Below are 217703 nucleotides of genomic sequence, written 5' to 3' on the forward strand. Positions count from 1 at the left end.
AACTACAACAATTTTTAACCTACAAAATATAATCAAAAATCTTATGGAAAACAAAAGATTAAGAACGAAAATATAAGCATGGGAAACCAAAACATGGGCATAGGAGATCGAAAGCATGGGCATAACAGATGAGATCCAAAACATAGGCACACGAGATCCAAAACATGGGCATAGGAAATCAAAAAATATATATAAAAGATATAAAGTATGGCCTGATTTAGCCTGCGAGCCGGACTTTGGACATCTCTGGCATAAGAGATACATCTAAACTTTCTTAGGAGATCCAATACTCGGCTATAGAAGATCCAAAACATGTGCACAAGAAGTACAAACTATGGACATAAGAGATCTAAATCTTGGGCGTAGAAATTCTAAAATATGTTTACTATAGCTCTAAAAAGTAGGTATAGGAGATAAATACTATGGGCCTAAAAGATCGAAAATATGGTCGTAAGCGATGAAAAACATAGGTATAGGGCAGGGTCGGCAACCTTTTTCTAACAGCGGGCCAAAGCCAAACTTTATATGGTCTTGGCGGGCCGTAGTCTACTATTACTAGTTTGATAGATTCAGACTCATGACTTCAAGACGTTGACGTAATGCCTTCAGAATATCGGCTCCTATAGTAACACCCTTGACATTAATCAGCTGAACAAATTCTTCAACATCACAATGTTTGTTTACTCCACGCACAAATACTGCCAGCTCAGCTGTAGACCTATCTGTCGTGTCTGTGCTCTCATCTATTGTCATTGAGAAGAACTACATCTACAATAACCTTTTTGCTAGATTTTACGTTCTCAGACATCTCTTCTTTTCGTCGAGTTACGGCTCTTGCTGAAAAACTTATATCTGAAAAATAGTTTGTTTTTTTTCTCTGGACATATGTTGTCAATAACATCCATCATACATTTTTTCCCCAATTTGCCATCAGTATACGAGTTCTTGTCTTTTGCTATTGTGCTGCCTTGTAGCTACTAGCTAGCAAAAGAATTTTCTGATTTATTGGTTTTCCTTTCCTCTGTAACAGAGAAGTTTGCTGTTTTAAGCTATTTTTGAGTAAATTACCTTTGCCGTTCCTTGTTTGACCCATTAACTTGAAAAAAAATCTTTTGTATCATAATGGCGCTTTATATTGAGTTCCTTGTTTACACAAAAAGAAACGCTGCACATCAAAGACTTGGGGCTACCAAAATGATTAATGAAAAGTGCTTGTTCTCCCATTTGATTATAATATACCACTGGCCGGGCCATATAATACTATAATTTGTAAAGGGGATGCGGGTCGGATGATTTTTCTTGGCAGCCGTAGGTTGCCGACTCTTGGTATTGAGCATCCAAACAATGGGCATCCGATATCCAAGCTCGATTATAGGAGTTCTAAAATTTGTTCATAGGAAATATAGCCATAAAAGATAGCTTACATAACATCGGCCAAAGAAATCCAAAATATGGTCAAATAAGATCCCAAGCTTGCGCATCAGAGATTGAAAACTCGGGCTTCATGAGAGATCCAAAACAAGTACAAAAGAGATCCAAAACTTGCACATAAGAGATTCAAAACATGGGAATGGAAAATCTAAAACAACTTCATAGTAGATCCAAAACATGGCATAAGAGATCCATAGCATAACTATAGGAGACAAGTAATCAATAAATGGCATAAGACATTCAAAACATGGGCATTAAAGATCCCAAACATTGGAATGGAAATTTAAACGTGTGCATAACAGAAACAAAATATTGGCATGAAAGATCCAAAATTTGGTCTTAAGAGATCTAAAACTTGGGCATAGGAAATCTAAAGTATGGGCATCTAAGATTCAAACTTGGGCATAAGAGATCCAAAAAATATTCATAAAAGATCCCAAACATAGACATAGGAGATACATAGTATATGAACCTAGAACTAGACGATCCAAAACATAGACATAGGAGATATATTGTATGGACCTAGGCGATTTAAAACATGGGCATAGGAGATTCAAAACATGAAAATAGGTGATCCGAAACCTTGGCATGGAAGATCAAAACAAGGGTAAAGGAGATATAAAACTTGGGGGCTAAAAGGATCTAAAATATGGGCATAAGAAATACAAACCATTGGCATCAGAAATTAAATTTAGTCATAGGAGATACAATGTATGGGCATAAGAGATTCAAAACATGAGAATCGGAGATCCTAACATGGGCATCGGAGTTCCTAACATGGACATAAAATAACATGACGTATGGTTTGCACGTCTGTCAACTATATGTCCAGAAATGAAGTCCCCTTATCCCTGTATTTGGTGTTTTGATTGGGCAGAAATGTTGCTTTTTCTGAACAACTGAAAGCTCTGTCAGTAAACTAGCAAATCCCGTTTTTGCTTTTACCAGGCTACTTTGGAAGTTAGCTTTATGCTTTATACACTCCATCGTGCAGTCAAAACAAATTAACTTCTTCCCTATATCCTTTGATATCATTTCTGTGAAATCACAAGTCACGCATTTGTGCAGTTACCACTTACAAATTTGCGCATTACTTTCAATGCACAGAAATTTGCAACAGCACTGTGAAAATCATGACCTGTTTACATTCCATATTTCAAGCCATCGCAACAGACGCCATCAAATTGTTGAAAGCTCATCGTTTTGATTCTCCCAGAAAGTCAAAGGTTTTTATTTCTCTAACTGTCTTTTTGTGTTTTGACATGATTTATCACAGAGTTTGTTAGCCAGGAGTGGTCGCGCTACTAAGGTGTGCGAGCCGTGTTCCAAGGGGGTGCGTGAGTGCTGGACCATCAAGGTTAGTTACAAAATGGCCTAACAAGCTGTGACTTGTTTGAAAGGGGCTGGAAAAACTGGTGGGTAATTTCAAAGTAGTGACAACAAGAATATGGTGAGAATATGCTGTATAGCTGAGTGGTGAGAACCATAATTCGACGTTCGACAAGCTGCCGGTTCGACACCGCTCAAGAGCATGTAGCCGTGTCTTCAACAAGACACTTAAAAGCACTCGTTGATTGGGAAGTGGGGGGAAATGCCTAAGGTCCTTCGTAGGACTATAGACTGCTGAACTGACAAAAAAATGAAGAACCTTTGGCTATGCCACTGGGTTCTTCATTTTTTGGGTTGGGATTGGGCTTCATTTTTTGTGGGGGGTTGGGGGTTTCAACCCCCCTCTGCTTTTGGATGCGTGTGACGTCACAATATTGAGAATGATGCTTTCAGTCTCTTTATGTCTCTAAAACAAAGTTTGCCTAATTTTAAACGAAACTGCATTAAAAAAGCGAGTTTTGCCAATATCAAACATTCAAATATCTCAGCCAGGAATTAGCAACAAGAAAACATAGAGACTTAGCTTTATTTCTGAAAAATGCCGAAGAAAACATGATATCCTTTTGCTATGCCACCGGACAGCACCATTTTACAAGAATGCATACCCACATTTTTGTTGAAAATGCTCTCAGAATGCACCAAATTCAAAGTAATTTTTCAAATTTTTCTTGGTGAGGCCGCCCAAATCCTCCGCTCCTGGATGTCATCTTAGGCGAACACGCCGTTGGGCTTCGCCCGCCGGCCGTTAACCCCCCCCCCCCCCCCCCTTTCAAAATGCCTGGCTACGTCGCTGGAAGAACCACTGCTTTATTGTGACGAGCTTGATTGAGACTTCTAAATTTAAATACACCTCACATATATTGCCCTAAACGCTTCTACTGTGACAGATTAGAGTTGTGGTAGCTTAATAATTCTAATAATTGTGATAACAATTCTTGCAATGGGAATGCAAAACTAAACACAAGATAGGCATGAACTGATACGGTGGTGCGTCATCAAAATATACAAATAAAATCCATGATTATTGAGAAGGCCACACATTATCAGTTTATCATGATCACTAGCAAGAATAAATAATAAGACTAGTTATCAAGACTGAATTAATAAAAGTACTGTATCTTGGTGGCTGTATGAAATTTTTTAACAAAATGGCTTTGCACTTATCACTGCGTGTTTATGCAGAAAGTTTCAAACAGAGGAAAAATTGCGAAGGTGTTTGTTCAAAAATATATACCAATTAATATGATTCCTATACTAATCCATCCAGTTGTGATAATAAAAATTACGTGTTCTCTGCAATCAAAGAATAATGTTACTAATCGGTAGCTCCAAAAACCTTTAAAAGTTTATAGAAAATTAAGCACATCTTTGATTGTTGTGTTCAAGTACAATATAATGTGTTGTTATAAAATGAACAATTAAAGCTCTTTCTATTTTGTTGATGCTTACCATTGCTCGCTAATTGTTAAAGCGTCGTTTGTCTATTCAGAGTCACAATAAACTATTCGCTAGACGCGACGTTCCTCGTACATTCACACGTACACGTAATTTAACCTTACTTTACTATGAAACAACGTGAAAACAAAAAATTAAAAAATCTCGAAGCATTCTGATGATGCTGATAGGACGCTGGAAGTGAAACCTAAACTATTATTTCTTCAAATTAATAAAAAATGCTGAACAGATCCATGTCATTAGGTTCAAGCTAATCTTGTTTAGCCCTACACCAGCTTTACTGGTGATTCATACTTTTTAGAAATTAATGAAAAAGTCAACTAGATAAGAAAGAAAATAATAGTCGAAAAATGACCAACGGATTTTGTGATGCCAAGATGCAGTTGTCACTGTCAGATATAGAAAGCAGTTCAAATTTTTGAATGAAATTGATTTGTGTTGCACAACTTACCTACAATGTTAAGCTTGTCACTTTATTAATTTTGTTGTTTAAACATATTTTTTCAGTTGATAGTCTACTACATTTATGTATCATTAAAGCTAATGTTCGCAAAGTAAAATTGCATTAGTATGTGGGACGCCTTAAAAGCTTCGACTGCGCATATTAACGTTTACACCACCATGCTTGGGCGGCTTTGGTATCTTCTGGTTTTCGTTTTCCGCCTGATAGTCGTCGCGGCAATTGGAGAATCTGTGTACAGAGATGAACAGTCAGACTTTCAATGCAGCACAAAAGTCTTGGGATGCGAGAATATGTGTTATGACAAGTTTGCTCAGATCTCGCTCCTTCGCTTTTGGGCCTTCCAACTTCTTGCCTTGACCACTCCTGTTGTATTGTTTCATTTTTACACAATTTTTATAAATGGAAAAATCAAAAAGTTAGAAGCTGTTGAAAAAGAAACAGCGAAGGAATTGTGTCAGGTGGAGAAAAACGAAAACGTTAAACAGGAAAATGGCAATTCGAGGAGAACTGTCATATATGAAGTGATGAAAAAACTAAGAAAGCGACTAAAATGTGTTAGAAAAGTGAAAGAAAAACGTATAATTAACAACGAGGAGTTGGAAACAGTTAACATCACTCCTTGCATTCGGTTTTGGTATTTTGTTTCTGTACTTTTCCGAGCTATTGTTGAAATTATTTTTCTATTTCTTGCTTTCGACATGTTCAGATTTGCAAAGTATGAAAAGTCGCCACTAGGTGGCGTGGTATCTGATGGTCGTCAAGTGGATAGCGTGATCGACTTGCTGTGGATTAGAGTCCCTCAATTATATAGATGTGGAGGAGACTCTGTGAGGTGGGCATGCTTCCAGCATCTTCTCCCTGAAAGTGAAGATTCTTATATTCCATGCTGGGTGTCTAGGCCATGGGAAAAGACGATTTTCCTGCGTTACATGAACATACTGGGTGTTTTATGTCTAGCGCTTGCTTTTTTTGAATTGATTCAACTTATTTGGGGATTCATAAGAAAACACAAACCTACCTGTATAGGCCAAACAAACCCACCAGCCGGAACAGGACAGTATGAAAGAGTACCATCAAATGACCCTTTGCCTTCGCAACCTGTAAATCCTCCAGAAAGTAAGGAACTTCGCAATGAAAACGAAATGAATTCAATTGAGAACGTGAAGGCATTACTTCCGTTTTATCCAACATGGAATCGATCAGCACCTTTTCATTCTGGCTATTCCACTCTCTAGAGGCCTGGGTGCATTTCGTCTTCTCATTCTAAAGAACGGAGAAGACAGTACTTTTGGTGACGAAACAGAGAGAGAGTCTGTATGTGTTCATTCTGCCCACTCTGACAATTTTGTTTAATATTTTTTCATGGCGTGCTGCATATTCAATTAGTGTTTATTCCATTACATCTTATACAATGCTACATGCAATCGCAACTTTCAAATAATTCACTGGAGCAATTTTCAATGAAACAATTTAAAAAAAAGGAAACAAGACAAAATAATGTGCAAAAATGTGACAAAATATTTGTTTTTAACTGTGTCCTGTCAGCAGCTGATATTTTTCGTTGTACTTACATTTGTCTGACGTTTTTGCGCAACTATTGTGTAGGCTAATGGTATAGCTGTCACGTTGTGAAAGTGATATATTTTGTATACGCTCATAAAATATGTATATTTCTTGTTTTTAACCCAAAAACATGGTCTTTGTGTTTGAAAGAAGAATAAGTTTTCAGAATTTTGTGATGTTTTTCAATAATTTCATATCATAACTTCCTAACTAGCACAAGCATTTCAGACTTTTAATTTGAATAGGCTATTCTTTGAACGCTACACTGTTGGAAGTGTTTAGAAGAGATAAGTCTTCTAATCATGAGCCCTAAAAAGAGGTCGGATCAAGAGCTCTTAAACGAGCTTTCCATCTTTAAGTAAATTTAACTTACTTTTAAAGCTTTTTAGAAAAATGCAACTTGCAGTATGTATGAAGCCAGTGATAATGCAAAGATACGTTTGACCATCTAATGGTGAAGTGCCTTGTTTTAAATCTGAGACAGGGCAAAGCAGAAATCAGTAATGTAAGTTTACGCGCTGCTCGGCTTTTACAGCTTTTACCATTACTTCATAAGACATACGTTAGAATAATTAGATGGTTTATTAACAAATTAATGCAAGTAATTTTTGCTGTTGGAAATACTTCCATCAGTTTATGCTTCATAAGTCAAGACTTTCGGTTTCTGGTTAAGACGGTGTAGCAGTCCAAGAGTTACTGCAGGCCAAAAGTTACAAGGGTTGCCAAATATTTCATTTAAATTTTATTTTGAAAAATAATTAAATTTTTAACCTCTCAAAAGGTCAGATTAATAATTATAAGTATTTTTTAATGTTAACTGAAAAGCTTGCATTAGTTTGAGAGCAATACATTTATTACAGTTAGTTAAAACAATTTTCGCTTTTCTATCGTTTGCGAAAACGCCGGGCACCCCTGGTAACTTTTGGACTGACAGGAACTTCCAGACTGCAACGCCGCAGAAGCAGTCCAAAAGTTACTGCTATTGTAAGTGGGTGTGCTTTTTCGAAATTCGTTTGGGAATTCTGTACGTAATGCATCAATAACAAAAACTGACAGAAAAAAGTTACGCGCTGTTGAAAGAGGGCTGTTACTTTTTTCTATTTGAATAAGTTTGCGCCTGGCGTTAAGTTTAACTTGTAACCTTAAGTGGCGCTTCCTCTTCTGTCATTATTTTACTGCAACTGCTATTGACTCTACTGTGACGCATTGAGCACTTTTATTTACAATTGCTGCGTTTTATTTCAGAAATATTGCAGGTACAGAGGTGTTTTACTAAAATTATATTTGGGCTTGTTTATTGAAATTTAGCTGTATTGTTATAGGCAAAGTAGTGCACAGTACAATCATACAGTCAACGTACAGCATAATCGGAAATAGGAGCTTTAACATAAAATATCCCCTGCATTTCTCGTAATTTCTGCTCCCGTTTTTATCATGGAACTTCGATTGCAGCATGCCATAACTCTAATTGAACTATTTCTAATTGAAGTTCTCGACAGAACTTTCATAGTTCGTGTCCATCATTCTGCTTGTAATGTTGTTGATTAAATCTTGAATAAACCGATTCCGTTCAAAGGAAGCGTAGTCTCTATGTTGAGCTTAGAACTTGTCCAATGAAATACTTTTAAAGAAGTAGTTTTCTTCACAGGACTAAAGCTAACAACTTCTTCAAATAAACACTTTCCTTCTTGAACAGATTTTTAGCTGAGATAGAGCATTGCGGTCCGCTTATTGTGACGATTTGCTACTATAGGCCTACGAAGTTTAAGTTATATTCCCGGTTTGGACAGTTTTTGATAAAAGCGCTGACTGTTGAAAATAATCATTTAAAAGCGTCCGACCTTCTACGAATTTATTTGTACCATAGTCATTTTGATGCAGAGATATTTGAACATAGCCCGACCTATTTCCTTAATATTTTTCCTTTTTGCAAGGGTTGTAAAATGTTCATGCAATAGCCAACTGGAGAAACTATTCCACAAAGCATTAACAGCACAATGTGAGGACGCAACCTAACGCACTGCACCAATTGGGCTGTTGGAGCGGTACAGTCACATCAACAGCGACGGGGAATGCCTTGCTGACTGGGCAACAAGCAATAACCTCATTCTTCTCTACAATCCTAAAGATGCACTCAGCTTCTGGTAAGGAAGCTGCTGAGTAACAGGCACAAACCCCGATCTCGTCTTGCAAGCATAGACACAGACAGATTTCTTCCTAACATGCGTGCGCTGGAGAAGTTTCGAAGCTCTCCGAACCCCGCTTATGACTGCCCCAGTGCCCTTGGGCTCGTGCTCCCGTCTCGAGTGCCCCAGTGAAGCAAAGGAATTCAGAAAGGCCAGTCGGTGTCGCTGTAGCCTTAAACCGTTCAAACCGTGGCGCAATTACCATCACATTTTACTATCAACGTAGATTATTATTAAAACTTTTTCCGTGCCATTAAAACCATAGCAAAATAAGCTAATCCCTAAGCCAACCAGCTGACAGAGAACCCATCACTTGATTTGCTTTGTATCATCTTCTTTTCGCCCTTTTCATGTCACGGAAAACGTAACTGATGTTTGGTTGATTGCTTCGAGGTTTCAATGGCTGTGGCAGAATTTTTTTGTTAAAGTGGCTACATACTGAATCTAGAACCGAGATAGCCTACTAGTCAATGTTGCTTAGCGTATAGTTTGATGCCAAAATGTTTTGTAAGTTAGCTCAAGAATGACATCAAAAAGACTTTTTTTCACTTGTTGATGTAAATAAGAGTGGTCAGATTTTTTTGTATTTTTGGTTGAACAGTAACTTTGTAGCCTATAAAGTAGTTTTTAGATTGAGTTAATCTTTATAACTTGCACTTCTATTTAAGCAAAAACTTCAAAGTTTTTTTTCAAGTTTTGGACTGAGAGGCAAAAATATTTTTAAATGGAGTTCAGGCACCAGTGAGACATTTTGTTCAAGGACCTGTGGAACAGTACAAACGTATAGGTCATTGGCGTATCCTGGTGGGTTGAGCAAGGGAAGCAATAAAACTTGTGGGGGGGTTAAAACGTGCCAAAGGCACGCGTATTCTAGGAGGATCCGGGTCATGCCCTCCGGGAAAATTTGAAAATTTAGGCTACACTCAAATGGTGGATTCTAGTGCTTTCTGGAAACACTTTTAGGGTAATACTTGTATGAAATTTATTAGCAGATAAACAGCTATTATACAATTTGGGTAGAGAGGTAACTCTTTTAAACCATAAACAGACATAACTCAGCAACAACACTACATTTAAAGGGATAGCCTACTAAAGGAAAAACCTGACTTGGCGATTTTCCACGTTCTTTGTGTTTAACTTGCTACCATAAAACGATTTTCAATAAAATTTTGCCCCATTGCGGTCTGATCAGCATTCCGCGCGTACTTTTGTCAGAGCTTTCAAAACCAGAATGGGCCTGAGCAGCGAAGCGTGCGACTACATAACAAAAGACGAGCAATCAGCTGATCACGCAACAGTTGTTACTGCGGGCGATTAGGCTATGTATGTATGTACATCAAAACCAGGGATATCTAGAAATCAAAACATCAGATTTCAACGTCAAAACATCAGACAGTTTGCTCAAAACCTCAAATCTGATGTTAAAACATCAGATGTTGTAACGTGGCTTTTGTTATTGCTGTCTTTTGTGACGTATTCTAGAGCTGTGTTTGCACGTTTTTGGTCATTTTGAAAAAAAAATGAAAATAAATGAAACATTGGACTTTGGGCCTTGCCAGCGCCATTGAAAACAAATTTTTTTCGGTAATTTTTTTTGAAATGTATTCTTGAATGTTCAGTTTACGCATTTTAATGCTTAATTCCCGTTTGAAAATTTCATTTAGTATGCCTTTTACATTATAAAAACAAAAAAAAAGCGAACGTTTTCGGCTAGTCATACAGCCCTTTTCAAGCCTATAAGAAAAATACATATTAAAAGAAATGCTAAAGAATCATATAGGCTAGTATCACAGCAAAAATATGGTCAAATCTAAACATTTGAGAAACTGCCTCGCTCACTCAAAATGGTAACTGAAAATTACACAGCACAACGGGTCAAGTATTTGAGAAGTAAAAATTAATTAATTGTTCAGAAAAGGAATCAGGCAGAATTACGCAAGATTGACAGAAGCACAACACGAGATAGGCTACTGGCGCAAACAAAGCAAATGCGAGAAGCACAAGACGTGATAATTCAATCAAAAACTGTTAAAAGATAAGAAGCTCCGCCAGCAAATAATTGCCTGTTGAGCCCTGGGTTTAAAGTTTTGATGATCAATGCCTCGTGAATTTTGATGTCGAACTCGGACAAACACTTACGAACAATTTTGAAGCACTACAATGACGGTTTATTGTTTGAACACGATTGGCAGTTTCTAATATGGTCTTTAATTGCACTGTTTTTATTAAAATTAGCTAAATTCAAATGCTCTCCCACTCTCGTCACCAAATGTCGCGTGGTCATACCAATGTATGACGATATAGCATCATGCGAGCAAGTGAACTTATAAACGACGTTTGAACATAAGCGGAAAGGAGTTTCAGACTTCAACTGAAAATAATAACCAGCTTTACATGTTTTATAAACGGGAAAAATCTCAACGTTAAACTTCAAGGCAATAAATCTGGACAAACTTGTGGCAAAACGTTTGGATTCCTTACCAACAAACGTTGCATAGAAATTCTTACCAACAAACTGTGTGAGCAAGGCAGTTTCTCAAATGTTTAGATTTGACCATATTTTTGCTGTGATACTATATGATTCTTTAGCATTTCTTTTAATATGTATTTTTTCTTATAGGCTTGAAAAGGGCTGTATGACTAGCCGAAAACGTTCACTTTTTGTTTTTTGTTTTTATAATGTTAAATGTAGTGTTGTTGCTGAGTTATGTCTGTTTATGGTTTAAAACTGCTATTAACTTATTGATTGATTGATTGATTGAGTCTTTATCCTCGGACTGGGAAAGCTTCTTGCAGAGCTTAATCCTGGCAGTTTCGCATACTTGTAGAGGCTTCGGATCACTGACGCACGCCCGGTCACCGAGATTGACAGAGTGAAGTTTCCGATTGTTGAAGTCTTGTTGCCGGGGAACTATTCCATCCATTAGATGCCGCTGAATGGAGAGCAGTCCTTAACGTGCGTTGCTCAAGCGCACACCCCGAGTAGTTCTTAGTAGTAGTTCTTACACACGAACGGGCAAAAACTGCGGCTAAAATTAGAGAACACCAAAAATTCAGCTACACAAAAACTCAAAAACCCAAGAGTAAGCGATTCTGAAACTACTTCCACAGATTAGTTAAAAGAAACGTAAATCGCGTAAACTTTGCGCTACTTTTTTTCTTTGTTTCTCACTTGTTTCTTCGTATAGCAAAAACGAGAGCAAGGGATGCGATACGAATCTCTGCTTCCGTGAGCTTCCAACTTTTTTTTTAATTAAAATTGAGCTGAAATCATATTAGAAACTGTTTTAATTCGAGTTCAGGTAAAGAAGTTACGAAATCGTTTTACTGAAAAATCATCTTCTCTTTTTTCAATTTTGACAGGAGAAGCAATGCTTCCCTTGCTTCCATTGAGGATACGCCCCTGGTATAGGCCAATATATACCGGTCAGTTGGTCGACAGACATTTGGTCGACAGGACGTTTGGGCGACAGGACGTTAGGTCGACAGAACGATTCATTTTAGGGTTAGGGTTAGTTAACCAACCCGTCCAACCGTAACCCTAACCTAACCCCAGTGTTGTACGTTGACGGCGTGAACTTTTTGTTGACGCTGAGGCTAGCGCCGTCAATTTATTTTTCAGTTGACGGAAGTGATAGCGCCGTCAACTATTTTGCCGATTTTAAGCGTCAAGCGCTATGCGTCATTTTTTATTTTCATGGAAAAAAAATGAAAAATCTCGTTTCACAATTAGAGTTTCACCTATGGTTTCACAATGTATTCTGGCCAGCGCAACTCATCCGAATTACCGGCTTTTGCGTTGGTTGGAATGGCTCCCTGGAATACACGCGGAAGAAGTTTGCCAAATGGTGATCAGTCTAGGGCAGGGGTCACCAACCTTTTTTGCATGCGGGCCACTTTGACACTAAGGAGAGCTGTGGCGGGCCGCACTAATAAAATGTTAGGTAGGTTGACTCTTATGCTAGAAAAGAACGCATTTCGTACCCAGTATCCAACGTTACATGTTGTTCATATTTATGTTAGAATACCGCAGCAACAAAATTAATCGAACAACGCTACTACCAGGCCAAGCTCCTTTTACAACACTTTTGACTTTTTTAACAATGCCTAATAAACGAGGCCACTTGTTTTGCGCACTTATAGCGAGGCGAGCGGTTTCATCAGAATATTCATCGCCAAGCAAGAGTGGCGTTGTCACTTCGCTTCACAAAAGATATCTTGCAATTAACAGTTTCAGTAAACAAGGAAATGTTTGACACATTGCAATACAGGCAACAATAGTGACCTGCAAACATAGGCCAATCAGCGAAAAATAGGCTCCAATAACAGGGAAAAAGAAACCAGGCACCATGAAACAAACGCTTGTGGAAATCACCGAAAAGTCGTAATTCTATCGTAGCCTAATTCATGAACAGTCTTCCCTCTAAAAAAGCAATGAGTTGGTTTTTCATCCTTTTTGTGAGAGTCTATAAAACCGTCTTTCTTTTATTATACACAACTGTCACTTGCGGTGCTTATTAGCGTGGCAAGAATTTGTTGATTAATAACATTTTGCAGTACTTGCTTCGGCAGTACATACACTAAAATTGAAACGATACAGAGAAAATTAGCATGACCCCTGCACAAGGATGACACGTAAAATCGTGAAGCGTTCCATATTTCTTTAAAAAAAAAACATTTTGCAGTACTAAGCTAAATATTTTCATAATAGGCTACAATCAGAAAAAGTCTTTAAATTCATATATAATATTTTGCCAATTTATTATAAATTGAGTTGGCACACCGACCTATTTTGCCAACACAAACTTGCATAAAGGAACACTGCTCGTGAAATCCAATAGCCTAATGGTGAAACGCACACTAGTGATAACATGACATTTGCAAACTTAAAATAAGTAACCCTATGCTCACAGACAATTTCGAAATTCGAAAACAGACGTTTTAAGCAACCACTGGGACAGTGTGGCTGGACATCGCATTGGAATAACTTTAAACACTCCCCCACCTAGAACTATAATCTGATTGGACGGCTTGTGGAATCGTATGCAAAGCGAAAATATGCTCCCCGGAAAGTATTTTTTGCCTTCGTGCTCTTTAACTCCTCAAGAAAAGTATATTTTGGTGATACTTGTACGCTGATACCTTCCGCGGGCCGCAGCGATACAGCGTGGCGGGCCGCATGCGGCCCGCGGGCCGCCATTTGGTGACCCCTGGTCTAGGGTCATTTTTATTTTGACTTAAAAAAAAAATTTTTTGACTTTATTTTTATCAAATTTTGACTTTATTTTGACCTAACGAAATTGCTTATTTGTAAAGGTCACATTTCTTCCTTGAATTGATACTAGTTATCCAAACATAATATTTTGTCGATTTCAGACCCAAACGTAGGGGAGACCGGGGAGATCTGTTACAAGGGAGGGTTGTTACAATCCTTTTAACTTTTAAATTAGTTCACATCAACCGCTGGAATTAAGTTGTTTTTTTCAGGTTTTTAGTTTCCATGTGCAAACGAAGCTTCAGCTATTTTGAAGGCTGCAGTAGAAAATTATTGATGAAAAACTGTTTTAGGGTATGAAAAGTAAATTTTTGCTTTGTCAAAGAAAATGTTATTGCTACAAAACTATGAGTGATATTTAACTGGCTTTAAAGTTAAATCAGACTTGAAGTGCAATACCTTTGATCGATTATAAATATTTTAAAGCTGAGTATCACATGTTTGACATATGTTGATCTTATTCAGCCAACTACTATTGGGGTGAGTTGTTACACAGTGTAATGCTTGCTCATCCCAACTGGAAAAAGTGCTTAATTTGGTACTCAAATAACAAATTTTGTATTATTTAGAATAGTTGATTACATTTTTAAGTTCTACTAATATCTGTTGTTGTTGTATCTGTGCCTAAACATGCCAAAAACTAATAAAGGGTGCCTTATTGAGGCCAAATACCATGAATGGTTGGATGGAGAGCATGCGTTTGCAATCCTGGTGACAATGCATAGTCAATAATGATGTTATTTGTTTGTTCATGATTTTTTCTATTAAATTTGGATGTTCAATAAATTCAAGAATGCTGTGTCAACGTACTCCATCAGTTTTAAGTATTTTAGTAAGAAAAATTAGTTAATAGAACAGCCTATTTGAAATTGTAACATTCCACCCCATCTGTGTAACAAGTCACCCCGATACTGGGGTGACTTTGTTACAACTGACTCATTGATATATTAATGCAAATATTTTCCTGTAAACATAACTTTTTTAAATTTTGAATTTGTATTTATAACAACTGGTGATGTGGCAAGATTACATAAAATTTTCAGCAACTTTGTGCAAATATTGAAAGAGAAATCTTAGATTTACTGAAAATTGTAACAACCCTCCCCGGTCTCCCCTAATATTTTGTCGAAAAGTCAAGGTTTTTATGGATTATCAAAAGTGCGTCGTGTTTTTCGGCGATAGGAAAATCTCCACAAATCTGTCTAACTTTTGCAGAAGACGATTTAGCTTGGCTATTCCTAAAATCCAAACTGTTGATTTTCGAAAAGACTACGTTTGTGAAGATGGAGCTTTTTATAAAAAATATTTAAATACGTAACAATGAATAAACAATGGGCAATTTGCGATAAAAGGTAGGCCTACTACTGATCCGTCAGCATTGTGACATATTTCCTGCTTTTATGGGTTAATATGGTTTAATTGTGTCGCAGTTCCTGATTTACAATGCTTCCACGAGGATTTTGACAAAAATTACTTTCAAGAAACACAAAAAGTTTGTCAAAAGCCATAATTTGACAAATTTTGACTTTATTGAAAATTTTGACTTTATTGTCAATTTTGACTTTATTTTGACCTATAAACTTCTTAGAAACAGTCCCCTAGGTGCTAAAAATAACTTTATTCTTGGATTCGTGGATAGACGAGGTCCTTAACAATTTTTGACTTTATTGACTTTTGCGGGCCCTAGTGATCACCCATGTATTGAGAACGAGAGATCAGAGACAGAAAGCGAAAAATCCATGATCGGCTTCGCGGAACGTTAAAGATACTTTATTTCAAGAGCTTTATGCCTCTGAAAAGAGCGATGTTGGTGCAGTGAACCTGGTTAAAAGATTTATACATGCTAAACTATCACAGCACGTTAGGAACAGTGATACCTTTCCGAGTAAACGTTTTCAATTTATTTTTGAAATACAACACACCAATACCAACCAGCGCTGCTGTGGAACGCATGTTTTCACTTGGAAAGGACAATAGCCTTAGGGCCCTAGGCTATGCGTCCCAAACGCAGCAAATTGTCAGACAAACGTTTTGAAATGCTTGCTTTTTCTGTAAGGAAATAACTAATAGGCTAAGCAGCTAATTACAATACAGTCTCAAAACATAATATCTGCTCTTTATTTTTAGCTATTGTTAGCCTAAACTTGGTTGAAATATTTCCGTTCTATGAGACGCTGGCAAAAAATAGCGCTAGAAATTAGCGCTGACGCTGACGCCGTCAATTTCTTTAAGAGCTTACGCAGTACTTTACGCCGTAAAGTTTTTAGGCAATTCGCGCTGACGCTGACGCCGTCAATTTATTTCAATGACGCGTACAACACTGCCTAACCCTAACTCTATCCCTAACCCTAAAATGAATTGTTCTGTCGACCTAACGTTCTGTCGACCAAACGTCCTGTCAACCAAATGTTTGTCGACCAATCGACCGTACACCACATAGCCTATAGCTGCAACATATTACATATATAATACAATATGATGATGTTAACAAATAAAAGTCATGGGACATTTAAACAACTCCATTGTGTATTCTGTTTTTGTTTTTTTCAGTAGAGTTACTTTTGTACGTTTTAGAGTATTGTTAAGTCAATCCATTAAAACTATTTATTTCAACGTTTCTTTAATGTAAATTGTAAAGTGTTGAAACAATGTCTTGTAATTCACAAATGCATGCACGAAAACTAACGAAAACCATCATGTAAATGCCGTTTTGTATTTGCAACTAGTTTCTTATTGCATTAGATGCATTTCTGAAATGTCCCATTGCTTCCTTAGGTTTGTGAACAAAGACGGTTATTTTTCTTAAATGTATTAACAAAAGAAAAATGATCGAATCGCAATTTCTGCAACAAAATACACAACGTAAGATTGTTAAACTCAACACTAGAACTAGGACAAAAGAAGCTGTTGTTCGCTAGCCTGCCAAAATGAAATGATACGAATAAAACAGAATACTGCCTCGCGGAGTACACGTGACAAAAGGAGTGCAAAAGTAATCAAGGAAGCATGCTAACTGCAGGCATTTGTGCAGTTAGGTACGAGTGGGACAGTTTAGCGCGGTGTTTAAAACTTAAAATTAAGCATCAAAATATTAATTTTTTTTGTTGAAGTGTTTTGAAGATGTGAGTAAAAGGTGAAAGTTTGTAAAAAAAAGTGGTTTGGAACACATTGTTTGTAAATTATTTGAGTTATTAAAAAAAAGCCATTTTTTCCCTATGGTCACTGACCTCCCCTACACCGCGCATACCGTAGGCCTACCATCAGCAATTGTTTCACTTACCATGCGCCAAACGGTGTAGGCTACATGGTCTGCGTGAACTAGATGATCAATTAATTCAATGGCTGCTCAAGACCTGCCCATTGCCCAAACACCTCGCCCGAGTCACCGCCACTGTTCAAGTGTTGTGAAAGGCAGAGCCCTTGAGTGGCAAAAAAATAAAAGGTCCAAACGAAAAAGAAAATAATAAATTTTCTTGGGGAGTGTCTGGAAACACTGTGGACTATACAAGAGTTGCCAGTTTCGCAGTTTAAGTGTGGAATTGGACTAACTTTGTTTCGGAATCATAACAGTCGCCAGTTGTATGCTAGTCAGTGGCTCCGAGAGGGGGGGGAAGTCGGGCCAGTTTTCCCCCTAACAAAACATTGTAAAGGAAAAACGAGTAGTTTTTTGTTTTTGCACTTTTGAGGGGGGCCCATTTTTAGTAGGCCTACTAAAGTAAAAATGCACCAACTGAATAATCAACAAATTCTTAAATCAAGTGCGTAGTTCCAAGTATTTCTCAATCTTTGTAAATGTCACTCTTGATGCTTCTCATCAAGAACAAATCATTTTCGTGTTAAGGTAGGCGATGTTAAACAGCTTCAAGACGTAAAATCTGAAGCTGAAATGAAATTCTGTATCACTGAACGGTTTCGATTGTATTGATAGTTTCAATTTGAAAACTGGTGCTGTTTTAGCTAAGCGGGAACTATTTTTGCTTGACAACTGAACTTAACTTCAAAATCTGCGTTGGCCAGGCATTTGGGACAAATTTAAACCATTTGTAGGCTACAACAATGACATTTTTCAAGACATTTTGGATGAGTTGGTACTTTTGACAGAAAGCCACACAGCAAACTTCAGCTGCAAACCAGAACGAACCACCCCATAATCTCTACACAAGGAATCATTGAATGCAACTTTCGAAAGGTTTTTCCAAATAGTTTTGTTATGATTTTTTTTGTGTTCCGGTAGCTACCTCCAACGGTTGTGCTTTTAGAACATGGTTTTAGCAGTTACTGAAATTTGTAAAGAATTGTTTGCGCTCCAGTAGGCCTATGACTCAAAACCGATTGAAAAGCCTAACTATACATGTTGTGCATCAATTCAAACGTCGCAAAATTTTATCATTTGATGCTGTGATCCGTAACTTTGCATTGCAAAAAGTCCAGAAAGGGTTGAATTAAATCAGGGATGTCCAAAGTCCGGCCCGCAGGCCAACTTTGGCCCACGAGACGTTTTTGTATGGCCGCGCCTGTTGTTGTACAATGTGTTATTTTTGGCCTGCAGATACACACAAATCATATAAATTCAACTTGCAGTTTTCAGAAGAATTATTGTGGCTGTTGGCCGGCGAACACTTATTATCAAATCTGGCTCGCGTGGGAAAAAGTTTGGTGACTCCTGAATTAAATACTAGGTTGAACTATTTTCGTTGCCTGTCGGCCTATTGTGTGTTTACAAAGCTTTCTAGACAAAATAGTTTGCCTCAATGGCATTTTTGCTGCAAGTGTAATCCAGTGATTATATATTGATGATTTTTACATTGAACGAAGTTCTTTTCATGCTGAGGAAAGTGGGCTAATTTCAGCTTAACACGAATATGCAATGCAATATTTGCTAAAAATATGGGGCCCATTTTTTGTGTTGTTTCCCGACTAGTGCTGACTTCTCTCGGAGGCCCTGATGCTAGTTAGACTTGTTTCGATTCATTTCAAACCAAAGTTTAAAAAATAAATGCTATCTTTGTCTAAATTTTTTTTTTACATTAATTTGAGCAGCCTTTCAAATTTTAGGCTTGTTTCAACTTTATGAATGAGGGTTTACTTTTCAACACCATTGGGTTACTGAAAAGTTTGGGTGTTCATCAGGACAATTATTGTTTCTAGCACTAGTTCCAACGTTCATCTGATGAAAATGACAGTAAAAACAACAATAAACAAGTTGGTTTATTGCTTCACTGACGTTTCGCGCATCATGACAATGCGCATCCTCAAAGCGAATAACATACAAAATAAAATTTTACAAAGTTATATACTGATAATAATTTTGTAAAATTTTATTTTGTATGTTATTCGCTCTGAGGATGCGCATCGTCATAATGTGCGAAACGCCAGTGAAGCAATAAACCAACCTGTTTATTGCTGCTTTTACTTTCAATTTCATCAGATGATTGAACACTGCAACTAGTGCTAGAAAACGACTATTGGGCTAGAAATATTTAAAAAATCTGGCAACTTTTTCACTTCGGTTTCTTCAATTCGTTGACATTTCTGATATTGTTGATGTTGTTTGAAGTTTGATGCTTGGCTTTTGGCCTGCTCTCGGTAGTGTGTGATAGGAATAGGCATCACATAGTCTGAAGGAGATAATAAATATGCTAGTAATTGATCAGAACTGACGATGCACTGAATAAATGCGAAATATATTTTCTGTAACATCTACTGACAACTGATCCCTGTTACCTTAGCAATTGAGGTTTTAGCTTTCTAGATATGGAACAGGGATCGTTTCAGAATAAGACTAGGTCAGAAAGCGAGGCAGACTCCGACGAAGCTCAGCATCAGCCAAGAGCAGTTAGCTATGCTAGTAATGTATACAGAATTTATCTACTAAATTTTTATGCAGATGGTTTATGACGAACTTTTTGTTTTTTGTACATAGCTTGTACAGATGTGGTGCTTGTTTTTAGCTTAAGTAGTGCTGTAGGGTATATGCATAGATCTGGTATTTGTTTTATTCAGATCCAGGTACTTTGAAGTTTGACAATCTACCATCACCCAAGTTCATCTACAATCAACCTTTTTAAAAAAGGAATGACGTTCATGTGTTGTTGAGTTTTCGAAACCATGCTAAATAGCCATATCCACAATGCTGAAGTATGTTATGGTATCTGTGCCTTGAAAGTAGCCTAGTAAACTCTTATCACTTCATGACCTATGATTATAAGTAGCTTAGCTAAGTCTTTGCAAAGTCTAGATAACTTTGGACTTTTCTATTAAGCACATTTTTTGCTGGCTGAGAAAGTTTTTAGTGAACATTATTTGGCTATCTAACGTATTTACCTGTTGTGTGTCTGTTAATGAGACTAACAGGCCAAAGCTTTTGTTCACTATTAATGTGATATTGCTAACCAATTACCATAGCCTATCCATCCCATATACTGCGGAGTAGCATACTGTGAAGTACAAATAGTCCATAGATACTGCTAGGCAATATAGCCTATATTGTTTTTTTTTACCTTGTTTTGATTAATATGCACCTTGTGGGGGCACCTTGACTTAGACAACCACATCTTTTTTTCGGTGCCTCAATAGTGTAACTTTGATATAAATAAAGTAATATGTTCTGCTATTTGTGTATTGAAATGATTGTGGAGTTGTGCTGAAATAAATTTGATTGGTTGATTGAATGGATAGGGCTACTAGGAAAAATGTCCAAATGCCAGGCTTTTTCACTTAACTTTCAGTTGTTTTTGTCACTTCTCAAATGCAACAAAATTTAAACAATAGTTTAGCAATTGGTATAGCTATTAGTTTGTAAGTGGCTGTTGTATATATTCTGCAAAAAGCAGTCTTTCCTTGATCATTTAGTGCAAATGTACCGTTTTTGTATGTTACAGGCCTCGAAATTCGTTTTTGTTGACGGCGGACAAACGTGTCCGGTTTGAGCAGCTATCTTGGCGGACAAATTAAGTCTCACGGCGGACACACCAGTTTTAGAGTCGATCGTCATGCTTAATCACTTTATCTTGATAATTCTTCACCATTTGAGAACTATAGCTACGGTTTAGAAGGCTTGTTAAAATTGCAGTGAAGTCACTCTGAAAGGCTTTCATCAGACCAACGACGTGCGCTGGAAGAGTCAAAGCGCCCTGTAGCTGCTTGATACCCGCATAACTGATTAACTTCCACGAAACGAGGTCCTGTGGCTTCTTGCGTCACAATGCTTTGGGCACGAGTCGGAAAACATCTACACTAACGCTACTATTTTCTGCTGTGCAAAGTTTCACTAGGCTTTATTCTTTAGGTTTATTTTTGCGCGTCATGTTAACGAAAGAGAATTTTCCCTGGGCCTTTTCTTTCTTACAGTAATATCAAAGCTTAACAAATTTTGTAACCAACCTTGCCTTATCAATATTACTCGGAGATCATAGCCAGACATTGTGACGTAAGACTTAAACTAAGTTGCGCGTGAATAGTGTAGAAGTACCCGTACTCCCATCGATTCTTGGCGAAGAATTCACCTATGTTACGCTGATTCAATGTCATCAATCAAAGCAACGTAAAAATTGAAAGTTTTCCTGCTTAAATGGAAACTAAGGGATACGATACAATATTAACATTTTCTATATGCGTGCTAGAATGCGCGGGAAATTACATTCTCGCAAAAATTGTTCGTGCTATGACGATTTGTATCGCTAGTTCCTGTGTTATTTCTCGGCGGACAAATATGACCGATCTAGGTGGTACTTCCCGCGGACATCACATGCTGTGACGGCGGACATGTCCGCAGTGTCCGCCGTGAATTTCGAGTCCTGTGTTATAATGCAGTTTAACTTCCTCACCTCATGGAGTTAAATCACTGCTGCAAGCAAGGTCTTTGCTTTCCATTTGTGCGTATGATTCAGTATATATATTTTGTTTACACTTTCACAGTTCTTTATCCAATCTTCAAAGCACCTCTCAGAAATCCATAAACAAACCGCCAATCCAACTTCAAAGTGGAGGTCAATTTATAGCAAAATTAATGATATTTGTCTTAAAGAAATTGAAGACAGTATTGAGGACACAAGTGAAGCTTCTTCAAAGGTAGCATTGTATATATTCACAAAGTGTATAGGCCTACTGTATATCATCATATTTGTTTTGTCGCTGACCTCAGCATTGAAAGTCTTTGACTCAAAGTTTTGTGATAGAAGTTTTTATATATCAAGGACAGTGGATAACCATCCCTAAGTAATATATAAATTAAATACTTAATCTTCCATGATAGCGTGGTAATAAATTTGAAATTTTTAGCACTTGCAAATCGCTTTGTTTCGAAATTATTTCAAGTAAAATGCTACTGGAAGTGCTTTTTTACACATTTATAATATTATTTATTTGCTTTTGTAGCCTATCGTAAGGTTAGTCATTATTTATAGAAGGAGTTGCTGTTACCACTTATAAAGGATGTTTGCAATATTTTGTAATGCGTCTTTTATATTGTTTGCTGCTTTTACAGAAGCTTCATTTGTCGAAGAATCCTCTAGATAAATTATGTCGAGGGGATGAGAGTATAAATCGAATTGTGATCAATCTATTTCCTCTGGAAAATGGCTACTCAATCATGTTCAAGAACTCCAACAAGCAACAATTTGAAACAATACAGCTGCCTTATGACGAATACGAAATATTACATTTTGTTGACAATGAACAGGTGTGTGTCAAATTGATCATTGTCAGTTGTCTTTTCCTGGCATCCTGCTGGCCACGAACTTTCTGCTTCAAAGCAAGAAATATTAGTCCTATATCTGCGTAATATTTTAATAAACATAGTGTGGCCATACATTGTTAGAGCGTTGGTATATGCTTGTATTAATGTTGCATGGAAAATTTAAACCTAGTTTAAAAACTGTGATTGAACAGATATTGTTTGACCTCACCATGAGAGCATAATTTTATTTCATCTATTGCGTAAGATTTTATAAAAGTTATGTCAAAAACCAAAAAATTGTTAGGTATCAACTGAACGAACTGACAGTATGTTTTGCACTTTTAGTCTACATATGCTTTGATGTTGGTTGGGTGGTGGTATTGACCATGTTATTCGTGTGCAGATTCCTCCATTGCTGATAGAAGCTTTAAGTGGTGGGAATATGAATATGTTTCACTCCGGTTGCCTAATAGCCGAAATCAGAGACTACAGGATCGCAGCTTCTGCTGTGCATTTTGAAACTCGTTTCGTCCTTTTACACCCAACGCATCAAGTATGCACTATGTGATTTGTATCTCTTTTTTTTCTGCTTAAATTTTTTAAAAAATTGAACGATGCAATTTTTGAATGGGTAAAATATCTTTCTTTAAGGGTTGGCTTAAGAAGTTAAATTTGATAAGCAAAAACAGAAACTTAAAAATTATGGTTGGTAATACTGTAGTTTACTTGTTATTACAGTTATCTTTAAAATATCTTGTTTCAGACTTTGTTAGGAGACGTCAATGCAATTGCTGCTGAAACATCTCATTTATATAGATGGGGGACAGATGAAAAGTAAGTGTCAGTGTTTTATTATTTGGTAATCAACCTTGCGTGATTACAAAGCCACTTTCATGAATGTGAATTTTAAACGTAAAAAAATGTTGTTGTTAAAGCATGCAACGTTTTAGTTAAAACTTTTCTGACATGAGGCTTTAGCCAACAAGAAACACTTTTAGTGGGCGGAATGGCCCGTTTCGGTGAGTCCGATTCGGTGAGTCCCTATTCGGTGAGAGCCTTTTTCGGAGAGTTCCCTATTCGGTGATTTTTTGAAATTTGGTACCGTGTACGTAGCCTAATTATCATTGCCGTGTTAAGGTTAGGGTCTTATTTCAACGTTTAGCGACGTTAAAACGATTTAAAAGCGGCAATGATAATTAGGCTACGGTACCCGATAATTTTCAAAAAAAAATTCAAAAAATCACCGAATAGGGAACTCTCCGAAAAAGGCTCTCACCGAATAAGGAACTCACCGAATAGTAGCAGACCCTTTAGTAGGCTACAGCATGCTCGTTTCTGTGGCTGAGGATGTACTTAACTTTAGCTGACGTTTAAATCGCATTTTGATACAGTTGTGTCACAAATATAAACTTTATTCTCAGTTTTGACTTTTCAATGCTTCAAGCTTAGACAATAAAAAAACTGTCACTTTTACATTGATCCAACGCCTGCAGACGTTGAATCAATGTAAAAATGGCGGTTTTGCTGTCTGTGTGCAAATTGTTGTACAGCAAATTTATTCTCATTGTGGCAGGCTCGCCTTAGAGAGTTGTCTTCTGCTCGCCACTTCTGACCCATTGTGCCTTGATCCTTCGCCGACTGTGCAAGTGATGAGGAATATTCAAGAAAATAAAACAAAACCCTTCAAGCGCCATGTGATAAGACGGTGAGATGAATCATGTTAATGTTACCTCAAGCAACCATTGCTTCATCGAATGACGCTGGATGCGTTTTACAACCATTTTTGTTTACTTTAAAATCCATGCACGACTGCACGTATATGAGAAAGATTTATTTTTGTCGTATCCAGACTTACGCTCGGTGGTTGAATATTTAGATTCATGGGCGAGAAGGCAAGAAAACCAATCTTCGTGTCCACCTCCAGGCGTCTTGCCAAAAACACAGCCGTATGCTTTTGACCGTTGTCGAACCAGCGACCTTTCAAATGTCGAACCGGGCTCTCACCACTCAGCTATTCAGCCGTGATAAGCATTACGTAACACACAATACGTCAAGAAGGATTAAGGAGACCATTATCACACCTCATAAACAATCACTCATATTTGGCCGTTGCTAAGTATACTTGGTTGTTACAGCGCAATATATATCAAATCCTATTTATGTTCATTTTTCAGATGCTTACATCGCAATGGTATTAGCGCGATGCGCAGATGTAAAGAGCAAAGTGAAGAACCTGCTCCTGATTCTTTTCACCTGTTCGACTTCGTTCAAAAATTACGCTCAAAAAAGGATGAGGAGTTGAATTCTCCATCGGATATTCGACTTCCCAAAAATGTGCAGATTTTCAGTGTTTTTTTACATTTACAGCTTAGGTTATATTTTATAAAGGAAAACTACTACATACCGTTGCATATTTTGTGAATATTTTGTTTTTCGTTTAATCCAAATGAATTGATATGGTTAAGTGAGCATATGCTTTCTTCCACTTAATTTTCTCAAACGAAAATTTAGTCATATTAACATTAATGGCGTCTTATTGATTTGATTATAGTTTGTCTTTTACTTTATTAAAGTAAAAAAAATAAGTAAACTTTCTACGATTTCACTGGAGTAAAATAATATAATTGTTTTTCGTTGATAAACTGCTTGATTTTTCGTTTTTATAACCCTCGAATAACGTTGTTGCATTCTTTCTCAGGCTCTTGATTTATGGCGCACTTCCCCACTGGACGTTTCTGACACTCCCTGCAAAAGTGACGTCATGAAACTGGCGACAGCTATTCAACCTCTGCCGAAAGGGTTTTCCAGCTCAGACCTAGTAAGAGTATACAGTATTCATTTTGTTTGTATTCAGTGCTTTCACTGAGACCTATACGATCCACAACGCATCTTTAAATACTATTTTTCTATTTCTTGAGACGTTGTTTTCTTCGTGCATTCAATTGCACCATGCCATTGATACAAGAAGTGAAATCTGTGACATTTTTATTTTGCTGCTTAAAAGAAGGCAATCACGCCATTTTCTGAAGAGTGGCCTTTCATAAGATGAGGGTTAATCCAATTAGCAAAATTCGCCGATTTTACATTAATTAAACATTAAATGACGGATTTGGCTGTCCGGGTAAAAGTTGAACAAGTAACTGTTTGCAGCTTGAAATTCAACAAATTCACTTGAAATCGGAGACCCCGAACCGCGATGTATATTCCATTATCACGATCTACCAGCGACCGTCGGACATGCATTACTTTGGCAAGCTGCAGTCGAATAAATATTTCCAACAGTCTCTCGAAACCGGGCCCTCTATAGGAGACAGTTGCAGGTACGTTGTTCATGTGATGTCAAATTCAGAATAAGCCTTTTCTCTCTTGTTGATGACATCTTTCACTCTGGTAAGATTAGCTCATTAGCGCGGTCATCGACCTAGCTAGTTAAAATATTTTTACGACTTTTATATATAAAGTTCCTGTAAGTTAAATATGGATATTTAAAAGACGTATAATTAATATCTTACCCAAGAGGGCAGACGACGATGCGATTGTCAAAAGCATAGAGATGGTGTCATAAGGCAATTAGTCGGCCTCTTAATAATTGAGCCATTTGCTGTTTGCTTCAGATTTTCCCTGGGCACAGAAAATCGCGCCAATTTGTATATTCTGCAGTATCAGGAATTGTTTTCTGAAGATGGCCGCAGACCTGCCACCGTAACAGTGGTAAGCGTTAGATACGCGCTTTGAAAGCACAAAATGATAACAATATTACAATAATACTGTGTCGCATGAATCGAACATGATCGTGAGGTATTTTTTATCTCTATCATATATGACATTTGAGGCTTATGAAGTTTTTCTATCCTGATGTGTATTTTCTACTTGATAAAATCATATTGTACAACATTCTGAGTTATGGTATCTATTTACACAAATTTAAATAACTACAATCGTTTGTTCTTGTAGCCAATTGTCTTGTGGACATACCTATGTATGCCATGTTGGACGTTCATGTCACACGAACAAGTGAATTTATAGACAATGTTGAACGAAGAGACTAGGGAACGGGAGATAATTATAACTTATGTTTTTTTCTATAATTAAACCTTATGTTCTTCATAAGTATATGCTAGACGCTACCAAAAAATTCTTAGAAAATGTAAATATTTTCCCTTGCCACAAAAATCAATTGATGGTGAGTTTTGATCTGTCTTCTTTGTTTAAATAACTAATTTGCAGAAAAAAATTAATTATTTCGTCTAAGTGTAAAACCCTATGCTATTTGTTAAACTGATGTTAAATTTTTCACAAATGCCTGCACCCTGCAGTAGTAGCAATGGTGCTTGTCGCACATCAAACCACATTGCTTTCAATACAAGCAAATATTTGCCTTTCAATGCATCATTTTCTTCTCCAGACTCGTGCTTTGCAACCGAACAACGTAAAGTTCCAGCTCCCGCCGCAAGATGAGCCATGGCAGTTGGAACAAGATAAATCCCTCTATGCTGTGGGCTCTGTCAACAGCATTCCTGTGCAGCATTGGCCAAAGCTGAGGGTCAAGGTTAGTTGAAGTGACGTCACACAAAGCTAAGTGGTCGCGGAGAACCGATGAACGGATAACAGCCCATTTTTTCATTGTGGTTTTGTTTTTCATTTACAAAATGCAATTTTACGAATCCACGAATTGGTTTATGTGCCTAGTTATTGTTTTTAGTATGATCAGGATAAAAAATGCTTTTCACACGACTGTCCAATACCTAAAATGTATCGGTTAACCGATATCTGATATACGTTACGCACTTTTTTTTGTTAAATTTGTTCTTGCAGAAGGTGGATCTTCATCTTAATTGTTCTACAGGATAGACTACATAGAAGATCTGTGACACCAAACCAGCATTTGAGTTCGAATCCAGGCCAACGCAGTCATGCAAGTAATGGTCAAGCTGTGGCTTCCAATTCTCAAGTAAACAGTGCAATAACCACCCCCACACTCAACACGGTAACACTGCAACCTTCTACCCAGCAAAGGTAAGTGCTTGTTCATGTGAGTGCATTTTCTAAAACGTCTTGTGTTGTAGTTTTAATGCATGTATGGCTAGAGATATTTTCTACCCAATCTTGGAGAAGAACTTAGAATATTTCCTGCTAATGTCGTATCACTGATCGAGTCTTCATCAATTTTTTCGATCACCGTTCAAAATCATGCTGCCATATTCTTTATTAATCTGCTAGCATATTTATTATTTAAGCTTTCGTTTTTGCTTCTGCTTCAGCCATGTGGATAGTGTTATCTTTTAAGGCTATTTTCAACATCATTATATTTAGTGCTTTCGTTTTTCCTATACCTCGACAAATGGGGCAGCAAAACGGACTTGTCGCCCAGTCTCCTCATTCTGTGCAAGTCCGCAGTGTTAGCTCCAGTGGTTCCCGTGCTCTGGAAAGACGAGTAAGCTCGGACACGATCAGCTTGCTTACCGGAGCAGGTGGAGAAGTTTATCAGATCCAAGAGGTGCGTAGGAGCTTTTTACTCAATTGGTTATTTTCGTCTCCGGATTGTGTCCCCCTGATGTCTTTTCCGGCCAGGAGATGCCGAGTTTGTCATTTTTGCCAGCGCGCGAAATCAGTGACGTCATAAAATATTACGTCTTGCAGTGGCGCGACTACCCAGACAACAAATTAGTCATCTTTTACATTGATTCAACGTTTACAAGCGTTGAGTCAATGTAAAAAGTGACTGATTCGTCTGGGTTTGGAAAAGTTTGGGTTTTCTTTTATCTTAGCGGAATGAATGTTTAACACACAGCAAAAACTCAACCTACTCTAAACCATAGTCGTTCAGAAGTCAGTTTTCATTGCGAGAAGCGTAATAAATGTGCTCTCTGCTCTACAGGTAGTGCATGGAAGTGTGAGGTACATATCAAGCAAACAATGAGACGTGAAAAATTGGTTACAAGAGTCTTGGCTGTATTTCTAATTTAAACAAATAATCGACAATTAATTGTGCTTCATAACAGGCTGAAACTGTGTAGAAATACGGAAACTAGAAACTTAATTTTAAAATTTAATTTTGTTTCTGTCAAGACCACAGTGATTATCCACAAGATCACAGGAATTTTTACTTTTTTTCTATTTTCTTGTTTGTTCAACATTGTTCGAATAATAGTGTTTGACACAACTACTTTATGATTGTCATTTGTTTGAAGTACACCAACATTGTTTTTCTCCCAAAGTCATATAATTCAATATTAAATAAACTGAAATCTTCATCCATACTACGTATAGTGTTATTGTTTTATCACAATAATATGATTTTTTGAGTTCTTGTTTGACATTGCACTGATCGCGGTTACGCTTTTTTATACGTTTTACAAGACACTGCTTTATCGCAGCCCTATAGCGGTACAGTTTAGTGCATTGTTATCCTAAATGCACTTCCTCGATGCTAAATGCTAAGGAGAGATGAGACTCAATGTCATTTTTGAACTGTGATATTTCTTGTTTAGAGCCCACAATCGGGAAGAAGAAGCAGACAAGGTTCCGTCCATGACTTGTTCAATATAGCGCCTCAACAAGGTGTGGACATATTTATTTTTTTATTGTTTCGTTAGGTGGTGCTGTTGATTCAACTGCTACTTTTTCACAAGTCATCATGTTTGAGGCAATTCCCGATTGAATTCGTTTTAATCCTGATACATAAACTTGTTTATCTTTTGTTCACGTGACGTTGTAAAAGCAGTAGCTTTTATTTTCAATCTGCGGCAACATCAAGTTGAATACGTTTCTCAGCAAAGCTAGTGCCCGGACGACAAAATCCGTCATTTTACGATGACTCAACGTCTGCAGGCGGATTTTTCTGGCCCGGTCGTCATTGTTTTGCAGTTATACCTTGAGAAGGTTGATAGCTTTGTTCTTCTTTCGTATGAGAAACGATCGTTCAAATTTCAGGTCAGGTAATAGAAAGCCAGGTGAATATAGTTTCGTGCATTGCTGCCATACCATGCATTCCATTTGGTGCCTTGTAAATGGGACATACAAGAATGACACGGTCAGCCGTTTGTTCCTCCTCGCCGCACTCGCAGGCCGATGAGGGAGCCAAACCCAACTTGTACATGTTGAAATAGAAGCGGCCGACTCCTGTTCGGATTTTGTTAAGCTTATCCCAAGTCGGCCGGGGCTGGTCCATACTATGGGGGCATGCCACCGGGTGAGGTATACTGTAAAACCATGGAGTTTGGCGTCGGCGGCGCACCATGCCGCATTCCAAGTGTCTTCCATATGATGTGCTGCACTGATGGTGTGATTGCTGAATGGTAATAGTTCAATGGTAGCTGGTACAAAGGGGTGTCTTGACTTTCGCCGCCGGGAGGGTTCCTGAGGTGGGACGCTGAGTTTTGAGTGGAGCAGGTAGTTGGAATCTTCTGCCCGGCGAATCAGGTGTAAAACGGCTCTGAAGTTACACTTAAAATTTGCTTGATTTTCTAAAAATATCGTTAAATGTGTTGATCAATGATGTTTACTTCCACAAACCATTTTTAATGCTTTGCTTTTGCTCAGGCAATCAAGCTACCAACACCGCTGCCATTGGCCACACGCCCCTTGCCACGCCCACCGTGGTCGAGAACAACAATTCGTTCACAAATGCAGGCAGAGATGCTACAGTGGTAAGTTGACTCAATTGAAAACTGCTTTGTGGTGCGCAATTTTACGTTATTGTTAGGTCATCTGGAAGCAATTGACAAAGGAAATTGAACACAATTACAACTCTGAGCATATTTCTTGCGCTTGTTTCTTTCTCCATTTTGCTTCAAAAAAGACTGATCTTCATCCCAAAACATCAGGGTCGACCAATTGTCTACTTCTCTCTATTGTCGGCTTCTTTAATTTTTAAGTTCAGTTTTGCCAGATCATCCTTCGCTGTGTCTTCCCATGTTTTCTTTGGTCTTCGTTTTCTCGTTTTTCATTTTTCTCTTACTTCTGAGAGTCTTCAAGCCGTGCATTATTTCTCATATTGTGCAATTATCTATTTGACGCACATAGCGACAGCTTTTGTTTACTCAACAGCGAAATGAACTGTTCTATTAAGAGATGTTTTTTATGAAGTATTCGTTGCGTTATAACAACGTATTGCAACATTTATGTCGCAAAATTTCAATTATTCACCGTACTAACTTATGCAGTTGAATGCAAGCAATCACGGAGCCAACTCCATTAGTCTTCAACTCCCTTTGGCGAACATTCAAGGACAGCAGCAGCAACAACATAGTGGCATTCCGCACGGTGCAGTTCAACTCCAGCAAATCACGAGGCAGCAACAACAACAGCAGCAACAAAGTGGAAGCATTGTAAGAATGCCCGTTCCCGCTAACTCCAGTGATGGGCAGCAGATCTCAACCGCGCTCAATCTTCTGGGGTATGTGGGATATTTGAACAGTTTCGAAATCTTTTTCTATGTTGGTAACTCGCGCATGGGTTTAGTCTAGTCATCGTCACATTATCATTGTTGGTTCCATGCTGAATGGTGAGAGCGCTGATGTGACGCTCAGAAGGGCACTGGTTCGACACCGCTCAAGAGCATGTGGCTTTGGAAAGACAGTTGAAGGTGGATACGAAGGTTGGCTTCTCCTTCACTTGATCTAAATCTTCAACCAATTCTTAAACCTGGCTACGACAAAAAAAAAACATTATGTTAGTTAGTTTGTAGAAAATTCTAAAAAGGTGCACAATTTGAATTGAGGTATTTTTGCTTTGTAACCTACATACGGACGCCGAATTTTGACACTTTCACCAATTGCTCTGTTTTGATGTTTTAGAGCAAGAAATTCCTCCTCCTCTCAAACATCTGTTCTTGGCAATATCCAGCAAATCCAACTGACATCCGGATCGAGGTTTCCAGGAGGAACAGTTACCATCCCGGCGGAACAGTTCCCAGCTGGAATCGCCATGCAATTGGCTGCAGCAGCAAATCAATGTGGGTACCGGGAAGCTCGCTTTCTCAAAATTAAGAGTTCTTTCTATTTAGTTCAGTTATTTTTATTTCTGATCATCAAAGCGAAAACTACTTGCCCATAATGTAGCATAATAGAAACAGGTAAAAGCGACAAAACACGATCGTTGAAACGTGCTTGAGATTGTAACGATGCAATAAGTAACAAGGACTTCTCCCGTCGCAACATCTGGATAAATATCAAAGTTATTAAAGTCTTGCGGCAACCATTGTTGTCTGTCTGACGTTTGTGAAAGCAATGCTGATTGCTGACGTCGAGATCATCTACTCTTCCAGATCAATAAGTTTCTGCTTTCTCATGTTTCACTTCATAAAATGGAGTATTGGGAACTCGGCCATTATTTTTTGGCGTCTTTTCTGAATTACTCCTTTCATAAACTCTTTTTAAACGTTTGTTAACGTTAAATTTGAACGTTGTAGTGAACCAAGACAAGGGAAGCTCTTCATCAGGCACCCAGCACTTTACCATAGCAACGTCTGGTTTGCCTGCTTCGTCTGGTCAATTCACCATTGTAACTAATAACAACAACACCAACGGTGAGTTACCAAAGTGTTGAAATAGTCGACTGACTTTTACATATTCTGGGAATGCATGCGTTATGTTTGTATACTGTATAGGCCAAGTTGATGCACATGCAGAAGTAAGAAAGTGAAAAGGTTTTTTTGTGTGTACTCCACGTCTGTTTCATTTGAAACGTTGTTGAAATCCCGTCATAGTTACCGTATGCAACAGCAGGCTTGTTTCGAAATCACTTGCTTTCGAGTTTTAGTGGACACTTTCTGAAATAGTTTCATTATATTCAAAAAAAAACACAAACCAAACCCGAACACCTTTGGATGAGTGTCTGCTGTGAGGCATTAACCTGAAGTTCTATATTTAGACGATAGTTTCAAGTTTTTTTACCTTTAATCCGTTAAACTTTAAAATAGGCTTGCAGGGCTGCGATTTTTGCCTTTTTCGGTGACGAGGTCACTCGACACGCGCCATCACTATTCGACAAACGCCGTGCCTTACGAAAAAAAAAAACGAAAAAAAAAAAAAGGAAAATAAAAAGGAAAAAAACTGAGAGAGGACAACGTCGTCAGGTTGAGGAACAATCGGGGGGGGGCATCACATGATGCAATCATAAGAGTGCTGACTTACGTAAACTTTCTTGCGCCAGGTACTTCAAAAAAGCGACGCTTCACACGAGAAACTCCCAAGGCGTCAGCGCCGCCATTTTGAACACTGCGGAGAATACTTTGATCGAAGTTCCAACGCCTGGCATCAAACATTTCGCCACACACGTTTTGTGCTATTCGACACAACGGGTTTCTTTCTTAGATAAAATAACCGAAGTAGGCTACTTTAATTGTCAACGTGTTTGTAAGTTTGGATTTATGTCTGACTTATGCACTTGTTGTTCCAAGATTGCAGAAATGTTTTGCGATGTGAATATAGAATAGAGAAATAAAACATAGTAACTTTAGCGGGTTTAGCATACTTTATTTCACACAAAATATAACATAATTAAATTAAATAAACTCAAACGTTTTCGACACGTACGTGTTTACCATGGCCACCTTGAGATGCGGCCTGATTTGTCACATTTTGCATATTTTGATTACAGCTACTGGTAGTGCTTGACTGACATTTTTTAAGATGTTTTTACTTTTTGCGGTTTCCTAATGACAAAAAACTTTTTTGTTGCCTTGGGGAACCAGTAGCAAATGAGAAAAAAGTAAGTTGAAAAACGCAAAATCAGACTGTTATTGAAAATTAACAGTCTGACTAAAATCTACAAAATCAAATTTTCTTTGTTTTTCAACATGTGAGGATGTTAAAACCTATTGTGTCATCTGGGGAAAAGAATAAAGAAAGCGTAAAAATCTAATTTTTAGAAAAATTTATTTAAACGTTTGCCCAAAGTTAGAAAAACCTGAAAATTTCTGCAAAATGTGACAAATCAGGCCGTATCTTTAGGTGGCCATGTGTGTCCTCATCAGGAATTAAATCTGCAATACATAAAATGAAAAATCGTAAGATAAATTTAACTATGTACTGTAACTGTAACGACACTGGACTGAAAGCACAAATTGAACAAATGATACGAGAATGATTGCGAGTAAATTATGCGGTGGGAATATAGAATAATAGACAGATAAACACGGTTGCAACTTGACTTCCATCCACTAAAAGGGTTTCTGTGATTACGTAATGGGCAATTTCGCATTTGCATTCACAAAAGCACACAACCCAGCTGGCAAAACCCGTCGTTTTTACATTGATTCAACGTCTGCAGACGTTGAATCGAAAAAACGAGAAGCGAAAAATATACTAGAGTAGTCTATCACGAGTCACGACCGCACTGTTTGATTTGTAGTGATGTAATAATACCAAAAGTAGCGATACGCACGCTGTTACGTTAAATAACTCAGGGGGAAAAGTAAGTTAATTTTGGGTCCGATTCAACGTTCGAGTCAGCACAAATCTATTTAAATTTCCTGGCGGGTTACATTGCGTACCCAGACAGCAAAAATCATCATTTTTACATTGATTCAACGTCTACAGATGTGAAGTCAATGCAAAAATAACGAATTTTGCTGCCTGCGTAACAATGCCCAAGAAGAAATTTACGTTTGTTTTGCATTAATTCGACATCTAGCGACTTTGAATTATCATAAAATAACGTTAATTGTTCAACCAGGTACCGGTAACAAATTAATATCTCACTGCGAGATGATTGCCTCGATTTACATATTTTGCACTAACATAATTTCGGCACAATTGAGACAAACACGAGTCTGTTTGATAAAGAACTAGCTGTCAGAATCGAAATCATAAGACGCTGTATGGGAGGATGAAGCTGTCGCATCGTCACTGGAATACTTGAAGACGCAAAACTGCCCGTTCATGAACGCGCAATGCCATATGATCAGAAGCATTATTTTTCTTTTCTGCCGAAGAACCGTTTATCTAATTTTTTTACTACTTTATTAACTTGATCCCGTAGCTTTTCTAATTCCGATTTGTTTCCGTCATAAAATTCTTTACAAATTTCGCAAAATACCACACTACCTTTTCCTTCTGTTTGATAATCTATAGCAGGTAAATTCCACTTTTTAACTGGATCTTCTTTCACGATGATTTATATTCGCAACGACACCGGTATACAATAAGCATTCGATGAAAGAATAACTTTTGCGTAACAATAAGCTGGTATTTATAAGGTTGCAAACTTTTTACAGTTCACAAGAGCATTGTCAGCGCATAAAATAGCTTGCGTGATGCTCTGGGCTACCGCCGTGTGACACGCGACGAAGAAGCGCATAAACTTTCGTTTGATTAAACAGCATACGGCAATTGTCGCAGCAATCTAAGGTGTGTTGATTTGGCGACGGCTATGTTTTTGCCGTCGTAGATGGAATCACTCAACCAGCGTGCGATTAAAAACTTAAAGTAAGTGACTCTGATACAGCTCTGATACCACACAACTTGTGCGGTAACTCGCGGCCAAACGCTTATAATCTGACTCTTGTGACGTCATATTACTATTCGACAAACAAGCGTAGAATTTTTGGTCGTTCGACAAGAAAGAAAAAATCGCAGCCCTGGGCTCAAGTACAGTTTATCCATTGCAAACAATGCAAGACTGACTTGAAAGAAAATTGCTCATAGAGAGATCTTGTATTGCAGCCAACATGCGAATGCTCAAATATAAGTTCCAGGTTTCATACATGCAACTAAATAGTGCCAGATGAGCTTGAACTGAAATATATTAACACTTTAATAATAATAATACCATATAATTTATATATGGTACTATAACAAAACACATTCTCATTCGGCGTCTGGCAGATGTTACGTAAGTCCATCTAAAGTTGGCAACAGATATAACAACACGGAAAAAAAACTTTCTAATCCCCTAATTTAATTTTCATGACCTTCCTCATATAGACCAATGCATGGGGTGGCCGTCTCCAATCTCGATAACGTCTTTATTTTTTACCGTTTTCCATCTCAACATTAAAAATTAATTTGACACCTAATCATAGCCCGCCAATAATAACGCCTGCTATAAACACGTGACGTATAAACACGTGACTTAATTCAACGATACAAAAACAACTTTTTAAAGAACACTTCTTGAGTTGATTTCTTTCTCACTTTTGCATTGATTGAACGTAGGATTGATGTAATCGATGCATAGCGGCCGGTTGGTTGTTACATCACCACTTGCATTCTTAAAGAGAATCGAAATCAGGCACGAAAACTTGAACTAAAACTCCATTGACTCAATTTTCAAACTACATAAAATCGAGTCAAGTTGAAGTGCAGAGGTCATGTCATGATTTTGTATTTTTTACTGGCACGTTTTTTTGTGTGTGTAATGTCCAGATTTATGGCAAGCGTTTGAAGATTTAGATTTAACAGACAAAAAGGTGAAGACGCTAATATTCGTGTCCACCATTATACATGCCGTTAAACGCCTTGCCAAAGTACTGTTCTCAAGCGATATCGACAACGGCAGTAGTTTGTCCCCAGGCAGCTAATTCCGGCATTTTTACATTGATTCTACGTCTGCAGACGTGGAATCAATGTAAAAATGATAAATTTTTCGTCTGGATCGTTACATGAGTTGCACTGGGTCATGATATAATTTCAATAATTTAACCACATGCAGCCCGTCACCGTTCACCATAGATGTCTCTGACCGAGGGACATTACAACGTTCAAACACGTCAGCTGAAGTTAAACATCGTTTGTTTCTATTAGCACATGCGCAAATAAAATCTTTTTTTTGCTCGCATTTTTACACCGTTTTCAGAATCTTCGCAAGATGGCAGTAGTTAGATTATACACTGCAGGGAAAAGAACTAAAGATGCTATCCTTTGCTTTGAAATCTGGCAACCTATTATTTCAGTCGCTTATGGCAACAGTTCCGCAGTTAAGTTCTGAAGCATTTCTTTTCATTGTATTTCGCCCTGTTATTCTCATGCAGTTGTTGATTGGAAACCTAGTAAAACCAACCCAGCCAGCAAATCAATCACTTTTTACATTGATTCAACGTCTGGGCGAGTTCACCTACTTGGCAGAAGGCCGAATTTCCTTTTGCATAATGAATGTGTTGTTTTTTCCCTTTCTGTGTGACGTATGGTTTGTAGCGCTTCGTCATAACACAGGCTCGTTTATGATTATCCAACATCGCAAGACGCAAAATCGATGTAATCAGGTTGACATTAAAAAAAATCTATTTACTATGTTTCTGTATCCGCTCGTGTTCGCAAAAACATTGAGTTCAATACGATTCGTTTGTAACATTTCCCATTTGCCCAAACAAACAAGCAAACACCTGTTTATCAAAATTAACGCTAATGAGGTTTTCATAGAAATTACAAGTTTTTCTCCGTGTGGTTTAACCTATCACGGTGTCAGCCTGATAAGTTTCTCCTCCTTTCATCTCAGCGCACTTGACAGTTGTTTTGAAGGCCATTCACAACAATATGGCATTTTCAATGCTCTGAGAATGATTGCTCAACAAAAACCAAAACTTTAATTACGCAGCTCGACGCTGACTTACCATTTTTAACCTTAATTGAGTTAGAAAAGGTGTGGTGAACTGATTACTTCTGTTTATCTCCATGATGGATATCGGTGTTTTTCTTGACCATTTCGAACCGCGTGCAACTTATCGTACAAAAATATCGCTTTTTTACGTCACTTTAGCATCTGACGACGTTACAACGATGCACAAAGGGAAGTTTGCAAGTTGTGCAGTTAGGCGCGTGTCTGATTAATACTAATTCATTTGAGACCATCGGTCAACCAAGATTAAGTCATCTACAAAAAGTTATAATGCTGAAAGCAGAGTTTGATTGACATGTCGCTGATATTGTTTGCCGCGCAGTGGGAACTCAACAACAACAACAACAGCAACTTCGTGTGGCAGCCAGCAGCAATCGTCAGCAGCAGCAGCAAACATTCGCTCAAAGCAACGACGCACAAGGACAGTCCGCCACGCTGACGTTCAACCCACGCACGCAGATGCTGACTGCCAACGTGCGTGGAACAAACGTGCGTCAACCTGTCCAGTTGGTTCAGGTTGGGTCGGTAAGTACCGTTTGCTTTAGCTTCAGCATAACGAGAATTTGTAGCTTTTCAACCACATTCGTTTTTTCGTGTTTTTCTAACGACTGTGGATCGTGGGCTATGTGGCCGTGTAAAAAAAAAAAATTGAGCCAAAAATTCAAAACCTGATCTCATGTAGCGTTAAGCCGACACAGTCGAGTTCCACCTCTCTTTCATGCAATTGTGACAATGAGGGTGATTGCAGTGCCAGATTGAAATTGCTGACGTCAAGCGTTTGTGTTTCAACGCATGGTTATGAACTTGTTTATCTGATGACCTGAAGGCTGCTGGTTCGATACCCCACGTAAGCCTTGTTCTTTCAAGACGATTCAAATCTTCATAATCCCGAGCACGGTTGACTAGTATCACCATCTTTCTGTCAGTGTGCAAACTAAATTGCGTTATTTTAACTTTGTTTTCGGATTATGTGTTATTTATCACAGTAAACACCAACGTGGCTATGACGTAAATAGACTGATTTATCGTCCACAATGCCACTGCTACGTGCTCCCATGGCTTGTGCTCTGTTTCAAACACCGAAGGTTTGTCCCAACTCAATTGCAAACTAATCCCAAGCAGTTCTTTTTGGCATTGATTCAACGCATGTAAACGTTGTGGGTTGTTGATGTAAAAATGGACATTGCCTTAGTCATCACTTTATTATTGCTACTTTCCATCACAATCATCTAATTCTAACGTCACATATATACGAGCAGTCGAGCATCTATTTGAAGATGACTTTATTTTTTCATTGTCCCATTCTACGCCGGCGTAGCTGATCCCCACTTTTAACTGGACGCTTGAATGAAATTGTTCCTGACCTAAACATTCACTACGTTATTTTTACAACCGTTGTGTTTGTTTTTTATATACTGTGTTTTTCTTATTTCAATCCATGCATTGCATCTTTGTATACGCACTGTCACTATGCGCTACTGCTGCATTTTCTTTCTTGAATGCATTTTATGCATATACAATATTATACATTTACCATCTAAACATGGGAAGACACAGTGAAGGATGACCCGGAAAAACTGAAGTTAAAAATTAAAGATGCTGACAATAGAGAGAAGTAGAGACAATTGGTGGACCCTGATGTTTTGGGATGAAGACCAGGCTTCTTTGAAGCGAAACGGTTGTTTTTTTGTGTGTGTGTATTTGTGCACATTTTTGAAATGATCAGGTTTCCTTTCCCTCCGACTTGCTGCAGCATGGCATTTTGCATCTTTTTCTTTCTCTTTCGCTTTCCGAGAAATCTTAGTGACGACAATAAATAAATATAAAACAAGCCACGGTTTCTTCTGGTAGTCGAAATTTGTCCGAGGTTTTTCATCTCAGATATTTTCACCGACAACTGGGCGACAAGTATTTGCCGAAATGTGGCTGTCCAGGCAACAAAATTTGTCGTTGAATTAATGTAAAAAATGACGAATTTTGCTATCTGGGACAATTGCTTGGTAATAAACATCTGCCAATGGAACATGATATAATCCAAAGATCCGCTTCTGGCAACATTCTTGTGTACTTCCCGCTATATTTGGTGTCGGTTGTGTTGCTGTAATTATGTTTTTGGATTGGACACAATATTTGTTGTGTTAGTTATTTCGAGGTCTGACCGCAAAGCAAAGAATTTCTTTACTTTAGTGCTTCAGCTGTAATGAATATTGAAATTTAAGATGTATGGATATTATACAATGCACATATTGAAAGAATGATCAACTTGTGAAGCATATCGGCTTTGTTAAATTATTGAGTTAATTATTATTAAACGCCATTAGCTTAATAGTCAGATAAGCAGAAAAAAAAATCCTGCAATGCTCGCCATTATATTTTTGGAAATTTTTTTGTTTTTATTAGAATATTGATTTCCGAAATATGTTAAGTCTTTTCAGTATAAAGTGTTATGTGTACCGCCAACTGATCATATGCTTCGCATAATCCCATTGTTTAGACACCACATTCTTAACTCCAGTAATTAATTGCAAGGTTTCTATTGTTTATAAAAAGTGGTTGTCTGCCTCAAGTTTGCTCTTCCGTCAAAACGCCTTTTTTCCAACTTAATTAGTTTAATAATTAAGCTGTAGAATTTCAAGCATTTGACACAACGCATTTTTTTGCATCGCATTAACGTTACTAAACGTGAAAACGATGCGAAAAGAGTCACTTTTGCAGATGGTAAAACCACCTGTCACTTCTCCTTCATACCATTATTTCATGCAACCTCGGCTAAGTTTGAGTGACATCATTTGGCAAGTATCCAGCTCGAAATTGAGCATTGTTTTAACAAGATCAGTTACATTTGCATTTGTTTAACGTTGCTGATCACCAAATGTTGACCAGAGTTCTGTAAAGTAATCACGTTATGAGAAACTACTCGGTGCAATTGTGACATGATTAGATGATGTCATCATTCCTTGCATTTGTGCGGCTTCCAAACAATATATCCTATTTTTATGATCTTTACAATCAAGCCAAAAATGATCATGTCTGCTGAGTTTTTAAATGATATTCAGCGATTTCGAGGTTGAATCATTGTCTCGGTTGAAAACGAGCCCAAACTGTCGTATATTTTGTACTAGGTTGGGGATGGAAGCTTTTGTTTTACTTTTTTTTAAAGCCAGCAATGCTCACTTTTACATAACTACCAGCTACCCAAGCAGCTTTGTCCGACAAGAACGAGTCACGTGACCACCGATGCGGCAGCAGCTCCTGCTTTTCCTGGAAGTTGCGACCGAGGGAGAACGGTCGTTTTGTTGCTCTTTGTGCGCATTTCAGTAAATCAGTGACCTGTAACTTTGATTTTGCAGACTTTGAATCAATGTAAACGACTGATTTCCATGATAAATGCTTTCCTAACCGTGCATTGCATTATTTATTAGAACACCACCATCCAACAGCTGCCGATCCGCATCCCAGGCCAGTCAGTGATGATCAACACCGCACGCTCTTCCGCTGCTGATCATGGCAACTCCCCTCAGGTATCTCCTAGCTGGCATAATAAGTTATTCTTCACATCGTTTCAACATTGCCAGATGCTAAAACGATACATAAATGATAACTTTTCCTGCTTTGGCAGCCTCTGCAACTTGATTTCTTCCAAATTATCTGCTGTACTTTGGGGAGTTGAGTGTGGGGCATCAAATACAATACTAGGTACATATCTTCAATGGCAGGCCATATTCAATTCTTGGTTTTATGTTGAGAGAAGGCTAGACGTTGTAGATATATGGGAATATCTGTACAATATTGAGAAAAGAAATTAAGAGCGTTGCAAAAGTGATTATTTCAAGATGTATTTTTTTTCCTTATTGTTTCCATCATCGACCATCCATTCATATCGCGACACGGGTAGTAATGGCAATTAAGCAGATTCAAGCATCGACAAAAATTGCCAAATCAAGCTAAATTCACCAGCAAGCTCATTAAATCTTTCCTACATCCCAATAAATAACACACGTTGATGACCCTAATGACCCAACAAACCGTCATCGCCACTCAAAGTCTATTGCAAAGACGCTAATCATTAACTCGGAAAATTTCCGCAGTTTTTTGTTTTGTCAGTGGAGCCAGTCTGCGCCTTCAAGGCGTAATAACTCCGCAAATATTTTCCTAATCCGTTAACAACAATGTGGGGACTTTATCGCTTTGTACAATTCGTTTCTTGGGATAATTGAAGTTGCTTTCCATTGTTCGAATGTGAAAGCTGTTCTTGTGAAAACAAGTTGTTCATTCGATGAAACAAGTGGCGTCTAACTTCGCTTGAAGCCTTCATGGTACGAAATGCCACTCATTGTGTTCATTAGGACTGAATAAGTTCAACAAAACCTGACATTGAATTATTGCAAAAATGTTGAATAGTTTAAAGCTGTAACGCAACTTAAACAAATCCAGGCAGCGAATCATTTTTGTTACATTGAATCAACGTCTGCAGACGTTGAAAGAAAAAAACTTACTCACTGGCTGAGTAGCGGACGAAGGAATATGTTTTCTATCCAAGACGCAATACCGATTAAACATAAATCCTGTTGTTTGCTTGATGTACGTCATAAAGCAAATGGCGTTCAAAGCTTTGTTTTCTGCATAAGCTGCAGATTGCGGTTGAGATGATGCTGTTGACGTTGGCTTTAGTCAAGAGCTTAAAACAGCCACAACAACTAAATATTGTCATCGTGTGTTCAAGTTTGCGTTTGATCAACAAAAACTCAAGTCCGTCTTCGGAAACTCACGATGAGGCCTGTAGGTCGCTTCTTGTACGTCCCTGATGTATGGCGCACATATTACTTTCGAAAAAATTTCTCTTCCTGTTTTCGTGTTTTCGGTGTTTTCCCGGTTTCCTTTTCGTGTCTTATAATTTCTTCACCGTCTGTGTATTAGTGATACAATGGCTTACGAGGAAATGAGGTATGCTGAATTAAGCAAATATTTTGATATAAAGAGCACAAGAGTCTTTCAGTTTGATGAGTTTGTTCGAATGTAAATTTCATACGTCAATATTTAGTACTTTCGTTATTTTTAGTTCGCTTTAAAAATAAGCAAGTTTCCTCAAAAACAGCTACTTCCTGTGTACAATTATTGACACATTCCACCAGGCTATGCTGATTTTTATTGTTGTACAAGAAAGTTTCAATGTCGTTCTACATATTTGAATATGTTCCTCCACCGGGTGAAAGTTGCCAAATTATTTTAGATGTTGTAATAAGGAAAACGTTACTCCATGGATGTGATGTGCGTTTCTGGTGCTTTTTTTCGACTAGCAAATCAACCAGTTAATCTTTGCTTAGTGCAAGTGCTTTATAAGAGACCGGTTTTGGGCGATTTTTTTTTTGTATGTTCTGCAAGACAGTCACTTTGAAACATGTCAATGCGTTGATCAATTATCACAATAATCTCAAGGGCGTGTGTTTAAATGTCCTTAACATTGCATTTAAATAACACTGCAGCAAAGACTATTTTGGTTCCAGCTGTCAAGTGAATTACACGTTTACCTACTTTTTGGCGTCGTAACCTTTTTGAAAAGTATATTCAAAATTGATTACATGCCATGCAGAGCACTGGCGCCAATAGCGAAATATTTCAAGAAGCCTGTTACGTTTACTTTTTCATGCTTGTGTTCGTTTATTCATCACAGGTAGAACAAGGAATTCCAGCATAAAGTGTCAACGAGTAACTGTGTTAGGCCTTCTTTTGCGTTATCATTATTATATTTCAGCCATGTCTCAGCGCATTTTTTGTAGCCAGTTGCCGTTTGCGATTGAAATATTTGTCGAGTAGCCTAAATCTCTTTCCAGTTTATTGAACTTTTGTCCTTTGACTTCCATTTCTTGTAATGACTTCAAAAAACTAAGTTTTGATTCTTTTTTTACGAGTTTGTTGAAAACAATGCTTTGTCCATCCATTAATAATAATTAATTGTTTAATAACAAACAACTTAGGTTATTTCCTTTCGAACAAACGACCAGATACTTGGAAGGCTTTCTGTTTGTTCCGGCTGTGCGGAGGTCTGGGGTAGTTTAAACATCACGTGACGCCATTTGGTTTCTTTTCTCTCATTCTAACTGTTTCTCCCCGCAACGTGTCATAGAACATTTAAACAGCTTCTCATGATGCTTTTGCAAATAACTTCTAAGTCAAGTGAAGCCTTAACTTGTTTGCTCATTTTTTTAAGTTGGTTTTTAAACTGACCAAGTTTTAAAAAAAGTTGCATTTTAATAATTGATGACACGATTTGCTTAGATGAGCCTGACCCAGCATCTTCAACAACTCTCCGCCAACAGCAATGCAACAAACGGAGCAAAACGAGGAAGGAAACGAAAGAAGACTCCGTCGTAACAACGATCTTGCGCTACTATTTTTACTCTTTTATGCAACTAAGAAAAGCTGCACTTTTTTTTGTGAAAGTTGCAACAATACAATAAAAGAAAACAAAACTTTTGTTGAAAGTTTTTCAGCGTGCGAATAAGGTTTCATCTCAAGTGGAGAGTCTTGTACAGCAGGGGGGTCCGGGGGGTACTTTTTATCCTTGGGCTTGGCCTGAGATGATTTCAGGAGCCCCGAAACTTCAAACCACAGCGTATTCGTGAGATGTGATGCGTTTTTTTTTAAAGTTTCTGAATTTGAAGCCCGAAAGTCTCCTTGATATTTCGGCACAAATTATTCTCAGGAGCCCTGGTGTTGCAAGATAAGTTGCTTTCTTATTCTAAAGGGCAACGCAAGCTAATGAAGCATTACAATTATACAGTAGGCTACATATTAATGAATTGAGTAATTGAACGTTTTCGGCTCATTCTAAGCCCTCGTCAGAAACCTCGAAATTTGATAACTTTTTTCGATCCGATTGTGTGGCGTTGCCTTCTCAATATTTATTGAATGTGAAGTTCAGATCACGCGCTGTGGTTTTTAACTACTCCATAATTTATACATCTTTCAATGCGTATTAAAAGGCAAGACTGCAAGCATTGATTAATCCAGGTAAGCTATTCGCCGATCAGTTGAAGTCGTGCTTAATTACAAGACGTCATTTATTTTAATGACCGCAGCGTCTAATCGGGTTAAAAATAATAGAAAGTCGGCAAATAGATGAATCCAATTTCTGTAATCAGCGTCGAAGAACGGCAGCAGCTTAAGTTATTGGTTCCGATGAGTCGTCGATTTCCGATCAGCTAAGGTTATTGAGTGTACCTTTACGCTGCCACCAAGCCTGGGGCAGCTACATTAATCCTTAATTACAAATATACTGTAAATGAAGTTACTTTTCCATGTTTTCGAGGGTAATCGCCCCCCATTTGCCATCAGAATCTGCTCGGCTGCATAGCCGAGGTGTGAGAGCCTTGGGACAGGTCACTGCTCAAGACCATATGGCTGTCTTTGGCAAGATTGGTTTCCTTTCCGTCCACTTAGTCTAAATCTTCAACTGCCGTGCATAAGCCTGGATATGACAATCTAACTATCCGATCAGAATGCATGCAGTGCATTGGATTAATTCCTGTTTATTCTTAAATTGATTGAAAGTTTTTAAATGTGTGATATAACTTATATTATAGCCTCAGGTTATTGGAGACCATAACATGCCAAATCAGCTTTTCCGAAGTCGCAATGTGTAGAATTTGTTACAAGGAAATTCTAGAAGTGACAAATTTCACTGATTGCAAGCTGGTCCGAGAAGGAAGGAAATTAGGTGTGCATGCAGTCAAAATAACAACTGCGTAGTCTGAACAGTTTTGTTCAAAGTAAATAAGTCAAACTTTATATTCCAAGAAGAACTAGTCGGCTATACCGTGTAACCGACAAACAAAATTTGCAGCTTCGAAGTATATTCACATGAAAATCAGGGCTTTGGAGCTGGCGTTAATGTTAAGTTGCTCCAGCTCCAGAGCTCTCTTTTATCATAAATTAGCTCCTGCTCTAAAGCTTATTAATGCCACTGCTCCGGCTCCAGGCTCCGAACAGTGCTTTCATTAGAATAATGACGACATATCAGTTTAATTTCTAAAGCATATTCGTTAATTCGACGTCTGATTACGCATACAGTTTCTTAATTTTGTGAAGGGTTGCTGTTAAATTATGTGAATTCAGCCAATAGTAGTATAGTATCTTATGAAATACATCGGAGTGAACGTATGGAAGGATGAACGTAGTTGAAGTAAGCTTTTTCGGCTTCCGTAGGCCCAGTGGCGTACCGTGACCACTTTGGTTGGGTGTGCACTTTTTTAGAGAGAATCAAAAACGTAAAAATTGTAGTTACAACGATCATAAAAAAATCAACATAAAAAAATTGCTTTGATTGTGACGAGCGTTCAGTGAACACTTGAAATATACGTCACTACATTGGCCTGCTGATCCGGGAGCAGCCTCTCAATTCCATTTCAAACGATATCTCGGCAGTTTGCGTAGCCTACTAAGCTACTATACTCTATTAAGCATGGCCTTGTCTTTCTGAATGATAAAAGCACGCCTACTTGTTGATTGTGGCTTGTTCGTGATAAACATATCGCAATTAGCCTACATAAAAGCGCATGCAAACGACGTGACTATGTTCCGGTTTACTGAGATAGGGTACTGAAATATCTTGAGCAAACAATCAAACTGCAATGCGGTTCTTCATAAACAAAATTGTGATAGCAGCTTCCTTGTTCTCAACAAAAGAATGCTACATATGTGGAATGACATGTGTATATTAGCTTATTATGCATTGCATATTCTAGCGAGTTTTCATCGTAGAGGATTCAAATAAATTTTTGTCACTAAAAACGATTCATATTCTGATTCCAGTCAGATTTGTCCCTGCAGTGATTAAACAAAAAGGCTTATCAAGCAGCTGCAGTCTCTTGTTGAGACGCTCGAAAATGTTTTTGAATAGGTATTTTAGTTTGTTTTTCTTACTCTCTTTCGTAAGCTTTTTTATAAAATTTTTAAGCTTTTTCCTTTGTGCATACTGGTAGGCCAACTTGTCTTTCAACACATGTCAAGAAATAAGTTATGATCATTCTACAAAACTACGCTCTGATAATTTTCGGGTTGGTAATAGGTAAGTAAAATAAACTATCCTTTTGTGAATAAGTTGAATAACTTTGATCGCTAGGCTACACCAGGATCCTTTTATGGAGGTACGGTAACTTAGTGTCGTTTATTACAATCCCTGACATGCTTTCCTCTTACCTTGGCTTATAACAGAAAAAAGGAATCAACATAGGATAATAGGCCTAGAAGCAACATCGCTGAATTGACGTTTGTTTTGAAAAATTGATAAATTTGTTATTTTATGTCTCGTATAGCTACAAAATAATAGCTATTTCGGTCATGCAGTAGAGTGCTGGGCTAACGAGTTAAATCAATGATGGGACTACAGTATAGGCCTACTCGGGCTCAATAAAATATCTATAGTCCTTGAATGGAAAACATTTCAAAGCTACAATTGCTGTAGCCTTCTGTTTTTCACACTCAGCAAACGCGATCATTTTCGTAACAAGTGATTCTGCATGCACTCGTGCAAAGGGGAAATGTCGATTCACATCTTCTCCATGTTCTGGGTCTTATTCTTCTGGAAAATGCAAAGGACCAAGGAACAGACAGTGCTGCATACCTCGTGTAGTTAAATGTGAGTTATTACTATTTTTCTCTTTGCTTTCATGTTATATTGAGTTGGCGATGATAAAGTTGTATGAAAATACATTTCTAAGTTTGCAGGCTGTCAAATGGCTCTTTTTCATGACCAAGTTTGCTGACATCTGTTTATAGACAATCGGATGTTTTGCTTTTGAAGAATTGGATCAATAATAATTGAATACCTGAATATGAGAATGGCCCAAGTCCAAGTGACACTATTTCGAGAAAATCAAAAAAAACTTCACAATTTTTTTTTGTTAAAGATATCAAAGCCTGGTTAATGTGGGTAGTTACTCATGGGAATAGACAACAAAAAAGCTGTATTGTGTGTTGCTGTGCGTTATAGTTTATGCGGTGCGGATCGTCAAACTCACTGGATTTGGACCCTTCTTATATTCAGGACCTCACAAATTTGTAATGCACTGCGCTTTGCTTGGATATATTGATAGATAGTACCTTGCCCACTGGCGTTGTAACCCCCCTGCAATACCTGCAGTCGCAGGGGGGCCCACACCTAAAGAGCCCCACGTTTAAGGGCCCCCTCTTGAGGTTGAAGACCTTTTTTGTTTGGAAAAACAACTTTTTTGGGACAAAAAAAACGGAGCGTTTCTTAGCTGAAGATGCTGTGACAAACGCCACGCAGGCAGTGGCGCCGGCAGGGGGGGGGCAGGCGGGGCAGCTGCCCCCCCAATGTTTTGGGCATCATCTTTTTAATTTTTTTTTTTATTAATACATATTAATATTTTTTTTTTAATATTTGGATCCCAACCTCAAGTAAGTCAACTCAAGTTGCAAGGGGGGGGGGGGGGGTAAAAGCTCTCTCTTTAAAAAAAGTATGGAAAACCTTGATGACTGAATTGTACAGTAGAATAAAAGATTTTCTACAGAAGCAAAGATATAGACTTTTTAAAGTTTTAACTAACGTCACATTGATGTAGAAAAATAACAACCTGTTAAAATTTTGATCCCTCACACTCCCATGACTTCTTCCGCGCGCATTTTGGCATTGGTTGCTTGCAGTGATTCTTTCACTTAAACAAAACGTTTTGTTTCAGCAGTTTTGAGTTGTTCAATTCTTAAGTTGTAAAGGAGACTCAATTTCTCCAATATTTATCATTTATGTTTCTTCTTTAATCTCAGCAGAGTATAAAACTTGTAAAAGTTTTTCATCCATACGACGTCATGAATGAAATTATATCTCAAATCAGCGTAATGACGTGACATCTTCTAAACATTTTACCGAATAATAAATTAACAAATTCGATCGTCAAAAGTGGTTTGGAGGTGGTAAATATTACGTAATGAAAAAAATGTGATAAGGTTGGAAGACATTACGTCATGTATTTTCAATACAAATATGAAGTTTAAAATTTATTCTTTTGTTCATAGTCGTAATCCACCTTCGAAGCGGTACTACAAAGAACAATTTTCGATAAGGGGGGCATCAAGAATAAGTCGACATGACTTTTAACCCTTAGAAGGTTGGGCTCCTGGAGTCTTGCTCAGTTTGGGGGGGGGCTGTCAATTCTTCTTATGCTTTAGGAGTGATATCTCTGTTATTTTGGCATGGTTTTAAAATTTGGGATTCACTTTGTAAAATTATTCACGCTGAGCATATCCGAAAATTAAAACTATGTGAATTTTAGAACTGCTCATATACGTTGAAATGTTGAAGTCACTTATGAGTGTAATTTGTAGCGTGAGTTTACACATTATTTTTTGGTAGAGTAATGAAGAACGTGCATAGTAATGTTGTGATTAATTTTTTTTACATTGTTTTACATACAGCCAATGCCCTTCACGCTGTGAAACAGTTAGGATTAACGAGACATGGGCCAAATTAATTAGGCTACTTTCATCCAGCTGGTGGGAAAATGTTTCACAATAGAATATGAAATATTTCAAAGGATGTGCTGAGAAATGACTTATATCTTTCAATTTATACCCTTTATTCGCTCAAAATTTCAGCTCAATAGAGGTGAATAAAAGTTAGGAAAAGTCAAGAAATCTCGTAGTCGCAGCCTCAGTAGTTTTAGAGATACAACTGTTGATACAAAAAAGTTGAATTGACAGCTCCCCCCCCCCCAACCTTCAAAGGGTTTGCATTCAGTCAACAGATCTATGCCTGGTTTACGTCAGCTCCGGGGATCAGTGAAATATAAGGTTGTCATCTTCAGTGCAACAAGACCATTGATTGATTGGTTTAGTGAGGATTCGTAGTCCCATTGCTTTCATTTTGAGTGATCATACTGATTTTCAATTTATTTCTACAAGACGTTACGTAATGAAAAAACATATAACTAAGGTTGGAAGACATTACGTCATGTCTTTTCAATTCAAAATGAAGTTTAAAATTTATTCTTTTGTTCATAGTCGTAATCCTCCTTCAAAGCGGTATTACAAAGAACAATTTTCAATAAGGGGGGCATCAAGAATATGTCGACATGACTTTTAAGGTTTACGTCAGCTCCGGAGATTAGTAAAATATAAGGTTCTCATTATCGTGATTGTAAGCCGCGGGAAATTTTTTCTCTAAAAAACAGATTCCCGGAAAGTTAAAAATTTTTTCCAGCCCTGGTAGAAAACAAGAGAAATTAAATAATATACCACTGTCTTGCACCAGTGGCGTAGCCAAGGGAAGGGGGTTCGGGGGTTTCAACCTTTCAAATTGAATTTACGGATGTTAATACATTGTTTACAAGAAAAGTTGTAGCCTATGATGTAGTTTCTCGTCAAACTGTGCAAGGATGCAAGCCATCTGCAACTGCTGAGATCGCCTGTTCGATCTAGATTAACATCTAAACAGCTATTCGTTATACAAAACTTGAATATATCAGAAATAGCCTAAAGTAACTTCATTGTCTCAAAGCTTTTTGTTTGACACTCATCAAGATGTATGACCTCTATGACGTTACATTTTCTAAACTTTGGGTTGACTTCAGAGCATAAAAGTTAGTGACTTAACGGAATAAGATCGTTTTTTGAATCAACCAAGGAGAAAATTGACCTAATAAAACTGTATTAATCTCGCAAAAAAAAGCAATCAACCTATGTCTCTAAAGCAAAGTTTGCCTAATTTTAAACGAAACTGCATTAAAAGAGCGAGTTTTGCCAGTACCAAACATTCAAATATCTCAGTCTGGAATTAGCAACAAGAAAACATAGAGACTTAGCTTTATTTTCGAAAAATGCCGAAGAAAACATGATCTTATCCTTTTGCTATGCCACCGGACAGCACCATTTTACAGAAATATTCATACCCACAATTTTGTTGAAAATGCTCTCAGAATGCACCAAACTGAAAGTGATTTTTCAAAATTTTCTGGGGGAGGCCCCCCAGACCCCCCGCCGCTAAGTGTCGCCTTCAGCGAACACGCCATCGGGCTTCGCCCGCCGGCTGTCAACATCCCCCCTTTCAAAATTTTTGACTATGCTACTGTCTTGCACTGTCAATATTTTGCCCCCCCAATGTTGAAGGTCTGGCGGCGCCACTGCACGCAGGAGAGGGGAAGCGCTCTCGCTAGGTACGCCACTGACCTTGCCCCATTGTCATATCAAAATACATTCATCATGAAAGAAATCTGAGACTTTTGTTATGTACAGTAAAAGCAGTTTTTCAGTTCATTGCGTAAGATAAAAGCAGTTTGTGTAAAAAGTAACCCTTTAGTTTTCATAGTCTGAGTTTTGTGCATCAAAAAATGCATCTTTCGTTGTAACGAGTTGGTCTATCATATCTCTTGTTTCTTGGCGTAAGTATTTTTTCAGTTTGATAACATCTTGCTTCTTCACAGCCTTAATCGGTACTTAGCTAGTATAGCACTGACTAGCTTCTAAGGTAGGAAGAGCGTTAGGCTTAAGGATCCGAAATTTAGTTCGAACGAGTCCCATCATATTCTTTGAAACGTCAATTTATGAAAGAATGGCCTAAGAATAAGAATGTATATGGCCTAAGAATGTAAAATATAAAAAAATTATTATGAAAGAATGGCCGAAGTCCTGGACTTGGGCCATTCTGCAAATCATACAAATTTATTTGCCTTCGATAACACGTTTTAAAGCGTGATTTTGGATCTTTCATTTGCTCATAAGGTAGCGCTAGGCGTTAGTATTACGATGGTGGGTGTAACTCATTTTGCCAAAAATGTGGACTTGGGCCCTTCTGATTTTCAGGTATTCAATTATTGTATAGCCTAGGCAACTCGGTTTAATCCACATTATTCATGAAACAATAATGTAATAAATCGAAAAATATAAAATATATCACAATTTCGTTGTTTCTTAGTTAAAGAATATTTCATTTACAGTATATTGCTTAAAAACAACAGCTCGGTGGAGTCTTAACTGAGTAGTTTTCAAATTTAAACGCAAATAGAAACCAAGAGGCCAGGACCAGGTCAAACTTTTAGTTTTAGATTGATTTCTTGCAGCTGCTGATTATGCTTGTGTGTCCAATGGAGGAAGATGTGTTGATTGGAGAAGAACCAAATGTATAGCTGGAGTAGCCAGGGGCATGTGTGGGGGAGATGCAAATCGAAGATGTTGTCTTCGCTGTGATCGCGGATGTACGTAGTCTTACGGTTAACTTGACGTTATTTTTCCGTTAATTTAAATTGAATTCGATTATTGGTAGGCCTATTGCTTTTCATTACTCATCTTCAAAGTTTTGTTTATGTGGGACACAATGGTATACTAGTTATAAAACGTTTTAGAATAATTCTTGTTTCAGTCGAAGCAAAAATCAAACGCTCAAAATCGCAAGTTTTGTGCAAATGGTGGACACGTTGCGCTTGCACAGCGTTGAAGTATCCAATGTTTTAAGAATGCAGCCGCCTGAGCTTGAACGTTTACAGTGTTAAACATTCTATCAAAGTCCAGCTTTGAGATTGTTTTTGAGCAAGGATTCAATGATGGAGAAATAAAACATAGTAACTTTAGCGGGTTTAGCATACTTTATTTCACACAAAATATAACATAATTAAATAAAATAAACTCAAACGTTTTCGACACGTACGTGTGTCCTCATCAGGAATTAAATCTGCAATACATAAAATGAAAAATCGTAAGATAAATTTGACTATGCACTGTAACTGTAACGCCACTCTGGACTGAAAGCACAAACTGAACAAATGATACGAGAATGATTGCGAGTAAATTATGCGGTGGGAAACAGATCACGTGAAGTGTAGACTACAGGCATTTGACAAAACAATTATGATGTTACCAAAAAACAAGGATTTGAATCTTTTCAGGTCTTGCAAGACACCAAGCCTTCACGCCTCGTGATTCATCTTGTATTCGTGGTCGGGGGTCGTGTCAGATCAACTCTAATTACTGTTCTGGGTTGTACGCATCTGGAAAGTGCGGGGGACCTGGCAATAGACAGTGTTGCCAAAATAACTCTGTTGGCGTGACAAGTAAGTAGAAAGCGCTATTTACTGCAATCAATTACAGTGATTAGTGATTACGTTATGTTCTTTCCCGTGCTATACCTATACCGTGTATACCTGTTCTTTCCCGTGCTAACAGTGTTGTTGGAAAATCTATAACTAGTGATTGGTACCAAAAGGAAGGCCCCTTATAAAAAGAGACATGTTGGTAGCAGTTTTTGAAGTATTATTGCCAAATAATATGAGCAAAAGTAGAGACGAATATTTGCGTTTAACATATCATAGAAAAAATTTACCACTTCTGACAGCTATTTGTAGTGGATTTCCAAACGCCAACGTTTGTCACAAAGCAATTGTTTGTGAACATGTTTTTTATTGTGACCAGGGTGCCCTCTTCTGACGTACAGAGCTTCACATGTAGTTGGCTACAATGGACTGAGAATTCGAATTGAAAGTGGATTTAGAAATTCTATGAACATGATCAATTCTTTCGCCAAATCGTGCCGAGTGACGGTAAGCTTTTAATTTATTAAATAATGGATTTTGAGTGGAAACATTGCCATGTATAAACAAGTAAGAGTTATTACATCATATATCTTTTCAACATCTGTGCAACATGTCGGCTGCGTAGCCGAGTAGTGAGAACATCTGCGCGACGTTCGAAAGGACGTGGGTTCGACACCGCTCTAGAGCACGCGGCTGTGTCTTGGCGAAGACACTTAATGGCAAGCCAAAATAAGGGGAGCAGCTGACTCGAAGACTATATGTCACTGTATGCTTCCTGTCGTCTGTGGTATCGCATCTGTGATCGCAGTGTACTGCATGTTATCGCAATGGGCGCAAATAAAAACACGATTTATTATTGTGCTTGTTTTGACAATTACTGAGTATTTCAAACTAAAAACGTAAATAAGTGTTGGTTTAACGCTTGCCTTTTCATATATTTTAATAGTTTAAATATATCATAACGTTTAGAAAATTGTCAACGATTGATTTAGTCTTCTTCGTAGGTTCATGTCACAAACGCTTTTCGCAAAAAAGGCAAAAAGTTAAATGGAACGATAGTTCCTCCAGCAACAAGGTCCAACCATTTAGTAGGCCACGCCATTGACATGAATCTAAGCACCCCATCTGGTTGGTGCAACAGCAAGTGTCTTAAAGGTAAGGCGTATCACTTTGGTGTCCAGCAGTTTCACTGCAGGACTTGTTTGCAAAAATCACATAAAAAATGCAATACATTGAGTTTCGCTTTTAGCAGCATGATCGTTGCTTACTTCACAATGTAGATATTAACGATCTGTTTTAGCCTGATGCTGCGAGTTCGCTATGGTAATAACGAATTGCACTAGCTGTCGGAACACAGTTCCCCAGTTATGCGCACTGACGAATGGTGTTGAAGTCAGTGGGTCGTTGTTTTATGCGGCTCTTTTGTTAGGCTTTAAAGGCTGCCTCAAATGCTGTCTGTTGAGTTTCTGTGTTGTTAGGCGTTATTGCTGTGAAATTTTTGTTGAATCAGTTGATTAATAGATTAGGTGACGTAGTTCTTCCCTTTCGGCATGGTTATTGATCTTTGGACTCTGTCTACTTATAAAAATGGCCTCTTTGAAGCGCAAATTGTACCGCGTCGTTTGCTGTTCTAAATTCAAAGTCGGCGAAGCACTGCTGTTGATGATCAAAGACCGAACTTTTATCTGACCTAAGGTGTTCTTTCAGGCGGGAGTGGAGTGGGCGGGTCGTGCTGCCTATGCAGCTTTCCCTGCATTTTTTGCGTATGATCTTGTAGACACAGTTCTTGTTGGTACACATGTCTGTTGAGAAGGAGCGATCTTCTTGGCGTCAGCATTACCTCCCTACTCACTATACAACAGCGAGCATTGTGTTTCGTACGTCGTCGTTCCATAGTGGGCAGTCTTGTAGCCGGCAAGGTTCGGATTTTTGTCGTTTTTGAAGGGCGTTTTAGACTAAGAGGGTTTGTGAGCTTCGAAATAGTCGGAATGGCAAATCCAGGTCTTTGAAGACTTTCTTTAGCGTACTTTACGATCCGCGTCGTCGTTCATAAAAGGAAATTCAAAATGTATTGGGTTATAGGCCTATGGTGTATAGTGTTATTGTTCATATACAAGTATTAGTGACTTACTTTTTTCTATGTATTTAAATGCTTGAATGTTAGGCGATCACACATGGATCGGCGACCACGCGTTCTTGCTATTCCACCAATTTAATCCAAAAAGTAAAATAAGCATTAAAGTAAAAGCTACAAGAGTTGCTGAAAACGTCTTTTCAAGCTGTAGCGGATTTTGGGAGACATTTGGCCGCTTATTACCCAACCATTGAGAATGGCATAAAAAACATACCATCAGACAAAATCTTAGCCTATTATGGGCAAGCTCATTGCCTTCTTTTATTCTTTCTCTATTGGTGTCTATGTTTTTTGGTATATCCGTTCCTATGTTGAAAGTAAGAGTCTTTCTGTGGTAGGCTACACCTAGCATTGTCTAACACTCCACTGATTGCTGTTTGCCATAAAACATCAAATCAACCAAAGCAACCAGCAAGAAAAACGTGCATTTTATAACAAAATAGATGTAGTAGGCTACGTGACATTTTGTGATTTATTTTTCTAGTGCCAGCGTTATTTTATATTATGTTTTTTGACGAATGAAAGGCACTAAATTTTCCTTTCAAGGACATTTCGACACACTAGAGAACTTTGGCTTCTGAGACACACTAGCTAGCCGACACACATGACAAACTTATTGCACGATTACATTTTAGGAGGAAGGAATTCTTACTCTAACTGCTTCATCAGAAAGGTTAGGGGTGGTGGATTAAGGTGGGGAGGAGTTTGGAGAAAACCCGATCCTGTCCACATCGATGATGGGTTCAATGCAAATGCAAACTCGTGGAATAGTTTGTTTCAACGCCTTCAAACAATATGTTAAACAACGACACCGAGGCGGTTGTTGATTGTTTTGAATCAAGAACCTTAACTTGGACATGGTGTTGCTTGTATGCTGTAAATTATATGCCGAATATTGTTTCTCATGTGTTTTTAGTCGTACGAACAATGTTACTAGATGCATAAGCAATGTAAATTTATCACGCCCTGATTCCGGGGGGAAAAAAACTTCATCAAACGCAACTAATGTTCAGTTTTTGGTCACATAAATACTGCTTTTTGTTGGTGGTAAGACTATCTGGTTGAGATTCCAGAGGATATCGGTTTGATCCCCATCGCAAGCGGTTGCATCTTGGCACATCTTCAACGGTCAGGTACAAGACTGGATGCCGCAAATAAAACGCTGTATGTTTTGCATGAAATATATTTGATGTGATGGAGACATATCTTTTCCCTAATCCCACGAATGTTGTCACAGAAGAAATTCCCTTTCTAGAATAGATTTAAGAAAGGACTAAAAATGTAGAGTCGTCTACGTTACAAAGTAAAGTATAAAGTTTACTTTTATCTGCCAGGAATTGGTAAGTTAAGCTTTGTTTTCTGTGTTTCTATTGTCGATCTAAATACTAACAATCTGTATAAGGAAGTTGAGACACCAAAAAGCATTTTTGTTGTCTTGCAATAACCTAGTCCTAGAGGACGATATATCTCTGAATCATGTGAATATGAAACAATACTGTAAACACAGGTCACTAGAATTTGATGCCACTGGTAACTGATTGCCACGTATGCTGTATACTTCTCGATTGTCTTGCTTCCACGAATAAAAGCTTCGATTTAAACTACATGATGTGTTGTGTGACTTTCAATTTGACAAAGTAACAAATAAAATTCATGATCAAAAAAATGGAAAAGTCCGAAGCCAATTTCTTGTAAAATTCTGAAAGACGAAAATGCTGGTTATTCCGAAAAGACGGACAAAGATGAGGTATCTAAAGATGATTTGATTGACAGTTGGTTTCATAGCACATCGTAACTTCATCAGCATTAATTGTTTTTAAAGATTGGTCACTAGCCTACTGAACGATTCTGTTTCGGAAGCAGATACTCTCCACCAGTGAAGTAGCTAGAAAGAAAACTTTAGAGGCCGAAATCAAACGTTGGTGGGCAAATATTTTAATTTTTGAATTAAAAAGTTAAAAATATAGCTACTTAATGAAGCCAAACATTTATAAAGCGTCATTCAACATGTAATATAATGTTATTAAAACAGTGTAATAATATTAAAAAACATGCTTTTTGGTGGGTACGATAAAATTTTGGGAAAGCAATTGCTCCATAAGCCCCCAAGTGACTACGTCGCTGCTCTCCACGTACCCTGCCCGGCAGCGGTGATATAGTTTCATTCTGTTGACGAAATGTCTTAAATATTATTGTGCTAATGGTGTGCAGAAGATTGATTGTGGCTTTGTACCTGCTTGGTCGAAGTGCTTCTTGCTGACACAAGCCTATGAACCATCAAGCATCATTCAAATCGTTCCTTATAAAACCAAATCTGTCAAACAAAGGTCATTTTGGAGGTGATAACTCAAAAGATTTGCTTTGTATTCATCTTTCGTGTAAAACAGAATAAGTAATTGTTTCATTAATACAATTTTTCGTTAGTTTTAAGATTTTACTTTTAGTTTAAATTGGAGAAAAACACATTTGCTTCAGTTTAATTCAGAAATGTCAACAACGTAATTTAGTTTCTAAAACGTGCTGAAACTAGTAGTTCAGTATCCGTTGGTGAAAAAATATAATTAGCATTGTTGCTGAAGAAACAATAAGAAATGTCAGAGGAAATACGCAATTTCTTGCCTTTTCTCTCTTGTGCTTGTTGGCGCAACAAATGGCTAAGACTTGCATTACACAATTGGTTCTCAACGTTGTACTGTAGTATGGCATAACCATTGCACCTGGATGTTTTCACCAGTGCGTAGTTAAAATGCGAGATTAGAAGCTCCGTTGAAGCGTGACTAGCTTTGGCAACGTCATGTCAATATGAATTTGACAAAGCCGCTTAAAATAACGTCATGTGAAAAGGAACGTGATATGACATGTAATTTAAAAGTCAGAAAAGGATTTTCTCAAATACAGGCCGGAACTCTGCTAATTATAGTGTTTCCTTTTCTACTTGACCAAAGCAGAATTGAAAGGAGGTTGTTAAAAGGATCTTACTTCTTTTAACTGTTTCACGTTATTAACAATTCTGTGGTAGAACATAAATTGTGCAATGTGCATATGTCCTGTGTAGTTTTAATCGATTGGTCCGACGAACTCACTTTGACTTTATAGATTAATTTCTTGCGTTCTTCCGGTGACTGTAAACTAGTTTATCACCCATTGGGCGGCAGTTTTGTGTGTTTTAAACTTTGTATCCTACAAAATTCTTCATTTTGTTTAATATGCTTCTGTGTAGTGCCATTTGCTGCTAAACACGTAGTTTTATCTGTTTCAGCCCCTTGATAAAGTCAGTCATGCTGACTGAGGAAACGTCGGAAAAGTCATTGTGATAGTCTACTGGAAGAACGCAAGAAATTAATCTATAATTGATAATGTCTGGTGAACAGTCCCATTCTGTATTTATTCTCACTTTACATGGAAAATTGGAATTAGTTGTTGAAACTAACTTTTGTACATTTGAAATCAACAAAATATTTACATTTTACAATCAGTTTAGCTCTTCCATTAAGGCAGTGGCCTCAACCTTTGGAAAATCGAAGTTAGTTTAAAGTTGAAAGTAAATTTTGTATATTCAAAATCAACAGATATAGGCTACTGTTAAATATATCAACTTGATACGGAACAGCTACTGCGTTTCACAATCAGTTGTACCGTTTCTTTAATTAAGAGAAGCAAAACAAGCAATTGACATTTACATTAGTTTAAATTTTAAAATGGTTCATCATAAGAGTTTCGTTTTGATAAATATAGCGTGTCCTAACGTGCGTTCTGATAATAGTGACATGTCACAACTTTAGTGACTTGAATCTTCTACGTCAGTGACCAAAAGCAGACGCTTTTATCGCAAAGCAAGTTGCCAAATTAGCAGAACGTGATTTTTGCTGAGTTTCATTCACAGAGTGTTCTATGGAAGACAAAGGGATTGCAACCGACGAATTGCTTAAAATGGAATTTAACCTCAACGCTGTCAAGGTCAGCTGTTGTTGACAGAAACATACGGGATCAATACTTTGCGTGCATCTCCCATTATGACGTCACTCAACACTTTTTTGATCTCATAAGGAAATAGTAAACTCACACTGGGTAGCAAAGCTTCTAATGACGAAACAGATGGTGTAAAAATAATTGCAATGAAATATCCCAAGCCAATCAAAATGTCAACAACACTTCTCATAAATAAATTTTGAGAGCTATTTTTATTCTTTGAACTTCAGTTCGCTGCTGCAGTTGCTGTATGACGCTCATCCATCAACATAAGACACTTGTAAAATAGGCTACTCTAGCCTATATAATTCTGTCTATATATTAAACATCCAATTGTAGATCATAACTAATGATATTATAAAAAAAACATAGCCCTGAATAAATACATTAAGCTTTTTATAATGGGTTTCATTTTGAATCAGGAAAACCTACTAAACCTGATTATTACAAGAGTTTTAGGAGGTTTTCGAAACAAATAGACAGCTTAAATTTTGTCACGCATGGTAAAAAAAGCGCTTAATCACAAACCAAATTGTAAAACTATAAATTTTTGTGTTAATTGCATTACTTTATAAAATTTACTTTTAGTTTCAAAATCAATATCAGTTTTGCTAATTGAGCATTTGTTTCACAGATAACAAAATAGTCACAGTAAATGTCTTAAAAAGTTGTTGCAGCTGAAGACCATATTTTTGCTGTTTTTCCGAAAAGTAGGCTATAAACTTGAGTCATGCCAATCGTAAGAAAGCAGGGATGTGGTCGTGGTCAAGAAACATGATACACACCTAAAATTCTCTGAAAACAAATTTAAAAACAGGTTTCTTCCGCCTTAAATGAACTCACGTAGACAAGTAAGGCAAGACTAGCACAAAAGCAACGGTAACAAATATAAAATTATTACAAACCTAAGATAATGGTCATAAACGGGGTCAATGGTCCGTTTAAAATTGTGTTTTCATTAGAAAGTTTGACGTCACAAAGGTCATGAGGTCATGAATGTTTGTTTGCCCAGCAGCAACCAGCAATGCGGCAAACAGCTGCAAAGTGTGTCGAAGATTAGATGCTGATAAAAGTTAAAAACAAAGTGAACTGCAGCAAATGAAATGTCACGTATGTTTTTGTTTACTCAACGGGAAGTTGCAAAAACATAAAATTATTTAAACAATCCAAGCATCGGGAGGAGAGGTTCTCATTGAGGTGAGTGTAGGTTTGTCATTTCCTTTCTCTCGGTCGCCTTTACTTCAGCAACTACGCCCAGCAGCGTTGACAGGAGGTCAATAGGGTTGTTTAGGACCAGGGCCCGAGATTTTTTAGGGGCCAGAAAACATGAAAAAACCACAGCATAGTGAATTTTTCTTATAAATGTTTATTTGGTGCTCAAACATCTCATTTGTACCTGGCCCAAAATAGCCTCTCACCGATCCTGACTACGCCCACTGCCAATTTATTGCATCTTGGGTAGAGGTGAACGGTATTTATCAATAAATAGCTTGAGCCGGGTGTCGAACCAGGTTTGTATAATAATTGGAAAGCCGACGCCTTATCCGTTGCGCCATCCCCGCCACCATAGTGCGGTACATGAATGATCTAGAGAGGAGTAGAAGAGATTGTACGTAAAATGTTTTTTCTATTATTCTTCAGTTACCATTGTTTAGGTTTCCATTCGTAATGCACTTCAGATGTAGACTATGTTTTCCAAACAAAGATTATGTGGGGGTGTGCGTTAACCTTTTTTCTGTCATTTCGTGTAACTTTTGATTTCGCATAGTAAACAAAACTGGAAGAAATGTCGACCAAAAAACAGATCAATATATCTTTCCAGTAATTTGCCTTATTGCTTTTCCACTTTCAATGCTGTACCTGCCATGCATTGTGCATAATTGATGAATGCCACACAGATGAAGAAATATGTTTGTCAAAAAACGCATCGCTCATCTCAGCAATATTAGCTTTCACTTCACGGAAGACGTCCATTTAAAACAATGCCATTGTATACTGTTACCATTGAAGTTTATCCGTAACAAAGCATTTTCATCGAAATGATTCGTTGTAATAATCAAATATTTGGTGGAGTATCTACAGTAAGCGTACGAGATGCAATGCCATAACCAATAACCATGTCATATGTATGTAGCTGCTAGCTTCTACGTAGGTTATGTGTTAGATTCAACAATGCACGAAGTTCAACAATGCAATTTCGATTTTATTACAACACAAAAGCTTAAGAGTTTAGGCAAGCCACTTTACAAAACAAAAATATCTATGTCATAAAATATCTGCTTTTGCATTCGTGTGACGTTGATTTATGCTAAAGTCGTGTAACAATAACGTGTTGTTGTCAAGTGTGCCAAAACAAAAGTTGACCTTTTACCCTTCAAGGTAAAATTTGTGCTTGGAACATGATATCATACCACATTGTCATGAAGATGTGTAAACAAAAATCTGTCAATTGTCAAGCAACAATATTGATGTTTGGAAAGACTTTTGTTTTGACCAAAATTGCCTCAAGAGCTGGGTAAGTCTGCATTTTCGTATCGCATCAAATCCTCCGAGCGTTGCAACGATGCAATGTAAAAAAAGAGATTTTTGTTAGCTTGGAAAAACTTCTAAACAAGGCTGTGCAAAAGAACCATTTGCAATCGTACAGTGTTATAAATTATTCACTTACGTATGCGAAAGTTTCTGTTTTCTAGTTTGCTTCACGATGTATACAATCGCATAGGGCTATGACGTAAAACAAACGTACCCTTCGCAAATTTTCTTTGACTGATTTCAACGCCATATTCATTCCGACTCCACAACTCTGCAACTGGCATATGAGCTATCGTTTTAGATTAGCACTACACCAAAATCACTCCACGCCGAGTTTCTTTTTTGACACAAGCCAAAGTCCTTCTTACTTTTATCTACATCCATTATTTGTAAAAAAGTAAATGAAATCACCCAGATTCAGTAACTTGTATAATTTATTGATAAACCTTTCGCCTTCTTAGGAAGCCGCGTTTTAGGATAGATTTATATATTATTATTAATTATAATGGTTTGGGAGTTACAATGGCTTGATCTGAGAATATAAGCTAACGTGAGAGCCAAGCCATAACATAGTAAACTACGAACTGTAGCGTTGACAGGTGGACTAGAGAGATCTTGGGGGTACTTTTGGACCCAGGTCCGGAGCGATTTTAGGGGGCCGTAACCTCTCCAAGGGGCCTGGAAACTCAAAGAAGCCATCTCGTGTTTGTTGGGTATAGGGCGTTTTTCTAATGAGTAAACAAAATCAGCCAGGTTCGAAAATTTGTATAATTTATTATTAAAGCTTTCGCCATCGCAAAGGCGACTTCTTCAGTATCTCATTCAAATAGAATGATGGAATACTTCTGTAGATAAAATCATTCTGTTTGAATAAGATACTGATAAAGCCGTAATTATGGTAGTGAGAACTTATCAATAAATTATACAAGTTTTCGAACCTGATTTTGTTTACTCATTATGTTTAATTGTTCGGTTGCATCCCAAACGAAGGATCCTTGTAGAACTTTTCATCCTCAATAACAACGAGGAACCAGAAAAGAGATTGAGAGACATCAGTTCATATTTCTTTAATTTCTAATAAATGTCTGGATTTGGGGCCTGGCGAACTCATTGGCACCGGAGCCAAAATATCTTATCAACGGCACTGACTACTCTATACCAGAAAAGGTTTTAAAATAAGATATTGCTAGAATACTTGATTGGAGCGAACATTTCTGTTAAAGGAAATAGGAAAGCGATATGTCAAAACCCATCGTGAATAGAAAATCTTTCAATCTCGTCTTCAGAACATTGTTTTTTAATGTCCAATGTGCTTTGTTGTTGCGGAAAAGTAGCTTTAGAATTTTAAGGTCACGTTGAGTCCCCAGGGCAACTTGGTAGGCCTACAACTTTTCTCTTATCAGCTCTTTTCTAGGCTATTGATTGAACGAGCGTTGTCGAGGGATCAATTTGAAACTATATAGCAACGATGATTTGAATAATTATAATATGTCCAACGTACGTAGCAAACGTAGCAACAAAATTAGCCCTGACGTTCAGAAGCAAAACACAAAAACGCATTTTGCGTTACATCGCTAATTGTGAGAAACGGTCAGCAGTGGGATAGCCTGTCATAGTACCAATGTGACCTTGTTTTTCAGTGCGCCATAAAAAATTCAATGTAACAATCGATTTAGAATGGATTCGCGCTACGCGCTTTTGAGTTCGTGGTCAAAACATGACGTAATCAAAGCCTCTCCACCAGCGTAAGACTCTCCGCGTCTAGATCGGGACCATTTATATTTTGTGTTTTTTTGTTTTACAAATTGATTTTGCAGACCGGAAAGTACAGCATTGGGTACAATGCACAATGCTTCAGCATGGCTAGTAAACAAGACTAAAATGTATGACTAAACTTGTTTTGATAAAAATTGCAATCGACATTTGAAGCTGTGATTGTTTTCCGATTTGGAAAGGTCTTTTGAGGGATGACCCATCATCCAATAATATGTATCAAATTGTGTCTTTTCTTTTACATCTTACAATAAACAAAAATTGTGTGTTTGCTTTTAGTCTTGGCTCATTTGACACAATCCGCATGGTGAAAAATGTTGTTTGCTGTTTTTCACTGCGCCACGGGTTTATGAGTAGGTGACGGTATTATTTGTTTATTCAGTTGCTTGTTTTCCTGGATAGATGTTCATTAAATCACAATTTTTAAGAAATCAGACTAAAACGTACCCTAGAAACATAATAGAACTTCAATTCGCAGCATGGCATTTAACCGCCAAAGTTCTGTGAGTGATCATAGAACTAGAAATGTGAGAAACCGAGAAAACAAACCTGACACCAAACAACTTTGAACAAACAATAAACTTGTGAAACCTCAATTAACGTTCTCAGCCGATAAATGAAAACTTCTGATCATGGCATTCCCGTGATGACACAGCTTTCGAAATGAGCTGTAAGTTCAAATGCAATCACTTGAATCAACATGGCCGTCTAGAAGCCTACTCATTGCTATTCACAAGCAGACAAGTTCAGACAAGTTTTGCTGTGAAGTCGTCAAAGCATATTTGTGGGTTGTGTCTCCGACCACAGTTTCCGCACTTTGATTGGCGTTCAAGAAATGCTTTCAAAAATGATCAGACCCGTTGGTCTACTTTCAACTACTTCAAGTTGGCTCGGTTTCTAGTTCTTACCATGCTGTGGTGGATTTAACAGGTTCTGACCAATTTACGCAAACTAGGTCTGAAATTTATTAAATTCATTTCAACAGGTTATTAAATCTGAAGAAATGCTGTTGTTGTGGGCTACATAAAGTGGGTTCTTATGATGGCATAGAACTATTTTGAAAAAATTGAAGATCATAGCATTTTACATTCACGTTGAACCAATGTAAAAAAAACTGATTTGCTGACTGAACCTGTTTCGCTTAAATTTTGAGGTGGATGATGAATGTGAAAGAATATTGCACTTGACTTAATGGCTATGATGTCATTTTGAAAATAAATCTATCTAAATGAAATAATTTTGAGTTGTGAGTACATTCTTTTAAAAATTTCCATCAAATTATATTGAAGTAAAATATGTAAGTTGTGAAATCATTTGAATAAACCAAACGGAAAAGCAAGAAGACTTTTGAAGTTGCACTTACAGTAAAAAATATTGCGTTCAAAATAACAATTCTTCTTTCTAGGCAACAATACGTAAAAACGAGTAAGTTTACCATTTTGCATGACGTCAAAAACTCACAAAAACAATTCGAAAAAAATAAATTAAAAAAGTTACACTTCAAGTCAACATGATATCATCCAACTCGCAAACACGGCCACGGAAATCACTTATTATCTTAATTGTGCGTAAATTAAATTATTGTATGCGAAGTGTAAACCCTGCATTTGCCAGTCCACTCTCAACGGATTGCACAAATTGCTGCGGATTCCAGAATCAATATCAGTAATTGTAGAATGACAATGCGCATCGAAGCGTATTCAGAGAAACAAACACAGCACAGTTTCAGCAATTTGAAAATAATAAAACGATTATAATCGTTACATCATCAATGAAGGACATAGAATTCTACATAGTTTAGCTTGCGTCAAAGCCGATTACGTCATGTCCAACTGGGCAGTGGAAAACATTGATCTGTGTTTTATATTTTACTGCGTTCAAACAGCACAAAAATAACTCGGATAAGAAATTCAAAAAAACACGTGCTTAATTTATTTATTCAGTTTTGTGACATGTGTAATTTTTTCTTAATAAGGAATTATACTACTGGTAATTATGTACATTGCCATTTACGGCTGCTTCTGTCACATGGCTGTAATGTTAGTTGCTATATTTAATGTATTTACAATGATGCCTTGAAGATTGTTCGTTGAATACCACTTGGTATTTTTTGCTTCATAATATTTGGCTGGCTGATGTAGTTTCCCTCCGTGTCATATCAGTTCTTGTTATTTTCAACACCCATTATGACGCGAAGTAAGGCTGTGAGAAAACGTAGCCTACTCACATTTCAACGCTTTGTTGTGAATTGTTTTCAGAAATTCTGTAATGTCACTGTGACCTGATTTGTGAATTTGTACATTAGGTTAGCATTAGAAAATAAAAGATGATGACAGAGTGACAGACCTACAGTTTGTTGACAGAAAATGCGAAGGAACACACTTGGGATTGTAAAGCAAATGAAATCAGACCAGGGCGCATCACTTTGCGTCTGTTTGATCAATTCTCTCATTCGCACATAAGCGAGAGATTTAGAGAGAATGACTCATCAAAAGAAGAGAAAGAGACTCGCTCTTTGAGCCAGGTACTTTTTCTTGTCAACAAAATTAGTGGAAAATAGTGGTTGGCATAAAAGCTGGTCGCTGGGTAGGATGTAAATCATTTGTTGGACAGGCCAGTGCTGAGAAAAGGCGTGTGAAGTGTACTCCATACCTGAACTATTGTTTACGGCTTTACGCATAGGTCTTGTGACTATGTCATTGCTGTGCTGTATATTAATCAGATTATGTTTTAAAACGATCACTTGATCCAATCCTCACTGCAGTCACTGGTTGAACTCATGTTAGTGGCTATTTTAAGTGTATTTTACAGTTATCTTTTGTGTATATCAGCAGTTTTTAACTATAGTTGATTTTTACAAGTTCGCTCAGTTTTAGCTCAACTCTCAAGCTTAAGGTGGCATCGAAGTTAAAGTTTAACTATATGTGAATATTTCACAAAGAAAAAATTGTTTAATGCCATTGCGCTACAACGCTAATGATTTGTATTCTACTTTCACCATGACATTTCAATTAAGAGAAAGTCGAAATATTTCCTTTGTTTTGCTTAGTTTAGCCAAAATTCTTCGAAACGAAGCGTTTTGCAATCTATTCAATAAAAAGTGGGGAAATTATATGCAATTTTGTATGTAATTTCCCAGCAATTACCAGTGATTGGGTAGTCAGAATATCCGTGCAGTGTGCAGTACAAATGGCAAAGTGACAGGCTGAGCAGGCGTTTGCTAATTGCTTGGCAACGCCTGTTTGCACTGCAGCGGTGCCAGGTAGGAATTGCGGTTTTCTTTGAACCTTTTGTTGACAGCATAAATGGCTTTGCAAAGCTAATATAAAGAGAGCAGAGATATTTAAACATGGATTAACGCTTTTGTATTCATAAAACAATGTGCAGGCTTAAGTTTTTTGTGAGTAATAAAATAATTTCCATTTTTGCTTTACAGATTTATTGCTACATTGAAATATCTGATTTTGCTACGTTTACAATGACACCAATTGAGGTTTCTGATTCCGTCCAAGAAAACAGTGGGAACTATGCTGGAGAGGCGAAGACAGAATGCTTGCTTCTTTGTTCGGGACTCGGAGCATTACACAACCACAAAATGAATCTGAATCATTCTAATCCTTCCAGATCTGAAGCCCGTCCACCAATTGTTAACACCAGACTAGCAGTTTTAAAAAACACAGAAAGACTTAATGCGAGCAGTCCCATCAGACGGAACGGACTACCTCACAAAACAGCTTTTCCTGATGAAATGGGCCTTTCAAATTTCAAAAGCAAAGCAACTGCTTTGGCAAATCAACCTCACATGGTCAAAGTCTCCGTTTACACAAAAGCAGTTAATCCTTATATCGTAATATACGATTCAAACAAAAAGTACGCTAAACCAGCTGCCTATCTCAAGCTATCGAACTGTGTTGTAAAAACGGGAAGCTCGGTGAACAAAACAGCTAAAACAGAAAGTTCCAACGATGATGATGACTGCATCTTTCGAATCTTTTCCAGCAAGCATGAAGACATCGACAACGCTGGGATCATCACCCTCAGAGCATCCACAGTCGACAAGAGGAATGAGTGGGTGGAGTTCCTTGAATCCGTGTCCAACGGGAAAGACTTCAACATCAGATCAAGCTCAGGATATATTCCTGGATCAAGTGTCTTGCCGACGTTAGTAGAGCAAGATGATAATATCATTGAAGAAGATTCAAGCTCCTCATCAGACTCTCTTAAGGCACCTTCCCGGAGAAAAATGCGCGGGGGCCGCAGAAACAGTTTAAACAGCCTGGGAATGAGGCTACGCTGCTATGCTGTGGGAAAAGACCGTTTATAATTGTTTTGCTTTGAAGTGTTACATTTTATTTATGTTTTCTTCACGATAACATCCAGTGCTACCAAAGTTTTTTGATATTGGTGCAAAATTTATTTCTTGAAATTTACCATGATGAAGTTTATATCTTTTCTGGTTTAATTTGCCAATCAGAAAGATATAGTTTTATGGTTTTCTTTACGTAAACATTGATCACTGTTACTTTTTATTTTTATTATTATTTGCAAGATTGCTGCTTATTACAGTACGTCTAAAAACAAAAGTTGTACTGCTTTGCGATGAAGAGTTATCTTTAGGCTTCGGACAAACGTAGCTTACTTCAGATCAGTTGCAACTTTGTCAGTGACTTTCATTAGAACTTCAGCAGGTAGTGACGTTGTAACGATGTAAAAATTAAACTTTAGCTGGTTAAATTGTTGAAGGACAGGCGAGACTAAATGTGAAGCAATGATCAGTTGCAGTTCGATTTCCCTAAAGCTGTATTTTGAATCCCAGCATATAACTTTCTGTGTATATCTGCCGTAGATGTGGTAATAACGCAAAGAAAGCTTTTGTCATAGCAGGAAAGCACCTTAAATAAGGCTGAATTGATTCATTATTTATAAATATGGCAATTTCTGACGCAAATTACATGCGATGCAGACGAGTGTCTTTTTGTAAGTTGCGCTTCTGATGGAACCCTATGCAGCCTGAAACTGCACAATATTTAATATTGTCACAAACGTTTACGTCACGGAAATAACTTTGGAGATTGTTCAAATAACTTTTACACTTCATAACAAGTCAGTTTAATATTGCACGACTACTCTTTTGGTCACATATCTATGAATTATGCATATTTCCACACGGGATAGGAAAAACCCAACATGTTGTCAAAATGTTATGCTGTTTGTTTCACCAAGTCATCATAACACTTTCACTAAAATAACGTTGTTACAATGTAACGGTGACAGGAAGGACATTGTGTTGACACTCCAGTTTTGAAATTTCCAAAAAACAATTGTTTCATACAATTAACAACAGAAATTGTTACGAGATAAAGTTTGCCTCAGCGGATATGTATACGTTTACGTATGTCACAAAAGATTGGCACCATAAATAGCATGAACGGATGTGGTTACTCCTCCGCGTATGCGCGTGACCACTAATAGATTCTACGGTTATTTCTAGTTGAAATCATGAAAAACCTAACTTTAGCCTCGCATTGATCAACTAAAACCGGCATGACTGAATTAGATTTTTTATGAAATTCAAACTCTCACAGACATCAAATTAGCCGTGACGTTGAATCAGTGTCAACAACAACTGATTTAAAGTAGGATATTGTACGACAGTTTTACGGTCTCAAAAATGTTTAAAAATGACAGAAATTGAACTCAATTTTTTTTAAGATAGTAGCTTGCGGATTTGAAAGGAGTGTTTTCACAAATACATGAATGGATGATGTAAGTAGGTATGGATTAGCCAACGACGTCCTGGTACGCACAGTTAACCATGGATGACGAGGCAAAACGTATTCTAATGTACTTGAATATGCAAAAACGATATTACAATAGCAAAATCGATTGTTACGTAATAAATAGGGTAAAAATATTTTAATGTTGTCTTAATGGCAAGCTAAGTATTTATAGCGATCACAATTATGGGTTGTTTTATCACTATACGATTTAACCCGGTTTTTGGCATAATTGGAAAGTTTCTCTAAAAGTGTCGTCTCGGGCCCCAACAAGTTAAGTTGGGTTAGGGATCAACATGTCAGCAGCAATTCAAATCCTTCAATCCAAGTTCGGCTCTTACAGTCTTGAAGCTAGTCCGTGGCGGAAATTGATTAGAAGGCCAAATAGGTTCGAAAGAAAAATTTCTGTATGAATCAACTACAGGCATCAACAATCAACTCATCATCATCACCAGATGTGCGACTGCAGGCTGAAAGCCTCCATGGATGTTTCTGCACCAACCTATAATTTAATGTATTCATTTAATTGCCAGAAAGACTCTTTCAGAGGCAAAGCGAAGTGAACATATATTTAATGAGATGTAAGAAAATCTAAGGAATTAGGGCAGTATCTAACCTTATTTTCACTTCAAACCTTACTCCACTTATAATAATGCATTTAGAACAAGTTTCGTTCTTGATCTGAAACTTATTTTAGCTTGTTGACACTTTTCACATCGTAAATCCGATGGTTATTTTTATCAACAATCCCAGTCTCTTCTATTAATTGTCCATGAAAGGCGGGTTCAACTTACGCAAGTATTAGGCGAAGAGTTTCAATAAAAATCTCGTTTACGTAACACTGTAAAAAACAGTGCTTCCTGTGTTTTGCCGTGGTAATTCTTTTCAAACTTTCCATGTGACGTAATTATCAAAAACACACGTGTGTAACAATGGAATGAGTCACAATGTAAACTCAATAGCCCCAGTGTTGGACCACACCAGCAGCGCGAACGACAGTATCGTGACACTGACCGAATGATGAAATCATTTGCGCGAGACAAAAACAAATAGATCGGTTTCTCAGCGACAGGATCAAACAGATGATCAGCACGAAAACAGCGATAGATTGTCATAAATGAAATAAAATGACTTACTCAATCACGATCAGGCTTGTCACAGGAAGCGCATGGATTTTACAGTGCGGTTTCGCCACTGAGCTGGCAGTAGAATTACAAAACTGCTTGAATTCCTGACAATGGTGTCTGTTCTCGACATCTCAATACATCGAATAGACACAAACAATTCGTTTACATACGAGTTTTTGTGTAATTACAAAAGCTACTTGAAAAATGCATTTCTCCTTTCAGAAAATTAAACACCACCGGAGATACAGCAGGAAAGCCTCATTTAAAAGTTGCTACAGAACAAAACTCTTTTTAATCAAAAGCATGCGTAACAAGTTAGAGATCAAGTGAAAAATACATAACCCAATATGCACAAACAAAAATCACGTTCAACAATAACGGTTTCGAAAATTTTCCTATCAGTGCTGCAAATGAAATAATATCTTTTTCAACGTATTCACTTTGTTATTGAACTTTTTGCTGTTATATTTTTCCAAATAGAAAGCAAAAAAAATGGCAGATATATGATTGAGCTGATCCAAGCAAGTTAACATCGATTTTAGTCCTACATCGATTTGCAGCTCGTCACATCAAAATTTGGGATTTCCTGTGACGCATGGCACAAAAAAAATAATCGCGAGTTTGGCTTAAAAATAATAAAATCGGGACAAATACTCTTCCTTTTCTTTAACTGTAACAGGAAATAGGCTACGCTTTTCATGTTGGGCTATTTATAGAAAAAGGAGCAGATGGGGTAACTTGCTTAAGACAGCACAATGTGGCAAAACAATACCCTGTCTACGTTAGACTGCAATACGTAACCAAAATTTTATCAGATTTGTAATAGAAAAGTTATTGATTTTTTTAGATCATTATTGATTTATGGAAATAGCTGAGACGTCTGCTGAGTGGTCATGTGGTAAAACTGAAAAGCATCTAACCGACATTTAAATGAAGATGTAACAAAACTTCTGGCTTTGCAAAAAATAAAAGTTAGGCTGTTTCTCGACAGTCAAGTGTAGCAATTATCGATAGCGATAGATACGCCTTTCGCCCATAAAGTTGAGCTCATCAGTACAGCACCACAAATTCTTGCCACAGAGCTTTAGTCCGTTGATTTTTCCATGTTCTGTAGATCGATTGTTCTACAATCTACACAAAGAGTATATTCTTCTGTATATCAACTCTTTATCAAACGTTGTCTTCCTCGTAGGCTAGGTATCATAACCTGCGCGCCTTTTGATAAACCGGATGCTAACCACGTAAATGAAACAAAAGATGACAAAGCTTCACAAGTTTCAAGTGACAACCTACAATATTGGTGACAATATGTAACCAAAACTTTTTAGATGTCAAACTTTCTAGCAAGAAAATTCGTTTAATTTGTTTTTTGTGCTGGCAATTAAACCGCACCAGTGACGAGCGAGAACGTGTAGAGAACATGAAAAGTCTTGATGGCTAATGTGGAGGCTATACCGGTATGGTTAGCGAAACACAATGCTTGCTAGTCAGGTAGTGCTGACGCCAGGAAGATCGCGCCTTCTCAACTGAACGAAAACATGTAACTTTGTTGTAAATTTAATTATTTCGAAACTTGATCAATGGTAAGCAAAATTAGAATAAAGTACGATAATTAAATATGATTCAAAGTAATTAGTTACGCGTTGTTTTTACCTTGATTACACTTGAGTCATTTCAATTATGATCGAACCAAATAAAAAAAGGTTATATTGATTGTAAATCTGCTCCACAATGTTTCATAGAGTTTGCTCAATAATGACGCTATAGTTCCCTCTAGCGGTTTAAATTTAAGTGCTGTACCCCTGTCAATTGAATGCTGAAAAGTTTCAGTGTTTATCAGGATAGCTATCGTCGTTTTGTCACTTGTTAGTTGTTAGGGTGGTCAATCATCGTTTTTGTATGCGCCTTTGGAAGTCTACTATTTTACCACCCCAAGTGATGCTTGGGAATCTTTTCATAGATGAGTAAATTTGAGGGAGATAGGTTTGGTTGAATCGATATTCTGAACCATGCAGTTGCCTGCTACGTTGCCTTGTTGCAACTGCAAAATGAGAATACTTTCATTCAAAAGAACCAACTTTGCATGCTAACATCATGACTAATGATCATACCAAGAGATCTGGGGCGTAGCCAGAACAAAATTTCGGGAAAGGAGGCAAATAATAATCATTGTACATGTCAACGACCCTGGCAACGAATCGGGGAAGGCAAAGCTCCACGAGTGAGGTCTGGGGAGCCTAACCGAAAAAAATTGAAAATAATACAAAAAATTGCGCATTCTGAGAGTATTTAAATTCTAAATCAACAGTTAAACTCTGTCAGATGATGCTGTAACGGAGAAAGAAATGTTTATTTAAAATTTTTCCGGGAGCGGGGGCCAATTGCGACTTTGCCAACCTGGCTACGTCCTTGCAAAGGACAGAACCAATTTGTAATCACACAGTGAAAAACAGTTGTGAAGATTATGAAGAATTCCGGGCTTCGTCGATGCATAAGGTTCAATTGCTAGCAAATTTTTACTATTAGCAAGTTTTATATTATGGACAAAATAGCCTAAAAGCCTGTAGATATTTGTGTTTACATTTCAACTTGTCCTGTTTTCTTCCTGTCATTATCAGTCTTGTTTATTATTATTGAAGAGGCATAGGCATATTTATTTTTAATTCCTAGGCTCCAAAAGTCTCTAACCAAAACAGGTTGAGTGACTTATGCGTTGAAATAAAAACAAATGGTCGATTTAATATTTTAGGCCAAAAAATAGCCATGTAATTGTATACTGTATAATATGAAATGCTCACAGTTACATACAGTGGCGTAGCCAGAAAAAAAATTGGGGGGGGGGGGCAAATATTTGATGAATTGAAGAGAACGACAAAGTGTTTAATTTAAGACATCTGCAGTGGTGTTTCCTGGTGGGTTAAGCAATACAGCTGATAGGGGGTTAGAGCGTGCCGAAGGCACGCGTATTCTAGGGGGTCCGGGGGCATGGACCCCCGGAAAATTTTTGCAAACTTACACTCAAATAATGGATTATAGCGCTTTCTGGAAACACTTTCAGGGTAATATTTGTATGAAATTTATAAACAGATAAACAGCTATTAACTTATTAAAGGTAGCTGTTACACACGAACGGGCAAAAATTGCGACTAAAATTAGGGAACACAAAAAACTTAGCTACACAAAAACTACAAAAAACCCAACAGAGTAAGCGATTCTGAAATTGCTTCCACAGATTAGTTAAAATAAGCGTAAATCGCGTAAAGTTTGCGCGATTTACAATTTGCAGAATTTATTGGTGTCTTTGTGTGTGTCTAAAACAAGTCCTGGAGGGTGTTAATAGCCAGATGTCTTGAAAAACAATATAAATTTATACAAATTATATTATATTTTCAACAAAGGGTTCAACAAAGGGTTATTATATTTTCAACAAAGGGTTCAACTTCGGAATTCAAACTTTAAAAATTTGGGGGGGCCATGGCATCTTTCGCTCCCCCTGGTTACGCCTATGGTTACATACATTTATCACAAAAAGTGCGTACGACATGTTTTGTTTATACAAGAGCTTTTATGAAGAAAAGAAATACATCATAAAAAAGCTTGGTTGTTGTTTTATTCACGCTAAAAAGGAGAGGTTTATTTTGAGCGTGTGCGAGTTAATACGTCACAAAACGTCAGATGTTGTTCTTGGTTTTTGTTATAATTCATGCTCAGAACACCATAATAGCTTTGACTACAATATACGAGTGTTCTGCAACCTTTTTTTAAGCTCGTTTCAAACTTTCAAAATTCCGTGGCAGTACTGAACGAAAAATGTAGCATAAAAGTTGAGTAGCTGCTTCGTTTTTATTGTCATGAGTCATGACTAATTGCGATATGGAACACTTTGCATCTGATGCAAAATATAAATAAAAAAGAAAACTATAAATGTAACGATAAGACGATAAAAAAAAAACTCTCATCATTTGTAGGCATACTTATTTTTTGTTTGTTTTAATAACTCAATCCCATTCAACAAAAGCTATGCAATACTCTTACCTGAATATTGTTCTTGGTAGCCTATTCAATCCAATTATTCTGACGTCACACAAGTTTTGTAGGCATGCAGTGATTGACTTTCACAAATGTGTCTAAGGGTGCCTCTCAGATTCCTTTTCGCACTGTTTGTTAGTTCGAGTTTCAAATTTTACATTATTTATGTCTTTTTGAATGTTTGATTGCTTAGAATGCTGGTGCCCACCAAAATTTTTTTTGTAGACCCGCTACTGAAAACGGTCAGCTGATACATTCAAGGTTTTTTAAATTTGAAGCAGCTCTTAAAATCAAAAAAATATTGAAGAGCTTTACCTTTTCAATTTTAATGCAAATAATTTTACGTTGTGAATTCGTTTGGTAGTATTTCGAGCTTTTACCTACTTTACTATGAAAATTTTCAGATTGAAATATTGCATGGATTCACAATGCCTCAACGTCACAATAGAATTCGTGTTGCAGAAATCCAATCAAAACTTGAATACGCATTTTCTTAGCAACTGAGAAGCAATGGTTGATTTTATTGTGAGTTGCTTTTCTCTCGCTGAACCTTGAATTTAGCCATTTTCTCAGCGGTTTATGACGACATAGTTGTGATAGACAAGCCTTAACTCCCATTGTGTGGAAGCGCCGTTGTCTGAACAACCGCCATTTAGCTTGAATTGCCATTCTCGGTTAAATATTAACTTTCAGGCGCAATATTATCACCATAGAGACGACGCTAACTGTGTGGAAAGGCAGAAAGGGTTGACCGGTGAAAAGCTAACTTACAAGTTACAGGTAGGCTATGTTTTGCCGTCTTGTTTTTTGTGTTCATGAAGTTATTGAAACTTTAAGATCTCAACCAGTGTTTCAGAATGCAAAAACTAGGCCGTGCTTTATGAAAGCTTTTGAGTTCAGGAAAAGTTTACCTTGACAGCAAAACAGTTAAACTTTTTCACAAACGTACTTTCTGTTTTTTTAAACGTATTAGTGATGTAAAAAAGATTCATTGATTGATTTGTTGTTGGAAAATGCTCAGTTTATTCACGAACAAATACTTTTCAAGTGGTGCTCAGGAGGTGGTCAGTTGTTGACAATATAAATGGTGGGATTCTTCAATTCTGCAGTGTATTGACGTAGCCTATCAAAACCACATAGATTGGACAGTAACCTAAGCTCAGCCTAATCTACCTAATTTGAGATTCAAGGGTTTGACAGACCAGCCATTTCTGAAACGAAAGAGGAGATAGCAATAAACTGCTACTGAAAATGTCTAAATTATTTAATTATTTTACCATTTGAATGTTGCGCTGCATTGTAGAATTTGTAGCTGCATACTTGAATACGCTTCAATGGGTGTCCAGCTGTCCAAAACATTCAAGATTGTCATAAGAATGAATTTTCCAGTAATTTCAAGGTGGAGTCCACTTTGCATTTGTTTTTCATTTAGTAACCATTTAAATCGATTGCAACTAAATTTTCCTGAAATATATTTTATTTATTATTACAGCTACCCGTAAGTATTCATGTCTATGGTAGCTCAGTAGCCTAGATTACATTTGGTTACTACAAGAGCTTGTAAATATATTCGTACTTTTCTGCAAAACCTTACAAAATGACCAAAAGCGGAGGAAGAGTAAATCAGGAAGATTTCAAAGATCCTCATGATCAGGTACATAACGTGATTTTGGTAGTCCTAATTTCACTTTTAAAGTAGGTTTTGTTATTGTAGAAATCTGTCGTAAGCATGTAATTGTTTTCACCTGTTTTTCTTGAACAACCAACTTTTAGACTTCTAATCTAGATGGTAGAGCCTATTTAATGATGCGATTTCTTTATCTTGGGTGGCTATATGCATTGTGTAATCGGCTAATCGCCCACACCAATTAATCTTTCTTAGCAAGGTGCTTCTTGTAAATAAATGTAGGTGAAACCTTTGAAAGTGCTGCACAGGCCAAGATAAGAATGAAGTTCAAATTTCTTAGGAGGATTCGGACGCTGAAGTTTCCTCTGATGATCCGAGAGTTGAATTCATCCAGGACTTCTTGACAAGCAAATTAAAAGTGAAAATTGACAAATGGAGGAAGGCAATGAGCGTAGAAGAAAACAAACAGTTGTTACAAACGTTTTTCGACCAACCCACAATTCCTTTCATTGTTTTCACCGCACCGGTATGTACTGTAGATCTAATACAGTAGTCCTGGCTTACTTCAGGACAGAAAAAGTTTGGGTTAATTAAGTGGTTGGGCCTATTAACCGTGTGCTGAATAAGCGGGAACTGCTGTATTAATATCCCTTGTTTTAGTCTAACAATTGCTACCGTTAAATCTCACGTTCAGTTTCTAGTCAAGCAAAGTAGCATTTGTTTCATTTTTTTGTGATGTCACTCATTTTACCATTGGAAGGATTAGGAGGGATGAATCAGAATAAAAACATGGTGGAGTCAGGTGACTTTTTGATAGCCCCTTATTCGAACTGAGCGACCGCGTACCAGGAGGATCACAAAGATGTCTTGCCTCGGACATAGTAGTAGAATTGGTTGCTTTTCTTTTGCTTTTTGCTTAACTGTTGGTCTACGTTGTTATTCATTAAAAGCTGTATAGCTGAGTGGTGAGAGCCCTGGTAAAAGGGCGCCGGTTCGACACCGCTCAAGAGCATGCGGCTGTGTCTTTGGCAGGATACTTAATGGTATATGCTTGAATGTGGACACGGAGATTGTCTTCTTTGCCATCCGTCCACCTAAATCTACAGTAATTCTGCAACTATCGAGGATAAAGTCTGGTTACGACATTAGAACAGCCATTTGTTCAATCTCCTTACAAAAAAATTAACCAAACGAAGAAGATTGACCGAGATTATCAACTGACTAAGAACGAAAACAAATAAAGCACCAAATCAGTGCAGGCTGAATACTTTATCATGAGATTACGTACAGAGCGAAATGCTGACCACGCTGTTTTTGAGTGCCCCTGTGAAAAATACCAAATGAAATGTATTACTAGCAGCAAAAAACGCAGCTACAATGCCTTCGCTTTTTACCACTTGCCCTAAACTTTGGAAAACCGGCCTCATTCTAAGAAGAAGGTTGTTGACTACAAATAAACAGTAGATTTACTGCTGCAAATGGAACTAAATCGGATTGATTTTAACGATCTTTCTTGTTAACTTTAGCTTGGTGGTGCCGTCAGTATTTCATTTGACTTCACTGAGTTTGTGAAAAACAAATCAATCTACTTGATGAGAAAAAAGCCGGTGGTAATACAACGCGACAACTTTCGACTTTTCCTCACTGCGGGCGACATCGCCCCGACAACGTTTGGACATCTTTCATCGTTTATTCATGAGGTAAGGGTTTATTGAAGGACAATCAGTAGCTTTGACAAAGGGGGTTCTAGGGGTGTTTTTGACCCGAGTTTAGGGTGATTTTAGGGGCCTGCAACATTTCCAAGGTGTTCGGGAACTTAAAGAAACCACCGCGTATTCTTTGGATGCAGTGTGATTTAGGAATTTCTCGAGTTGAATCCCGAGGGTCTCATTGGTACCGGGCTAAAATTATCCTCTCAACGTACCTGAAGACAATTCCTGCATTTTCAATTCAATGGAATACCGATATCTTGAAATGAAAATTGACGATTAGCCTAACTTGCAGTTTGTACAAGTTGTGATATTTGTTTGTATCAACCCAGCTGGCCTAATTTGTTCGTTTTTACATTGATTTAACGTGTTCAGTGAACCAAAACACGGGTGTTCTTCTGCTCTGAAAGCAATATCCTTTTTTCAGTGTTATACTTGTTATTTTTCAGATTGCTTTTAATGTTTTGGGAAACGATAAAAACCACGACGCCTGGCCTGTAGTTGTTTCGGGTGACGTCACACGGCAGGTGAACGCTCTGATTGGTCGAGTAGATGTATCGGAAGGACTAGTGGCGGGAAAGACAGTTTTGCCAATGCCAGTAGAAAGCAGAAGGCTGGAAACGAACGAAATGAACGAAACTGATGAAGACGAATATAAAATGATGAATGGAAGAGGAAGTTCTGCATCTGAAAGTAGGCCTTCCTCAAGCGCAAGTGACGGAAGATACAGCAAAATGATCAAGTTAGTAAAACTTGCCATATCACTTTTTTAATATTAATTTGAGCTTTCATACTTTAATATGAGCTGACCGAGCGAAATGGTGCAAGTGACACAGTCACTCTTATTTTTTTCTTTCTTTAATCCTGATAATACATTTTACCGCTCACATTTTTACAACAGATGCTACAAAAAAGGTTTGATATAAGCGCATTTTGCTTGCTTGACCTCAAGTGCAGTAATTAGTTGCATGTATATATATTGTGAAGGTAACGTCATTCCATAGGCCACTGACTCAGAAGTGGTTGTTTTCCATGCTCAACACCAGACATGGCTGAGTATGCTCTCCACCTCTCCCAAGGTAAACTTGGGATAGGCCTATGTGCAGTAGTCCACACAAGCAGTCCACACAACACAACTAGCCACTAGCTCCATGGTTATACTTTGTATAGTGCAAAACTATTTTGCTGTTTCATGTTTTATTTAAGCTTTCTGTCATCCTGTGTTGCCAGATACGTTCATAAACAAGGGCCTCTCATTCATGCCATCGAGTCCGTTGTGATAGAATGGGCTTATCAGATACAAGCTGTGGTCAAACAAGACTCTTCAGCAGCTTTGCTCGCTGGTGAAAACCCCTGGCCTCATCACGAAGTGAACTTTTGGAAGGAAAAGGCTAAAAATTTAAAGTTAGTTTTTGTGTACTTTAACCTTCGCATGCGCAGCTATTCGGTTTCGACATTTCCAAACGTATAAATCTTAGCAGTAGCTTATGCGCGAAAACTACATCAATTGAGCTTAAAATGGCGAACAATTAAACGTTGACAGTTTCATTCAGACTTGAAGGCTAAATTTTAGGTTTAAACTTTTACATTCGCTTAGGCTTGCATTGATGATTGTTCACCTATATGGGCTACCGACCTTTTTCTTCCAATAGCCTTTTTACCTTTTATCACTAACAACTTTGTAACAAGTAGTAGGCTAGCCTAGTCTACTTCGTAGAAGCATAAAATCAGTATTGGTACAGTTTTTCATTTGTAGGTTCATTTAGGCCGTTAACATTTTTTTCATTTAGGACCTTTTGTGTTGAGCAAAAATCTATGTGTCCATAAAATGTTAACAGTTTTAGTCCTAAACAAGTGATTTACATTTAAACTTAACAGACGCCTTGCTGCAATTACGGTTGATGAACTTTCAATGCGTCCTGCCACCGATCTACAAGCGCTATAGATCGCACTACTATACTATGGTCTACTAGGCCTAAGGTAGCCTACTTTGTTTTTAACTTTCAATAATCTACTGTGCATTTGGTTTGCTACATCTTCATAAGCAGAAAACAACATCCCTGATCATAATAATGTTAATTTATGTTGTATCTAGATTCATTAACGACCAACTTAATCAGCCAAAGATCAGCAAGATGGCCAGATTGCTTCAAAGTTCTGGCAGCAGCTACTGGTCAACTTTGAAGCAGTTGTTTGAAGACGTAACATCATGTACGTTTTATAAAAAATATATTAGTTTAAAATAACAAATTTTGTATTTTAAAAGTTTGTTTTCTGGCAACACCAAAGCATTTAAACCTTTTACTTTGAAGCGTTGAATTATGTCATCTTATTTCTTGTCATTAACTCGGAGGGCGAAAAAGAAACCTTGAAGGATTTAAATAGTTCAGTTTAGTAGTTTTTTATTTCCGACCATCATATCAAAAACAATACACGTCAACATAGCAAAGGTCGAGAAAAGGGTAGAAGCGGCAAAACACGAACGTTAGTAAATAGTCATTTGCATAGCCGTAGGAGAGTAAAACATTTTGGGGGGGCGAACAAAATTTGCCCAAATTTTCCAAATTTTGCCCAAATTGTGTCTTTGCGTATAAATTTTCAAAAACATAAAATTACTCACAACCTCTGAGATAGTGCAGTCTAAGAACTCCACAATCATCAACTTGGCGGTGTACAAAAACACAGGCAGCAAAACGTTCAACTTAGCAAAACAAGGTTGAATTAACTTTAAACTAAATAAACCATCAAATTGAAATAATTTTCTTGTGGCACAAACATATGTATATATACATATTAGGCCTACCTGGATTCAATAACAATTTAAACTGAGAATTCAACAATAACTGGACAACAGTGGCTAAATATCCAAGTCGTCAGATCATTTCAAAATCTCTAGCTCAATTGCAATAAAAAGCCAGACCAAAAGTAGCTGAATCTTTTCATTATAAAGATAGTGTAGTTCAAAAAATCAAGAGTCAAGATTCGTAAATTTGCATTGAAAAAATCTCAAATGACAACCTATTTACTTATCAAACTAGTAACATTACTTAATCCATGCTACTTAAAACCTTACAACCTGAAAAGAATTCTACAGTTTATCATACTATGCACATCAATTTTGCACCTTTGAACAAAACTAAGTTGCTATTAGTATGAATATTGATCTCATATTACAGTGAAGTTATAGCCAATGTTTTTTCATTAACATCATTTCTGTACCAAGATATTCTAAGTTCATGATGAAGCAACTATTGAAATCGCAGGCACTGAACCAAACTAACTCATATAGGTAATAACTTCAAACTCAATCCTTGCCAGAAAATACAGACAACATCATCAATACTGTCTAGTGTCTACATTGCCTGATATCAACTGCATGAATTGGATGCCAAAGCAACATAACATTAACACTTGCCTATATATTATTTTGATCATTGATTACTATAATATGAATATACTGTGTCATATATGGTAAATAGCTGAGCATATCAACCCTAGGACTGGCAAAGACAAACAGCAGTTAATACAAAAAATAATTTTTATGTATACCGTATAGAAAACATTTCAACTGTAGTGTAGCCCACAAGTTCAGTTCACAGAAACATGAAATCAAACACTGGAAAATTCACAGATACTAAAACGAAGCTTAACATTCTCTACAAATTGCAACATACCGTACCAAATATATATATACAATAGTTTCCAAAATTGAAGATGGCACAGTTTACATTCATAGGAAAATCTTAATGTATTTCATACAAAATATTAGGCTACACTATAACAAATATACAAAGTTTTTAAACTGGTAAGATGTTGAAAACTCATAGTAGTCTAATATTGATTTTGCAGGTATATACTGAATCGAAGCTTAACATTCTGCCCAAATTGCAATACACCAAATACAAAAGTTCCAAAACTGATGACACTACATTTAACATTTAAAGAAAAAATGTTAATGTATTTCATACAAAATGCAACACTATAAACAAATTCCTAAACTAGAAAGATTTTGAAAACTCATGGTAAGATTGATTTTCCCAATAACTGGACATTTTTGCCCAAATATAATTTTAGAAATAACTACATTAGTAAGACATAAAGTAAAAAGCAAAAACCATTTAAGGTTATTAGTAGGCTACCTAGCAAGCTTACAAATCTCACCTGTGAAGAAATACAGCCTATGTACATGCTGGTGAATATCAGTACTAATAAGCTTAACTTTGCTTGCCAATTATGTTCTTTTACACTTTACTTTTTGCAAATGTTGAATTGAAGCTTATCATTCTGCCCACATTGCAATACGTATCACATGCAACAATTTTCAAAATAGATGAAAATGCATTTTACCTAATTGATTGGAACATATTAATGTATATATCTCATAAATTATAACAATTACGTAAACTTTCTAAACTGGAAAAATGTCGAAACATCACGATAAGATTGATTTGCCCAAATAAGTGCAGATTTTTGCCCAAATTTGCGGTGTTTTTTTTTCAGCGGGGGAGCGACCGCCCCCCCTGCCCCCCCATCTCCTACGGCTATGGTCATTTGCATGGGATGTGGCCTGTAGCATACCAATTTGTCTGCGGCTAGCATAGCCGCAAACTTCTATCTCGGCTGTTTTATCTTTTTCCTTGCAAGGCAATAATCTCGTATGAATTCATTTACAGCATTAGAAGAAGCGTCCGATATAACTGCTCACTTACAATCACTGAGTGGTTTGATTGAGTCCATGGAGCAAGGAGCTATCACGGAGATGCCTCGGTACCTTTCCGCAACCATGCGCATCGTAGAGTTGATTTGGAAACACTCCAGATACTACTGCAGTGCCCCTCGTGTTATCGTTTTGCTACAAGAAGTCAACAACATGCTGATTGATCACGTGAGCTTAACACAGTTCTCGGTTTGATGTGCGAGATGATTCTGACTTCTGACGTTTGATTCATCAAATTATGAGGTTCATGTATTTTTTTTTTTTTTGGAAAAAAATTGATTGTTTTTCAAGCAACCTGCTTTTTAATGAGAAAACACAAAACGTCCATTTGTGATTTTGCATAAAACTTGATTGAAGGTAATAGGCATGAGACATATGTTCTTGAGCTGTTAAATGGGCTGCATCCATTCAAGTAACGGTCTTTGCAAGTTTGGTTTGCGGGGTTGAGGGTAGAAGGACTCTCATTGGAAACATTTTATTGCCAGTTTATTTTTACCCGAAGTATGCGCAATCTGAACAGCCCAGTTTTAACACTGAGCTTTTCAGGGAAATTGTTCCATGTCCCCGTGAGCTCTGCTCCTTGCTGTGAATAAAACCCATTGGGTCTGCAACTTCATCTTAGTATCTGACTCCGCTTGTGATCTAAAACAAATTTATTTAAATAAAAGCAATTTTATAAAGCGCACTACTACAGACCTAGACCTAACAAAAATATTCATGGAAGGTTGGATGTTTATTAAATTATTTCAATCTAGGCAAGATCTTTCATAGCTGCTGATGAGATATTCAAGACAGAAGTTGAGGATGTCCGCGAGAGAGTTATCGACGTCATCAAAGTTTTTGAACATTTTCGTAAAGTCTACGAGCGATCTCGGTCGCGTATCTTGGAAGAAAGCCACTCCTCAACAAAAAATGGTGACGTCAAGGCACAATGGGACTTCCCCTCCAGCATGGTATTTGCGAGGTCGGATGCTTTTCTTTCGAGAATGAACAACATCAAGGTAGGCTATGGAATGTTGATGCAGTATTTGGTAATATTTGAAGTAGTAGAACGAGTGCTTGGTCAATCTAGATGAAAATGCAGAGCTTATCCATAACCTTAAGGCGCAATCAAACCAACTTTTGAAAACAATAGCCTACTTCACTACTTGTTTGTATGTTCTACGCTAAAAGTTAAACGACTACTCACTGAATCAACAATTTTTTTTGCCGTGTAAGCTTACGCCTGGTAGTTGACGATTTACATTAAGTGGACTGGAAGGCAAGGAAGCCAATCTTCGTGTCCACCTTCAGGCATGTCTTTTATATGTCTTGCCAAAGACACGACACTTTCTTGTGTCGAACTGGCACTCTTTGGGATGGCGAACCAGCGCTCTCACCACTCGGTTATCCAGCCTCGGCTATTATTTAGTTGATAACACTGAAGGTGGGATCAGCATAGTGTTTGAAACGTTAACTTAATATGAACTTAGTTTCAGCATTCTGGTTCTTTATTTTCTAATCTCTTGCCCAGTCAGCTGTCGTTTTGTTTTGTATGAGCGCGTATAGGTCTACACCAAAACTGGTCTAGTAAAATATGAAAAGTGCGTGAATAGTCATTTGGATGGGAATGAAAGACAAATAGAATCAGCAAGGACACATCAACCAAAATTATTTACAGTTGCACCAACAATTTGCGACCTCGGATGAAACTAACGTTATGCACAAAAATGCACTTTCTAGTTTGTAGGTGGGAACACAACAGAGGTTTGGCTTTACGTGTTCTTTTGTGCGGAAAATTCACCGATTGTGCATTTTTGTAGAATCTGCTTGACACGTGGATGGAAATGGAGAAGTTGGAGAAGCTAGAGTTTGGAGGAATGCGAGGAAGAAGTTTGAGCGACCAGGTGGAGATCCTCCATCAGGATTTCAACTCCTGCTGGAAAGTCTTCCAACAAAGCACTTATGACAGTCTGGATGTTGCTGATAAGGTATGAAGCTTTTTCAAAGCTCACCATCTGTGGATCGTGAGACCAAAAGATAATAATCCTGATGAACACCCAAACTTTTCAGTTTTTCCTGAAATTTATAAAATATTTGGAGTATGAAGGCAAGGATCTTACAATCCGTAGACCCCTTTTATTTTATCTTCTTTGTCTTCATTTAGCTTACTTGGCATAATAGGAAATTAAGAATTTTAAATTAAGCTTCTGCCTCTTAATCTGTTGTACTTGCTGTTTGGTTTTAAGTCTGTTATAATTTTGGTTCATTTTGTTTGCAGCAATTTTTGAGAGATTTTGAAGACTTTCAGGTCAAAGTAGAAGAACTTGACTACCGCATTGCTTCCATCATCATTCAGGCATTCAACGACTGCTCTGGCATCGAAGGCATGTTCAAGGTACAGGGTTGTAATTTCGCTGGTTTCTGTGCAATACCTGCTTGAAACTGTACTGCCATAGTTAGTTGAACAACAGTTAGTCGTACGATAAGTCATCCAATGACATTTTGGAGATTGGGATTTTGAAGAATCTGGGTTTTGGAAGGTTCTACTTGAGGATTTCTCAAATCCCAATGAAAACAATTTCTTTATCTCTAAAAATCTTAATGCTCAAAATCTTTCAAACCTCTTATTCCTAAAAATAAGTTAACAAAAAATAGCAGTCTCTATATCCCCCTGCCGTTCAATGATTGTTGTTTCGATTGTTAGCCAATGGTTGTTGTCAACTAATCTTACTAATTTATTAATATTAACTTGTTCAGTTGCTCGCCATTCTCGGGCCGCTGCGGAACCGGCCGCTTATACTGAAGGAGACTCCACAAATTTTCTCCACTTTGCTGACCACCTTTGATAGAGTCTTGGATGAAAGCAAGGTAAAATAACATAAGAAAATTGCCTTTTCAACATTACTGCAATGTCGGACGTCGTTGAAGTGATTTAGGCCTGTAATTTATAGTAACAACTTATATGAGCAATGCAACTTTCGTTTTCTGGTTTGTATCTAAGAGGTGCTGACAGCAGGCACTGCAAAGACATGAAACTTGAGCTTAGTTTTATTGTGAAGTAAATTTTTTTTAAATCCCTGCAGCAACGGTAGTAACAGCTAGGGTATTCTCAATGTTAATCAAAGCTAAACGTCTTAAAATGGTGAATTGATAACATTTTCGTCTTGGTAACGTACCACTGTTCTCCTATTCCTTCTGGGAGATGGAATGTAATTTTACTGTGATACAGATTCTCTTTGATCAATACGTGAGGAACCAGGAACAGTCACACAGCAAAAACATGCCCCCAGTATCCGGCACCGTGCAGAGAGTCACTCAACTCCGCTTGAGGATACAGAATCCGAAGGAGAAATTTCGCTTTTTTGATCATCCGTAAGCAATGTTCTTTTTTTTAAGTCATTCGAGATATATTTATTATTGTCACTTGTTTACCCGCTTAACTTTACGGAAATTTTATGTACTGTTGACTCTGTTAAGTAGATTCTTCTATTCAGTAAAAGTTACTTTAAAAATCTTAAAGAACTTGTAGGCTGGCAGTCAGCATTGTGCTATCTTTATATGACAGATTTGTTTTGACACGTGCGCTGCAGTTCCATAGCAACAATACGGTGTTGTGTTTGCATTTTAAGGATAGGCTTTCAATTCAATTTTTCACAAGTAAATATGTTAGCTATACTTTTCAGGGTTTTAAAATCCGACGAAGCTGACCGTATCTTCGGCAAATATGAAGAAATGCTACAGTTGCTTAAGTCGTAAGTTATCGTTTTTAATCCAATAAACAGTTCGGTTGGGAAATCTTTGTTTTACGAGTTTTGGTTTTACCTCTAATGTTTTTGGTTTTGTATGGATTTTATCAAACAAACCAGCAACTTTTGCCACTAGATACAAGAAGAAGACCACTCGAAGGCAACGAAATCAGTGGGAATTCTAAGCCATCCGATTTAGTGCCTGAAAAACATTTTCAATGTAGAATGTGAACAACAGATTTTGTTTGATGAGCGTTTTCAATATTGGTATTTTGATGTAAGCTTGTCAAGATGCAACTAGGAAGATCGCTAGTACTTACATATTGTGAAGTCAAGGTTTTTCATACGTTTTTAATTTCTACGAAAAATCTTCTCGCAATATACAAACTTGTTTATATTTTTGACTCAAAGCAAACAAAAAAGGGAAAAGTTTATTTTATTCGGGAGCACAGCTCGCACCACTGCCCTCTGTTAATCACGCTCTTTACGATAGACATGATATACTAACTTTACAATGTAAATATTAACGACCTGTTTTAGCCTGATGCTGCGAGTTCGCTGTAGCAATACTCCGAACTTGCAGAATTAAGCTAAAACAGGTCGTTAATATCTACATTATGAAGTAAGCAACGATCATGCTGCTAAAAGCGAAACTCAATCCAATGATATACTAACCTCCGCAAGATTTTGTCAATCTATGCTTTGCAGTTATGAGGACGGAACTTATTCTGAATGGAAGTCCAAAGCTGACGAGATTGCAAACTTCAATCTCGACCAGCCATTGATAAAGAGAGATCCCGACACTGATCACGTGACAGTTAATTTCAGTCCTCAGGTGAAGTTCTAGTGATTGCAAAGTAATTTGCTTTTCTTGTTTCCGCCAAATACCGAGAAACAAAACAGTTCTTAGGAAAAGCAGCAGCAGTGGCTGAGTGGTTAGCGCTTTGGGCTCGCAGTCGATAGCCTGCATGTTCGACTCCAGCCACCCGCACTTGCTGTTGTTTCTCTGGGCAAGAAACTTTACGATAATTGCCTCTACCCAGTGATCGATTTCGAGTAATGGGTAGTACCAAATTTAAGTCATAAGTAGAGTAGACAACCCGAAACAGACATTGCCGTCGGCTGCAGCGTGGGTCAGGTGTACGTCGGATGACCGATGCATAGCGCTCAAGTCCGCTTTCCCGCAATGCAGGATAAAGATAATAAAACAAACAAAAAACAAAACTCAGAACACTTTTTTCTTTCATTTAACTTTTTAAGACATGTTTATTTGTAGCTGTAAATAATATCAGCCATGTTGAGTGAGTTCCATAATTGCATCACCGCAACGGTAGCTTCCTCAGTAGCCTGTTTTTAACGACATTCATCACTATCTACTGATAGTGCCATTAGTGTGATGAATTGTAAAAACAGCGGAATATATGCATAGTTACTGTTTGAGCAAAAGTAAGCTATATCAGATTTTCACGATAAAAGCTATTAGAAGGTTTGTTAAATTAGTGATTAAAAATGTGGAGTCAATGCATTTCTGTTATATTAAGATGTCAAACATGCTCAATGCTCTTCATCTTTTAAATCTAAATGTCTTGTGTATGAACAATGTTCCTTTTGCATCGGTTTTACGTCTGACGACGCAGCTTGTCAGATTACTTTTAAATAAACATTTTTTGTCTAGCTACTGTATGTCTTGTTCTCTAAAGCGATTATTTAATCGTGCGCATGGAAATCTTTCAGCTTGCTTCTGTGCTAAGAGAAGTGAAGTACCTCAGTGCTCTTGGGATTGGCTCCATTCCTCCTAACGCCGCTGCCATTTATGAGAAGAATGAAACACTCTGGAAGTTCCACGCTAACCTCGAGATTACATCCGCGCTCTATAATAAAGTGAGAGATAAACCACGAGATGAAATTAAAATTTATAAAATTTTGATAGTTTTTTGTCGCAATAGTTTGATTAAGTTAGAAACAATGTTGTCCAGTAACAACAATTTGTACAAAAATGTAGTGTCAGTGTCAAATTTTAGAAGCCGGTAGACAACTTTAAAGCCGAGACAAACGACTTATGGCGTTGAAGGCGCTTTGATAATCTGTTGAGACGCTTGAACGGCACGTTGTCCATTGATATAGATATTGAAATATCGAGTGTTTTCTTCTAGGTTCGCGAAACTGTCCTTGAAGTCGAGAAGCCTCTGGTTGCTATGGATCTGAGAGAAATAGATGTGCAGTTAAGGGATGCTCAGAACGGGACACGAACCTGGAACGGAGATGGTGAGCCTACAAAGTCAAAGCTTAGGTTGTTGTTGTCTTGAATGCCTGGAAGGGTTGAAAACATGAAGCTTTCTATCTCACATAACTAAGGGTTCCTTCTAAATGGTCTGAATTCTACATGGGGTTTAATTTTTTTATTTATGTTCCAAATTTATGTGATGGAATGTGGATTGTGTTTCTTCACTGCAGACTGGTCAAATCATCCTTCTTCTGTATTCTTTGTCCTCTTTTGCATCGTTTTTTTGGATTCCATTTATTTTCTCTTCCCAATTTTCAATTGTCGCTTCTTTTCCATTCATTTTTCTGTTCTTCTGTTTTTATGAAGTTTGTTAACCACCTCTATTTTGTTTCTCTATAACTTTTCTTTTGAACTTGCCAACGTTTGCTTGTGACAAAAACCGCACCAACTTTCCATCAGGTTTTCTGGTGCCTTGAAAAGTTATTTAGTTTCAGGACTTGTCGTTATTTTAGTTTAGAAAAATTTTCAATTTAATTTTTTAGTACAATTTTGTACGTTGACCATTTTTCGAATGGTTCTTCTTACAGAAACTTGGGATTACATTCAACGCTGTCGGAGTAGCGTCCAAGATCTCGAATCAAGAGTGCGGAAGGCTAAAGACAATGTTATGAACATGCACTCGATCATGGATGAGGTTCGAATGCTTTTGATAGTGTTATCATCTTATTACATTGTTTCAACGTTTAGCTACGTTGAAACTACAATGCATGCATAGAGCGAAGTTCTATCTGAAAAGTGAAGTGTGTTGGTTGAGTATTTGAGTAAGCAATTTTAGAGTGCCATTGTGTCAAACGCTTAACACCAACATCAACATAAACAAACATACATCAAATTTGTTTGAATGTATTTGTCCCAGTGGAGTGACATTCCTCTGTACACGAGAAGAGAAGACAAGAAAGATATCCTCTTGAATCTGGAAGATCGCGAAGAAAAGTTAGGAAAGCGATACTCTTCCATCCACAGAGCTGGAGAACGGATTCATGCCCTGATTAAGGTTTTTTCAGTTGATAGGCTGTTGTATCCTGAAAAGTGATAATTTTCTTGATACGATCCTACAGTATTTTAACGATGAGTTGTGGTTAGAAGTGCAAATTTTTGTGTTAATTATTTTTTGACAAACTTTCAAAAAAATAGCGTACTTTGTAATGTAATCTTTGATTTATTTGATATGAATGAGCTGGAGATGGAAATTTCACCTGTCAACATGCAGTTGTACCACACAGTGGTATTAAAGGTTATACAATATTAGGTATAGATTTGGTGTCAATCAAAAACTGTTTTATTGCTTATTTCCTCAGGAAAATGTGGAGCTCTTCCGAGCCAGCACCAACACAGACGAATGGAAAGCTTACCTCAACTACGTCGACGAGGCAGTCATCGAAGGGACGTTCAACGCCATCCAATGCTCTCTGCGCTATCTTATAATGAATACCGGTATCGACGTAAACTACTATTCATACCAATGGTCAATGTTGTTAATAAGGGTTTAGGGCTAATAAGGGGCTCAGAGGGTACTTTTGGACTCGGGTCTGGGCTGATTTTAGGTACACCAAACCGTTTCGAAGGGGTTGGAAACTTAAAGAAAGAATTACCTGTTTTGTTATGGTGCACTTTGTGGAAGCACTGCATCTTGCTTTCCAACCTTGGGTATAATGTATACATAGTATTTAGTATATTAGTAATATAGTATATATCATCATCATCATTTTTAGCCTGTGGTGACCCACTGCTGAGCGAAGGCCTTCTCCTTTTCTTGTCAATCCAGTCGATCGTGTGTTTTTGTATAGCCTACCATTTTGTCGAGCTGTTAGTTAGGTACGCTATATATACATATTACATATACAATTATACATGTATAATGTAGAATAAATATAACAACAACATAATGACTGATTATAATATGCAACATGACGTCATGTTTCTTGGTAGGCGTAGAGAACATGCAGAATCCTTTGCCTCTGTTGGAATGCCACCTACTCCTCACAGCTCCTGATCTCATCTTTGACCCTCCTCTGGACTACGAAATGAAAGATGGATTCTATGATCTCGTGGAATCGATCGTGGTTGATATTTATGGGGTAAGATTTAATTTTTGAATACCTCAATCTACTGTATGCTGGTGTATTGAAGTTGGTCCAGTTCTCAGAGTAGGCTATAATTGTCTGTACTGTATACCATCATACAAACTTCTCAGACAACAAAATTCGGCATTTTTACGTTGATTTAACGTCTGCAGACGTTGGATCGATGTAAAAGTGACAGATTCTCTGTCTGGGTTAGCTGATCTAAAAAGATTGTTTTCATGAAGCTTTGTAATAGCACGAGTAAAAGCAATGTCAGTTAACATGTAGTTACTCACTTTACACACGTTACCACGTGTACGGCTTTCATTTAATATTCTGCATTCAATTGAAACTAACGTTGCTTTCAGATGAGCACCCTAATGGACAGAGTGGCAACCCATTTCAACCAGCCACATTACATACAAGACATGAATAGAATGCTGCGTTTGACCAACATGAGGACAGAGCTTATGGACCGCACACAAGGCGTGATCGACGCTGCTTTGGAATACAGAGCTTCCTTTGACAAGTGAGCCCGGCTGCTTATTTTTTTTCTCCTCTTTGCTCTTTCTTTTGCTTTAGTTCCGACAAAACTTTTTTTGGATTTAATAGTAAATTTACGAATGAAATCTCTTTTTTTTGTAACCAAGTTTAGGATTTTGGATTAAGTGGATGCAGCGCCTGGATGAAATAACATGATTCCCATACCACCTCATACACTACAAGAAGCAAGAAACCAATCTTCGCGGCTACTTTTTGTCTTTAAGTGTCCAACCAAGATAGACGCTCTTTAGTTCTTTTTGGTTGTTCCACCGAGGTATTTACAATCCACCACAACTGTATATCATTACACCATCAACATCCAGCATATACATCAACATCCAACATATCATCAAGATCCAGCATAACTGTTCATTTTCCATAATGTTACTTCAACGTAGGTACGCCTATCTATGGGTTGATGACCGAAAAGAATTTATGAGACAATTTCTTCTTTACGACCACGTGCTCACGACGGAAGAGATAGAGGCTCATGCTGAATCGGGGGTGCCTGAGTCTCCCCCTACCCTGGAACAGTTCCGGCGACAAATCGATTCGTATGAAATGCTTTACCAGGAAGTATCAGAGCTTCCAGAATTTAAGGTAATTAAAATTGTTCCAGGAACAAAATGACCGAGTTAATTGATTGTTGGAATCGTTATCCTCGTGCCGGGATTGCTTCTTTAGAAGCTTAATGCCGGCAGCTTCGCGTACTTATGGAGATATTGAACCACTGAAGCAGGCTCAGTCACTGAGATCGACAGAGTGAAATTTCTACTTGTTATTGAAGTGTTGTTGTCGTCAAGTTGTTGCACCCAATGGATTCTTCTGAATGGGAAGCTATCTTTAAGACGCGTTGCTCAAGCACACAACCCATCATGCTAAAATAATCTTCAACTACAAAGATAGAAACAAGATACAATGGACTGGAAAACATAGGAAGGATTGCATGAAAGATTGTGTAATGTTTAGTTAGCCACTTTGGTTGTGGTAACGCATTTTGTTTAACAAAGGATGAACTAAGAAGAGATAAATATCTCCAACATATCATTAAAGATATTAAATGATGTACTTTCAGATATTCTCCTCTTGGTTTCGTGTGGACATCCGCCCGTTCCAACAATCCCTCCTCAACATCATCAAGCGATGGAGCTTCATGTTCAAGCAGTATCTGCTCACCCATGTTGTGGAAAGGTAGAGAGTTCTTACAAAAGATGATTCCAATGTTCGAAACAATGTATCCAGATAGTAAATCATTTGTTTTTTAACGTTGATTTAACGTCTGCAGACTGTCTGGGTAGCGAGCCTTTGAGTCTTTTTCTTTCAGCCCTTAAATCACTCTCATTTTACATTTATTGAACAACTGCTGCAGACCTTGAATCAATGTCAGAAAGGACCGATTTGCTGGATAACTTGTAGCGTTTGTTATATTTTGTTTAATTGCCTACAAAGTTAATGACAGTGTTATAAAGCTAACACCATTGAGTTGCTTTTATATGGATTTATTGTTGGAAGACGTTGAATTTATAAAAAAAAGACCAATTTCTCTAGCTAGATAGTTAAGAGTGAATAAATGCTCTTAAATATTTACCAGTCAATCAACAAGTGTGACATTAGTAAAGGTCTGAAGCGGAGGTCACAGCAAGTCATTGATATAGCGACCGAATACAATTCTTAACGAGCGCCAGTTAAACAATCATTCTGTTCACGCTATCCTAACTCGCTGGTGGTGGGTTGGTGACTCGACTCTTAGTCTTAAGCACTGAATTGTTTGATTGGTTTGGTTTTGAATTTTTATCTTCGGACTGACAAAGCTTTGATAGGTTATTCCTGGTAGTTTTGCATACTTGTAGGAGCTTTTGACGCAGGGCCGGTTACCGAGATTGACAAAGTGAAGTTTCCGATTGTTGAAATGTTGTTGCCAGGGAATTATTCCATCCATTAGGTGCCGCTGAATGGATAGCAGTCCTTGGAATGAGTTGCTCAAGCGCACAACCCGAGAGTGGAAAGGTTGCTGTCATCTTTTACTAGGAAGGTCGCTAGATTTTTTGACTTGTTGAATTAGCTGATGAATTACCTTTCAACCCTGTGATCCCGGTTTGAAAACCAGTGAAGCTTCCTTTTAAAACAATACTCATTTCCACTCAAAAGGCAATAAGTGGGCCCATTTACAGTGGTTGTTAAGAGACAGCAAGAGAAAGTGCACGATCCCTACTGGCAACATAGGCTTGGTATATTGGGTACGATAATATCGCTTTTTTATCCACTGACATTATCAATATTTTTATTTTATTTGTAGTTTACAAGAATTAAAAGAATTCATTGAAGATACAGAGATTGGATTCCAGGAGAAAGTAACGGAAGGAAACTACGATGCCCTGGTTCACGTCATGGCCCACATCGGAGCAGTGAGAGACCGCCAAGCTGTAAGCTCATTCTTATACTGGCTTGTATTTTTTAAATTACAACAAATTGCTCTGGTTTTGTAAGCAAATCTTGGCTGAAGTATTGTGTTAACTTTTATACTGAATAAGTCCATAATCTATGTTCTTGACAATTTATTAAGTTCACAAGTATTAATTTTTTTTCACGTGCTGTAATGATCTTATATTGCAGTGCTTCAAACATAACAAGCTTTTACTGCTTTACTTTAGAATTAACTATTTTTCAGACAACCGACACCATGTTTGAACCATTGAAAGAAACAATTGAATTGCTTCATATGTACGATCAAGAACTCCAAGAAGAAAGTTACAAGCAGCTGGAAGAACTCCCAGAACAGTGGGAGACCCTAAAAAAACAAGTACGTTTGAGTAGAATACTGAAACGTTTGGATGTTTATCAGGATAATTGTCGTTTCCAGCACTAGTTTAAGTATGTATTTCTAACACTAGTTTAAGTAAGTTCTAAAGTCAATAAGTTTTACTTGAAGATATTGAAAAGAAGCCCTTGATCGAGAGGTTGTAATACGATAGTCACAACTCAGCTACCAAAATGCTCTATTTTTACATCGTTTTAATGTCATGAGTCGTTAACGCGGCGAAAAAAGGAGACTATGCACAACTAAGATTATGGCCACATTTAGGATGTAGTAACTTTCAAAAATATTATAATAACAAATAATATCTTGTTGATGCATTTAACCCTGGTATTATACTGCTCACTACTTACTCCCTACTTCCCCTTGTACATAAAGCAGAAGACTACTCACTGTTGCTTGCATACATTGTGCAGTCTGCACTGGTAACAATGACGAATTCACCTCGTTTCAGGCAAGTGCTGTTCGTTTGAATGTAAGTCCCCTTCAAGCCAACGAGGTGTCTGTCATAAGAAAGAGATGTTCCGCCTTCGACGTCAAGCAGCACGAATTCCGGGAACAATTCAGACGGTAAGATGTGTTCCTACGCAGTCGATTCGGTCAGAATCTCAGTTTCTTTTTACATATGGCTGATATGCTTGCTTGGGAATTTGGTGGTAGCCGTCCATGAATGTGCTGTGAGACGTGCAAACCTTTTCTAACGTCGTGTGAAAGTTTTTCGTCAGTCTTAAGGTGGACAGGTTTTGCCTTTTACCACCCTTGAACAGTGGCGGTGACTTGGGCTAGATGTTTGGGCAGGTGTCGAGCAGCCATTGTATCATTTGGCCATCCAGTTCGCACAGACCATGCACACGATTTCCAGATGGTGTGGCCTGGAGTTTGTTCCTCCTTGCTACACCCACAGATCACGGATGCTGCCACTCCCTATTTGTGGAGACAAGCCATCCTACGACATGTTTTATCATAGGCAGAAAAATCCGTTATTTTTATGTTGATTCAACGGTGCAGACGTTGAATAAATACAGAATTGACGAATTTTGTTGTATGGGATTGTGCTTGTTAACTGGGCAATATCATGTACGGTATCACACTAAATTGTATCTTCCAACTCACTGTCAATACGTTAAGTTTCAAGCTGTACCGTATGTTACAAAGTTCTACTCTGATGGTGCTCAGCTTGCAAACCTCGTTCTTTTTACATTGATTTAACGTCGGCTGATTTTGAGTCAATGCCACAAAGGACTTATTTTACTACCTGGCAAAGCCGATTTTACAACTGATTTTTCTTGAGCACATGTTGATAAATGGTCCGCAATTTATTTTACGTATAATGATGAAAGATGTATGATATTCTCAGACGAGGCCCATTCCTCTACAAGTCAGAACAGCCTTACGTCACTCTTGATCGTCTGGAAAAGGACACGGGAGAAATGGAAGAAGAAATGAAAGCTTTGCAAGTGCGAATTTAATTTAATTTTTAATTTGCTCTTTTCATTCTAATTGAGCGTTCATTGGACCGATAAGCCACAAAAACTTAATCACATGTCACGGTGAATACAATCTTGTATCTTTTAAGTCTTGAAGTAATGTTGAGAAATTGCAATGTTTGCAGGCGTCAGCAGCTTTATTCGAGGTCCCCATTCCTGACTTCAAGCAGCTTAGAGCTTGCAGAAGAGAATTGAAGCACTTGAAGGTAAGATGATTTTTGATTCTCCACAAAATTCTCATTTTTACGTAGGTCTTGTACAGAATTTATCCGCACGCTTTTAACTTATCTCAAAGCAGTATCTAGGATTTGTTCTACAAATAGCCTTACCTTAAGCGATATGAAACGTATCTTTTCCTCTAGACGTTATGGGATACCATCATTCTCGTGCGCACCAGCCTGGATGACTGGACTCTCACCAGCTGGAGGCAGATCAATGTAGATGAAATGGATCTTGAGCTGAGGAGGTTCCTCAAAGAGATCAGGCTCCTGGACAAAGGTGAATGTTTTCACATAACAGTCCAGTTAGCAAATCAGTCTTTTTTTTTACAAAAGGACTGGTTTGTTTGGTTTGGTTTTGAATCTTTATCCTCGGACTGACAAAGCCTTGATTGGTTATTCCTGGTAATTTCTTTTACATGTAGAGGCTCTTGCCGCAGGGCCGGTTACCGAGATTGGCAGAGTGAAGTTTCCGATTGTTGTTGAAAGGTTATTGCCGAGGAATTATTTCATTCACTAGGTGCCGCTGAATGGAGAGCAGTCCTGAAATGCGTTGCTTGCACACCCCGAGAGCCGAACCAGCGCCGCATGATCTTGAGTCGAGCGCGTAACCACTGAGCTAACGGGACAAACAAATTTTTGATTTGTTAAATGTAAAAAAAGACTGATTTGCTGGCTGGGATCCAGTGGGCCACCAATCCCCTAATAATCAGTATTTGTTAGTGATTTTAAGGATCAACGACCCGTGGGTGTAAATAAAAAATAGTCCTGTGGAAACCAGCCAAATATATAGGATGTTATGCTCGATAAGCAGCGGTGAAATGGCGCAGCGGAAAAAGCGTTCATCAGAACAATACCAATACAAGCCAAGCATTGCAAGTCTAGAAAAAAGTAGACTGTATTTTCTGTAATAGCGTACTTGTGCCTACCATATTTCAAATGATCTTGCATTGTTGTGTAATTGATATTGTGCATTTTTAGAAACGCGTGCATGGGACGCCTACGCTGGTCTCGATTCAATGGTCAAGAACATGATTACGTCATTACATGCTGTCGTTGAACTCCAAAGCCCAGCCATCCGTGACCGTCATTGGCAACAGCTGATGTCACAAACGGGCGTCAGGTTTGAGATGGGCGACGACACAACGCTGGCGGACTTGTTTGCTCTTCAGCTCCATCGCGTGGAAGATGAGGTAGGTTAAGGACGTGGGTGTAAGCTATTGCTACCTTTAATGAAAATTCCTTGTGTTGCCATTCAAAAAGATTTAGATGAATTTCAATTGGTATAATCATTTGCGTGTCCGCTTGAAAAAACTAAAGACACTAAACATCTTCTCAAGACACTCCAATCAATGTGAAAATCATCATTCTCGAGGAATAGCCATATTCACTACAAGTTCGCTTTATCTTTAAGTAATAGCACAATCGTTTGTCATAATAATAATTATTTCTTTTTCAACCAAGGTAAAAAGCATCGTTGACAAGGCCAAGAAGGAGATGGGAATAGAGAAAGTTCTTCAAGAGATGCAGACGACGTGGTCAACCGTGGAGTTTCATTACGAACGTCATCTTTCCACTGGGACAGCTCTGCTCGTTTCGGATGAAGAACTTATCGAAACACTGGAAGACAACCAAGTTTGTTTTGTTAATTGTCAATATCACATTGCCACTCATTGAAAGAGGATAATTTCACGTGAAAATTAATCTTGGTAACTTACTTAGTCAATAGCCCTTGAGGTTGAAGATAATTTCACAAACAAAGAAATTTTGGTACCTAAAAGCCTTAGGTTTTGTGACCTTGTAACATGTACCAATGTACCATGTTTTTAACCAACAAATTTAAATTATGAGGACATTTAGCCGAACCTTATGAGAATTACAATTTGCTTTACAATATTGTACAAATTCAAAGCCTACAACCTTGCCAAGTGCAAACATAAATTTTACCAACCAAAGCAAGGTTTTATCACTTGTCCCCGTATGTTGGCTTTCGTTTTTATTGCGGATATGTTAATTGATGAAAAATAATCTTGAAGCGTTTTCATATATGAACGGAACTTGATGGTTGTTATGTTTGCTTGACTTTCTGATCGACAACTTACGATTTTTGTCTCCAGGTTCAACTGCAAAACATGCTCATGTCCAAGTTTGTTGAGTACTTCAAAGAGGAAGTGACGTCATGGCAGCGGAAGTTGATCACAGCTGACACAGTCATTCAAGCGTGGCTTGAAGTTCAACGCACGTGGTCGCACTTGGAAAGCATCTTCATCGGTTCCAAAGTGAGTGGTTTTCATCGGTTCCAAAGTGGATAAAGATTATAACTTGGTAATAACGCAGCATTTAAGTGCGGACGGAAAATAAACTTATTTGATATTGACAACTTGGTCATCATTCCGCGTTTTCTCGCTGTTTCAGACAACGCACAGGGCTTCGTGCTGATTGTGTGTTTCTTTTATCAGCATTTACAAGTCTTTGATCGTTACCTGTTTTTTGGAAAACTGATTTTTACACCGTCTTTCAATGAGAGGTAACCACTCTAATAGATGTCAATCTGGTGTTGCTAGGATACTTTCTTCGTGCCACTGCATTTCTTGCTTTAAGTGCATCATCGGAGTCTTTACCTCTATTCATTAAAAATCATTGAGCAGCACTTGTGTGATTTAAAAAATATTTTTTCACTTGTTTTGGAAACATTTTTCGGTTGTGATCAGGACATCCGGTCTCAACTTCCGGAAGACACGAAGAAGTTTGAAAGCATTGATCAGGATCTGAAGGAGCTGATGGCGGAGTCGGAGCGAGTGAAGAATGTCATCGAATCCACGAACAGACCCCATCTGCATGAAAAGATGGAAGATTTGCTGGAAAGGTTGGCAGAATGTTTTGATATGCAGCATTTGCATTATATTTTTAATTAAACTATTCAAGTGAGCTATGTCCAAAACAACTATTGAGCACTGTGTGACGTGATGTTCCAGCGGCTCAACCAGATCCATTACAATTGTCAGACAGCAAGTCAGTCTTTTTTTACGTCTACAGACGTTGAATCAATGTAAAAATCGTCTGATATGCTGTCTAGGTTGAGTTGCTTTTGCTATTTTGAATAGCAATACAGTAGTAACAATTGCATCTTTTATGAGTTGCCGGGTTTGGTTAACGTGTGAAACTACACGTGTGTACTATGAATCAGAGGCTCAATTTCAAGCCGTTTTCTAACTTGATAGATTGTCAGTTTGCGAGAAGTCTTTGGCGGAATACTTGGACAAGAAACGACTCATGTTTCCCAGGTTTTACTTTGTCTCATCGGCAGATTTGCTCGACATATTGTCCAAAGGAACACAGCCTACTCAGGTATATTTTTAAAGCAAATTTGTCACCGTATGTTTCAAATTAAATGATGTTAATGTGTACAACTGAAGAATCTATTCCACGAGAGCAATTTTTTTAGTTTTCAGCGTTGTGCTGCTTGGCGCGGTTTTGTTATCTTAATGTAAAGGAAAATTGTTTCCAGAATTGAGTAGCAAGCACTTTTTCTGTTGCTGTCAATCATATTGTGCATAGCGCTATTGCGAACAACTAATTTCATGTTTGTGCAAACACGAAGGGCATCCAACTTCTTAGTAGTATTTTCTTTTTACCTCCACTCGGGATATGACTAATGAATGACAGTGTTTTGATTGATAAAAAGAGCGTAGCCTACTACTGCACGTGACCTTGGTAGGGCGTTGTTCTAGCACTAATTATGATGATTGACTTCTTCCAATGAACAGGTCACCCGACATTTGCGCAAACTTTTTGACAACATCAATGATCTCAAGTTTGAACTTGACAAAGATAATGAACCCACCAAAGTGGCCGTCGGCATGTTCAGCAAAGAAGGAGAATATGTTGATTTTGGCAAGCCTTGTGAACTGATCGGACAGGTTGGTACTATAAGATCGATGGCAAGACTGAGATTTTCATGCCTCAGCTGGAATAAGCAACGGCTTAAAAATTCTGTTCAGCGTGTTCAAAAGTTGTCTGCTTACAGTTTTTGCTTCACAAATTCAATGTTACCTGTAGCTTGTTTACATGACGAACCTTATGGAAATGTGCCTACAGCATCTTAAGGATAAGTTTGCAGACCTATACTACAACCCTTTCGATGCCCACAGGATTCCAGGAAAGTGACTGCAATTTTCTTTCATCCAGTTGTTTTATACAAACATCCAATATATTTTCTTAGTTCTTGGTCAGCGCTTATAATTTTTTTTTGATATGAGCAGACTACATGTTTGAATATAGGCTGCACGATACGATTTCTGTAGTTCCCTTTTCCACTAATTTAGAAATGTTTCTTTCGGGAATAACAGCGTACCAAATTACAAAACACGAAAATAAACCCATTTAAACATTACAAGTTACGGCTTTGTTTTCTTGCATGGCTTACTTTCAAGTTCTTAAATTTTTCCACAGGTTGAGGCTTGGCTTAACGCTCTGCTGGACACGCAACGTAGCACTGTACGTCATCAAATCCAAGATGCCGTCGTCGCCTATGAGGAGAAGTCACGTGATCAATGGTTGTTCGACTACCCGGCCCAGGTCGCTCTAACAGGCTCCCAAATATGGTGGTCCACAGAGGTTAGTGATCGTGTCACCAAATTGTTGTGGAAATCGTCATTTACATCCCGGCAATATCAAACACTAATTCGAGTTAAAAGAACTCGATTTTTTTCCGATTTCAAACTAACTCGAAAAATATAATTACCCGAACGGCTACCGATCCAGAAACTTCAAAGCTTCCTACACTGATTTGAAAAAACTTTGTCTTCTGTTGCACACAAAGTTAGAATTGCGACTACTTTGTGAACTCGAACTTGTGATTGACTCGAATTCAAGCCGATGAAGTTTGCAAGGTTCAATACAGCACACACTCTTACAGTAAATATTTGCATTTTTGTTAACAAAGTTGATGTGGTATTCACGTCATATCCATAACATTCAATCATTCGATTTCTGTCTATCGTTCAAAAAAGAGTTTGTTTTTATTATTTAGTGTTACTGGTGTTAGTATTATTATTCTTACCACTACCCGCTGTAACTGTATCACAGCTAATCACTTATGATTCATTTAGGTTGGCATCGCTTTTGAAAAGTTGGAAGAAGGATTTGAAAATGCCATGAAGGATTACAACAAGAAACAGATCACTCAATTGAACACTCTAATCAATCTCCTGCTCGGCGACTTGACACCACTCAATAGGTGAAAATTCTCAAGAAAAAAAAAAAAAAAAAAAATTTTTGTGTTTAAAGTTTAGTACTTTTTCCTAAAATCAATCTGTCTTCCGATTCCTTGAGAACAGTTGGTTAGCGCGTGACTTCGTGAACGAAGAATCTTGAAGATCAAGCGGCGCTGGTTCGACTCTCGGAGTGTGCGCTTGAGCAACGCATACTAAGGACTGCTCTCCATTCAGCGGCACCTAACGGATGGCATAATTTCCCGGCAACAACACTACAACAATCAGAAACTTTATTCTGTCAATCTCGGTAACTGGCCCTGCGTCAAGACAAGAGCCTCTGCAAGTATGCGAAACTACCAGGAATGCCCTATCGAGGCTTTGTCAGTCCAAGGATAAAATTTAAAACCACCATCTTTCCACAAACCTCCAAGGGTGACCACTCGCCATAGCTTGCGATACCGATGATGTTGATACCATCTTCTTGTCATTTACGTTAATGTTAAGTGTTTTGTTTTATTTGAGCTGGAGTACGATGTGGTTTTGTTGATTTGCGCAAAACTATTTAATAGACAAAACCACACCTCTCATAAATTTTATGATATTAAAGTTTGAGCAAACCGTGCATACAGTATGGTACAGTGGTGGGATTCAATTTATTTAGCAGCCGGTTCGCTCTGAGTGAAATTATCCACATCTGGCAACCTTGCGTACGGTGATTATATTAGGTTCACTCAAAAAAGTTGGCCAGGAACCGGTTTTGCAAGCTATTTTTATTTTATAGGAAGCGGTTCATGCGAACCGGCCGATTCCCACCACTGTGTAGCCTACTGTACAATGTACATACTGTGTAGTGTGTATGCTACAAGTGGTGGCAGTTTTAAGCAACGAAATTAAGCTCAGAACTCAGACTCTTCGCACTCATATTCATGTTTCTAAACCTTAATATTGCTCTTGCTACCAAATGACTTTCCAATGGTTCTCTTCAGGCAAAGTATTATGACGATTTGCACCATTGACGTTCACAACCGTGACGTTGTCGGGAAACTGATTGGAGAAAAGGTGATGTCATCGCAAGCGTTCACGTGGCTGTCACAGTTACGTCATCGGTGGGACGATGACGCAAGGAACTGTTTTGCCAACATCTGCAACGCTCAGTTTCTCTACCAGAACGAATACCTAGGAAACACGTCACGCCTGGTCATCACACCTCTCACGGATAGGTAAGCTTCCCTCACGCTTTTGTCACATACAAGTCACTCCTAAAACTTTTTCATTGTGCGACCCCATTTCAGAAAATAATTTTCTATCCCAGACAACAAATCAGTCGTTTTTTACATTGATTCAACGCCTGAAGAGGTTGAATCAATGTAAAAAGCGACTGATTTGCTGTCTGGAATACAACTGTACAATGTCGTTTCAATTAGATCGAAAAGTCGTTGGTCACTATTAATAATTTTGTTTGCAAACAGCTCATGATCAGATCGTTTCTGCATAATTTCTTCTCTCCGTTGCGCTTTGGTGGGCAATTTACGGTGTAACTCACTTTTAATTTGTTTTGCGACCCTGAAATCACGATTTGCGACCCATAGTTTGAGCAGCCCTGTCATAAAAAAACTTTTAGGCCCACATGAGTTTTTTTTTAAATTCGGTTTGGCGACTTAATTGATGTTTAGGAAAAAAGAAGGACAAAATAATTTTGTGTCTTCTTTGATGCATAATAATAAGTGTCTTTGCCAATATGCAGTCGTGTGATCTTGGTAAGCGCCGAACCCGTGACCTTTCTATCGTTGGTCAAATGCTCACACCATTCTTGTCGTGCGGAGACTTGCGATGATAGGCAGTAGTGATGCAAGCCGCGCCGCGCCGCGTACGCGGCCGCTTTTGACTTTTTCGCCGCGTGCCGCGCCGCGCCGCGTGGAAGGTTGAAATGACAAAGCCGCGCCGCGCCGCTTGCCGCGTAAACTTTCAAGAAATTAATTTTTCGTAAACGTAAACTTTCAAGAAATTAAACTTTCGTAAACGTAAACTTTCAACTTTTCAAGAATCAGCTATGAAACTTCAAATTTAAATTGGAAACACGGATCAGTTATTTTTCCCTTCGGAAACCCTAAGATGGAAAGCTATGCAAATGCAAATTGCAAATGGCTTGCAGTTGACAGGGTTTTAGGGCTTGCTTGTCAGGGAAGCTGTACGAATGTTTTTGGTTAGTAGCCTAGCTGATAAGCTCAGTTACCAGGCTATAGGCCTAGCGCAACTACCGCATTATTTACTATATCAGTTAGCCCAGTGAGTTCAGGCTATAAGTTTTACTCTTGTGTGTGTAGTTCATATAGCCACTGGCATTATAATTGCATTATTGCTTACAAAAAGTGTTCAAAAGTCCTGATACTGGATCCAGGAACATTCTATTTGTCTTAGTTTGTATTATGTCTTAGAACTTAGATGCATTGCTGATAAGAGAATATGATCTGGTTAGCCTGGCCAATTAGTGCACAACTGTATTGGTACTAGGTTACCAGTTATATGCCATGGATGCTTTTTCCTACAATTGACTTTCTAAACAATAACTCGTTAAAATATTTTTTTTTAATTTTGTAATTTGCGGTGTGCGGTGCGGTGCAGTGTCAAAGTTCCAGATAAATTGCGGTGTGCGGTGCGGTGCGCGGATAGATGAGTCAGTTGCGGTGCGGTGTGCGGATAAAAATTTTGGGTTCGCTGCATCTCTAATAGGCAGTGGTTCAACAATCGTGTCACGTCATATCATATAGTGTCATCAACGACTTACGTGTTTTTGCTTACTCACTCACAGTAACCCGGTTATAAAAAAAAATTTAAAAGTGTTACCGTATTTTCTTGCATGGCATTTCAAACAAATAATCGAACCGTGCCACACGCTTCTGGTTGATATGATAAGGCTTCATGTAATTACACTCACTAGATTTAGAATACCAGTGCGCTTTGCACTGCGGTTTAGTGCAGTCTATTCTTCAACGTAAATATTGACAATTTACCTCACAATTTTATTTACTTCACAAAGATGCTACATCACTCTCACTCAATCCCTCAACTTGACCATGAGTGGCGCTCCTGCTGGACCTGCAGGGACAGGGAAGACAGAGACAACGAAGGACTTGGGCCGTGCACTTGGCATCCCTGTTTACGTGTTCAACTGCTCCGAGCAGATGGACTACAAGTCGATTGGAAACATATACAAGGGATTGGTACAAACTGGAGCTTGGGGATGCTTTGACGAGTTCAATCGAATTGCTGTCGAAGTTCTCTCGGTCGTCGCAGTGCAGGTAATCTTGTATAAGAGTAATAAAATGAGCAGTGAACGTAAACGATTACATCCTTCATAAAGCTGGTGAAAAAATTGTCAAAAAATCCCCAAATTTTTGAAGAATTTTCCATGATAAAACCACAAGTTTGATGTTTTCAAGCTTTTTGTGTAACATAATTTTTGAAATGTTTACTTTCTTTCCCATAGTGAAGTCGGTTCACCGTATTCGATGTCCATCCGCATGTTTGTCAAGGACTTTAGAATTTAAGAGATGAAAACTTTTTCGTAAACTTTTAATTGATCCTTGACAGATTTCAATTGTTAAACCTGATAATGGTTGAGGATAATATCGGTCATCTTTTTTTATATCTTTAATTGTTTGTGGATCTTTATTGTATCACTTTGGAAACTATTTATCTATCATTTGTCGGATATAGATTGTCCAAAACTTTAGCTTCCCAGAAAACTTAAAAACAATGTAACAAATTTTTCTTCCACTGAAAACCCAAGCAATTATAGTCAGTTACAAACATGTAAGTTAGAGATCGGTTTTTAATGTGGTATTGCTAGCAATATGCAGCATATAATAGCCTAATAGATACAGTAACTGTACTGCAGCAACTACAGGTAGGCTACTACTTTAAAGAAAAAAACAATTAATGTTGTTTTTGTCAATTGAAGGTGAAAATGATACAAGATGCTCTGAGGAACAAGAAAGAACAATTCATGTTCTTGGGAGACAACATCACTCTTGTTCCCAGCGTGGGAATATTCATCACTATGAATCCGGGTTATGCCGGAAGAACAGAGTTGCCAGAAAATCTGAAAGCGCTCTTCAGGTAACCGTGGCGTGTACCACTTATGCTCCAATCTGAATGATAACAATTGATCCGAACGAGGAAAGTTTTTAACGACTTATGACATAAAAATGATTGCTATTTGAATTTTGGACATATCGTTTACTTATTTATTAATAATACTATTTGATCTTGTCTTTCTATTACAATCGTGCTCAAAAATCTGTTAAATCCACCTGTTAAAATTTGGGATTTTTACATTAAGCTAGAAAAATTATCTCAAATGCAATGCCGGCATAGATTAAAGACGATAAGATATGGAAACCTGTCTACACCCGTGTGTACGACCATATTTAAAGCTTTCTGAAGTAGTGATATTTTTCCACTCACAGACCATGCGCAATGGTAGTTCCTGACATCGCCATGATATGTGAGATCATGCTGGTATCAGAGGGATTTACTGAAGCAAAACTCCTGGCAAGAAAGTTCATCACTTTGTACGATCTTTGCAAAGAGCTCTGTTCCAAGCAGGTAATTTGAGCTTTCTTCTACATTTTTGCAGACGCTTTTTTAAGATCTTTGCATATTCGATAAAAATGAAGTAGGCTACTGTGCATTTCTAGACTGCAAATCAACCATTTTTTATGTGCAAAAAGGCGTTGATTTGCTGTCCGGGTTGTCATCGCAATTTCTATTCCCTATATGGACGAGTGGAAAGAAGTATTCACCACACTAAGCGTGATCTGTTCGGTACCAAACGCACACACCTACATTTGTGTCTTGGCAAATCACTGAATGATATAACTGCTGGACACAAAAGTTGTAATTCCATTCACTTGTATCTAGCCTTCGACCACCGGCTAATACATGACTAAAAACTTAATTGTGGAGCAAAACGTAATTATGTTCTTGCTTAACTGACTTTAAAGTCCTAAACATAAAGTTATTTTAAAACGATTAGTTTGAATGAAATCTCTTGGCAAAATCAAATTGCGATTAATAGAATTTATTTGACTTTCAAATTGATACAGACCGATTAGGAAATTATTTCGGATATTTATTCTTGTTTCCTAATATGAGATTACTAACGTCTCTATTCTGTTTATATTTGGTCAGTATCACTACGATTGGGGATTGCGTGCTGTGAAGAGTGTCTTAGTGGTTGCCGGAGCGTTGAAGAGAGCGGACAGGCACCGACCTGAAGAACAGGTCTTGATGCGAGCTCTCCGGGACTTTAATCTTCCGAAGATCGTCACTGAAGATGTCCCAATATTCATGGGCCTGATTGGTAAAAATCAAATTTTGTGCATTTCACACCGACTTGCTTCGTTTATCTATGAATATTCGACCTTCTGAACAATCGCGATTTTTGTTGCAGGCGATTTGTTTCCATCACTGAACGTGCCCAGAAAGCGTGACGAAGCATTCGAAAAGCGCGTCAAGAAATCGATTGTCGCAATGAAACTGCAACCAGAAGAAAACTTTATCCTCAAAGTGCGTGGGCAGCCTACATCTTATCGGCAAACATTTATTATACGAATCTTTATCCTCGGACTAAGAAAGCTTCTTTGAAAGCTTAATCCTTCTTTGAGAGCATTTTCGCATACTTGTGGAGGACTTGTGTGAGTGAATTATTCCATCCATAGGTTCCACTGAACGGAGAGCTGTCCTTGAAATGCGTTGCTCAAGCGCACACTCCGAGAGTCGAACCAGCGCCACTTAATCTTGCAGTTTTTCGTTTGTGAAGTCAGGCGCTTAACCGACTAAGCCATCAGGGTGGACTATGCATCGCATTAATTTGTCATGTGTATATTGCAGGTCGTGCAGCTGGAAGAGTTGCTGGCGGTTCGTCATTCTGTTTTTGTTATTGGAAACGCCGGCACTGGAAAGTCCAAAATTCTTCGCACCCTTCATGAAACGCACAAGAGCGCCAACCGGCGGCCAGTCTGGAACGACTTAAATCCAAAAGCGCTGACAACCGATGAATTGTTCGGTTTCATCCATCCTGCCACTCGAGAATGGAAAGATGGTAAAGCAGTTGATAATAATGGTGGTGCTGCAAGCACAGTAGTGCTTTTTCACCTTGTTGTTTAAAGTTTCTTTTCATTTAAAGTCATAACACGTAATGGCTTGGCTGCAATCATGCAGCAACATGTTTTATAACAAAATGTTGGTTCTAAATTAGCATCAATAAAATATCTTCATTATTGGCCAATTTTCAGCTATTTAGGTAATTAGGTCATACAGTGAAAATGTAATGTTGACTGGGATGGTGTAAGGCAAACGAACTAAAAGATGACAAGAACGAAATAAATAGTGTGCCGAAATTATTAATAAATACAAAAGACAGAACAAAATAGAGGGGGTTGACAAGGGAGGTCAGACCTGATCAAGCATGATCAAACCAGACAGCAGTCTACAAACAACGTCTGCAGATGTTGAATCAGTGTAAAAAACGACTGATTTGCTGTCTGGAAATCTGTTGAAGAAGAAGGTCATAAGTGCACAACGCGGTCATAGCTAATAAAGTTTCTCTAGTTTTTACCCCATTTCACAAATCGGTGGCCAGTCGATTGGTCGACAGACATTTGGTCGACAGTCATTTGGTCGACAGACATTTGGTCGACAGGACATTTGGGTTAGGATTAGGGTTAGGTTAGGGTTAGTTAACCCTTTAGGTTAACTAGGGTTAGTTAACCGGTTAGTTAACCCTAACCCTAAAATGAATCGTTCTGTCGACCAAATGTCCTGTCGACCAAATGTCTTGTCGACCAAATGTCTGTCGACCAAACGTCCTGTCAACCAAATGTCTGTCGACCAAATGTCCTGTCGACCAAATGTTTTGTCGACCAAATGTCTGTCGACCAAACGTCCTGTCGACCAAATGTCTGTCGACCAAATGTCTGTCGACCAAATGACTGTCGACCAAATGTCTGTCGACCAATTGACCGGGTACCCACAAATCAGTCGTTTTTACTGTTTATTTATCGTCTGAAAACGTTGAATCAATGCAAGGTAATTGGGTCATAGAAAATGAAATTACTACTGCGGTTAAGGCGGCCGTAAAAAATGAAATTACTAACAAGTTCTTTCCCCATTCAGTAAATCAGTCGGTTTTGACATTGATTGATGTCACATACATCAACATCTGCAGACGTTGAGTCAATGCAAAAAACGATTGATTTACTAGCTTGAACTTGTTTTCCAGGGCTTTTCTCCAGCACAATGCGCGACCAATCGAACGTAACCCACGACGGACCAAAGTGGATCGTTCTGGATGGCGACATAGATCCAATGTGGATTGAATCTCTCAACACAGTCATGGATGACAACAAGGTGCCAACATACTTTCACTTAGTCTAATAGTGGGTTTACAAATTAATGTTTTTGAGGTTACTTTTGTAGAAAGAACTTGTTTTAGCTGTTCGGTTTGTTGGTTTAGTTCTAACGTTTCTTGCCATATTTTCAAGTGGAATGATTTAAAAAAAAGGAAGAGTAGCCTATAGAACGATTTCGAAAGATCACTATTGTAACTAAAAACCTTACCTTTTTATTCATGAAAAAGTTCTACGGTTTTATATTTAAAATTTCAAAGACGAGAACGTCGGTTTCACACCAGTCGTGATTAGGACATGAACTTCAAAGGCGACTTTCTGTCCTTTAAATCTACAACGACGCATTAGTCTAGTACAACAAATGAAACCAAGCCTCATCACATAGATTAGATGCCATGCTTTGATCTATGCATACGGGACAGCGTATGTAAAATAAGCTGAGATGCGAAATGCACATTGATTGTAAGAATCTCTATCCTCGGACTAGGGAAGCTTTTTTGAGAGCTTCATAATGGCAGTTTCGCATAGAGGCATGAACCACTAACGCAGGCTCGATCACCGAGACTGGCAAAATGAAATTTCCACTTGTTGCTGTCTAGTGTCTATGTAGCCGTCGAATGGAGAGCTTTCTTTGAAGTGCGTCACACAAGCGCGCTCCCTGAGAGTCGAACCAGCGCACCTTGATTTTGCACTTTTTTATTCACAAACTCGAAAGCTTAACGAACTGAACTACCAGGGTGGATGATTTTCAGTGCAGGAATGTTACAGATGCTGACACTTGCGAGCAATGAGAGGATCCCACTGACAAACTCCATGAGGTTGCTGTTTGAAATATACCACTTGAAGTCAGCGACGCCAGCCACAGTGTCCAGAGCTGGGATCCTTTACGTTAATTCCCAGGACCTTGGCTGGAACCCGTAAGTTGTCTCCAAATTACATCAAAATTTTTTCATTAACAATTTTGTGAAGTTCATCTTTTTTAAAAATTTTAAAGCTGATATTGCTAGGCTATGAATTCGTGGCACTGTCAAGCTGCTTTGCTTCATTTGTTTTCCAATGTACACGCAAGCTCCAAGTCCAATAAGACGTTCAATGTTTATCTTCTATATAAAGTCCTTCTCGTATAGCAGCCTACCATATCGATTTGAGTTATTGCGTTAGTGCAAAACGAGCATAAATTCAGCCAGAAAACCAGTTATTTTTAACATTGATTCTGTTGACTTTACTATTTCAAAAAAAACTGAATTACTGATTGAGTAGACTCTTGCAACACGAGCCCATCTCTTCCACTTGGCCCACGTTTATTCTGGCCGTATTTTCCTAACTTTGGAATTATTTTTTTTAATTTTTTTTTTTTTCACTATAAAACCAACCACCATGATTTATTTTTTAGACCTGTAACCAGTTGGATTGATACTCGTAAGATTCAATCAGAGCGCGCAAACCTCACGATTCTCTTTGATAAATACGTCCCTTCCTGCCTGGAAGCTATGAAATTACATTTCAAAACAATAACTCCAATACCCGACAGCACCATGGTCCAGGTAATCGGTTTCGTTTCGTGGTAAACACTGTGCAGTTCTACATGAATTATTTCTTCAGCTTAACCTGATGTAACTCAGACAACAAACTCCATCACTTTTATATTGATTTAACGTCTGCAGACGTTGAAGCAATGTAAAAACGACCCATCTTGCTATCTAGGTTTTTCATTAAAAGTGAGTTTATAAGCTTATTATTCGTAAAAGGTTATTTTTCAAGCGCTCACTTCTTTACACAGACGCTCTGCTATCTTCTGGAGTGCTTGCTTACGCCGGAAGCTGTACCTTCGGACTCGCAAAGGGAACTCTACGAGCTCTACTTTGTCTTTGCTGCTGTCTGGGCGTTTGGTGGCGCCACCCTTCACGATCACGTGAGAAGATCAACAGTTTTTAATGCAACTAGTTTATAATTTTTTTAGTTCTTAGGAGCAAAATAGTTGGAACGCATGGTTAATCTAATCAAAAAATCAAGAGCCCAAAATGTAGATACTCAACTCATGTTCAGCAAACTTTTCGAAAACTACACTGTCTTCATCTTCAGTGGTATAAATGTCTACATGTTCTACATTTCCAGTTCTAAAACGAAACAAGCTGTCGTAGCTCATATATTTATATAGGTCTATTTGTGATAGCAATTATGAGTAATTTGCCAAATAGATTTTCTGTGCTGTTGCTATGTGAAGCGCACAGGACCTTGGTTTTTGTTAAGGGATGTGGTGCTTTAAAAATCCTATAGGCTACAAAGAAAACTGACAGTAGCCTAAACATAAACGACATTGTTGTAGTTTATACGCTTTTGGCGGTTAAAATCAGTTGATGTCTTGTTACAACCTGTACTCGCCATCCTGGATACATGACTTCTGTGCAGCAGGTACGTCTAAGGCGAGAAAGTATTTTTGAAGCGCTACAAACAGCATAAGTTTATCGGAATGTGAACTGTATATTGGCAACTGATAACGGAATGAAGAGTTACCTTAGATTTTTACTTTTTTCGGTTGGCAAAATGCACATGCTGCGATACCCATAAATTTTCAGCCTTGTAGTCTACTACGGGAATAACTAAGTACAATATTATGGTCTTTTCTGAAAAAACTTGAATCCTAGACTAATGAGATGCCTTGGTTTCAGATGACAGATTACAGACTGGAATTCAGTCGCTGGTGGGTCAAAGAGTTTAAGCAAGTCAAGTTTCCTTCAACTGGGACAGTGTTCGATTTTTGCATTGATAGAGCAACAAAGAAATTTGTGCCATGGACGGAAAGGGTTCCCACGTTTGAGATGGACCCTGAGCTGCCATTACAAGTAAGCATATAAAACAAATTTTAAATTATTTGTAAATTAAACGATGATCACTTTGCATGGCTCCTAGTATATTAGTCGCTATAGCATCACTGATAATAGAAAGATTTTTTCCTTAAATAGACTTTTATTGCCGATTGAAAATTTTTTCATGAGAACAGGTTTTCAAGGAGATTTTTGTGTTTTCTGTTAGTAAGTTTTTTTTTTAAACTCCTTCAGTAGAAGATCCGGCTTTCAGGTGGTCTCAAACAAATTTTCATCAGCAAAGTGTTTCTCGTCATTTGAGTGCAGCATTGGTATTGGCGATGCCTCAACCGCTAAAGAACTGGCATTGGCAGGTGTAAAACTTTGATGAGACACTGGGGGTATTTCATGGGGAGCACAAGCTGCAAATGCGGACAGGAGCAAACGATGCAACATCTACTCGAATGCCCTGACCTAAAAGCAAGGTTCTCTGCACAGGATTTGGCCGAGTTCAACGATACAGCAAGAGCTTGCGTGATGCTCTGGGCTACGGCCGTGTGACACACGATGAAGAACCTGAGTGCAACAAGAATTGACAACAATAGACACAATTCGTGCTACAATCGGCTGCCGAAATACATTTTGTTAATTGGATAGTCGGAGTGGCTAGCGTGGAGGCTACTCCGATATGGCTTGCGAAACGTCCTGTATTCCTCGATGTAATAGTCTGCACTAAGCCTATTGCTGACAGCCAAATTTCCCTTTTCCTATTTTTCATTAGCAAGTTAAACATTTATTAGTGTGATAACCTTCATCTTGGGACTGAGAAAGCCTTTTGTGAGTTTAATCCTGGCAGTTCCACATACTCGTACAGCCTTTTACCAAAGCAAGCAAATTTTTAACTGGTTGTGTTTGTTTTCAGTCTATCCTTGTCCACACTGCGGAGACAACTCGGATCCGATACTTCGTTGATTTGCTTCTGGAAAAGGAACGTCCAGTGATGTTGGTTGGAAACGCCGGGTGTGGAAAATCTCTTCTCGTTTCCGACACTCTCAAGAAACTGGAGGACAATTACGTCATCGCTAATGTCCCCTTCAATTACTACACAACACCAGCAATGCTGCAACGTAAGTTTGTCGGCAATGAACGTAAAATACACGTATTGTAGATCCTTTTGCGTCTGATAAACCACTCATAAAAAGTACATATTGATAATTTTTTTGTCTTCAGTTCTATTGTTGCTTCACTGAGGAGAAAACAATACAGCACATTAGACTTCAAACAGAAGTACACCAGAACTAGAAACTTTTTGTTGTTTAGGCCTTCTTGAAAAACATTTGGAGAAAAAAGCCGGCCGCAATTATGGTCCAGTTGGTACAAAGAAGATCGTTTACTTCCTTGACGACCTTAACATGCCAGAAGTGGACACATATGGCACAGTTGGGCCGCACACATTGATCAGGCAACATATGGACTACGGGCACTGGTAACTTTTACTTTTTCACGTGTACTTTCAAATTTAGGCTACAAGTCGTTGTTTTAATCAGTTACCAATGTACGTACCATAACCTTACAGGTACGACCGCAGCAAATTGACCCTCAAAGACATCCACAGCACGCAGTACGTGTCCTGTATGAACCCAACTGCTGGAAGTTTCACTATCAATCCACGACTGCAGGTTAGTATACTGTTGAATAAAACACTAACACATTTTTTTTAAATAACAGGTAACTGAAACTGCTTTTCCCATGTGTGGTTATTATCTGGAAAGGCCATTCACTCGGCCAATAACGTTTTCATTTTGACATCAGTATATGTGTAAACTACGTAAAAGTAACGTTTATTGATTGGTCAAATTAGTTGCCTGATAAACAATCAGTTCATTTGTTGAAATGGGAAGCCAATTTTTTTAGCAGTTGGTTTATAGCTTACAACCATAACTTGCAATGCAAACAAATTTATTTTGAAGCGAGTCAGCCCTATTATAAAACAGCAAAAAAATCTTTTCATAACTGCGAGATTGCGAGATCATCTTCAGTTAAACTCTTTCCCACCTTCATGGTTTTGATTATTGATAATTATGTTGTCAGCTTGACTAAAGATGGAATCGATTTTTTGCTGTTTCAGATTGAACAGAGGTACCTGAAAACAATTTTAATTGTCTTGCAAGACATGTAACCGCGTAGTTGATATCAAGCATTATCATTATAGGATTGACACCTGTCAGAAAATATATATTTCTTTTCTTCTTGATCCATAACTTGTGTTTACTTTCAACAGAGGCATTTCTGTGTGTTTGCTGTCAATTTCCCATCCTCTGAAGCCTTGCAGAGCATTTACCAAAGCATACTATCCTGGCATTTCGCTGGAGGCTCTGGTAAGTTCAATTCATCTGCTTGCATTTTTGTGTTTGACTGTGTTTTTTCAGCACTATTTGTTCACTACTCTTGCTTGCTCCGCAATCAGTGGCGTAGCCAAGGGGGGGGGGGTTTTGGGGGTTACAACCCCCCCCCCCCTTTAGCACGCGTGTGACGTCACGATATTGAGAATGCTGCTTTCAGTCTCTTTATGCTTGAGAATGATGCTTTCAGTCTAAAAAAAATATTGCTTAACTACAAAACTGCATTAAAACAGCGAGTTTTGCCAATACCAAACATTTAAACATTTCAGCCAGGAATTAGCAACAAGAAAACACAGAGACATAGCTTTATTTCCGAAAAATGCCGAAGAAAACATGATCTTATCTTTTTGCTATGCCGCCGGACAGCACCATTTTACAGGAATATTCATATCTACATTTTTGTTGAAAATGCTCTCAGAATGCACCAAATTCAAAGTAATTTTTCAAAATTTTCTGGGGGAGGCCCCCCAGACCCCCGCCGCTGCGTTGTCAAAACCCCCCCCCCTTTCAAAATTCCTGGCTAGGCTACTGTCCGCAATGATATAATTTTCATAACATAATTTTGCATTTGAAAAGCAAACTTTCACACAATACCAGAAAGCCGTCCGTGAAACATCCACAATCCACATGTCTTTCATACCACATACGGGTGCAAGTCGTGGTAGTCGAAGATGACGTGTTGGATCATTTCTTCTACTTGGCATTTTCACGAGACAATGTCAAAGATGGGATACCCCAGCGGTAAACATTGGTCTGCAATCTTTCTGAAAACTGCCATCAGAACTAGACTTTACTTGACCGACGTGGGTCAAGCTCAGCTGCAAAACAGGACTATCCAGCTATCTAGGAATGCAACGTGGAAGAACGAAATTACGGTCATGTCCCTTTGTGTCCCATTTTCACGACATAGATGGGATGCATAGTGGACTATAGCCTTGCTGGATGAAGCGAGACTGCGGCGCTGGTTCAATTCTCGGGGTATGCGCTTGAACAACGCATTTCAATGACGGCTGTTCGTGTTTATTCAGCGGCACCCAGTGGATGGAATAGTTCATTGACAACAAGATTTCAAAAACCATCGGAAACTTTGCTCTATTAGTCTCGGTGCCCATGTCAGTTGTTTAAAGCCTTTACAAGTATGCAAAACTGCTAGGATCAAGCTATCAAAGAAGCTTTCTCTGTTCCAGGATGAAGATTTTCCGCGATCACAATCACTTGCTCTAAATTTTCATGCAAAAGAAAAATTTGTCTCATACAAAAAAGTGCTATGTCTGGTATGAAATCTTCCACAGAATGCGCAAGTTAACATTAATTTGCTCACTACTCTCCTCACTGGTACAATGAGGTTTGATGAGTGCCGGTTGGTAATTTGTTGACTTAGGCTTAGGCAACAAGGATGCGCTGCAGGTAGAGCAGGGTACACTCTGTCTGTATAATTTATCGTTGGCAACCGACAAGACCTCATTTGCATTTCACGTCGGTGTGTAGCTTTTATATGAACGTTCACGTACGATTTCGACAGCATTCGAACGGCGATGAATATCATTTTAACTTGTTTTTGGCTTAAGTATTGGCTGTATTGTCTTTATAGCCTATCAGAATAAATCTTTTACTGTTACTGCAGTTTATTTGATTTCGAATATAAGCTGAGCCTTGTTTATCAAATCGTGTTAGAGCTCAAACTGGCGAGCCGGTCAGATCCGTGGCACATTGCCATAGGAAGCCCACCTGAGCTAGGCTTGGCTCAAACATCTAGCTGTCTTTTTACCATGACCCTTTCATGAAGCTGGTTGGATCAAAAACGAACATTCAAAGAGTTTTCAATAGGGTATAGCTACTGCGAATAAATAAAGTTCTGCAACTTTGATAAAACATGCGGTGAAAGATGACTAGTTCTCATAGGCTAGCCATTGGTCGACATTGCCTGCATGCGAGAGTGGGAGCTCCTGATGTTGGGTTGCTCAGCGAAGGAAAGTCGACTCTTGTGTTCTGCCAGAAAACAACTTAGGCTTGTGGTACCGAAATAAAGCAAAATCTCGAAAACGGCTTCAACTGTTTCCTGCCACACACAGAACGTATTACAGTACTTTAGAGCGTTGCTGCGCATTGGCATAAATTAATGTGTCCAACACAGTACTCGGTCAGGAAACACGCATTTCTCCGATAGCTGAAATACTCTCAAAACAAAACCAAATGATATTAAGGAAACACGTAATCTCCGGTAGATTAAAACCGGATATCTCAATGTATCGTGTACCTAACTATGAGGTTAATAACAACTGGTGTGCGGATTTAAATTGCACGATTTGGCCTAATAATCACAAATAATGTTAAAGTCTTAGTTTGAAAAACTAAGCAATGTTTGATGTAGGAACAGTTTCAAAATATGATTTCATTCAAAATATTGGCACGACTACACCGTATTTTTTTTTAAATCGGTCATTACAACCGATAGCCTACAGGGAAAGGTTATCACATTTGGTTGATAGGCTACTGTAATCTTATATGGTTCTGGTATTGTAAAGGGAAATCCCGAGCTAAAGGTGACTTAGGCTACCGTATTTATTCGTGTATAAGTCGCAAAATGTTGGGGTGCGACTTATACACAAGGTTCTGAACTTCTGACAAACGAATACTACAGATCGCGCGTTAGCGCTGCTATTAAGCGTTTGTATTTTGCGTGCGAGCATTTCCAACAATCTCGATGGGAGTGAAGATGATTATCTGTGGGATCACCAGGATGATGATGAGGATGAAGAAGAAAGTAACGAAGAAGACATCCCACCTTCATGGGATGCAGATGAAGAAATGCCCCAAGAACAATGGGACAAACTATTTGGCATCAGTGAAAATGAAAACGAGTTTGAAGGCTTTTAAAATTTTGATTGTTGTTTTTCAATGAAATTTGCTAAAAAAAAAATTTGTACCAATATTTGAGCCAAATTTTGGGGTGCGACTTATACACGGATAAATACGGTATTTAACAACAACTAACTAAACTTATTACCATACTGAAGTGAGCAGCTGTACCGGATGTTGCAACACGCTTAAAAAGCTTCACAGTTTAAAATCAGTTGTGATAAAATTTGCAGCGTACTTTAGACCCAAGCTGTAAGCCGAGGGCCGTATTTTGCACGCCTCTGTTCCAAGAAAACGAAAATAATTCTGACTAAATGATTTGATAAATTAAAGTACAATAATAATAGCGCTTTTATTTGCACCTATGGCGATAACACACAAAACACTACGCTCACAGATGCGATACAACAGACAGCAGGAAGCAGCGAAGTGACATATAATAGGCCTACAGTATTAGGGTTGTTGTAGTGGGCCTATCATAGGACGCTATTTTCTTATCTTTCATCATTTTCAACCTATAGTAGCCCACTGCTGAGCGAAGGCCTTACCTTTTCTTGTCAATCCAGTTGATCGTGTGTTTTTGTATAGCTTACCAGTTTGATAAAGAATATGAAACAACAATCTCGCCTCTCCATCTCGTTTTTAACTTTCCTCGTTAGCCGAATGTGCAACTTATTTTTATTTATCACTTCCACATTACGCTAAATATGACGTTCAACGTCGACCTTCACTCCTGTATGACGATTGTGATCTAGCGGTTTTGATATAATAAGGGCGTCATACTCCTATATTTATTATAATATTTGTAGCCTATGTCAAAAGGAAAAGATATATTATAATAATTGTAGCCTCTGTAAAAAGCCAAAACTTTTCAGCTTGAAGTGTTAAAATCACACGTTTTTAATGAGCGTCAGAAATTGAGTTGCGTGAAGTAGATTATGATTGTACAATGATGTTCTTCATCCAATTTCTAACACTCAATGCACGTAGGTGTAGTAATCCTATGTCATTAACTTTGAAAAAATAACCTGTGCTGGCCACCCAATCTTGGAAGAGACGATCGCTACAAGTGACAAGCCGTATTCCGCTTGAACACTTTGTTTGACAACTAATTCACGTTAGCCTTCTCCTAAAGTCGTGGTGTGCGCTGTTGTAACTTATTCTTTAATCATCTGTTAAATACAGATGTAGGCTAAGTCTCGGGCTGTAGCCTAGCATACGTCTACTGAATAATAAAAATATTTTGTCAGTTAAACTCCGCTCTAGCGAGGGTTTTCACTGTAGCGAGCAATTTTCTGTTTCAATCAGATCACAAAATGCAAGTCTTGGCACGTAGGCAATGCTAAAATCGTGGCCGATCTAGTTGGCATATTACCTCTTTTGGAAAACATAGGCTATATTGCATGATAGCTATACCATGCGATTGACTTTGGAATTTTATTCCATCCTACAATCTAATGCAAATATGGATCGCCAGCTGTTGCTTATAATACGAAACGGTAGCAGGGTTAGCCTAATTAGACTTTGCGTTTACTTCTTTTTTATGAACCAATTTTGATTATACAAGCCATGAATTAATCCTCATGTTGAGGGCGTGGCCTGTCTGTCGGGGGCGAAGTCTTCCTCTCCACACTCTGTGATTTGTTGGGTTGAAAGAGCTTATGTTCAGGGCTAAAAGGTCACCCTTAACAAGCTCTTCCCATGAAAGTTTTGGTCTACCTTGATCCCACTGTGCTGCAATGTTGATACATCCGAGATGGCTAAGCTACACACTCAGCTAAAATAAACAAATTTTTCAACTCTTATTATTCCTACTGTGATGAACAGTCAAGACGCACTTGTAGGCCTTGGCTATACAGTTTGCAGTACGGTAGCCTTCGCTTCTATTTGTACATATATGCCTATGAAATCAATTACATGCCAAATAGCCTACGGTGCTGTGCAGGGGCTCTATCCACTTTTAGAATTCGGGGGGGGGGGTGATTTTTAGACAGTGGGCTAAAATCGTCTTAGTCATTCCAAATCACTTCAATAAGTGGGGGGTTGATCACTCCCCCTTGAATACAGCCCATGGTACTGTGCTTGCAGTTCAGACCACATTCGCAAACGGTTTTGTGACGCCCTCATGTCGCCTAGAGCGCACATGTGAGTCTAGTAAAGTTCGATTAGCATACGGTAATTTATTTAAGCTAACTTAATCGGGGTTTTGAGTTTATTCAAATAGTTCGCGAGTCCTGATTATTGCCTTGGCTAAGCTTTTCTGGACAAGACCACAACACATATTATATTATAAGTTACATTGATTATAATTATCTTAGTACATTGAAAAAATCTGAGACAAAGTAGTTAGGACCAGCCATATAAGCATGTGTCGATGCCTGCCGCGCATCTGAGCTAGTCTAGATGAAAATTCAACTAGATTCAACTAAATCCAATTAACCCCCCAACTACTCTGGCAAGCAAACACCTGCTTATGTTTCTGGTCCAACCAATGGAAACACTCGAACAATCTACATAGATACTTTTCAGCCAATCAAATCATTCAGCTACGAAAGTTTATGTAATTTTTCACAATGTAATTAAGTTCTTTTATGTTTGTTTGTTTATCTTTATCCTGCATTGCGGGAAAGCGGACTTGAGCGCTATGCATCGGTGTACGCCTTCCGACATACACCTGACCCACGCTGCAGCCGACAGCAATGTCTGTTTCCGGTTGTCTACTTTACGTATGACTTAAATTTGGTACTACCCATTACTCGAAATCGATCACTAGGTAGAGGCAATTATCGTAAAGTTTCTTGCCCAGAGAAACAACAGCAAGTGCGGGTGGCTGGAGTCGAACATGCAGGCTCTCGACTGCGAGCCCAACGCGCTAACCACTCGGCCATGGCTGTCATGACATCCTGTGGTGAATTGTGTATGGTCAGATCTGTTTACGGAAGTTTCCACATTTTTTCAGGCAGCCACCATTTGTTTATAAAACACCTTTGTTTATGTTTAGCCATTAGATAATACGAAACCAAGGAACACATTTGTTTATGTTTATGAAACACATTTGTTTGTGTTTAGCTACAATAAGTAGCTGATGATATGGGGTTGTTACAGTTTATTTTATATTTTCGACGGTTGAACTGAAGCAAAAAACAATCTTGAAATAACGAGATTGCACATTTTAACTCTTCCTTTTCACTGTGACTGAGGTGATCTTTATCTTCGGACTGAGGAAACGTCTTTGAGAGCTTAAACCTGGCGGTTTCGCAGTGCCTACTTGTAGAGGCTTTAAACCACTGACACAGGCCCGGCCTCAAGTATGACAGAGTGAAGTTTCTAATTGTTGAAGTGCTGTTGTCTTTGAATTATTCAATCTACTAGTTGCCGCTGAATGGAGAGCTGTCCTTGAAAATACGTTGCTCAAGCGCGCATCCCGAGAGTCGAATCAACGCCGCTTGATGTTGAAGCTTCCTTCTTCGTAAAGTTGGGTGTCAATTGCTTCATCCTCTGCTTCGCTGAATGAAATGATTATATGCAAATACAACCTGCACTTGGGAAGTGGTATATCCTACAGCAGGGCTATTCAACTGGCGGACCGCAGTCCGAATCCGGACCTTCTGGGCGTTGATGGTGGACCTCGGGCTTCTGAAAGAATAACCTCATTGCCACGTTTCAGGGCCTCTTTAAACAGATTTCTGTTGGAAGCAATTTTCTCTGTGAGTGTGATTATCTTAGTAGTCAAGGGGGGCTTAACTTAGCCCCCCAGCACTTTGTCAACAATCCACGTAGAGTTGCATTGTACCTTAAAAAATGGTTCGGCACTGATTAACTTTCGTCGTTGCGTGTGAAATAACTTATTCACCGGACCGTTAAAAATATTCAACTTGTCAAACTGGACCTTTGTTAATATTAGTTGAGTAACCCTGTCCTACAGCTTCTGAAAATGTGTTAACATTGCTGTTTTAATTCAGCTTTGAAGTACCCGTAAAATCCTGGCAGAGCATGCGCACCACTAAGCCTGAAGAATAGGCCTGGCAACTTTTACATCAGCGGATACTTCAGCTTTGTGAGAGAGTAGGCTACAATTCATGATGGGTTGTGTCAGTGACATAAACCACTGCATACTAAAAATAAACAGTTTTTATTACCGGTATGAAAAGAAAATCCCAACATGCACAGTTGCATAAACAAAGAAACACATCATTATGAAAAACGTAAATAGTAACAAACAAGCCAATCCCAATCAGATTGCATGAAGGTCAAGTCAAACTTGTTGAATTAAATGAGTAGCCTCAACCGCATCCAGTACCGGTAGTGGATCTTGAAACCTTGAAAACGAGTGGATTGAAGGTGTTCCGATTACGTGGGATTGGCTGTTTCACATTTAAAAAACGAAACAAAACCTGAGTTAAAACGCTTTCGTTCATCATAAGCAATTTTATTGACATCGTGTTACACTTCTATGGGCTAAATACAATGCAGTTTACCATCAAATACACGATCACAACTGAATTTCAAACAGGAAGTGGCTGAAAAATAATCAAAAGAAACCAAGCCCTTTCACATTAAAAAAATACTTAGACATATGAAAACGGCTGTAATAAAACAAAATAATTTACGGTTACCGTAACGACAAAGCCTGGTCACGTGACCAGTAGGGTAGTGACGTAACTAGAGGCTTGTTCGGGATTATGAGAACCCAGTGAGAGGACCCAATTTTGGTATGCAGTTTCCAGTTTGTCAATGGTGTTTGACTGTTTGTGTTCTAATCCTTTGTCAGCCACTAATTGCAAACAGGGCTGTGGGGTCGGAGTCGGCCAGTTATAAACCGAGGAGTTATAAAGTCTTTTATTTTTCACCCGATTCCACAGCTCTGTGGCGTTGGAGGAATATTGACTGTCTGAAGTCGGTCAGTTATAAACTGAATAGTCGGAGTCGTGTAATTTTCGCCCGACTCCACAGCCCTGATTGCAAACATTAAAAATGCTGAAAAAGATGCCTCTCAGAGCAAGATAATCAATCCAGGTGGCAGAAATGGCAATAAAACGGTTCAAGTCAGAAACAGCAATCAAACGGAAAATGTGTAGCTTACTTTGAAAAAACAATAGTCTTTTCAATGTTCTTGCACTGATTCAGAAGATAGTAAAAAGGCAAGGACAAAGTAATCCATTATTGTATTGGCTGGCATCACATTTAGGCTTCTTTTCGGACCACCGCAGGCTACGTTATTTTTGTAAAATGTAAATACTGTACTATAACAACGCCACAGGTAAGGTTGTATTCAATCTTCACTTTGAAAAATTGTTATTTTATAACACTTGGGGGAATTGCTTTAGGTTGCTGAGTTTTACACACCGTAGCCTACACGTTGCTACGAAAGTCAGCTTTGTGAAATCGAAAGCATCGTTGCTTTTACAGTATTTCAAAATAATCAAATATAAGCAATGTATCAAGTCCTTTACGCTCAATAAACCATTGCATTGTTATATATTTGGACAAGTACTTTTACCATGAAAAATTGAGTTACAACCACTACACCTATGGACGTAAGCACATTTTACGGCTGATTTAAAACAACCACTTATGTTGAAAAACTTACACAACGACGGTTTCTTCTCATCTCGAACGTGTGAGCGTTTTTGCATTGTCGTGTAATCTTCCCTTGCTTCGGAGTCTTCGTTCAACCTATTGTTACGTCTCAACGTGTCGTCTTCTTCCAATCGACTTCGCTTGACTGCGCCCGTGTCGGAGGCGAAGCCAGGTCGTTTGGTTACATAAGAATAATTGTTGGATACATTTGTAAATTCAACATGACGACCAGCAAAAATACTGTCATCATGATCACTTTCTTCATCATTTTTGTCTAATGATCTGGTGATCACCTGTTCATTAATTCCGTTTGGCGTATTGCGGCGGTTGACACACTTACCACCTCTTGGGTAGTTGTGCTCTGTGCGAGGTACTTTGTTTGAAAATTTGGTTTTAAAACGCGATTTGCAGGAACTCTGATTGTTTTTAACACAAGTGGTATCTTTGCTTTGCTTGGGCTCTGGTAGATAATTTTCTTTTTTTTCTTCTGCTTGCGTCCAAGCCTCTTTAAAGTTCCAGCACTCTGACTGTCTGGCATAGGAAAGCAATCGCTTGTCAAACTGGATAATTGATTTACTCATATTTGGATAACGATCGAATTTTGCTAGTAACTTTTCAAGATACGCTATGTACCTTACCAATAATTTTCTATTCAGTTCATGTTGGATGGTTGAGCTATGGACAAATTCAAACAGCAGTGCCAAATGAGAACGTAAATACCGAAGTGGAGATGTATTTTTCACTTCAGTATTAGAACACCAAGGGCTAAACTGATTCAATGCAAGGTTCTTTAATGCAGGACTCACACTTTGTAGGGCATTTTTTAAATCATGGTTTCCGTTACAGAGAGTGAGAGATCTAGACGTTTCCTTTTGCTTCTTTGATTTAGCACAACTTACTTTGTCTGGTGTGCGATTTGCCTCCTTTGCTTTGATGTCATTAGTTTGTGTGGCAACACTGACTCCGCATGCCTCAGTTTTAAGCTTCAAACATTTGTTCACGTCGAGATCTTTTTTCAATACAGACGGCAGATGACTTTGCTCACAATCATCGGTTTCACCCACCTCGTCAGTGGTAATATAATCTTCAGGGTCGTTGTCCTTTAACAAATTTTCGTCACTACTATTTGATACGGCAAATAGTGACTGGCATGCGATCAAAAAATCTTCAGAAGTCAGCGTTATCATTTTCTCTGGTTTAAAATGTTCTTTATCTTCTGATAATTTACTCTTAGATGGAATAATCAACAAGTAAGCGCTGCTTAACAAGTCCAACACATTCAAATCAGCACTCCCATTTGAGCACTTACCACTTGATTCTTCAACGAAATTCCGGTTCACTTCAAGCGAACCCTTGAAACACGTGGATACCATTTTCAATGCTTTGCGCCTTCTTTTTTCGCGGAATGTACAACACAAACTAACTGATGAAACCTTGATTCCTAACTTTCTGCTCTGCACAAAATTCTGCTAACTTATAAGCAATGGCGGCTGTTCGCGCCTTTTTTCTTCGCCTTTCCTGTTGAACGGCTGTACGCGCCTTTTTCTTTCCTGAAAACTGACTTACTGACTGGCAGTGGACAGTACAAGAGAGAATGCTTTTATGACGTAATTGTCATGTGACATACACTACCTTGAGGGATTGTGAGATCAGACTGCAGCCATTGCAATTTCAGGGCACAAATCCCAGACAGGAAAAATGCTTTTTACATCGTTTCAGCGTCGCTGGCGGTTACAGTTACAACAATAAAAAGTGGTTACTTTTCCTTTCTGCTATTTTGCGTTCATCGAATGCTGGCACTTGCACAAAAATCTAACCTCTTAGTGTAATTTATTAAGAATCGATTTCGCTATAGGAATAGCTTCTTCAGCTAGCACTTGTAAAAAAGAAACTTTGAAAAATGCGTAGAACAAACAAGAAACAAATAAAGTTTTTTTACTTTCAATCGACTTTTGCTGGCTGGTCCAGGCTGGTATGTTGCCCCACATGGCGCAACAACAGCCACCATCGCTTTTTTCTGATTTTCTCTTTTGTGAGAGCTGTTTTCTGTTCAGTGTTTACTTACTTACTGTACCAATACCAAACCAAAACTCAAAAAGCAGTGATGTCAATAAACCACATAAAAATCAATGCTACAATGCATGACTAACACTAAAAACCCTAAATGAAGAGTTGTTCAATGAAGAATTGTAGATATGGTCTCTATTTAAAAACGTAAAAAGTCATTGTTCTTTTTTTAGGACCTAGGAACTAGGTAATAAAATCGATATAACTTCTTTAAAATGCAAAGATTGAACTTTATCCGCTCTGCCTTGACTTGACTGCCTAAGGGCAGACCGAGTATAGGAGTCAAACGTACCTGTGTTACGGTCACGTGATGGAGACGTGGGCGCTGCCCGGCTTTAAAACTTCTGCCGGTACCAGTCGCCCCACAAGACGGGCCGTCCGGTGGGGCGACTGTCGTGAGCTGACCTTTTTGTGTTTACGGAACGCTAAGCCCGTCTCCCTGGCCCGTTCCGCCATTCTAAATTTTGCGGACGAGTCGCACAAAATTTTCGATCCACACTTTCCTTCCACAGGTACCTAGACTCCCCAGCCTGGCCCCCGCGACCTAAGCTGGTGGACTTCCCTTCCGGGTGCATCGCCACCCCATAATCACGCCGCTCCCCGCCTCCGTGGGGCGTGGCAGGCCGGTTCTTTAAAGTCTCTGACCTGGCTATGTTTATTGTGTTCTTCTCGCCGTGTCAATTATTTTGTACTCGTGCGTTGTTGACCAAAATAAAACAGTTCATCACCATTAGACTGATTTACTGGCTAGGACAAACATGACATGTAGGGAGAATACTAGAATTCAAAAACGAGACAGAGATGATAACGAACAAAACGGTACAAAACACTTATAAAACCGTTTTGTTCGGTGATATCCTTTTGGATTGTGACATTTCCACAAGGGTTGCCAGGTTGTCCCTTTTGAGATCAATTTTTTGGAAATTTCTCCTGTTTCAATTGATTAAGATTTTTAGCTAAATCTACTTTCGATTTTTTTATACAAATAACTATTTTTTGTTTTGTTTAGATGTCTAAATATTTTAAAAAGTGAGATCAATTAGAATGAATAGGCTACTTTTAGTTTAGTAGCCTACATCTTGAGCACACAATACAGGATATTAAAACAGCGAAAATGGAAGGCAATCCGTACTCTATGTTTTGGTAATCCAAACGTGTTACACCAAGGAGGCAATGAAAAACATGCACATATCTTCGTGAAGATGGCATCACTGCATTAGATAGGTTTTTATAGGCCACACTGAAAAATTATAATCATTTAAAAATTAATAACCAATAAGCTACACGCAATGTAAGCAGAAACAATATCAAAGCGAACTTTCACAACTACCACAACACAATAAACTTTCTCGAATCTCCTTCGACTACCAGAAACATTTCTCCATTCAATATGAAAGATTTGAAAAGTCTAAATTCTAACTCAAATGTTTTATCAGACATCATGCATTTTGCGCAGGCTAGGTGGTAAATTCATTGGGCAATGGTGTCTGTAGACTCAGGTTCAAATTCCAGCCTGATAGCTTTACAGTTATTGTTCCGATTTATTTTAATTTCATATTAAAATCTTTGCGATGAAGTTCGTTTTGTTTTAGCAAAAAAAGATGTCCAACAGCTCTACTTGTAAGATTTTTAAACATTTTTGTGAAGATAATATGTATTTTCTTTATTACCAGACTGTCTTATTTGTGAAAATATTTTTTTACTTTTTTTCAGAATATTCATTTTCGCCTTCTGTTGCCAAATCAGCAGAGACAATTGTCAAAGCGGCTGTGCATTTCCACCATCGTGTGACGTCATCGTTTCTTCCCACTGCAGTGAAGTTCCATTACATTTTCAATCTGAGAGATCTATCAAATGTCTTTCAGGTAAGCCAGAAAAACTTATTAATTTTTGCATGTTGCAAACAAATTTTGTTCGTTTTTTGGAGCCAAGCTATCAACGGCTGATAAAAATCTTTTTGATATTTATCTAGCAATCATAATTTTTTGATATCATTGATAGCTTTTTTTTGCTTTTCTTTAGGTACACCTGAATAATTTTTATTTGTCCTTACAAGACCATAATGTTAAGTGAAACGTATTTGGATGTGTTCTGTTATTAGTTACGTCGTTCCTTTGAATAATGTAGTCCACCTCAATTACTTAGTTGTTTCATCGTCTGTTTAATATAAAACTGTTTGACTTCCAAAGCAATGGAAATTTACTTTAAGAATTAAAGGAATTTGGTTCTACATCCGGTGTTGCTGTAATACTCAGCAATCGTTTTTCTAGTGACCTAATAAAATAGCTATGAAGAGACCTGTGTCTTTTGCAGGGCTTGTTGTTTGCGTCTCCTGACTGCGTCAAATCACAATTGGATTTGATACGTTTGTGGTTACATGAAACTTCGCGGGTTTATGGCGACAAAATGGTGGACGAAAAAGACTGTGCTTCATTTGAAAAGATTCTTGCGGAAGCCGCAAAGCGAGTTTTTGAGGTGATTCTTACTTAATGATTGTTATTCTTATAAATGTAATACTTAACGATTCTTATTTATGATTGTTCTTATTCAAGTTAATAGAAATTGCCAATCGTCCCTTAGATCGACATTTAATTTATTCCATTAAGAGAAAATGCACCTATCTACTTTCCGCTGTGGTGCCATTTGATTTCCCTAAGTATCCATTATCTATTTTCGGTCTTGAATACTTCAATCTGGTTACATTACACTTGTTTGACATGCTGCCATCGTATTTGTTCATTCATCATATTGTGCAGTTTTATCATTTTCACTCCCTCCCTTTTATAGTACCCTGTTACAACCCCATATGACCAGCTATGCAGGCTACACAGCCTACCTCACAAGTTGATAGATTGGTGTTTGATGAAGATTATACGTGACTCGTTATATTCAAGAATCTTAGTGTTTCATAAACTAAATAGTAATTTCCTGAAAATAATGTTGATGCCTCAGAAATACGTGCGAAACGTAGCCCAAAGACTACACACGTGATGTTGTTTTATCCCCAGATCAATTATCGGAGTTTCGCGATTAAGGATATCAGGTTTAAATTGTTGGGTCGTTCTTTATAAGTCGGAGCTTTTGTAAACATATCAGACCCATTCATGATTCACTCGGAGGATGTCACGTCAGCGTCGGATTAAATTGCTTAATGCAGAGTGCTAAATGATATAAATTTTCGTAGTTGCAGTTATTTGATTGGTCAATGAAATGCCTAAGTGGACTTATTCGAGCATTTCGTTGACTAGGCCAGTCATATAAGCAGGTGTTTGCTTGCCGGAGTTTACTTGGGCTTTCATCTTGCCCAGCTCAGGTGCGCGGCAAACATCGGCATATGTTTATATGGCTGACCCTAATGTTTCAGACTGTTTCATTGCATTCATAATCAATGTATAATATAACATGTGTTGTGGTCTTGTCCAGAAAAGTGAAGCCAGGGCAATAATTGGGACTCACGAACAATTTAGACTATGATCTCGGCTCAAACCCCGAATAAATCAACATTACGCTATCAAAACTGCACAATAATACTACGAGCTCTATAGGTGACATAAGAGTGTCATAAATAACCCTGACCACACATTAAAGCCTGATTTAGATTTGTTGGCCATCTTTGTAAACGAAAGCCAAACATCACCGCCATCATCATTATACAAACGCTGTCTGTCAAGCTTCGTACTGCAAATCCAGCTGGGCAACTTGGTGCAATCTCCTTACGAGGACAGCATTTTTTAACTAGCGTTTCACTTTATGACATGATGTTTACAGGAACATTCGTTATACCGTGGTGTGTTTATGTTGCAACAAGCAAGTTTCATGTTGTTTATGTTATTACATTTAGGGAGGAGAGGAATTCCACGACCGCATGCTTGCCCAGCCCAACATATTCTGCCATTTTGCTGAAGGTGTGGGCGAACCAAGGTACAGAACGCAGCCATGTTAACTTAATTGCTTTTAATAGAAGTTTTGTTGAGAGTGCACTTCGTTGTGTAGGCTACTATAGACAATATACATATATAAGCCATTGCCAAGCAACAACGTCTGCAGACGTTGAATCAATATAAAATGACGGATTTGGCTGTATTGGAAAGCCGGATTCAATAGACTTATTGAAACAAACGAAACTGCACATGCAAACAGGCAGGCGCGGATTTATGGGGGAGGCCCAGGGGGCCCGGGCCCCCCCGAAATTTTGTGAAAAATTGTATGTTTCCGCATCAAATGGTTTGATATGCTTCTAAACAGCTGATATTAGTCCCTCGGCATCACAATTGATGAAAATGGTTGTTTTAATGTCTATTTTCTAGCATATCGTATATGTCGTAGTATCATTGTTCATATCTGTTTAGCTTTTTCTTTCTTTTTAATTGATTTTCAAATTTTCTGGCCCCCCCCCCCCCCCCCGAAAAAAACTCTTAGATTCGCGCCTGCAAACAGGGCTAACGTTTTCGATTCAACACTGTGCTCTCAGCAAGGATAATAAGTCTTACATCTGACAGGAGAATTACCATTTCATTTCTTTTTGGTCGTAGTTTAATTAAACATATGTTTGCAGCCCAGCGTACGATATATTGACAGCAATAAACCGACATACAATACAGTATACTGCATATTTTCGCTGTATCAGTTAATGTTCACTGCTCAGTCTTTGTGCTGATTACTAAGAATGTAATCGCTAACTTTCCCCCCCCTGTATAAATATTACCCTTGTATAACCTCCCCCCCATAAATACAAGTTAAATTGAACAAAAGAAATTGCGATTAATTCAAATCATGACTAAGCTTCAAGCTTCGGATCGGTTACGCGTCAATTCAAAGCCGATAATTTATTTATGATAAAGACAATAACCCTAACCTTAACCCTTCGTCTTTGAATCATCGGCTTTGAATTGTCGTGATACCAGATCTATATGGTTCCGTATCAACAACACATGTTTGAACACTGAGAACAACACAGCGCATGTAGCACTATGCAAAAACAAACATTATTATTATAAGTCGCAATTTCATTATCGCTTAATGAGCGGCGACAACCCTGCATTGTCATATGCTATGTATGAAAGATTTTGTTATATTTACATCATATTTTTAGATACACGCAATTGTGATCATGATGTTCGCTAATTTGTATATGAATGTCATGATCCGCATGGTCTTTGCTCATGATACTGTTCAATAGAAACCGTTAGCAGTCGGTTTCTGTTTGTAACTACTAGTACGCAATGGGTGTCACAGAGATTATTTCCACTGGAATAGTAATACAGAAATAGCTCAAGACGTTGGTTTGCGGAAATTTCTCAATAGGCCTGAAGTGTTGCAAAACTAAACCTCTGTTAAGTCTTTTGAAAAACTAACACCATATCCCGCAGACATAGAATATAAGTTTTATGTTTTTTCATTCATTTATATTTTTTAATGTAATATCAACGTCAAATCCACAATATACAGATACATGCCAGTGCGCAAGTGGGAGTCTTTGAACGAGTTGTTAGTGGAAGCACTGGAAAACCACAATGACGTGTTGCCAGAGATGAACCTGGTGCTGTTTGAGGATGCCATCATGCACATGTGAGTGTTCCAGCAAAATCTGCCCTTTTCACATTGATTCGACGTCTGCAGACTTTGAATCAATGTAAAAAGGAGAGATTTTGATGGCTAGGACTATAAATGTGGCTTGAGAGCATCTTTTCCAACACTAATTGCAACGTCTGTAGTTTTACATAGACGACTGTTTTGTCTGCCCTTGTCTGTTTGTTCGAGAGTCGTTGAAAAATGAAAATTCTTTCGGTTTATATACGTTGCGAGTACTTTTCAACTCCCCGCCTTATTTCCTAATATAGTGGTTTTTTAAAGATAACATCACGGTGGGAAGATTTATGTTTTGTGGAAACGTTACACAGTACTTTTCAATTCCCTCCTTATTTCCAATTGTAGTGGTTTTTTAAAGATAACATCACGGTGAGAGTTATGTTTTGCGGAAACTTTACAGTCATGTCGCATCCAAAACACAGGATGTGGTGGGCTCAATTCCGTGAAATTGGAGAATTTAGATTTGGAATTTGTACAGTTGCAATGCATTTCACGTGAGAATGGCATTCGTTAACAGGAAGCGTGACCTAAATTCTAAGTTGCATGAGGGCAGAATTTAGGTTTGGAGTTTTCACTGGCGCAACCCAGACAACAAACCAACCGCTTTTTGCATTGATTTAACGTCTGCGGACGTTGAGTCAATGTAAAAAGCAGTTGATTTGCTGTCTGGGAATACATTTGCAATTTTCATAGGTTTCGACCAAACGTTCTAATATTGCAAATTGTCAGTTAGAGACATGGTACATGTCACACATTCATCTGATGAAAGTAAAAGCAAAGACATATAAGTTGTTTTATTGCTTTACTGACGTTGCATATTGAAATCATTGAAATGATGTAATATCTCTTCGCCATTCTTAAATATTATACCACCCATCAACTCTTCAAATGATGTAAAGCACAAAAACTTAAAATGTTAACATTGAAATAATGTTAAAAACGGAAACTTTGTTGACTCGGGAATTATGTGTCTCGTGCGTTAACCTAAAGTTATTTTCGTTTCTAGCACTAGTTGCTACGTTCATCTGATGAAATTGAAATAAAAAGCAATAAACCATCTTGTTTGTTGTTAATTTTACTTTCAATTTCATCAGATGAACGTAGCAACTAGTGCTAGAAACGATAATTGTCCTGATGAACACCCAAACTTTTCAGTATTCAGTCTAAAGTTATTTATTGGTCGTGCTGCTGTTTCTACTCCTTTTGAATCAAAAATAATTTTGACTGGTTCAAGAAGCGAGAGCCGAGAAGTTGTCAAAAAAAAACATAAAAAAACGCAAGAACAGCGGTGTATTGCAATATTTCAAAATGATGTCTGGATTCTGGAAAATTGATGTGAAAAAGAACTGATTTCCTGCTTGCGAAATAGACCTGTTTGTGTCAAGCAATCTTGTTCTAGCTGCCTGTCTGTTGTTCAGGCAACGTTCTTTTTACTTCAATTCAACAAAATATGACGTGTGTTTTTCAAAACTCTTTGTTCATACATTTTTGTCCACTCAGAATTTTACTAAAACTTGCTGTCTCTGACGAGTCAACCTTTGCCAACAAAACCATCCATCAATATTGACGATGATACTTGAGTTGGGATAGTTGTATTTTGGACAAAACGCGAACACTTTGAACTAGCGTTTCTGTTTTTTATCAACTCCCTTCGTTCACGCTCCAGCCGTGTTGTTTTCGTTTTGATGACTCGGATGTTTTGTATTTGGTAAAAGCTGTGGTACGAACAGCAGAGATCAATGCCTAACAGAGAGCAACTGAGTTCATAGAACAAGCTGTTGTTTTATGAAGTCATCGCATTCGTTTATATGCAAATACTTGGTTTTTGCCCCAACGTTACTGTAACGTTTTGAATCGCTTTATCTGGAGACAACAAAGGGGTAACAAAATATTTACGCCCCCAAATGAACCATAACAACCTTAACATGTTGACTGATGCTAATGTATGCTGTTTTTGTTTTTACGTCGTCTTCGTCGTTCGTGTGAAATTGTTTTTACGTGAAGTCGAGGAAGTTCAGTAAACAAGTCTTTGTGCTTCAGCTGCCGAATCAACCGCATTTTGGAGTCGCCACGTGGCAATGCCTTATTGGTCGGAGTTGGAGGAAGTGGGAAACAGAGTCTATCTCGTCTTGCGGCGTATATTTCCGGACTTGATGTTTTTCAACTAACCTTGAAGAAAGGATACAACATTCAAGACTTGAAAGTAAGTTTTATGACAGCGCTGAAATGATGGTAGCTTGTACCCCAGACAAACCAGTCATTTTTTTACATTGATTCAGAGGTTAAATGTAAAAGACTGATTTGCTGTCTGGGACAATGCTCATTCATAGTATCAAAACACTTAATGGTAAGCCAAGAGGCTGAAACGGATCGTCTTTCCTGACTTCCCGTCCACATAATCTAAATCCCCTAGTATAAGATTGGATACGACAAAAAGCATCAAGTTCTAAAGGTACAATACCACTTTGCTTTGATACGAAAAAAATCTTTAGACGGATCTAGCGTCTCTCTACGTTCGGACCGGAGTGAAATGCATCGGAACCGTCTTCCTTGTCACGGATGCTCATGTTCCCGATGAACGATTTCTGGTCTTAATCAATGATCATCTAGCCATGGGTAACTATAGATTTTTGATAACCAATCAACAAACTTAAAAGACCGCTTACAAGAAATGCAATGGTGAATAGAATGGGGTTCCCAGACAGCAAATCAATCGTTTTTTACATTGATTCAACATCTGCAGACGTTGAATCAATGTAAAAAACAGTTGATTTGCTGTCTGGGTTCATTGCTCGAGATACTTTTCGCTGAAGCGAAAAGTTTATTGCTGAGAAGTTCATTGATTCATTGTTGACGCGAAACGTACTTCGAGCTCTCACTCACCTTTGCTATTTTTAAACAAAATCAATTTCCAGTACATTTTGGTGGCTACCTCATCATCATGTGACCACCCAATCTTTCATGTCAAAGGGAGTATCTCGCAGCTTGTTATTGCAGACGCGTAGGCGGGTATTGGCGTCATGCGTCTGGCAATGGTTTTGTTTGTGGTGAGATGTTTTTTTAGATTAAATTAGTGACATCATAATATACTGCTTGCACAGATACAGCCCAGACTGCAAACCAACTGTTTTTTACATTGATTCATGTAAACCTACAGCAGAAATAAAATGCTGTATTTATGTTAAAACAAATCCTACCTCTTCGAAAGTTCGAAGTGCGACGCTGATATGCGCGACTGCATAGCGCAATGCTTTAAAGCACGTAAACACCTGAAAGGAAATAATGTAGTTTGCTTGCACGGCTCCACACTGATGTTCAAACTGTCAGACAGGCATCAAACACTAAACGCGGAACTTCTAATAATGAATTGCTGTACTTTTTTGTTATGAATCGAAGAACTGACTGTAACGATGTTCCATGTCGGTGAGGATAATGAAATTGTTCTCGAATGTTAGTTGTCATATTAATAAGCATTGAGTGGATTTAGCAATATCGCACCAATCGGTTCTAAAATTGGATATACGGAAAAGTCTCCATAACTGGCGATCTTTGCCACTTCTCTCAGTTTGACCTATCGATTGGTCTCATCCATCTCTTCTTGGTTCAAGCCTTTGAGGCAAAGTCTGTCCTTGACCACTTGATGTTGGTGGTATTTCCTGACTACATGGAGAGGCTACTGTAGAGCATATACCTAGTCAACAAAATCCGTCATTTTTACATTGATTCAACGTCTGAAGACGTAAAAATGATAGAGTTTGCTGTCTGGGTTTCAGAAGCAACTAACTTCATAAGTCACTGTCTACTACGACGATTCAACGTCCGTAGACGTTAGACATATGCAGTCAAGAAGAGCCATTGCTTCCAAATTAAACGATGGAGAACAGAAACCATTTTACGATATTGTAAAATCCTCACAACAGTTTTGAAACGTTTCTTTATCACATGTAAAACATTACGTGTAGCCTGCTGCAATGGAACTGCTGCATTTATGTGTTCCGACATTTCGCAATTTTTTTTACTTTCTGTTGAACGCTCAATTGTTTTATTCACTCTCACGTCCATGTCTGACTCTTCGGAATTTATTTTATTATTTCCAGGTGAAGTGTCCGATCTTTTCAGCGAGGAGGAAACGGAGGACATCATCAACGGAGTGAGATCGGAAGTTAGAGCCATGGGAATGTTCGACTCCAGAGAAAATTGCTGGAACTTCTTTCTCGATCGAGTCCGAAACCAACTGAAGGTGGGATTACGCAAAATCACTGTTTTTACGTTGATTCAACGTCATCTGACGGCGAATTCATCTTGAAAGCTCTAAGTTTTGTTAACTGAGCTTAGATCATTGAAAACATGATTTGTTGTAGAGCGACAAATAAACATGATCATCATCTAAAAATGTAATGACCATTATGGTTGTTGTTTTGTTTTTTTCTCGAATAATACATTTTATAGATTGGAATTGTGTACTTTTTTGGCTGTGGCTATATTTACACTACATAGTGTAGCAATAGCCACAATAGCGTTGCCAGATAAGGAATTCTGCCCTAATTTGAGAAAAGTTTAAAGCTGTTGAAAACAAAACTTGTACTTTAGAAATTTTTTTAGTCCTGGCCAAAGATCAAAACCCTGACCTTATTCCTAACTCTAATCTTTACCTTAATCCTTTCTAACTTTTATCCTAACTCTGGCAACACCTGATTGTAAGCATGACAACAAGTGTGTAAAAATAGCACTTCCTTTTTTTTTATCTCACTGCATTATTTGTAATTAAGCTTACCGTACATCATGTACACCTGTGTAACATTCTCTTCATTTCAATTGACAACTTCAGTCTTTGTTGGACCCCAAACACATAAAACCAAGTAGCACCACATTTTAATTGTTTACGTTATCGTCATGTGCCATCTTCGAGCCTAAAGATGGCTGCCAACTGTTTCCACAAGTCGCAATCTTTTGCTCATCATTTTGTTTCTCCGAGACTTGACGAGTCAGCTAGTAGCTGGCCCGCCGATCCTCTCAAAATATGTCCCGCGAATTTCACCTTTTGTTTGGCAAATTCGTGGGCCCATCTGTGCACTCCAATTATGTGTAATTTCTTCCTTCGTAACGTATTTCTTGTATTAGATTTTTAATATTCTTCTGTAACACCAGAATTGAAAAGCATTTGTATGTGTTATTATATTTATTGTATTATATATTTTTCCTTTATTAAATGATATATAAGAATTTTGAAAATTAAAACTAGATTGTATTATTAAATTTCTTAGTTTAGTGTTTGTGTTTCTAGATTGTACTTTGCTTTTCCCCTGTCGGTTCAACTTTGAGAATTCGCGGCAGAAAGTTTCCCGCCTTGATCAATTGCTGTTCTATTGATTGGTTCCATCCCTGGCCACATGACGCGCTAGTCAGCGTGAGTCGCCGCTTTGTAGCTGAAATTGAAGAACTGGAATTTGAGGCTGATGGTGCGTAATCCTGCTGGATTTTTATTGCTTTTTATGCCTCCAGCTAACATAAAATACGAAGTTTTCTTTAACATCTTTTAAACGTTGCCAGATGTATAATTAAAAGCCGGAAACTTCTTTAAACTTTGCTAGAATTACGTTTCGACGTTGGGGGTTTGCCTCCCGCTCTGTTTCCATTATCCAACCAATGAATCAAAGCTGTGTTACAATGAAGGGAAGTAATAAAGGGTTTTTTGGCTGCGTACCTGCCGGGAAGTTGTTGGAATTTGATATTCAGTTTTAGGCGCTTAGATTTGTGAGAATTAGAAAGCAACTGGCAACTTCTCTGTCTGGAAAGCGATGCGAAACATAATAACTTTGCTTTCTCCACAATATTTAACTGTCACAACTGACAAACGGAGGAAACCATCCCCTGGCTGCACATTAAATGTTTAAACTGTCTTTTCCGGTTTCTCTATTTTGCGTCAAACTCGTGGCACGCCTGAGTGTGCCTTTTTGCTGAAGCTTTATCACAGACACAATACACAAACCTCTGATGACACCAGCGGTAATATTAACTTAGTATATAGGATATATTGCGTTAACCATAATGTAGTGGTTTTGTCTTCTTGCAGTGGGTAACCCATCCACAATAAACAAATTGATTTTGAAAGTTTGTGTTTTTCAGGCAACGCATCCGAACCACATGATGCCATGGTGGACAGCATTGCAAAGTTCATGGCCCACGCGCATGTGTCCGTGAATGACGTCAGTCAACAATACAAGCAAAATGAAAGAAGGCGAGTTTGAATGAACATTATCTACCAGTAAAACAGTATTTTTTTACATTAATCCAACGACGTACAGACGTTGAATCAATGTAAAAGAAAGTTGACATGTTGGCGAGGCTGATGTATTTGACCTGTGGTAATATGAAATATGAGTACTTTGCACTCGGGTAATTATTACCTATTCACCTGCATTTAAACAACGTTTTTCCTTTTATTGAAGAAACTGCCATTTGAAATGTATAGCTCGAGCGATCAAGCAAATGCATATTTTTCATTGTCTCAACGTCGTCATACATCATTTGTCAATAGGGGGAATGCAGCATCTCAAACACACAATGAAGGATTTTTTACGGTTGTACAGTTGTACATTGCAGTGTAATGCTCTTTTACTTTGCGTTCGAACCCCACGCAAAAACTACACCAAGCTTTTCTCTCTCATGTTTCAGAAAATAAACTTTTGCTTCAAAAGTGAATCCCATTTTCTTTCTTCACTTTGCTTCAAAGAAGCCTGGTCTTCCGGATACGTTCCATCATGCAGTGACATCATCTAGCAGTCTGGCGCACACACAACTTTTCTAAAATCATTCATTTTGAAACTGACTGTAGTAACTACCCAGCAGTTGATCGCATTTGAATCTTGCAAGTTGTTGAAAAACAGATGAAATGCACAACATTACCAACAACATTTGCTTATTTCCAGACACCCTGCTACCAACTTATTGTAGTTTTTTAAAATCGAGTCTGGAGTTTCAATGGCACAAGGCCGTACAAATAGCCACTTAGGGCCGTGTACGCCCGTTTGCGTTGTATGGTGCGCCTTGGTTTAAGTGTGTAAGCGTTGGTTGTAAGCGCCGTCTTAGATTTTTATGTTTATTTGTGATATGCAGATACAACTACACCACACCAAAGAGCTTCCTTGAACAGATTGACCTCTACAAACACTTGATCGGGCACACCAACAAAGAACTCACCAAGAAAATGGACAGGCTTGAAAACGGCTTGCTGAAGCTTCAAAATACAACAGAACAGGTGATTAGATGAATTCTGTTGCCAAACGTTACAACAACGCGGTTTAATGAAACACGTTTCTTCAAAAATAAGACAAACGTTGTGTTGTGACTTGTGATGCATGGTGTTCGATGTCTTGACGGCGTTGAAATCGTGCAAAAAAAGAGAATAGCGCGGTTTGCAGCATTGAAAGTGGTAGAAAGGTAAATGCTGTGTTTACTGTTTATGGGTAGTTTTGATGCCGAAATTTGTGCAGAAATGATCCTTTCTAAATTTTACTGCTATTTTGCATTCATCAAATGCTGGCATTTGCACAACAATCTAACCTCTTAGTGTAACTTATTAAGAATCGATTTCGCTATAGTGATAGCATCTTCAAAATTTCTAAATTCTAATTCTTATTCTTTCTAAATTTTAGAAGGGTGGAGTGGATTGCCGTTAGGTTGCATGATTTGAAAACAAAATGCACTCCAAAACCTTTTTGAAGATAAATTCTCCACACTATTTTGGCCTTTGAAATTTAATTTATTGGTTTGTGAATAACAAACGAGTTTCCACTACAATGTCCACTTGAGTTGATGGCACTAGATCAAATGGTGGCACTTGCACAACAATCTAATTTGCACTTGAGTTGATAAATTGTTTCTAGTTGAATGGTAGAATAATTCTCCTATGGTTTGTTAAATAGGATTGATCGGTTGGTAATTTTGTTGGTTTAATCATTTTGCAAATAGTTTGCTTGGAATTGTTATCCTTAGTCAATGATTTCATGAACCAGTGCAAAAGTACCGCTGCTTTGAACCGTTGTGACGCACAACTGAAAGTATGAGAACAATATTTCTTTTGATTCCATTCGTCCCTTGGGAGTTGGGGTATTGCGTGTGACGTCAAAGTTTTGAATGATTCAACAAACTGTTGATCTGGAATCGTGTTTTGCCAAGATTTGGAAAATCATAAACAGTTTTGAAAAAGAAGTTGTTTTGCTGATACAGAAACAAACGAACCAAGCGACCAGATAGCATTTCTACCATGACACAAACAAAAGAAAACACGAACGTTTTTAACCATAAACAAGCAAGGCACAACACAACAGGGTTAAGTATTATAAGAATATATTATTGCAGTACATTAATATATTCTCAAATCCTCAACCCTGTTGTCGTGCCTCCCCTGTCTGTAGTACAAAAAAGCGAACTCTTTCCTGAAACTATATTTTTAGCTACAGCACCCCACTTCACCACACTGTCCGGATAGAGCTTGGTGAATGAGCAATCAGGGATCGTTTCTAGCACTAACACTAGAACTAGTGCTAGAAACGATAATTGTCCTGATGAACACCCAAACTTTTCAGTATTCAATCAGGCATCATTAGTGATTCTTACTTTTTGTAGGTGGATGATTTGAAAGCAAAACTCGCTGCTCAAGAGATTGAGTTAACATCCAGGAGCAAAACGACTGAGGAACTTCTTCAAAATGTGGGCCAGGAAACAGAAAAAGTGGGAGCAGAAAAAGAAGTTGCTGATGAAGAAGAGAAAAAGGTAACTTGTCTTGTCAAAGTGGTATGCACATTTTGTATCAGGCCATCAAGATTTACTTGAGCTACCTGGGCTGAATGGGTTTCGTATTGAATGTGCATAACGCAGGCTTAAAACTTTTAATTTGTTTGAGCCTAAAATTACGATTTTCCACCCCGTTCGGTCGCTACCCACAGTTTGAAAAGACCTGGTCTGAACGTTAAGTGTTGCCGTTTTTGTTTTTTTGTATGAACGATAAAGAATATTTTGAAAAAAGGTTGTAAACAAAATACTTTATTGTTTTGTATCAAGTTGGAGTCGGCCTTTGTTAACGACTCCGACTCCGGACACGCTAAAGTTTTCCCGACTCCGCGACTCCTATTCCACAGGCCTGGCGGTAACAAGCTTAGCTGATAAATTTTTCCCCTTCCAAACAAAGAATAATATCAAACCCCTCCCCTTCCTAATTATTGAAATCGTCCTATAATGTAGACTATCTGACAAACAGTAGTCACTGCATCATTTCATACCATTATGTATATTTTTCTAAAATGTGGGAAATAGCCAAACCACATTTTAAGACTTGGTTTCACTATTTAACTAGTTCCAACTCTCACAGGTTGCTGTGATTGCCGCCAAAGTCGCTGAAAAGCAACGACAATGTGAGGAAGAACTCGAGAAGGCCGAGCCCGCCTTGAAGGCAGCAACCGAGGCTTTGGATACTTTGAACAAAAACAATCTAACGGAACTCCGCTCCTTTCCCACGCCTCCTGACGCAGTGAGCAATGTGGCGGCCGCTGTGATGTGTCTCATGGCTCCTGATGGAAAAGTCCCGAAGGATAGAAGTTGGAAGGCGTCGAAAGTCTTCATGGGGAGGGTAAGATTTTTAATTTTTATTCTATCAGGGCGTTCTGTGGTACAGCAAATGTATCTAGGCAAACTAGATGTGTGGTAAGGTACCCAGTTCCTCCACTCTTTGTTTGCCGAGAATTAGCTGCTAGTTGAACATAGCTAGTAGTGGAATCAACAGCGGTGACCAACTCAGGCATCGAACTCAAGTCTGTGGGGCACAAGACGTTAGCTATTTTACCATCTCCCAACGTAACGCTAACCCCCAAGCTACTGCATATTTTCTTTCGCACCGACAGAAAGAATTCGAGTTTGTAACGTTTTTTTTCCTACTTATGCAACATAATTTTTTTGTATGTAAAATTGAAGGTTTGGTCCATTTGTTTCTGTTCAGGACCTTTTTTCTTTAATTTGTTTTCATCATAGGCGGAAACGTTCTTGGATTCATTAATCAACTACGACAAGGAAAACATCCATGAAAGCTGCCTCCGGGCAACCAGGCAATACATGGCGGAGGAGGATTTCAATCCTGACGCTGTAAAGAAGAAATCGGTCGCGGCAGCTGGACTTTGTGCTTGGGTCATCAACATTGTAAAATGGTGGGTCTTGTTCCAATTCAACTGAAAATGTTTTGGATGAAGTCTTGATTTTCTTTATTCAATTAAGTGGATTGCGTCATCACTCATCACACAACAGTTTTTGTGAGATTGACATGAAAGCGTATATGAATAGCAACGTGCATTTTACCTCCTACTTGTAACTACAACGCTAAGTCGAATTTTCTACGTCGACTGACGTAAGGCATAGCATATCAGTATTAGCGCAGTTCGCTTGCCTGAGTGCTTTGCGTTGATTCCAGAGTCCAGACCTGTCGAAAATGTAGTAAATTGGTTTTACACATTTTTGAATTGTGCATCCTTACCTTCTCTCAGAGATTACGTAAGGTAAAGTGATACCATGTTTGGCCGTCACGTTTTTGTGTTGATTCGTTTTTTTTTACATTATCATCATGCATTCCATTGTAAAAGCTTAAATTTATTGTAGTTTATAATTATTTACAGATTCCTGATGAGGACTTAAGTTAAGTCGAAAACGTTTGATATGTTGAACTATTTGTAAATATGTAATATACTGTTGTAATGCTCAACCCTGTGTTATTGTTGTGTCTTGCCTGTCTTTGGTATAAAAAAGCAAACTCTCTCCCGAAACTATAATAAATTATCTGAAAATAAACCGTGACAGAGTTAAACGGATAGAAAATGCAGTGTAGTTCTAAGAAGAGTATATGGACTGCGGAACTTCTCACTAAACCAAAGGTTTTGCTCACGGGATTTCACATGCACTGTTGTTCAACGTCTGCAGATTCAACGTCTGCAGACGTTGAATCAATGTAAAAAAAGACTGATTTGCCGCTGGAGTTTGTACTTAAATAGCATAGCACGTCACCGGTTAAGAACTGTAGCAACTGAAACACTTGATTTTAGTTAAACAATCTTTGTCCACGATGGCCGCACTTCATCTTGTTGCCACAATTGCTTTTATATTGAATAGATAAAAACGGCATTTTGTTACGTCATTTACAGGTATGAGGTTTACTGTGACGTGGAACCAAAACGGATTGCTCTCGCTGACGCGAATTCCGAATTGGAAGCGGCTCAGTCGAAGCTGAAGACAATCAGAACAAAAATATCGAAACTAGATGTTGATCTCTCGAAGCTGACAGGCGAGTTTGAAGAAGCAACAGCTGAAAAAGTCCGATGCAGCAACGAAGTCGCCAACACAGCGAAGACCATCACACTGGCTAACAGGTAAAATATCGTTCATTTACTATAGTTCCCATTTCCGGTGCCACAAAGATGTAAAGCTGATTTAAATCCAGCATAGTTCTGCAGCTATAATTACACAAAGATATTCCCTTTTAAAAGTTCTGTGCTTCCAAATTAATTGCCAAATCAGATTTTTCTTTACATTCTAATACCTAGTAGTATAAATTATCTGCTCGTATACTAATGCTGCCTAAGAGGACAAAACCTGAGCCGCTAAAGTGTTGTAGCTTTCCGCTATGTCGATCCAGAACATTTTAATTCTTTGCTTTGCTTAGATAGTTGAATGCACAGGCAGTATGCTTGCGCCTGAAATCAAAGTCTGTATGCTCGCACCTCTACTGCAGTCCATGGACATTTGGTTTGAGAGTGCCCATTGACTGCACTACCCGGTGGTTTCAATGCAGTTCACTAATGCGGAAATGTGTTTAAAAACTGGCTAAAAGACAACGAGCTTTAAGTGTGAAAACGCCAAACGAAATTACTACTACTACTACCTGAAATCAAGACTTTCAATGTCATTGTTAACACTGGAAATATTCCAGACGGCCATCGTTCGGTGACGTTGATATAATCTTGAAAACGGCATCTTTCTGTAGTTGCTTTTCGTATTTTCAGGCTCGTCAAAGGATTGGAAAGCGAAAAGGTTCGGTGGTCTGATTCTGTCAAGTCTCTTCAAGTCAAGAAACAAACATTGAGTGGAGATGTTCTCCTGACTGCAGCTTTCGTGTCTTATCTCGGGTATTTCACAAAACCTTATCGAAACGACTTGCTCAAGAGACAATGGCTGCCTTTCCTCGCCAAACAGAAAACCAAGATTCCTTTAACTGAAGGCAGGTTGAAATAACTTCTGTGTGCGCATTTTTCCAAACTCATCATCATCGTTAAGTTCCTTCCTTTCGTCGAGGGTTGGAGGCAATGAGGCGCCAAGTTTCTCTGTTGTGAGATTTTTCTTTTGCAGTTTTGTAATTAAGTCCTGACCAGTCATCAATATTATCAGTCTAAATTCTTTGTGCTCTTACTACAAGTCTACAAAATACACGCATAACAAACCATCTTTAAACCCTAAATCACAAAGTTTTGCTTCTAATACGATCTATGATTGCCAAGTTTGCGACGTACTGCCCGTCTATGTTTGTCATGCGAATTGTTTGATCCCACAGCCAGCCAGTGAGGTATTCATCCCACTGGCAAGACGAACCTTGTAACGGAGTTCCAATTTCATTTGTAGCCCATTTTGCGTTAAAAGTGTGATGCAGTAATCTACGTATACCGGATAAAGCCCAATTGTTTTGGGCTATGATTTTTGGAAAAACCAGTAGCATTTTTGAAAAAAGATCACGTTTTCACACACCACTCTTTGTAGTATATTATGGAGATGTATGAATGAAGTAACTTTTCTATGTATCACCAGGTCTAGACCCGATCGACTTGCTCGTTGATGACGCAACAATTGCGTCATGGAACAACGAAGGACTTCCATCTGATCGCATGTCAAGCGAGAATGCCGTCATTTTGTCCAATTGTAAACGATGGCCCCTCATTGTGGACTCCCAGCTCCAGGTTAGAAGAAAATTGTTGGGATTTAACTTTTAATGTCAAATTGATGGAGCGAAAACATCAGCATCCGGATACGCTCCGAGATATTAGTGTTGCACAAGTCTCTTGATGCTTCTTGGTTATTTTATATAACTATTAACATTTTTGATGACTCTTATCACTTGGCTTTCGCACATGTTGGTCCTTTGAACGATTTACATTAAGAATGGAACGTTAGCCCACTGTAAGTTAGGCTATATGCTAGATTGAACTACAGAGGAAAACATTGTTTCTACATACAAGCGTTTAACCTTATAAGCTATATCTAGGGAGTGAAATGGATTAAAGGACACTATGATGAAAAACTTCATATTGTACAAATGGGGCAAAAAGGCTACTTGGATGTGATAGAGAAGTGTTTATCAGAAGGTAAGCTATTGGAATATTATAGTTAAATCGTAAATCATAATACAGGACACAATTGTATCATTTTTGGAAAGCGGTTGATTGAATAAGCTTATAGTGTTGGCTATCTTTTCTGGGCTTTTGCAGTTTCGATGCTTAACATTCATCAGAAGTGTACATCGTTAGAGAACAGCTTTTTATTTAACAGCACTTAGTGTATGGAATAACTCACAGGCAACAATAGTTCACAACAAGCGGAAACTTTACTCTGTCAATCTCGTTGACCAAGTTTGCATCAGTAGTTAAAATGCTTTACAATTACAAGTATTCAAACCTGCCAGGAAAAAGCTTCCAGAGAGTTTTTTCAGTTCAAGAACAAGGATTTGTACAAGCGATTATGTGGGACAATGCTGTGCATTGTAAATTCGAGAATTATAAAATGTACTTTCAAATCCAGGCGAGAAAGTTCTCATTGAAAACCTCGGAGAAAACTTTGATCCTGTTCTTGAGCCGCTATTGGCTAGAAACACTGTGAAGAAGGGGAAGTACATCAAGATAGGTGACAAGGAATGCGAGTACCATCCTGACTTCAAGTAGGTTACTGGGAAGTCTATGCACGGTTCACTGTTGTGTGTTAGACTTGGCTAAAGTATGCAATAGGAACGAACAGCGTTTTTGTAAAACTACTTTTTGCATCTTTTGATGCTTGGTACGTAGGCTACCCAACACCCATTTATCACGTTTTTTGTATTCAGTGTCAACATTTTTTCACAATTTTTTCTTAGTGAGAGTGAGGCAGCAGCAAATTATTTATTCTCTTCAAGTCTAACACTGCATGGGTTAGTTAACCCTCAACAGGCGATGAACCGAAGTCGGGCAGTTGCCTACACTACACTACTGCGAAGGCGAAAAATTACAAACAAAAAATGCGTAGGCTACCTTTTACTTAAATAGTCAATGTTTAAAGTTTATTATCATCTTTTTATTATTGTTTAAGCTTTAGTTTGTGCAGGGAAGCTCTAAATGAACCATTTTGATAATTAATTGCATTTTTTTAATTATAAAAGGTTGGAAAGGTTACATATGTCAAAGATATTAACAACATGTAAATTTTCAGGTTAATTTTGCAAACAAAGCTGGCCAATCCTCACTTCAAGCCTGAGATGCAAGCACAGAGCACTCTCATCAACTTTACTGTGACTAGAGATGGTTTGGAAGACCAACTTCTTGCCAATGTTGTCAGTACAGAAAGACCAGACCTAGAAAACTTGAAAGTAAGATGTTTTGTGTGACTATCACATTTTGTAGCTGCAACAATTATCTTCAAAAACCAAGTGTCGGTTGTAGCATGTCAGCATTCATTGGTTTTGCGTTTGACGAAGCTTTTTAAATGCAAAAAGCTATGATTAACAAATGTTTAATATTTTCAATTTGATTACAAGGTGGAACTGACCAAACAACAGAATGATTTCAAAATATCGTTGAAAAGTTTGGAAGATAATCTTCTGACCCGGTTGTCTGCGGCGGAAGGAAACTTTCTCGGCGACACCGAACTCGTTGAGAATTTGGAGCGCACAAAGCGTACATCTGAAGAAATTGAGGTGAGCGCCAATCTTTTGTTTTTGATATTGTTTTAATGTTCCGCAAGCTGGCACCAGAGAAATATTACCAGTTTGGTTTACAGCACCAGTTTCTAACGGTCTAACCAGTAAATCAGCCTTTTCTACATTGATTAGTTTGCAGACTAATCAATGTAGAAAATGAGAGATTTGTTGGCTGCATTTTCATCAACTGAGTTGACGCTTTGCGGGATGCATGTTGAATCCACGGCCGGTGACCATGGGTTCGATACCCTGTCGAATCATACCAAAGACTTTTAAAATGTGGTACTGAATCTTATTCTTGCTTGGCACTGAGCAATGGAATGGATTTGGGCAATAGTATACTCAGTTGCGCCTCTATACGGCTGCATTGACACTGTCTGCTTTGTAAAGCGCTGAGGAACAACGGCATTCTGCGATGGATACAGCGCTATATTAAAAAAAACGCGCATTAATTATTGTTAGTCGACGTAAAGTTTTTCAGCAACAGCCGCAATGAGGTGATTTATGCAAAAAAATTGCACCGTAAGTCGCATTGTATCACTGACAAAGATTTGCTACAGATAAATCAGTACCCAGCAGATAACTTTCTGGTTAAGTTAACAAGTTAACCTTTCTTAGATTAAGCTGTTTTAATAACCCTACAGAATGGTGCAACTGGTTAAGCACAGTAGGTTATTAGAGGTCGTTGTTTCGCCACAGCCAAGATTGTGCAGGTCGGTATATACTTGAAGTATGACATTTTTAAAATCTTCCTTGACATCAGGTCAAAGTGCAAGAAGCGAAGCGAAACGAATTACGCATCAATGACGCGCGTGAGCACTACCGCCCTGTAGCGGCCAGAGCTTCGTTGTTGTACTTCATCATGAACGACCTGTACAAAATTAACCCAATCTACCAGTTCTCTCTCAAGGTAAGCGGAATTCGTTTTTTTTTTCCGAAATTATACTTTCTGTTGTTTACAAATTTGCTAAACTACAACGTCAGCAGACGAAAGTTTCTTCTCTTCGCATTGATTCCACGTTGCCAGTAACTTAGTTGAGCGGTGGCTACGTTAAAGAGATGTAAAATATTGTGAATATTTTTTGGATAGACTGATATGTGCAACTTCCAAAACACAATGTGTCTACATCAGCTCTCACATACTTTATTTTACATCCATACGGACACTTTGTTTGCTATTTACTCAGCGTATATAGTAAACGTACACTGTTCACAGATTAGTATTTTTTTCTCAAATCAGGCTTTCAGCGGGGTATTTCTCCGCGCAATTGCCATTACGCCAGCGTTTGATGACGTAGCTGAGAGAGTCATCAATCTGATCGATACTGTGACGTATGAGACGTTTGCCTACACCAGCAGAGGTTTGTTCGAACAGGACAAGCTTATCTTTACTTCGCAGGTAATTTCTTGTCAAAGATTGTTTTACAACAACGATTATTGTGCGTTACAAAGTTGCTACAAGAGTTGGGAGACAGGCCGAGATTATTTTGATCAACTGAAAAGATTAATAGATTCATGGCCACGTTTTATTTGCATCTTTCAGGTTGCCTTCCAAGTTTTACAAATGCGAGGGAACTTGGATGTAAAGGATCTTGAAATCCTCCTCCGACTTCCAACCAGCCAACCTTTGACCAGTCCCGTTGACTTCATGACTAATCAGGTAAGAACCATCATCATACATCTTTTTGATCGCTCTTTTGGAACATGATGAAAAGTCAAAGATTTTTAATGTTAATTTTAAAGCGTTAGTTTTACAGTTCGTATCCAAAAGTGTTTGATTGCGTTTCCAATTGCTCGATGGCTTAGTGGTTAGTGTGTCCGCCTCTGAATCGGTAAGCATCGGTTCGACACCCTGTTGGGTCAAACCAAAAACTTTTTAAAATTAGTTCTAAATCTTATTCCTGCTTGGCACTCAGCAGAGGAATGGATTCGGGTAATAATGTAGGCTACTTAGTTGCGCCTCTATACGGCTGCAACAACGCATTCTGCGATGGGTACAGCGCTATATAAAAACACGCGTTATTATTATCCTCTCCAGGCTTGGGGGGTGATCAAGGCAATGTCGATGTTGGATGAATTCCTTAACTTGGACAGAGACATCGAAGGGTCCGCGAAGAGGTGGAAGAAACTGGTTGACAGCGAAGCTCCAGAGAAAGAGAAACTTCCGCAAGAATGGAAGAACAAGCCTCTCGTTCAGCAAATGTGCATCCTCCGGACTCTTCGACCTGACAGGATGACTTATGCTCTCACGTGAGTAGAGAACAAGAACCTACCAGTTCTTGAAATTGATGTTTGTTGATCACATTTTGAATGTTAAATAACGTTGTAAATCAGTTGCAAGTTCAAAAACAACTTAGGAAAGAGTGCAGCAGATGCAAACTGCTTCATAACCTGTGTGTTATCTCATGAGTAGACAAAATTTTATCTGAAGTTTAGGCAAGCAGTCAACGCATTTGGAACGACCCAGACTGCAAATCAGTCATTTGATTTGCTTTCTGACGACTTATGTGCTGTCTGAAAAGCAACAAAAACGACACAACAAGCAAACAACAACAACAGCAGTACAGCTAACAACGTTATGAAACTTATTTCAGAAATTTTATCGAGCAAAACTTGGGATCAAAATATGTGGAAAATCGAGGCATTGAACTGATGAAAACATTTGAGGAAAGTACCAAAAGCACTCCGCTTTTCTTTGTCTTATCGCCAGGCGTCGATCCACTGAAAAACGTCGAAGCTCTAGGTAACATGTCACCTCGATTGTGGATTTAAAAACCATTTTTGTCATACTTGGTTTCATATTGTGGTTTAGTTTCACGTTTTACTGAAGTACTATGTCTTGCGTGTGGAATTCTAAATTCAATTTTTGATCAGGTCAACGGCTGGGCTACACTCACGAGAGAAACAACTTTCACAATGTCTCGCTTGGCCAAGGTCAAGAGGTTGTCGCGGAAAATGCGTTGGAGGTTGCTGCGGAGACTGGGCATTGGGTTATCTTGCAAAACGTTCATTTGGTTGGTGAGTAAATTTTGGTTTGCTTTTAAAGGTGTTAAGCAAATTCTAGGGAGGTCTTCCTAACCTCAGCTATGGTACGTCAACATCTTGACTCAATACTTTGATTTGTCTTTTACTTCGAATTGCACGAGAAATCCTCTGATAATAATTTGTTAGGATTTCCTTCTTTACTTTGGGACATGGTTCCTTACTATATATCCACTCCTCATCTATGGTGAGGATAATTCAGAAAATATAGTGTCACATGGCCACTTTGAGTTGCGGCCTGATTTGTCACATTTTGCAGATTTTGATTACAGCTACTGCTAGTGCTTGACTGACATTTTTTGAGATGTTTTTACTTTTTGCGGTTTCCTATAATGACAAAAAACTTTTTTGTTGCCTTGGGGAAGCAGTAGCAAATGAGAAAAAGTAAGTTGAAAAACGCAAAATCAGACTGTTATTGAAAATTAACAGTCTGACTAAAATCTACAAAATCAAATTTTCTTTGTTTTTCAACATGTGAGGATGTTAAAACCTATTGTGTCATCTGGGGAAAAGAATAAAGAAAGCGTAAAGTCTAATTTTTAGAAAAATTTATTTAAACGTTCGCCCAAAATTAGAAAAACCTGAAAATTTCTGCAAAATGTGGCAAATCAGGCCGTATCTTTGGGTGGCCATGAGTGTCATTATCTCGGATTCTTTGATTTCGGGAAGAAAACATGATGTCGATTTAGCCTCTTGACTTTTTCGAAAGCCACACCTTCAAAGAACACGTAAACTTTGGACCATACAGCCCAATGGGCTCTTGTTCGGCTCTTGGGTGTGCGCTTGAGCAACGCATTTCAGGACTGCTCTCCATTCAGTGACACCTAGCGGGTGAAATAATTACTCGACTATAATACTTCGACACAATCGGAAATTTCACTCTGTCAGTCTCGGTGACCGGCCCTGCATCAGTGGTTCCAAGTATGCGAAACTGCTAGGACTAAGCTCTCAAAGAAGCTGTCCCAGTTCAAGGATAAAGACCAAACCAATCAATCAAATGTTTAAATGTTAATAGCAACATCGTGTTTCCATTTCAGCGAAATGGTTGCCACGTCTCGAGCAGTTGATTGAGAAGAATTCTGCAAACGCTCACGAGAACTACCGGGTGTTTATAAGCGCCGAGCCTCCTCCATCAGCAGAGCAACATGTCATTCCACAAGGAATTCTTGAGAATTCCATCAAGATCACAAGCGAACCCCCAACAGGACTGTTTGCGAACTTGCACGCTGCTTTGAATAATTTCAACCAGGTGAAAGTAAAGTAACGTTTTTGTTAACTTGGTTTTGCCTTTGTTTGTGGTTTAGACACATATGAAAGTTTAACTTAGCTTGAATATTTACACGACACGAGTCACATTTTTTCGAGCATATGAACACAAGTTGTAGATCTTACTCCTGTGAAAAAGTTGCATTGGTTAATGTAAATTTATTGAAAAAATATCATTATAATTTTTAATTGGTCTTGGTGTTGTGAATAATAACGACTTTGAATTGACATATTCTTTGCATAGGCAACTTATCAAACACTATTCGTTGCTACAACGACTATTTCTCTTTCAAAAAACTTCAAATTAATGCAACAGATATATTTTGCACTTATTAATGAGAACATTTTAACCCTGGTGTGTTAAACAGGAGACTTTGGAAATGTGCTCAAGAGAATCTGAATTTAAATCGATCCTGTTCTCTCTTTGCTACTTTCACTCTGCTGTTGCCGAGAGGCGCAAATTTGGACCACAGGTATTTTAATAAATTGATGGCACAACTTAACAAATTTAACAGATTTTAAATTTCAAAGTTGTTTGGTGTCCTAGTAGCATTTTTATGATTAATTTTTAATATAAGTCTAAGCTTGATGAGTATTTTTCTAGGAGTTTAAGCTAAGAAGCCAAACAAGCAAGTTCTTTAAACATAAAGCGGTTGGTTTACTTGAAAAACAAACAAACAGTGAATCGGAAATTTGATGTTGGTTTTACCAGTTTTTTAAACGCAGCTAATTTGAGGGTGGCGAATTTCAAAGTGTCATATCTGGCCCGCATAATCCTCTAATAACTCTCTCATAACACAATTCCAGTACTGCAATCATTGTAACTAACCTGTCCAATATTATTTCAGGGCTGGAATAGAATATATCCGTTCAACACCGGAGACTTGACTATCTCAGTCAATGTCTTGTACAACTATCTTGAAGTCAACTCCAAGGTACCATGGTTTGTTTAGAAGGAGCGTTCTATTGGCGTCAGTAGAAGTCTGACTACTCACTATAGGACAACGAGCATTTCGTTTCGATATGTTTCTCCGCAATCGAGTGTAGCAAGAATTGGCAGCGATAGTCACGTGTTTCGCTCATGATCCTGGGCTCATCAGTATCGCACCACTAATTCATGCCACAGAGCTTTCACCCGCTGATTCAGCCTTTGCCATAAATTCTTCCTTTTGTTCTATACAATTTTTTAAAATGTTGTGAAATAAAATTCGTATATCTTAGCTCATTGCCCATTGCTAGCGGAAGCCATGGTTGCTCTAATGTTGCTTTGTACATCAGGTTCCGTGGACAGATCTACGTTACCTGTTTGGTGAGATCATGTATGGCGGCCACATCACTGATGACTGGGATCGTAGGCTCTGCAGAACGTATTTGGAAGTGTACATGGACCAAGCACAGGTTGTCAATTTTACTATTGCTGCCTATGTGTTGCATGTGCAAACGTTTGTTTTTAATGAATTAGAGATTTAGTTTAAAGTGGTATTTTAACATTTGTAAGATGTGACGTATTTTCATCTTTTTATTAGTTATCTTGAAGTTGAAACGACTCCTATCTTTTCAGTTGGATGAGGAGCTTTTCTTGACTCTTGGATTTCCTGTTCCTCCTAACATGGATTACAAGGGATATCACACTTACGTGGATGAAATGTTGCCTCCGGAGAGTCCGATTCTTTATGGCTTGCATCCGAACGCAGAGGTTGGGATTCTTACAGTGACATCCGACCATCTCTTCCAAACCGTCCTTGAGATGCAGCCACGAGAAGGAGCACAGAGTGGAGACGGAGCAAGCACCATGGAGGATATAGTGAGGACCAGCTTAGATGACATTTTGGAAAAGCTCCCAGAGGAATTTGTGATGAGTGAAATCATGGCAAAGACACAGGAAAGATCGCCATACATCCTCGTGTGCTTCCAAGAATGCGAGCGAATGAATGTCGTCCTTCATGAAATCAGGTAATGTGACGTAGGCTATGGGAACACAAATTAGATAAAGTTTGTACATTTGGCTTTACACTGATAAAAATGGTTCAAAATTAAGGGAGAGGTTTTCTCGGCTGTCAGTTCCAGTCTGAGAACTCACGAGCCTCCACGCCAACCTTGCAAACTCAATTAATTTGGTTCAAGTTTTATAAGCTGTGACACAGCAGAAAAAGTATTAAATTGCCATATAAGTGAAATTTTAATTACTTTTATTCAAGTGATTGATTTGGAAAGTTACCTTCCCATCAGAGTACTTAGTGGAAAGTTATATATTGCATTAATCTGTCGAAACTTTACCACCAAATCCCTTTCTTTGGGTTGCACTGGCTCAAGTAAATTTTTAACCATCTAATACTTAAAATTACCGAGAATTTTGCAACAAAACCACACGAAATATTAAATAAAAATTGATTTTTTTTCTTACTTATAAACGAACATATGTTCGCAGTACGTCACTTCATTCCGTCAATTTGTTAAAAAAGCTTAATGAGAAATAAGTTTTTAAGCTTGGAAAGTTAAGCTTTTGTTTTGTATTTTATTTCTTTTTGAAACAACTTCGGACTTGGCTGGATTAAAAAGGTAACTGTCAGCAGAAGTAGCGCGGCGTGTTGTTGATATTTTGCATACTGAATTTGGTGTGTAACTGCGTAGTTCCGTCAACGTATCGCGCTTGTACTGCGTGGTTTCATTGTTTTGATTCTTAGAAGTATAACGGAATCACTTCACTGGTGTCAAAAGTATCATCTTTTTACGTAGACGATCGCTAAAAGAGTTAGATCTCGGCTTGAAAGGCGAACTGACCATCTCTGCTGAAATGGAAGAAATACAAAACGCCCTTTTCCTTGATAAGGTCCCTTTGTCTTGGTCAAAAGTCGCTTATCCATCTCTCTTCAGTCTTGGACTGTGGTAAGTTCTTTTTAATTTCTAAGAATTAGTGAAAACTGTTGTCGAACAACTTCTATCAACGTTATGACAGATCGACAACAGAACATAACGCTACCATGTAGGTTTTTTTTATTGTTAACCACGATGCTATGCGAGCATGCATTGCTTGACGCAACCCGTGATTCTTCAAGTTATAGTGCCTCGTTCGTTAGCGTGTTTATAAAACGTTGCGTTTTAGCTCGAGTGCTGCGTTTGCTACGCCTTGATGACCACATTGGAATAGACATTTGATGCTATTATTTCCTGTTATGTAGGTTAAATGCATTGCCAACGGGTCGAGGTTCACTATACACCCAAGATATTGCTTGAGAAAATATCTTTTCATATCAATAGTCGATTCTGGTGAAACGTGAAGCTGCTGACAGATGTTTCTTCTTATGATGCCAGCGCTACAGTTTTGAAAACTGAAGAAAACGACCATAATATTACGAAAAAAATAATCAATATTTCCCATTTAAACTGAAGATTTTTTTAATTCCAGGTACACCGACTTGCTGATCCGATGCAGAGAACTCGACACATGGACACATGATCTGATGCTTCCTGCCGTTGTGTGGCTGGGTGGCTTGTTCAATCCGCAGTCTTTCCTCACAGCAATCATGCAGGTAAAGCTCAGAAAAACAGTTTCAACTATTTTTATTATATTGAAAGTTTTTTGTTATGTCAACATGTTATGTAAACAAATCGGAGCGAAAATTTAAAGTTTGATGCTAGGCTTGTGATGCTTTGTGATCGATGTATTTTTACGTTATAAAAGGTAGTTGAGTAGTATTTTACGTTGCTTTAACGCTTGATGACGTTGTTAGCTGAGTATCTTCGAAAAATTGTTTGAAGAAAGTGGTGAGATAACAATAGATGCTCGAAGCAAGCTTGTGCTCTGTAAGTTGTCTAACGCAGATAATTTTATCTCAAGAAATCGTTGGAAGATTTTTTCCTCAGAACATTGTAAACGCAGTGTGCCGTTGTGGAAAGCTTTAGCATTGCGTCCACAATACTGTGTGGATTGAATCTTTTCCATGATAGTAATGATGAATCTATAAAATCGTCTGCGCCAGAACACTAAAGGCTACAAAATTAGCAAAAGGGCAAGACATACCTGACTGTGGATACGGAGATTAGCTGATTTGGCTCTCGTCCAATTAGTTTAAAGTTGCACCCACCGGGCATTGACCTGCATACAACTAAATGATTTATCTTTGATGTTCATATGATTTGGCTCAAACAAATGAAAACTCTGCCTGACAGAACATGGCCAGAAAGAACGAATGGCCGTTGGACAAGATGATTCTTTCCGTCGACGTCACCAAGAAAAGCAAAGATGATTTCAGTCATCCACCACGAGAGGGCGCATATGTGCATGGTCTGTTCTTAGAAGGAGCAAAATGGGATTCCCAAACTGGTGATGATTTTAATATTCTCTAACAACACTAATCAACCTTTAAGAAAACGATACCATTTCTTAAAGCGGAATAGAAATTTGTTTGAACAGATTTTATTGACGTAGCAAGTTTCATGTGAATTGTTTTGCTTGCAATTAAACGTAAAAAGAAAGTTAATTCAACACACTATGCACAATGAGTCGCCGTATTTTTATCAGCTAAGGTAGAACTATCTTTTGTGCGCAACGATCATTTTCCCTATAATAGGCTATAATACCTTATATGTTTAATCTTTCGATTGTATGTTAAACGAAGGATCCTTGTGTAACTTTTTATCCTCAATAGCATCGAGGAATCAGAATAGAGGTTGAAAGTCATCAGCACCTATTTCGTTATTTATCATAACATTTCGGTTTTTTAGGTTTGCTTGCAGAGGCAAGACTGAAGGAACTGACCGCCCCTGTTCCTGTGGTGTTTGTCAAGGCCATCCCTGTGGACCGACAGGAAACAAAGAATATCTACGAATGTCCGCTGTACCGGACCAGGGAACGGGGACCTACTTTCATCTGGACTTTTAACTTGAAGTCGAAAGAACCTCGCTCAAAATGGATCCTCGCTGGAGTTGCTTTATTGTTGAGCGTCTAAATTCATCCGAGTTAAATTACTTTAAAAGAAATTTGTAACGATTATAGTTAGCAATTTAAAATCGCTGTTTTTGTTTAAACAAACACCACAATTTAACGTTGATGCTCTTGCATGGACGAATGGAGCATGTTTTTCGATACACGCACAACTAGTTATTCGAGATTGCGTTTTATTCTTAAATGAAATGCTTTGTAGCTAATTCATTTTTTTATTCAACATCCATCATTATCAAACGCAGTATTTATGTTGCCTGGAATTATGTTTTGATTGCGTTTGCGTCTTCAATTTTCATGAAATCACCGAGCGATGAATATGCGATTGCAATTTTTTTATTTTCATGAATAATCCATTAAAATATATTTTTTTATAATTGCAACTTTTGTGCCGTGGATCATATTCTGTCACAGAATTAAAATGCATTGGCTTTGAAGACTCACTTTGCCTTTGTAAATTGTGTATCATCTGTGTGGCAGCCGTGGTAGTTGAGTTTGTTACCAAAGTTTTACTTTAATATTTGAAGCATTGCAATAGTTCGTCGTTAAATAAAGCGTAGTTTATTTTTTTACTTTTCTTATTTTTTTAGTCAACAAAAACATGTTCAGCGTACTTCAAGTTATTTCAATTTTTCCTTCTGTCAATAAACTAAACTGTGTAATCGTAAATCTAACTTTTGTTTGTTGGAAAGGTTTTAATGGATGGAATAATTTGAAATTTCCCGCCAACAAAACTTCAACAATTGGAAACTTCACTCTGTCAATCTCGGTGACCGGGCCTGTATCAGTGATTCAAAGCCTCTACAAGTATGCGAACCTACCAGGATTAAGCTCTCCAAGGAGTTTCCCCGTCCGAGTAGAAAGATTCGATCAATCAGTCGCTTAGGCTGCTTTTTCTAATGTACATATAGTTTATCTTAGGATAAATACTTTATACAGTAGTTTTGTCATTAAAAATGCTGCCCACTGAAAGTTGAATAGTGCTGCCAGAGGGGTATTTGTAATCTGCATGTCGCTGCAGCAGATAGGGTTTACTGACCAATCAGAAGACAGGATTTAACGTGACTGAAAGAAATTTCGCCGGGAAAAGTTTAGTAGATCAGGTTTCTCACAACTTGCAAGATGTTCTACTCGAAATGTTCTTCATCATCTGCAGATTACAAATACGCCGGAGATAGAAGAGTGGGACTGTCTTAAAAAGAACTGGTGTATACTGTAAATGCACTTCCTACGATAGAATCACATGTATGCAAAAATGTAAGTGGGAGAGATATGGTGCCAATCACCATAATACGCAGGGTGGTCGACAAGATAATTGGACCCTGAAATAGTGAAAGACCGGGTGCCCCAATAGGCCACTTCTTAAAAAAAAACAATTCAAGTTGGGGAGATTACCAGCAGGTAATCAAGATGTAGTTTCTCAATAAGACAAAGGTGTCTAAAAAAGTATCCGGATTGGAAGGAAACGAATTGTAACACAATACGACTTCAAAGAACATGCGGCGTTGTCTATATTTCGCCTTCTTCCTGGAAAGACGTTTGTAGGCCTACCCCTAAAATCACTCCGAGGCTAAAAGTATTCCTTGAACTTCCTGTGTTGATGGGACAGCTGTAAAAACTTTTCTCTAGCTTAAAATAATGCTTCTCCGCCAAAATTGCGGTCCGTGAATCCTTCAATTGTGCTTGACGCCTTGACATTCTTGCGCATGTAAATCAAAGCCATTTTTTCTCACATGGGCTACATTACATTGTGAACAATGTTGATATAGTGTAATCATATTAGGGTTTGACCCGGAAAAAATTCGTAACTTAACAAATTTGGTACCAAAAAAAGCGCAATTTTATGTAGATCATCATATCCAAAATCCTCTTCAATCGGCTTTGAGCAAATGGAATGGGGGGTGTTTGAAATTTGCGTCTAGCGCCCCCTAACGGAAATGAACTATAATCATCTTTTCTAATACTTCCATACTGATTTCTGATTTGTTTTTTCAAATATCGCAATCTGTACCTTTGTGAGAACATTTTGGTAAAAATTTCTGGATGTGACGTCATGATGACGTCACAAGAATAATTGGAATATCGTAATTACTCTTCAATACTAGTAGATGAATGGAATGCAAGAATACTCCCAGTAAAGCCACTTTTTCTTTTCGTTTTTTACTTTGTTGAATACAATAAGTTTAATGGGGAGTGGTGGGCTACTTAAAACACATGTTGCGCCATCTAGTGCAGAAAATGTAAATGTTGACAATCGAGAATTTCCAGTGAATGCAATCGTTGGTTTGTGCATATTGTGTTGTGTTCACTTACTTTAGTAAACCTTTCAGAGCATTTAGAAAATCAATGAAAAGTTGTAATACTTGCAGTAGCAATGGCGTCATAATGCACTGGTTAAAAGGAATGTTTCATGGACGATCACGAATATCACTGTTATAAGGTAAATAGTAAAATTCAATATCAATCTTTGCAAATGCTTATGAACAATAATCTACATGTCAAACCAAACATATCATATCAGTAGAAGGCGTTTGAAATTAATTAAAATTGTTTCAAAAGTTTTGTTTTCATAATTTCTTTTCCTGACTTGTAAATCGCTTTTTTTTGCAACCAACGCTTCAAAAAACTAGATTTTGAATAATTTTGACCAAATTTGAATCTGATATTTATTTTTCAACATCAAATATGTTTCTATCCGCTTCCTCGTCACTTCCAACGCTGTCTTCGTCTGATGAAACTTCGTCTTTGTCATAATTTTCACAATCCACTCCATTGCAATTACCACACGCAGAAACACATGGTAGCCCGTGCCACCTGCAGCTGCAAACGTTGGTACTGCAAGGACTTTTCTTAGTGACGTTACAGTTACATCGTACAAAGCGAAGAATCTTATCAGGAGCCGTACTCAAATCTGTCAAAATAGGATCGTAACTCCGATTGGATAATTTCCAGCCCCAATCGAGCGGATTTAGTTCAACGCTCATCAGTGTTTTCCATTCAATCACCTGCAGATGGATTCGAAGAAAATGATACTTTGCAGCATTTTTGTTTGGAGCGAGAGACTGTGGCTTGATTGTCGTTTTAGATGTTGCTGCTGCCTTCATAAACTGATGGTAGCGCAAATCTTCCATCGCCCAGTTTTCTTTCCCACCATAGCTAAAAAGATAAAAATTGTATATTAAAACTGAACACACTACTTAAACTTTTATTGATGATTTTATGGTAGGAACTTGACATTATCGTTATAATACTAATGTAACTTTTTAAGTTAGCTAAACATTAACAATTTAAGTCCTTTTGTTCTACTTCCTCGGCAGTGGCTGTTTCGTCTTCGAATACTTTAGCAGTTTCTTGGAACACCTCCCTTGTCCCAAACTTCTTCAGGGTAGCCTACTAGTTTTTCCTGACATAAAAGATTATAGATATAAGTAGCCTGGGCATAGCTTAACCGAAAACTTAGTAAAGAACGAAGGCAATTCCGAATATGTTCATCGTGTACAATTATATTAAAAAGAATACGATAAGGCTTATCTAAATACAATATTTCGTAAAGTAACATTTACATCATTCAAGCAAGTAAAACCAAGTTTATCATGAAAGTTCCTAGTTGCCAAAAACAAATTGTAGGTTACCTTGTCCAAACAATGCACACGTAGTATCGCAATCCGACCAAGCATGGATGAACAAAATATGACTTGTAATGACATCTCCAGTTGATTTGACCAAATCTTCAATTTTTCAGATTTCTTTGTCAACTTTGTTGCTAGCATCAGAAAGCATGTAGAGATGCATATCATTTTTCCAGTGAAACATCAACAACACTAGAATATCAGTGTCAGCCGCTACTACAACCACATCTTTGTTGTTATCTTCTGCATACTCCAATGCTGCTGAAACGATTTGAGTGTCCGCATCTCCCAAACTGTTTCGAACATCATGACCTTCTCTCCGCAGCTCGTCTGATAGGAAAGATATGAACTGTGATTTACTCTGCTCGTTCTTCAAAAATACTTCTTGGTTGAATGTTGGGATCATTTCTAAGTTAGCCAAACTTACAAAGGCACTCATTTTCTCTGTTCTTCGTTTGTGTTCATGATCTTTTACGTAGGGACCATTATCATATCCATCAAAAACTATACACGATCGTCCATATTTCTTGTTTACATACTTTGTGTATTGATCCAAAATTGACCGATATGGACGATTTTTGAGCCACTTTACTTTATGCAGCAGAGCACCTCCATCCAGTATATGAAATGATTGATCCCATATGTAGGTGGAAGATGTGACATCTTTCTTTAAAGCCTGTCCCAGTTTTGCTTTGCTTGATTTTCGCATCATCGAATTCTGAAACAGCGAGGTAGGAACAGCTGTCAGCTCATACTGGAAATAGCTTTGTATATCCTCTTCCCTCTCAATCAACACAAGCAACCTGGAAAATAGGAGCAATGGGTCGACATGCACTTTTTCCTTGTCGATTCTTACACCAATCTCTAGTGCTTCTTAGCGTCTTGATCTGATCTCTCTTCTTAATTTTTGCTTCTGAATACGAAACACCGTCTAGTTGATGCTGGATTGCTTCACCAACACTTTCTGCATCATCACAATTGATTCCATCTCCTTCTGTTCCTGTAACTTCTGTTGGAATATTTCTCAGTACAGGCGCACTTTCATAGAAGGGGTTATGGCTTTCAATCCAAGATCGAATCTTCACTAAATCATCATTGTCTCGCTTCATACGGTTTGTTCCTAATTCTGAATGTTGATTGCTTGTTTTATGTGTGTTCCCAGTTAATGTTGTCATAGCGTCATGTATTGAAGCGCAAACATGCATCGTGTGTAGGCCTACCCAGGTCAGCATTACACTTTCTGTCATCCCTCTTCCACGGGTTAAGCCACCACGTGTCTTCAGTAAGCGCATCAACACTTGTTCAATCGACAGATCAGTCCAAATTCCGTTTCAAAATTGAGCGCTTCGTCGGACAACATGATATCCGTTGAGCGTGAACTGTTCATGCAAATCTGGGAATGTTAATGGGAGGTTATTCATCATTTGCAGATAAAGTCTGGCACTCTTTGCGTAGTTGATATGACCTGCTGCAGCAAATAAATTCAACATTTGTACAGTAGCAGCTAGATGATTTTGCCAGTTACCAGTCCTTTCCGCAGCAATGAATAATTTAACGGTGTTGATACAGCGGATATATTGTACCCAAAGCTTGGCTGTACGGGAAAGAGCACCAAGTCTACTCATCATCTGTTCCATAGCACTGTTTAACTTCTCCAATACTTCACAGTTGTTGATTTCATCAGATGGGATCTCATCATTGATAAGACTGTGGTAGATGGCCTTCAGGTTTTTCAAATCGTCTTCCGATATGATCTTTTCTTGTAGGAGTCTGCCAATGATTGTTAATTGAAGAGCACTTTGTAAGAGAAAATGGCCTCTTGCTGCTCTCGCTATCGCCTTGCCTGAAATCATGCGTTGAACCGCATTTTCACCATAAACCACTTGCAAGCATTTTACAATACCGGATCCTTTCATTGTATTACCAATGCTTCCTAAGTAACTTATCAAAGTGTGGAACCCTCCAAGACGGCAAAGAGTCTTCAGGAACTTTTCTGTTATTATTTCTACTGCTTTCAACCACAACGGCTGGTCGAAGGTGATGCATGGTGTTCCCGTGTTGGCTTTCCTCGACTAGTCAATCACAAATGATAATGTTGAGTAAATACAGTTGTGATCATTTGGATTTAAATTGATAATAGGTAGAAGGGTAACGTCACACTTTCCTGGGTAGGTACCTTTGCGATGCGTCTGCATAAATCCCGACCAGTTTGGTCTGGTAACATCAGAAAAAGTAAACGACATTTCCCAAAGAAGGTCAATGTTCTTGTCTAGAGTTATACATAAGTGAAACTTAAGTTCTCTGATAGCACGGAATATTGAAGAGTAATTACGATATTCCAATTATTCTTGTGACGTCATCATGACGTCACATCCAATTTTTTTACCAAAATGTTCTCACAAAGGTACAGATTGCGATATTTGAAAAAACAAATCAGAAATCAGTATGGAAGTATTAGAAAAGATGATTATAGTTCATTTCCGTTAGGGGGCGCTAGACGCAAATTTCAAACACCCCCCATTCCATTTGCTCAAAGCCGATTGAAGAGGATTTTGGATATGATGATCTACATAAAATTGCGCTTTTTTTGGTACCAAATTTGTTAAGTTACGAATTTTTTCCGGGTTGGCCCTTTTTTTGAGCTTAGATGACTACACTAATAAACTGTAGACTGGAGCAAATGTTCCCACATGTATTTAGGTTTTGTTACGTACATTTCAACAGACAGCTGGAAGGAAATCTTATGACTGATCATTAGATCGTTGTATAATTTACTACATTGCTAAACTTTCCTATTTTTGTTTATTGCTTCCTGGCTTGTGCGTAAGGAGCGAAGGTTTGCATTAAAAAATGGACAAGCAGCCAATTCTCCTGCCTCTTGTATTGTTTTCTGTATACGGCAAGCTCACAATTAAACAAAACTACAAAGAAAGCAGATCTCTGAGTGTTAGCAATGAGTAAATGGACAAGGGTAAGCTACAAAATTTTGCACAAAAATCGGTGTAGTTAGGTACAGCAATTAATAATAGCCCAATAGAAAAGCAGTTCTTTTTGAGATTTTCTTTAAACACGCCTCAGGACTTGAAGTAAGAAAAATAAAAAGTTAAATTCACCCGTAAATCAAAGCTTCTTGAAGCATGCAAAACTGATTAAGCTTCCAAAGAAGCTTTCTCAGCAGGCCGAGAATGACGATTACCACTATCAATCAAACAAAAAAGATTGTGGCCTAACTTACTGATAATTTATTTTTTTGCTGTAAATACACGACGAACACAATACAGAAAGTATTTTGCAAAACACTAAACGCTGTTCTTGTGTCAATTGCACAATCCATTTGTGTGCATGTATTCACATTTTTATCCGCACAGTAGGCCTAGTAGGGGAGTAATTTAATTTATACTTTAGCCCTGACTTTAAAATGCAACAGTAGGTTATGTGAAAACCTCTAGCATAATTTTACACTCCCCTCCCCCCGTAGCTTGAAAATTATTTTTCGCGTAAAATTGTCTTGTATTGCATGGACGTCATTTTTTGTGTATGCCATTTCAAGTTTAAATATTGTTTGCTACTATACTCAAAACACGTTAAAATGTTGCAAGACATCTGTTAACAGGTTTTAGTCTTCGTTTCATCGTAAAACACTATAAAATGGTCATTTCGATTTGTGTGCATGATTACGCGCAGGAGCAAGCGTACCGACAATACAGATAGCCTATTCTGTATTGAGAAAATAGAGAGTAGGCTACCACATTAAACTGATCCAAAGGTATTGCACTGCTTTCCCACACAACAATGCTCTTCGTCAGTATACATCATTCTTACAAAGGCAAAGCTTTAATCCTTTTCTTTGATAAGATCGATAGGCCTATATAGGCCTCGTTAATAACGAAAAACTTAAAATATAAATAAATATAACCATATTCACTTAAAATATATTTCGAAGCTTTTTCAGTCTCTTTGCTCTTTTGTACAGTGAAGTGCACGAGGGTGCGAATATATGTAACATCGACTCCAGGTCAAAGTCGATGTAGGCTAGGTAACATAGGCTATGTCATTGTTTGCAATAGGCATAGCCTATGCGGCCTATTCTCCAACAATAGAAATAGCCTATAGCCTACTTTCAGACGGAAATTAATTTTCCCTACAACAAACGTCGGATTTTTCATAAAAAGATATAGCCTACATGGAAGGTTTTTTAGAATCATGCTCATGTTGTAACATAAAATTACTTTTTAGACACTGTGAAATGTTTAATGACAAGGTCCGATGTAGGTCATACCCAGAAGACAGTAGGCCTAACGTATGTAAATTAGTGATGGTTGCAAATATTGCTAGAAAGTTAGTGATGGCAATCGCCTACTTCATTATAAAACAAGTCAAATGTGCATCTATGGATATAGCATCAAGCTAGTCAACATCCATAGCTGGCTGAGCTATTGATATAGGGTCAAACTGGCTGGTCTTCCACAAGTTAACCAAATACCGTGGGGCCAAAGCTCTCCATATTTGGCTTGTAGGTCAAAAAACAATCGGGAGAATACGGTACGTTTCAAGAAAAACAGTTCATTTATGAATGTTGCCTGCAGTGCATTCTGAGGAGATTTAAGGAAAGACCTTCTGAAAGTTTACTTCACAGTATTGGCCCATTGACTAGTGTCCTTTTGATAAAACTTTCTCTACAACCACCTCTCGTCGACTACCATCCATTAGGCCTACCACAACTGTACACTCAATATTGGCGTTGAAGCATCTTGAGCAGCAATTGCCAGCCTGAGGTTTTCAGTTGGTTGTTACAGCAGAAGCAATGAAGCATAGTAACTAAAGGCAAGTCGGCTCCGTGATTAAACTGAAACCAGCAGATAAAATAGACAGAACGATGAAAAGGGATTGAACCGAGAATCTCAGAATGAGGGCTTAAATTAAAAATGCAAAGCAACTCTTTGGAGATAGAAGGCAAAGACCTTTTATCAGTAAAATCAGTTATCATTATACAAAACAAGCTAAATACGACTTTTATTTCTGAAAAATAGTTTTTGGAGATAGGTTTCGGTCAATCTACGGCGGCTTTAAAGTGCCTCTGACAGGTAAATAAATTCGCTAAATTTATCTAAGATACCAAAAAGATGACACTAACAAACTTCCCTGACCAGCAAATCGTAAAATATATCAACAGGCTACTAAGTTACACGCTTGCAAACTTTCGTTGACATCGGCGAATCTGGCACTCATTCAATTGCAAAAATAAAACCGGCAACACTGCTGTGACGTCACAGTAAGCGGGAAGGATACATTCTTTCTCTGTGATGACTTGGTAAAGTATGGTACGGCTACTGCAAAACGTAAATGTGTGGGGCTCTGTTGGTCTAAAGCATGTGCAAATTAAGAATTACCGAAATGAAAAAGTGAACTTATTATTACTATCAGGTTTCGATCAAATAGGTTGAGTTTACTTTTATCAAACAGCATCTCAATTCAATTGAAATTGCAGTTTCATAGGGCTACAATTTTCATACTTTTTTATTTGTTCTAATCTGGCTATAGCCATTTGCAGTGTAACAACAGTATCTCACAAACAGTAGCCTACCTTTAATTTATGGTTGAGGCAATGCCTACGAATTGCTGTTTATGTGACATTGTCAGTGACAAAGACCGTGTGCTTTCTTTTCCCACTTTCCCACAAAACAAGGTACTGAGAAGAAAATGGTCAAAGTTTTCTTCAAGTGTTCGAAAGTGGGATGGGCCATACAAAACTAGTCGTATATGTTCACTTCACTGAAGATGAGTTTGTTAATACCACTCAAGTAAAAATGCCTACAGGCATGTGTTGGAGTGTATACTACAAGGTGATGCTCTCGGAAGCAACAATCGGATTGTGATGCCGTCATGCATTGTTTGGAGAATCAGAAACAATTTTCCAGATCCAGATGGCCGTTACGCAGGATTTCAATGGCTAACTGAAGGCACATTATGAGAGAGAGAGAGAACTTTTATTTATTTTTGAATAGTGATGATGAATTAAATATGAATGATGATTCGTACGATTTCTTCATTTTTCACTTCAAGTATATTTTAGGTTTTGTAGAAAAGTATTCAGTACAGTTTTATTAAACTGCAAAAAACAATAAATCTTCGAAAAAAGCAACCGCTTGTACCACCTCCGACCAAACTGTGATCCACCAATTACATCTAGGAAGCGTTTGTTTCATCCGTTGCTAACGACGTCCACTTAGGATGACGTAATACCACCAAAGTCGTCCCAGAGCAGTGAAATATGGAGTTTCGCCTGTGGTGGCGCTGCGGAGCAGTCGTTTGATTAAATTACGCCCTAACCAGTCGAGCTACGAGGTTAAGATTAAAAAGTTCGCTAAGTGTAATTCTGCGCTAGGAAATGCTTTAAAAAGTCACTATACTTGGATCCAACCTGTCAGGGGCACTTTAATATCACCAGTTTCACACAAGCTGTTTGTATTTCTGTCACGCTTTTGCGCATGCGCCTAGTCATGCGGATAAAGCGAAATGACCACTTTGCGGTGTTTTACGATGAAGCCAGATCAGAAAAACTCTTTGTACTGTCTTGCAACAGTTTCAAAGTGTTTTAGTACAGCAACAAACAATATTTGAACTTTAAGTGCAATAAACCAAAATTGACGTTCATACAATCGCCTATAAGGCAATTCGAAGCGAAAAGGAATTTTCAGGGTAGGAGGAAGGAGTTTTGGACGGAAATTTTAACATTGTTTTACCAAGGATCTTAGAATATAGGCTACTATTGTAGCCTATCCGAAAATCATGGATAAAGTTGAATTAAACAGCTTATTAACCCCTCCTAACAGTAGGTTACACCAATGGTGAACAATGAACATAGACAGTAATAATCTGCAGGGTAGTTGAAAGGATAATTTCGGTCCGGAATCAATGACATCTTTGGGCCCAAAATAATAACACTTTTACAAAAAACGCACTATATCTAAAGAATACGCTTTGATTTGGTCAAATCTTCAGGCTCCTGGAAAAGGTTACGGGCTCTACTACCATGTCGGGCTAGGGTTCTAAAAAAAGCATCCTTCGGACCTCTCTGTCAACGCTAATGATGATCTATGTTAATGAACCTTTCTGTGAAAGGCAAGGCTGTCAATTTTACTTATTAAGGCTTTTTTTTTGCAAACAGTGTGTTCTATCATTGCAGCGTGATGTACCGGGACCTAAATGATTACTCATTCATTTACTTTACGTCCCACCACCGACTTCCGGCGCACGCTTGTACGTTTGTTTGCAGTCTTTTAGATCTTAATTGCCTTGTGTTACCAGATCTTTAAGTGCTGAGAAACAGTTGATTGTTGAGATGCAAAGCTTCGAATATTTGTTTTGTTGTAAAAATAAGTAGGTTTTGCTCGCTGAGCATAGTAGGCGACAAAGTGGCCTGTTGGCAGCGTTGTAAGACAGATCTATTAATTCTCTTTTGACCACTTTTCCGCTTTTTTGCGATTGATATTTTAGAGCTTTTGGTTGTTCAATACTTCATTTTACTGTATTTGATCAATCATTGGCACTGAAGTCTTTTTATTGCTACTTATAATAATTTTTGCTGTGATGGTCAGAAATAAAAACAACTGAACTGAACTGAAACCAAAAGCAAGTAGAGTTTGTACAGTATAGTGGCCCACTGGTTGGTAAATATCCATCTGGTTCATGAGAGTAAGCTTTAGGAAATATTTTAGAATGCAAGAAAACGTGAAGGTTTCAGTTTGTAGGCAGCACATCTGTTATCTGTGTCGCATGCTATTACTGTACAGCAGTTAATAGTCTGATTGAAATGCTTAACACAGACACGCACATAGCTTGCAACCTGATATCCGAGCGCAGTATAGCACTTCCGAATGTTGATATAATTCAAGAAATGGATGAGGCGAGAAAAAAAGACGAGCATATGCAATGATACCCTAAACTCTGTTGAAATAAGTTTTGATATCGATGGATGGAAAAAAAAAGAAAACTTCTGCAGGTTAACGTTACGCATTTGTCATGTATCAAAGATACTTTGTCTCTTTAGTTGTTCTTTTTTCATACGTATGCAAGCGTTCTTGTTCATGCACAGTAACGTAATGTAGTTTCCGCAAGTTTAGTGGCTTGTTGATAACAAAGACTGTTTTTCTGCTGGACAAAGGAGAACATGTAGATTTGACAATAGGAAGGAAGCGTACTGAGAAAGCTTCTGAAAGGTTCTTCCTGGTTGTTTAGCAAAGTTGTAGAGGCTTTAAACCATTGATGCAATGCAGGCCTAGTAATCGACATTGGCATACTGAAGTTTTTTATTGTCGAAGTGTTGTTGTCTTTAAATCATTCTATTCACTAGCCTATGTGTCGCTGAATGGAAGAGCAGTCCTTATAATACGTTACTCAAGCGCACTCCCCAACAGCCGAACCAGTGCTGTTTGACTTTGCCATTTCTTCGTGCACAAAGTCGGACAGTAAGCCAACTGAGCTGTCGATGCTGACTTGTTGAATGTGTAATTTGCAGCTATGGAAGGCACACTGGTACACATCAGACTAAGCACGACCAAATAAATTTCAAACGTCACTTTTGGAAGAAGTCAGATGAAAATTATTCATTCAGATGTTTAACTTAGATTATATTTACTAATGTGCAGCCCTATCACAAAACACCTTCCATAAGTTTGGGCTGTTGGTAGTACAACACCTCGTAATAGGTAGTAGAAAATATCATGAGTGCAGAATTGGTTGATTGATTGTTTATCCTCGGACTGAGAAAGTCGCTCAAAGATTATTCCTGGCAGCTTCGCATACTTGTATAGAGGCATTATGCTACTGACGCAGCCTGGACACCGACGTTGCCAGAGTGAGGTTTTAAACTTATATGTTGCTTTCAATACATTATTTCACCGACTATGTTCCCCTAAATGTGGAGCTATCCTTGAAGAGGTTGTTCAAACCTACAACCCGAGGGTTTAACCAACGTTGTATGATCTTGTTCTACCTTTATTTTCGTTGTTGTTTGTTTGTTGTATCCAGGCTTACGTCCGGTGACTGCAGATTTAGATTAAGTGGACGGAAAGGCAAGGAAGCCAATCTTCTTGTCCATCTTCAGGCATGTCTTTAAGCGTCCTGCCAAAGACACAGCCACATGCTCTTGAGCGGTGTCGAAGCGGCCGCCCTATCGAACGTCGAACCAGGGCTGTCAGCACTCGGCAATGCATCCGACATTTGTTTTCGTTGTCAGCACTTACCTAACTGACCTATCCGGTTGTGTCCGAGATAAGGCTCCAAGTCTATTGCCAAGGTTCGAATAGGAACACCTGCAACACAAGCAAAATTCATTGTAAAACCCAAGACTAATTTATTGAACTGGTCATTACGTACTTTGCAGGTATAAAAACTACAGCTGCACGGAAACAACAATAAATTGATTTTGCAATGAGGTTATAGTTCTCGTTGAATACATACATCACCATGGGTTGCTCAAATATCTTCAACAATTTAATGAGAAAGAAAGATTTGTCAGATGACATCAAAAGAAAAGGTAAGGCAAAAGAAACAAAGTATGACTCATACGAAAACCACGACGTTCAACCCAGGGACTTAGCCCACATCACATTGAAATGATAAATTAAAATTAAACCTCTTAATAGTTCTTATGCTTTTCTAGGACAAGTATGAAGCAAAACGTTTTTGTTGTCTGCTATCTAAAATAGTAGCCTAGGCTATATTTTCGGCAGGTGTATTAAATTTCATTTAGTTTTACTTTGCTTCCCTACTTTTCAGAATTACGGAGAATTTTCACTCTATCTGATTTGACTTTCTTGGCGATCGCTGGAATGATTGGTTCTGGAATATATGTACTGACCGGAAGTGTGGCCAAAGAAATTGCCGGTCCTGCCATAGTAGTAAGCTACTTAATTGCAGCCATTGCTTCAGGGTTTTCGGCCATGTGTTATGCAGGTAATGATGACGAAAGCCTACTTATTTTGCATTCACTGCTTCTGCTTGTATTTTTTGGAAGCCATTCTCAGTATCTACCTTCAACTAGTTTGGTGAGAAGGAGCGATCTTCCTGGCGTCAGCACTACCTGAATTTTGTTTTTGTTTTTTTTTTGTTTTATTATCTTTATCCTGCATTGCGGGAAAGCGGACTTGAGCGCTATGCATCGGTGTACGCCTTCCGACGTACACCTGACCCACGCTGCAGCCGACTGCAATGTCTGTTTCCGGTTGTCTACTCTAGGCCTACTTATGACTTAAATTTGGTACTACCCATTACTCGAAATCGATCACTGGGTAGAGGCAATTATCGCAAAGTTTCTTGCCCAGAAAAACAACAGCAAGTGCGGGTGGCTGGAGTCGAACATGCAGGCTTTCGACTGCGAGCCCAACGCGCTACTAGTTTAGTATCAAAAGACTTTATAAATTGGTGGATCCTTGAGATATTTTTTGCCAAAATTAAAAAGAAATAAGGAGAAAAACCTGGAGGATTTTACCTACAGAATGTATGACGTATAGGACCACTTTTTGTAGATTTCAATGCCCGGTTATCTTCTTTATGTTATAATCAAACTTTATTGGATAGTTACGTGTTGTTGTGCAGAATTACGGCCAATGTTGTGCAGAATTAAATCATTGCCAGAACTGAAGTCATTTTCAATATAAGTTGACTCATAAAGTGAAATAAGCACAATAGTAGTCAACTGTATGACCCTAATTTCCTACAGTAAAGGTGGTTCTCCTGATGTCGAACCAGGCAGTGCCGGTCTTTGGGATGTGCAAACCGTGCGATCGCACAGGGCCCGCAAATTAGGGGGCCCGCAATTTACTCAGAAAACGCAGTAATTTTGTCATTACCAATGGAAAAATTCAACAGAGGAATTAGCAACAAGAAAACATAGAGACTCAACCGGTGCAACCTATTTCGTACCCTGAAAAGATCGAGAAAAAAAAAGCAACAGAGCCGAAGTCGCTGATCGGAATTGCCGCAAACATTTCAAAGTTTCTCTCGATCTTTTCAAGGGACGAAATAGGTCGAAATTTGATTTTGTTACTCCGATTTCAGGGTACGAAATCGGGGTAAGAATTTTTCAGGGGACGAAATAGGTTGCACCGGTTGAGTCTCTATGTTTTCTTGTCTCCAGTCTCTATGTTGCATCCAGACTCAACATAGAGACATATAAGCTTTATTTCCGAAAAATGCCAAGGAAAGCATGATCTTATCCTTTTGCTATGCCACAGCACCATTTCCCAGTAATATTCATACCCAAATTTTTGTTGAACATGCTCTCAGAATGCCTCAAATTCAAAGAAATTTTTCTAAATTTTCTGAGGGTGGCCCCCCAGACCCCCCGCCACTGGTTGTCGCCGTCGGCGGTCACGCCGTCAGGCTTCGCCCGCCGACCGCCAAACCACCCACTCTCCTTTCAAATATACCTTGAGGCTACGCTACTGAATTGGATGATTGTCATTGGGGCCCGCAAAGCATATTCCGCACAGGGCCCGAAATACCCTAAGACCGGCACTGGAACCAGGTTTACATCATTGGAAAGCCAACGCCTCAATAGTTATGCCATCCAATGTAGGCTACTGTATTACCCGAATCTCCTACAAAGAGGACTTCAATGTACTTTCACAAAATGTTTGTGTTTGATGTAGTCACTCTTACACTGCATGCATCTAAGGAAATAATAGCCTACATACAGCAACAAACCAGCGTCAACGTATCGGTTTATACTCGTCAATGTATAGTCGAAACATCATCAGTCACGATTTTCGTGACTCATACATTTAATTAAGTCATACTTTAAGCAAGTCTTAAGGAAACACTGTGCGCGTAAGTTTCTAGCAATTCTGGTTATTGTTATCGAGGCGTAATTTTATTTTATATAACCCATGGTAGGCTATAACAACCATGGCGTAGGCAAATTAAGAGAGAGCTTAAGCATTTGTCAAGTATGCTACATTTTCCTCTTGGGTTTAAAAAAACTTCATACCATCAGGCCATGCCTATGTCATCGAAATAAAACTACACCATGTGGCTTATAAAATTCAGCAAAAATGAATTTTTGACACACGCTTAGACACATTTTAGTTTATTAACGTAAACTACGGTTCATTGTACTCAAGTATGAGTGTTGGAAAAGGTTTAGGCATAGTTTTTGAAGCAGAAAAACGTTAATGTTATCACTTGTGACATTGGGAGAAATGTAGCACCTTCTAAAGTTCTAAACTATCGGAACTGCAACTGATGTAAATGTTACTCATCAACCAATTTCTTACATGGGCTACAAGTCGTTTGGCTTGCGACTCAATTAGCCTAATAGCTTATTTGTTGAAACAATAATAAAATTGGTTTCACTGACACAGTAACAAATTTTTTTGTTAAATAAAATTGACCAAATTAAAAATGGCTGGCAACGAAAAGTATTTAAAATGTGCACAATTCATTGAATAAAAAACTTGGTATATCGTCCATAGCCTACTACCACTTGAAAGCATTTAGTTTTTGTATAGTAGACTAGTCGATCTCAGTAAAAGACCTTCCACCCAGTCCTTTGAGAGTTATGGCCCTGGAGAGAGCACAACTGTTTCACAATTAATCAGTAAATCAATCAAGCAGTCTAATCAGGGTCTTTGTGTGCAGAATTCGCAGCCAGGATACCCATTGCCGGGTCAGCCTACCAGTTCACTTACGTCGCCATTGGAGAAGTTTGGGCGTATGCAATTGGTTGGAGTGTCTTCTTCGAGCATGCGGTTTCAGTAGCAGCTGTATCAAAAGCTTGGAGCGGGTATGTTTTGTTATTTATGTTGGCTGTTTTTTGTTTAAATTGAAAATTACAAACCTTAGTTTCCACATTGCTAACTATTTACTGGCATGCTTGTTCAGATATGTCGATGGACTATTCAATCACACAGTAGAGAATTATCTGTCGGAGCATGCTCCATTGGCAGGGGGATTGTTCTCAAACTATCCTGACTTCATTGCTGGTGGTATGGTTGTCGTCGTAACCATAATAACCGCAGTTGGAGCGAAAATGTCATCAGTAATCAACATTTTGCTTGAGGTTGCAAACCTGGCTGTGCTCATTTTCATATTCTGTAAGTAAAAAATTTTTTCATAAAAGATCCAGTATGTGTTGCCATTTTACGTAGCCTACGAGAACCTGTCTTTCAAATAGTAAGGTTTGTAGACAAATTAGATTAGTCATTGTTAAAATTTACTTAAATGTTGCACAAATAGATTAATGCCGTTTTATATTAAAAGCATTAACTCAATCTAAATCGAAATTTTCCCATAAATTTACTTTTATCTTACTTGGAATCTTGTTTCAAATCTACTTTTGCCTGGTCGTCCTCTGTGTTATAGAATATACAGTAGATTGTTTTGTTATCGCTGTGAATACGAGGGTTCGGAGATAAATAAGTTAAGCAACAGAGCATATTATTGAAAAGTGTCATTACTCCAAGTTGAACTGAGAACTTATTTCTGCACATTTCGGATCTGTGGACTTTTTAGACCTAAACACTAAAATTCTTTCTTAGGATTTGTTTGTGTGCCTGCTGAATGGTTGTAAGTGTGGTTGACTCGGGGGGTTGACTGCAGAAACTGTTTGGTATTGTTGCAGTTGTTGTTGCAGTTGGGAACTATATTTTGTGAGGATGTAGGCAGTTGGCTCAGTGGTTACGCGCCCGGCTCAAGATCACGCAGCGCTGGTTCGACTCTCGGGATGTGCGCTTGAGCAACACATTTTAGGACTGCTCTCCATTCAGTGGCACCTAGTGAATGGAATATTCCCCGGCAACAAAATCGGAAACTTCACTCTGCCAATCTTGGTAACCGGCCCTGTGTCAAGAGCCTCTACAAGCATGCGAAACTACCAGGAATATCCTATCAAGGCTTTGTCAGTCCGAAGATAAAGATTCAAAACCAACCACCCAGTTACTAAAAAAGCAAATTACGTATGCTTGTGAAAAAAAATGTTTGTCTTTGAAAACTCCATTCATGTTCGTTTGGTTAGGCACTGGAATGGTCCTGGCTAGAGGAGAATATTGGACAGCTGAAGGAGCGTTTGCTCCTTACGGATGGTCTGGGATTTTTAGTGGAGCGTCCACACTTATATTTTCTTATGTAGGCTATGAGGTAGTCGCATCAGCAACAGAAGAAGCAATCAACTCAAAAAGGTATCATGATAGCTGATACTTTACGCCCAAGTTATTGTATTGTGATTTCAAATCGAGACAGTGTTATTATCCCCTGCCCTCTAATCAGTTCACTAGGTAGTGTACATTTCCATATATCAAACTTGTAAGTTCTTGTTCTCATATTGTGATATGTGGAAGAATGGAAAAATAAATTGTAAGGTTTTTAACTGAACGACTTGATAATGATGGGATAGAACAAGGTATGGCATTAGTTTGGTACAGGGATTTAATTTCTGGAAATCTCCGATTTGGTAACAAAAACTATGCAGCATTAAATATTTCTGTTTTATAAAAAACACTTCAAAGATTTGATGAATTTTTTTGAACACAAAATGAGTTTGATTTTCTAAAAATTTTTATTTCCTTATGTTTTTAAATTCATCACGTTTTGTAATTCATCTTGACGTTAGGGTTATGCAATGCAGATTGACTTAAAAATAGAATAAAAAAAAATTTTTTTTTTTATGGCATCTGTTCTAAAAGTGACTTGAGAATAATTTGAGCCTAGTAGCAATAGGATCTTTGGGTCCTAAAACAAGACGGTTCTAACAAAACGCACCATATCCAAAAACTATGCGGTGAATTTGTCGAGTTTTCGGGCCCCTTTGGATAAATTGCGGGCCTCTAAAATTATCCCAGGTCAGGGTCCAAAGAACCACCTGGACTCCTCTGTCAACGTTACAGATAATAATTTAATGGTTTGTGCAATCAATCATGTTCACCTAAGTCGAAGTGGCACACACTATTTATTATCTTTTAATATTGCAGAGATGTTCCCCTTTCGTTGCTGATATCATTGTTAGTAGCGGCATTCTCATATTTTGGAGCCTCTGCTGCTTTAACGTTGATGGTACCCTACAAAGATATTGTTATTTCTTCACCATTTCCATCTGCTTATACCACCCGAGGTTGGCCCTGGGCGACATACATTGTCTCTGTTGGAGCTATTGCAGCTATGACAGCAGCCATGATATCGTCGATGGTGGTTTCCCCTCGTTATATTTACGCCTTAGCTAGAGATGGATTACTGATGCCTATTTTCAACAAAGTCAATGACAAAACTGGAGTAAGTGCACAGTTTCATAATATAAGCAAATGTTTACCATCTTGTCGGCCTATTTTACTTTTACTGTGAAATCCTATTCAGTACCACCACTTTGATGTATCAAAAAGTGGAAGCATAGCAAGTTAGAATTTGAGAACTATTGTCCTTGATATTTACCACAAATCGAATACTGCTTCTTTAAATTTCACCACAACTTTCATCAACAGGTTCCACTTGCAGCAACCTTCGTAAGTGGTTTCATATCTCTCGCTCTTAGTCTGTTTCTTTCCTTGATAACTTTGGTTGAGTTCATTTCCATCGGTCAATTAACAGCTTGCACTTTTGTTTCTATCTGTGTCATTAAACTGAGATATGAACCAAACGCTATTTCAAGGTAAGAAATATACAAAATAATAAACAAGAATAAATATTTCTTGAATGAAATAGGCCGAATTAGTAGATAGGAATAAAAAGTATTGTTCATACATATAAAAGCAAATAAATATTTTCTACAATAAGTTACACTCCATTTAACACTGATTTACCCAAGGTGGTCATTTTTCTATCCTTTACTAAAAGACCTGAAACGTAGTTGTATTTTTGTGTTAATTTTGTATATTATTGCTGAAAATGTACATTACATTTATATACTGTTTGTAACGGTATTTCTGCACATTTACTTTTTCGTATAATATGCCGTCTGACTTGCTGTATGTGCAATAAACCTTGATTTTATTTTAAAACCCAAAAGAGCACTGAAAATTTTAGATATTTCGATAAAACCCGTTTAAAGTTTCTTGTTAATGTTCAGATTATTTTTCTTGTCAATGAATGAGTTAGTTTTGTTTTTGTCATTTTGAAAATCAGATTCCAGAAGAAGTTTTGTAAAGAAAAACATGTCTTTTAAGTTGCAATATTGAGTAACACCGTTTATTGGTACATTCTTAAAAGGTACGAAACACTTTGCGATGAAAACGAGGACATAGAAATCAATCACTACAAATTACAAAAAGTCAGATCTGAAAATGGAAACTCGAACGATCTAAAGTTAAATGAAGAAGGGACCCACTTTAACAATACAAACGAAAACAACTATCAATCCACACAAGAAAATAAAGTCCAGTCATCAAGCCAATCTATTCAACCTGATGATCTATCAAATTCAGTAGAAGTGGGAACAGTGAAAGCTTCAATACTTCAATCCAAGTTTGGTCGTTTGTTCGAATGGACTTTAAAGTTTGACCCTGGAGTGTTACCTTATTATTCCTTGATTACTTCAACTCTTTTTTCAGCAGCAGTAATAGGTCTCACAATTTACGGTTATAAATATTTAAATCAGTGGTGGTGTATTATTCTTCTGGTTATCTTTCTGTTTGTTGCTATCACTTCTTTCTTATTTATAACAGCTTTCAATCAAGTACGGAATATCAACACTTTTAAGGTACGGTATGTAAATTTAGCGTTGAGTAGCCTACCTATTTGATATTAGATAAATAATCACTGTTTTTGTTTTTATTGAGAAAAAACTTTTATAGCTAATGCAGGGCGCTACATTAGAATCATCAGGTTTTGTTTCTATTATCCAGTAAAGCTTCAAGTGTGAGTTGTTGAATTTTCCCATACACACAATCTTAATGCTAGTGGCCTACCCGCTAAAAGCTCATTGCAGTCTGTGTATAACTAACTTTGTAGTAAGAAAACAAAAATTCTCTTTCTTAATTTTTAAACATTTTACAACTTTAGGTCAACAAACTTCGCATTTAGTTAAAGGATTTGTTGCGTCATCGTAACAATTCACTTGATCTCTTGTTAACCAATACAGAAACTAGGTCGATATTGACATAGTTAATTTCACTATACCATAAAATGCAACAAGCGTCAGCTTGGATACGACAAAACTCGTCATGGAATTTCAGGCTTATACGAAAAACAGCAGAGGGAATAACATTAAATTTATGAAAACATGTTTATTATAGAGCAAAAGTTTACTGTTCATAACAAGCGTACGCAAAATACTCATTGTACCTTTCAGGTTCCACTTGTGCCACTTTTTCCATTTATTAGCGTTGTCATCAACATATTTCTTATTCTGCACCTCAAGCCATTGACTTGGATAAGATTTATCATTTGGCTAACCATAGGTAAGCATGGAATTGTTTAAGAACTTATCAGATATTTTCGACAAGCCACTAAAACAAAATAAACCGTGATATTTCAACGTACAGTAGTTTATTGTTACATATTCCACCATCAATCAATCAATCATCAATCATTTTATTTTTCGTCATTAACGCGTCCGGGACGAAAAAGATACTAACTACAAAAATCGATATAAACCTACCAGCACGTTAACGAACGGGAAAAGGTGGCAAAACCTTGAAAGGTTTAAAACATGCCTGAATGAAAAATTATGTAGTAGGCTATATATCGGTAGTTAGCACGGCCACAAAACCCCCCCCAAAAAAAATAGCAAAAAATAAAACAAAAACAGAGAGAAGCACACATGTAGTAATGAATGACAGCCTAATGAAAGTGTTGTGGATTGAATTTGCCAGTTCCAATATTGATGTGGATGAGCAGTCATAATAATAATAATAATAGGATGGAGAAAGAAAACCGGACATAAAAGAAACCCATCCTCAGGTAAAAGCCCGTTTCAATGTGGCCCAGGAAAGCAGGTGTTGAGCTCTTTCTATGGTTAGACTGCACATCACACAGTAGCCTAAGACGATTAAGGTTTGATATCCAGTTTAAGTTATTGTTTCTTGTCCTGGTGGGTGATGGAATGGATGAGCTGGTAGATGATGATGTTCTGATGGCGTTAATGAAGCTCTCATCCCCTTTTGCGACGTGTCGTGTTGATTATGGAGTATTGCGTTTGCTGTTAATATCTACAAACATAAAAGTACAGCACAAGCAATCGATATTATTGTTAGGTAAGCCTAATCTTTTGTAAATAATTTCGGATTTCTACTAAAATCTTCACAAGAATGCAAGAAAGCCTTTCTACGTTGTCTTTCTATCGCGTGTCCGTTTTGCTTAAATGTTGTTTTAGTTTGTGAATAAAAAGTGACTTTGTATCAGTCTTTCTAATTGAAGAAGGAAATTCGTTCCATGTTTTTGCACCTGTGAATTCTATTGAATGTTGAGTAAGCGTTTTTGAGAAGTATGGAATGTTTAGAGAATCATTATCATGGTTTCTTATAGACAGGCTGTGAACCTCTTTGACATATTTAAAAAGGTTGGTGAAGCAATCTGGTAGTAAATTGTTGTGAAATTTAAACAAGAAAACACCAATTTCCAGTTTGAACAATTGCTCAATTGATATCGCGATCTTGCTACAACTATCATTGTTGGGACGGAAAATACGCTGAAATTTGTCACAGATTTTTTGAAGTTTTTGTATAAGTCCTTCGTTGCCATATTTCCAAGTCGTAATGCAATACCTCAGGTTACTTTCAATTAAAGAATGGTATAAGCAGATCAAATTTGACAAATTAAGACAGGGTCTAATCTTGGTAATTATGCCAAAATTCCTTCGAAGCTTTTGCAGCAAATGTTGCATGTGTGGTTTCCATGAAAGATTTTCATTCAGAGTCAGGCCAAGGAAACTGATATTTTGTACTCTCTCAATTGGTTGATCATTTATACTTAAGATTTGCTTACACTTATTTGCACGTAAACTGTTAGTATCAAATACCATGTATTTTGTTTTGTTTACATTGAGTGATAATTTATTTGCTACAAGCCATTTGACAACTTCTTGCATTTCTGTGTTGGCCGCTTCATGCAATTTATCCACACTCTTACCTGACAACAGAAGATTTGTGTCATCCGCAAAAATTATAGAATCAGTACAATTTAAACAATTTGGGAAGTCGTTAATGTAAATTATGAATAATAGGGGGCCTAAAATAGAACCTTGGGGCACACCACACTTTGTCTCTAATGGAGTTGAAACACTACCAGAAATTTCTACTGTCTGAAAACGATTATTTAAGTAGCTTCGAAACCACTTCGAAACCATCGCAGATGATTCGTAAAGTGCTATGGACTGTAGGGGTAGGCCTACTTGATAAAAATTTATAGTTAATTTGTTTCACAAAAAGATGTTGTCTAATTTCATCACACTTTTTCAGGTATGCTGATTTACATTGCATACGGATACCGCAACAGTAAAGCAAGAAAAACGGAATGAATTTAATTTTTAGTTCAAGTCCAATTCAGGAAAGGAATCAAGACAAAGATGAAGCAAACAAGGAGGTCGTTGGCCGAAACGTTTGATTGAGTGCTAGAGATGAAATGTGACCTGTTTTGTTGGTGTTTCAGAGAATATATTTAGGTGTTTACAATTAGACAACGATAATATTTAAGTTTTGATTATTTGCAAACTTTGACATATCAATCTTCATAAATTATTCGACATTTTGCAAACAAAAGCCACACTGAGCCAACTTGTGTTCTTCTGCCAATATGCTGTCGATTGGCAACTCTGCTTATTAGACTTGTTTTTGGCTCCGGTACAGCAATAAACACGTTTCGACGGCGATACATCTGTTTGATGAAATCGAAACCTCACCTCTTACAAAAGTTGAAATTGATGTTACTTGAAACACATTGCAAGTTAAATAATACTGATTGATGACACTTCGAGCTGGAGTAGAAAAAAAGAAGTTAAGGAAAGCCGATGACCGGATGATGATGAAGAATAAATTATGATAAGCTAACATGGAGGAGAGCAGCAAGCTATAGAACCTGAAAAATTTCACGTGGCTCAACTGCAAGCTTTACATGATCGGTTGATGATGATTGGTAATGATGATGATGATGATTGGTAACGATGATGATGATAATAATGTTTGTTTTTATATTGCGCTGTATCCATCGCAGAATGCGTTGCTCCTCAGCGCTTTACAAAGCAGACAGTGTCTACAATGATGATAGGTAATGATGATGATGATGATGATGATAGGTAATGACGATGATGGTGATGATAGGTAATGATGATGCTGATGATAGGTAATGATAATGATGAAGATTGGTAATGATGATGATGTTACATTATTATTTATTTCTGTCAGAAACTTAGTTTGAAAAAAGTAAAATTTGTGGCTCAACCGAGGTTTGCACGCGCAATTTACACCTCTTTGTATTTGGTCTACAGGCTAATCTTTTGCTTGTTATCTATTTTGGCTTCGTATCGGTGGTTTTGGAATGTGGGCAATCGCGCTTTGAGATCGAATCGCGATTGCTTTGTGGATGGCACAAATTAAAAAAAAATCTTTGGACATCTTTGAACTTCAGCTAGCAGTTCTCTTCAGTGTTTACTCATTTTTGCGTTAAAAAAACACGAACAACCATGTTTTGGACCCGGCTACGATCACACAACGGGTTTGGATTTTATGTGATATTCTTAGTAAGTATGGTTTTCCCACTGAGTTACGTCTCTGAGCATGCAGAGGTGTTTGTTTTTTACACATTTTGCACTTATTGCATGATATTTTGCACAAACACCATTCAATATCCATTGCTTTCTTCAAATTACGACAAGTTTAAACGGAAAAAGATGGACATATCTACAGAGTTTAATGAATTGATGTATGAAATTTCAACACCTGTATTTACAGAATGGGATCTAATGTAGGCTACTTTTTTGTTTATAAACAAATCAAGTTGTGTGTTGGCTGTACGATTATTGCCATTGTGAAGCAAATTTAGTGTTTTCTGTTGTATGCAAAAGTTAAACATAGATACCTACTGTATTACGAAATAATTTAATTTTAAAGGGAAAGGAAATATGGCTATTCATTTTTTCAGTTTCTCGCTTTGAGTCTCATGTTTTATTTTCGACCATTAATGCAAAAAGTACTGAAGTAGCCCATTTGTCATAACATGGCAGGGGTCTGGAAAAGGAAGAAGCGACAAAATGTGAGCGTTAAAGCGTGTTTAAGACCGAATTAAGTGAAGGAGATGAAAAAATTCTCAAAAACTTTTCTAAAAAAAATTCTCAAAGACGAGCAAGATAGGCAAAGACAACCCCAAGATAAATATGTTCTACCACGGACAAAACTATTTCAAAAGCATCAGGCCTTTCGTGAAAAACAAAATGTGGCACAAAATAATGTACGGTAACATTGTGTAGGCTACTATACAAGTATTCTACACAGTACAAGCGTGTCTTAAATCCACATTTTAAAACAAAAGAAAAAGATTGTTACTTATCTTATGAGGTTGCCTATAGCAGTGCAGTAAATAAGGTAGGCTAATTATTAGAAATGTGTAAGCCTCTGTGTAGTGTAGTGTAGAAATGTATTATACCAAGTCTGTCACAAAAGTTTCCATGTTTTTCTTAAATAAATAAGTGCCTAATTTTGAGAGTAAAAGAAATATTACGTTTTAGACTAAGCTACAAAATCTTTAAGTCGCTTCAACAACTAAAATTTCATTTTGTCCTGATTCGAGAGCCATGAGTTGGTCAGGTGAACTGCTAGCTTTCAAAGCTATTAGAAAAGTTTGAAATCAGATAAGTATCGGAAATTCTGTAAAGTAAACCATTACATTTGGGCAGAGCTGTTTAATTTAATTGCTGAGATTTGGTACATAAGAGAGTTAGCCAATAGAAAAAAATAAACAACTAGATTTGCAATAGACCCGTTGCATCAATAAACTGGTAAACGCATGTTGCAAAATGTACAAATGACGATTTATTACGAGGAAAAATCGAGCAATTTTTGTCATAACAGCTGCCGGATCAGTACGGTAGCCTACTGTAGTGACAATCAGTTTGGAAAGCGTTATGGAATACTTGGGTATAAGCTGTTGTGTTGCAAAATTAACCAAGCTTTTTTGGTTAGTATTGGAACAGAGTAGCCTACTCGGTATTTTATCAATTTATTAGTTTAGGAATGCCACTGGAAGTGTGGAAAGAAGAAAAGTAAGTAGCCTACACGTCAGCTACAAAAATACTAAGGTTTAAGTTTTCTTAGATGTCCGTGGTGCAGTTGCGAATAAGTAAAATTAAATCATACAAGTTGTGTTACGCAAATCACACAGTCCTTAATCCTCTCAAAAGCCCCCTGCATGCCCATTGCCCAGCATCAAGATTCTGGCCATTTTCTAATCAACAGCTCCTGCGTCATAATCAACTGTTTAAAACTAATGAATATCTGCTATTTGCTAAAATAATCCTACCCTCAATCTTATCCCAACTGACAAGCATTATAGAGAAAGACAAAGTCGGCATCCTATTGCAAGACATGGCTCAATTGACTCAATCCAAATTGCTAAACAAGTGCAACAGCTGCAAGTAATTATGACCGCGGCAACGACTGCAATCAAAGAAAACTTATTGTACAGCGCCTAGTGTTAACCTGCTTGACAACAAAGATTGGGTTGTGAAAAACAAATTAATTTTATTGCTGGGATAGAAACAGCCGAAGCACTTGCCTCGGAAGTTAAGCTTACTAAACCATTACAAATATCTCAGCAGACTTCTCACGGAAGTTATTTTTAACCGGCACAAAGCCCAAGTGGTTTAAATGCTCGCCTCTGCGCCGGTGGATGTGAATTTGATTCTCCATCGCGTCATACCAAAGACCGTTCAAACATAGTACTAAGCCTTCATTCCTGCGTGGCACTCAGCAGAAGAGTAGATTAAGGCTACTAACGTATTTCCCGAGGTAGTTTGCAACCGCTATGCACTCTGCTCTTGGTGTCGGGGGATACTCCACGGGTTGAACGAATTGCGTTCGGACAACAAGGAGGACTCCTTCAAAAACCCGGCAGTTGATTGCGCTTCAAGACGCTGAGCTCAAATTGCTCAACAAACAAACAGAAGTTGTTAACACGCAAAGAAAACTTGCATAGTGATGATTACATGGGCTATTGGTTAAACAAAATGTAGAAGTTGCAGATGACGCATTGGAGTAGCTTACCTCACTGTTTCAAATCCCTTCTTCAAGAACGAGAATTAGATGACTTTGCAGTCTAAAACTCTGAGACATCACTGCTAAAAACGCGCAATGATTTGGAAAAAAATATGTCGAACAACTTCATAATCAAGAATAATTTACAATATATCTTCAATTTCCGTTTCAATTTCGATTTCGAAAGTCGCCGTTTCAATTTCGATGACAGCCCAAGTGAAATCAAATTTTAAAAAATGAAAACGGACAAAAACTTTAAAAAAAATCTGGCAACATTGAAGTCGGAGTCGACCAGTTATATATCGAGGTTTCGGAGTCGTATATTTTTGCCCGACTCCACAGCCCGATGTTACATTACATTTACATCACATTGTGTAACCATAAGCACAGTCATGCCATGGCGACCTATAGATTGCTATGAGCCATTGCCATAGTATCTCGTTATGCAAAAGGTATCGAATAGCCAATAAATTTTATGCAAATAGTTTATTTTCGACCCAAAATAGAAGCAAACCGGGAACAATTTCTGGGTGAGACTTGCTAATGATAAAGTTAAGATTTATTTATTGTCACTCCACAGCAGCTAATATCTTTTAGCTACGGTACTGGACACTGGTGTTATTTTTTGATTTTCCATCAGCTTCGACTCTCGGGGTGTGCGCTTGAGCAACGCATTCTAAGGACTGCTCTCCATTCAGCTGCACCTAGCGAATGGAATAATTTCCCGGCAACAATACTTCAACAATCGGAAAAACTTCACTCTGCCAATCTCGGTAACCAGCCCTGCGTTAAGAGCCTCTACACTACAAGTATGCGAAACTACCAGGAATAACCTATCAAGGCTTTGTCAGTCCGAGGATAAAGATTCAAAACCAACCAACCAACTAACCAAGACCTACTGCTGACGATAACGAAGCTACACCCAATTACAGCAAAAATAAAATCAAAAACTCTAAAAATTTTCGGACATGCTAAAAGATCAAAACATGGAGTCAGCAAAATCTACATGAAAGGTAAAGTTAACAGAAAGAGAAAAAGAAGCAGACCGCCAAGACGATGGCAATGACAACATCCAGGCATAGATCGAACTCAATTTGACGACAATGTGCAAGCTAACTAAAAACCGTGATTCATGGAAACAGATAATCCTTGTTGATGCGCAATCTGCTTCAAGCTGAGATGGCGGTTGAGTATGGCTCAGTGGTTAAGCGCCCGACTCAAGATGAAGCGGCGCTGGTTCGGTTCCTGGGGTGTGCGCTTGAGCAACGTATTTCAAGGACTGCTCTCCATTCAGCGGCATCTAGTGGATGAAATAATTCTCTAGTAACAACACTTCAACAACAATCGGAAAGCTTTACTTTGCCAAACTTTACTTAACCTGCCCTGTGTCAAGAGCCTCTACAAGTATGCAAAACTACCTGGAATAACCAATCAGAGGCTTTGTCAGTCCGAGAATAAAGATTTAATACCAACCAACCATGTTTACCCCGATAGCTTAGTTGGTTAGCGCGTGACTTCAAGATAAAGCGGTGCTGGTTCGACTCTCGGGGTGTGCGCTTGAGCAACGCACGTTAAGGACTGCTCTCCACTCAGCGGCATCTAATGAATGGAATAATTCTCCGGCTACAACACTTCTACAATCGAAAAATTCACTCTGTCAATCTCGGTATCCTGCCCTGTGTCAAAAGCCTCTACAAGTATTCGAAACTACCAGGAACAAGCTATTAAGGCTTTGTCAGTCCGAGAACAAAGATTTGAAGGCGATAGCCACTCAACCACTGAGCTGGTTAGACTTGCCAACGATGTGATAACTGTTCTTGTTGTCGATCGAACGAGAACAACGTGGATGGAAAACACTTGCACCGAAAGCCAACTTTTTGTATGCTTAGTTTTCAACATTTTTTGTATTTCTAGTTGGCTTTAAGGAGAATGCGAACTTTATTTGATTAGTAAAAGATGTAAATATAAACAATTTTGAATAATGAAATTTTAAGTTAGTTAAATTGTAGCCTATGCTGCTTACATAGGCTAATAAGCATGCAATTTGAAATTGTAGCGAATTGTAATCGTAATCGCAGAAGTAGCAAATAATAGGTAATCGCAATGACACAATTCAAAATACTAAGTAATTGTAATAAAAACTACAGAATAGGCAAGTAATGCTAATCCGCTACTTCACCGCTGTAATTCTGTACTCCCTATGGTGTTTTTTCGTAAACGAAAATGGACCTTGATCGATATATGGTAATTAAGAAAGATGTTTCATGGCCACCTGGAGATGCGGCCTGATTTGTCACATTTTGCAGATTTTGATTACAGCTACTGCTAGTGCTTGAGTGACATTTTTTGAGATGTTTTTACTTTTTGTGGTTTCCTAATGACATAAAACTTTTTTGTTGCCTTGGGCAAGCAGCAGCAAATGAGAAAAAGTAAATTGAAAAACGCAAAATCAGACTGTTATTGAAAATTAACAGTCTGACTAAAATCTTCGAAATCAAATTTTTTTTGTTTTTTAACATGTGAGAATGTTAAAACCTATTGTGTCATCTGGGGAAAAGAATAAAGAAAGCGTAAGAATATAATTTTTAGAAAAATTTATTTAAACGTTCGCTCAAATTTTGAAAAACCTGGAAATTTCTGCAAAATGTGACAAATCAGGCCGTAGTTTTAGGTGGCCATGGATGTTTCTGTGAAGACAAGTGGATTGTCAAATTTTAGGAAAGCTCTTTATTTTTTAAATCGTAACAATTCATTTTCTAATTGCTTTGCTTCTGCGCTAAGTATTGCATTTTGCTCATCACGTTTGCAAACGGACAAGCTACGTCAATATTGCAAAAGGATTGATCATTTTTGCTGGTTTGGAAAGTTAGGAAAAAGACGAGAGCTGGTCATTGGGAACCTTAACAATGTTTTATGATCCTTTGTTGCGAACAACAACGTTGCTTTTTATTTAATCAACGTTGAAAGAAGTCGCTTTGCAGTAAAACTGAAAGCACGTTTCAATAAAAGGCGACAGTGGCACTGGGAAGCTGAGGCAAGAACATCAGCTAAATTATTGATGAATCTTCGTAATTGCGTTCAGTGCAATTGTTTCTTCATTCCGTGAGCCTAATTTGCACTATAGTTGCTTGGAGCAGCTTATCAGACCTATCAGACAGCATGGACTGCAGAAATATTGCGAGTAACTTAGTCCGCAAAAAATGTTTTTCAGAAGATCTTTTGCGAAACGGTGAGTGTGATATGCGTTTAAAAATATGTGACAACGAATGGTCAAATATTTGTGGCCATTTGCAACTGTTGCTAGAAAGATATGAGCGCAACTGAGATTGAGACCAAGAATGTTATAGAAACTAGCCTAATTGTAAAGAAGTTTGACGTTGATATGATGCGTTTTTGTGATGATAAGGAGTTGATTTATACAAGTCAAATAACTTTTCACACCCTAAGTGCATTGACATGAAATTGCTTTTACATTTCATTGTTTGTAGCCTAAACATGAATTCTTTGTAGGCATTTTTATAATCTGAGGCCCCCAATTCTTTAAGCCAATTACCCAGTTATCAAAAACAGGCAAATGGATTGTTTGCTGAAATCTATATGACTACATCACAAATCAAAAACGTGAGGTCGAAAACAGCAATGAAGATTTGGCTTTATCTAACAAAAAATAAAACAAAGAGCCTAAAATGTCGATACTAAACTTAAGTTCAGCATGCTGAAGTTGAGTTTAGTATCTACATTTTTGGTTCTTTATTTTTTGATTAGATTGAGAAGGCGTTCCAACCATTTTGCTTCTAACATTTGGCTTTTTTGACAATTTACGACAATAAAGCTGCGCTGGGCTGCGCTGGGCTGCGCTGTTCTGGGCTATGCTGATAACAGCAATGTTTATATTCCAGTAGATATATAATGTGTGTTCAAATGGATATTTAAAATATGTAACACATATTTTCTTGTTTCAAACATAGCCTACTGCTAAAATAATTCAACTGTAGGCAGCTTGATCAACATAGTAAAATTCTGTTACAGATCTGAGAAAAGTCCTTCACTTGTCTGATTTGACGTTTCTGGCGATTGGTTCAATGATTGGGTCGGGTCTCTATGTCTTCACTGGAACTGTAGCGCACAACCAAGCTGGCCCTTCAGTGGTCTTGAGTTATCTTCTAGCTGCACTGACATCCGTTTTATCATCTGTCTGTTATGCAGGTATTGGTGCTGTTTTATCGCCTTTTTCAGGGGTTCACCAACCATGGATTGTTTACCGATTTAGCAAACTCGCTGATTGAGCGGCTTAATCCAAGGATTACTTTGTTTATGTACCAACAGTAATTTCCTGATTAAAATCCTTAATTAATGATCCTCTGATGGACTTCACGTGAACTGGTTCTTTATTAACTAATCAAACCGTCAACTTAATTGGAGATTTTAAAGGTCCGCTGTTGGTGCATGTTCAACCTGAACTTTATTCTGTCAAATCACAAACAAACCTTCATTTCTAGGATCGTATTCAGCCACAGTAACAAACTTTAGTTTATCGGATGTGCGAACAAACTTAAATAGTATTTTGTTGTTACTAACGACAAGCACCATGCTTCTGACCAGTCTAATCATTTTGCTTTATTTAGAATTTGCTGCAAGAATTCCCATTACTGGCTCCGCGTACCAGTTTACTTATCTAAGTGTGGGGGAAATTTGGGCTTTTGTGGTTGGGTGGAATGTGTTTCTTGAGCACTCTGTCCTTGCTGCTTCCATTGCAAAGGGATGGAGCGGGTAACTGAGGTTGTTTTACATTCAGGAGAAAATCATGTTGATGCCGTGAACCAGTTTTTGAAATAAAACAACAGTACATAAATGAAAACAGTGAAAATAATACGAAAACAACAAACAGCGAAATAAATAAAACAACTATACATACTGTCTTCTTTGCAGTAACCCGGAAAGTTACCACAAAACAATTTTGTGTTTGAAAACCTTAATTTCCTTTGAAAAGTTTTTCTGCAGTTTCACAATTTTTACCATATTGGATACTTTTGAATCGTTGAAAAGCAGATTGCGATATAGTGTAGCTTATGTAACAACTGTGTGCTGGAACAAACAAACTGCTGTCTGCAGAGCAAAAAAGCTTATGAGTTATGAGAGTTTTTGTCCGTAGTGGAGAGTTGTTGCTGCGATTCCTACCTAAGCGAGCAAATTCCAATATGAATTCAGTAAACTTGCGTTGTAACTTAAGATTTCTCTCATTTCATGATTTTTGTTTCAATTTTACAACTTTAGATATGTGGATGGAATGTTTGGAAGCCCCATCAGAACCTATATGACGTCACATGCTCCAATGTCTGGCGTACTGCTCGGTGATTACCCGGATTTTTTAGCTGGAGCTTTTCTTGTGGTTGTCCTTGTTGTGGTTGGGCTTGGAGTGAAGTTGTCATCCAGAGTTAACGTATTTTTTGCAGTTCTCAATCTTTCTGTCATCAGCTTTATTATTGGTATGTTGTAGATTGAAGTTATAGAGTATAGACCATGCGTAATCGCCGCAACTTTTATAAGTTCTAGGGCGTTAGTTCAACTGTCAATCTAACTAACTTCTAGATGGCAGATTTATAACTTTTTAAGTTAAAATTACTATTAAGTCCAGATAGCCTATCATATCTCACATAAAGTAAGTAGCTCGTGGTTGATATAATAATCTAATGAATTTTAAAAAATGGATTGTAAATTATATTTAAATAATATCCATTATTTTTGTTTACAAATAACACTGCGTCACAAAAAAATATGGCATGTCGGTAACTGAGATACCAATATCCATTCTAGACGTAGTTTTGGGCGCTGATTCCGAATCTGAAATCGGTTTTGCTCTATCACGTTAGGTTTTTGAGTTATTCACAATTTTTATTTTCTTCAAATTGGCTTATAGTTGATTATATTGGTAATTGCTAATGTGCCTCTCAATTGCTTTATTGCCTGCAAAGTTGCTTTTATTGATTAAAAAAACATGACGAAAAACATCGATCGAAGATACAACAAACAAAAAACATTTATTACGGTATATATTTGATCAAATTACCTCATTAGCATCAGTTATAAACAAGTAGTGCGTCTGAATTTAAAGAAGCTACAACTGAAAAAACTTTCCAATTCCCACACATTTTATCACAAGGAGATTTGCAAGAATTGGTTAGAGATTTAAATTTGTCAAAAGAAAAATCTGAGTTACTTGGGTCACGACTGAAGCAATGGAATTTATTGCAAAAAGGCGTCAGCATCACATCTTTTCGAAAAAGGCATGCAGACTTGGCTCCTTATTTTTGTCTTGAAGAAGACATTTGCTACTGTTCGGATATCAATAGCCTTATGCATTTCATGGATAAAAGATATGAAGCCAGTGAATGAAGACTTTTTATAGATTCCAATAAAACTAGTTTAAAAACTGTTCTACTACACAATGGAAATGAAAAACCGTCAGTTCCAGTGGCCTACAGCACCAAGACCAAAGAAACATATGAAGCAATGAAGAATTTGCTAACATGCATCAGTTATGAAAACCATAAATGGCATATATGTGGTGACCTAAAAGTTGTTGGACTCTTACTTGGTTTGCAGCTGGGTGACACTAAGTACATGTGTTTCCTTTGTTTGTGGAGCCGGGCAGATGAACAGCATTATAGTACCGTACAGAAAAATGGCCCACCCGTGCAAATTTCAACCCAGGCAACTTCAACGTGCAACATCAGCCATTAGTTGATGCGAACAAAATTTTCCTTCCTCCACTCCACATAAAGCTTGGTTTGTTCAAAAATTTTGTGAAAGCCATGGATAAACAAAGCGATGGATTTAAAGATATTTGCGAGATATTTTCTTACAAAGCTGAAGCAAGGAATCTTTGTTGGACAAGAAATAAGAAAATTGTTGAAAGATGAAATTTTTAAAAGCAAATTGACTCCACAAGAACTTGCGGCCTGGAACGGTTTCTTTTTGGTTGTTGAAAATTTTCTTGGTAAGCACAAAGCAACGAATTACAAAGAAATTGTCAACCAAATGCTAAAGTCATATGAAGCGATGGGGGCTCAGATGTCGCTGAAAATGCATTTTTTGCATAGTCACCTAGATTTTTTCCACCCAACAATGCTGATGTCAGTGATGAACATGGAAAGAGGTTTCATCAAAACATTAAAATCATAGAAGAAAGATACCAGGGGAATGTCAGTCCTGCCATGATGGCTGACTTTTGTTGGTCTCTTCAAAGAGACACCATAATGAAGACCATCGCAGAAAGAGAAGATGCCCACAGCATTTCTAAAATGTTCAATGAGAACCTTTTTTCTGCAAAAAATGACTGATATCTTGGTCTTATAACGTAGCCTTTATGCTAAAAGACGACTTTTCAAGCTAACAAAAGTTTGTTAATTGTGATATTTGTTAAGTGTTTGCGATTGCATTTACTTTGTTCGTATATGCTGCATATCAATTAACAACAAGCTTAAAAATAGCTGGCAATTGATGCAAATATTCGTAAAGTTAGGCTCCTTATTACGGCATATTAGTTTTCATGTTGAATTGAATTTTTGATTGGCAGTGATTAAAAGAAATTTCCAGACTCTTTCATGAATTTTAAAAAGACTTTTTTGACTGCGGTAAAAAAGAGACATTATAACAAAATTGACCCAATTTTCAAAAATTTAAAAATAATAAATTGTGAATAACTCAAAACCTGACGTGATAGAGCAAAACCGAGTTCAGATTCGGAATCAGCGCCCAAAACTACGTCTGGAATGGATATTGGTATCTCAGTTACCGACATGCCATATTTTTTTGTGACGCAGTGTAATACAAAATGATCTATTGTAAATGCGTAGACTTACATAGTTACAAAAATATAATACAGTGCAAAGTTCAAACAAGCACCCCAAAACTTAATAGCTCAGCTGAACAAAAATCTACTTGCTATAATTGCTCAAAAATGTTGATATTAGTGCTGGTATGTCATGATAGTTAATAAAACAAAATTTTGTGGTGTTATCAAACAAAAGATGATTCATAAATAATGAGCTTTTTAAAGTCAATTATAGGTTTAGTGGTGTCACACAAAGTACAGTAAAGCATTTTATGTGGGATGCAATGTTAATGATTTTTTTCTATTTAAAAGTCAATTTCCAAATCTGGTAGAGATATGATCAGATCCATACCTGATTTGGTAAAGATTTGGACCAAATAAAGTGGCTATGTGGGTTATTTGTTGATTTCCGCCATTACGTTTGCTCACATTTTTTAAAAACGTTCATTTACACTAATTAATGTTAACTTCATTTCTGTGGGTGTGTTACGCTTATACACAAAATTTGTGCTTGTTTATACAATAAGCTCCAATATGTTGTGGTGTAATATTACCAGCAGTACAAGTTGTCTGTACTCTATAGTCAGTGTGTGATTTAAAACTGTTCGCAGACTGCTGAGAGTTACAGACGTTTTTTTTGTTGCATCAATAAATAATTCACTGTGCTGTAAAAGGCAAATGTTTCAACAATTTCTTTTCGTATTTGTTCTCAATAACACACGTGTAAGATAAACGTGTGTCGACTATCTCGCAGTTACCACAATCAAACCTCTGACATGGACTTCAACCGTCATGATCAATCAAGCTAGTGGCCTACTGGCCGTTCTGCCAAACAATCTCTTTAAAATTTAGATAAACTGTGCAGCATTCAATTATTCCACTCGATTGATTTTATTGATATCAGCAAATAAAAAAAAAGATTATTTAGTTGAAAAAGATGGGCTGAACAAATAAATATAAAGCTCAACTAATGCAGTCAACACATACTTTCTGAAAACAGAAAAAAATATTAAATGTTTTCTTTTTATACAGAGCAGGGATTGATAGATAATTATACTATTAATCCTTGATCTAGAGAGTCTACCCTTTTAAAATTTAAATCACTTCTTAAATCTTTTTATCTACCCGTTTAAGTCATTCGGCTAAGTTATCACCCGCAACAGCGTTTTAAGTAGCCTATTCTTGAAATGTTAATTTAGCTGACTTCATTTCTGTGAGTGTGTTACGCTTATACACAAGTTTTTTGCTTGTAGACAGTGTGTTGGCAATTATATCAATATTACAAGCTGTCTGTTGTCAGTGTGAGTTAAAACTGCTTGCGGACTGCTGTCAGCTATTAAAAGAAATTGATTTTAACATCACACACTAAATTTATGAGATATCATAACGCAGTGCATGCATTATTATGATGTGCAAAAACCTCAGTGAAGCATTAAAAAGTCGTGTGTCATTCAGTTATTTTTACAAAATGTTTTCGAATAAGAATTTCTAAAGATCACATTGTGTTGTTGAGCAAACAGCACTACACTTGATCGCTTACCTTGTACCGTACTCAAAGTAGAGGTTACTGTAGTGTGACACCCACTCAGTGTATCAGTCTTCCAAACTTGTTGAAAAATAGTCGGTGTGATATACTGTATGGTCCAGAAATGAATTATGCAATTAAATCGAACAGACAAAACAGCTAGGAAAATAAATACAGAATTATAGGCTATAGGCTACTCCATGTAAGTTAAGGCTACATTATAAAACAAGCTCTTACATTTTTAAAATAAGTTGTTCCTTTTAACAACTTATAACCTCTTCATTTTATGTTACTTAACCAAGCAACTGGACTTTATCTTGGAAATGAGCAAAACTGGTCGGGAAGTGACACATTTTTTCCACACGGATGGTCAGGAACAATAAGTGGGGCAGCAACCTTGATATTTTCCTATGTCGGATACGAGGTGGTGGCATCTGCAACAGAAGAGTCTATCAATCCTAAAAGGTCCTGACAACTGATTCTATTTGAGTTTAAGTAAAAAAGTTCGGTTATGTGACCGAAAAAACAGTTTTTAGGCTTATTTTGGACTCCTTGCTTGTTAAGAGTGATTGGGCAACCTATGCTATATTGATTACTGCGGTATTCATAACTCGACGTGAAATGCTCATAAACAAGAGAATATTCTTGACAAGTGCGCGCGATAAAATATTGACGCGATATATTTACACAATTATTATCGATTTATTGCAGAGATGTTCCGCTTTCCTTATTCATTTCTCTGGCAGTAGTAGTCATAGCTTATGTGGGAGCTTCGGCAGCTTTAACCTTGATGGTCCCCTGGCAAGAGATCGCTGTTTCCTCTCCTTTTCCGTCTGCGTATCAGTCTGTCGGTTGGAATTGGGCAAAATACGTTGTTTCTGTTGGTGCGTTGGCAGCAATGACTGCAGCTATGCTTTCAGCCTTAATTGTTGTACCACGATATCTTTTTGCCATGGCGAGAGACGGCCTGCTTCTGCCAATATTCGAAAAGGTCAACGACCACACTGGAGTAAGTGGCCTGCAATGACACTTTGAATCTAATAACCTAATGACATGTCCTTTTTCGTTGACAAGCTTCTTTTTCTGTCTCAGTAGTTATAACATGAGTCAGAAGTTCTCACTTGCTTATGTTCACACACAAGCCTTCAAACGTATTCATTGTGATATGATTTGTTCTTACTATGTATGAAAGGATTTAAAAATATTGCGCTATTGACAACGTAATTTTCTTGTAGCTTATTATGCCAAAGGCGTCAGTACGAGCGTAATTTATCTCTCCACAGTTGTCACAAATGTCACCTAATTAGGTTTTGAGACCACCCTCGGTAAAGTCATGCTCTTCACCACGCAAACATATATTCAAGCGCGTTTCAAAATTTAAGCTATTCATGGCAATATCCTAATTTCAAAAAAAAAATTGACGTAGGCTACCTTACGGATGTATCGTTTATTGTAGCTGGTGTGTTCGTTTTCGTCTTGAATATGTGAACAGCAAAAATAAAAAAAGTGCTATTCATTTACTATACCTGTATACTATAGTCATAGTGGAATAAATTTATTCTGATCTTAATTACATTACTTGCTGAACGTTAATCTACTTACTTTTGAAATCAGAAGAGCTTTTAGCGTCATTTGTTGTTGCTACAGGTCCCTGTTGTTGCCACCATCATCAGTGGAATACTATGCGTTGTTCTATCCATCATCTTCAGTCTTCAAACATTGGTGGAGTTCATATCCATAGGCCAACTCTTGGCTTGTACTTTTGTTGCCATCTGTGTGGTCAAACTGAGATATGAGCCCAATAGCTTGTCAAAGTAAGTCTCTCAAATAGCAGGTGACAAATTGTTGATGATGATGGTGATTTTACACAGGGGCGCCGATTTTTGACTGGGGGGGCAAGATTACGAAAAAAGGGCACTTTTGTTTACTAAAAGGCCAATTTTTTTTCAAGTTTTAAAATAAGATATAGCGATAATGCTAATCTATCAGCTCACTATGTGTTGAGTAATGATAGCATACAAGTGTCCGGTATGCAAAGAAGGGCATCATGCTATGTTATAATAGGCTTGCCATACGTTCCGGTTTAGCCGGGACAGTCCCGATTTTAAGACCTTGTCCCGTTGTCTCGCCCGGTTAACCAATTTGTTCCGGAGTTTTCAATTTGAGATTGCAAAAAAAATTTCTTTAGCTAGTCATCACAATTCTTTCTCAAGTGGGTCTGCGGAAAATATCAACAAAATGTTTCAGAAGCAAATGATCAACATCGACTTCTTTTTCGATGAGCACGTTTTGGTAAAGAAATAGATGTCTAAGAGTGAGAGGAAAGAATCATGGCAAAATGCAACGACATCTCTTGAACAAAAGTAAACTTTTAACAAAAACATAACCATTCCAAACTTTCAAAACCTTGTCGAGTTTGTGTTTTGTTTGCCTGGGACATCAGCACCAGTTGAACAAATTTTTTCAATTATGAACAATATGTGGTCTGATGACAGAGGCCAAATGCTAGAACAGAATGTCAGAGCTCTCCTCACTTGCAAAATTAATGTTGATTTGACATGTAGTGAATTTTATGAAAACATAAAATCTAACACTGTAGCCTACTTTCGAAAAAGGTACTTAGCACAGAAAAATATTATTAGGCCTGATTCATGTGCTCATAAATATTGTTAAGTTCCCTTGCTTTCGTTGGAGAAATAGGCTTAAATATATTGGTAATTTTCCCATATTAAATAATTATAGTTGCATTAAATTGTTTTGTATTAGGCCTACATTAAGATTATTTGCAGTTTTATATGCGTCCCGGATTTGCATTTCTAAAAAATGGCAAGCCTATGTTATAATGATGTAACCTACTGTCAAGCCTTAAAGCAGCCTGCGGCCATGGCCGCTAAGTAGTGCTTGAATGACCGCCGGTGCTACCTACTTAATCGGCCAAGTTTAGCCGCCAGTCTCTTCTAGCCAATTGTTTAATTTCGCAATAGACTGATCGTGGATTAACTGTCGAAAATATGTAGTGTCAAAGAGTGACGCAAAATTAGATCAGCGCGTCATAATCGCCACTGTTGCATTGTGCGGGAATATTTGTTATTGATGGAATATATCCATCTGCAATCAGCCGATCAACAGCGCTGTAAGTCTTGTTTGTAATTCCCGATGTATATTTGAATAAAGTCTTAATCGAAAGTGCTAATTTACATCGGCTGGCAATATTGTCGTTTTTATTTCGAATCGATGTTGTCGGACATTGAATCGTTGTTAAAAAGGAGAACTAGGTTAGTTGACATCCGAGGGGAAAACATTTTATCATCCTATTTTGCAAAAATTATGCTTCTTTTAGTAATGTCCTTCACATCATTGAAATACTTATTTTATTACCTTGCCGTCATCGTCAACACATGTCGAACGTTGCTTTTCGTTGCTAAAAAGAATTCTAGATGAGTGGCGAACTTCTTTAAAATCAGCCCCCCCTGCCCCCCCCCGCTTCCGGCGCCCCTGATTTTACAGCTAGTTTTATTAAAGAAACAAGACATACAGTTGACCCCAGACATTGGTTGAAGGAGTGTGTAATCCTTTGAAAGATCCTTTATCTGCAATGTTCTGATTTTAAAGGAGTATTCTTCCTTTAAGGAATGTTTGAGATTGAAAGTAGAAATTTTATAGCCTTCTTCACAAAGCTAAAGGCTTAGTTCCGAAGGCTTAATACAATGACAACTTTATCTTCTCACCCCTCCCCTCCCCGATGCTTGGATCAAGTAGGCTATGGGACTCACCTTTACCTTTACACGAGTAGTAAGCATTGGTACAAATGCAATGTTCTAAAAGTGTGTTTACGTCAATAAAACTGTTGTGATCAAAGTAGCCTTGTACACATTTTCTTGATGCCATTACATTCCAATATAGTCTATTATGCTTCGTGTGTATGTTCTTGAAATATAATTCAAGTAATACGCCAAAAGTAGACAAGTAACAAGAAGAATCATATTTTTATTTTTGTATTTATAGCAAAATTTGCCATTGAGGCTTTTAGAAATGTAAATTATCCTTGAAGCAAAATGGACAAGTAATTGCAATTGAGCAATCACAAAATATTTGAACGGTTCATTTTGTTTTATCGATAAAGTACTTCGTCTGAACGCCAGCAGTAGAAAGATTTTTATACATCTCTTGAACGTTTCTTGATGTTAATCCAATGCGAATTTGGATTTCTTCTGCAAAAGAACGTTAATATGACAGAGATTTAGGTTTCATGTCCTGAAATTGATTTTTCGTAGACTTTTGATAAAGGAAATGACTTTGCATTAGTAAATTGTTTTGCAAATTATTATAAAAGGACTTATCGCGGGATGAAATTTTCTCCATGTGATTAAAAGAAATTAAATTGAATTGAAAACGGCACTTCAGAAGTATATAAATCTTAAGCTACTTTTTTCTGAAATTGTTGCCATTTTGATAAAAGGTCGAAGATTAATCCGTCGTCTTGCGTATCAATTACCAGGAGAGCAGGGAAGCATTTTATTTCGAGAAAAAAAAGCCATTTTTTGATGTTCACACTTTGAAATTAAAACCTATACACGAAAATGCTTGAATCACATCTATTTTTGAAGTAAGTTAATAATTGTGAAAAAGAATTCAACTTTTTGCTCCCGTCCTTCAAGTGCGTCTGATTTGAATAAGTTGATCAAGAACAAAAAACTATATCCAACTTCTTGATTTTAGTTTGTTTTAATTTAAACGCTTTTTTTATAGCTTCGAGCGTCTTACAGAAGACCTTACTCCTTCAGAAACAACCAATTCAAGCATACGCCTTTCCGCGCTCGCAAACACCTCAGGTGTGGACTCATCAGAAAAAAACAATCAGAATTCCAAAGCTGATGAGGATACCCCTCTGAACGTCGGTCACCTGGGGGATTCTGATACAACAGTAACTCAGTATCAAACTACAGTGATAAGTTCCAATATCGAGACTTGTGGTACGCTGAAGCAGTCAATTGTGCAGTCCAGGTTTCTGTGGTTGCTCGAATGGACAAATAAATTTTCCCCAGGCACAATTCCTTTCTACTTTCTACTAACTGCAGTACTATTTGGATCCGTTGCTGTTGCTATGTTGCTGTTTGGTGACTCTAATCTAGAAAAGGCCTGGTTCATCGTCATCATCACAATGAATATCATTCTTTCATCAACATTCCTTCTTCTAGTCACAGCATTCAATCAGGATAAAACAATGAAAACTTACAAGGTATATAAATATTAACAGCGTGTGGTTGTGTATTAAGATAGCAGCCTACTTGGGTAGAGAGGTTGCGACATTGAACCATAACCAATTAAGTCCAAGCAACCCATTAGGATGGTTATAATTAAGATGGCACGTTTTATTTTTTTTATCGACGTAGCTGCTCATATAAAAAGACGTTATCTTCTTTCATTTTTATGTTTTCCAAATGCCTGCTGAGTATTGTTTTTGAACTGAGCAGGTTATCTTCGGTTAGAAAAAAGAGGAAAAAAGGCTTCGTAAAAAGTATGTGTTGACATTGAAACATTTTTGCAGGTTCCATTGGTCCCTTTTCTTCCTTTTGCAAGCATAGTGATTAATGTTATCTTGGTCTTAAAACTGCAACCCTTGACTTGGATGAGGTTCATAATCTGGATGATAATTGGTGAGGCTCTAGCATATATTGCACACAGTAGGCTACTGCGTTGTCAACAGATCTTGTAGTTTGTCACTCCGTAGTCTATTGCAGTAGACTAAGCTAACCTTGTTGCTCAGCGATGCCAAAAATTGTATGCTTGATTCTTATATGCGTCAGCTAACATATAGCAATACATTCATACCTACTGACAAGAATTAACATATTCGTATTCATAAGCTTAAGTCATTTAGTGATACTGTTTTCTTTCTATTCCTCGAAAATTTCAATTTAGTCCAAAATGCCTTTTAATTAGAATAGCCACAAAAGCTATATCTTGGTACTTCATTTAACTCTGATCGCTTTTTGTTTCATGGATACTTTTTCTAAGTGTAATAATTAGTATGATTCTTTAGTGACTTATCTTCCGTCGAGTATTTTACAAAACAAATATAGCCCACATAGTTTAACAGCTTCAATGCTCATAAAACGATGCTATGATGGCACAAGAAATGACCAAAATGTTGTTAAATTAATGATAATCTTAATTTGTTTCAGGTTTATTGATTTACGCGGTTTATGGATACCGACACAGTAAGTCCAGAAAAAAAGAATAGAAGTGGTTACATCATCATCCTGATTAAAAACTGTGAACCACAAGACCAAAAATGAAAACTTTTGATTTTAAAAACAAATCATACCCTTCATGTCCCACTTACATGAAGAACGTCTTTGAATCTACAATTTTTAAAATTATAAAGACATGATTTCTTTCTACTAAAATACTTTATATCGTATTTTACAAGTAGTCATTGATCTATAAAATGCATTTTTTTGCAACCGCAACAGACGTTTATCTCGTTCTTCATCTTAAAATTACAAATGCTGTGGCGATGCATTGTATTTATTCACCCGTTTAAATTATCGTGTGTGACACACAAGTGACTCAAGCTTGATTTAAAATTGTGCAATTATTACAAGGTTTATGCTCTGAGACATGACAAGCATGGTGAACGGGGTAAGGAGATAAACATTCCCTTTAGATAGACAGAAAGGACTTGATGTCTTCGTTAAAATTTTACAACAAAGTACTGACCTTGCATAAAAATGTGGCCAGTGTTTCTACAAGAGAAGTTTTCTTCGGACATTTTATGTAGGTTTATCATCTTAGTGAAGTTTACCTCATTTGACCCACTTTCAAGTTCTTTACCTATGGTTGCACCCTTAGCTCAAGCATGTAGTCAAGTGACCGATCTTTGAGCGATCCAATTGTCAATTACGATAAAATTTTGTTTCTTTCAATCGAAATATCTTTAGAATCTTTGAACATCGAAAAAGGGTGTTATACAGTTTTTGTTTATAACCGTCTCAGTGGCTTAGAAGCAGAAGATAGAATGTCCGCGTTTGAGTCGTTAGTATTGGTGTCCGACAAATTGTTCGTAAAGCAATTGTTCGTAAGCAATTGTTCGTAAAACAATTGTTTGTAAAATTAATTCTTCGTAAAACAATTCTTCCTAAAGTAGTTTTTCGTGCATGCAGTTAAAATTTGATGTATACGAAGAAATGCTTTACGAAGATTTGTTTTACGGATTTCATTTTATGAAAAACAGTTTACGAACAATTGTTTTACGAACAATTGCTTACGAACAATTGCTTTACGAACAATTGCTTACGAACAATTGCTTTACGAACAATTGCTTACGAACAATTGCTTACGAACAATTGCTTTACGAACAATTGCTTACGAACAATTTGCCTATAACCGTTAGTGTTAGGTTCAGTACTCTGGCAGGTTATATCGAAGACTTTATCAAAATTACAGTAAATTTCTTTGATACACAAAGAACAATATTTTTTACACAACAAAATGACGTAACAAACATCTGAAGACGTTGAATCAATGTAAAAAACGACTGATTTGCTGTCTGGGGTAAAAGTTCTCTTGGGTCAAAGTTAGGGTCTTGGCAAGAATGTCTAACCGTTTTCAAAGTGCTTTGATCAAACCATGGGGAAGTGCTCCAGGCAAAGCTCTAGGGCATGTCAAGAATGTCTGAACGTTCTGATAAATCACGTTTTCCTTTTGCAAAAGCACTAGACTCGAGAACAACCGATGCTGGTGATTGTGCGAAACATAGCTTAGAATAAAATGATGGTTGGATTGTTTTTATTGATCAGCGGGATTGTTATTTCTTCATCAGGTATGTGGAAAATATTTGTGTGAACTTAATTAGCATAGATTTACTCTTATCATATGTAGAAAGTTACTTTTGTATAAATATAAGCCAAAATTGCGTGCTTGCGATAAATAATATAGGATGTATTGTTATTCTCCTACTGTTGTATTTTGTATTCTGTTAGACCAGTGCTTCTCAACTGGGGGTCCGCGGACCCCTTGGGGTCCGCGAAGCGATTTCAGGGGGTCCGTGAAAGCTTGCGAGTTTGCAGCATGATTGATAAATTACGAAATGTAAAAATTGGTTGGTTGTGCTTTATTTGTGTATTAGGCTACCGTGATTTTCAAACTGTACTTCCCAACGAACCGGTGCGATGTCCTTTGAAAGTTCAAAGGTTTGGTTTCTAACTAAACAAATATCATATAAATGAATTAATTTTTTAATAAGGCTATGTTCAACTTAATTTTTTTGAGACAGTAGTCTATTGGTCAATGCTTAACTTAGAAATACAAACGTTGGTCAGCAGTCTATCACCACTCACAGTTTTGTGATGACAAAGATTATAACGAATTAATATTGATTAGAAATGAAAAAAGGAAGAAATTGTTCGTAACGGTCGCAAAATTCTATTGGTTTTTGATAAAATTTATAGAAAAACATCAAATCAACATAATTATAGATTATATAGCCTACTGATTTTTGATGTGCCAACATAAAGCTCATAACATAATTTCTCCAATGTCATCAATAGTCATAAGTGTGTCGCGAGTTCACCAAATTCTTTTAATTGTGTCGTTTCGAAACTCATAAAACATTTGATTCCATTATAATTATAGGAAAAGCGATATACCAAAATTTCAGATAAAATTTTTTTGGGGGTCCGCGACCGCTTCGAAGGTACCAAAAGGGGTCCGCCAAAACAAAAAGGTTGAGAACCACTGTGTTAGACCAGTGGCTCTCAAACTTTTTCCCGTGACGCTTTTCGAAAAGTTTGCTAACTTGCAACGCACCCAGCGATAGGAATTCTAGTAACTTTTGTTTATTCCTTTATGTCTCCAGTCTTCATTTGTCTCGCGTCGAAGTTAATTAGAATGGCGCAATGTGATTGTTAATAAATCATATTCCCTTGTTATTGTGTGATAATAATGAGTTCGAATACACGTGTCAGGGGATAATGGTATTTGTAAGCTTTTTATTACGCAATTGAATTTAAATACGAAACTGAATCATAGTGCTACCATGGCCATGGTGCTACCGAAAAATATAAACGATGTGTTGGGCGACGTCAGGCACAGTTTGAGAGCCTATTTTTTATGTGAAATATGTTGCCAAATAGATTCAATTGTTTACAACTGTTTTTTTTGTTTTTGTTTTTTTTTTACTAATTTTATAGCAGCAAAACAGGCTACTTTTACAAAACCTTTTAACGCCATTGAACAATTTTAAATGTAAAACTTGCGCTACTTGTTGTGGATCAATAGAGTACAAGATCATCATTCAACTTATTACCGGTAGAAAATATATATTTCAATAGTAAATTTTAACTGTAGCCTACTTTTATGTGGGCCACCAAATAAACACACAAAACCACTTTCACTTACTTGAAAAAAAAACCGATGATTTTTGTATAATTTTCCAGTTGCTGATCAACCCTGTGCCGACGTAAGAGGAACCTGCGATATCTGGCCTACCTTAAGATGCCTGGGAGGATGGGGGAGCCAGGATTTATGCAACGGAGGAGGACATAGAAGATGCTGCTTGGGATGCGGCTTTGCATGTTAGTGTTAAATGTTAACAATCATAATATTGTTATCAATTATTCAAGACAACCAAACCGGTTGAACATTCTAACTGACCTGACAACCTTATGTGAGACTAGTTTACGGTAGGCGTGTATATAAACATAAAATAGTGTGACATTTATTTACATGTTATTATCATAATATTTAAAGTAATACAATTTGCTAAGATATTAATTTTAAGAAATTATTAGTGATGGAGCATTTTACTTCGTAATTTTGAAGTAAACTGATCAATATTTTGTCTACTTGCCTGTATTCTTTACTATGGAACCAGTAGAAGAAATATCCGATGTGAAAACCACTCCACTTCAAATTTAATACCTGGCTTAGTTTGGAAAGCTTGAAAAACATTAGAACATAGTTTAGCTTGTGGCCTTGTGCCTTGAGAAAATTAATGAGCAGCTGGCAATTTGAAATTGGTGACGTGGGAGTGGAATGATTACGGTAATTTAGCCTGCTATAAATGGAGGGTCATTAAAATGTTGTTCATTTTAAGTAAACAGAAAAAAATGAACTTGCTGTATACTACAAAGCTTTGTAGCCTATATCACTCGGCATCAGTTCAGTTCAGTTGTTTTTATTGTCTTTTGTTGTTTTTATTATCTTTTATTGTCTTCAACATTAATGATACATTGACTAGCCGCGTGCCTTAGTTGGTTGGGTAGGCTATTTATGACTAAAGCTATCACTGTCAATGTCAAAAAATCAATATTCTCTGAACGATGCAATGGTAAAGAAGTCGTTAAGCTTTCACATGCCATCTACGAACATGTTTAGCGTGCTGATGAGTATTCTCTTGTGGATTGACATTATAAAGTTGTTTCTAAGTGTGATTTGCTGTACACGTCGCTGTTTCTGTAAAATGCTTGTAATTTGTGAAGTATTTGTAAACATAAGTCCAGTACAAATACGTGGTATCATCCTTAACATCAGGAGGTAACCAAGTAGCCTACAGTCACCAGAATAACGCAAGTCACTTTATTTATCAAATGTCTGGTGAACAGTTTCACCCTGTTTTTAATACTTGATAACATACAAGGTTTGATTAATTTTGCTGAGTTTTTTTTAAAGCGTGTGTGATCACATACAGTACGATAGAAGCCCAGTCCCAGACTGCAAAATCTAATATGTTTACATCGATTCAACGTCTGCAGAAGTGGATTTTGTTGTCTGGGCTGGGTTCATAATCAACCTCGTTAATTGTCATGTTACAAATTTACGTGTAACAACAATGAAACAACACACTACACACACCGCGAATTGTTCACTGTAGTTTGTTTTTTTATAACACTAAAGACTACACGATTCGAGCACATTCTTGTGCTAAAAAGCTATGATGAAACGGGCCTGCCAATGCTTACTTAAAAACAACTACCGGTAGCCTTCCGTTTTCTCTTCATTTTTTTTCCATTCTTGAAGTTTAGTTGAAATTTTAACCGTTCAACTACACTACACGATGTTTATACAAAATGAATCCGATGCTTATACAAAAACGATCAATTGGGACTACATTTGTTATAAAAAAGATTAATTTAACCTGTGGACATTTTTAAATTTTATAATCGAAACGATTGAAAGCTTGATGACAAATGCTGTGAAAAGTTAATCTATTTCAAAATTTGTCCTAAAAGTAGAATCATCACTCAGTCAACCTCAGCGGCCCATCTCTCGTCAGTAGTTAGGAGCCTCTGCAAGTAAGCCCTGTGATACTGCCACTTTTAAAACAACTTTCTTCAACCGAAGATAAAGATTCGTTCAATCAACCAAATTTCTAAAAGTTATCTTTTTCACTTTACTTGCTTTCTCGTGTAAAAGTAATTTTTGTATTTTTTTAAATTCTTGCTGTTGTTACATTATAAAACCAAGCCTACTTGTCATAAAAAGTTGTTACACAACAATGATAGAAAAAGATGTACTTTAGGCAACAAAGCGCTACTGTGTTTGAGAATGCTCTGTGTTTTAATGCAGGCGATGATACACAGCTAGAATATGATATACGTCTCACTCAACAATATGCAATGTACTGTATATTACGCTAAGTTTTGCCCTTACAAACTAGGTAAATGTGTTCAGGTATAGCCCAGGAAACAGTGGATAGTGCCAATGATCAAGCTTGCACTGGCGCTAGAGGAAACTGCCAGCATATTTCAAATTATTGTAACGGAGTATATGGCACTGGAATGTGTGGTGGAAAATTAACAAGACAATGCTGTGATCCAAAAAATTCACTTGCTCTAAGTAAGAAATACACTAAAGAAACATGATCTAGTACCCGGTAGCTGAATTGCTGTTTAAGATTTACTTAAAAGATGCCAAAAAAACTGGTGCTTTTTGACTTGACCTTAACTTCAAAGTGATTTAATGTAAAGTTGCAATTGTTGTAGAAGTATACTGCAATGGTTTCTCATAAATCTTTTCAATTAGACTGTATTTTGCTTAAATGACTTTTGTTTGAAATGTCTACAAATGTGGCATAGTGGGCTAGTTGACAAAGTAGTACAAACCACCTTATGGTATGGAAAGCCTGGTCTCCATTGACGATGACACCAGGACAGCGACAACACCAGAGAAAATTTAGGAATTTTTATTTAATCTTTGGGCATAAAAATTTCCCACCGTCAAAAACTAACAGCCCCTTACACCTATGGCTATGGCAGTTACCAGTTTTTTTGTTGTGCCGTATTTAACATCTCATGTTTTACAGACTGCCCTTTGGTTATTTTTGAAGCAACAGAAAAGGTAAAAGGTTTAAATGATGTACCAATTAGAATTCATCCAGATTTTATCGATGCAATGAATATCACGGACCAAGCAGCGCGACTATGCAATGTAGAGGTAGGAAATAGATTTTAAAATACCAATCCACTGTTATGAATATTATATATTGCAGTTTACAGTGGAATTCGGTAAGAGTTGCTATTGTTAGTCACTTTCACAAAAAGAAAGTGTTTTCGAACCAGGTGTGAACTTTAAGCTCGTTGATGTAATCTCAGAAGAAAGGCGCCTTTGTACTGTAAGTTATACAGAAGCTTGACAAGGGCTATTATTATTATGCTGTATAGCCGAAAACGTTTTCAATCCTTGTTTTTTTTTTAAATTGTGCTGTTAAGTGCAGACGTGCAGTGTTGCTTGCTTTATTTTGATCACGAATGTGCACGAAACAATGAATACAATGAGCACGTAGAGATATCAATATAGATAAACGTTACAGTAGTAGGCTTTGTCAGAAAGATAGTCGAGAGTAGAATTTATGACAACCAACTTGAACTTTATGACAACCACCTGCTTTGCCTGGACTTTGCAGTTGTGTTTGCAATGTAATGGCGCCATCATGCGAAGTAAATCGGTTGGCTATTATTTCTTTCCTTTAAAAAATATTAGCTTCAGCCGACTACACAATATTTTTTGCAACAAAATAATCAAGTTTGATCAGCTGTGATCTCTGTTTAGTTGTTCTCCTTGATAAATTCCTCCTATTTTTTTTATATCTTTTTGTTTTTATCAATTCAAGTCTCATGATTTGTTTGATAGGCCTACTGCCAAAGCAGCCTATTTCATTTTTGTGTTTTTCTTGTTCGTTTGCCTTGTACCATCCCAATGCAAGTATTAAGTGAAGTGAATGCTTTTAAATTGCTTTTAATTTGCTTTTTTTCAACAATAAAAAAGAACAATTTGACATAGTTTAAAAAAAAAAATTTTTTTTTTTGACTGTTTTTAGATTTTGATTATTCACTCGTTCCGCAAGAGGCAACCAAGTCAAAAAATTTCTGTAGGGTCGCCAGTGACTCGTCCAAGCAACCACTTGGCAGGACATGCAATTTCTATGTACGGAATACAAACGCCAGACGGACTGTGCAATGGGAGATGCATTCAAGGTCGGTAATTTTGGATTATTACTTTATGCAATTTTTTTTATTGTTTTTTTTTAATAAATAATTTTGTTTATTTTATTTCAATATATTATTGTTTCATTTTATTTAATTTATTTGTATACTACTTTCATTTCAATTTAATGACCAAAAACACGAAGCTAAAACTACTGTCAATTTTAAATAATAATTTCGATTGAAACTATAGAATATTTGTAATGAGTATCATTAGGCTCAGTGCCGGATTAAGGGGGGGGGGGCGAACTGGGCTGAAGCCCAGGGCCCCCACTTTTGGGGGCCCCCATCTCAAAGAAAAAAATCTACTAATCTTTTTAGTTGCACAACTGGAGATTACTGCTTTAATTCGTATCTCAAACAAGAAAGGGCGGCTCACCCATATGTGCTGCGGTGCTGCAGCACCCCTGCCCAGCCCCAGTTATTCAATTTTTCTTTGTTTTTTTTTTAACAAAAAACATATTTATTTGATACTTTCATATCCGAAAATGGTACGGATTACGGGTCAAAGTTATGATAATGCTGCCAATATGAGTGGCAAGTATAACGGTCTTCAAGCTCTTCTGCGCGAGAAATGTAGTGTAGCTCATTATGTCCCATGCACAGCACATTCACTTAATTTAATCGGTAGCCTAAATGTCCTGTAGAAACATGCCGTTCTGCCGCTGAGCTTTTTGAATTGTTGCAAAGCCTTTATTCATGGCTCGTCTCGTCTACTCATCGTTGGCAAGTCCATCGAAAATTCCTAGATGGTTTGCCTGTTTTGAAGACATTAGGGCCTATCTGATACAAGATGGTCAGTTAGATATGATGCAGTTCTTCTTCTTCTTCTATCGAGTCTTCTAAAGTTCGTTGATACACCACAGATTGACACATTCTTCCGCAACGGAGTTATACACTGACAGGTCCCACCTACTGCACCGGGTGGCAAGCCGAGGGCAAACAAGAAGGTGATCCGCTGCATAGGCGTAGCCGGGGGGGGGGGCATGCCCCCCCCCAAATTTTCCAAGTTTGGATTCCGAAGTTGAGCCCTTTGTTGAAAATATAATAAAGTTTGTAGAAATTTATATCGTTTTCCAAGACATCTGGCTATTAACACCCTCAAGGACTTGTTTTAGACACACAGAAAGACACCAATAAATTTTGCAAATCGTAAATCGCGCAAAATTTACGCGATTTACGTTTCTTTGAATTAATTTGTGGAAGCAAATTCAGAATGGCTTACTCTGTTGGGTTCTTGTGTAGTTATTGAGTTTTTGTGTAGCTGAGTTTTTACTGTTTTCTAATTTTAGCCGCAGTTTTTGCCCGTTCATGTGTAAAAGCTATCTTTAATAAGTTAATAGCTGTTTATTTGCTAATAAATTTCATACAAATATTACCCTAAAAGTCTTTTCAGAAAGCGCTATAATCCATTATTTGAGTGTAATTTTTCAAAAATTTTCCGGGGGAGCATGCCCCCGGACCACCCTAGAATACGCGTGCCTTCGGCACGCTCTAACCCCCCTACCACTTTTATTGCTTCAACCCACCGGGATACGCCACTGCACATGAAGTGGCGATGGCTTTAAATCAGTGGTTCTTAACCTTTTAGCAGTGGGGACCGGCAAAATTTTTAAAAAATGTTTGCGGACCGGCAACCAAAGATCGTAGTGAATAGACTGAATATTTGTAACGTTTTGTTAACCAAAGTTGTCGTTGCGCACCATAATGCAAGGTTTTAGCATATGATTTGTATTCAGGACGAAAATTAGGATAAAACGGCAATCAAATCAACTCAAACAGAAAAATGTCAATCCATTTCCATACAAAATCAATGACAGTGGGAAATTTGCTACTGTTACGCTGCCAGTAGCCTATGTGAGGAAAGCGAGATATCAAAAAAGTTTCTAAAACACGTAGCTCTGTTTCGGCATCCAGGCGATTTCTTTGCTTTGTAAAAGCCAGACATGAAAAAGAACTGTCGTTTCTAAATAGCTGGTTGAAACAATCACCATCAAATCGATTGTTTTGAAAGTTAGGCACAAATTCGTTTGCAAGAGATAACCAGAAGTGTGACGATGATGTTTTTCGAATCTGGACTGCAAAGTAGAAGCATAACATATTGTAATTCAATCAGACTTTCTTTTTCATGAAGATTAAGGTCGCATGTGTTGACATCATCGATGCATGGATTGTTTATCCAGAAGTTTCCATGTCGAGGATCTTCATGTTACGCGAAATGAATCGTTAAAATTGTTAGCCAACTCTTTCAATTGTTGACTCACAACGCTCAGCACCTCTTTTTACTTTTTTTACCACTCCATTTCACCAGCATTTTCCACAGCCACTCGGCTTGTCTTCATTCCATTTTTTGAAAAACAAGATCTTTGCTTTCTCAAACTCCGGTTCTGGCAAATTTCCATTGCAGGCCTGACTTTATCCCGGAACTTCAAACTTATCTAATTCCAAATTTTCGTATCCAACGACTTTGAAATTTTTCAAAATCAAGGACAAAATTCCCTATTTGTTTATGTATTTCTGTGTTTCAAAACTTTTTGAAAACTAGCCTACTGTATTACCGTATGCACTTTGTCACAAAAACATTATCAACGGCATAGAATTAGGTCATCAAAAAGTTCACCTTTATTATCAAACAATTTTACGTGGAGATATGTCAGTTTTACAGCTGTGCATGTTTCACAGTGCGATCACAATTTTACAATATGCTAATGACTCCACATTGAAATAAGCTTTGCAGAAAGTAAGATCTTTTGCGGACCGGCAAAAAAATGACACGGACCGGCACCGGCGGTTAAGAACCACTGCTTTAAATCAAACACTTTGTTGTTCTCTTTAATTCATTAAATATTTGGCCCCCCCAAAATTTTTTCTGGCTGCGCCACTGGTCCGCTGTTTGGGGCTCGGTGCCACAGATACATGCAACTGGGCCCCGTGTCGTAGCCCCACTCCACCATTAATTTTTAGCAAACAACGTCACTTGATAAGGGCCCCCACTTTCAGCTCAGCCCAGGGCCCCATAAACCCTTAATCCGGCTCTGATTAGGCTATTTTGTATATCAGGTACCGTAGTTATAGAAAGCTGAGTCTCAAACCGGACTATCCCAGTTAGTCAGTTACGTTTTGAAAGTTGTAATCTATTGGATTTCTTGTAAATATGTTCAGATTCTTGATGAGGGCTTAGATTAAACCCAAAACGTTCAACTGATAACACTTTTTGCAAATACGGTATGTAAAATGTATTTGCTCAATCCTCTTGTGTTATTGTGCTTTGCCTGTCGGTGGTACAAAAACAAACTCTTTTCCGAAACTACAGGTAGGCTATCACTTAACTAACTTATTTGAAACCGAGAACATGGTATGCATGCTTTTCAAGTGTTTTTTTAATTTTTTGTCCTTATCGTTTCAGATGGCCAAAACAGTGATGCCAGTTGTTTTATTGATCTTATCAAAGAAGCGGGTTTACGTTGGGGAGGGGATTTCTTGCCTCCCGATCCGACTCAGATTGACGACGGTTTAAGCCTCAATCCAACAGAATGGAGGAACCGTGTCGAAAACTTGCAAACTAATTGCTAAATTAATCAATGTTAAGGTTTCAATCAATGTTACTACTACATTATCTTTTCTTACATGCCGTAGTGTCATCAATTGCATTGGTTCTTGTTGTTTCTAAGAGATTCCACAATAAAATTAAGGAGTTATGCTTGTATCATAGCCAAAAAAGTATGACTTCCACGCTTCCAACATTAAACTCTGAGAATGTTTAAAATGCTCTTCTTCAAAACAGCCATTAAAAAATTGTGTGCAGTGTAGCGTAATCAGGAGTTTGAAAGATAAGAGAAGGATTGTGATATTAGCCTAGTAGCCTACCTAGGCCTATCTTTCAAAACAACCAGCAAAAAAACGGACAAAATTTTACGAAATTTGAATCTTACTGTTTTTATTCAAAAAGTAATGATATCATTATCAAACAATTGCTGGTATACTTTGCTATTTTTTTAGTAAGATAACTCACCGTCATTTGATCCATCTTTCATTCCACCTTCCATTCCATCTTCCATTTTATCGTCCATTCCATCTTTTCATTCTCTGACTGTAAATAAGCTGTTATTTTGTTTGTATAAATCAAATTATTTTACCAAAACTAGGCTAGGCTACGACCAGGGGAGCAGCTGACCCGAAGACTAACATTGCCACTTCGGACTTCTTGCTGTAGGCGTATCGCATCTGTGATCGCAGTGTAGCTTACTGTAGGTAGCCTACTATGTTGTCGCAATGGACGCAAAATAAAACATTAATGTTGGTCTATTATTACTGCAGGTTCGTTGTAAACTCTGATTTCAAATCAAGTCCATTTCTTTGTTTCGATAGCGCCATAAACTATCAGTTAGCCTACTAAAGTTTTTATCTACACCCAATTTTCTCAAATTATTCAAAACTACAAATGCTAGTGCAAGTTTACATCCAGTGATGTCAAGTAGCCCATTGCATAAAAATTTAAAAATGTTCACTCGTATAGACCTAGAATCCTACATGGAAGTTCTATACAGTCATAGACCTAGCCTACATTTTGAAAGATAAGTAACGCTGCACCCCTAATGAAATTTGCTCATGATTTAGCACTTTTTGTTGCGCAAGCTTAGTCTAGGCTAAACATTAGACCTGCGACTTCAGTTGATTTGGAATGTTTGTGACTGACTGAAGTCTGAGAAAGTCTCTGATCTTATTCCTGGTGGTTAAGCTACTCATCCTTGCAAAGCAGTAGCCTACTTCCCAACCTTTTGTAGTCACAAACTCCTTTTATTAGATTTTTAAGCCTGCGAACCCATAGGCCTACCTATCTAAAATTTTCCAACAATTCGATCAAAAAATGTTTAATGCATAAACCTACTAGGAGTTATAGGCTATTTATTGTATATCGGGATATAGGTCTACACAGTAGCGGCTCTAGAATTTTTTTTAGCTGCACTAGATTTTTAACTACGTAAAACTTTCTATTGTAGCCTACCGTAGGCTATAGGCTACTGCTGAAAAGAAGCGATTCCTGCGCGATGGTGAAAGGGCAATGAAATGTGATCGAGCGAGCAAAGCTTTTTTCAAAATGTTGGAGCAATTGGATGTTTTTCCTCCGTTTCGGGAGGCCACATTAATCACTGACCAAGTGTCCCCTTGGATCCACTGCTTGATATTAACCTACATGACAGCTAATAGAAGATTTAACGAAATAAAGTGTCTAAAACAAAACACGCGACGTCCAAACAAAGGTCTGCACCATGTGTGTTCCCGACAATTTTCACCAAATCAAACGTCATATAAAAACCGTTCAAGTCTACTGAATATTACGTCATGGAAATTCCTAAAGCATGTGCCAAAATTGCACCAGCGTTCATAAGAATTGTGTCAAGCCTGTTTGGGCCTGTTTGGGCCTGTTTAAACAGGAAATATTACATCAGCTTTAAACACCTGTTGGAATGACTTCATAATTGTCTTTCATTATTGCGTCACAGTACTGCATACGTGAATTTGAGATATTGCTATCTATTCTGGTCATTCGTAAAATGATTGTTTGAAAGTTGGCCGCACATTTAACTGTTGGCTTAGTGCTTGCTAGCTGGACAAAGGTTCCGTCTTTTATCCAAGTAATTTGTATTGTAGTGACAGTTTTTAGGTGTACGGCGTTGCACCAGTCATTTCGATAGCCTCGGGCTAATTTTACTGGAATACACTTTTGAATAGACGTTTCGAAAGTGTGTTTATTTTTGGGTCATTGCATGCAGACGAACGGATTTGGGAATCTTACGTTACAATTTTCCCACGAAGAGATTATGGTTTACCGCTGTGACCATAAAAAAATAAAAGACGATTCTCTGTCTAGTGTTTGGCACAGAAGCACTTAGAAGCAAAGAAATAATAAAAGAAGATCTTATTGGTTGGTAGTCTAAAGAAGCAAAGAAAATTAAAGACATTTCTTCTCGGTAGGCAACTGAAGAACTTTAAGCTAAAAAGTAAAGACATTTCTTCTCAGTTTGGTACAGAAGAAAAATAACTTTGACATTTATTGGCAAGAAAGAAGATTAAAGGCAATCCATCTGTGCTTGAAGATTCAAGTGGAAGAATCCAAGCAAGTTTTGTGGACGTTTGGACTTCACATACTCGTACAGCTACGGTATCGTGCATTTAAATTCTTTTTTGTATTTTTTACGGTCTTTGCAGTTAAGTTTTTTATAACTACTGTAATTTTGTGTGTTTGTGTAACTTAATTTTTTAATTGTTAAATTTAGCCTTAACATTTAATATGTCTACACTCGGTGGTGACAGGGACTCGACCGCCGTCGACTCGACTGAGTTTAAGCCTAATGATGTTCTTTGCGGTCGGGCAGGCCATTCTGGGGAGGGGCCCATTAACGATGAGGCTAAATCAGTTCGAGAAGCCCGGCATCTTAGACGGGATATTTTGACTCAAATTGGGAAACTTTCTGTAGCCCTAGGTTCTTTGAGTGATAAGCAGGAACTGTTAATTTTTAGATCTAAGTTATCTACTTTAGAAGAGGAATTACGGCATTTCCATGCTCTCTTGAGTAAAATTTTTAACTCTGCAATCTTGGCAGAACTTCGTGATAGGGTAGATCCCGAATTTAACTCGTTAAAAAATAACTTCGAACAAAAAGAAAGTGAGTTCTCAGATAGGTTGGATGCTGACATACATCCTGAGGATAGCGCCTCAAATGTAAGCACTAGGATGTCTGAGAGCTCGTCACGGATAGTTGCACAAATTAATCTACAGTTAAGACGAGAGGAGCTCCAGATACAAGCTGAGGCCGAAGCAAGAGCTGCTGAGGCCATCGCGAGAGCTGAGGCCGTACGAGCTGAGGCTGCCGCGAAAGCTGCTGAGGCTGCCGCGAAAGCTGAAGCTAGAGCTGCTGAGTTCGCACTCAAAGACGCTCAGTTGAGGGCCGAACAACGTAAAGAGGTAGTTTTAGCTGAATATCGTTCTGAGTTGGGCTCCCGGCGTAGCTCTAGGAAGGGCTCTTCTAGGCATTCCAGAAGTGAACATCAATCGCAGTTTAATTTACCTAACCTTTTCCAGACGCCTGTTCAATCTGTAAGTGGACCTGTACAATCCACATGTTTTCCAGCTGTTTCAGGAGGTCTCAGGGCCGCGGCTAAGGGTCTTCCGAAGGCTGTAGAGCCAAGGTCTGCAAATTACAACCGAACTCCTCCCCCAGAGCGTACAGGTCACGGGGCCGCCATTAGCAGTAATGCTTTGCCCCCTTCACAGTTTTCTGCGCCGCTAGTTTTTGATCGCCCAGCTACACGTAATTTGGGTGGTTGTGAGAGGCGTATCGTGTCTCCTGATTTTAACGTGTTTGAGGATCGTGATCGGGCTGTGCATGTGACTGAGCCCACTCAGCCCCTTAAGGGATATAGCTTGTCTTCTCCCGCTAAATCGAGTTCTCAACAGCAGGATTGCTTTTTTGAATACCAAAATAGTAGGACGTTCTTCGATAAGGCGGCCTTGATTGGTTACGATGGTAATAATATGCCATTTGTCTTCTTTAAAAATCGTGTTATGGCCTTGATGGCAGCTTCGCCCTTTAAGGGAACTCGTTTGACTTTGTTGCAAGCAGCTTGTGTTAGAACAGCTGCACAAACGATTGCTAATTTGGTTTCTGACACTCCTGGCTTGTCAGAGGAAGACAGGATAGAAATGTCGTTAGCTCGCTTGTCCCAACGTTTTGGAGTTCGTGGAGGTCTTTTCGCAGAACCAGAAATTAGAAAGTATCGCTATGGTAGCAAATTGACTTCTATCTCTTCCAGTGATTTGAAAGAGTTTAAAGATGAATTGTCGCAGTGTTTGCTTTACGCGAAAGCTTATGGTCAGCGTGATAAATTAGAAGGACGTTTTGTTTTGGATTTGGCTAAGCGACTCCCGTTTGACGCTAAGCAGCGTTATCTTGACTTTTTAGGTGATCAGTATGGTAGCACTGAGGAACCTACTTTTCAGAGTTTGTTTGATTTTGTAGTACGGGAGGAAACGCGCAAGTCGACTGATTTTAGCATTATGCTAATGGGCGATTCTGGTGAGTCGCAGCATTTTAAAAAGTTTGGCAAAGGAAAATTGCCTTCATGTCCGGTTAGGCAGACGTCGGTAAAACCCCATGATAATGTGATTTCAGGGAGTTCGCAGTACTCGACTGCTGTTGGCGCACCGCGCGGCGGTGTGGCCAGACATAGTGACATACCGGCGTGTTTTTGTTGTTCGTCACGTGGTCAAGTTGAATATCATTTTTTGTCTAATTGTAAAGAATTTTTGCGCTTGACACCTAAAGGTCGGAGAGATGTCATTGTGAAAGCTGGAAAATGCTTGAACTGTTTGCGCCAGCATATGGTTAAGGACTGTAATCATGCAAACAACTGTCGTCAGTGTGGGCCTAACAACGATAGGAAACACTATTTTCTTCTGCATGATTTTTATGTGACGTCACGTGATTCTCTGGATTCGGTCGGTAAAGATGATGCTGGTGCCAGAGTTCCTGTGCGTAATGTTAAGATTGGAAATGTTAAAGCAGCCTTTAACCGCGTTACTGCTGCTCGTGTTTTGAATCCAATGACTGGCAAATCGAAGTTGGTGTATTGTCAGCATGATCCTGGTTCGCAGTTGACCTTTGTTTCGAGTGACTTGGTGTGCGAACTTGGTCTTAAACCGTATGATAAAGCGTCGTTTAAAATAGATACTCTGGCTGGTCAGAAACCTACTTGTGCTGACCTTGTTAAACTCAACATCCAGTCGTTAGAGACTGATGAACTGTTTTGTGATATAACCTCGGTGGTTAACCCAGCTTGGGCTGACGATGTTAAAACTTTACCCCATAAACAAGATTTAAGTGGTTTCCGTCATTTCCATGACGTGAATATGTTTCATTTGAATGATTGTAGTACTGTAGATGTACTGATTGGCAATGACAACGCTTATTTGATGTGGACAAAAGAAGAACGTGTTGGTGAAAATCGCAGTGAACCGCATGCTTTACTCACTCCTCTCGGTTGGTTGGCTTGTGGTGGTAAGTCACCCTTAGTTGAAAGCGTTGCTAAAGTGTGCAGAGTGCAGACGTCTTCAGAGTCGGATGTCATCTCTGGCTTTCAGCGTAAAATTGAGTCTCGTGATATGGAAATAGCAGACCTGAATAAAGTCATTCAGGATTTGACTTTGCAAAATGAAACCTGTGAATTGTCTCGCAATGATAATTTGGCTAGAGAACTTGTCGAACCGAATATTGAGTTGAAAGATGGTCGATTTGAGATACCTGTTCCGTTGAAGGAAGATATTGATCTACCTAACAATTTTGTGTTGGCGTCAGATAGAGCTGCTGCTTTAAGGAAGAAGGCTTTAAAACAACCTGAACTTCGTGATTTCCTTACTGACACCATGAAAGATCTTAAATCTAATGGCTATATTGAGCGTGCTGGTGAAGCAGGAAATGTCAAGGGATTTGAATGGTATTTACCATACTTTGTGACGTCACAATTAAAAAAGCGCATTGTTTACGAGGGCAAGTCTGAATTTCGAAGAACTTGTGTTAATGATGTAATGTTTTCGTGTCCTGATTTGTTAAACTCTCTGGCAGATCTCTTGGCTAGATTGCGGCTTGGCAGATTTGGTTTCGTGGCCGATATGACCAAATACTTCTTTCACATTTTGGACTCTTCAATTCGTAAGCCCAGTTTTATTGAACTGCTTACGTACACCAGTAGTGCCGTTCGGATCGTGAACGAACGCCCTTTGGTACCTTTGAGTGACGACCCTAGGGATTTTACTGTCATCACCCCTGCCTCACTTTTGACCCCATACTTAGACCCATACTGTGCTGTTGGGCAACCACATGATCGTGACCAATAAGAAGGGATTATCGGTTTAATTTGTCACTTTCTCAGCAGTTTTGGAGTAAATGGATCGATTTTTACTTGCCAGGTCTTCAGGGCCGGAAAAAATGGCTAAAAATGGCCGAGAATTTGGAGCCTGGTCAACTTGTAGTGGTAGGTTCTCTCCAAGACATTGGTAAACGTGGGAAGTATCAACTTGGGAGGGTGCATGAGGTAGTTCCACAAATTAGGAAAGGGAAGCCTGTGGTTCGTAGAGCCAAAGTTGCCGTCTGCAACTATGATGAGAGTACGGGGAAAGTAAAAGTAGACTACGTGTTGAGGGATATTTCGTGCCTCGCCCCCGTAAAGAACACCTAAGTGTTAGGGTTTGAGCCTGGTTTTGTCTGCGGTGGCCGACCCTTGTCTGAGCCCAGAACAGTCGGTTATTATCGCAACCATGGTATATAGCGTCATTTTTTGCGTGTACCTAATACCTATGGTACCAATTTCATGTATCATCGTGTTTATTCCGTATTGTTGTTCATTCTTTGCATGCCCTTTGTATTTACGTATTAACTTAAACGTGAGTGATTCAAACAATTTGTGTATCATGTGTTTTTATTCATTGGCTCACAATTGTCGTCAATTCTTTTTTAGTTATGCCATGTCAGACTGTCATAACTAGGGGCCGCTATGTTCCCGACAATTTTCACCAAATCAAACGTCATATAAAAACCGTTCAAGTCTACTGAATATTACGTCATGGAAATTCCTAAAGCATGTGCCAAAATTGCACCAGCGTTCATAAGAATTGTGTCAAGCCTGTTTGGGCCTGTTTGGGCCTGTTTAAACAGGAAATATTACATCAGCTTTAAACACCTGTTGGAATGACTTCATAATTGTCTTTCATTATTGCGTCACAGTACTGCATACGTGAATTTGAGATATTGCTATCTATTCTGGTCATTCGTAAAATGATTGTTTGAAAGTTGGCCGCACATTAAACTGTTGGCTTAGTGCTTGCTAGCTGGACAAAGGTTCCGTCTTTTATCCAAGTAATTTGTATTGTAGTGACAGTTTTTAGGTGTACGGCGTTGCACCAGTCATTTCGATAGCCTCGGGCTAATTTTACTGGAATACACTTTTGAATAGACGTTTCGAAAGTGTGTTTATTTTTGGGTCATTGCATGCAGACGAACGGATTTGGGAATCTTACGTTACAATTTTTCCACGAAGAGATTATGGTTTACCGCTGTGACCAATGTGATAACAAATAAGACACAACAAAAACGATGGTGATGATATACTTAATAGTCTATCAATTAGCCTGTGGTTGTAGTCTATTACTGTTATTCAGCTTCGATTTTTTTAAATTAACAAGTGAAACAATCTGAAAAACAGGTGAAACAGGATGTAAAGGTTACTTTACTTTGATAGTAGCGATTCAATCTACTAGATTTATTGATAGCCATTCTATAGCAAAAAGTGAAGTATTAACTTCATCAGATAAGAAATTGGTCGGTTTTAAGTTCACTGTGACATGTTCCTTAAGTTTTAAAACATATTTAATTTGCATACCTTTGATTGAATTGATTTTATTTTAACAAAAGCGGTTGAAACATCTTTGCGTCTTTTAAAATTTAAGCTTGGAAACTCACAAACAGGATTTCCAAATTTCGAAAATCAGGTTTGCCAGATTGGCCCTTTTTAAAGGCAATTGGCGCAAAAAAAATTGTTTGGCCCCTTGGCCCTTTGTTTTCAATATTTGGCCCTTTTTAGAAGCAGTTGGCACATACTATCAAACTAGCTATTTAAATAAATGTCTTTCGGTAATTGAGACTGAAAAGTGTTGTTACTATTTTTTAGACAGTGTTTAGCTGACGATGTTTATGCCAAGTAGGGTTGCCAGATTGGGCGCTTTTACGCCCAATTGGGCTACTTTTGATTTCTCCAGGCGCCAAAAATTCGCGTTGGGCGCGCTTTTTTTGTTAGCGCCTAATTGGGCTACTTTTTTTTAAAAAAATCTAATATAACTTTTTATGTAAAAATTGTATCATGTTTAATATGTTTACCTAATTCGTAGTTAGTTCATTGAGGAGCAGCGTTTTTGGAGGCCTCGGTCAGGCAAGGTTACTAATTTGGTACGTATAAAGATACCAATTTTCAAAAATGTGCATGTTTAAGCTTTCATATCTGGCAATCTTGGCAACTTAAGTGATCCAGGTTTTCATGAAAATGCAGTGGACATCAGTTCTGTTTGTTTTTATTTCTGACGATCACAACGAAAAACAATGTATTTCAAACATAGCAAGGGTCTAGAAAAAGGTAGAAGCAACAAAACACGGACGCTATAACGTGCATGGCGCCAAAGCAGGAGACTCAGTTATGGCATGGTCGCAATACTTTAATAAAGTTTTTACAAATGTAGAAAGATGAGAAAAGAAAGGCTAGTGAAATTTTTTTTAACAATTTATATTAGTAAAAAAAAGATAGTTTCTACGTTGATCGACCAAGGTGGGTTATCAAAACTGTTGATGGTCTTGAGGGGAACATTCTTGATGCGTTAGCTCATCACGAAAAGCAATTAAACCATTTTTTGTGTTGCTTGGTGTGGAACCGGTTGTTCCAGACAATGGTTCACCTATTCAAACGTCATATAAAAACCGTTCAAGTCTACTGAATATTACGTCATGGAAGTTGCTAGAAAATGTGCCAAAATTGCACCATCGTTCATAGACTTGTGTCAAACCCTGTTTGGACTTGTTTGGGCCTGTTTAAACAGGAAATATTACATCAGCTTTAAACACCTGTTGGAATGACTTCATAATAGTCTTTTATTATTGCGTCACAGTACTGCATACGTGAATTTGAGATATTGCTATCTATTCTGGTCATTCGTAAAATGATTGTTTGAAAGTTGGCCGCACATTTAACTGTTGGCTTAGTGCTTGCTAGCTGGACAAAGGTTCCGTCTTTTAACCAAGTAATCTGTATTGTAGTGACAGTTTTAGCGGTGTACGGCGTTGCACCCCATTTCGATAGCCGCGGGCTAATTTTACTGGAATACACTTTTGAATAGACGTTTCGAAAGAGTGTTCATTTTTCGGTCATTATATACAGACGAACGGATTCGGGAATCTTATGTTACAATTTTCCCACGAAGAGATTATGGTTTACCGCTGTGACCACCGGTACTTGTTTGTAGTTATTTTAACAAACAGTTGAGTGAATGCATGGTTGCCAATCTGTCTGAATAATGTGAAGAGCTGGAAAAACACTTTATAATTTGGAATTGATGATCAAACGTTCTTGAAGAATTTTGTATAATAGCCTATTTCTTTGCTTGGGCTCCAATTTGGGCTCCATTTTAGAACCCCAAAAAAATTGGGTTACTTTTGGGCTACTTTTTGCATAAGCTTGGGCTTTTTTTTGTATTAACCTCTGGCAACTCTAATGCCAATGCCGAAGATTCGAGTGGAAACACTGTAGAAGATGAAGATTTGGAATTGTTCTTGTAAAATGTAGAAGCTGTAGAAGAAAGACTGTGTTGTTTGTTGTAATGTTGTAACCTTATTGACGTTGTTAACGTTATTATGTATTATTAACAACGTTATTGAACAATTTGGCTGTTTTTTACCCAGTTTGGCCCTTTTTTCGACATTGTTTAGCTCTTTTTCTCAAAAGCTCTCTGACAACCCTGCCGAAAATATTGAAGATCGATTTAGAAAATCAGTGTAGCCTATGATGCCTTAGTTATGGGGATTTTTGTCTCAAATTTGGAGAGATTTGAAGACCATTAAAGAGAAAAATTTAAAATTGGGAAATTTCCTGGCAGCAGAAAGTTGGACAGATTTAGTTGAAGCAGTTTGTTAATTTTACCATTTTCTGAAATATATACCGTACCTAAGTAACGATCATGGTGCTACAAGGAAAACTCAAATCTACTTCTTTAGAATTGAGTATAGAGTGGTGTCGGAGCGTAGCCAGAGTTTGCTCAATTTTCAGAAAATGGAGTGGAATTGGAGTTTTGTTTTTCACAAAAGTTTTGGAGTTGGTTTGAACAGCAATGTCACATTTTAGTTGAATCAAATAAGTTCCATGTAGCCTGTAGTTATGTTTGGTTTGTAGAAAAAAACAAAAAAACTGTTCCCATGATTTTTGACCTAGTGGTAATGTTAAGCCTGTTTAAATGTGCGCTACTAAAACATTTGTCGTGCTACTAAAGTTAACAAAGACTTTTGCACCCCTGAGCTATTTTATTGGAAGTGGCTATTTTTCCACAATCAGGTGTTGCCAGAGTTTGGATTAAAGTTAGGAAGGGTTAAGGTAAGGGTTAGAGTTAGAAATAAAATTAAGGTTTTGATCTAACCAGGGTTTTGATCCAAGAAATATAGCTATGGCTATATTTACACTATATAGTGTAATAATAGCCTCAATAGTGTTGCCAGATAAGGAATTCTGCCCTAATTTGAGAAACGTTTAAAGCTGTTGAAAACAAAAACTTGTATTTTAAACATTTTTTTAGTCCTGCAGGCCTCGAAATTCATTTTTGTTGACGGCAGACAAATGTGTTTGGTCTGAGCAGCTATCTTGACGGACAAATTAAGTCTCATGGCAGACTCACCAGTTTTAACGTCCATTGTCATGCTTGATCACTTTATCTTGATAATTCTTCGCCTTTTGAGAACTATACCTACGGTTTAGAAGGCTTTATAAAATAAAGGTTTCTTCTATAAAGGTTTATTCTAAACTGACACTTGGGTTTTAACTTCATCTTTTATGTCAAACGCTATTTGGCAACTGTCTTTTTTTTTGTTAACACGTTTTTGCTGAGACTTCATCTCATTAACCTCTATTGTTAATCATGAAAAATGTTGTTTTGATGTAAAACACTTATTTTAAACAAATCCAGACAACAAAATTTGTCATTTTTACATTGATTCAACGTCTGCAAACATTGAATCCATGTAAAAATGATGGATTTTGCCGTCTTGGAAGGCACTCAAAGGTACCGTAAACACTGAATAAAATGCAAGAATGCAAAAGAAATGATATTGTGGAATAAAATACAAAATTCTCTGAATAAACAGAAGAATCGGACATACATCTCTCTGTTATCATTTTTTATGTAAAAATTCCTTTTTGTGGTCCCTTTGTCTGGAACAAATCCAAACTGTGCTGTTAAAATTTCCAATTTTAGTTTTGGTCTCAATCTCATCATCATGATTCAGAGTAAGATCTTGTTAGATGATTCACAAGGCTAATTGTTCTGTGGAGTGAGCATTCTGTTGCTCCGGTTTTCTTTGGTAAAGTTATGAATATGGAACGTACCATATCACTGGGGATGTTTCCGGTGTCATAAATATGATTTAAGATCTCAGTAGTTAGGTCTAAACCCCACTCATCTAAAGCTTCGATAATTTCAACTACTGTATAAAAGAAACGATGTTGGGAAATTAAATACAAAATTCTCTAAATGAA

The 217703-nt window shown here is 37.9% G+C and overlaps 8 protein-coding genes and 1 non-coding gene across 9 annotated transcripts; all 9 read left to right on the top strand.

Moving 5' to 3' along the window:
• Positions 1 to 4845: 4845 nt before the first annotated feature.
• Positions 4846 to 5973, top strand: LOC145779755 (gap junction delta-2 protein-like). Its single transcript, XM_082591394.1, has one exon. The coding sequence runs from the start codon at positions 4846 to 4848 to the stop codon at positions 5971 to 5973; it is 1128 nt and encodes a 375-aa protein (XP_082447520.1).
• A 7070-nt stretch (positions 5974 to 13043) lies between these two features.
• LOC145780398 (U6 spliceosomal RNA) lies at positions 13044 to 13150 on the top strand. Its single transcript, XR_014290631.1, has one exon. It is a non-coding gene; the product is annotated as a U6 spliceosomal RNA (small nuclear RNA).
• A 6539-nt stretch (positions 13151 to 19689) lies between these two features.
• Positions 19690 to 43467, top strand: LOC145779604 (uncharacterized). The gene is made up of 21 exons (XM_082591235.1): positions 19690 to 19900; positions 21680 to 21832; positions 22248 to 22442; positions 22843 to 22992; positions 23203 to 23273; positions 24013 to 24144; positions 24614 to 24773; positions 25138 to 25257; positions 25590 to 25759; positions 26054 to 26150; positions 26845 to 26988; positions 27286 to 27455; positions 27753 to 27936; positions 28931 to 29000; positions 29982 to 30088; positions 30605 to 30837; positions 31238 to 31395; positions 31852 to 31968; positions 37321 to 37523; positions 40421 to 40519; positions 43275 to 43467. The coding sequence occupies exons 1-21, from the start codon at positions 19871 to 19873 to the stop codon at positions 43368 to 43370; spliced, it is 2859 nt and encodes a 952-aa protein (XP_082447361.1). The 5' UTR covers positions 19690 to 19870; the 3' UTR covers positions 43371 to 43467.
• A 2465-nt stretch (positions 43468 to 45932) lies between these two features.
• Positions 45933 to 55785, top strand: LOC145779850 (uncharacterized). Its single transcript, XM_082591507.1, has 7 exons — positions 45933 to 46065; positions 46483 to 46635; positions 51071 to 51205; positions 51893 to 52057; positions 52416 to 52543; positions 53041 to 53191; positions 54806 to 55785. The coding sequence occupies exons 1-7, from the start codon at positions 46017 to 46019 to the stop codon at positions 54970 to 54972; spliced, it is 948 nt and encodes a 315-aa protein (XP_082447633.1). The 5' UTR covers positions 45933 to 46016; the 3' UTR covers positions 54973 to 55785.
• Positions 55786 to 65083: 9298 nt separating this feature from the next.
• LOC145780081 (uncharacterized) lies at positions 65084 to 67021 on the top strand. Its single transcript, XM_082591795.1, has one exon. It carries the CDS (start codon positions 65824 to 65826, stop codon positions 66766 to 66768), a length of 945 nt encoding a protein of 314 aa, XP_082447921.1. The 5' UTR covers positions 65084 to 65823; the 3' UTR covers positions 66769 to 67021.
• A 7953-nt stretch (positions 67022 to 74974) lies between these two features.
• On the top strand, positions 74975 to 153381 carry LOC145779263 (dynein beta chain, ciliary-like). The gene is made up of 88 exons (XM_082590802.1): positions 74975 to 75040; positions 75345 to 75530; positions 76531 to 76704; positions 77163 to 77450; positions 77948 to 78117; positions 78809 to 78924; positions 81387 to 81598; positions 82186 to 82431; positions 83233 to 83400; positions 83691 to 83807; positions 84170 to 84280; positions 84642 to 84784; positions 85096 to 85164; positions 85867 to 85993; positions 86893 to 87039; positions 87312 to 87423; positions 87970 to 88076; positions 88299 to 88436; positions 88741 to 88876; positions 89378 to 89520; positions 89874 to 90034; positions 90447 to 90648; positions 91124 to 91239; positions 92345 to 92471; positions 92717 to 92848; positions 93318 to 93433; positions 94221 to 94320; positions 94476 to 94556; positions 94713 to 94848; positions 95550 to 95761; positions 96033 to 96203; positions 96686 to 96847; positions 97280 to 97434; positions 97790 to 97916; positions 98336 to 98488; positions 99021 to 99185; positions 99680 to 99807; positions 100771 to 101004; positions 102822 to 103083; positions 103746 to 103903; positions 104254 to 104392; positions 104978 to 105149; positions 105240 to 105355; positions 105680 to 105890; positions 107070 to 107197; positions 107965 to 108113; positions 108590 to 108740; positions 108977 to 109108; positions 109866 to 110039; positions 110923 to 111127; positions 111321 to 111486; positions 111577 to 111679; positions 112282 to 112378; positions 124622 to 124773; positions 125222 to 125383; positions 126750 to 126829; positions 128357 to 128476; positions 130538 to 130700; positions 130990 to 131113; positions 132595 to 132737; positions 133782 to 133956; positions 134624 to 134735; positions 135614 to 135755; positions 137126 to 137272; positions 137868 to 138125; positions 138524 to 138696; positions 139681 to 139905; positions 140539 to 140753; positions 141335 to 141483; positions 141789 to 141888; positions 142322 to 142457; positions 142982 to 143138; positions 143307 to 143465; positions 144232 to 144378; positions 144709 to 144867; positions 145012 to 145128; positions 145507 to 145718; positions 146063 to 146211; positions 146343 to 146486; positions 147548 to 147759; positions 148145 to 148249; positions 148625 to 148711; positions 149055 to 149174; positions 149338 to 149729; positions 150513 to 150662; positions 151183 to 151306; positions 151947 to 152100; positions 152502 to 153381. Exons 1-88 carry the CDS (start codon positions 74975 to 74977, stop codon positions 152723 to 152725), a joined length of 13605 nt encoding a protein of 4534 aa, XP_082446928.1. The 3' UTR covers positions 152726 to 153381.
• A 10779-nt stretch (positions 153382 to 164160) lies between these two features.
• On the top strand, positions 164161 to 177422 carry LOC145779757 (cationic amino acid transporter 4-like). Its single transcript, XM_082591398.1, has 11 exons — positions 164161 to 164253; positions 165792 to 165885; positions 166128 to 166304; positions 168990 to 169134; positions 169233 to 169444; positions 170365 to 170527; positions 171317 to 171614; positions 171821 to 171987; positions 172545 to 173034; positions 173626 to 173734; positions 175733 to 177422. The coding sequence occupies exons 1-11, from the start codon at positions 164161 to 164163 to the stop codon at positions 175789 to 175791; spliced, it is 2007 nt and encodes a 668-aa protein (XP_082447524.1). The 3' UTR covers positions 175792 to 177422.
• Positions 177423 to 182634: 5212 nt separating this feature from the next.
• LOC145779973 (cationic amino acid transporter 4-like) lies at positions 182635 to 195410 on the top strand. Its single transcript, XM_082591666.1, has 10 exons — positions 182635 to 182747; positions 183548 to 183724; positions 184144 to 184288; positions 184793 to 185004; positions 189180 to 189342; positions 189589 to 189886; positions 190525 to 190691; positions 193627 to 194116; positions 194426 to 194534; positions 195063 to 195410. The coding sequence occupies exons 1-10, from the start codon at positions 182678 to 182680 to the stop codon at positions 195119 to 195121; spliced, it is 1890 nt and encodes a 629-aa protein (XP_082447792.1). The 5' UTR covers positions 182635 to 182677; the 3' UTR covers positions 195122 to 195410.
• A 1178-nt stretch (positions 195411 to 196588) lies between these two features.
• Positions 196589 to 206068, top strand: LOC145780057 (uncharacterized). Its single transcript, XM_082591768.1, has 6 exons — positions 196589 to 196702; positions 198318 to 198455; positions 200554 to 200718; positions 201185 to 201315; positions 202199 to 202355; positions 205771 to 206068. Exons 1-6 carry the CDS (start codon positions 196651 to 196653, stop codon positions 205935 to 205937), a joined length of 810 nt encoding a protein of 269 aa, XP_082447894.1. The 5' UTR covers positions 196589 to 196650; the 3' UTR covers positions 205938 to 206068.
• Positions 206069 to 217703: the final 11635 nt, after the last annotated feature.

Source organism: Aplidium turbinatum, chromosome 11, assembly GCF_918807975.1.
Source record: "Aplidium turbinatum chromosome 11, kaAplTurb1.1, whole genome shotgun sequence".
Classification (NCBI taxonomy): domain Eukaryota; kingdom Metazoa; phylum Chordata; class Ascidiacea; order Aplousobranchia; family Polyclinidae; genus Aplidium; species Aplidium turbinatum.

Excerpts from the sequence above, each read along its gene's own strand:
- LOC145779755 (XM_082591394.1), top strand. The coding sequence starts at position 4,846 with ATGTGGGACGCCTTAAAAGCTTCGACTGCGCATATTAACGTTTACACC.
- LOC145779604 (XM_082591235.1), top strand. The coding sequence starts at position 19,871 with ATGCTAAATAGCCATATCCACAATGCTGAA. Across the intron at positions 24,145-24,613 it reads AAGCGCCATGTGATAAGACG|ATGCTTACATCGCAATGGTA; the intron begins GTGAGATGAATC and ends TTCATTTTTCAG. Across the intron at positions 25,258-25,589 it reads GGTTTTCCAGCTCAGACCTA|CTTGAAATTCAACAAATTCA; the intron begins GTAAGAGTATAC and ends AACTGTTTGCAG.
- LOC145779850 (XM_082591507.1), top strand. The coding sequence starts at position 46,017 with ATGATCATTCTACAAAACTACGCTCTGATAATTTTCGGGTTGGTAATA. Across the intron at positions 46,066-46,482 it reads AATTTTCGGGTTGGTAATAG|CAAACGCGATCATTTTCGTA; the intron begins GTAAGTAAAATA and ends TTTCACACTCAG. Across the intron at positions 51,206-51,892 it reads TCTTCGCTGTGATCGCGGAT|GTCTTGCAAGACACCAAGCC; the intron begins GTACGTAGTCTT and ends GAATCTTTTCAG.
- LOC145780081 (XM_082591795.1), top strand. The coding sequence starts at position 65,824 with ATGTGCAGGCTTAAGTTTTTTGTGAGTAATAAAATAATTTCCATTTTT.
- LOC145779263 (XM_082590802.1), top strand. The coding sequence starts at position 74,975 with ATGACCAAAAGCGGAGGAAGAGTAAATCAGGAAGATTTCAAAGATCCT. Across the intron at positions 107,198-107,964 it reads CAGTCATGGATGACAACAAG|ATGCTGACACTTGCGAGCAA; the intron begins GTGCCAACATAC and ends GGAATGTTACAG. Across the intron at positions 111,128-111,320 it reads AACACCAGCAATGCTGCAAC|GCCTTCTTGAAAAACATTTG; the intron begins GTAAGTTTGTCG and ends TTTGTTGTTTAG.
- LOC145779757 (XM_082591398.1), top strand. The coding sequence starts at position 164,161 with ATGCTTAACACAGACACGCACATAGCTTGCAACCTGATATCCGAGCGC. Across the intron at positions 165,886-166,127 it reads AGATGACATCAAAAGAAAAG|AATTACGGAGAATTTTCACT; the intron begins GTAAGGCAAAAG and ends CCTACTTTTCAG. Across the intron at positions 169,445-170,364 it reads TGTGCTCATTTTCATATTCT|GCACTGGAATGGTCCTGGCT; the intron begins GTAAGTAAAAAA and ends TCGTTTGGTTAG.
- LOC145779973 (XM_082591666.1), top strand. The coding sequence starts at position 182,678 with ATGGACTGCAGAAATATTGCGAGTAACTTAGTCCGCAAAAAATGTTTT. Across the intron at positions 189,343-189,588 it reads GAGTCTATCAATCCTAAAAG|AGATGTTCCGCTTTCCTTAT; the intron begins GTCCTGACAACT and ends GATTTATTGCAG. Across the intron at positions 189,887-190,524 it reads AGGTCAACGACCACACTGGA|GTCCCTGTTGTTGCCACCAT; the intron begins GTAAGTGGCCTG and ends TTGTTGCTACAG.
- LOC145780057 (XM_082591768.1), top strand. The coding sequence starts at position 196,651 with ATGATGGTTGGATTGTTTTTATTGATCAGCGGGATTGTTATTTCTTCA. Across the intron at positions 196,703-198,317 it reads GATTGTTATTTCTTCATCAG|TTGCTGATCAACCCTGTGCC; the intron begins GTATGTGGAAAA and ends ATAATTTTCCAG. Across the intron at positions 200,719-201,184 it reads AAAAAATTCACTTGCTCTAA|ACTGCCCTTTGGTTATTTTT; the intron begins GTAAGAAATACA and ends CATGTTTTACAG.